Genomic DNA, 272,720 nt, shown 5'->3' on the forward strand with positions numbered 1-272,720 from the left:
CCAGTTATATCTATATTTTGATTAAGCTTTCAGTTTTTACTTTGAATTGAAAAAAATAGTTATCTTTCAAATTGATCAATTGGTAGTTAGTTGCTTTATAATGCACAACCGCATCACTATTTATGGCCCACATATCTATATTTTTAAAATTTGATATAGTTTTACTGTGAAGTTATGTATATAGCTGCTACTGTAATTTATTTATAAATGTTTGGTTAATGTTTTTGGACGCTGAACTCCTACATACCATATACAGATATTTCAAATAAATCACACTAAAGCTGCTTTTATCTTGCATTTAACCTTTTGTTCAGATATGGTGCCATAATGCTTTTCCTCCGCTTTTTTATTTGTTATTATAATTTTCAACATTATTCCACCTGTTTGCCTTAAGGATTCCTGTGAGTTAGTGAACCAATCCCATGAATGGTTACCATAATAAGGACCACCATCTGAAATTTTCCGAGCCGCCTTTGAAATTTTACAACAGTATGCCGTTATCTTGGGTAAAGAAATAAATGTGAAACAAATTTCGTGAGGGGTTTTGATTTAAGAATGCCTAGACTTAAAATCTTTTATTGTATACTATGTAGATGCATTAGAAACCTTTGTTTGGAACTTCTATGTTGGCATGGAACCGACAGCAAAAAAGTCAAAATTACAAAATCCTTCAAAAGTAATAAAACTTCATAGACATATTGAATGTTTGTGTAGATGTCGTCATTTGACTTTGGAATTTCCAAAATGTCTGCCTTAAAGAACGATTTTCTCAGTTAAAAAGGTAGGTCAAACCCACTGAAACTTTGAAGGTAATACTATGTTCTCTATCATCTCAGGAAGTTGAAGAGCATGTATGTGCATTCACTGTTTAAAACTCCTAACATGGCTGCAGTTTAGTGCCAATGTGGGAAGGGTGGGATTCGATATTGCTTGCAATAGCACTTCTAGTATATACTTCATTTATAATCTATCGTGTAGAGCCCAGAACTGATTACGTGTGTGTGTGTGTTAACGCTCTTCAACTTCCTACTTTATTTCTCCTTTCTAATTATTTTTATTAATGAAAACGCGTGTCTGACTTATACAACTTTGAAGCTGCATTCCATGGTGCGTTTATTTGTATGATCTTGTATCAAGTTTTCCATATCACCCTGGTTCATGCCTTTTGCAGGATCTACCAATCTGTAATTTGTTCTCGTTCTGAACATGTATGAAACATTTGCCACTGGATTATAATAAACAAACAACAAGCAATTTATCATATGAAGGGACATCTAATTAATAATACTGATAACCTGTAATGTGCATGTTAAATCGAACTAAATGAAAGCAGAATGACATGTGTACTAGTTTTACATAGAAGTCAGAGTGTCTTTACAAATATGACAAATGTTACAGCCCAACATGACATTCTGATCTTTCTCTTTTTATATTTTGCAATATTTTCAGTGAACATTAATTAATTTGTATTTATAGAAACATAGATGTGTAGTAAATCCATGGTATAAATAGGATTAACAAGAGTATTCTTCAATAAGGAAGTGAACTACACCACAACATCACACGTTCTTTATAATAAAGTGCAAATACATTACTGTTTGAGGAGTTTGGCATATAGACAAAAAGGTAGACAGGGTACGATGATATAGCTCCTTACTTATGTTTCAGGAATATAACAAAAATTATGTTAGCAATATAATTATTCACTATTTACATGTTGATTTAAGCAGAGTGAAATGGGGAAAAGGGGACAATTCAAAGCCCATTGGTTGAAGAAAAACAGACAACACCTACTTGGTAAAAAAATAATGAAAATACATGGCAAAACTGAAAGAAAGAAAATACAACCATATAAGTTATAAACAACAGACCGTTAGACAGACAACTGGAAAGGGTTTTCAATAAGTAAAGAGTATTTTATCTTAGATGTATTTATTGTGATATAAATTTATCCTTTGTTGCATATCTTAGGGAATGGTGTCCATTTAGTTATGCAGGGGGTAATTTCATTCTGAAATTTGTTTGTACCTTGCATAGAAATAATTTTGGGTCTCGTTACCATGAATGAATAGACAACTTTCGAGTTACATGCATTGCCGTCAAAAACTTTGGTTTTAGTGAACATCATTCGTGTGTTTAGGGGCATCGTCATTTCCATTTCTATGTTGAGCGAGTGGTTTGAAAACTATGATGCTATATTGCACGATTTATTTGGCAAATTGAATTCTCATAATCGACAATCAGCACTACTGACATTAGGAAATTGTGATAATGTACCTACAGAACAGACATTATTAGTTTATCCTGCACAATGTATTCACTAAGACAATTGATGAACGTTTATAATGCATAGATACATGTGATAAACATAAATAGTGCAGAGATACAGGCGATCCTCTCTATTGGGTAAATGACGTCATAAAGGCGTGCATAATTGACAAGTTTTTTCCGTTGAAGGTAATAACTCAAAAGTGATCAACTGAGAAAGAACTCACCAAGCCAACTCACAGATATCCTAGTTGGTACCCTATTTCTGTGGCACAAATAAGATAAGTCACTTTTAATATTGTATCAAAATGTATTTGTATAAAAATAACAATACAAAATCTAAGCAAAAAAACATCAACAAGATGACATAAGTTATACAATTCAATAACTGACTAGAGAAAAAGAATTAATTCACATTGAATAAAGAATAAGTTTTCGAAAGGCCACACAAAATAAATATAAAGCTCCTTAGAGAAATTTTAAAATAAGACTATATTTTCCATATGAAATTTAAAATAAAATTTCATTAAAAAAACTGTGATAATCCTTAATATCATGATAATGATAATTTTTTAAACAATGCATTATTACCAGATTCAATTTTAAAACTGACGATGGATGAGAAGCTAAAAAAAATTGTTTTTGCTAGAAGATAGAAAATTTGATATGTGCAATATAGAATATACATGTTTAAATTTATTTGTATCAATAAATCAAAATTACCTGATCAAATATGTAAGATAAAAATTGCTATATTGTGAAGCACTACAAATTTGAATCGACTTGGAAAAGTTTTGAGGTCTACATTGTAAAATAACATCCGTGATATAATCTCTACTATTAAATACATTGTATTTACATCTGATTTTAACGATTTCAAATAAAGTTTAGCAAAATTAATCTGTTATTAAAGAGTTTATGTAAAAGATTAACATTACAAATATTTTGCATTTAAAAGAGCAATTTCAAATCAATTTCATCATTTTTTTTTTAACGCAAAACGTTAAATAATTAACATTTATATAATATTATAACTTTTTCAATCAATAATATCAATTTCATTTATCTCAGACGCTTTATTGTGGCAATTCAAGCATGACACAAGTCCTAACACTCATATGACGGAGCTATTCGAAGCTCCAATACAGCCTCTTATAGATACATATAAGTAATGGGGACGTGCTGTATCACATACATTCAAATACTTAAATATGTTCATTGAAGCAGTAGACATTTTGCTGTCAAATGGTAGAGCAGAACGAGAGGGAAATTGGTCACTTCCATCAGATCGTCATCTCAAATGGTACCTTATGTTTTTGTAACCAACCGTACCAATTAATGAAGGTGGATGCCAGTTTACATACTCGATATGCTTCAACTTTCTTAGAATATTCGATCACCTTTCATAGATGGCTACTATAGACAGACTCCTGGACATTTAAACTGTACATGGACCGACATGGCAACAGAAAAGACCGTTATAAAAGCCTCAAGGGAACCAGGTGGCACTGTAGGCATTACAAATCAAAAGTATGCGCTTGTTAGATGGACCCTTACTAGACATTTCCTAAAATCCCTCAGTCGTGTAACGCGGAAAGGGGCTGGAATTCAGAAGAGGAAACAAAACCAACAGCAATGAAAAGAGACGAAGAACATGTTATTGCCATTCTGGACCATCTGAATGATCCCTTTGGTGTCTTATCAATATCTCTTCTAAAATGCATGCTACAAGATATATTCGAGATTCTTAGCTTACAGCTGTCGAGAAAGGCTTGAACATGTCTCAACATTTTATCACTAATGCTCTTTCTAAAGATCAGTACGGAGTTTTAATAGTCCAATATCAAAGTCAAAACTAAAAACGTTTGACAAGATGACCATAAAAACAAACCTTAAATTTGGGGGAAATACTTTTAGGTCGCACCCAGTACATGTAGGTCCCATTCCATTTTTTCTTTTTCAAGATGACGGCACCATGAAAAAGTCATGCAAGTCTGATTTTGTGAAGCAATAAAAATCTGAAATTACTTGTGCACTTTCCTTTACCTTTCCATAGTACCATCACTCACAACTTACATCAGAGATGGTATGGCATTGGTTCAATGTATTGATGTGAAGAAACATTCGGTGACCTCGCAGCTGACTATCAAAAAAATATGACCTAATGAATTTCTATAGCGCACACAAAAGCAGATGTTTTTGACCGCTACGACATGAACAACTCTATAAAGTCTGCCGAAAGGGAAAGTCGCACAAAGACTGCAGTTTCCATGTGTCAGATTATTTACGAGAGAAGTATTCCTAGCTAGAAAACATTGACAAATCCCCTATGATTCCACCTGATGTGAACTTTACATAGCTAGAACGTTTGTAAATTCCGAAATTGTTAACGTTATTTATACCAACACTGTTTATGGCTGTCGTAACTTGTTTAGCATTCAAGAGGAGACCGATACTTAATGCCTTAAACTTTGACACGAAGTTTAGAGAGACGGGAAAGAGCGGAAGAACAATCATACGGACCTCTAATACAAATGTGATTGTTCTGTGTGTTCACTACTATAAATATATGACACAAACAAGCGAGTTGTGGGCGCAGATGGGGACACTAAGCAGTGTAAGGGATGGGCGAAAATTTTGATCCATTCCCGTACTGAGTGTCAGTCTTTCCCCAACAATTTGTAAACTATTGTCCACTGTACATACACTTACCGGATGCGACACAACTTCGTCTCGGTTTGGAGTAGGTAAACAAACTGGCTACAAGACTTTGAAGGACACACACGACTGTTTCAATGATTTTTAGAGTTTCGGTAATATTGACAAAGATGAAGCCCTTGTTTGGGCATGAAAGATAATTTCAAAGCTTTATGATGAGACAAATCTCCTTAAAACAATTCCATCATTATAATTATCACATGCACGTCAAGCTTGGTACCAGTAAAGATGCAAATTTTATCAGATTAACTCCCTGTGAGGCGGCACTAAAACAGCATGTTTTACTTACTTCGATCCAAACTGAAAATTTTGACCGTTTAGACATTGCTAAACCCCCTATTCCGTCATTTTTCCAATACGGTTGGTGAGAGTTTAATGATTCATTACACCCCGTGTATTTAAAAGGGCATATGCCAGCAGAATTCTTGCAGGATCTTGTGTTTTCATTGAAGGGATAATCTCCTTTTAAAAAGTCATGTGTTTGTTCACAACAAACCTTCCATGTCCCGAGCTTTGCTCCTGTAAAGAGTCATAATTATGTCGAAATATCAAATCATCTTCCTTGACAGATGAACCAGAAGATACTCCTGGCATAATTATCAGTCTATGGAAGAAGCGATTCGATGAAAGCTTTTCTTATATCAAAGAGCGATATTGTCTTATATCAACGAGTTGCATTGTGGGAAATCTCAGACGAATGTTTACATTTTTATGAAGGAACGAAGATTTCTCGGTAAGTAATGGTCTATTATTCCTTAAACAGAGTACAATTAAACACGACAACCGTCTGCCTGTATATTTTTCATAAATTGTGTAATATAACAACAATCAAGTTGTATTGATACAAGAAAATATATATAAGATATGTTGAATAAACGAGAAATAAATGCACTATTTATTATTTGTAGAGTGTATTATCAGTTAACATCATGTTACAAAATTAGTGGAATGCAAATTTGATGATTTCAATTGTTATCTTAAACAAAATCACCTATAATTCCATAATTCTGCTATATTTTATAATATCAATGCGATATTTGTCTAATATCACAGCGATTATTTTGTAATATCAAAAAAAAAAAAATGAATGCTATATTTTTCTAATATAATTGCTATAGTTTTATCATATAAAATAAATACGACAACAAGTCACAACGTATGTTAAGAAAACCGGAAACTTAATCCTCAAATGTGGTTCATGACAAGTTTAATAACAAAGCAAAATATTAGTAAAATTTCACACCCGTAACAGAATAAACGCTTTTTACTAATCATTTCGAAAAGTGTTGTTTTACTCTATCGTCAGTCTTAACTGTTAGCAAGCTTTTATTTCGATCATATGGTTATACTGAGTAATTTTATTTTCAGTGCTGATGCTATGGCGGAATTCAAATGTGGCTACTGTGTATATTCTACCGAACTATTTGAATCTATCATAGGTCATGCTGTTAATATTCACAAAGACAAGGAAATATCATATCTTAAAAGAAAAAAAAACCATTCAAAAAATCAAAACAACAACTGAATCCGATCCGATTCCCAATAACGCCTGCAAACGAGTACTTAAATGGAAAAATAATAATTCCAAACAAAGACAAATGTACAGTTTATATTGTCCCGAACTTAGAAGATATCAACTTTAATCCTAATAAAAAACTTTAAAAAAATAATGAAAATAAAATTGAGCAGCCTCAAACCATAGATACAACCAAGTCAGATACCACGAATGAAAAATGTTGTCAAACAGAAGATGCATTTATAATAAACACTGAAGAACTTGTAGACAGTAAGCAGTTTTTATTTGACATCAAAGACTTTTTCCCGTTGGCAATTCGATATCTATATGACAATAACCAGCTTGCCGCTTGGACGCTTCTTTTCAAAAGAGGGACGAAAGATACCAAAGGGATAGTCAAACTTATAAATCTACAACGCCATGGCTAAAAATGAAAAAGACAAACAGAAAAACAATAGTAAACATGACACAACATAAAAAACTAAAGAATAAACAACACGAACCCCACCAAAAACTAGGGGTGATCTCAGGTGCTCCGGAAGGGTAAGCAGATCCTGCTCCACTTGCCAACAAACGTCTTCCTTTAAACAACATATCATATCAACTATTTGTTGATGTTGTTACCTGGTTCACTACTGAAAATGCATGTGCAATGCGATACAATGAAGTAGTTAGACGGTTTTGGAGGACTGGAAAGCAGTTATTTAAGGGAAAATTTTTAAGATTCATGTCAGGATTGAAAAATAAAGGTCAGATTTTATCGAATCAAATTGAACGAGGACAGTATGATACATCTTTGGCACAAGTTAAGTTCATTGTTCCCAGTTAAGAAAGTCTTGATGTTGATTTTGATATAAAAGAGTGTTCTAAACAACCAGGTATTATGTTACCGCTTATACAAACAATAGCCAAGAAACGAAAACACCCTAATAATCCATATAAATTGAGTATAGACCTGAAAAAAATGAACCCATGAGGAAAGTTTGGGGATGTGGATTGTTTTGGCTTTGAAAACTCGCCATCGTTTTCTGATCGAAAAGGACGACTTAGTAATGAATTAACTGATTTGACATCTATTCGGACTTTGCTAAAATGACGGTAACCCAAATTGTGTTGTTGAAGGCTTGAAAAATGTGATTTTAGCACGAGTGGTAGACAGAAAGACCTACGGCAACTCAAAAGGAAACGTCAGTATGCTTTGGAAAAGTTAAGAAATGAGGCTGGTCCAAAATGGAAGGATTCTAAGATGGCGTTTGTACTTAGCAGCGTTCAAACATCACTCTACGAGATAGAAACAACTCTCACCTTCATACAAACGTCTACGACACGAATATTACAGATTGGTTCAGTATGTAATGGATTTCAAAAACCTATGTTATCATTAGTTGATCTGTCAGTTCAAGCAAACTACAAATGTCTAGTTGGAATGACTAAAAGCATGAAAGAAACTTACAATATACCTAAAACTCATTACTGTAATTTTGTCAAACAGCGAACACAGGATTGGATGGATATACGTACAGATGCTCGAGTAACAGGAATTACAGTTTATGCTGCCATTGGATTGGACACTTTGAAATCCCAACAACGTCATTTTGATGAGGTTCTTCGTGGTAAACCAAAGTTACAGCTCTCGGATGAAATAAAATCTAGGATGAATTATGGATGTGATAATGAAATAAATGCTGTGGTAACTTTGGTACATATTATTATGCCGACTTGTTATCCATCTTTAACTTTTTTTGTAGAAGGCTGCTATATCATAGAACAAGACAGTAAAACTGTGTGTGTTGTCAGTCCAGATGGAAGTCTCCGTATCAATTCAAAACCACAGATAGCTATTGAAATAAAGTGTCCTTGTAAAACTGATTTCATGGGGTGTTCAACTGATCCATATCATAAACCACCTCAGAGATATGTTCTACAAGTTCTAATGGAAATGTATGTTATGAAGGTCACAACGGGACTATTAGTATGCTGGTTACCAGAAACAACAAACGTTATAGAGGTATCGTTTTCAAATGCACTCCGGGATTTCATGTGGTCAATTCTAACCGAATTATATGGTGGAGGGTTACCAGCGGCCTACATCTTTGCATCCTAAATTGAAAGAGTTAAAGCAACAGATTGCCGAGTTTACACAAACCCATTGCAAATTTATTTGTGAAGTACAAACATATCGTGTAATACCTTGCGAGCCTTTAGATGTAGATATCAACACTGTCGATGACTTCTTTATGTCACATGACGGAAACGTTACGCGTAGAGATACAGTATCGACTGAATATTTTGAACAAGTTGTTTTCAGTTGTGAAAAGAGCATTTTGTCATCGTATTCATTATGTAGAGACCTGGCGAAGCAAGTTTTTGTTGTAATGTTATCCGACCTAGAAAGAGTCTACAAACCTAAAGTTCCTCATTCTTGTCCAGTTGCATATTGGTTTACAGGATATAGTTTTACCACTCAGCAAGCATCAAATATATTATGTGCAGTTAGAAAGGCATGTCGCCAATATGGGTTGAGTATAGTAGCTCAGTGCTATGAAGGAGCGTTTGCAAAATTGGCAACTAGAGGAGAAAATGGAGAACCTCTTACAATGTTACAACTTTCCAAAGACGTATGGTTATCTGCTTGTGCCACAAAGAAACCAAGTATTGTCAAGGAAATTGCTCAGACAAGAATTGTACAGGGTCTTCATACATTTGAAGATGTGATTTCAGCTGTTGATGTTACTTTTTCACTTGATTAGGGAAATTGTTTTGATGGACCATTGGTTGTTGGAAGACAAAAGGGTGTTCCATGTGTTTTTGAAACGCCCACTCACTGGAGAAAACTTCTTAATCAATCTAAGAACAAAATACGAGAATTGCTTCATAATGATGACTTACCAGACACAGTGATGACAGTAAACGCAACCCTAAGAGACATCATTCCAGATGAACACATTGATACTTTGTCGTATGTGAACATCGAAAATGACCCCGATGAAGACGTTGGTGAAGACGTCGTAAATGACGATCCGATGGAAGCGAACGCAGGAAAAAATAAATAAACACTAAATACATTGGACATTTATAATAGGTATGAAAATTTTAAGCAGGCAGAAAAGAAAAGAAATGTGTCTGAAGAAGAATTTCGTCAATTGATAAAGTCAGGTAACTCACTTTCAAAACTGACAAAAGTTAACTCCTTCACATCTTTAAGCCGGTGAATGACAAATTTAAAGAGCAAGGAATACGATGCGTATTAACAATGAAAAAAGCTGAATTGATCAATGCATTTACAATAACCTTTGGTGATGGATATATTATTACAGAAAAACAAACCATCAAACAGCCAAAGAAACTGAAATGCATCGCCAAAGCCTATATACAGTCAAAACTACCAAAGCAATTTTTGAATGCATCACTAGCATGTTATAGATACCCAACAGAGCTACATAAATGGAATAATAGTTCTGCGTTTAGTTTAGAATGTAAAGTCGCGGGAACACAGTGTCCACCATTCTGGTACTCACAGCAAAAGTTTCTTCAGGAAGAGTCATCTTATATTCTTGAATTTGTTGATCCTGAGCATTTACTCACAAATATGCGAACTAAGATTTGCTCAACTGGTATTCCTCAAGCCGGGATAAAAGCTGATGCTTGGGTCGAAGTAGCCAAAAACGGAAAAGAAAATGGATCAAATTTGAGTCTCGCGATGGTTCAAGACCTTTTGGATAAGCAAAACGTAGGCTATGCACTTAAAACATTTAGTGTTGAAGTAGAAATTGCGATGAAAGATGCAGGATATTTAGTTGAAGCAGATTTCTGTCGGATTTTTAGAAACTGGTACATAGCACAGGATGAAGCAGGCATATCATGCACTCAGAGACATGAGTTCGAACAGGAATTCAGACAATGGTTGTTGAATGGTGTCCGATTTGATGTTTTCCCACTTGAAGGCAGATATGTCAAAGATATACCAGTTATTTTATTTGAAGGACTGCTGCTACATATAGATCGTCGTTCTCAGTTGTATACGTTCACTGGTGGGTCATACACAGCAAGAAGTATTGGAAATAAAGGCAACAGTAGTATACCGCTGTTCAAACTCATAAATCCATGGACAAAAAACAAAAACGGGGTAACAAACTAAAACTGAGGGAAACGCATAAATATAAGAGGAAAACAATGACACAACACTACAAAAGAACACTTGATGTAGAAAATCTGTTTGGGGGTTTCAGGACTGGGACTGTAAAGGCACAGGCGTATTGAGGGCAGAAAAGGTCACACAAGCGATGTTTAGTGCATTCGATCTGTATAATACTCGTTTAAACGAATTCAGGTAATTTTGTCTTTTATACAAAATATTTGAATAAGGTACTATTAAATACAAAGCAGTTTATAAATCAATACTTTGAATCATCATAAAGTTGTGATGTTAAAAGATTACAATGATTTCAACTGAACTTTAATGTAGATTTAAAAAAATGGTTATCTATCAACTTACTGTCATATTGAAATTGAAAACATGATGACATAATATGAATTTATGCAAAGTTTCACGAAACTATACCCTTATTTAAATTTCAGGGTTTTTTATATGCACACGTCATCGGCGAGGGTTTATCCAGTTCCTCCAATGCTCCAGTCGAACAATGATGACATCGAAACTTGCAGGCTGCAATCAGAAGAGGATATTCGTCGACTTCGAAATATATCTATGAGGTATTTATAAAAATTTTAGAGAATTTACTGATAGACTTTGTAAGAGAAAACACACAAATTCAGACATGTATGGCTGTTGTCTGCTCTATGGTCGGGTTGTTGTCGCTTTGACACATTCCCCATTTCCTTTCTCAATTTTATGTATAAACGTACAGTACGTTAGTCAAAACATACACATTTATAATACAACATATGGAAATATTGTTATTCTCTGACAAGAGAGGAACGAAATATATACACGCACAAAAAAAATAGGAACAACCTAAAACACAAGTACTATATTAGACAATGTATATGTTTTGTGTATTTCAAACTAATTTATCAAAAAAATGGAAAAAAGACACCAGCTGCGTTAAAATGTGAAAAAAATGGCATTTGATTTTGTAGTCATTTTATTTGTTCCATTGCCGTCTCTTCTTCTTCCAAAGATCCTTTATTTGATATGCCTGAAAGGAAAACAACAAATCCAAAAAGAAAACGAGGAACAATCACCAGCTTGAACGAACCTGCCAAAGGAAGTAATGGCATCCGTGCAGAGAGATATAAGGTCGACGAATCGAAAATATTACCTCATGTTCAAGCTGGTATTCTTTTAGACGACAACTTGACTTGATAAAGCAGAAAAAAACATTTAAAACAACAATAACAAAACAGAATATTTATTATATTACAGTGATAATAAGTTTTATTTATTTATGTGTCTTAATATGTCTGTAATAGCTAGCAACCCAATTGTAAGTCTTCCCACATACTTCACAACGATGCAGGTTATCACTGTGCTTCCCAGTATTGTGATTGCGAAGAGCAACTTGACATGAAAACTGCATGTTACACTCAACACATTTTGCCTCCTTCTTTTCGTAACATTTTGTTTCATGTGTCCTCAGCAAATGTTTGTAGAAGAAAGATTTTCTACATTGAGCACATTTGAAAGGCTTGTAATTCTGATGTATGTTAACATTTGTATTAAAGTGTTGTTTACTAATAAACGTTTTTTCACAGTAAGGACACTTGTGTTCAAAATTACCTATCACTTTTTTCATGTGATATGCCAGACCTGGTCTACTCCGAAACTTCTTTGAACAATGGCTACAAATCAAACCATCGCCGTATTTGATTTTCTGGTGATCTCGTAGTAGAGATTCGCCCACGAAATTTGAAGGGCATGAATTACATAAAAAAAAGATCCTTAGTTTGAGATCTATTATGCCTATGCATGCTACTGTGCCATCTTGAGGTAAACGCACACTGATTGGATTTGTATTCTTTGGTTGTTTTTTTTATTTTCGCGTTCGGGTTCATTCTCGTCCTCTTCTGTTGTTGAGCCGATTGCACCTTCAACTTCCATTGCCTGTAAATAAAATAAAATCATTAAAAGCTTTGCGTATCAAGGAACTTTATTGTTTCGATGCTTTTTTAGAAAAAAAATAGTGGATGTAATATATGTAAACAAGAATATTGATAGTTTGCTATTTATCTTATTTAACAAGTTTTCCTAAACGCTTGTTTGATTGATTTGTTTCAAAAACAAATAAAGAAATTGCAAAGATGCTACCAAAAACATTTTGACGTTAAGCAGTGATCTTAATGCTGCTTTTTAACTTACAATTATACTTATAGTGATATAAAAAAAATATTGCTATGATATTTTAAAAGTATCACATTGATATTGGAAAAAATAGCATTTGTGTATATAAGAAAAACACCGCACCTCAAATTCAACACGGACACAAACTTTTGCTTTAAACCAACTATTGGCTATATATTTAGACTTGATTGTTGTTTATATTTGGACAATATGTTCTAAAGATGGTATTCTAATAACAAAATCTTACCTTCATTCTTGTTGAACTGGTGTACTTGATTTTTTCCCTATCAAAATGACCTTGAAAAGCAGGTTATTGTCGATTTTACGCTCTAGTGATGTATTGTTGTAGAAAAAAACTTCCATCCGACGCGTTTTATACTCCAAACTTATTGAATTGTTTTTTTAGAAATATAAAATATATTTTTCATTGCCAGAAACAAACTTTTCCATATGCAGCGTCTGCATATTTACATTTTGATATTAGACAATATCGCTCTTTGATATAAGAAAAGTTTTTATCGATACGCTTCTTCCATAGACTGATTATGTTGTGCGGATATCTTTGAGTGGATTTATGATTTGTAACTGTTTTCGAGGTATTGAGTGTTTTTTGTTTTAGTTTTAATGAATTACATGAATGAGCTCATGCAAAATACGCCTTCATGATAGTAGGCTTCAGGAAAAATGATAATATTTATCCTTTATTGCTGAGGTTGAATGGCAGTCGGCAAGGTAACTACTGTAATTTTAACAGAATATGTGTATAGTAGATCAAGTGTTTGAAAAACGTCAAATTCCAGAATAAATCGATTTCTTAATTCCTTTTTTTTTTTAACATTTTCGAGATAATTCATTGTTAATTGATTTGAAAAAATGTCTGTATCTGGAATTTAACCTGAATTATTGAAGATATCTTCAAACTTTGAAAAATTATGGAGGAAAAAAAAAATAAAACAGAATTTGATCTTCACCTTATTTTAAGCAAAACTGTTACCACATCTGTTTTTGACGACATCGATATTTCAAAAGTACTCATTATTCCGAATCCAAATATATAAATTATAGCCATAAAGTATGTTTGACGATTAAATCTAAAAAAAATATTGGGTCTGGTCACCGTACTAAAAGCTTTTAATTATCATATTTTATCAGGTTGAACTCACGAGAATCTATTGAATAAATTGTGTTTCGTTTGCAACAAAAAATTATTTTAAACAGATCGAGAAAAATACATATAGATCAAGATACGGTAATTGACAATGATAACTTTGGCAAAATATTTTGTTGCATCCATATTTTTTCTATGCAATGAATGTTTATTATAATCAAGACCTTTTCCATTTAAATGCACCAACCACCATTGATACATGGTAAACAATAATTAAATCTATCAAAATGAAAACAATACCGCTGATATTTTGTAATCGTTATTCTATTTGAATATGTTTTGTTTTTTTCAAATATTCTGACTTTATAACAAGTAAATGCATATTTCATAATTTTTGAAGTAAATAAGTAAGTGATGTCACCAGGCTCCACACAAATGTGCAACACTTGCATGCATATTGTTTAAAACTGGAAAATCTGCAGTAAATTTGTAAAAATAGTGATCACAATAAATACATCTTTTTTGACTTCATTAAGCAAAAAACCTATTAGAATAACAATTGGAAGAATAAAATAAATATGCAGTCACCAAGTAAGAGTGCAAATTTTTATGGACATTAATAATACCTTGTGGTCAATAATTTTTTGGGATATTTTAAATGGAAATTTTATGCAATTACACAAAAATTAAATGTTCAAACCACTTTTTAATATACCTTCTTCTACTTTTCATGTAGCCAGTGTTGTTCAATTGCATCTACTTTTATTCAGACTGATCTAAATCTGATAATTTCTATACAGGAAAATGCCTGTTCTAAGACAGAAATATGACAGTAGTTTTACAACGTTTGATGTGTTGGAGCTTTTGATTTTGCAATTTGTTAAGGAACGTTTGGCTTTTTAACTATTTTGATCTGAGCGTCACTGATGAGTCTTATGTAGACGAAACGCGCGTGTTGACATGAATATCAATTATATGGTCATTTTTATAAATTTTCTGTTTACAAAACTTTGAATTTTTCGAAAAACTAAGGATTTTCTTACCCCAGGAGTAGATTACCTTAGCCATATTTGGCACAACTTTTAGGAATTTTTTATCCTCAATGCTCTTCAACTTTGTATTTATTTGGCTTTTTAACTATTTTGATCTGAGCGTCACTGATGAGTCTTATGTAGACGAAACGCGCGTCTGGCGTATAAAATTATAATCCTGGTACTTTTGATAACTATTTGAATTTTCCTTTGGAGTACTTTGGTCGTTTTTCTCTTTAGTAAAATGCCGTTGAAGTCTTTTTATGCAACGTTTGTCAATGTCGGTCATGGAAATTTTCTGTTTTGAGTAAATCTTTCCCCATTTTCACACATTTTCTTCCCCCATAAACGACGAAACGTTAATTCGGTTCAAGTTTTCAATATATCAGATTAAAAAACTGTCGAAAGCATACGATATGAACCTGCAAAGGGTTATAGTATATGGCAAGTGGAAATAAAGATAAATTACCGAACATTTTGATTACTGGTACTGACTCAGTTCTGTTGACAACAAATATTTGAGTTTGAATCATGGCGGTGTCAAATAATAAAATGTATCTATATCTGTATTGATACGTTGAAGAATTGCTATCGGCTTTATTACAACTGGAAGGGAGAACAAAATTAGTCCCGATTGCAGCTATCCAGTGCTGCTTTGAAGATATTGGTTGACTTTTGCTGACATTGTGTTGTCTTGTATGTTGTTCCAGTCTACAACAGTTCTTGTTTTGATCGGTTGCAGAAAGTTGTATGTTGACTGGTTTTCGTCGAAATTTGATATAACACAGTCTGAAACTTCTAATTTCGTAGGTTTGATATGTGTGCAACTTTAATGTGGTAATTAAACTCATCATAGATATTTAGCACTATAATATTATCATGACAGATCCTAAGATAAGTGAATCTGTAGGGCAATGTCCAGCAAATATGGAGATAAATTAATCTAAAGTCTTTTACTATAATATAATAATAGTCATGACTAGTCATGACGTCTTCCTTGTTAAAGAATTATGTGATCGGAAGGCGGTATTGCTGACACATGACCCTCAACCCCTAATAAAAGATATTAGCCTATGTTGGTTTCGTCTGTCATCTTTTGCAACTCTAATTCTTGCATCATTTTGTGATACAACCGTCATCTCATGATGTATAGTCTCAGTTGGTGAATCGTACAGCTATTCTTTTTATCCTTTCTATTCTGTCTGTCTGCTTTTTTGTGTATGGGTCACATATGATAGCGTCATATATGATAGATTGCGCCTTAGAAATAGACCAAGAGTCGAACTCGCTTAAACTTATAGAATTATGTTATAGGTTCCGCCTAAATAGGCTAAGAGTCGAACTCGCTTAACCTAATAAAATTATGTTACAGGTTGCGCCTAAATATGCCAAGAGTCGAAATCGCTTAACCTAATTGAATTATGTTATAGGTCGTCGGGTATTTGAAGTCCAAGGTATCATTGGTTGGTGGTTACCTCTTCTATCATATGTCCACTTCACAGGCACTTGTCTCAGAATTTTATTATCAGAATAATAAATTCTGAAACAAGTCCACTTGGTTGGTAGAGTATACTTTGCGTTGCTGTTTATAATGCATGCACTTTTTTATATCCTATAGAAGGTCGACTATCCGTATACAAAAGAAGAAGGTGACTAAAGACAAATAAATTGTTTGAATTATGTGCTTTACGCTGCTTAAGCAGAAACGTGCTATAATGCGGTGGATTAAAATACCAGACATATAGATGGACAGGGTAAGATGAAATGCCTTATAACTGAAGTTAAGGGAGCATAACCAAATTATGATTACGATTAACTATTTGATATGTGGATAAGCAGAGTAAGACAGGCAGCAGTCAAAAAAGGCAATCAAAAACCACAAGTCGACGTATATATACAATTCCTTGGTTTAGTGTTTACACTAGATTAGGGCGATTTATAGATTTAAATATTCAAAAAACAGTCCATTTTGTTGAAGACTCTATATGCCTTCTTGATGCCTACATTTTTCTCAGTGTATACATTAACATATATCTTTTACTGTCCCTCTGGTATCTTTCGTCCCTCTTTTAATTTATTAGTTAGCAGCTGAGCACGAAATGTACTACTGTGACTTGATTGTAAGTGTTGCTCTTAACCTATTGCAGTTAATTTAAAATTCATACCAATCTGTTGCACTGGTCGGAAGTTTTAATGAACTACTTTAAAACAGAACAAGGTGCAAGGTGATGAAATAAAGCATACTTACAATCCTATATATTAAATATTCAAATTGTATTTAATCTCACTTGATTGATATTATGGTTTGTATAAACTTTTTCGATATTGTCATTCAAAAGTTGACAGGTAATAATTTGCAATTACTATAAAAATGTCTAAACTGAGCTTTCTCATGAAAATCTTCTAAATTTATAAGAAAAATATATCCATTTGAAATACATGTAAAACATTAAAATTATGTTCCTAATTATCATCTTCAGACTGGCACATCTCAATCCTGTATTTGACACCACTTTTTGGAATTTTGGATCCTCAATGCTCTGCAACTTTGTACTTGTTTGGCTTTATAAATATTTTGATATGAGCGTCACTGATGAGTCTTATGTAGACGAAACGCGCGTCTGGCGTACAAAACTATAATCCTGGTACCTTTGATAAACTATTTACAGCTGAACGGATGTGCTGGATCAGCTCCAGATTATACGAAAAATTCAAATGCCTCGATGACCATAATTATGACTCAATGACACACTACTCCGTGTCAACAGCAAGTTGATCAACCTGGCAATGGAAATGGCCGTTGTGAAGGCATATTTTTTTTAACCGAACCAAAATATTTAATAAACCAAATCGATCCACTAAATAGTTATCAAAAGTACCAGGATTCTAATTTTATACGCCAGACGCGCGTTTCGTCTACATAAGACTCATCAGTGACGCTCAGATCAAAATAGTTTAAAAAGCCAAATAAATACAAAGTTGAAGAGCATGGAGGACCCAAAATTCCAAAAAAAACCTTAATAACCGCCCTAAACTAAATTTACGACAACTTAATGCAATAGCTCATAAAACGTCTCTAGGGACCGAGCCGGCCGTGCTAGGACTTAACAGCCAGTCAAGGTTTTTAAAAACCACCCTAGCAGTATCAGTATATCAATGCAAATGAATTAAAATCTAATCTAAATGATTGTAAGTATCCTGTAGCTTATTCCATTGCACTTTATCGACTTGACTGAAATTTCCTACAGCAGTTTTTTTTAAATTTCTAACCAGTTGAACAGTTTAGTTTGATGAAAGAAATAGCAATTTCGTCATAATTTTATATGAACTGCAAACGGTAGAGAGCAACACGTATATCAAGTCACACTAGTAATCCTTTGATTTTTCAACTTATAGGTGCGAGGGTTAATTTGTGAGCAATTTGATCCTTTTTCATTTTCAACTTTAATAACAATATAACTAAATATAATGATCAACTCATTCAGTTGAAGAAGTAGTTAGAGTTATTCTCTGATGTTTAGTTGTTGTAGTTTCCCGTCTTCAATTTGGTCAAGGTAATTAAACATGTAGTCGTCTGCCGAATTCAGTATTTGCTGCAAGGTCAACAAGGTTAAGATGTTAACGTTATCCTGAAGTTCGATTTCTGATTCGTAATTCTTAATTGGCAGAATATTAGATCTTGGCAGTCCCAATATCTGTGAAACACGATCTACAGTTTCGTGTACGTCAGGACTGAAGAAAACTTGTGATAGATCTTCACTTGTAGCCTCACACACTTTGTCTATTTTGGTAAGTAATACAATCTGTGGGATGCCTGCAGAGATAATAATTAGTTGTGTAAGCAATAACATTTCATTTAAGTCTAGGAATCTGAATATTTCGATTTAAAGTATTTACATGCAGACAAACCCTGAGAAAATAGAAATCATTATCTGTTATAAAAACTCAGTTTGAGACTTCGTTGACATCCGACAGTCCGAATGTCTAATTATGAATAACACAATGATATAATGCTAAGTGAAGCTGTAAATGCCCAAACTTGAGATCCAAAACCGTAAAATCGGCGTTTTAGCATATGGCAATCGTCGGGAAATATCGATTTGTTTGTTATAAAAGAGGTCCGAAAGATACCAAAAGAACAGTCAAACTACAGTGCTGCCATCTATGACAAACACAACACAATGTATTTTTTCGGCAAACAGGGGAGTGGCAACAAATCCCGTTATGTCAGGTGTTACTGGCGCTGATGGATTAAACTGTAATAAAAATATACATTGCTGAATAGCCCGCTTAAAACACGTTATGTTTTTCTTTAATATCTATATCTCAAAAACTATAAGAATACTTTTGGCAGCTTTCTGTAGTTAAGTGGCCAATAAAATAACTCAATTTTTCAATTATTATTTTTCAAGTTCAGGACAATACTACGAATATGTGTACCTGAAATCGATCAGGTAAATTACCATCGAGTAGATAACACATTCCATGGGCATCCATTCCCTGGTCTGCTTCTAGTCCTCTAGTATCATGTAGTCTGACATTTAATGTTTTCCCGGATGCGCTATTTCTGATTTGGTACATTCGATACTGGAAACAAATGATAATATGTTAAACAAATAACCACCTTTCGCATTGAGCATATCGTAATGATTTCTATAACTGATCACTAGAACATGGTTAAATTAGCCAAAGAAAATTAAATTCGTCACAAATTATATTACATTTTTAAAAAGTTTTTATCTGAAGAGTCTCAAAAATCAATACATATGTAAAAATAAACTTATCATAGATACCAGGATTAAAAAATATTTACGCCAGATGCGCGTTTTGTATATAAGATACCCAACAGTGACGCTCGAATCACAAAACAGTTAAAAGGCTTAATTAAATATGACGTTGAAGAGCATTGAGGACCCCTAAAATAAAGTTTATGCATGAGAAGAATCTAATTATTTGCGTTCAAGTTTTTTTTCTCAATTGTAGTCAATTTTGAGAATCTATGCAAACAATGAATGAGAAGGACATTTTAGACCTAGAGCAAAATTAATTGGAAGAAAGCTAAGGGATGGGTTAATTCTTTCAGGTACATCTTAAATCATTTTTTCAAGAATGTGTTTTACACTATTTTTTTAAAATAATCAAAATTATCTTCAACACACAAAGTTAAAGAACTGGAAAAATATTTTTTCTATTAAAGGAACGTACGGATAATAGTTCTTAAAGTCCATAAAAATCGTAGAAACTGTGGATATTCAATTCAACTAGGTTTCATCATCGTTCGCATTTTGACATCTATATTAAAGTGACTTGCTTTTAAAAAAAAATAAGGTATATAACGTGACCTGGTAATGTTTTGTTATTATTATTATCTACGTTGAAATTTTATGAATACAATTACTTTTTAACCTATACTTTCTTTGAGTTCATACTCACTACAATAGTTTGGCTAGAAAAAGTCGTTTAAATAATAAACATACACTTTACCACGAAAAATATAGATTTCGTTAAAAATAAAAAAGGAATAGAGCTCAAACAAGATGTTATTTCTGTAATTTCTGATTTTTTTCTCTCTCTCTCATTGAAACCCTGTTGTATGGAAAAGTCCTTTCAGGATTCCATAAAAAAAATATATAAAATTGGTGACAATTGCATCCAACTTTGTTTCTTGATAAAAAAAAATTAAACCTTTAGACATCTGGGGTTAAAAGTTCAGAAAGTGAAAAAAGCATACTCTAGTGTTTTATGACGCAATAAACTAATATCCGGAACCATATGAGAATGAGAAAAAAAAGGCAAGGATGTTTATCAATGTAACACGTTCAAACAATAAATAAAGCTCCCAAAGGATTGAGCTTGATGCTTGACTTTGATTTAATATGACGATAAGATGTACATGTTCAGCCTTTATTATAAATAAAAAAGAAGATGTAGTATGATTGCCAATGAGACAACTGTCCACATGAGACCAAATGACACATACTAAATTATAATCCTGGTACTTTTGATAACCATTAACAGCTATATACTCACAACAGTTGTTAAGCTATGCTCTGCATTACCGCTACACGCCTGTCTAGTTATGTAGCCTCTGAAGACAGAATTAATTGTATTGAAGAAGCTTGTCTTCCCAGCTCCTACTTGTCCGACCAACAAAACACGTGCCTGTGGAACTTTTAATTCCTTCATTGGTTTGTATTGTTCTACCTTCTCCTTTAGTTCTTCATAGTACTGATAATTGAGAAAAAAAAGTCTTTCAATAACTGACATTGTGCAATAACTTGTAATAAATGTAGATTTGGATATATCTGAATTAAACAACAATCCATCAGCACAAAAAACCCAAAAGACATATACGTGTAGAGGTCAACATACGATCTTCAACTATACACAGGTTTAATAGGTAATAATGTCAAAAATTGGGGTACAGCAGTTAATATTTTGTTATAATATTAATCACTATAAAACAGATAACTATTTCAACAAAGAAAAAACAAAATGGCACAAATATAGATAAAGTATACACGCAAAATCGAAAGACAAGAATACAAAAATGACCATAGCACAATAACACAATGGTGGGATGTATTAATACCCAGCCACGCCAAAAGCATACTATCAATAAACGACTAGCAGAAAAGGTTAAAAAATGTACAAAGACAAATAAAAAGAACACTAGAACACGTAATTAATAGATTTTTACTGGTGTCCTAAACATTTTGAATAACTTTCTCTGATAAATGTTTTTTCCTAAGGCCCGAAATATCGTGAGCCTATATCCATCAATTGGAAACACAACTTTAAAATACTGATGGATTCAGTCAATGATTATGCTAGGCAATGGGTTAAACGTGAGAAAGAAGACGTAGAAACTATTTCTTAATGCAGTAAAGCCGTGAGGTCGTGAAAATTAGAATTAAAAAACTGAATTGGTCTTTGAATACCCATGCTACCCATAATCGAAGGTCTATTCTGTTTTTCCTTGGAATTTCAACTAAAGATGAAGAACTGGATCTTTCTTCACTGTATTGGATACCTAAACTTAAACCATTGTCGTGACGTTAGCCTATTCATTTTCTCCGTCTTCATGGCTTCTTTTTCAAGAATCAACGATAATCCATTGTCTTTATATTTTTACATAAGTGTCCTTACAAACAACGTTAAACGTGCTCCCAGGAACCTCTTTCTAAATTATTAATATCAATTTGATCAGAAATCAAAGTCGGGTTTCAAAGTTATTGTGAAATAGTGAATCTAGATGTGGCGTGAATGAGATGTGGATACAAAAAAAAATCCAAAGATCTTTTACACACAATCTAAGAGGCTTTCATCTTACAATAGTATTAAAACGTTTATCTTTTCTACACTTAACATAAGTATTCCCCATTCCATACATGGCCAACGAAGATACAAGTATCTGGTCTAAAGGATGGGTAAATCATGCTTTGTAAGAAATAATTCTGATTCATACAAATAAATTCTCTGAAACTGACATTGTCAAGATGCTTGATTTTTTTTATTAAACAACATACGTGTTACGTTTGGAGGACATTTTTTTTTAACAAACAATCGGCATTTTAATGGGAACCAACTGTGCTCCTCTTCTTGCCATATTGTTCCTTTATTCATATGAGGCTGTCTTCATACAGGAACTTCTTATGTAGAAAGAAAAAAGGTTAACAGTACACTTTAACTTCATTTTCCGCTATAAAGAAGATGTTCTCTTACTAAATGATTCAAAATTTGGTGACTATGTTTAACGCATCTATCCAATTGCACTTGAGATAAAGGATACAAAAGAAACAGTTAAGTCTGCCTCATATCTTGACTTATATCAAGAAATTGACAACGAAGGTCGATTGAAAACAAAACTTTACGACATAAGAGACGATTTCATCTCCCCATTTGTGAACTTTCCATTTCTATGTAGAAACATCCCAGCAGAGCCTGCATACGGAGTATATATCTCTCAGTTGAATCGATATTCCAGGTCTTGTATTTCCTATCATGAATTCTTTAATAGAGGATTGCTATTCACAAGGTCGCTATTAAACCAAGAGTTTCAATTGGTGTAGTTGAAATCGTTCCTTCGTAAATTTTACGGACGTCATCAAGAGTTTGTTGACCGTTATGGAATATATGTTTCACAGATGACGACGGGTATGTTCCAATTGTGGCAACTGCAATCCCGCCCCTTAAGACTTATCACCGGATGTGTACTTTCATGAACAACACGATGTGTCACACGTGTCGCAGGATCTGCTTATCGTTCCTCAGCACTTGAGATCACCACCAGGTTTTGGTGGGATTTCTGTTGCTCAGTTATTAGTTTTCTATGTTGTGTTTTGTTTGTTTACTGTTGTTTGTCTGTTGTCTTTTTTATTTTTTTTAGTCATGGCATTGTCAGTTTATTTTCGATTTTTTAGTTTGAATGTCCTTTTTTATATCTTTTCTCATTCTCTTTTACATACCTGTTATATTGTCATAATGATACATTGACTGTTCACAACAATTTGATTTTTTTTCGAAAAACAAAGGATTTGTTTACCCCAGGAATAGTTTACATTAGACAAAACATATCAGAACTTTGCGTCTTCAATGCTCTACAACTTCGTACTTTTTTGTCTTTTAAACTTTATTGATTCGGGCGTCACTGATGAGTCTCTTGTAGACGAATCACGCGTCTGGCGTACAAAATTTAAAAACTGGTATCTATGGTTTTATTTATATACCCTTCAGAGACAATCTATTCGAAATGTGGTTACGACAGTTGACATAGTTATCACATCAAGGTCAACCAAATCATGGTGGCGTCTCTTAAATTATCGAAGCGATTACTTTAGCTTAACTTCTTGGAACCCTTGATGACAAAACGTCCTTGAAAGCAATTACCCTATATCAATGAAAAGTTAGCCCATGAATATCGAATCAACTGGAAGATAAATACTGCACAAACAGGCGCCTCTGGATTGGTGCTACACAGAGAGTAAAAATTCATATAAGAAAATTAAATCATCTCTCTGGTCATCCTGTTTAGTTCTTAACTGACCGTCATTATGAAGCTATTCTTTCTTTCAAGTTATGGGGATAGATGCGCAGTCAGACAGTACAAATTGTATAATTAGTGACAGGAAGCATTTCTTTACCCGGAAATTTAAGTGAAAGTTAATGATATTGCAAACTTCTTTACTTTTTCTTGAGAAGATCCAGTATGAAGTCTGCCTTATATGTATTTATTATTTTGAACGTTGAATAAATATAAATTATAGCGTGTCATATAGACACTAGCTATAAACAACTCAACCATATATTACCTTTTTATTCCAACGAGATGTTTTCCTCCATGGTTCTTCAAGAGGTGCGTTGCCGGGTTTATCTGAGAATAGATATTATTAGTATATTAAAGAATCGGTTTGAGGTTTTTTTATCATCGATCATCACCGTCACAATCGTTTTACATGCAAACATGATTTAATTAGCAATTTTATGAACATTTCAATCGTTGTTTATTGTTACCTGATTTATTATTTTCATTTTTACAGAAGTGATACATTTCCTTTTTATTCTTTATTCAAACAGTCGATCTCTCATAGTGAATCGAGATGCTATCATGAGTTACTTGAGTATAGTTTTTAAATTCAATAGCAACGAAATTTGATCCAGTCTTCCAAAATTAAAAAAAAAACTATTAGGAAGAAAGTGTGTAAATAATCATTGTATTTTCATTTGTAAGAAAATAAGTTATACGTGAGATAGGAGAAGGGTCATTTTATGGCCCTTGAAAAAGTGAAATAACACCAATACTTTCAAAGCTGTGCTGGTTTTATGTATCCATATCTCTTCCACATAAACATATTAGTTAGAAGTTAATTTGTTACAATAAATATGTTGTCCATTTTATTTCTTAGTTAATACCTCGTCAATTTAACAGTAAATGCTAGATCTCAAAATAAGGTTATTCTGTACTTTTTTGTAGTTTTGCAATTCACGCACTTTTAAACCTTCAAGCTTATGTCAAACACAGTACTGCTATGTGTTAAATTAATATCTTGTGTATATCTTTATTTCATAGATTAATAACATGTTAAAGTTTCCAAATGTTTAACAGTACTTGTCATACCTTCTCAATTCCACCTGTTCAAGACGGTTGTGTCCAGAATTTATAAAATCAAAACCGAATGTGTGTTTGCCTGTTGCATTAAAACCATCGTCAAATTGACGGGTTGGTTTTTGCTTAACATCCAATGGCAAACATTGTATGCATATTAATGACGAGAATAAATTTACCATAAATTCAATAGGTATGTCGATAGGGGTGAGGGGCAAGTAAATATACTTTAGCTTGGAAAAAACTCTATGTTTTGATAGGGACATAATTATTTCTGTTCTTTTCTGAAACGGGTCACTTGTGAACCTTCTACAAGGGACGTATGATGTGACGTCAATTTTTCAACTTAATGTGACTACCAGAACCGGGGCAAACGTGCGCATCTCTATGTGCATTGGTTACGCTCCTTGATGGGAGAATCCATGTCACTATATGTTTATATCCAAGTCAACCCTTGAAGTAACCATCGAATGTAATCACGGACAGAATAGTAGAATCGTTTTGTCGCAGTACAACGATATTAAAAACAATCCCGTAGCTTATGAAAATGGTTTTAAATCTAAGCTACCTTTCTTGATGACTAGTGTAAACACTTTAGTAAACGAAGTAAATACAAACTTTTGGTAATGCGAAACAAATCTTAGGAAAAGTCAAGAATAAGGCAAACAAAAAACCTCATATTTTTTCATGGATATATGTTTACACGTTTAAAATGCAAAGTTTATTCACCACGGCTGTCATTCGCTATATCGAGAAAATGGTCGTAAAAGAATACCTAACAGAAGTCAAGTATTGCGATTGAATCGTGAAAACTCTGTTATTGGATCGTGAAGGAAATCTTATAGAGAAGACATATACAAGGTCAATTACTTATCTAATTAAATAAATTATACGAACAAATTTACAAAAAAATAAAACTGTCTGTCAAAATTTGTCAACATTATGATCGGTATCTGAAAAAATCAAGGTGTAAAAGTACACCGTTTTTACAAAACTACAAAAGGCAGATTGCTCCTCGACATTTGAATGACATTAAATATGTAAACAAACACGATTTGTTTCATAATTCGAATGACTAAACAACAGTTTTTTGTAAAATGTCAGTCCATTTTAATGATTCAAATGGTTCTTAAAGTTGGTCTGTGTTAGCATAACAAAAAAAATGCGTACACATGCATATATTTCCAGGGCGTGTGCATTAAGCATTATAGAAACATATATACTCTTACTTTTCGACAATGTACTCTCCTGAAGGACCTTTCATCTTGTAAATCTACTTTCTACTTATCTATATGTCGTGTACATGGTACTAGTTTGTACAAGTTATTACCTGTACAAAAACTTTGTAATAGTAATTACCTGTACGATGCCATCATACAAGTTATTACTTATACAAATATAATTGTACGAGTAATTACCTGTACAATTTTTGTTGAGAAAAAGATAATAACTTGTACAACACGCTATCTTTGGGTTATATTCGTTTCTTCCTTGGGCAAATTGGGCTTAGCCGCTTAGTAACGTGTTGCCACTTTAAAGGGGCACTAGCTACGCGATAAATAAAAATTTAACATATGATTTTTTTTTTGTTCAATCATTAATGAAAGTGAAATAGTGAAACAACTTTTTCACTTTAAGCAGCCAGTATGGTTTAATTTGTCAAAATAAGCGAAGGAATCAATGATGATGAATTATTCACTTGCAAATGAATAATTCGACCTTTTTGAATCTGTATTCATGTGGACTTCAATTTAACCCCTTTGAAAGAGATTAATAACACGTGAAATGTATGTGCAAAGTTATTTAAAGGACAAAAATGTCACATTGAAAGTGAAACAAAGGTATATCATTTGATTGACTGATTCGATCCAAAAAATCATTCTTAAACAAGTAAAAAGATGATAAACATATATTTTTAATCTACAAGGCTACTTAGCATGTCGATTAATCTCAAAGCATAAAATGTAAGAGCATACTATCTAAATAATAAATATTACCTATGTAAATAATTTCATAAAGTCAAATAAAAGTCTGTATATTCATTTGCTCTGTGATTGAAATTTCAACAGAAACTAGTTGTGAAGTTCAGTTTTCATTGAATTCTGCGAGTGAATTTTTTTTTTTATCAAAGTTAGAAGGAACTATGATAATTTTAAGCTTTTTGTAAATTAATAATTTACAAAATTTATTTGTACCCTTTCAATTATGTCATTACTTTCAATATCCCATACTTCACAACCGTACAGTAGTATTGGTTTCACTTCCTTATCCAATAAGTCCAACTGACTACATATAGAAAGATTATGCGGAACCATCACCAACTTTCAACTTTCAACTTTTTTCCTGTCTAAATTTTTCGCTGGTTTGAACTTGACGCATGCGTACCGTATTTCCTTCGATAATAACTTTTAAGACAAATCGGTGAAAATGGATTTGACAGCTAGTGCCCATTTTAAATACGGACTACTACAATAATTTTCTCATGCGTCTCATGACTTTATTTCTGCGTTTTCTCTTTGAATGGACACCTGACATTTAGGGTTTAATTCAAGCCGTGGCCAATAAGTTTACGGTAGGTTCTATAATTACAATAGCTGTAAATTCTCGTCCATTGTCACTTTGCAGGATATGAGTAGCTCACAAAAGTAAAAACAAATATAAGTGAGTTGCATGGTTAGCTACTCAGCTGCTCTTGGCAATATGCCTCTATGACCAACTCCAGAATGTGCTGTTCTAATCAGAGGGTAAAGTTCATCAACTAAACAAATAATTTCGTCTCATTTGCAAATGAGTTTTTTTAATTCCTGCTACATTCAACAAAACATCATACCGTCTCAAGAATTATTTTTTAAATGCTGTTTTTTGGAACTTTATTTTGCTTCCTTTACATTCCTTATAGTCTCTCTGTATCCTTCATGTGTGAATACTTAATTATATTATTAGAAGATATTATTGTCATTTTTCAATTTATTTATTTCATAATGAAATTTCTTTTCTACGGTGTTTTCCCTCTTTACACTTTAGATATGCCCATTAAACTGAACAGATTTGCTAACACATTTATTATATAAAAAGTTAGCAAATGTTACAAGTTTATTCTATTGCATTTGGTAATAAATTAATTGTTAAAAGGAACATTTGTTGTGAACAGCAAATAGGTCTAGGTAGAAAAATGAATTGTACAAGTTATTATATTTTTGTCAATAAAAATTGAACAAGTAATTACTTGTACAATTGTATTTGTACATGTTATAACTTGTATGAAGGCATCATACAAGTAATTACTTGTACATTTTTTTTGTACAAGTAATAACCTGTACAAAATAATAAAATGTACACGACATATACACGGTTTTAGTAATTTTGATAACTTTTAAGGAAAAGTGTTGGAAATAAAAAAAAGTGAAAAAAATGAAAGCATTTATGTTCGTTTTTAACAAAATAATTACACGCTTCAACTTGTTGCAGGAATATCAATTGGTAAAAGAAATATTGTTCTGATTATTTCGTCTGGTCAGGCGCGGGACGTTTGAGCTTTTTGGTAGGAAAATTGCGCTTTTTTAAATGCAACATTTGCACTTTAATTTTTAAGTCATTTGCGCTTTTTCAATATGATATTTCCGCTTTATAAAAAACATTTGATATAAAAAAAAAAAAACACAAAACAATCATATATTTATGTACAGTTAAAGGCATCAACCTTTCCCCATCATGCTTGTGTCAGATGAAAACGACAATCCCCCAAAAGGGTGGATGGGACTAAATTCCTTATAACAACCATGACTCTTTCTAAAAGTCAACAGGTACAGCAGGTAGTTTAAAAATAAAATTTCGGTCTTCACAAATTGAAACAAGCTTAGATAAACTATGATGATACAGTTTCTCGGACTGTTCATGCAACAGAATGGACACAAGAGGAATATAGTTTGAGATTGAGTCAAAAAACATTTTTCATAGTTTTTTTTGTATAAGAATATCGATTTTATCAATTTCAACAAACATAAAAAAAAAAAAAAGTATCAGCCGATCATGTTTAATGTAGTAAATGCACATCTTTTGTGTGGATACCTATTATTTACTTACTATTTTGAAATTAAGATATAGAACTGTTAGATGCCTCTAACATTATATGGATATATTTTTTACACTAATTGTAAATCCAATGTAAAAAGTTGACTTCTTTTTTATTGCCTTCTGTTTCCCCTGAATAGAAGGTTCATTTTGTAAACAGGGACCCTTAGCCTGTTGCTGGACGACTAAGGTAATTTTATGTAGGAAATGTTTAGGAATAAAACGTTTACATGTCTTTAAAAAAAACTTTATTTTACTGTGCAATCTGACACACCAAAGATTCAGTTTCAAATATATCAATATATAGGTACAAAACGTGTGTTTTTTAATGAATCCCATAGACTTATGTTGCGCCTTTTGTGTTTTCTCATAAAGTTCTGCATATTTTCTATATCTTATTGTACAGTATTATTGAGAAAGTTGAATCATTTTGACAGACACAATTCGATCCGATACCAGGTCTATCACGATCCGATCGTAATGCTTGATCACCGTTAGGTATTCTTTCACGATCCATTTTCTCGATATACCGTCCGAATGACAGCCGTGTTCACAATTCATTTAAGAGAAAAGATCAAGAATAAAATATTGAATGTCAATAAGTCAATTACAAAATTAACATTATATGCAAAGTTGAAACTAAATATAGTCAAACCTGTATGTAAGGATACCAAAAAGGAAAATAAATGTGTGTCTTTTCAAAACAGGTGTTCTTTGTTCAAATGATTGTTTATAGAAGCTTTGTACATAAACCAGATAATTTTACTGTTCACTTTATATGCCACTTTATAGTTCACTTTATAAATGTGCACTTTATATAGAGGTTTCAATTGAGCCAGGTTTTTCTGTTTATTGAAATGGTATATTCTCTTACAGTCCGAACAAATAATTATGCTTATAATTAGACAGATCAAAGGTCACAGTGCTACTATAATACTACTCAGAATTCAGATGGTGTCACCGTTTTATATACTTTATAATCACTAAGATAAACAGTATATAAAATTGGGAGATGGGGTATGGTTTCCAATGAGACACTGAACTTCGTTAATACAACTTGTTTTCATTATTTTTTGTTAGGGCCGATTATTGTTAGGTTGCTGTCCTTTCAACATTTAATTCATATCTGAATCTCGTCTTTATTTGTCTATTTTGGGTTATTAAATGTCTTACCTTCTACCAAATAAACTTCAATGTCTTTCACTTGTTTACTTCTATTCGTTATAGAATCTGACGTTTCTCCATTTGCAGAGTATGAAGCTCCTGGATTTACATAGCCGTTTACCTTAAAATATGTGCCACTCCAGACAATAGTGTTTGTAAATGATAAAAGATCGTGGTTACTGCCGAAAGTCGGTCCGTATCCCGCTGCATCATGAATAGAGTATGTCGAATCCATAACAGGCAGTTGAACAGGTTTCCAATTTCCATTTTGGTAGAGTCTAAATAAAAAGGCTCTTGGATCATTTCTATAATCGCCATAACTGGCCCAACTAACAGCTGTATATCCACCATAAACTGAGTTGTTAGTGTTGTATATAATAGTCACAGTTGGACCTTTGTTATCGCAAAGGCTGTGAAATTTGTTAGAATCACAGCCGTCTCTAGTTGCTCTGAACAAACATGTGTATCGTTTATTTCCATTCAACCATTTGTTCATTTGTTTTTGGTCATTTCTCTTGAATTGTACTGCCATATCCGATTCTGTTTAAAGAAATGCAATTAAATTTTCATTGAGTAATGATGTATTTGTGGAAATGAGAAAAACGCTGTAGAGCCGCATGTAAGATGAAATTATGAAAACTTTTCTTACTTTCCACTGGTGATAGACGAGCAAATATTTGCGCAGACAATATACATTTTATTCATTTCCAAACAAAGTGAGAGAGAATATACGAATACATACTATAACATCCAGGAAAGACTCAAAATTTAAATCATAGCCGATTGTTTTTTCAATATCTCAGTAAAAACTACATGGACATGTCTAATGATTTATAATACTCTTTTCTCACATACTCTTAAATTAAAATTTTCGTAAAACGTTTTTGAGTTAGAGTTTATTATTTGCGTGAGAGCATAATGAATATATGGAATGTGCGTATCCCACACCAAGTGCAGTTACAGTTAAAATATTCAAGCCTATCTAGTATAATTTTCGATACGTTAGATAAAACACTTTGAGCTAATTTCTAATACTTGGTGATTAAGACTTCAGTTGGCTTATTGGCTTTGTTGGACATGTGCAAACAATACAAATTGGCGGAGAAAACCTGTATTCAGGATACAATATATATATATATATATATATATATATATATATATATATATATATATAGACAATAATAGTGCATTGACTTGACATATGAACGATATAAGGATGAGGCAAATAGGTGATATGCGAGGCTCTGCCGAGCTTTTCCCACGTTTCGGGCCGAATCCTTTTATCGTTGATATGTCAAGTCAATGCACTATTATTGTCTTAAAACCGCAATCTAAAAAAATCATTTTCAATTATTGTTTAATGTGTTAATGTTATTATTTGATTTAAATATTGGGAAACTTCCCCTTTTTAAAAAGACCTCATATCATGCAGGCAAAGAAACATACAACACAATGAAATGTACATCTACCTGTTGAAACCGAGGCAATCGACGGTGAGCGAATTTGTTTGAGAATGAGTATAAAAAATTATGATTTATAGTTTGCAAAACCAATAATACGTTTTTTCTTCGTCGTTGTATACATTGGAAACAAGAACAGGTTGAATAGGTCGTATGAATAATCAATTATTATTTCGGCAATTTCTATTCAAATATTTCTGAGAAAAGTGATATCAAGTCACTGACCCGATATCACTTTTCCTCATGAATATTTGAATAGAAGTTGCCGAAATAATATTTTATTATTCATACGACCTCTTCAACCTGTACAACGATGCGTGTAACGACTCAACCTTGTTTCTTTTGCAATTATTGGAAAAACATATATCATTTGTTAATATTTTTTGTTTGCAACCTATTAATCATTATGTTTTATGCTTATGGTTGATATTTTAGTCCATACTCAAACGATTTCGTTCACCATCGAGTGTGGATTTCAACAGGTAAAAATGTACATTTCATTGTGTTGTATATTTCTCCGCGAGCATGATATGAGGCCTTTTTAAAGGGAATTTTCCCTAATATCTAGATCAAATAAATAACCTAAACGCATTAATCAACAATTGAAATGGTTTTTTTTTAGATTACAGTATAAAGACAATAATAGTGCATTGACCTGACATATCAAGTCAATGCACTATTATTGTCTATATATATAATTTCTTCAAGTCAGTAACAACTCTACGACAGATCGACCGATTGGATGACCAGTGAAGGTGAAACACGGCTAAAACACATATTATATATAATTACTCTAAATATCAGCACAACAATGAAAATTCTGAAAATTTGTGGAAGAACAAACATTTGATTCCATAAATTTGCAGATAATTTCTATCAATATAGATGCCCCGCCCCTTTTCAAAAACCCTGCACAGGCGCGGATCCATACGGGTCCGGGGGTTGGAACCCCCTTTTCTTGGACGCTCAATGAGTTTGAAATGGGACATGTAGTTGGAACCCCCCTTTTGTCCTGGGTTAGAAACCCCCCTTTTTGAAATGGCTGGATCCGCCCCTGCTGCACCCACATCTGTGTCAGTCGAGTTTAATTAAGAGCCTTCAATTATGACTGTTGAAACACAAACTATGTATATTGACATTATTTATTTATGAAAATAAAATATGAATCATAATAAACTAACAAAACAAACAACAGCTAGCATAGTCTTACTTACCTGATTTATACAATTGCTGTATAAATGTACTTCGTTCAACTCGATAGAACAAATTTAAAGTGTCACAGTCAGAAAAATATGATTTTCAGAAAACTACCTCATAAGTTACAAGGAAGTTAAATATGCTACTAGATGTACATGTCATTATATGACTGCATTCAGGGGCGGATCCAGCCATTTTAAAAAAGGGGGGGGGGTTCCCAACCTAGAGTAAAAGGGGGGGGGTTCCAGCTATATGCTCCCATTCAAATGCATTGATCGGCCAAAAAAAAGGGGGGTTCCGGGGTTCCAACCCCCGGAACCCCCCCCCCCCTCTGGATCCGCGCCTGGCATTGCATGATTTTATCTACAGGATGTAGATGAATATGCAAGAGTACACAAAACGTTATAAAAATTGATATTTTTGGGTGATTAATAATTTTTTACGGTGTAAAGTCTGACCTCAGTTCATTTCGTAAAAAAATGTCGAACAGCAGTCTTTCTAGTAGCAATTTTCATTTTGCCGTAGCAGAATGTTGTTGAATTCAATGGCTCAAAATTATTCCTTTCCAATGTGAAGCTTCCATGGTTTTAAATGGACGAATGAATCAGATCAGGCATATTTTGAATGCTACCTATTTCCACTAATAACAGAAATGAAGCCTATAAAGTTGCATTTAGGTAAACCCTTTACTACATTAATAAAAACGATAGATTTTTCCTCCTTTGCTAAAATGTAGTTGAAATTGAAAAAAAATTGTGTTTTTGTTTAATGTAACTACAAACGTTGAGCTTAGACGTCAGATTATGTAACTAAATACCAATATCGTGTGAAGGAAAAAAAAACTAGACTATCTAATACTGTTTAAAGAAATATGAGAAGATAGCTCTCGATCATAATGTGCTTTCAGAAAATTGAAAGAAAAATTGGGTCATGAGACTAATCAAGATGATTAAAGTTTCAAATTTTCTCATTTAAATGAAGTCATTTAGGAACCAGATGCTCCGCAGGGCGCAGCTTTATACGGCCGCAGAGATTGAACCCTGAACAGTTGGGGCAAGTATGGACACAACATTCAACCTGGATTCAGTTCTAAATTTGGATTGTGATTAAATAGTTGACACAGCATAGGTTTCCGACACAGAATGAATGTGGTCTAATGAACTTAAATTTTGTTTTGGCCTTTGAGCAATTCACTATGCTGCTGAATATTAATCCTCTCAAAAAAATGTTTGAAGAAATTTATTTTCTTTTTATTTATGAAATCTGAAATCAAAAAAAATTGACCCCCCCCCCCCCCCCAACCACCCAATTTTTTTCCACATACCCCTTTCCCTTATTCCAAAACTGATCTAAATTCAAATTTCTAATGCAAAGTTTGCAACAATAACTACTCATTTAAATACATCATAAAATATTAAAATGTAAAAAAGTGCTTGTTTTCACTGAATGGTAAAGATTGTTTTAATTTATCAGTAGGTAGTAAAAGTGAATATACATTGTATATTGTATAAAACAATGATTTAAGTTCATTCAACTACTGTTCTGGACAAAGAAAGATAACTCCAATTGAAAATTTCTTGCTTTTGCGCAATATTGTGCAATTAGATATTTCTTGATATTGCGCAATACTGTGCAATTGAAAATACTGCTATTGCACAATACTGTGCAATTGAAGATTTCTTGCGCTTGCTATTGCGCAATACTGTGCAATTGAACATTTCTTGCTATTGCACAATACTTATTATAATAATTTGGGATCCTGATTTGGACCAACTTGAAAACTGGGCCCATAATCAAAAATCTAAGTACATGTTTAGATTCACCTTATCAAAGAAGCCCAAGAATTCAATTTTTGTTAAAATCAAATTTAGTTTAGTTTTGGACCCTTTGGACCTTAATGTAGACCAATTTGAAAACGGGACCAAAAATTAAGAATCTACATACACAGTTAGATTTGGCATATCAAAGAATCCCAATTATTCAATTTTTAATGAAATCAAACAAAGTTTAATTTTGGACCCCGATTTGGACCAACTTGAAAACTTGGCCAATAATCAAAAATCTAAGTACATTTTTAGGTTCAGCATATCAAAAAACCCCAAGGTTTCAATTTTTGTTAAAATCAAACTAAGTTTAATTTTGGACCCTTTGGACCTTAATGTAGATCTAGACCAATTTGAAAACGGGACCAAAAAATAAGAATCTACATTTGTACATACACAGATAGATTCGGCATATTAAAGAGCCCCAATTATTCAATTTTGATGAAATCAAACAAAGTTTAATTTTGGATCCTTCGGTCCCCTAATTCCTAAACTGTTGGGACCTCAATTCCCAAAATCAACCCCAACCTTCCTTTTGTGGTCATAAACCATGTGTCAAATTTTCATAGATTTCTATTTACTTAAACTAAAGTTATAGTGCGAAAACCAAGAAAATGCTTTTTTGGGCCCGTTTTTTGCCCCTAATTCCTAAACTGTTAGGACCAAAACTCCCAAAATCAATCCCAACCTTTCTTTTGTGGTCATAAACCTTGTGTTTAAATTTCATAGATTTTTATTTACTTATACTAAAGTTATAGTGCGAAAACCAAATGTCTTTGGACGACGACAACGACGACGCCAACGTGATACCAGTATACGACCAAAATTTTTTCAATTTTTGCGGTCGTATAAAAATATAACAACAAAGTCAAATAGTGTTATGCAAAGGCATTAACTTTTTTCACTCTTCTGACATTACATTTGATATGAATAAAAAGATTGCACATGTTTGTGCAAAAATCGAGAAAACATAATATAACTACAACAGTCTTTTGATGTGTTTTGTTATTTGATTTTGCCATGTGATTATGGACTTTCCGAATTGATTTTCCTCTAAGTTTAGTATTTTTGTGGTTTTACTTTTTGCTATTGATTCTGTCCGATCGTCCGCTAGTCGGTCACGTCGTCATGTTAAAGTTTTAGTTAATGTTGTTTTAAATGAAAACTCAAATGATGCAATATTTCTGCATTTTCAACAGATTTTTGAGCAGTTCTGGTAAAGATATAGTAATTATATTGGTCGCTGCAGAATGTTTTATTTTGGCTGTTTTTCTATAATGTTGGATAAAACACAGTCTGAAACCTCTTAGGTTTAATTTGACGTCTTCCGTGTTTAAGAATTATGTGGTCGGAAGGCGGTATTACTGGCACACGACCCTCAATTAGCCCTTCTGTTGAAAACTATTAGCCTCAGTTAATTTCGTCTGTCATCGAATGGTGACAACTCTTATTCTTGTATCATTTTTGTGTAATGTCTCATATGGTGAATCGTACAGCTCTTCTTTGTATTCTTTCTAGTCGGTCCGTCTCCTTTTTTGTATATGGGTCCCAAATGATAGCTCCATATAATCTGGTTGAATAATGTTATACTAGTAAGCTGTGCCTAAATAAGGCAAGGATCGATCTCACTATTTTGCTAGTGTTCTCCACTTTAGGTGGTCAGATATTTGAAGTCCGAAGTATCATGGGTTGATGCTTACCTCTTCTATCATATGACTACTTGGTTGGTAGAATTTACTTAAAGTTTTGTTCATGACACAGCCGTTTTTTTCTATCTAGAGGAAGGTCGACTATCCATATAAAATAATGAAAAAATTTAGCTAAAATGATGTAACCATTTTTAAAATTGTTTCGGATGAAAATTACCACACATAAATTACAATATGTTCCTCTATAGATATGACAGTCATGCAAGGTCGTAATTAGGACATAAATCAGATGCATGGTGTAGAGAAAATTATGTCTGTGCTCTCTGTATGTTAAAGAATATGAAGTTGGTCTGTTGAAATTCTAAATTCTATCGAGATGAAACTGTATCAGGCAAACCAAATTATGCCTGGTATCTTTGATATGTTGTCCCCTTCTTTGAGATGAAATGCATGCTTCTTCTATACAAGAAAATTGTATTGCTCTTGAGATTTAAACTTGAACTAACATAATTAAGTCAAGAAACTATTTTTGACTTTCATATCAATTTCAATCAGATGTGCACACATATATAGATCAAGACACTACTAGTTGTTGTATATCTTCAAAGATGTGTAACTAGAACATGTTCAAGTGTTGTAAACCATCAAAATATTATAATGACAGACTTTCTGTTGAGAGAATCTGCAGTCCAAGGTCCAGCTCTTTTCAACTAAATAAATCTAAGTTCTAGAATTATAAATTATAACATTGTTTATTATCATGGTAATTGTATCCATTTAGCCATGAAGGGGTTTTTTCATTCTGAAAATTTGTTTGTACCTTGCATAGAAATGATTTTGGGTTTGGTAACCTTCAATGAATAGACAACTATTGAGTTCGATGCATTTCAGTCAAAAACTTTGGTTTTAGTGAACATCATTCGTGCGCTTAGATGCATCGTCACATCCGTTCCTATGTTGAGCTAGTGGTTGGAAAACTATGATTCTATATTGCATGAATTATTTTGCAAATTGAATTCTAATGATCGACAATCAGCACTGGTGTCATAAGAAATTGTGATTAAGTACCTACAGAACAAATATTATTACTAGTTTATCCTGCACAATGACAATCACTAAGTTGCTTCATGAACGTTAATAGTGCAGGGATACAGGCGATCCCCTCTATCTGGTAAATGACATCATAAAAGCATGCATAATTGACATTTTTTTTCCTGGTGAAGGACAAACTTGAAAAGTGGTCTATTGAGAAAGAACTCACCAAGCATTGAAAATATAATGCAAAGGTATCCTAGTATATACCTTATTTCTGTGGCACAAATAAGATAAGTCACTTTTAATATTGTATCAAAATGTATTTGTATAAAAATAACAATACAAAATCTAAGCAAAAAAACATCAACAAGATGACATAAGTTATACAATTCAATAACTGACTAGAGAAAAAGATTTCATTCATAAAGAATAAGTTTCTGTAAGGCCACACAAAATAAATATCAAGCTCTTTGTAGAATTTCTAAAATAGGACTATATTTTCCATACGAAAATTAAGTTAAAATTTCATAAAAAAAATTATGTGATACTTCTTAATATGATAATGATATTTTTTTAAACAGTACATTATTACAAGATCTAATTTTTAAACAGAGGAGTGGATGAGAAGCTTAAACAATTTTTGTTTTTGCTAGAAGATAGAAAATTTGATATGTGCAATTTAGAATAAACATGTTTAAATTTATTTGTATCAATAAATCAAAATTACCTTATCAATTTTATATGGAACATAAAAATTATCTAAAGTGTATGAATACAGTAATAATACATTATGCATAAATGGCTGTAATGGGAAGCACTACAAAATCGCAAACATTTAGGAAAGTAATTTTAGAGCTTTACATTATCGAATTTTATCAGGTCGAACTCACGAGAATCTACTGAATATATTGAGTTTCATTTGCAACAAAAATTTGTTTTAAACAGCTGGAAAAATGTAAGTTTATATAATCAAGATTTGGTAGGTAATTGGCAATAATAACTTTGACAAAATATTTTGTAGCATCTATATTTTTTCTCTGCAATGAATATTGAGACCTATTCCATTTAAAAGCACCAACCACCATACATGTTAAACAAATCTATCAAAATGAAAACAAAACTGCTGATATTTTGTAATCATTATTCTATTTGGATATGTTTTGTTTTTTTCAAATATTCTGACTTTATATAAATCAAAGCAGATTTTAATAATTTTCAAGTAGTAAATAAGTAAGAGATGTTTCCAGGCTTCACTTAAATGTGCAATGCTTGCATGCATATTTTCGTTAAAATTGGAATAATTTGTATCAAATTTTTACAATCAGTGACTACTTTTAAAATATATTGTTTTTTATTTCATTATGCAAAAAAACTATAAAAGTAACAACTGAAAGAATAAAATAACTATGCTGTCACCAAGTAAAAGTGCAAATTTTTTATGGTCATTAACAATACCTTGTTCTCAATATTTTTTTGAGATAATTCAAGTGGATATTTTACAAAAAATTAAATGTTCAAACCATTATTTAAGACTGATGATGAAATATACACAAATAGTGTAACACAGCCTACCTATGATTACCTAGGGCAAATTCAAGGGGTGACTTACAGATAACCTTCACTCATGATTAACACGATAAAAATTTAAATATGCAGGATGAAAAGGTCTGTAGAACATTGGTCATTAATATGGAGTTAACATTTACAATATGTTACATGAATTATTACATTTGTTAGGAAGTCAAATACAACTTTAAAGCCAAATAAATTATTTTAATCTTTAATTTTCAAGCCACTGCAAAAAGGTTTTTTCAAATCTTTGTTTCCTTATTTCAATTGTGTACACATTTTAACTACAAACCATTCTCTTTCCATTCTATACTTCCATATCTAATTTATTCATGTAAATTGAAAGACCTTGTTTTAAATCATAGCAAAATAAGTAGGAGTTCAGCTGCTGATACTTGTAAAAATATTTTCAGGAATTAAATTAGAAAAAAAAATGATTTGCAAACCACCATTCTGTAAATGAAGAAAGAAAAAATCATTTAATTTACTGGTGACTGAAAATGAATTAACTATTTATGCTTTGTTTATAAAAAAATGCCAATACCTGAAAACATCATCACAATTAAAAGAATTTTGTCCAACGAGAAAGTTTTATAGAACTCATACATGTTTGCATACAAAAGACAAAACTATTTGTACAAAGATAAAAGATAATAAAGCATTTATTTATTCTACAACCCCTTTAAAATGATATGATCCTCATATTTTGCACACATTAATAACGAACTTAATGTATCCATGCATAACACACATTATATGACTTAAAATGTATATACATACAAGTGCATAATAATAAAAATCTATATATATTTATACAAAAATATAACAGATATATCTGGATATCTGATTTTCCAAGATTTTCTTGTAGCATTTTTACCCACATCCAACAGAGAAGTTTCCCTTTGTTCAGGAACATTTTATTGTTTAATTATCTCCCCTTTCAAGGCAAGACAAATTATCTCCCCTTTCAAGGCCAGACAAATCATCTCCCCTTTCAATGCAAGACATTACAATATTTAAAAGATTTGTTCTTAAGCAGAAAAAAAAAATTATGATTGATTAATTATTGTTTGTCTAATGTAATACAAAATGTCTACAAAAAGAATTCAAATCTGAAATAAGACATAAACATTTAACATTGCAACCAACAAAATTTCATAATTTCAATGTGTGTATTTACACTTTTACAGCATGTTAAAATAAATATATTCCAAACAGTTTACATAAAATTTCACAAAGTCTAACAGGTGTATTTACAGAATACTAAATTGATTATACCATGAACAGTTGACAAATATTGAAGAATACAAACATGATCTATTAACATAATCTCAAAGTTTGCTTTGCCAAATATATACATAAGTATTATGCATTTCCACTCTTGATCATACGACAGTGGCTGAATAACAATTTTATTTTTTCTTAAATCACACACTAGTTTACATGTTTATGAATAAAAAATGTACAAATATCAGCCATGCAATTTATACGTTTATAGTAACCATGAAACAACATGCGTCAAAACATTTTAATATTTCCTATGAAGACAATGTGTATAACCACAAATTGATCTCACTGAACATCTAAACTGGAAGCATGCCAGGCAAATAGTTTAAAACTGCTAAGAAATTAATGTTCATACATTTTACATTAGTCAACAAGCATCACTATATGTATGTATGTACTGAGCAAGAATGTGTGCCCATAAAACACTATACACCATTGACACAATCAGTGGACACAATCAAAGAACTTGAAATATTGGTCAAAAACTTAATGCAGCATATATTTTCACATCATGATGCAACATGCACACTTAACTTTTTACTTCTATTAATGTGACAAAAGCTCCATAGTTTTTAACTTCTTTAAACTAAAACTTGTATGTTGCATTTGATGATAGATTATGTATAATATATTTATATTTTGTATTCATCCAGAAAATTAAGGATTTTAGAGCTCAACAAAAATATGTTAATGAGAGAAATGAAAATAAATTTATGAAATCAATGTCCTATACAGATAACTTATACCTTCCATAGAAGACAAATTCTTTATATCAATCTTTATATATGTACATTTGTGGACCTAACTACTGAGTACAATCACACTCAAAGTCATACAGACCCCATCCAATCAAAATACAATATAAGAGGATGGATCTTTAAACTGTTCCCTCTTTACCATCAGTCTAACATTAAAAGACAGGTACCCAGTCTAACATTACAAAACAGGTACCCATTCTATCATTACAAGACAGGTACCCAGTCTAACATTACAAGACAGGTACCCATTCTATCATTACAAGACAGGTACCCAGTCTTACATTAAAAGACAGGTACATGACTCTACAGAAACTAGTACAAACACTGGGGTCACTAGGAAGACGACCGTCACTGAAGGTCATAGCACCATCATATCATTAGCACAAAGGAGAGACGATCACTTCCGCACTTTCTTAGCTGCACTGGGCTGTGACAACGTAACCTGCTGACCTTGTTGTGAATCTGCTGATCCTAACTGTACAAGCTGTAAATAATCAGTGATATGATTTAGTATTAATTATCTTCTGAAGATTTTTTAACAGGATAACTCTATCAAGTTAATTGGCACCAACTTTTGTCAAATTTGAAAAAAATAATAAACATAAAGCAGGGTATATATACAACTATTTATGAATAACATAATAACAAAATTATTTTTTTATTGCTGTTGTGTGATACAATGTTAACAAATTCACCAGCAGAAAAATCTCATATCAAATTAATGCAGAAATTGTAGGCGTTTTTATTTTATGGATGATTTTCTGCAAGAAATCAAAATGTCAACGAAAATACCATAAAATATTACTTTCTTGAACATTGTTATACAAATTGTTAACAAGAATGTGTCCAAAGTACACGGATGCCCCACTCAAACTATCATTTTCCAAGTTCAATGGACCGTGAAAATTGGTAAAAAATATAATAAGGCATTAAAATTAGAAAGATCATATCATAGGGAACATGTGTACTAAGTTTCAAGTTGATTGGACTTCAGCTTCATCAAAAACTACCTTGACCAAAAACTTTAACCTGAAACTCGCACTTTCATTTTCTATGTTCAGTGGACCGTGAAATTGGGGTCAAAAGTTTAATTTGGCTTTAAAATTAGGAAGATCATATAATAAGTAACATGTGTACTAAGTTTCAATTTGATTGGACTTCAGCTTCATCAAATACTACCTTGACCAAAAACTTTAATCTGAAGCAGGACAGACGGACGGACGAACGAACGCACATACCAGAAAACATAATGCCCCTTTACTATCGTAGGTGGGGCATAAAAAATTCTTTTTCACTTTGTGAAGACTTGTTGAAGACTGTAGTTATTAGCAATTAAACAAAATCTTTTAATTTTAATAAGAGAAACAAGAATGTGTTTCAAGTACACAATGCCCCATCCGCACTATCATTTCCTATATTCAGTGGACCGTGAAAATAGGATAAAATTTCTAATTTGGCTTTAAAGTTTGAAAGATCATATCAAAGGGAACATGTTAACTAAGTTTCAAGTTGATTGGACTTCAACTTCATCAAAAACTACCTCAACCAAAAACTTTAACCTGAAGCGGGACAGACGGACGAATGGACGAACAGACCAGACATTATGTCCATAAATGGGGCATAAAAATATTAGTACATACCTGTGTAGTGCCATTCATTGACACGGGCACCGGTATCGTTATGTACTGCTGGCCCCCTGAAATTTATAAAATATTATCAAGGAAGGTCATTACAAAGTTATAATAACAACATTAAATTGTATTAAAATGTTCTTCTTTTAATAAATATGAAGTCAGCTTGTAATAAAATTGAACAATATATCAAAACTTTTCAAGTTAAAATTGATATTGCATGTAATAATAAAAGCATACATAAATGATTGAATAAATATATGATCTTTCTTTATTTGTTGTGTCTGAAAAAAGACTGAAATCAAGTATTCATTGACTGTAAATGGTATTTAATTATACATCTTTCTATAAAAGAAAGAATTTTTCTTCATTATTTACTTTAATACAGATTTTAGAGATATTCATATGATCATACATATTTGATTATTAGACCATGGTAAAGAGAGACAACTCAATGAATCATCAATGAGTTCATAAAACTCAATTTCATCAAACCTTTTCAAGCATCCCTAAAAAATTAAGAATACTCTACAAATAATTGAGATATTATTTACGAATTGAATGCATCTTTTAGTAATTTTGTTGGGGCATTACAGTGTTGCGTGATGCTCATTTTGTGTGCAGCGCAGAATGGCTTCATATTAAAAATGTGAGCATGATAAACACTGTTTTACCTTATAAAATTACAAAATGAAGAATTAAATTCTTATTATTTCATTTTGTGCTACAACAAAGAATTTATGAGTTGTTTGGTTTTCCTATGTCCAATCAATACCCACTTATTTACCTTCATTTTGTGATAATGACAATGGCTGAGCAGGCTGTTGGAAGTTAAACACTTGTCGATCTTGTAATGTTGCTGTTGTAGGGGCATAAACTATTCCTTGTGGTGTCTGATACATTACAACACCAGGTGTCATGGCTGTAGCTGAAGGTGTACCTGAAATAATTACAAATACATTGAACATAACTTGTACAATAAAGCAAGATATGATTAGATAAAACTCTGTTCTATGGATTCGGTTTTTTTTTTTACATATATATTAGATTTTGTCGATTTGTCTATACATGTAGATTATGTATATTTTGTTGAACAATTAAATTTATGAATGACCTAAACCAACAAATTATGCTTCAAACTTTGTTCACCATGATCACTTTATTTCCTTCAAATTGGTAATGAAGCAATGAGTAATCTATTTTCTTACACTTCTTTCATCTTGAATTTCCACTTTATTGACCATACCACAACTTCACAACCCTTATCAACACAGCGCTAAAATATCTAACTTACTCAATGTCTGTAATACATTAGATGACGAAGGTGCTGTCGATGATGAGGATGCTGTTGTAATAGAATGGGATGTGTCCGCAAATGTCTGTTGATGTAAGCTGGTCCCTACATCTGTAAATAAATAAATAAATAAATACACGAATGAACTCAGATGTAGATCAATATCAACAAGACAGCAAGCTAACAACAACTTGTACAGTCTTTAAGGAGCAACAGATTTCAGACCCTTACAAGTTACATGTAATTACACGAAAATATTTTCCTCATGAAAGCAGTATTAGGAAACTTCTATTACATCATCTTCTGTTTGTTTTTACCTGATATAGAAAAACTCCAATGCATCGATGGTAGTACCATCGTTGCAGTATTTGTTATGATCAAGGTAACCCGTTCAATTTCTGTCATACATGTATGCATGTTCCTTGTCTTAATATAAACACTTACTTGGTATAGAAACAATTTGATTGGAGTTCGGTAATCTGTATAATGTCTGTCCCTGTTGTTGTAACCCTGTGTGACCATTTTGTTGTTGAATTGGAATCAGAGGTGTCCCTACGAAAAAAATACAAAATATTATTATAATGGTTTATCAATGCACAAACATCTTGCAAAAGCAAGTGGCAGGTATATACCAAGTATGTGCCATGGTACCTGTACTTTAACACTCAATTTTTATGACATGTACCAAATATTAAAGTATATTAATACTTTAATTATAGTATTTTTCGGCCATTTCTGCATCATTTTTTTTGGTTTCAAAACCTAGCACAAATGAAAGCAGAAAATAACACAAATGAACCAAACATACAATCTAGTTTGACTAAATGTACATTTTCTTTACATCAAAATTGCCTTGTCCAATAGTTGTATATACCAAATTTAACTATCCCACTATTACAGAATGTAATTTTCAAACCAATTATAATCACTCAATTCTATATGGACCTTTATATAAATTCTGATTACATTGAACATTGTTGAAAAAAAAATTCTGAAATATATTTCGTTTAAAAAAAGGGAGATGTTGTTGTGATGATTGCCGATGAATAAATTATCCAACTTATCTGTGTGGTTTTATTTGTATGTCGAACAGCCAAAGCCCAAACAGCAAGTGAAAGCAAAATATACTTTGGCCTATGGAAAGAGATAAGGGAAATAACTACCTGGCGGAACTAAAACTGTTCCTGGAGGTAAACCAGGAATCTGTACGGCCACATTTGATGGTTTGTGCGAGACCTGTTGAGAAAGTCCTGTGGATGCGACAGTTACTGGGGCAGGTGAGCTAGATGATGTCTGGATTGTCTGAATCACTTCCTGTGCGATGGATTGATGTAAGGGGGACGATTCCGGCTGACTGGAAGTCGTGTACACAGGTTTGTTGTTGTTCTCATTCTGAAATATACACAAAAAAAATAAATTAAAATATCTATGATAGATGCTCACACTACTTCAGAATCATAGGGAGAAGTCTTTTACTGGTCTCCCTAGCTTTCAACAAGATTGTTGAAATGTTCAGGCAAGTGAAACCTATATGCAAATAAACATGTATCTATTTAGATTTTAATATTACTAGCAATTTGGAAGTATTTGATGAAAAAAGCCAATATAGCCTCTTCATGTACAGGCCATTTCTTTTTATTGTATTACAATAATGTTATATATATGTTTTATGTTACCTATTGGAATTTTTCAAACAAGCATTCCATTTTATTTATCTTACAATTTCTTTTATCGTTTCTTTTTTACATGTCGGAGAACGCAAAGCAAGACAGTGCCAGTGTGTAAAATCAACTCCTGAGATCTAATTCAATACATTGGTTTAAGTTCGCTCATTCTTTGATTTTCAAATGACAATCTGTTCACATGAGGATTAGGATAGTACAATACCCAAAAAGTGTCAGTTTAAAGAACATGTCTTTAAATTACTGGAATAAACGTTAACACAAGTAACAAAAGCCTTAACATTCGTATTATAAATTATAGATATTGAAACTATAAAATTTAAATAAATGATCATGAAAAAACATATTGATTTTTTTGTTTCTATGTATATCATGTATATCGACCATGGCCAACAGAATGCTAGGACAGAAAGTCACAGGACAAAAAGTCACAGACAAAAAGTCACAATTCATTTTTTTTTCAGATTATTTTCTTTAAATAAAAAACGCTTATTTGTACAAAATAATATTTTCTTGAACTATTGTATATAAACGAACATTGTAAACAAAATTTATCAAAAAAATATCAAAGATGATCAAATAATTGTTAAAAAAACAAAATGTCAAAGAGGCTTGGCACGTAAATGGCTACATAGTGCCAAAAAATATATCTTTTGCATGATTGAGATTAAATAAATCGGAGCGGGACATTTGCGCTTTTTCATAGGACATTTTTAAAAATGGATATTTGCGCTTTTTACATAGGACATTTGCGCTTTTGCAATATTTGGTTTTTATGACTATCCTCCTTCTTATCCGGGTTTGGGACCGCCAGGTTTGACTTGGCAGAGGTAAAAATTTAAAAATCATTGCAAAGCACATTTCTCAGCACATTGATTTATATTAAAAAAGATTGTATACAGCTAAAACTAGTAAAGTAAACATTCTAAAGACATGAAAACACGTACAGTCATCACAGGTAATTTTTCGCTAGATATCTGAAGCCCAAGGACTGAAAAAAGGTTTTGTTATTTGTTCTAACTGGTATTTCGACCATATTTCAAATAAATAATCATGTTTAACAATTCTGGGGTGCCTATTCATCAATATAACAAATTGTAATGGAATTTGCTGACTGTTGTTAAATGATACTCTCCAAAAAGATTTTTTTAGCAGAATGAGTCAGTAGAACTGTTCATGAAAGTGGGCATTGAAGGATTCTGCACTATGTGTCGTTTTCATGACAAGTTAAATTCATCTACGTAATATTACTTCTCATTACAATTACAGGTGGACAACTATAGGTAAAAAGCGCATATGTCCGGTGAATTTAATACAGGCGATTCAAAATTTAAAGCGCAAATGTCCTATCGTTTTACAGGTAAAAAAGCGCAAACATCCTGTGCCCAAATAAATCTTCATTTTTCAAGTATAATGACACATTTCCTGAACTTTAATATGAATATATGCATTTAAAAGTAAATATTTCAAGACATTTCTCTTATATATTCAAACAATTGTCAACAAATTATTTGTGACTTTTTGTCCTACCAAATTTGTGACTTTATGTCCTGTGACTTTCTGTCCGTTTACCAGCCAACACACTGTGAAGAAGTTGAAAATTTTCAGTTAGAGTTATCTCCCATACACCTTCAAGTATTAAAGGCAGTTGGCCTTTTAAGCAGCTTAAATTGCAATCACAATTAATCTTTTTTTTTTCTGTTTTAATAATTAATTAAATGTATTAAACGCAGCTTTGAGATTTAAATTCCTATTTAACATGTTTTAGGATTTATAAAAGCTGTATATCCCCAAATATAAACCTTAACCAATTTTCTTTTTATCTGTAAACCCTCATTGGTACCTCCATCTAGCTAGCTGAGAATGGTGCCTTATATTCTACATTCCTAGATCTTAACAAAAAAATGTTTATTTGCAAAGTAGTAACAATTTCCTTACCAAATTGATAAAATTTGCACAAATTTAGTGGGAATAAACTTCAAATGAGTACTTGGTCATAAATTCATTAAACCTACTTAAACAGTAGGCATCCAAATCAAGATTGCCATGGCTAAAAGGATGAAATTGTCTATTAGGATGATTGGAATTGATTAGAAACAGATGTTGAGAAAGATAAGGTCTGTATGTAAGAAAATTTGCTATGAATCATTTTCACCTATATATAAACACAGATAAATATTTTGGCAGCTGATGTTTCTATACCATTTCAGATATATTTACAACACATGGTCAAAATATGCCTAAGGCAATCAGCCAAACTTGTAGGGTGTACAGCACACTTATATCTCTAAACTTCTGTCTGTCAAATCAAGTGGAATAATTCATGCAGTGCTTCTACTACACAAATCACTTAATCTTTTAGTTTTCTCAGGAAAATAGTTTTTACAAAGGTTAACTTCTCATTCATGCAATCATGTTTATGTATATTTTAGAAGAACTTTTAAGCAATAATGTAAAAAGATAATGCCATAATGATTTTTTATATTCTTATTCCATGTTAAACAACATTTGGAAAGAAAATTCTCAATCAATTTTCACAAAAGGAACACAGATACTAATTTGAATTATTTGGCAACAAACCTTTATGAAAGTTGGAAATCAGATGTTTATGATGTTGTAATTATTTACTGAAAATGCAAAAACTAATTTTGGGAACGATTATTAGAAAATATAATTTGCTCTTTTTTATGGATTGTCATACAAAAAAAATGGTTTATTTTGGAGAAATTTTAGATTTTACAATTTTTGAGCTCTTGCTCGAATTGTTCACATTTTACTTGTAAAAGGCGTCTTTAAAATAAATATGCATGGATCATATTTGTCACAATTACAATACAGTCAAACCCGTTGATCTTGGCAGAGGCAGCCGGAGTACTGGGAGGGAATATTGTAAGACATGTGACTTTTGAATAGCCTGAAATGCATAGCTGAACAAGAAGAGGGTTGCCTGACATGAAAGGTTTCTGCCTCGAAGGGGTGCATGACCTTTTATAGCTAGTTTGAACTAGCAATTGAACTGACAGGCATGCTAAAAATGTTGGTTATATTGGGGAAAAAGGTTGATTTAGGTAAGGATTTCTATTGCTAGACAAATACAAATCTTTCATTTAGGGAAATGGCATTATCCTAAAAACTTATGTAATTCTGCAAGTTTGTACAACAACAAAAATATATCAAATCTATAGTCTTTGTATTTTTATTATGGAACAATTATAATTTTGCAATTATTTTTAATTTGTAAAGTTAACCATCTAAACATAACTAATTATTTGTAACCCTTTTCATAAGTTTTTATCAGTTGTTTCCATTCTTTAATGCTGATTAAGATGTGATTCTAGGTTAATTAGGAAAAAATATGGATAATACTGTACAAATTTTGGAAAATCCTGGCACTTTCAATTTCTAGGAGGAGAGATTCTGGAGGTTCAAGTCAAATATATAGGAATTCTAAAAAATTTAACTCCAATTGAAAACAAAATCGTAAAAGATATCACAATGATGATGAAAATATCATACAACACAGAGCCATTAATTGTTGCCATAGTTACTTTTTTTTACATTATAAAGCATAAAGTTAAACTAAAATCTTGACATTCAATAAAATACCGAATGATGTAAAAGGTTAGCAACTATCATGACTATAGGTCACAGTAAGACCTTCAAAAATGAGCAAAACCCATACCACATAGCAAGCTATAATAGGCCTAGGAATAAAAAAAATGTAAAATAATTTTATAAAAAATAAAAAATAAGCCTGATTTACATACACATAACAATACCCCCCACCCCCAAACCCCAAAAAATAAGATATGAAAATATGATACAAATTCAGTTTATATTTATATAAATGATCTGCATTTTATTAGATTTGTTTCCAATTTTGTTGATAACAGAATCATCAAACCTGTAGAGTAAATTCAAAATGAGGTAAATTAATTAATAATAAACAACGCTGCTATGATAATTGAAAAAAAACCAAAAAAAAACATTTCCATTATATTAATATAAAACATCAAACTTCTTATGCATCATTTAATAAATCCTGTTTATTCCCCCTAATGCTGAAGTAAATTAACTGGTAGGATTTATATGTGTATATAAACCCAGAAATCTATTTGGTAAAGCAAGCGCCCCTGCTGTGTAAATGGAATGAGTGAAAGCAAATTTTATCTATAAGTGTCAGAATTGTGTATAATGGCAGTGATTATATCCTGGTAAAAACATCTGGTACCCTGCCAACAGTAGCAGATAAGGAGGGCTCCAGTTACAGACTGCACCTAATAAGTACATCACTGCCATAAGAGAGCTCCTACTGGGTGATTGATCACACATGTGCCTCTGTATATACATCTGTTTTACTATATCAGAAGACTTTCTTCTTTGTTCTTTGGAATTTATTTGGAACTGTTATAATCTTTTCAGAATATCAGGCAAACTTGGGTTAAAATAAAAGTTTAATAAAAAAATATTACATGAATTCATGACTTACATTGTAATTAAGCCAAATATAAAAAAAATGTTTTTAGATTTTTGTCTTACTCTTTTTTTAAACATATATATGACATGTACATGTATACATGTTTCAGTTTCAGATTGTTTGTAACTGTTTTCATCACACTTCAGATTCTAAGAAGTAGTTTTATTTGGACAATATTAGAGAATTTTTTTTTATTCTTTATTCCACAAAAATGACTTTTGAGTAAAAGCATTTTGTACATGTATGAACAGATCAACATGTATTAATCTATAAATGAGAAATTACTATTACTCATAGCCTGTTGGAGTCAAAATAAATTAGCAATTTTCAGACTTTGGAATTATGCACTTATTTTGCAGTGCATTGCTATCTATATACATGCACATACTGACGTCATGCCTGTTGTAACACAAAAGTTAACTAAAGCCAAAATTTTTGGTTTTGGTCAGATTTTTGCTTTCAGGTTATGGATAGAATATAGACTATATATTAGCAGTTCTATCTACTTTTCATGAGGTTAATGTGTGAAATTTAGCCAAAATTGAAAAGATCAAAGAGAAAACACAAATTAATAAAGATGAAAGGAAAATGTTCACAAAATAATTAGCAATGTCAGGACACTAGTTATTTAATTTCTTTCTATCATAAGTATTTCAATTCAATTATGAAACTGTTAGTGGGACAATTGAACAATTGGTGTATTCATATCTATGAGCATCTTAATTTAAAGGAATTAAGGAATTGTCAAAATATACTCACTGTAAAAATTAATGCACATACAAAAAAGCTAATACAGTTTCGTTTTATATTTTATATATACAGATTAGTTGAACTCAAAACAAATTTCAATATTTGTGGGTGGGGGGGGGGGGGCAAATCTTTGGCCAAAATATAATCTTCGGCCAAAATCTAATAATTTAAATTTGGTTTTAATTTTTGTAGTTACACCAAAATAAAAATTGTACAAATAAAAACTTTAGTTTGATAATAAATAGAAAAAAATTATATAAATAAAATGCCAAATGAAAATTTTGTTTTATATTTTGTCACTATACGAAAACAAATTAAGGATTAAAAAAAATATACGAAATATAAAAAAAACAAAAGCTAATATGACAAACAAAACTTGATAATTTAAATTGATTTCCTGTCATCATATTTATATTTTTAATACTTCCTAAATATGGTGTGAACATCCTTATACAGTCTGAGTCAACAATTAACACATGTCTATTAACAACTCTCCTTTTGAATCATCCATTGAAAACATATTTTGTTATTTAAAATAATTCAAACATTATGATAAATAATAATATAAGGATACATGTATATAATATATGACTCAAAAATGATTTTTTTTTAAATTTAATAAATTTCCCTACATACATGTAATGTGTATTTACAATTCTTTATCATCTTGTACTGATCAAATGGAAATAAATATTATGTTTATCATATTGCTACATGTATTTCAAATATGATCTGGTATAAAGGAAAAAAACTCAAATGGATAAATTTGGCTGAAATTAATATTTTATGGCATCACTGCCATTCAGGATTTTTTTTTTTATATATAGAACCTCAACCATTGAGAAATTCATTTTTGATATTCTCCTGCTAAAATTTTCAACATTTTGTCCATAAGGCCCAAAAAAAATTATATGTGTTTCTTATTTCAAATTTGAAATAAATAGGGTAATGGTATTTAGGGATTTTTTTTACAACGAGTCTTTGGGAGGGACATTCTGACTTTAACAGCACTTACTGAAAAATGACAAAAAAACTTGAGTGTAGTCTATTTTTAAGCTTAAAAAATAGGGAGTGTAGTGAAATAGGAAAAATCAATAATTTGGCCTAAAGAAGGAGAATGTCTGTGTGTATATATATAACTATAATGTCTGGGTTTTTTATTATGACTCTTCTTGAGTACTCTAAATATTTATTTGTTTTTAAGGTAATTTCAAATGTGTGCCATTATGAAGTTTAAAGTTTTCCAAGAAAATAATGATCTCTTATAAAAAAAAATATATTAAAGTTTGAAACAATATTTATAAATGTTTATATGGAAAAAAATTGGATTTTTCTACAAAGTTTCGGTGTGGTATGTGTCCCTTATAATATGTGTAAAAAGAAATGTAAAAGAGCCGGGTAAGAAAGGTAAAGAGAGTGCGAATACAAAAAATGTACTCCTGTTAGATTTTGTAATATTTAATTTCTTATTAAGGGCCCTGTGTTTAGAAAAATAAATTATCTCAATCTAAATTTGAATTGATAGATTGCTACATTATGAAGTATTGCCTTGTTAGTACAAAATGTACATTTGTAAATACATTTCTGATTTTAAATTTTTTAAGTTCCGACTTCTTTTGTGTGAAACCTTTTCAGACTCCATTTGCTTGTAATTTTAATGATGTTCTAATTTTAAATTTATGATTAAAAATTTATCAAGGATTGAAATTTAGACAATTAATCAGTAAAATGATGTTTTTCTTTCAGTTCACCTTTAAAACCTATTTGATATTAATGTAAGGAAAACCAATAAAATATAAAAATATGTGGTATTCATGATTGTCAATGAGACAACTCTCCACAAATTGATAATCATTTTTAACATACATGTATGATGTAGATGTCAACAGTGTTAGTTCTTTTATGGTGTCCAGTTATCTATTATTTAATTATAAATTTAATTTTCCAACATCAATTTCTTTTGGTTTGAGATTTTTTTTTTTTTATATTGTTTTAATTGTGGAATGACATTAATGATACATGTATCATCAGACATGCCCTCCATATCCCCTTTTCTGCAAGATGAAATGCAAATTTGAAATGCTTTACACTAGTAATTTTTGGGGCCCTTTACAGCTTGCTGTGTGTGAACCAAGGCCCTGCGTTGAAGACCATTCTCGGACCTATAATCATATATGGTTTACTTTACAAAGTGTGACTTGTTTCTTGGATGGAGAGTTATCTCATTGGCACTCATTCAACATCTTCTTATATCTATGTAAATATCTAAACTTTTAAAACAATTCTTTAAATACATCCCAAATTTAATTCATCTTAAGGAATACATTTTGTACCTTAAGATTTTCCTCTTCGCTTACTGCATATGACAATTCTGTTTCTTCAAATCCAGTTGGATTCATTCTCTGTTCAATGGACATTGGTGCACTATTACTTCCGGGTGGAGGGTCAGGGGAATTCAAACAGGTTTGGATCAATGCTTTACCACTGTCACTTGTAATCATTGGCTGTAACTTTCTAGTTGCAAACGTATAAACATGTCCTGTTTCACTAGCTACCAGCAACATCACTTGGGTACCAGTTAGGGTAGACAGCTCATAAGCCTAAAAGGGAACATTTGTTCCATTTACATTCAGATCATTTGTTTCTGATGCATGCTTTTCTTAACACTTTTTTAATGGCATTGTGTACATAATTTACATGTTTCAGTTTTTAGATGAAATGTAAAATTTCATTTAATATAATTTCCCATGAATGACTTTCAGTAAATAACCTTTTGAATTGCTATAGAAGTTAATTTATGAATTAAAACACATATATGGGAGTAAACAATCTTAAGAAACACGTGTGAGTTTACCTGTTTACTACGTGCACATAGTAAACAAACGTACATGCATGCAGCCTTACCTTTTTCATTATTCCTGTTTTACGCTTACTGAAAGTCGTGTATCGTCTTAGTTTATTTTCAATGAATTCCATTTTAATTTTAACCCGACCTCTGGTCTTTTTCCCAAGTTGGACGCCAGTGTATGATCCATCTTCGGAATCTGATCCTTGTTCCAAACTTGACGGATCAATGTTTTCGTACACTAGACCACCTGAAGTTGTAATATTTTTCGGTAAAACACCCGTTCCACCTGAAATAGTGGGAAACGCTGGTTGATTAATTGAATGGGAGTTGTTATTCATCATGTCTAACCTTAAACAACAAGTTTTCTTTCTTGTTTTGGCAAAACGTGTTTACTTTAACTCGACTTTCGCAAGAATGGGAGAAATCAGCATCAACTTCCCTTATTCTGTGGATTTGCCATAAACGGATATGGGGTTAAGCGTCCTGATATCAATACACAGAAAATAGTGCACAATATATAATGTGCAATCGGCATTTCGTATGTTTACATTCTTTAATTAATAATATAGGTAGTTACTGCGTATGTATATAAGTATGCTCCTCGAATAATGAGCATGCAAAACTTAAAATAATAAAGCAACAAAATTGTGTCAAGCGGATCAATTTTGCATTATAATGAGGTTGCCTTGTAAGGTAATGGCAGCCGTTCTAAATATGGTTGTCAAGGCCAAATATGGGAGCCATATTTCCATTTATGGAAAGAAATAAGGATATCAACAAAATTAAATGCAAAAACAGCACGTGTTGAATTTTCATGTAACGTCCTTGGTAAAAGCAAGAAAATGTGTTAATTTTTTTTTTCGTTTGTATTTTTTTAATTACAATTAAGGTGCTTTCAGCGAGGTCCGTATTCAGGTTTAATTGCGCAGTATTGTCACCACAAGAAAAAGTCCGCTATTTGAACTTTTGTTTTTGATAACTTAATTGCCAGTGGCCGTGGCGGATTTACAAAGCGGAACCGGCACATCTATAAAAAAGCAAATAAAAAAATTCTGTATTAAAACTGAAACTACTACAGGTTCTATACAGTGCTAGACCTGATAAATACTTTTATATAATGATTTAAAAGATCAAATATAGTGTTACAGATCTTAGTTCATAACACAGATCAAAAAAAAAAAAATGCCGGTAATAATGCTTTTTCAAGTATAACGATTTCTTTTCAAAATCGTGGATCCGCTCCAATTATTACAAGCGAACTGTTGCAATTCGAGGTTGCAACTTTTATTGTCGTACAATAAAAATCAAGCTCGATCCCGGATTAGACCTCAATTTACAAATGAGAGGTTCTAAATCTTTCCCCAACATTATGCTGGTCGAGTTCCAAATAATTACATTCATTTATCCATCGTGTTGATCCCTTTTTGAGAAACAGATTAAAAAAAAATCTGATTCTCTTATTTTTTTGTGGAAAGAAGTTCAATATGCATCATGATAGCGATCGGTCTTGTCGTGACAATTTATTAGTAAAATTGTCTGCTGCGGCATTCAAGAAAAAGTTATTAAATACGAATGAAAACTTTGAATATATATATAAATACATAGGAACAGAGACATATTTGGAGTTATCAGTGTTAACTAGATTCAATGGAAAGTATTGGAACCAATAATGATATAATAGATATAGGAAGATGTGGTGTGAGTGCCAATGAGACAACTCTCCATCCAAATAACAATTTATAAAAGTAAACCATTTTAGGTCAATGTAAGGCCTTCAACACGGAGCGTTGGCTCACACTGAACAAAAAGCTATAAAGGGCCCCAAAATTACTAGTGTAAAACCATTCAAACGGGAATACTAACGGTCTAATAAATATGAAAAAAAGAGAAACGACAAACACGTATAAATTACATAAACAAACGACAATTACTGTACATCAGATTCCTGACTAAGGACAATGTGCAAACATTTGTCAGAAGTACTACTTTGATACTAGATTTTTGGTACTATTGAAATCATCACTTAAAAAAATATACAAAAATTCCATTAACCCGTAATATTATACTGGACTACTGATTATACTCATCACATTACTTCTGAGGTTAACATTGTCACAAGAAGCCGAGGATATAATGCGTTCCTAGCGTGACGCTTTTGAGAGAATTTTGCATCACGGACTGAATAAAACTTCAATTATAGCATCAATGAATTGCATTCATCTTAAATCTTCAAAAATAATAAGAGATCATTTACATTTTCTGTAACCTGCGTCGGTCGACTGACAAACAACCCAATATTTTAAACTAATATTTTCATTTTTCGCAAAAATCAATGCAAATCATAAGACAGAATCTACATAACTATGTTTTGTACCCATCCCAAAGACACTTTCTGTTAAAAAAATAATGGTGGAAAAAATGTAAGTGTTTTAACTCCCACACATAATCAAGGATTTGTGTTTTCAAACTCTTTTGCGTGTCACTTTAAAAAGTTGACAGCACTCTTCCACTTTTCAGGTTGAAAATCCAACATTAAAAGACAGTTCAAAGAGGAATAACTCTATTTGATTTTTTGAAAGATGTAGCAATTATCTATGTTTTTTTTTCCAATTATGAATCAGCCGCGTAAGAGAACAAAATGTGTAAAGGCTTGTTTAAATCAGTGGCGGTTCCAGAGGGGCGCCGATGTCAACATAAACAATCTCAGAGCGATTTGTAATACTTTTTTTCTAATATATATATAGTAATTTATTAAAATAAAAAGTAGCACCGGCAGGTTTTATTTGAAAACTCTATTTCGGATACTGAAAAGGTATGATATTTTCTTTTTTGTGTAAATTAATTACTTGGTTTATTTTGAATGCAAAAACTTCAGATTCATGGAGGAAGTAAAAAGTCATTCATTATTTTAGAGACTCACCGTTCTAAATTACGTGCTTAACGTTTGAATAATCAATTTTAGAAGTAAGTTTAAAAGATGAACTATATAACCCAAACCATATCCATTGCTTGAAAAAATTTCCAATCTTACAATAGAAACGGGTACGCCTTTCGCTATTCATTTTTTGGTTCTCCCTCTCATTGAGCAAGACCGTAGAGATAATTGTGCACTCACAGAACTACTTTAAATCTACGACTGCATGCCAAATTTACTGACAAGTATATTACTTGTTGTTTGTGTGTGTCTTTCCATCATTTTATCAATAAATTTTACCATCTTTTAAGATCCGATTTTTATTCATATCACGGAAGCATACTGGAAAGTGCTTTTATGTTTATATTTAGAATTAATTTTATATCTCAAAATCCTCATTAGGGGTTTGTGAATATAAACAATAATAACAACAATTCCATATATACAAAACAATGAGATGAATGACATGACATAAAATTGAAAATGGGGAATGTGTAAAAGAGACAACAACCCACCCAAAGAATAGCTGGCTCCTAAGAAACAAATATGTATCAGTTCAATTGGTTACATACATAGTGATAAAAAGTACTAGTATGACATTTGCAGTGAAAGGCAATTCTAATGTAAAACAGAGAGAACAATTTACAAAATTTTACACGTTTGGTAATTGACTGAAGTCATCAGAACACATGATTGAAACTTTTACAATATTTCAAAGCATTAGGATTGTTAAATAGATATAAGTAGATATACACATTACAAGGCAAAATCCCTTTTCTTTGTTTTGAGAAAAAAGTACATTTAAACAAACAGTAAAAAAAAAGTAAGTGAACCGTTAGAGTTTTAATGCCAAAATGGTTCCCATTCGGGCATCATAAAGATTTTTACGGATTGTTAATAGAAGAGGTGAAGAAATCTTGAAAATTGGCCAAACAGCTTGACGCTCACGTTGTTATGTCATTCATTTGATCGATTTTACCTACACTGACTATATATAGGGACTAGCTGGATAAACATTAACACGTTATAAATGTCAAGCGTACGAAGTGCTTTTCTGGATTTTTCTTCATCAGTGATGATCATGAAAGCCAGTGATGTTAAAGAACTGAAAGAGTTGAAAAGTTATATCACTAAAATAACCTAAATAAAAAAAGCCAAATCCAAATATGGTTATCTGAGCCTGAGGGGGGTTGTAACCCTTCCGTGCATCTTTATAATTAAAAATTTATAAACGACCAATTATAGAAAGAATTATTTCAGCTGATACTGACTGCTGACTCGGCTGGTGATTCCGTGGGGACTGGCAGACATTTGTTTTTACTGTAATATTTTTTATCAATGTATTTTTAATACCGTTGTTAATTTTACAAACAACATGCCGCATCACATGAATTAGATCTTGTTGGTATCATTGACAGCAGATGCATGGTCTTTCAATCTTTCAAGGGGAATTTTGACTGAATTTTACTTCATATCCAGTGGAACATATATATTGAGTGATAAGCAGGAAAGAACAAAATAACAAAGCAAGACATAAGAAGATACTTAAACGGTGCCTCAACGGCTATGACACAGAACTACAAATCTGTAAGAAAGTAACTGGAAAACGTCAATACAATATTTATGTTGTACAGACGGATGATTTTAGTTCGGCTTAAAAGGACACTTAAATAGTAGTTGTAAGCGGCACTCTCAGACAGATTTACGTGATGTATGCAGTAATGATGTCACTCTCCCCATACACAAGGAATTTGATTTCACGTCCCAATTACTTAGAGATCAGCGTATTATGAGACAAAAAGTCACGAACAAAAAGTCACAGTTCAGTTTTTATATTATTATTAAGCCGAAAACAGTTATTAGTTAGACACTTTAACTATATAGATAAACATCTTAGAATTAAAAATCTATTCTAAAAAAATCAATTATGATAAAAGACAATTTATCAAAGTCACTTATTAGGTAGGCCTACTTTGGTATATCCTCCAAAAGAAGTTAAAATTTGATCAATCTTGATTCTATTATTACCAAGACTTATGAAATGTAAAATGAATATGTTACGTATTTGAGACTTTGAAGTTTCTCAGTCTCCCTTTACGTATATTTATAAATCCACTCAGACGTGTACAAACGGATCTCTTTATAACAGTGGGTTTACTTGGAGTCGTATTTGATAGAAGTCCGGCACGCTACTATATTCTTATTATACCCCAGACAAAACCAAAGTTGTCGATTGTGATCAGACAATCGACATCACCCAGTAAACATCCTGGGACTGAACTGGAGTTCTTATGACAGTTTCACTGAACTATAGCTGTTCGCGTCGAAAGCCAATTTCTTCCAGGAGATTCTTGGAATTAAAAAATATTATATGTAACACGAAAATATTTTACAATCACGGAATCAGGGACGTTCTAAGTTCTAAGTTCTAACTTACTATATTATATATATATATATAGCTTGTAATAAAAGTCCTTGACTATATATATATATATATATACTGAGACTACTATAACACAGTAGTCTCAGATATATATAACCGTTTTGTTAGCTTTTGTATTGCAAATATGATTAAATTTTTATACATTGATTATTTTGAAAATCATATAGATTGGCACGGATAAAATCATTTAATAGTATTAAGCTGTTAAGGACGATATAAGAAAAATCAATGAATGATAAACAAAACTTAATTCAAATAGTTTGGGGGGGGGGGGGGGGTCAACATTTTAATTGATATCGATTTTATATATGTCCTTATTGGTCAATCAATTTTCCCCAAATTAAGTTTAGAGGGGGTAGGGGGTCAGTGAAAAACTATATGAATTAAGTTTTTTTTATCCTACATTGAACTTTTGATGTCGTCCCTTAGAAAGATTTGAAACTCGCGGGCTCCGTTGCCGTAACAAAATTATTTACAAATTATGGTCCGCATTCGAGTTCGTAATTACTTTTATCTTTTCCGGTGTAAATAGTGCAGACAGCAAAACACTTTCTCCGAACATAACTAATATTTCACAGTTGAACTGTACGTCGTATATTGATTTGTTTAAGAGTAAGTATAATAAACACACATGTTAACAGTAAATAATTGTTTTGTTGGATCCGTACATAAATATTCAGCTTTTAAACGTCTTGTGACAAAAGATGATCATAAGACATGTTTATTTATAAATGTCTGACAGGTATGATGATCAAAACCTGTCACAAAACGAATGTTGACAAGACAATCTGTTTTACCATTGTCAACCTTTTGATGTTTACACGAAAGAAGGAGACGGCTTTGTACTTATATTCCAGTTAAATTTGGTGTGCATTAATTACATTATAATTTAGAGTAGAGGCATGTCTCTCATTACACTATGCATTAATAGTTACACAACAGTAATTAACTGTTCATACGTGACCCTATTGTAGCATAGCAGTACACTGTTATCAGTTGACTAGAGCACCAGTCTTAAATGTCCCTTCTCAGTCCCCACTTTTAGTTCTCATGCTCCACGCTTTATCGAGGGGGGTAGGAGAGGTCTAGTCCGAATGATTATGACGTCTTGCAAGGCTATTTTATTATTTTTTCTGGGACGCGTTAAATAGCCTTGCAAGATGATATAGTTTTTTTTACTAGAAGAGGTCCTGATCCCGACATCCCAGGCATATAAAAACATAAAATCAAGAGGTCCTGAATTTAAATAAATTTTAATCCAGACATCCCAAATTCAAAAAAGAATTCCTGGATCCCAGAAAGGGTCAATCACGAAATCCTGAGTCTAAAAACACTCGATCCTGGAGTCCAGATAAAGGTCCTATCCCCCCTCTTTATTTGTTGTTTGACATGCTTTTAAAATTCATAGATTGAAGTTAAATATGGGATACCTGTAATATAGTCCAATTATCTTGTCACTGGCAAATAAGCAACCTAATTTTTAGTCAGTGGTGTGAACAGTGCCTACAAGAATGATTACATTGACAGTTGATTTCATAAGTTACCTTCTTATGTCTGTAATTGAACAACACCATGAACATGGAAAACTTATGTAAAATTAAACCAGAGAGCATGAATTTCATTACAAAATTGCTTGTCTCCAGCGGGACTCGAACCCTGGAGCTCTGTGTTACAAGGCAGCACGCTAATCGACTGAGCTAAAGAAGTACTTCCTTAGCTCAACCACTTACGGCTGACTAAGTATCTACCAAATGTTCGAAGGGAAGTAATCCCGTCACACTAAAAAACCCACGGTAGTTAGAGAGGAATTCTAGCTAGGGTATGTTTGTGTGAGAGTCATAATGGTATGATGACTCTTGAGGTGGAGGAAGTGTGACGGGATTACTTCCCTTCGAACATTTGGTAGATACTTAGTCAGCCGTAAGCGGTTGAGCTAAAGAAGTACTTCTTTAGCTCAGTCGGTATACGCGCTGCCTTGTAACACAGAGGTCCCGGGTTCGAGTCCCGGTGGAGACAAGCAATTTTGTAATGAAATTCGTGCTCTCCGGTTACACTTATACTGAATAGTCATGTAGGCAATGCAATTTAAATGAAAAGTACAGAAAAGATAAGTATGATTGCAGATCTATGCTACTGAAATGTTTAATTATCATTTTGAATCATTAATAGTAATTTTTATTCATACAATTATCTTTTCTGATAATTGGAATTGTATGTGACCCTATATACCTACATTTTAGGATTCTTGATTAAAATTTGAAAAATCCCTATTCAGTTTAACTGTTGCTTTTTCTCTGTACAAGCCACAAGGATCAAACATTTTTACAGTTTGCACTAAAATCTTTTCCAATCACTAGTCCAAAGAACAATAATCTTGATAATTAGACATTTTTCATATGTGTCTATTAAACATCAATGAACATAATTTTGCAAAAATAAAATTTCACTTGTCTTGGGCATCAGACAGATTTCAGCATTCAGTGCAGAAAACCTTTGCCAAAAATATTAAACAAGATAATGTCAGAAAAAGAAATTAATAATGATCCAGAGTGTCACCTTCTGAAGAAAACTGTCAAATTATAGTCAATTAGGATTGCAGTTAAACACTTCTGCAAACATGGCAAAGAAGAGGGTTCTTAGCACTCGACCTTATTGTTGACAGCTAGCAATACATATGATCAAACATTTATTTTTTGAAAAACACTTTTAACACTAAAGTCTCCTGTGTAAGTTCATGAAGTTAGACTTTTGAATAAATTTCCAATTATGCAACTAGAAGACCAATTTTAAAATATATGTCATAATGACGAATCATCCATGTCCCTGTATGGGTGTATCATCTACAACAACAAACACATGCCCAGCACTCACTTCCTGAAAACATTATTCTTAAACAAGCTTTTCTTCAATTTGCCCTAAAATCCTATGAATTTCAAAATTGAAATGGAAATGGGGGATATGTCAAAGAGACAACAACCTGACAAAAGAGCAGATAGAAAGATTTTTATATCGAATGTACTAAATTTGAGGGCACAGACGTCCGTGAACTTTTCACTCTTTGAAATACTATTTAGGAATCACGTAAAAGGATCAATATATGAATCTGTTATTTTTCATGTATGATAAAAAGATCATAACATGTAATTTTTCATATGGTATGTATTATCAGCCCTTGGTCAATATCAGCCCTCGAGCTGCATGCAATATGAAAAATGCCATGTAGTAATCTGATATTATCATACAAATGTACATTAAACACCCAAAATTAGTGAATTACAAAATGTACCATGATAACAGGCCCTCATATGTCCCAAAAATGGTCTTATTGAGGATCTATTTTACATATATATAACTGAAAGTGACATTGATTTGTAGAAAAACACCTTTTAGCCATTAGACATGTTATGTACACACTACACACATATTTTACTTTATAAATACATTGTGTGCATATGCTTACAACTTTAAAGCTACAATTTTATTATATTCCATTATTATGGTTCTTTTGAAATACATTTAGATGATTTAGACCTTTTTTATTGAATGTTTTTTTTTTTTACTGTATCATTATTTGTATTATTGTAATGATTATATAGCCAAGAAAAAGCATTGTAAACAGTTAATCTCTATTGGAAATGAAAATATAAAAAAGGAAGATGTGGTATGATTGACAATGAGACATGTCTCCACAAGAGACCAAAATGACCCAGAAATTAACAACTATAGGTCACTGTACGCGTACCACCTTCAACAATGAGCAAAGCCAATACTGCATAGTCAGCTATAAAAGATATTATTGAAACTGCGTTATCTGATTACAAATCAGCAAGTTAATTGTTCTCTATTGCAAATCAATATAGTAACTATATTATAACATTTAATATAATTTCCATATTGAACATGTTTCCATTTGTACCATTGCTATGTGTTTAACAATGCCCTTGAAAGATTATTTCTGATTATTGATTTGCATGTTAAGTTATATTCCAAAATAAGCCTGGAGGCTGGACAAGTTGTCATTATCTACATAAGTTTTTATTTGATAAGTTAATCTGTTGATGAAATTGCAGACAGTAGAAATGTGTTTAAGCCTACAACCTGTATCTTTTGGATAAGAATGAATTGTAATTGCTTTGATATTCAATAGTATATATTCAAATTAATTTTCAATGATATTAGTAGTAATTTAGTACACTCAGTATAAAATATTCAATGATATTTTTTCACCCAGTAAAATTGATATGTACCCCGGTAGCTATATATATATAGACAACTGAATACTATAAGATTATCATAATCTTGTGAAGTAGCATCAAAAGTTAAAGGACCTATAGAGAAGGATGTTACTTTGACACATTACATGTCTAGTCTTTAAAGGTTAATCTTTTATCCATTAAAATCAGTTTTGTGACAGAAAAAAAAGTATTGATAAATAAGTTCATTATGTCTCTATACATTAATATTTGATTGTAAATTGTAATATTGATCTGGCCAACATGGTGATGTGATGAATGAATATTGATCAGTGTGGGGAGGGTGTAGTAATAGCAAATCAATACACTGTTTGTACTAAACTGTATTCTCTTTATTGTAGTCATTTAACATCTCATGGTAAGACATTTATTGCTCAATTTGACATTTATTCACATTTTTAGCAATTTCATATGTACTTGTTTTTTTAAGCGTTGAAGCTGATATTAACTTCATGTAATTCAAATTCTCTAGGCTAATTGTTCTTTTTGTCTGTAACTTTTTTCCAATTTCAACAAGTATAGCATACAGTTATGTTTATTGGGTAATTATACCTGTTGTAACAATTGGTGATTAGTTACAGCAGTATTTAGTAGGAGGTTTGACTTCTAGTCTCATTGATTTTCCATTTAGGGTAATGTTTGTATTAATCAACTTTCCAATCAGATTTTCTTGTTAAGAGGTCCTCCGATATTGGTCAGATATATTAGCATTTAAATATAATGGATGTCTGAGTACCAGTTCTGTGAATTCTTGAACATATGGTAAGAGAATGGATGCATGTTAGAGCAATATTTAATAGATGAGCTTTAGTTGGTAGGTGCAATGTATATTGTCTATTTTGGCATAGCAAATAATAAGTTGAAAAAAGGTATCATTATGCGATTACTTTTCTACATTGGCTAGAGATATAGGGGGAGGGTTGAGATCTCATAAACATGTTTAACCCCGCCCCATTTTTGCGCCTGTCCTAAGTCAGGAGCCTCTGGTCTTTGTTAGTCTTGTATTATTTTTAATTTTAGTTTCTTTTGTACAATTTGGAGTTTAGTATGGCATTCATTATTACTGAACTATGTATATATATTTGTTTAGGGGCCAGCTGAAGGACACCTCCTGGTGCAGGAATTTCTTGCTGCATTGAAGACCTGTTGGTGACCTTCTGCTGTTGTTTGCTCTATGGTCAGGTTGTTGTCTCTTTGACACATTCCCAATTTCCATTCTCAATTTTACTGTATATAAGCATTGTTTAACTGTATACATGGTATACAGCATTATTTTTGTGGCAGGTTTTGTTTGAAGTTTATAAGACCATTGAAGGAATAGTTAAATTATTGTTGTGTTCATTATCCATGTTTAAATTGTTAAAAGCATTTCTTGATCTAATGTAAAGTGCTTTTGGATATATAGTGAAATGCATGCATAGGAGCTTATTGCTTTACATGTTGAAAGGATCAACAAATTTTATCAATGTTGGCATCAAAAAGTTCTAATTTTTTAAGAATTGGGATTAAGCAGAAGATAATTATGGCTTTAAAGCAATTGGTGCATCAACACTCAACTCAGTGGACTTTCTAGTCCTCAAAGATGATATTTCTGCTGGTGGACTTTTACGTTGTATTTTTCAAAGGTTGGACTACTAGTCCCCAAAGGTTAAATCATCTTTTGATGTACCACTAGTGGTAGTCCTAAATGGTTAATTCTGTCAACACCTCTGCTGGTGGACTTCTAGTATAATATAGGTTATCACTAATCTAGTAGACTATTACAACGTGGAAGATACAGATGGTGTTTTAAAGAAATTACTGTGAAGAAGTTGAGAAATGAATTAGGAATTGATTAATCCTTTATGTTTATAGCTTTGGTTCCTTGTTGGATTTAGTATATTGTTTTTAGCCCATTTGGTAATTAGTTTTAGCTCCTCAACATTTGTTTAATTTGTAAGATTTCAAAATAATTTGAGGTCTAGCATTACTGTTAACTTATTATTTGTGGAAATGAGAATCATGTTTATTGGTACTGTATACAGTGAAACTTCTCAAAACCGGCCGCCAGTCGGACCACGGGATTCGGCCGGTTTTCAGGGGTGGCCGGTTTGTTGAATTTGAAATTAACAAGAGTTACTTCCCTTCAATATTTGTGCATTTGTATTTTTGACCATGTATTGTACCTCAATCATAAAGTTTGTTTTGTTGTGTAAATTTAGCTTCGTATTCTAAATTGATTATGAAATAAATATTAAAACATCATTTGTATCTTTATTATTTTTTATTTTGCAGGAATAACAAATAAAATGCAACTATATAACAGTTTTAATATCGATATATTATTTTATTGAAATCAATAATCACACATTCTTCATCGGTACCATATGGTGATAATAATTAGAAGCAGTACACAAACATTACAGCACTACACATGCTCACATATACATTTATATGATTTATTTTATAGGCACTATAATTTTGTATATCTTAGCCTGTCATATTCTTTAAAAATTGCAACTCTCATGTTGATTTTTTTTTTTTTTACATGTATGCCTCATGCACAACTACTTAAAAACATGTTATTTGTATTTTCTTTTCAGATGGGTGTCTAGTTTAGAACCTCAAGTGAATCACAATGTCTAACATTTCTTATGACTTGCCATGCGATGTTTTGACAAATAGGAACCATTCCACACCCTACGGCAGGCTCAATGATTTCTGGGACTTATATAATGGTGTACCCTTCAATCTCACTGTTAATGTTGCTGGATTTCTGGTAAGATAATTGTAATCATATGTTATGCACCACTGGCACTAGCTGCGGAACCGTAGCTCTTAGGTCCTTATGCTATTTTTTTACTATTTGCGGACCGTAGCTCTTAGGTCCTTATGCTATTTTTTGACTATTTGCGGACCATGTGAGCTCTTAGGTCCTTATGCTATTTTTTGACTATTTGCGGACCATGTGGTCCACAAATAGTCAAAAAATAGCATAAGGACCTAAGAGCTACGGTTCCGCAGCTACACTGGCACCTGTATATTTTTTTAAGAATCTTCAAAATCTTTGAAATTTATTTAAAAGTTTTAGAAAATTCAAAGACAAGAAAATTTTCAGCAACTTATATTGAAAAATATTTAAAAAGTGCAATGAACATGTAAAATATTTATTTTATCTCAATTTTTTTTTATTTACATGTATTGCAATAAAAAAAGAAATCTCTACATGATTCTCTTAAATGTATTTAAAGCTTGTTAAAAAGCAGTATGATTAAGAAAGAAAGCCTAAGACCCAGTCACCAAGATAACCTTCATTAAACAGCTACCCCTAAGAAAAACCTAACTGACTTACTAATAATATAGGGTTATTGCATGAATATTGGGGAATATTGTCCCGAGTAGAATTTTATATTGCACGAGCTTGCGAGTGCAATATATGTTCTACGAGGGACAATATTCCCAAATATTCATGCAATAACCCTTTTATTGTATAGCAATATAATATTTGAAAGTAAAAATTGGTATAAACTGAGGTTTTGTCGTTGATGACGTCATGAAATTTGAAGATTTATTGCACTAGTGCAATAATGGAATTTATTGCACGCTAACTTTTGGTTACTTTCTGTGGGAAATATTATATTGCTATACAATAATAGTTACTACTAACAAAAACATAAGTTAAGAAAATTGAATAATGCAATAACTCATAAAAATGTAAAACAATATGAATTAAAGCTATACATGTATTTAAACTTGCAGAGCATAAAATGCAAATACATCAATAAAATTAGTATAACAATTTCTCCTGCCATTTCAGATTCTTTTACTGCTGTTTGCCCTCTTGAGAAAGATTGCCTGGGATTATGGTAGAATTGCTCTCGTCAGTAGAACCGAAGAGAAGTATGAACACCCCTTGTAGTGTTGTATTATGTCTTTAATATAGACTATTTTCATATGTCCAACTTTTGACTCTGGATTATATAATTTTTCCACTGGTTACCTACTCTGTGGTATGATATTCTGGTACTCAGTCATGTAAAAGCAATTCAAAGAAGTAAAATCAAGCTTATGATTGGTGCAATTTGGAAGGAAAATCAACTGTTTTTGGTTTTTTTATTGCACAACAAAGGAAATTGGAGAAAAGTTAACTTAATTGCCAAATTGCACTCATTGTAAGCTTGATTTTATTTCTTTTAGTTGCTCTTACTTGACTGAGTACACAAAATGTTCTACCACGGATAAGGTAACGTGTTGTTTAGTTAAATTCTCCAGAGTCAAAAGTCGGTAATTTGAAAATTGTCTATTACATGTCTTTATTTTGTCGTTGTAACGTAAAACACAGATTCATGTAATATTTATTTTATTTCATTTTCACATTGATCTTTTTCAGTTTAAGACATTTTATTAAAAAAATAAATCACCATTGCCAAAAAACGATCCTAAAAATGATTGAAACAATTTTGTAATATAAAGATCTTGTTATATGTTATTTAAAAATATACATTGCTAACAATAAAGAAGAAAATAAATAACACAGGTTTAAAATTGTGTGTTGTACATTTCCTGTTGTATTTTTAATAGATAAAGTATTTAAAGCAGTTTGTTTATTAAAAAGTCACTACAATGATTATATTTTACAACTGTTTTCTTATTAGATTAAGATATTTAAAAATCACTTGTTTAACCATACATTTTACAAGCAAGTATTACAACTGTTACCTGTTCCATTGAAAGATATTCATTGAATTAAAATATAGCAGTTCTGTTTATTTCAATTTAAACATTTTTACACTTGTTTTATGTTAGTTTTGTGGTTTATATTATTTTGTCTCTTGTCTTCAGTGAAATTTTTTGGCCTATATGTATTTTAAATAAATGATATTGAAAATATTATTAACTGGCACTGTGGATTTGCATTTCAGCAAAACTTTATTTGTGACTATTGGGGATCCATTATTATTCGTGGGATACCTATTTTCATGGTTTAATGGGTATAGGTGAAAAACAAATATAAATTTTCAACTAAGCAGAAATTTTCTTTTATGCTTTCATGCAAACTTTTAAAAACCAAAATTCTACAAAATTATGTTTTTTCCAATCAACTAAAATAGGTACCCATGAAAATAAATGGATCCACTGTATATGGATTCATCCCCTGAATTCCAAAAACACTAAGCTTGTTCCCTTCTGCACTGAAAAGAGATCAAAGGGGGGATAAGCAGTCAAAAGGCAAAAGTTAACTGATTCCCTCCTTATCTTCAACTGTGAGAATCAGTTCAAAGAGAAATTTCACTGGATTTTATATATAAATGTATGCACAATATATATTCATGTTGTATTTTTTATTTACCAGGCCAGAGGAAAAGAAGTCCAAAAGTGATTACAATGTGTAGGAATTTTATTTATTTATTAGTTTATTTAGTTATTATATATTATATATTTTATAGTCAAGTATTTCATTTATATTGAATTATAGTGGAAGGAAACAGTAAGTTTATTATACATTTCCAAAAGAAAATCAAACAAACCTAAAAACTGCTGTTAAACCTAATTATAACAATGTTAAACACCCAGCTTATGAGCATGAAATAAACCATTAATAACCAAAACACATGTATAAATGTATAGAAATGACTTGCAAATTTGATACATTTGTCAGAAAAATCTGTCTACTGTTTAGGAGTTACTGCAGGCCATTTCATTGAACAGTTTTCAATGTGGGAACCATTTTATGTTATAGTTCAGCTCACATATATACTTTGGATTCATTAGTTTTTGTTGGAGCCAAATTTGTTGTTCTGAAGGTTCTGAAAGAAATATGGTGGTTAAACCTCATTTGCTCATATTAAAGTTTTATACTATAGGCTTTCCATAAAAATTATACAAGGGATCATTGGAAGGCACTTTGAAATCTCAACTATGAGTTGGTGTTAAAAAAAAAATTTGGTAAATTGAAAGTTAATTAGAAATTTAAAATTGTGTCTAAAGATGGATGTGCCATTTTCAAAGTGCCTATCCTGTGTACCATGTATGTTTCAAGGAACAGCTTTAACGAGATACCTGTATTGCATAGAGTATCTAAATAAGCAATTTCCATCTACCAAGGATATTAAAAAAAAATTGATATTACACAAATATTAATGAATCCAATGTCACTGCTCACTGCTTAATCAATTGAGTATACATATAATCCTTCCAGAAATTTAAAATACAAAAAAAGGCATATTTAACATGTTAGAAATTGCACTGCCATGACTAAGAGATTTATTGTAAATACATGTACATCACATGTATTTTTTTGTTTTTTTGTTCTGCTGTTAGAAGTACAAAACTAATTGTTAAAAAAATTGCTCCTTTTCTCTAGTCAAAGCACTGCATTTTCTTTAAAAAAAAAGGTTAAAACATACAAAATGCTTCGAATCACTTGAACTTCCCAATAAATTTGCTATTCAGATTAATATGAAGGTTACCAAACTGATTTTTTATTGTGTTAAACAGGTATCCATTTCTTGAAAGATTATTTAAAAAAAAATATATTTGACCCCCTGGCATGGTATCCTTTAATATGATAATTTATTTCATATGGGCTAAGAATTAGCTTCTCTTATTGAATAACAAGGTGCCAAATGCCATTCTTTATTGTTCAGTTAAAATTTCCATCTGACAGTCTTTAACAGAAAAAAACCAGATTAGAAAACTTGTGCAGGGCATTGTTTCTCTGTTCGAAAGATGTCCCTTTATTAAAACATTTTCCTGTTTTCAATTTTTTATTGATGTTGTTAAATTGTTAACCATATGTTTTCTTAAATTATATATAAAATTATAGAAAACTGTATTTTGTATTCAATACGACTCAGTCATTATCGCTGTCTAAGTCAATACCACTGTCCTGTGAGCAGTCCATATGTCACGATAATGACCAGTTTTTCAACAACTATTCTGTAAATACTGACCATAATATACAAGTTCCACTTTGACTGGGTAGACATTTTCTATTGAATAATTCTGCTGCAAAAATTATGCAATTGCTAGATCAAATAATTCCAGTGTTTATAACGCTTCTGACAAGTTCTGTAATAAGACCACTTACAAGAAATTAGGTTAACACATATCAGGTTTATGCTTTAACAGTGTACAATTGTGTACAGAAATAATTCTGTGCTAAGCTAGAGCTAGTTACTATATTGATTAACTATTGTTTTCACTTAAAAGCTACATATGTCTGTAATATGACACTTATTTTGTACAATATTAGGTACAGCTGTCAAAAGTTATTATTTGTTCAATAAATTTGTCTAATGACTGATGCAAATTGAATCATTTTAATGACAAAGTCAAGTATTATTGCTTTACTGCCAAATTGAAAATTGAAAATTATAATGATCTTTCATAATAAAATTGAGAATGGAAATGGGGAATGTGTCAAAGAGACAACAACCAGACCATAGAGCAGACAACAGCCAAAGGCCACCAATGGGTCTTCAATGCAGCAGGAAACTCCTGCAACCCGAGGAGTGCTTTAGCTGGCCCCTAAACAAATATGTATACTAGTTCAGTGATTATGGATGGCATACTAAACTCCAAATTCTACACAAGAAACTAAAATTAAAAATAACACACTTGTCTCTAGGGTCATCCTTAAATGAAGAAGCATTGGGTTTTATAAATAAAAGATTTGTACGTGCAATGAAAAAATGTATAAAATACAATGGTATTCATTGTACATTCATCATTATTCTTGTAGCAGAAATATTTTGTGAATATTAAGGTGATGAGTTATAAATTTAAGAACTCTGGTCGTATATTGGTATCACGTTGGCGTCGTCGTCTGCGTCGTCTGCATCGTCGTTGTCGTCATCGTCGTCCGAATACTTTTAGTTTTCGCACTCTAACTTTAGTAAAAGTGAATAGAAATCTATGAAATTTTAACACAAGGTTTATGACCACAAAAGAAAGGTTGGGATTGATTTTGGGAGTTTTGGTCCCAACATTTTAGGAATTAGGGGCCAAAAAGGGCCCAAATAAGCATTTTCTTGGTTTTTGCACTATAACTTTAGTTTAAGTAAATAGAAATCTATGAAATTTTGACACAAGGTTTATGACCACAAAAGGAAGGTTGGGATTGATTTTGGGAGTTTTGGTTCCAACATTTTAGGAATTGGGGGCCAAAAAAGGACCCAAATAAGCATTGTTCTTGGTTTTCGCACAATAACTTTAGTATAAGTGAATAGAAATCTATGAAATTTTGACACAAGGTGAATGACCACAAAAGGAAGGTTGGGATTGATTTTGGGAGTTGAGGTCTGAACAGTTTAGGAATTAGGGGCCAAAAAAGGGCCCAAGTAAGCATTATTCTTGGTTTTCGCACCATAACTTTAGTAGAAGTAAATAAAAATCTATGAAATTTAAACACAAGGTTCATGACCACTAATGGAAGGTTGGGTTTGATTTTGGGAGTTTTGGTCCCAACAGTTTAGGAATAAGGGGCCCAAAGGGTCCAAAATTGAACTTTGTTTGATTTCATCAAAAATTGAATAATTGGGGTTCTTTGATATGCCAAATCTAACTGTGTATGCAGATTGTAGATTCTTAATTTTTGGTCCTGTTTTCAAATTGGTCTACATTAAGGTCCAAAGGGTCCAAAATTAAACTTAGTTTGATTTTAACAAAAATTAAATCCTTGGGGTTCTTTGATATGCTGAATCTAAAAATGTACTTAGATTTTTGATTATTGGCCCAGTTTTCAAGTTGGTCCAAATCGGGGTCCAAAATTAAACTTTGTTTGATTTCATCAAAAAATGAATAATTGGGGTTCTTTGATATGCCAAATCTAACTGTGTATGTAGATTCTTAATTTTTAGTCCCGTTTTCAAATTGGTCTACATAAAGTCCAAAGGGTCCAAAATTAAACTAAGTTTGATTTTAACAAAAATTGAATTCTTGGGCTTTTTTGATATGCTGAATCTAAACATTTTTTGATTATGGGCCCAGTTTTCAAGTTGGTTCAAATCAGGATCCAAAATTATTATATCAAGTATTGTGCAATAGCAAGAAATTTTCAATTGCACAGTATTCAGCAATAGCAAGAAATCTTCAATTGCACAATATTGTGCAATAGCAAGAAATTTTCAATTGATTGGAGTTATCTTTCTTTGTCCAGAATAGTAGTTGAATCAACTTAAATCATTGTTTTATACAATATACAATGAATATTCACTTTTACTACCAACTGATAAATTAAAACAATCTTTACCATTCAGAGATAACAAGCACCTTTTGTTACATTTTAATATTTTATGATGTTTTTAAATGATTAGTTATTGTTGCAACTCCATTAGAAATTTTAATTGAGATCAGTTTTGGAAAAAGGGAAAAGGGGATGTGAAAAAAAAATGGGGGGGGGGGGGGGGGGGATTAAATTTTTCTCATTTCAGATTTCATAAATAAAAAGAAAATTTCTTCAAACATTTTTTTGAGAGGATTAATATTCAACAGCATAGTGAATTGCTCAAAGGCAAAAAAAATATTTTAAGTTCATAAGACCACATTCATTCTGTGTCCGAAACCTATGCTGTGTCAACTATTTAATCACAATCCAAATTTACAGCTGAATACAGCTTGAATGTTGTGTCCATACTTGCCCCAACCGTTCAGGGTTCAACCTCTGCGGTCGTATAAAGCTGCACCCTGCGGAGCATCTGGTTTTAGCATACTGAAAGAACTAACATTGATGGATTGAAATACACAAAAACACATTGGAGGTTCTCATGCTAATATTTATTGTAGCAGCTATTGCAATTTACTTGTTGTCATGTTCCTGACATGCATTAGAAAATAGTCTAATTTGATTATAAGTTATGATGAAATGTTCATGACTTTATGATTTTTTTGCAAAAAAATGAAGATACTTGAAGTTTATTTATGTAACTAAAGTGATACTGTTTTATTTAAAATGTATTTTGTTATATTGAAATGACTTAGCTTTACACAATAGTGTTGAAAGTGGTGTTAAAACAGACAATCAATCAATAAATCTTGGGAATATGATATGGTTACATCTCAATAAAGCATTCATCAAAACAGTTTTTAAAAAGAAGAATACTGTGCTATATACTAATTTTATTAATTATATTTGTGTAGATGGACCTCACTGTTTTATGGCGATCATGATGAAAAACCAAAGATTGGCTCTCAAGAGTCCTTGGACACACACATACATCTGCATGATACTGTGAGTTGTAAAATAGATATGATTGGAAAGATAAGTTTCAGGATGTTTGAATTTGACAGCAAGCTGTCTATAACCAGATATATATATAGTGGGCACTACATGGTTTAAAAAAAATATCAAGTGTTTTTATTTTTGAAATTTAGAAATTATTGTGTGCACTTATTATTATGTGCATTTATTATTGGAATTCCTTATTAGTCCCATGAAAACAGGCATTGATAAGTTTCCTGGCTTGGCACAAATGCAAAAACAAGTTGGGGGTTAAACCAGTTTTTGTAAGATCTCAGCTTCCTGCTTTTTGATCAGTGTTGAACAAAAAGTAAATGGAAGAAAATACATGAAAATCAGTTTAGAAAACATTCAATGATAGATGTCTGTATTAAGCATAATTACAACTAAAACAATGTTTTAAAGTCAGCTGAACCTCATTTATTTGTACAGGGTTTGATGCTGTCAGAGATAATATGTTAACATAATGCTATATGGAAACAAATTTCTAAAAAATGTCAAATGAGTTATTATATTGCAATTATTTTTTTTTCAGCATTTTTTTGCTTGGATTACTGCCTACTTCAAAGTCAAGTAAGTGTGATAAGAATTATTAAAAATGACTGTTAAATTGTCTGATGTGTAAGAAGTGGTTGACAGGAGTATAACAATTTGGTTATTCTGAGCCTTCTTCTGTTCTGGAATTTTATCACTTTCTAAAGTGGGAATATGTCCTTGGAATTTTTTGGCTACATGTATACTAATTTGTAGATAAGTCTAGTCAGAATTTGGATCATGGTTATTTTATTTGGAGGATTAACAAAAGTCTGCAAACAGTAGTATATAGAAAATTTGTACTTCATTAAAAGATTTGTGAATTCGTAGTCAACCTGTACCCTCAAAATACATTAAAGTTTGTATCCAATGAATATTAATAAACCAGCAGTACATGTTTATGATTTTGTGATTTTGCAAGCAAGCCGTTTAGGAACTTCTTCTTTGAACCCATTTAATGAATGGATGAGCCATGAGATCCTTCAAACATTGGAACCCCAAAATAAAATGAATCCCCCGTCTTATTTAATAACCAATTCAGAAAATACAGATGTAAATTAATTTCCTTGCAACAAATAAGATCAATTTTGACGCAAGTGAAATATATTGCTTAAGGTAACTTTAGATTAACCTGAATTCCACCTGAGCAGTTTTGATTAGATGTTGTTTTACAAATTAAAGTCCTGAAAGTTACTGCACTAAGGAACATTGTATTTGTTTGCAGTGTTGTAGTTAGAAAATAGATATCTTCATGTAAGAAGGCATTACAGTATTGTAACATTTCCAGAGTTATCAAATAACAATCTAATTAAAATTAAATCTCTCACTCGCTCATTTTTTAATGCTTGGTCGCTGCATGGCAGCAGCGACCAAACATTAAAAAATGAGCGAGTGAGAGATTTAATTTTAATTAGATTGTATCGAATAAGTATTTGCCCCCATTGCACTGGGTCTTAGGACATTGTTGAAGTCTTAGTCTGTCCATCTGTCTGTTTTGTAACACATTACTATTCAAAGATTTTTCCTTAAATTGTTCATACATGTCTTAGTAGGATTGTCTTTCCTCATCAGTATTGTACCACACATTACCCCTATAACCACAGAGGGTTATGGAACTTTGACCCTTATTATCCTTTTTCAGTATATTGACACTGTTTGAAAGATATTCCTCTGTGACCATTGAATTGAATTGAAATCCACTACAGTAAGGTTGATTTTCATTATGTCAACTTTACAATGCTTTAATGCAAGATCTATTAGCCAATGGTCCAGAAGTTATTGGAGCCTTTAGAGGGCTATTGTAGATTTTTTTATGGGACTTTGATGACCATTTATGCCAAACATCCAAACTATAAAAAGTCATCATCCTGGTAACGGCAAATACATCTTTTTATTGTTGGCATATATTTTACCTTAGAGTTGGGTCTTCAGGACAATTTAAAGATAGGAAACATACACATTTAGAAGTACATAAAATAAAGTTCATATGGAGTTACAGAAAGATTAACAGGAAGTGGATTCACAATAGTTGGCTTCACTCTTAAGGAGTTACTTCTTCCAGTTGCTTTCGAATATTGTGAGATAAATGGTCATTGATATGATTTGAATATATATAATATTGTTATCATATAATTATCAAAGTTCTTTTGCTAAATGTGACTAAAATGAATTTCAGAAAAGTTTCACATTGGCCATAGGTTTTTATCACTTTGTAGAAAACTTATTTACTTGGTAATGTTTGATATATTGGGATTTTTTTTCTTTGCAGAGATTCAGATATAGCACATAAGAATGGTCGAGATGCTATACAATACCTGACTTTCCAGAGATATCTCATAATATATACAGCTATGATTACTGTGTTGTCTGTGGTAGTTATACTCCCTATAAACTTCCAAGGGGACAACAGTGAGTACATATGATCTTACAAAGATTTGAGATACCTTCATACCTAGACGAACAGAATTCGTTTTTATACGACCGCAAAAATTTTAATTTTTCGTCGTATATTGCTATCACGTTGGCGTCGTCGTCCTGCCTCGTCTTGCGTCGTCGTCTGAATACTTTTAGTTTTCGCACTCTAACTTTAGTAAAAGTGAATAGAAATCAATGAAATTTTAACACAAGGTTTATAACCACAAAAGGAAAGTTGGGATTGATTTTGGGAGTTTTGGTTCTAAAATTGTAGGAATTAGGGGCCAAAAAGGGCCCAAATAAGCATTTTCTTGGTTTTCGCACTATAACTTTAGTTTAAGTTAATAGAAATCTATGAAATTTTGACACAAGGTTTATGACCACAAAAGGAAGGTTGGGATTGATTTTGGGAGTTTTAGTTCAAACAGTTTAGGAATTAGGGGCCAAAAAAGGGCCCAAATAAGCATTATTCTTGGTTTTCGCACAATAACTTTAGTATAAGTAAATAGAAATCTTTGAAATTTAAACACAAGGTTTATGACCATAAAAGAAAGGTTGGGTTTGATTTTGGGAGTTTTGTTCCCAACAGGTTTTTAGGAATAAGGGGCCCAAAGGGTCCAAAATTGAACTTTGTTTGATTTCATCAAAAATTGAATAATTGGGGTTCTTTGATATGCCAGATCTAACTGTGTATGTAGATTCTTAATTTTTAGTCCCGTTTTCAAATTGGTCTACATTAAATACCAAAGGGTTCAAAATTAAACTAAGTTTGATTTTAATAAAAATTGAATTCTTTGGCTTTTTTGATATGCTGAATTTATTCATGTACTTAGATTTTTGATTATGGGCCCAGTTTTCAAGTTGGTTCAAATCAGGATCCAAAATTATTATATTAAGTATTGTGCAATAGCAAGAAATTTTCAATTGCACAGTATTCAGCAATAGCAAGAAATCTTCAATTGCACAGTATTGTGCAATAGCAAAAAATGTTCAATTGCACAGTATTGTGCAATAGCAAGAAATCTTCAATTGCACAGTATTGTGCAATAGCAAATATTTTCAATTGCACAGTATTACGCAATAGCAAGAAATATCTAATTGCACAATATTGTGCAATAGCAAGAAATTTTCAATTGATTGGAGTTATCTTTCTTTGTCCAGAATAGTAGTTGAATCAACTTAAATCATTGTTTTATACAATGCACAATGTATATTCACTTTTACTACCAACTGATAAATTAAAACACTCTTTACCATTCAGTGATAACAAGCACTTTTTGTTACATTTTAATATTTTATGATGTATTTAAATGAGTAGTTATTGTTGCAAACTCCATTAGAAATTTGAATTGAGATCAGTTTTGAAAAAAGGGAAAGGGGGATGTGAAAAAAAATGGGGGGGGGGGGGGGTGTTAATATTTCTCATTTCAGATTTTAGAAATAAAAAGAAAATTTCTTCAAACATTTTTTTGGGAGGATTAATATTCAACAGCATTGTGATTGCTCAAAGACAAAAAAATTATTTTAAGTTCATTAGAATACATTCATTCTGTGTCCAAAACCTATGCTGTGTCAACGATTTAATCACAATCCAAATTTAGAGCTGAATCCAGCTTGAATGTTGTGTCCATACTTGCCCCAACCGTTCAGGTTGCACTTTGTAAATACAGCTGTTTCTCAACACACGCCTCTTTTGGGGAGTAATTGAATATTCATAGAAAATTGATTTTGTTTACATACTGGTTCCCAGTTATGCTCTCTGTGTTCCATATCGCAGAGACAGAACTTGGGAATGTTACCAGTAAATAAACACGTGCATATTGTTTACATTGAAATCTGTGGTAACCTTTCATTCGAGGTAGGGGTAGTTAAGAAAATTAGTGTAAGTTTAAACTCTAAGAAGTTCAGGGCATATAAATGTTGAAAATATGCTGCACAGCCCTATATTTTGACCTTTGAAAAAAAAGTGGTGCATATGAACTTTCAATTCTAGGATAAGATTTTTTTCAAAACTTCATAGTAAAAGTATAATACAGTAATACAGTTTTAGCCGTAAAAGGAGTTCCTATGAGAAATTGCATTGTCAATATTTACAGAAATGCAACCTTCAGGGTTCAACCTATGCGGTCGTATAAAGCTGCGCCCTGCAGAGCATCTGGTTGAAGGTTATTAACAGTTAGTGCCATATGCAATTTAATAACCTTTTATTAAGGTCAAAAGCACCAGCAAACTGAAAACTAATCATAAGCTCACCTGGCCAAAAGGGCCAAATGAGGTTTTCTCATCACTTGGCGTCCGACGTCTGTCATCATCCGATGTCGTCTGTCGTCTATGTTGTCATTAACTTTTACAAAAATTTTCTCCTCTGAAACTACTGGGCCAAATTAAACCATACTTGGCCACAATCATCATTTTAATAACTAGTCTAAAAAATATGTCCGGTGACCAAGCCAACAAACCAAGATTACCGCCATGGCTAAAAATTGAACATAGGGATAAAATGTAGATTTTGGCTTATATCTCTGAAACCAAAGCATAAAGAGCAACTCTAAGTCAAGATTTATCCGCACTGAAATTTTCAGATGAATCGGACAAACTGTTGTTGGGTTGCTGCCCCTGAATTGGTAATTTTAAGGAAATTTTGCTGGTTTTGGTTATTACCTTGAATATTATTATAAATATAGATAAACTGTAAACAGCAATAATGTTCAGCAAAGTAAGATCAACAAAAATGTCAACATGACAAAAATGGTCAGTTGACACCTTTGCGAGTAATTGCCCTTTATACTAAATTTTTGTAAATTTTTCTTACATTTTTGTAATCTTTTACAAAAATCTTCTCTTTGAAACTTCTGAGACAAATTTAACCAAACTTGTCCACAATCATCATTAGGGTAGCGAGTTTAAAAAATGTGTCCGATGACCCGGCTTGCGAACCAAGATGGCTGACATGGCTAAAATAGTACATAGGGTAAAATGCAGTTTTTGGCTAAAATCCCAGAAACCAAAGCATTTAGAGCAAATTTGTTTGCGAGGTCAAGGTCTGTCTGTCCTGAAATTTTCAGACCAATCAGGCAACCGGTTGTTGGGTTGCTGCCCCTTAATTTCTTTTTTTTTTAGAAAATTTTGCAACTTTTGGTTATTATTTTGAATATTATTATAGATAGAGATAAACAGTAAACAGCAATAATGTACAGCAAAGTAAAAACCTACAAATAAGTCAACATAATCAAAATGGTCAATTGACCTCTTGAGGAGTTATTGCCCTTTATAGTCAATTTAACAATTTTCATGAATAATAGATTTTAACTACTGGGATAGATTCATAGGTTCATTAGATAGAGATAATTATAAACAGCAAGAATGTTCAGTAAGGTAAGATCTACAAGCAGATCACCATCACCAAAACACAATTTTGTCATGAATCCATCTGTATCCTTCATTTATGATATATGCGCATAGACCAAGGTGAGTGACACAGGCTCTTTAGAGCCTCTAGTTTTTTATGCCCCACTGTGGCTGAGGGGGCATTAAGTTTAAACCTTGTCCATCAGTACATCTGTACATAAGAAGGTCTGTCCATCTGTCCATCTGTATGTGACATTGTCTCAAAATAAGTTTCTGTTCTCTAACTTATATTTCCCTCAACCAAATGTAATGAAACTTAAAGACAATGCTACTACCCAAAAATACATATCAAGTTGGAATATGGGTGGCATAATTTTTAGCTCACCTGGCCTAAAAGGCCATGTGAGCTTTTCTCATCACTTGGCGTCCGTCGTCGTCGTCGTCGTCGTCGTCGTCGTTAACAATTTTTCAAACATCTTCTCCTCTGAAACTACTGAATGGATTGGAATGAAACTTAAAATGATTGTTCCTTAGATTATTCTGCACAAAGTGTGTGCTTCGATTTTTGATCCGTCAAAAAACATGGCCGCCGTTACTTAAAATAGAACATAGGGGTCAAATGCAGTTTTTGGCTTATATCTCAAAAACGGAAGCATTTAGAGCAAATCTGACAGGGGTAAAAATGTTCATTAGGTCAAGATCTATCAGCCCAGAAATTTTCATACTAATCAAACAAACCATTGTTGGGTTGCTGCCACTTAATTGGTAATTTTAAGGAAATTTTGCTGTTTTTGGTCATTATCTTGAATATCATTATAGATAAAGATAAACTGTAAACAGCAAAAATGATCAGCAAAGTAAGATCTACAAATAGGTTAATATGACCAAAATGTCAATTGACCCCTTAAGGGGTAAATGTCCTTTAATGACAATTTTTTACAATTTGTTCATCATATTTGCTAACTTTAAAAAATCTTCTTCTCTGAAACTACTGAATGGATTTGGATGAAACTTAGCATGATAGTTCCTTAGATTATCCTGCACAAAGTGTGTGCTTCGATTTTTGATCCGTCAAAAAACATGGCCGCCCTTACTTTAAATAGAACATAGGGGTCAAATGCAGTTTTTGGCTTATATCTCAAAAACGAAAGCATTTAGAGCAAATCTGACAGGGGTAAAAATGTTCATTAGGTCAAGATCTATCAGCCCTGAAATTTTCAGACGAATCAAACAAACCATTGTTGGGTTGCTGCCACTTAATTGGTAATTTTAAGGAAATTTTGCAGTTTTTGGTCATTATCTTGAATATCATTATAGATAAAGATAAACTGTAAACAGCAAAAATGATCAGCAAAGTAAGATCTACAAATAAGTTAAATATGACCAAAATTGTCAATTGACCCCTTAAGGGGTTATTGTCCTTTAATGACAATTTTTTCACAATTTGTTCATCATATTTGCTAACTTTAAAAAATCTTCTCCTCTAAAACTACTCAACCAAATTCAACCAAACTTCAACTGAATGATCAGTAGGGTGTATAAAATAAAGTTTGTGTTTAATTTTCTATTTTGGTCTATTTTTTTTAATACTTTATGCATTTGGTCAACTATATTTGGTGTATGAAAATATTTTATGATCTATATGTCGGTTACACGGGTTTTATTTGAACTTGACCTCATTTTCACAGTCCATTGCTTAGTTTTAAGTGTTTGTGTTTTGGTCTCATTTTCTTTATTTATAAACAGTAAGTCATATATATTTGTAATATTGAAGAATTGTTAGCTGTACATGTTTGCCTGGCATGGTTCAATATGTTCAATAAGGCATTGTTTACCAGGTGAGCGATTCAGGCTCTTGAGAGCCTCTTGTTTCAGTTCTCGTGTTATGTTCATTTAAAAATAGAAAACAAACGAATAACTAGCTATATATACATATAACTTGTCATATCATAGCTTTAAAAAAATATTGAAAATTGAATGATTCTTGTTGTAATTTTATAGGGGAGTAAAAGTGTTGATTATGTGCACACTTTTAGTAATAAATCCGTCCACCAAACTTTCTACACAATGTGCTTCTGTCAATGCTTTTACACTCCAATAAAAGAGGTGCTAAAGATACCACAGGGACATTCAAACTCATAGATCAAAAAAATAAAGTGACAACACCATGGCTAAAAAAGGAAAAGACAGACAAATAATTGTACACAAGACACAACTCAGAAAACTGAAGACTAAACAAAACAATCCTGAACAAAAACTGGGGTTGATCTCAGGTGCTTTGAAAGGGTATGCAGATCCTGCTCCATATGTGGCACCCATCGTGTTGATCATGTTATTACAACCTGCTAAATAGGATTGATTTCAACTTCACCATTTGGAACTGTTGGTTTAATAGCTTCCTTGTGAGCAGCAACCCTCTATTAAGAAAATCATGATAGGAATGACAATCCAGGGAAGAATTGGGAGATAAGCACTCTGTACACATATAGGTGCTGCAACAAACTTACCTTAAGAAGCATTTATTTCTTCATGTTTTTAAACCAAGTCTGATACTATTAAAAGATATTCTCTGATTGAATAACACATCAATTTAATTAAGAATAAGTATTATTCTTATATTTTTCTTTATATTTTAGTTGGTAGTGATAAAGATCTTGGTCATACAACTATTGGTAACTTAGATCCAGAGTAAGTAATCTTAAACATAGGTGGTACATTAACTACAGGGAGATAACTCTGTAAAAATCAGCTGATCATTTTAATCATGTGCAATGTCTTAAGAAATATAAAGCTTCTCAATGAACACAATTTGTGTTAGTCAGACTGCTATATTAGGTCCGAGACCACAATATCGTCCCTTGACTTTCGTTGTCCCAGAATATCGTCCCTAGTATTGACAGTGTGTTACTTGCCAATTTTGTTTTATTCCCCTTCCAAATCTTTTTCTCCATGTTTTTAGCATCAAATTGCAAGAAAGGGGTGAAATACACCGTCAAAAGTTTTTTGAAAATTTCATTTTTTTGTCATAGTGTCAAAGTTAGTATTTTGTAAAAATTTTAGGAAAATTAAACAAGCCAAATTAAATTTATTAAAGGTGTATGGTACCACCTTAATGTAAGAATAGAATATATTTGAAATCTAGTTAATCAGTTTGAACATTGTCATTATTTAGATGATTTTTTAACATAACAACTGCTTTCCTGTATGGCTGAGCATGGGGTATGTGAGCATGCTCACAAAGGTTCTTTAATAATTTTTATGCCCCTCTTAGGGGCATTATGTTTGTCTGTCTGTCCTGCTTCAGCTTAAAGTTTGTGATCAAGGAAGTTTTTGATGAAGTTGAAGCACCATGAACTTGAAACTTAGTACACATGTTCCTTATGATATGATCTTTCAAATTTTAATGCCAAAATAATTTTTATTTTTTTTTATATTTTTCAGCTCTAAGTACTTATGGGTACATGCAATCCTAGCAGTGGTATATTTAATTATCTTGGTTGCTCTAATGAGGCATTTCTCTCTCAACCTAGATTTTACAAAAGATGAACAGGTAAGCATGTGTTATGCAAATAACATATAGTATTATGATAACATCCTGATAACCAAGGTCATTCAAGTCAATCTTATCAACCCAAGATCAAATATGTGTGTAATAAGAAATGTTTGCTAAAAAATTCTCTACTAAAAAGAAGTATTGTATATATTGTAACATCGAAAATATGGTGCACACTGAATAACCTGTGTATTATGTTATTTTAAAGTGCACCACAAAACTCAGAACATTTTGTATGTTATTTTGAATAGACAGGAAAATATTACAGTCATTCCTTATAATTTAATTCTAAATTCCACTTTAAAGGAGTAAATTTTGGAAAAAAAACCCGTTAAATTATGTCTATGAGCTGATAACCAAAACTCTTTCAGCCAATCAGAAGAGATGTTACTTCCAAAATCAAATTATTTGAATATAGATTATAATTATCATTTAGATAAGCAATTTGAACTTCCTCATTGACAATTTATTACTGTTTTGAAAGATCATCTTATAAACAAGATAACTGGGGAGTAGAAATATGGTCACTCATGGTCTTTTTCGTACAGGCAGTAAAACCCTTGGCATTAGTGGGGCATCTGTTTGGCTGTGCTAGCTGTACACTCTAACCTGAAACAATAGTGTAACATCACAACATAGAAATGCACGCTATAGAATATCAATTGAAATGGCTTAAGGTGGCTCGTGGGTACAAATATTTCAGCAAAAAATTAACCTTTATTTTTACAGTTAGTATGTTTAGTGGACAAGCCTAATTTAGATGGAATTGCTTTTGGTCAAAACAAGAATGACTTTGAATGTACTTCTGTTGTAAAATATAAATAATTAACATTTACAGGTATCAAAAACATTGATGGTGTCTCACATACCAAGGGATAAATGTTACAAGAACACAATACAACAACACTTTCAGTAAGTCTATTTTATCAATTTTGCGCCAAAGTGTAAATATAAATACTGTTTTGTATCATTCTACATACACTTCTTTTTTTCAGAATTTTGTGAAATATAGATCAACTTTTTTTTTTATCAGCAAGGTCTTTGAAGAGATCATTAAATCAGTGCTGATCATTCATTTCTACAGGAGTTTTGCTCCTTTTTTCTAAACACCTTATCGCTATTTGTCCGCCATTACTGAACATCACGAAGGTTCCCGTAAAATTTTGACATCATAGTACAAAATATCTGATGCCAAAATAGAAAAGTGATTGTTGTATAACGTTGATAGTTCAAGTTGGGCAGATTCTTTGATCAATCCGGCAGATTTCCAAAAAGCAATAAGGTGTATTATTTGGAAGATTAAATTTCTTGTAGGATATTTTGAAAAAAATTGATAAGAACCAAAACAATATAGTTTGAAGTCATTGACTGATAAAATATTCTTATTTTCCTTTAGAGAGGCCTACCCGGAAGTAGTAGTACTAGATATACAGTTTGCCTACAATATTTCTAAGCTTGTTAAGCTGGATAAGAAAAGGTATTGGTATATTAATGAATAAAACTTAAATCATTCAATGTCCTATCTTGTTTAATGATACTAGCTGCAGGTAATTTGTTGTTGTTTTTGTTGTTTTTTCAATCAAATGACTTTTTCACATTTTGTTAACCAACTTTTTTAACATAACCTTTGCGAGTAGAAAAATTTCACAAAGATAAATCACTGCAAAAATGTAAAACTTAGATTTTTCGTTATGTAACTACATTAAATGAATTTGAGAATCATGAAATTAAATTTCCAAGCAATGGACTAAAAAGGGCTAAACGCGAAATAAAGCATCCACGGAAACTAAGTTGGTTTACAGTACATGTTGTTGCCATGGTTCAATGATGTTATGTGTGTTTTTTTCAGAATGGTATCTGATTTTTAACTTTTCGTTATTTTTGATATTAATTGTGTCTTTTTCTATGATGGAATTAAACAAAATATTTCTCTGATTTCATTAATATCTTTGACTTTTTAGAAAAATGATGGCAGAAGCAAAGTTCATGTCAGAGTTAGAGTATGATGGCACCGGAACGAGACCCACACTGAGACCATATATCTGTGGGAGATGTTTATGTGATTGTTGTGGTTGTGAGAAGGTAAGAAAATGGGAACTTTCACAATTCATAATTTTTCAAATTATTCCAGTTATCTCCCTTTCAGATTTTATAAATGTGAATCTATTTAGCAAATACTTTATACTGTTATTTAAATAAAAGGATATATGACATATAGGTGTCAAAGAGACAGTAACCCAACAACAATAAAGAACATTATGTACAGTCTTTAAAATGAAGATGTGTTCACACAATTGGCCAAACTCTAAATCATTCTCAGTAACACATGGTCCGAGTACACAGTTATCGTCCCTTGATTTTCGTTGTCCACGAATATAGTCCCTACTGTGGACAGTGTGTTACTTGTCAATTTTTTTTATACCCCTTTCAAATTTATTTATTTATGTTTTATGCCTCAAGTAGCAAGAAGGGGGATAAAATTACACTGTAAAAAAATTTGATTCATGAATTATAATGTAAAGTAGTGATTTGGTCCAGTTGAATAAGGTCAAAAATTAGCATTTCGGAAGCTGTCAAAAGATTTCAAGCCCCCCTTCACATAAAATTGTCCATATTTTGAGTTAGAGCTGATGAAGTTTTCTATAATTTTGATATAATTTGTCCCAAAAGTAGTACAACACACTGTAAAAATATTATGGAGAAAACGCAGGTGGGATTTTTTTAATTTCCATTTACTGTCTAAAGGAAATGCACTACGAAATAACTGTGTACTCGGACCACATGGCCTTGATGTGGATGTGCCTTCAGAAAGATCATCTTATGACAATCAAATCTATTAAATTCAGAAAATACAAAGTTCATTATACTCCCCAGGAATCAAGGCTTTTTTTTGGGTGGAGTAAATGAATTACCCTGTCTGTCAGTATGTCATTATGCCTTGTCACTGCAACTCCTCCTATACATGTAGATGATAGTTTAACAACTTTACACACTTAAAGAACATAATTACCTGATAAAGTGCGCTAATAAATATAATCCAAATCCAAACATGTGTCTTTCTATATATGTTGTGATGTTTCTACTACTTACTGTTCCAGGTAAAGGTGAAGGTTGGTACCTATTTAGCATTTAAACTCACTGCATTTGTCTGCACCTGCCCTTTCTCAGGAACATGATGTTCAGTGGTTGTTGTTTGTTGATGTGATTCATCAGTATTTCCCATTTCTCGTTTTTTACATACCGGTAGATTAGACTGTTGGTTTTCCTGTTTGAATGGCTTTACACTTGTCATTTTTGGCTGTTAAGTGTGAGTCAAGGCTCCTTGTTGAAAACTATACTTTGACCTATAATGGTTTACTTTTACAAATTGTGACTTGGATGGAGAGTTAACGTTGTCTCATTTGCATTCATACCAAATGTTCCATATATCTATGTTAAAGGGGAGATAATCTAACTTAATACACCTAAAAATATTGATAAATGAGTGGAAAAGTATCTTATTTTAGTTGTCAAATTGTGAGTGAACTCACTAAAAGATACCACTGCCCACCAATTCTCTATGTTAATTGAAGTAGGTAAATTTGTCCATCTAGCCATTTTAGGAGGGTAAATTATAAAAATGTTTGAAACAAGAACCCTTGCATGCAGGGATGCTATGGAGCTAATTTATGCAAGGCACTATTTTCTTTGAATTTTTTTAATCACTATTACTTAATGTTGTACATTGTTCAGATGTTTCAAAAACCATGTCTTGATTGGAAAGATATATAATATTTAAGAAATAATTCTTTCATGCCATGCTCTATGCTCATTTTAACATGGGTAGGCATTATATTTGTTAATTAAATGTATTAAATGTTTACAAATATAATGCCTACCCATGTTAAAATGAGCATAGAGCATAGCATGATAGAATTATTTCGATTCTAATAGGAATATTTGGATCTTTTGTACTTCGAAGCAGACCTATAGTAGACGCTCAAAATGTAGCCATTTTGATTTGATGAACAAAAACTTTATAGAAAAATCAACAGGTCATCAATAAAAAAAGAACAGAAACATTTAAACTTACTTTAAGAATTATTTTATTTAATTTCCTAGCGAGCAACACCAACAAAAATGTCCAATTTGATCTCTGGCGTTGTTCCTAATTCATCTGACGTTGCAATTTCAATTGTGACGTCAATCACGTGCAGCCCATGTTCTATTCGAATTAGAACATGGCTTTGTACCCAAAGCTAAAGAAGAACGTCATATTAGAATCATAGATAACAATATTCATAGATATTTTGTTTTGTTGAGTGACTTCAGGTACTGGTTCCAGATATGATCTCTTTGTTTCATATCATAGAGACATAAATTTGGAATGTTACCAGTATAAATACATATTGATAGTAAACAAATCAATTCTAATGAGGACCCATAGTAAAGCGAGTGGTAGTACTGAATATTTGAATACATTAAGGTGGTATCCAACACCTTCACTAAAATTAATTTGGCTCATTTAATTTTCTTAATTTTGACAAATATATTTACTCTGACCCTTTGACAAAAATATGAAAATTTCAAAAAAATTGAACCAATTGTTTTATTAGAAAAATTACACTGGTTATATAGCAATTTGACAAACACTTAGTTTGATCATTGAGAAGCTTTATATTCCCTTAAAACACAACGTAATTAAAACGTTTAACTGATTTTACAGAGTTATCTCCCTGTAGTGTTAGATACCACCTTCAATCTTTTAGAAGTTAGAAGCATTTAAATGTTGAAAATATGCAGCACAGCCCTATGTTCTGAAGTTTGAAAAAATAGTAGTGCATATGAACTGTCCATCCTGGATATATTTTTTGAAAGAATCTTTATGGTAAATGTGGCACAGTTTTAGCCATAAAAGGAATTTCTATGGGAAATAGCATTGTCTATATTTACAAAAGATGTGGTATCCCAAACTTCTAAAGAGAATGCTTAAATAAATGATATGGTTAAATAATAAAATGCAACTTAAATTGACAAATCAATATTTATAAGAAGGGCTATTTCAGAATAAATGGGGATGGAAAAAGGTGTTGGGGTTTGAAATAAACTTTCCCACAATAACATATGAGGTGTGTCAGATAGATATCGACCTTATGCAACATCAATACATCTGTTAATCTATATATTCACGTTTTGAAAAAAATGTCAACAGAAAGTCATACCTGCCAACTGTCGCTATTTGTGGGGGATATCCCCACATGGAGGCTCCCAAATGAAAATTTAGAAAGAACAAATTTGTCCACATTGTAAACAAAACAATTAATTTTATAATGGCTACAGGCTTGTAATAGTATGAAGAAGTCAAAAAACAACATTAAAATATATTTGAAGGCCCTTTGAAAGTTTTGTAGGATTATGAGAGCCATCTTGCATGTAAAACCCTAATGGGCTTTTTGGAAAGTTGGCAGGCATGGAAAGTCTTGGACTGTTTACAAGTTAAATTGTTTATCCAATGTTACAAAATAGAACAAACGTCATCTTTTATTTCATTGTATTTCGTATATGAATGTTCCAAAATCAATCAGTCTAATACATGTACATATTTACGTACACTTGCATAAGGTTGATTTTATTTCCGACGCAGCTCATATTAAAATTGTAGGCGTCAGCTGAGTGTTCAGGTAAAACATGCCTTCCAACACCCTTACACTTTATATTTTGAGAAAGCCCTTATACCAAACACCTGTTCAATTTGGAAGATCTCTAATATCCATTAATATTTCTTTATATTTTAAAGTTTGCACATGTATACCTACAGGTTGATGCTATTGATTACTACAAGTACGAGGAGGATGTGCTCATAGCAGAATCTGAAAGTCAGAAAGTAACAGCATACAGGGACCCAGCTGGCATAGCTTTTGTTACCTTTGAAATTGATTATATGGCTGAAAAGTAATTGATAATATTTCAATAGAAAATACCAGAAATAGATAGGTGTTTTGTAACTTATTGTTCTGTCTTTGTATGTCATATTTTCTTTTTAAACATTAACTATGATCAATTGTTCAAACTCCCACCTTTTTATTCCTTTTATGTCCTTTCATCTTTTAAAGCAATATTAAAAATATGCAAATAAAAGAAGATGTGGTATGATTGACAATGAGACAACTCTCCACAAGAGACCAAATGACACAGAAATGAACAACTATAGGTCACTATATGGCATTAAAAAATGAGCGAAACCCAAAAGGCATAGTTAGCTAAAAAAGGACCCAAAATGACAAATGTCAAACTATTCAAACGGGAAAACTAACGGCCTAAATTATGTACAAAAAATGAACGAAAAACAAATATGTAACACATCAACAAATGACAACCACAGAATTACAGGCTCCTGAATTGGGACAGACACATACATACATGTATATTTACATAGGATATTTTTTTCTAAAGAAGAATTTGTTTTCTGATAAACTAGTGTGGTTAACTTTTTTTTTATATTATACTAACTAGTATAATGAAGTATTTAACACTTATTTAGTAATTCAATTTCATTGTCTCATTATATTGATGAAAATATGAAATAATACTACTCAGGACACAACTTTAAGAACACACATTCAGATATATGATACATATCTGTATTTAGATTTTCGAGAAATCACAATAATTTATCTAACATTTTGTCGATAATTCACAAATGCAAAAATAAATGCACAACAGTAATATCTGAATTCACAGTAGCAATTTGTCATAAAATAATACTATAGTATTAATGACTGGGTGTTTTGATAATGGTCCTGTTATATGTCCAAGGTCTGTAATAATGGTCGAGGAAGTCTGTAATGGCCCAAGGCAATGCTGAGGGCCATTACAGACATCAGAGGACATTATTACTGACCGAGGACATATAACAGGGCCATTGTAAAAACACCCATTTCTTTATACATTTATCAACCAACTGATAAAAGTGTATGTGTTGCTGCCAACTTGATGTACTCTCTTCTCTTTTAATGACAGTTAAGTTTGGAAAAAAATCATTTGTACTTCACCATAAAAAAAAATAACACTGTTTTTCTGCAATGGCCCTGTTTTTCTGTAATGGCACTGTTTTTTCTGTAATGGCCCTGTTTTTCTGTAATGGCCCTGTATTAATGCCCAGTTAGGGTTTATAATAAACAGTCATTTTTGGCAATAATGTACTTACTTGGTTAATAAATGTATATAAGATATTTTAACTTAAATCACAATTTTGAGCTTTTTATACAATATATGTGTTATCTATCATTACAGAGTTCTGACAGATTTTAAAGCTGCATGTAAAGGTACCCATAATCCTCTACAGTCAAGTTTGTTTACAGAGCTATCTGTGGAAGACTGGAGAGTCAAATATGCTCCTTCTCCAGAAAATATTTATTGGTATGTATCATGTGTATTAACACAAAAATTTGTACTTTAGAAAATATTAATAAAAACCTATGTTTCAACTGAATTAGTAAAATTGGGTAATGAAAATATTTTAATTTTGTGTGCCTTAAGTGCTTTTATCACTTATGGTCAAATTTATACTGGAACATGTGTAGGACTAAATGACCTAAAATTACATCTGAGGTTAATTTTGCCTGAGAGAGCAAGACCCTTGATTTTTTAGTTTCTGTTTTATCAATGTAGAATTTCAGAAACGTATGTCAGTACTGATGGTTCAAAATCAGCTCTTCAGGGTGAACGCTTGAAAATGATAATAACACTCTTTTAAATTTGATAATTATAGAATAACTTACCAAGAATTTAAATTTAAAAAAAAGTCTGAGCAGCCCTTTAATTATTTACAAATACAATCATGAAATGCTATGGAATAATTAATTTGATAATTAAGCAAAGATTGATTCTTTTCTTCATTCAATGCACAAAGTTAACCATCTCACAAAAAAATTGCATTGTCATAAGGAAAAACAACTTGTGAAAATATCCTCATTTACATCAACTTAGATATCATTTTTATTTTACAGGGAAAATCTATCAAAGTCAACCATTGTATGGTGGATCCAAGCTATTACAATCAATATGTTTTTGATTATTTTGTTGTTCTTCTTCACAACACCACTTATTGTCATTAATAATCTTAATGAAATCAATATAAATGTATCGGCAGCTACAGAAAAAATTGTAAGTATTTCTGAAACACCTGGTATATATGGGCATATTTAGTAGTCCTCATATTCTAAGCAAATAATTATCAAAATAATAAACTTTTGAAAAAGCAAGCAAATAACATGAATCTTTTGACAGACTAAAATAGGTAAACCCTTCTGAAAAAGAATTCTCACATTTAATCTAAATTGGCTTCTCTTTTAAAATGGATAATTAAGCAAACTTGCCTCAATTTCTGCTCAGAAATTTTGTTTAAAATGAAGTTTGTAAAACAGTACAACATGAAATATGATCTCATATTCAGGAGAAAAACAACTTAATGAATTAAAAGATGTGGTAGTATTGCCAATGAGACAACTCTCAGCAAGAGACAAAATGACTCAGAAACTGTAAAAGAAATAGAACATTACTATGATTGATTATATAGACAGCTCTCTCACAAGTAAAAAGCACTAACTGTGTTAAAAAAAACCCAGCACATTTCATTGCATAAATATAGCACTATAAGAATTTGATAAGAAACAATTTTGCTTATGTTTGTAAAAAAGGGAGACAATTTCCATACATTTTCAATGTAATTAATATACTATATAAACAGAAATATAAGCCTTTTGTGTTCATATAATCATGTTTGTGTCAAGAACAAAATGTTATGGTATTTCCCTCCCCAAGTCAAAGACCTTAAATTGATATTTTACTATAAAATGATGAATGTGTCAAAGAGATAACTCAACCAAACAGCAGAAAACATTTTCTGAAAAATTAAGAAAGCTGCTTCTTGGCATATCATTGCAGACTTGTTTGAAGCCATAGAATTGTGTTCTGGTTGAGTGACTTGTCAGATTTTTACCTTGTTACCTAGCACAACAAAAATTTAAATCTAACTTAATGTGTTCATTATCTACAAATTAGGGTATTTATATCACATTTATATGTTTTTGTCCTGAATAATGTGATATTTTCTACTTGTCAACTATTAATCAAATATATATTTCAGAGTCCATTCGTTGAGCAGTTTGTTCCTACTATTCTTCTATGGACCTTTGCAGCTTTACTTCCTAACATAGTCTATTGGTCTGACCAACTAGTAGGCCACTGGACAAGGTAATTAGTACAATATGTTTGGCCTTATTAAACAAGTGACATATAATTTCATCCAATACAATATAACCATAGTATTTTATATTTCAATATATTTTTGCACAATATAAGTAATTGTTCATTATCGAAATATTATTGCCAAGGTGATACAACTTTCTTTTGATGACTATACATTACTTTACCCTTCATTTAATTTTGGTTTCTACACTTGATATATATTAAAGAAAATCACTTTATTACACCAGAATGAGTTTGCCGAGTGCAAAAAATTTAGCAAAAATGTGAATTATTTTAGTTGAAATTTAAATTAGATTATATCATGTTACTTTTTTTTTTACCACAATGATTACAATGTAAGGAAATATAGAAATAAGAAGATGCGGTATGATTTCCAATGAGACAACTCTCTACCAGGGCCCAATTTGGTCTAACCAAATGACAAAGAAGTTTACAACTATATATATATAGTTAACTGTTCAGCCTTCAGTAATATAGGCAAAACCCAATATTGTTTTTTTTCTATCAAAGACTGGCTATTTATTACAATATGTTATTATTAGTATTATATTGACCATTTGATAATTTCTTTCTAATCTAACTTAGAAACTTGTATACGTTGTTGAGGAGATTTAAATAAGAATAATCAAAGTTAATGCATTTTTTCTTTAGACAGGTTTTCTTTATGCATGACAACAATCTCAGTTTTATTCTTATTTTCAGAACTGCAGAACACCACAATATAATGGTAAAGTGTTATGTCTTCCTGTTGCTGATGGTGCTCATTCTTCCATCACTTGGTTTGACAAGGTAAGTCTCTTATTATATAAACAAAATACTGTAAAGTAGAAACAAAGTCTTGCTAATCATAATCACATTACCGATAACCCAAGTTTTTTATGCCCCACCTACGATAGTAGAGGGGCATTATAATTTCTGGTCTGTGCGTCCGTTTGTTGTTCCTTCCGTCCGTTCATCCCGCTTCAGGTTAAAGTTTTTGGTCAAGGTAGTTTTTGATGAAGTTGAAGTCCAATCAACTTGAAACTCAGTACACATGTGCTATGATATGATCTTTCTAATTTTAGAGCCAAATTAGACTTTTGACCCCAATTTCACAGTCCACTGAACATAGAAAATGAAAGTGCGAGTTTCAGGTTAAAGTTTTTGGTCAAGATAGTTTTTGATGAAGTTGAAGTCCAATCAACTTGAAACTTAGTACACATGTTCCCTATGGTATGATCTTTCCAATTTTAATGCCAAATTAGATTTTTTACCCAATTTTACGGTCCATTGAACAGGGAAAATGATAGTGCGAGTGGGGCATCCATGTACTTTGGACACATTCTTGTTAATTATTAATCAATAGTCAACCAAATATTTTAACAGCATAATTATGAAATTTAAGCATCTTTTTGGTTCAACTGATGAGTATTTGATTAAACATGTGTCTGATTTGCTAACATGGTTCTATAAAGGAAATGCAATGTTTACTGCAAATTACAAAATGATTTATATTTTCAGTGCAAAAGCCTTATTCCAGTGGTTTGTGATGGATTTACAGAAAAATTTCAGATGGAAGTATGTAAAGTAAAACTAAACTATCAAAGCTATTCTTAGACATTTGTTTTGAATGCTTCGATACAGAATACATTTTTAAACATCCCTTACGCTTTGTTTCAAAGCAGACTTATTTATTCTCTATTTGTCTTATTGTGATGTCAAGGAGCTAAGTTTTAAACAGTTAATATTGAAAAAAATATGCATTATCAAGTATTATCTGCAAAGATTAAAATAAAACTTTCCATTCCATAAATTCTGATAGTACTTTGATACAACTTTTCTATCTGGAGTACTCTTCCTGAAAACTTACAAATGATTTTCCATTGGAAATTACTAAATCAATCCATTACATTTTGTTCCTACATATTAACTGACAGTTAAATCTTTTAGATAGATAATAATGTACTAAATAAATATTTTCTTTGTATTTCAGATGTATATTTCTGTCAGGGAATGGTGCTTTCTTTATAAATTACATCATTACTGCAACTTTCATAGGAACAGCTTTAGAATTGCTGAGATTTTCAGAACTGTTTATGTATGCATTTCATTTGTGTATGACGAGGTCAAATGCTGAAAAAGTAGCAGTCAGAAAGGTATGTATAATTTTGATATAAAATCGAGTTGCATAGTTTTTACCAATCTCTTTGATTTAATAAACTAGAAGTTTGTCCAGAATATTGTCTTCTTTATACACAAAATAGTTGTCTGTCTCAGACAATGGCTTTCTACACATATTATAGTCTACTTTATCACCATATTTGTCTCAAGAAAAATCAATTCATAGAAATGTAAAATGAGATGTAGATAGAACTGCATGCATGGTGTATAGAATCATCTGTTTTAATGAACATATTATTGACAAAGGGAAATAACTCAATTCACATTATTGCCTCACAAGCCATTTGATTAAAGCTTCACATAGGAAAATTGAGTTAGGATAAGAAAATAGATATGAAAACTCTCAAGTAAATGGGTCATGTCAAATTTACATACAGCTGCAGAAACTTTACCTAAATATCAAAATATTATACAATGTCTCTTTTATTTTCTGAAATATTACAGAATGGATTCTTTCAAAACAAGTGAACATTTGTATAGAAAGCACATAAAATTGGTATAAGTTTGGTATCCAAAAAAAAAAAATATACTAATGAATTATATATAATTTTTCTTCTTTTCAGTCCATGATATGGGAGTTTCAGTTTGGTATTCAGTATGCGTGGATGTTATGTGTATTTTGTGTTATAGTTGTTTATAGTATACCTTGTCCTTTAATTGCACCATTTGGTAAGTAGCACTATAATGATAAAAAAAAAAAAAAAAAAACATTTTGGTTTTTTTTGCTGAAATTTGAACCAAATATTTTTAATTTTTTTTAGACTAGCAATGACCTTCAAATTTTGGCAAAAAACTTTTTTTTTTGTCTTTAAATATTGAACCATCAGATCAAAATTTAAAATTGATTATTCATAATATGATGTTGAAAGTTTATGTTGAATTATGTTACAATTAATTTTCATTGTTTTTTTTATGTGAAAGATGACAATTATTAGTAGGGGTTTAAATAAATGTGGGTCTGTAATTCAAAACCTGTCTCATCTGGACTTTTACAAAAGTCGAGGATCTTCCATCCTTTGCACTGATGCTTTATATAAGATCTTAACCTTCTCAATCAGTACCTTTCACTTGATTATTTGCATAGTCCTGGACTTTTCATTCTTTAAAGTAAATTTGAACCTCTGATTAGATGACACTTAAGATTTTAAGCTATACAAGCTGATATTTAATTTTATTCTATTTCAGGTTTGTTGTATATGATATTTAAACATGCAGTAGACCGTTATAATATTTATTTTGCATACAAGAGGTCACGCATCAATAAATATATTCATCAGACAGCAATCAACTTTGTAGTGGTAGCGGTCATCATGTTACAGTGTAATATTGTTTTCTTTACGATCGTCAGATCAGGTAAGACATCACTAGTAGTCAACCTTCCATGTAAGGATCCTTAAATTTAAAAAATATGTATTAATTTCCAAAACAAAATTACCAAACAGGCTATTCCAGAATGAAATGGAGATGGGGTGTGGGGAAGTGGGTTGGCACTTATTTATAAATAATTTTACCTACCCTAATGAAATATATCGATTGAGGAAAATACATTTGAACATGTGACTCTATCCCAATGAATCAAATAAGTTAAGATATATTCCTATATATCATAATATTTAGACATGGAATTACAGAAACATGTAAAAAGTCATAATTAGAATGCTCACATCTTTGCTTTTTTTTTTACATGTTGTTATATTTATTTTCAGAAGGAACAAATGCAGTTTTTGTGTTTTCTCTTGTGTGTTTATTCCTGTCAGTAATTATATTTATTGGCAAGGCATTTTTCGGATGGTTTAAACATCTAGATTCTAACAGATATAAGGTAAATACAATTTATAGACAATTATTTCTTTCAAATTTTCTTTATTTTTTTCAATTTCAATCAGCATGATCACTCTTTAACTCACAAAATCTTTCTTGATCCTGTATAGGGTAAAGGTTTGCACCTTTATTTATTTTAATTTTGAATCTTGTAAATGATTCATTCTGTTATATGATCGATGAAATAAATTGATTTATTTGACAATCTTAATACATGTACTGTGTATATATTTTCTTGCAATTGATCAAATCAGATTGATAGAAATGTGAAAGTTGTTGAAATTAGTAGAATCGTAAGCAGAAATCAGATAGAAGTAAATTAGAAAATCTTGCAGATAACACAATGACATGCATTTTCTTTTAAAAAATTAATAATTACTGTGGATTCATTTATTTTTCACGGGTACCAATTTTCCCGAATGATTCATAATTGAAACTTGGTTGAATATCTGAATTCATGGTTCAATTACATCCACAATATCCACAATATTGATATTCTACAAATGGTAATGAATTCATGGGTAGTCTGGGTAAAACATTGAGGCAAAAAAATATATATTTTACATATCTCACAAGTGGGCAAGTAGCTTTATACTTTTGCATGTCAAAATGGTGCATATTCACAATTTCCTTTTTGACAAAACGACTTATTTTTTACAGGAAAACTAGTTTTTATCACAGTCATTTTGTTGCAAGTTTTTCTAATTTACTTCTGAAACCATCAGAAAAATCATCTAGTAAGTTAAGCTTTGCTTATTGTCGGAGCTTATTTGTGATTTAAAAGTTAACATTTTTATAATCGCATCTTAAAGAATATCAATAGTTATGATCAGCTTTGAACAAAAATAAAATAGTGATATGGTATGTTGATCTTTGTGGTAAATTAAATATGTAAAAATAGTGTATAAATACATTTGAAAAATCCTTCGAAGGAATTTTGTACAAATTAGAGCATATAAAAGATTTAAGAAAGTAAGAGTTCAATGCTGTGGATACATTTATTTTCGTGGGTACCAATATTCATAGATTGCGGAAAATTTGCAATTTCATGGATATTTGATTTCGTGGTTTTCCAAAAGTCTGCATATAATCATACAGTAAATTTGAACAATTTGTTCCCAAGTTTCGATTTTTAATAATAGAGTTATACCTACCAGTGACAATTGACATTTATTAAATTAGAATATAATTCACGTTAACTAGTTCTCATCGCAAACATCTAGGTAATCTAGATATAAAAACATCCCTAGGATGTCCGATCACCCTACCTGTGTTATACACCCCAATAGGCGAGTGATATGAGAGCCAAATTCACATTTTTAATGCACCTACCTAACACACGGCTCAATTATATATCACTGGAAAGCTAAGAATGTGTACTTTCTAAATATCCCGGTCGTCAAAAGAAATTATGGTGCATTTTTTTATGCCCCACCTACGATAGTAGAGGGGCATTATGTTTTCTGGTCTGTGCGTCCGTCCGTTCGTTCGTCCGTCCGTCTGTCCCGCTTCAGGTTAAAGTTTTTGGTCAAGGTAGTTTTTGATGAAGTTTAAGTCCAATCGACTTCAAACTTAGTACACATGTCCCCTATGATATGATCTTTCTAATTTTAATGCCAAATTAGAGTTTTTACCCCAATTTCACGGTCCACTGAACATGGAAAATGATAGTGGGAGTGGGGCATTCGTGTACTGAGGACACATTCTTGTTTTAAATTGAGGTCAAAGGTGACATGGGGGCAATTTCAATTCACGGATACTTCCAGTAGAAAAATCGAGTCAAAACAAATACAAAAATGAAACAATTTTATAGGAATGCCGTATTACTGTTGGGAAAATATATTTCTATCATAGTATTTATTAATTTTGGTTGATTTTAACGGTAACGCATGTTACGTAACGTTTTCTCTCGGAGTCTTTGAAAATCAATCATTAAGTCACACAAATGTATCTGTAGTCGCCCTTGCATTATCTAAATCTTATAATACCTCCATATCATTTGATTGCACGTATTTACAAACATATATCTGCAAATTTGATATAAATAATTCGAAACAAAATATTTGAAGCAAGGGGAAAATATAACATATGACGTATTTTTAATTGTTTAGAAAGTCCCATGATGAGCTGTTAGTACATTAAAATTGAGGAAACGTATGGTCTCCTGTTAGTTTGAAAGCCTACCAACCTCTTCAAGATCAGACAACCATAGGGCGGATTTTTTTTTTATTATTGTAGTGCAATATGTTGAGTCTGGATCATACCGCAATTTCATTTACATCACTAAATCAGATATGACAAGAGAACTAACAACATTACTAAAATGAGTAAAGTGCTACTAGTATATTTATATCAACAAATTGACAATTTTAATATAAAACATCACAAGGAAAATATGACCACTCATTATACGTAAACTGTGTTTGATTTTACTTTAGTCGGCCGCCGTGTATCTTGAAATATCTTATTAATCAAACAACACTTGACAAAGGAGTTTGTACTTATTTTAAATTACGCTAGTGATGACCTTCGGGCTACTTTGGCACTACATATTACTTTTTTATATCTTGTTTCACCCTTCAAACGGAGGACAAGGTTATCCTAATATTGAACCTTTTATTTGGCTTTCTTATGTTAAAATCCCGTTAGCGTATAACCTAAATGATCGAAACGTCGGACTTATGGGATGTAGGACCATTTAGGTGTCGGAATATTGCGATATCGGAATATTATAGCTTCATTTTAACTTGTAATCTTATCATTCTTACCGGTCAAAATATCCATACAAAGACAACTTCCTTGGCATGGGCATATACCAGTACAGCAGAGGTTTTGCTCAAAGCTGACACAAGATCTACTATATACAGATTGAATTAAAAATTGGAAATGGACATGAGGGATTTGTCAAAGAGACACCAACCCGTTCAAAAAGCAAACAACGGCCGACGACCACCAATGGGTCATCAATGCAGCAAGAAACTCCCAACCCCGGAGGCGTTCTTCAGCTGGCTCCTAAACAAAAATTTACTAGTTTGAAATGATTATGGACGTCATACTAAGCTTTGAAATATACTCAAGAAATTATAACAAAAAATCATACAAAAATAAAAAAAGGCCAGAGGCTCCTGACTTGGGACAGGCGCAAAATTGCGGCGGGGTTAAACATGTTTTTGCAATCTCAACCCTCCCCCTGCGTGAATAGATCAAATCTTGTAGAAAGTTGGATAACATCATACCGGACCAATATTGCCTTTTAACCAACCAAAGTCATGCAGAGAACTTTTATTGTTTCTGTAGTTAGGTTGACATTGTCTTGGATAAAATTTTGACCCCCAGAAGAAAAATAATGCCATGTAGAATGTATGCCCCATTTTCAATTTTTCTTATCTGTTGATCAGTCAAACTTGTTAATAGTTATCAAGGTGTGTCCACAAATACGGTGCATTTGTAATGATAAATCTAAATGAAAAAGAGTTAAAAAGAATAAGACAAAATTATAGAGCTGCTGTATACAATATTGGATGTACCTTGGCCTTGTTGAGGCTGTATACATGTACATTGTAACTATAAATTGACCATATATTTTTAGTATTTGTTGAAGCTGATAATATGTTATTTAGTTTTCTCGGCGGCGATCCTCGGCATAAATTAAGTAATTAAAGTTGTTAACCAGAATGATTCCTTGTGTACAGGCAAGTCATCTTTAATCGTCGAAATGTTAGTAAAAGCTGTTTTATGTTCAGAATAAAATAGCTCTTTACTTTCTCACTTCAAATTTTGTAGCTAATATTTAGCGATGCAAGCTCGATGGTATACAGATTTAATAGTAAAATTATCATGAGTTATTTTGTAAATCAGATCATTACGTCCACTTGTATTTTTGTCCATCTGATGAGTTGAGCCTTTTTCAACTGATTTTTATAGTTCGTTCTTATGTTGTACTGTTATACCACTGTCCCAGGTTAGGGGGAGGGTTTGGATCCCGTTAACATGTTAACCCCGCCACATTATTTATGTATGTGCCTGTCCCAAGTCAGGAGCCTGTAATTCAGTGGTTGTCGTTTGTTTATGTGTAACAGTTACATATTTGTTTTTCGTTAATTTTTTTACATAAATAAGGCCGTTAGTTTTCTCGTTTGAATTGTTTTACATTGTCTTATCGGGACCTTTTATAGCTGACTATGTGGTATTGGCTTTGCTCATTGTTGAAGGCCGTACGGTGACCTATAGTTGTTAATTTTTGTGTCATTTTGGTCTTTTGTGGATAGTTGTCTCATTGGCAATCATACCACATCTTCTTTTAATATATATTGTAGGAGATATATGTATTAACACTCAATACAGCTTGAGTTTGCTACTCAGAGGATACCTTATGAAGTTGTGTAACTTGCTTATAGGATTTATACATTTGCAAAATATACAAACAGACAAATCAGAATGAGTTGTAGATCTACTGCCCTCGTTAATATATGAGAAGAGACTGGTCGGTAGAATTGGTACATGTAGTACAAAGTCTTTGTACAGACTAAACAGAAGCTGATAGGTTGTACTTACTTTTGAAATATTCATAGCAACTCTTATGATATTTTGTATTTTCAAATGGGATGTTTTCATTTTTTTCATATTCATCGACCAGTCTGTAAACTTCATCTTTTCGTTTTCCCACTACGGCAATACAACTGTATCTTCATTTAAGTGTTTAACTACATAGTTTCTATGTAGTAAATACATGACAGACTATGCATCTGTTGTCAATCAATGGATAGTTTTTGCCCTTTAGCATAGGAAGGGTTTCATTGTGAACTGGACTGTGAAAATTTGACAGGACTCGGAAGATTTTCTACAATTTTCCGATACGATTCCTTATTTAGAAATGGGTGAATTCTACAGAACTCAAAAACTATGTTTTACTTTGATTTGATCTTATTTTCGGACGATTTTATATCTATTTAAGCTCCACTGAAGTTCAAGATAGAAATATAACCGTTTAAATATGATTTATCGTACTCTAATAGCACTATTAAGTACACGGAAATCGACTGATATATTCACTAAAAAAACGATAACGAAATAGATAAGGGATTCCGGAAACTATAGTGATGTTACCCAACATCATAAAATTACAGAAATTCCTGATTTTAAGAAATGTTGAGATAAAGTCTTGATCTTGAATGATAAAACGATAACTGATGAGTGATTTGGTGTGTTCTAAAACGGATCGAGTGCAAAAGCATTTAATAAAAAATTTAATTGTAGATCCGAAAAGGTCAGGATTACGAAAATTTTCGTACAAAATGTCAAATATTTAGAAGGAATGCAAAAGCATCCGGAGTTATAGTTGTAAATATTGTTTTTCATTATTTTAAGAATCTAATTCACTTAATTATTCTGTCTAAAAGATGAGATACGACTAATTTCTTTTGCTTGAAAAACATGTCGTATTTTTACAATTTTCAACTAATTTCTGAAATAAACGTCAATTTTACAAAAACTGCACCGTACGATTTTGTGACGACCGGGCAAAAATCAAAGTTAAATCATTATTCTTTCATTTAAAAAAGAATTAGTCGTGTGTTAGGTGGGTGCATTAAAGTCCTTAACTAGACGTCTTTTTCAAATATTACACTCGCCTAATACAGGTGTAATGAATATTATTAAAAATTGCAATTCATTGAACATTTAAATATTTGTGGTTTCCAGCAAATTCCATGTACCAATGAAGTCCTCGAAAATTGGTATCCAACGAATAATAATGAATTCACAGTACATCAGACTATGTTAAGGTTTTTAAATTTACATGTATTTTTACACAGAATAATGTAAATATAAACAGTAATTATGTGATACTGTAAATTCAGAAATTATTGCATTGCACTTTTTGTGATTGTTGAATCAAATGACAAAATTGAAAGACTGATTATTGTGATAACAAGAAGTGCTGCATACAATAACACTACCAAAGAATTGAAGGGTAATTTTTGATGTGTGCGCAACATATCCTGTGATAATATTCGCAATTATAAAAACATCATAATAAATTCTGAATTTACGGTATATATATTTTTTTCTCCATGAATTAAAGTTATGTATTGATGTCAAAAAGTGTTAGTGCATGTGAATGGCTTTTATTTTTTGTGTGAATGCAGCTTTTCAATCATTTGTTATTTGATTTTTGTTTATTTTTACCTATTAGTTTTTCTGTTGTTTTCCTGTAAGTAGATATAATAGAGCATGTCGGTGAACTTGGTTAGGTCGCCTATATAAAATATGCTAATGCATGGCAGAATTACTGATCCGTATGTCTAAAAATAACTTATTTGTTTATATTGTCAGTTTCATCCTCTGTAAAAGTTTCCTAATGAAAGGGTTAGTAGATAAAGAATATTTCCTAAGTTATGATATGTAGGTATTAGCATTGAATTATAATATACAGATATTCATTTCTTGAAGTCACATTTCTTTACTGCACAATTCTCTGGAATACAAATTCTAGATATCATTTTAATCATTTCTTAGCACTTTAACATGTCAGTTTGGTATTGTTTGTTTACTCACTTAAAAAGCAGAGTTTTACTGACCCCTGAAAACATTCTTCATGCAATTTTTCATTGCTTTTAATACACTTGCTTAATACTATAGCTTAGGCAATGAGCTAAAATATTTTACTAGTTGATCAGTTTGTACAAACAAATTCAAACTGCAATTGGGTAAAAGATTTAAAAAAATTGTTATTGCGAAAGATTTATGTTGGTTAATTGGCTTTGGTAAATAGAAGATTTAAGTCTACCTGTATACTATTAATGAATTACTAGGTGATCTGATAATATGACCTTTTAACCCTGAAGGATATTATTGACAATGAAAAGGGTTATATTAACTTATGTTTGTCTCCAGTGTATGTTGCATGCTTTAGACATATATCATATGCTGGTTGTTGGATTAATTCATTCCTAAATATTATCTCAAGTCTAGCAGACTAGCTTATTGTAGTTTTTTTAGAGACGAAGGTGAAGGGCATAAAGTCAACCGAGACAAGGTGGTATGGAAGGCAAAAGGGAGTGATTGAAACATTTTGTTTTACCTTAATTAATAATTGAGGCAAATGAAGAAGAACTTTCCAACTGATACCAATTGTTTCTTTCCTGTCAAATGTTTTGCAAGATTTATCTCCCTTTTAATAGTTTTCCTTAACTTCAGTCTGATCATACTAACTTACTCCATTAGAAAGAATAATGTAGATGTAAGCAGCTACATGTAACTTTACTGTCTTCAACAATGAGCATAACATATACTGTATACATTTTTATGCCCCACCTACGATTTTAGAGGGCATTATATTTTCTGGTCTGTGCATCCATTCGTTTGTTCGTCTGTTTGTCCGTTTGTCCAACCGTCTGTCCCGCTTCAGGTTAAAGTTTTTGGTCAAGGTAAGTTTTGATGAAGTTGAAGTCCAATCAACTTGAAACTTAGTACACATGTTCCCTATGATATGATCTTTCTAATTTAAATGCCAAATTAGAGTTTTTACCCCAATTTCAAGGTCCACTGAACATAGAAAATGATAGTGCAAGTGGGGCATCTGTGTACTTGGGACACATTCTTGTTCTTATGTGTATTTACAAAGTTTTGCAAATAATTACTAGTCCTAATAAAACTTTTCTAGTTTTGGGCATAGGACTAGTGACTAACGGTGCAGACTGTTACAGTCTACAACAATAAGGAAAATACATACTGTATACTTGTTGTTAGCTATAAAAGTCCCTGGGAAAACAGAATTTAAATTAAATGTTTGCTACACTCAATGTTGTTGTAGTTATAAATAGCTATTTAGTATCTTCTCGTACTTGAAGCTAATCTATGTATATGTTGTTCCATTGTGGTCAATGTGTTTTGTTGCTATCCATTATCAGAACATATATCATCCCATTGCATACTTATCAGTTGTTAAATGTCTTAGATCATGTAGAATCCTATCCCAGTAGTCTCTCTTTGACTTTCCTTGATAAATTTACTGACTCAAAAATCTGTACATTTTTTTCCCTTTCTCATTTTCATCTACAACAGTCAGCTGAATTGGATGATGAGGTTGGTAAATAGACTCTGTTTTTAACGCTTGCCCGCTCATACCTGTCTATACTTAAAAGTTATGGTTTTCTAAAGATTCTTGGTCTCTTTTGTTTGGGATATTTCTACTATCATCAGTTCAATCTGGGTTTCTTCTACTGCATGGCATGATCATTTATACATGTATCGACAAAACGCAGTTACGATGAGATGCTATACTCTGTCCATCATTGAAAATTGTAATTATGGTGCCGAAATTGTTCAGCATTTTAACCTAAGGATGGTTAATATTTCTGTCTGTTTGTCCCCAAGATTGCACTCAAAGATGTATTTAAAAACTGAATTGATTAGTTATTTTTTTCTTGAAATTTTTTTGAAGATTTTTTTCAGCATTTTTTTTAACATTTTTTTCCAGGACTTCCATTAATATTTCTTAGATTTTTTTTTATCTTACATAGATTTTGTCCAGATTCAAATACTACAGTAAATTAGGATCTCTTTTGATGAGTGAGGTATTTTGATGACACTCCCATTTGCACAAAATATCATTATAATCCATTAGTGCAGTCATTCACATCTTATTCCAAGATTTATTACCCAGAATTCTAAATTCCCCCATGATGCAAATCACATTACCTCCTCGTAAAGGCACAGTGAATTTGGAATTTATCAAATATCAATTTTTTTCATGAAGATTTATGGTACAAATATATGAAAAATATTATCCTTATTAAGTTAAGTTATAGACATCCTTTGCATGAATTTTGATTTGGTCCTGAATCAATAGTAATTGCTGAATAGTATTGTACTGTATGGAAACTTGAACTTTTGTGAATATTTTCCTTGCACCAGGCTTTTATGGAGTAAAGATATATCATCAGATTTTGCATTTATAACTCCATCCCAGGACCAATGTTTACAAAAAATAAATAAAAGCTTAGCCATAAAAATATTCTGTATTTGATGATATAATATATTATAATGTAAATGAAAGATTTTTAATTTGGTTCATTTTATCACTCGGTATTTGAGTGTTTCATGCATCTTTTCTTTAAATCAGAACTAATTCTGTATCTTTTTATTTCTCAAATTTCTGTTATGTTATGAAAATCCTCTTTATTTACTCTGCTAAAAATGACTAAATTTAAAATCAGATTGAATTTCAACAAATAACTTTAAGAATTGATAGGGTATATTCATATATTTAATTTATCTATAAACTTTAATAACATATAATTAGCAACATCAATTTATGGTCTAAGATTGTTATGAAACTGATATTTACTATTTCAGCAATTTGGGGAGAGTGATGGTTTAACAACACCCCCAGAGACCAATGAAAAGGTATGCTATGTTATAAATAATTTAATTTTGGATGTAATGCGTCTTCTGATTGGCTGACGTTATTTTGTTATCAGCCCATAGACATGATTTAGTCATGTGACTGTGACGTCATCAACGTTTTTTCATGGTTTTCTATGGTTTGAAATGGAATTTAGAATTAAATTATAAGAAATGACTGTAATATTTTTTCTGTCTATTTGAAATAACATAAAAAATGTGGTGCGCACTATTATATATAACTAAGCGCGTTATTCAGTGTGCACCATATTTTTTATGTTACTTCTTCATAGACAGAAAAAATATTACAGTCATTCCGTAAATAATCTGTAAAAGAATTATAGTATGAATTCTCTTATGGGAAATTTTCTGAATTGTGACAAATTACTAGAAATAAAATAAATTATTTTTGTGTCATGTGGGAGTTTTTGATATTTTACAAATGAATAACAAAGCGAAAAAATATATAAATGCATTTACTGTGGATTCATTAATATTCGTTGGATACTAATTTTCGTGGATTTCGTGGTTACAGATGAACCACGAATTTAAATGTTCAACGAATAACACATTTTTAAAAGGAATGTATGACGACTTTGCCAAAACCACGAATTTAAATATCCACGTATATGCAAGTTTTCCTTAATCCACGAAAATTGGTACCCACGAAAATAAATGAATCTACAGTATCTGATAAAAGGAAAATGATTGATGTCATTAGCTCATTTTATTCAGTCGGTATGGGGTAAAGGAGATGAAATGATTGCCAATAAGACAACTATTCACCAGAGTCCAAATGGGTGCATATTAGTAACTATAGGTCATCATACTGCTTTTTAATACTGATTAAGGAATCAGTTGACGTCATGCACTACCTCGGTACTTTGAATAATTTATCTTCTAATCATATCATAAATGTTTTGAAAGTCTGTTCATGTGATTCTTATTTCTTGATCATTATCCTTGTAATGTTTTGTTACAACATTAAATTAGATGACACTGTTGTATTATAGGACTTGAAACATGTTTATAAGCAGGTGGAAGACTGCTATATTATGGTGTACCAATGTCTGTCTAGATTTGTAAAAGACATTGTATTCAGATAATTGACATTTTGGATTATTTTCCTTTAGTAAATTGTTTGACGAATTTAGTTGTAGATTTTTAACTGGTAGGGGACTGTTTGTCAACACTTTCTATCATAACTCAAATTTTATTTTCCTAATTTTCTAGTTATTTTAAGAAAACCGTTTGAAAGAAAAAAAAGGGATCATGATTTTGATACTTTTGTAGAGTTATGGGACCACAATTTTTCTGTACGCGTCCATAGATTTTAATGCATATAAATATTTCTAACGACAAAATATGTTCATATTACTAATTTCTTTTCTTATGGGTATTCATTGAAGAAATGAATTTACAACATGCGATAAGAAATGTTATTTTGCACTCGATGATATCGGCGTATTTATAGGATTGTGGGACTCTAATTGTTTGAATTGAGCCAATTTTTCATATACTAAACAATAACTCCAGTATCCCTTGCTTGGATATCCTTATATTCTTTACATTATTGTTGGGATTGATAAAAGAAAGCTCCTTTTCAATTTCTCAAATCTTCTATTTTCATCTCCAGAGTTGCAGGACTTTTATTGTCAGCTTTAACTTATTTTTTCATATGCTATATCAAAATGTGAGTTTGCTTGCATTGATTTACTGACAACTTTACATAATTGTTGGTTAGAATTTGTGAACATAATACACCATTTGATATGAAACAGTTCTGATATGTCATTCCAGAGTTATGGGACTTTGACTGTCAGTTAAATGAAAGGTATTTTTTAAAAAGTCATGCTTATGCTTTGATCAAATTACCATAAATGTAAAACTGTTTGGATTGGTTGGCATTGGTTGGGATTGGTGAATATACTCTAGATTTTGCTATTTTCTGGTTTGTCATTCCAGAGTTAAGTGACTTTATAAGTCATAATTGACACAATAGTTATATGTCTAAGTGTATCCTGATGTAAGTTTGAATCATGATCGCTTGATGCAGCTGTTTATTTATGGAGGTCGTTAATACATAAATTTTGAGGATGCACTGACAAACTGAAAAAAATCCATAGAATCTATTTATAACTTCAAGAAAAAATAATTTTATTGCTATAAATCTGAACTCAAACTGTAAACAACGAAATTTGGTAAGAATTTTCTGATTTCGTTCTTAAGATTTTGTGCCATATTTGGAGAGTTTTTTTTTAATGCCTTTGGTAGTGGACATTGCTGTGCATTTTGTTTTCTCGATTTTCTATTTTTCCTCTATTGAAAAGAAAGTAGGTTCAACTATGATATTTTGATGAAGAATTATATTTGCCAACCATTTGCATAGATTATTTGGTTACCAAGTCAGGGATTTGGCAGTTGTTTTTCATTTTTAGCTCACCTGGCCCAAAAGGCCAAGTGAGTTTTTCTCATCACTTGGCTTCCATCGTCCGTCTTCGTCGTTAACTTTTACAAAAATCTTCTCCTCTTAAACTACTGGGCCAAATTTAACCAAACTTGGCCACAATCATCATAAGGGTATCTAGTTTGAAAATTGTGTCCGGTGACCCGCCAAACCAACCATGGCTAAAAATAGAACATAGGGGTAAAATGTAGATTTTGGCTTATAACTCTGAAACCAAAGCATTATGGGCAAATCTGACATTGTGTAAAATTGTTTATTAAGTCAAGATTTATCTGCTCTGAAATTTTCAGATGAATCAGACAATGGGTTGTTGGGTTGCTGCCCCTGAATTGGTAATTTTAAGGAAATTTTGTCTGTTTTCGGTTATTATCTAGAAAATTATTATAGATAGAGATAAACTGTAAACAGCAATAATGTGCAGCAAAGTAAGATCTACAAAAAGGTCAGCATGATCAAAATGGTCAGTTGACCCCTTTTTTTTGAGTTATTGCCAATTATAGTCAATTTTTAACAATTTGCATTAATTTGGTAAATTTTAGTAAGTTTTTACAATATGTTTTCCTCTGTAACTAAAGGGCCAAGTTCATTACAGAAAGAGAAAATTGTAAGTAGCAAGAATGATCAGTAAAGTATGGTCTACAAACACATCACCATCACCAAAACACAATTTTGTCATGAATCCATCTGTTTCCTTTGTTTAATATGCACATAGACCAAGGTGAGCAACACAGGCTCTTAAGAGCCTCTAGTTTCCATTGGCTAATAGTTTATTATTGTCAGTTTTTATGAACCTCCCCATTTTGAATTTGCCTGGGAGTTTGGTATTTTTGTCATACTTTTTTTACTTATTATTATATATTGTAGTAAATTAATTGTAATACCTCTAATTATGACTATCAAATTATTTTATTTTTTTAGCCATTTATAGCCAGTGTTCTACTAAACAGGAATAGTACAGATGAAAGTGTGCAAGTATCTCACAGTTCTGAACCAGTAGGGGTACAAGGGAAGACAAACTATGGGTCTGTCAATGAAAAACACACACAGGATCCTTATGAACCATAACTTTGACAGTATGTGAACCTGTACTGTTAAAAGATCAAATTTAATTATGATTTATAATTCAGTGCATGGAGTACACTTTTGCTCAGTTTTCTATAAGAGGAAGACGTGAATTTAATTCAATAAGAATTGTTTCAATATTGTATTCCTGTATCTTATCATATTGCATCTTTTGTACTTCCGCAATACTTCAGTTATGAAACCCTGTATGAAATGCCAAGCAGATCAAATGGAATATTGTTTGAACTAGGACAGCAATTGTGAATATTAATTTATTTAATAATTGAATGGAGAAATTTTATCTATTAAAATGTCCTAGTTTGAATGTACTGACAAGACTGAAGAAAAAGTTAGAGTTATGAAAAATATAATAAATTAATGGAGAAAAAGATAAATTGAAGTACAGAAAAGCTGCAAAAAAATTTGCATACTTATGTTGAATGGACTGAAGACTTATTTATTGCTTTAATTTTTAAATTATATATAATCAATGCATGCTAACATGCCTTATTTGGCTTGTTGGCAGTACCATTTGTGATATTTACTAGAAGAAAATGATTAATCATTTTTCTATTTGTAAGTTTTATATGCACAAATTTAACTGCACTCATAAGGTAGCTGTTCTGGACATTATTGGTTTGGAGAAAAGGCTTATTAACTTCAGAGTTTACAGTATAACATTTGTATTGTATCCCTTCTGTAACTGTGTTATCTTCTTTATTTGATCACCTTTGCAGCAACTAAATTAACTGTAGAAGGATTTCTGCAAATGAAACCCAATCTTTCAGAAACAAACGTCAAATTTCTATCTGAAATGATTATTTTAGTATGAAATTTTTCCTAAAACGAATAAAGATAATTATTTTGCCTATTTTCCAAGGGTCAATTTTGTGATAATTGTTCATATCAAGCTTATCACTTGAAAAATTAATCGCATGAAACTAAGGACATGTGCTATGGTCGATGTTAACAGCAACAATGTCATAGACAAAGTAGCAATAAACAGATTATCAATAGTGGTACAAATTCAAGATGCTTCTCTGCCACACCTCTGTAGCTAACAAACAGCTCTTCATTTGGAAAATCATTGATAATTCATAAATTATTCAGGGGACTCAAAAAGAGGGGATGTGTTTATGGGATGGAGTTCAAAATTTTATGAAGTCCATTGTTGATTATCCATGAAACCAAAACTACTGCATAATAGTATTAGAACTTTTTGTTATTTAATATACTTTTTGTTATAATTTGCAAATTCCTAGTCAACAGAACAAAGAAGTTTAATAATGGAGCATAATTCAATTTTGAATTACTAAGCACAAGATGTTATAGTATAGAAGGTGTTACTTTGGTAGTAAATTCATATTCATAACAAATCGTAATTGAAATTTGCTTAAATTTGCAGTGATTTTTATTAGACGCTTTTCATCATGTAGTTCCTAGTTAATAGCAGTGAATTATGATACAATGATAGTATGTTTTACATATAAAACAACAATACATTAAAAAAATGTTAACTTTTATGATCCTTTCCTGAAAGGCTGAATTTTCATATTGAAAGCGACATCAATTTATATCTAAATTGAATTACATCTCAGACACAATTTTATCTGTTTAATATTTAAGTCTACTCTACATTTTCTTTCAATTCAGAAAGGATAGGCAACATTTCATTTTGCCAAAAATAACATAAAGAGTTTTGACATTTTTTTCATTTTGCACCAATTTGACCCTCTCCTTTGTGTACTTAGCTGTGAAATCTTCAAAACCAAAAAAGAATGTACTTTTTTAATTGTATATATGATATATGCCATTTCTCTCAATATAACAAGCCTTCTTCTTTCCAATTATTTTCCTGACATGTAGAATTACAATTTTATGAACTTTGCTTTAAGATACGATAGCTTTACTTTTCTCAAGGGAAACAATTGTAATGTTGTTTTCCTGTATATTACTTTAATGCATTATATACTTGTGATATGAAATAGAGTATTATGCTATAACTTTAATACTGCACTTTACAGATCAATTGATTGTCTATATAGCTGAGGAGTAAACTAGATTAATTTGTTTTATTATTGTCATATGGAATTTTTTCCTTAAAGATAAATATCTTATTATTATTCTAAAACTCAGACAGAGAGACATTTGGTATTGAAAAATTGTTGAATACTCGAGGATATAAGAGGATATTTTGACATATGGTCTGATAAGTAAATATAATTTGCAGGGTTCTGTATATAGATGGTTATTAATCAATAAATAAGAGGTCGTCTGAAGGTTATGAATGTGATCTATAATTCCTTAACATTCCATTTTATAGCTGCGTTTTTCTCATCCTATATTTAATGTCATTGATAAAGACAGTTTCCTTATATGTAAGGCCAAACCAAACCATTTTTTTGTTAATGTATTTTTCCCTGACAATTTTATATGAATTTAAAAAAAAAAAATAATGATTAAGTTTTATGTATTAGGTTCTGAATGACTAAATCATTCTTCATATTTTTTCTTCAAAATGTTTATGAAGCATTAAAAAATGAACCAACACTTTAAGTAGTGAAACTTTGGTAGGAAATCATAAGAATGGAAATTTCATGATGCAAAAACCAAATAACTTCTACATTGGGAAAAGCAGTGGACATTTTTTGGAAATACCAACTTTAGACAGTTATTTTTTTGACGAAAACTTGCTAGAGTTTACCACACATTATAAGGCCCCCTTTACTTTACTTTTCAAAACATAATTTGTACTTGTCTCCTTTATCTATCAAATTTTTACTTAAAGCACGGATCTCATCACAGCATAGACAAAACTTATCAATTCTGTTAGAACTAAGGAAAAGAAATTATTGGTAAATGCAGAATGCACCATAACACCTAGTAATAAACAATAACGGTTGCCCATATTGACCAATCAGGATTAACCACACTTTTGAGTAGTACCATTAGGACAGTACACTTACTGAGTGCAAAAATGTGTTTGTGATTTAAAACCAGTGTGAGGTTTATACCATTTTAGGAAACCCTTTCACAGTCCTGTAAAAGCTGTAAAAATTATCAAAAGAAAAATTTTAAATTTTAAATAATGTATCTCTAAACAGATTTCAACGAAAATACCATTTAAAAATGTATTCTGAAGTTTTTGTTTATCAACCAGAAACGTTTTTTGACTTTCAAAGTAAATAGAACTGGAAACTAGTATATGTCCTGAGTAGCCTTCAGATTTCTAAGCTTCTAAATAAAGTAATTGATCTGTCAGTTATCTCGAAATGACCAGATTCATCACTGACATGTTAATGGAACTGACCCTTGATTATAAGTTTCTTGGTCAGTAGATAATTGAAGTGTATGTGCAATAACAGTAGTTTTATGGTGGATAATTAAGTTCTTTTTATCTGTCTGGGTTTCCTCTTTTCCTCTTTTGAAATATATCTTATAGTGCATAGAGGTTTTTAGCATTTTCTTGTGATAGAATATTATTTGCAATAATATGATCAGATTTTTAATTTTTGTTGTACAGTTGAATAAAGAAAGTTATTGTAAAAAAGTGTCAAATAATAAACACTTTTGAACTAAGAAAAGGGTGCAAATTTGATGTGATATTTGAATCAAAATGTAATTTTTTTTACAATTGAATTTATGGATGACAGCAAACTTAACTCTTGGGTTGCTATGACCTAGGACGGAATCTTCTACTATCATGTAATAATCTGATACTAACAAACCTACCCATTTGTGCAAAAGTTTTAAACCGTTTTGTATATATATTTTCCCAGTGAAAAAGTTTCTTATATTTCTGACTTTGCCAGTTTAAAGAGGTGATATTTTTTCAATCAATCTAGAATGATATACTGGTAATTGTTTTTTTTAGTATGGAGTATATTCTATCTATTACTGCTGATATGAAAAATATTATTTTCAGTCTTTAATTTTCTTTAGGAATAATAAGGAGAATCAGGGTGTTTTTATTCAATTTCAGATAAAACCTTACTTAAAATTATAATTTATTTATAGTGTACACTTATATAAGTATTAATAGATAGATATAAGAATTAAGTAGTAATCAAAATATTTGTTGTTAGTATATATATAAATTATGATTATTTACAAACGTATCATGTTATTCCAAATCATAATTTATCATTGTTTTGTTATTTTTTGTTTTTGTTTATTTACACTCAAAAATGATTGATGTAAACGTTGCTTCTTTGACAATAAAGTTAGGACACTAAAAATTCTGTTTTTTTCTTCTTCAGCAATTTCATTGCTTGATTTTTTTATTAGCATGTGCTTAAACCAACATGTAAATATTTTACCTATTGCATTTTTGCTATGGTCTTGAGTCAATATGTCTGCCATTCAGTTTTTTTTGTATTTTTGTGTTTGTTCACAAAAACATTCAGTTGTAATTTCAGTTGGAAACACTAATAATAATGACTTCATACTGTGGATTCATTTATTTTAGTGGGCTATATCACTTTTCGTTGATTGAGGAAATGTTGCATTTTCGTGGATATTTGATTTTGTGGATTTGTTAAAAAAAGTAAAATCACGAAAATACTGAACTCCAAGGAAAATTCAAAGTCCCCAATCAAATGGCAAAATCAAAAGTTCAAACACATCAAACGAATGGACAACAACTTGCTAAAGTCAGTTTACAACCTAATATAAAAATTGTGATTCGTTAAACATTTAAATTCGTGGTTCACATGTACCAATGAAAACCACGAAAATTAGTATCCAACGAATAATAATGAATTAACAGTATTTGCCTGTTAATGCTTACTGATGCTTTGATCTAGTAGACCTGTGGATATGTGTAGCTTAAGAACTCATTCAATTTGCCTGCCCCTGCTGTAAAGCAACGTAGGCATTAAGTGTAACCGTGATCGTCCACTCGTCAGCCCATCTTTCCTTCCAATCCATTTTTGTTTCCTAAACTCTAACAGCATGCTAGGCCACAATATTGATACAAAAGAGTGAACTGTGTCAACATCTTAAAAAGATCAATTTTTTAAAATATTTTTTGTGTTTAAACGCCACTTCTAAGCACTGGTTTTAGGCTATTTTGTGGCGCCCGGTTTTTTAGCTCACCTTGCCCAAAGGGCCAAGTGAGCTTTTCTCATCACTTAGGTCCGGCGTCCGTCGTCCGTCCGTCGTCCGTCCTCGTCGTCGTCGTCGTCGTCCGTCGTCGTTAACTTTTAATCTTCTCCTCTGAAACTACTGGACCAAGTTTAACCAAACTTGACCAAAATCATCATTGGGGTATCTAGTTTTAAAAATGTGTGGCGTGACCCAGCCAACCAACCAAGATGGCCGCCACGGCTAAAAATAGAACATAGGGTTAAAATGCAGTTTTTGGCTTATAACTCAAAAACCAAAGCATTTAGAGGAAATCTGACGGAGTAAAAATGTTTATCAGGTCAAGATCTATCTGCCCTGAAATTTTCATAAGACATAAGACATAAGACATAAGACATTTTATTTCACAAAAGCCCCCACATGGGGTATGTTAGTACAACATTTTTTAACAAACCAATAAAAGTGTGAACATATTTACATTAGAACAACATGGTTAACAAAGGTGCAATAATAGTATATATATAATTAATACAAATATTTGACAGGAAGTACAAATTATAGTAACATGATTAAGCACATGTAATAAAAGGTTTTAATAACACTTTTGCAAAATTTTGCTATTCCAGTAAGTGTAAATAAATCTGATGTATTCATCAATTCTTTAAATTTTAAAACATTTGGGTTTTTACATATATTTAAAGGTAAAAATGTAGCTCTTACATTGTTGAAAAAGGTACATTTGAATAAGTAATGAAACTCATCACCAAGTTCATTAGCATTACAAAGATTACAATGTCTTTCAGATCTATCAATATTAAAAAAATCTGCCCGTTTCAATGGGCAATTTATTACTAAGGCAACGGAATTTACATAAATACATTCTTAGATAAGATGGTAACACCGATAAATATTTCTCAAAACAAAAATCAGACTTGTATATTCTGTAATTAAGACATTTTGCAGAATTCATAACATTATTACTCCAGTTCAACATAAATTTATCACTTAAACATTTCTTGACATTCTTACTAATATTATCAGATTTAGCAATTTATTTGATCATCCCACATCAAATTAAATCCACATTCATATAAAGTATTTTTAATTTCTAACAACCATTTAGAGTGGTAGATACCCCTTTTACTAAGCTGATACAATATAGAATACAGTGTATATGAATTTTTTTCTCATTTACCACACATGATACGTTGCCAGAAACCAACCATTCTAGCTTTAATAAGAATATGTAATGGTATTCTACCCAATTCTCCATAAATCATACAATGAGCAGTACTTTTTTTAACCTTCAAAATTATTTTACAAAATTGCATATGCAAGTTTTCTATAATATTACAATTTTCAAAACCCCATACTTCTGCACCATATAACAAAATAGGTACAACCATTGTGTCAAATAGCTCTAATTGCATATCAATTGGTAAATTCAACTTCCTAGCCTTTCTTAAGACTATAAACATGGCTTTTCTTGCTTGCTGTACAAGATGTGCTTTGACGTCATTAAATTTACCCTTACATGAAAATATAATACCAAGGTATTGAAAATTTGTAACAATATTAAGGCTTTCACCACTATATTTAAAGTTCATATTATCTGTGTTAAGTCTAGATCTTGAAAATATTACAACTTTTGTCTTAGATATGTTTACTTACATTTTCCAAGTTTGACAATATAAATACATGGCATTTAATGAGGCTTGTAACTCTGCTGCCTATTCGGCTAAAATTACAGTATCATCTGCATACAATAACAAATATAAACGAAAATATACAGCGACTTCATCAGTATCAAGAAGACGTGCTGCAATACTCATATCAACTAAACCATTATATGAATGTGACATAAATTCGACCAAGTCATTTAAGAAAATGGCAAACAATAAAGGAGATAGATTTTCTCCTTGGCGTACACCAACATTGGATTTAAAAAAAGTTTGAACAAGAGTTGCCTTGTCTCACACAAGACTTTGCATTGTTATACATACTGTTTATAATCTTACACATTTTGCCATCAATGGTACATTTTAACAATTTTTGCCATAAATATACTCTTCTGACAGAGTCAAAAGCTTTTCGATAGTCAACGAATACACAATACAATTTTCTACCTCTATGCAAGTATAAATCAATCAAGCATTTCAAATTAAAAATATGATCTGTCGTACTATAACCTTTTCTGAACCCTGCTTGTTCTTCACACAATAAACCAGAATTTTCTAAATATGTATGAAGCCTATTATTCAAAATGCAAGTAAATAATTTACCATAACAACTTAAAATAGTAATACCACGATAATTATCCACTTCATTTGGATTACCTTTATTCTTAAATATTGGACATATATAACCTTCTGACCAACTATCAGGTATAATACCACTATGGAATACAATATTAAATATTCTTACAAAAACAGGCATCAACTTTACTGTACCATATTTCAAAAATTCATTCAATATAAGATCACCGCCACATGCTTTATTATTTTTCAATGATTTGACAGCATATACTACTTCGTCCTGAGACTTCGTCTTCTGTAATATCTCGATTTAATTCAATATTATAATCAGTAATATTATTAGGTAATACAATATCGTTATCATCCTGCTCATCAAGAGCATTAAGATTTTTTTTAAACAAGTCATCCGGACTATCAATTGTAACCTTTGAATCGTTATTTAGCGTACAGAGAATCCTTCCCTCTTTTGAAAATGCTGATTTTACATTGGTCTGCTTTTAATGTAAAAGAGTAGCTTGAATTTCAGCTTTGTAAGGTCTTCAGCTATAAAAATGTTCTTAAAACGTTCAATTTTTCTCAGCTCGGCACGATTCTTCAACAACAGAAATCGGGGCTCACGGTGGACGAATCTAGCAATGACTTGGCGTGCTTTCCCCTCGCGCTTCGGACCCATTCTATGTATGGCGTTAATGTTGACTGGCTTTATGACTACCCCTACCGAACCAGCAATTTCAATTAAAATATTAGTCAAGTCTTCTCCATCTGCTTCTGGAACGTTAGAAATGCGTACATTTTCTCGTCTAGAGTACTGATTTAAAGAGTCATTTTCGTACAAGACGTTTCTCACCTGTGCCTGCAATTTATTGATAGCTACATCACGCTTGTTAAGTCTATCGTCTTGTTTAGTGGTTATAAGTACCTCTCGGGCTGGCAACATCAATATTATAACTTTAACGGCCACTTTGTCCTCCCCCGTCATGCCGGTCGTTTCGGCGCTTTCTGTTTGCAAGTGTTTATTAACAGCTGTGATTGATTCACGAAAGGTTGAATCACTTTCTAATAGGTCACTACATTTACTCTTAAACGATGACAGTATGATATCAAAACCATTTTTCTTTGCCTTGGCCATGTTGGTACCGCTTGGCCCAGGCTGATTTTTTTTTTACCATTTTAACTTTGATTTCTTCGTTATGCCCCAAAATAATCGTTCAGGGTAAAAGAACAATGTCTATTAAACAGTTCAAGCTATTAGTTTCCTACCGATGCGCTATGTAAGCATCACAACACTTCGGATTTTATGCACCATATTTCGTCTGCTCACACTTGTTGTAACCGTGTTAAAAATCCAGATGAATCGGTCAACCCGTTGTTGGGTTGCTGCCCCTGAATTGGTAATTTTGAGGAAAGTTTGCTGTTTTTGGTTATTATCTTGAATATTAATATAGATAGAGATAAACTGTATACATTAATAATGTTCAGCAACGTAAGATTTACAAATAAGTCAACATGACCGAAATGGTCAGTTGACCCCTTTAGGAGTTATTGCCCTTTATAGTCAATTTTTAACCATTTTTCATAAATCTAAGTAATCTTTTACAAAAATTTTCTCCTCTGAAACTAATGGGCCAAATTAATCCAAACTTGGCCACAATCATCTTTGGGGTATCTAGTTTTAAAAATATGTGGCGTGACCCGGTCAACCAACCAATATGGCCGCCACGGCTAAAAATAGAACATAGGGGTAACATGCAGTTTTTGGCTTATAACTCAAAAACCAAAACATTTAAGAAATCTGACATGGGGGTAAAATGTTTATCAGGTCAAGATCTATCTGCCCTGAAATTTTCAGATGAATCGGTCAACCCGTTGTTGGGTTGCTGCCCCTGAATTGGTAATTTTGAGGAAATTTTGCTGTTTTTGGTTATTATCTTGAACATTATTATAGATAGAGATAAACTGTAAACAGCAATAATGTTCATCAAAGTAAGATTTACAAATAAATTCACATGACCGAAATGGTCAGTTGACCTCTTTAGGAGGTATTGCCCTTTTTAGTCAATTTTTTAACCATTTTTAGTAAATCTTAGTTATCTTTTACAAAAATCTTCTCCTCTGAAACTACTGGGCCAAATTAATTCAAACTTGGCCACCATCATCTTTGGGGTATCTTGTTTGAAAAATGTGTCCGATGACCTGGCCATCCAACCAAGATGGCCACCACGGCTAAAAATAGAACAGGGGTAAAATGTAGATTTTGGCTTATAACTCTGAAACCAAATCATTTAGAGCAAATCTGACAAGGAGTTAAATTGTTAATCAAGTCAATATATATCTGCCCTGAAATATTCAAATGAATTTGACAACCGGTTGTTGGGTTGCTGCCCTCCAATTGGTTATTTTTAAAGAAATTTTGCCGTTTTTATACGACCGCAAAAATTTTAATTTTTCGTCGTATATTGCTTTCACGTTGGCGTCGTCGTCGTCCTGCGTCGTCTTGCGTCTTGCGTCGTCGTCGTCGTCCGAATACTTTTAGTTTTCGCACTCGAACTTTAGTAAAATTGAATAGAAATCTATGAAATTTTAACACAAGGTTTATAACCACAAAAGGAAGGTTGGGATTGATTTTGGGAGTTTTGGTCCCAAAATTTAGGAATTAGGGCCAAAAAGGGCCCAAGTAAGCATTTTCTTGGTTTTCGCACTATAACTTTAGTTTAAGTGAATAGAAATCTATGAAATTTTGACACAAGGTTAATGACCACAAAAGGAAGGTTGGGATTGATTTTGGGAATTTTAGTTCAAACAGTTTAGGAATTAGGGGCCAAAAAAGGGCCCAAATAAGCATTATTCTTGGTTTTCGCACAATAACTTTAGTATAAGTTAATAGAAATCAATGAAATTTAAACACAAGGTTTATAACCTTTATAACCACAAAATGAAGGTTGGGATTGATTTTGGGAGTTGAAGTCTGAACAGTTTAGGAATTAGGGGCCAAAAAGGGGCCCAAGTAAGCATTATTCTTGGTTTTCGCACCATAACTTGAGTATAAGTAAATAGAAATCAATGAAATTTAAACACAAGGTTTATAACCTTTATAACCACAAAATGAAGGTTGGGATTGATTTTGGGAGTTGAGGTCCTAACAGTTTAGGAATTAGGGGCCAAAAAGGGGCCAAAGTAAGCATTATTCTTGGTTTTCGCACCATAACTTTAGTATAAGTAAATAGAAATCTTTGAAATTTAAACACAAGGTTTATGACCATACAAGGAAGGTTGGGTTTGATTTTGGGAGTTTTGGTCCCAACAGGTTTTTAGGAATAAGGGGCCCAAAGGGTCCAAAATTGAACTTTGTTTGAATTCATCAAAAATTGAATAATTGGGGTTCTTTGATATGCCGGATCTAACTGTGTATGTAGACTCTTAATTTTTGGTCCCGTTTTCCAAAGGGTCCAAAATTAAACTAAGTTTGATTTTAATAAAAATTGAATTCTTTGGCTTTTTTGATATGCTGAATTTAATCATGTACTTAGATTTTTGATTATGGGCCCAGTTTTCAAGTTGGTTCAAATCAGGATCCAAAATTATTATATTAAGTATTGTGCAATAGCAAGAAATTTTCAATTGCACAGTATTCAGCAATAGCAAGAAATCTTCAATTGCACAGTATTGTGCAATAGCAAAAAATGTTCAATTGCACAGTATTGTGCAATAGCAAGAAATCTTCAATTGCACAGTATTGTGCAATAGCAAACATTTTCAATTGCACAGTATTGCGCAATAGCAAGAAATATCTAATTGCACAATATTGTGCAATAGCAAGAAATTTCCAATTGGAGTTATCTTTCTTTGTCCAGAATAGTAGTTGAATCAACTTAAATCATTGTTATATACAATGCACAATGTATATTCACTTTTACTACCAACTGATAAATTAAAACACTCTTTACCATTCAGTGATAACAAGCACTTTTTGTTACATTTTGATATTTTATGATGTATTTAAATGAGTAGTTATTGTTGCAAACTCCATTAGAAATTTGAATTGAGATCAGTTTTGAAAAGAGGGAAAGGGGGATGTGAAAAAAAATGGTGGAGCGGGGGGGGGGGGGGGGGGGGGGGGGTTAATTTTTCTCATTTCAGATTTCATAAATAAAAAGAAAATTTCTTCAAACATTTTTTTGAGAGGATTAATATTCAACAGCATAGTGATTGCTCAAAGACAAAACACTTATTTTAAGTTCATTAGACCACATTCATTCTGTGTCCAAAACCTATGCTGTGTCAACTATTTAGTCACAATCCAAATTTAGAGCTGAATCCAGCTTGAATGTTGTGTCCATACTTGCCCCAACCGTTCAGGGTTCAACCTATGCGGTCGTATAAAGCTGCGCCCTGCGGAGCATCTGGTTGGTTATTATCTTGAATACTATTATGCCCGCGTCACACTGTCCCGATTTTTATATACGATGGACAACCGAATGCGAAAATTGTAAGTTCGTACGAAGTTGGTCCCGATCTCGTTAAAATACCTAAAAGTGACCGAAGTAAGTACGATGAATAACGAAGTCTATACGATGGTGCCGAAATTATATACGATAGCAAAAGATAGACATACGAAGGTTAACCGAAGACGGGTATTTAAGCTTCATATCTCAGCCAAAGCCTACACGATGGATCACGAAGGCTACACGATGGATTACGATGATGGCGCGATGGCCATACGATGTCTAAAAGACATAGTGTATGTACAGCTTACGATGCATTTAAATTATATGCCGAAGGCATCACGCGTTTTAAATTGTTTGACCAATATTGAATATATATTATATTGTACATTTAATTTCTGGTTTAATCATAAGACGGAAGACCGTGGGCTTGAAGGGTAAAACTTGACTCTGAGTCTCTGCAAATAATGCCACCAAAATCAGGGAGAGGGAGAGGAAGAGGACATTGTTTACGTTCAAGGCCAAAGGTCAAGGTCATGCAGATGGACTTGTTTCTTCTCCTTGAAATAGCATAATATACAGGAAATTGGTTGCTCATTTTTTTACCTACTGGTTCTAAAGAAAATATTAAAGGTATTTCCAGTTACTGAATGTTTTGGTTGATTTCTAAAAAAATAGTTTATGTATCAAATATGCATATTCAATTTACCATTTTCTGCATGTGTCATACACAAATAATGTGTCAATATTTGTCCCCAATATGTTACATACGAGGGGATGCCACACTCGGCATTGCCTTGTTTGAACTGTAAAATGTGTGCACTAGTCTAAATAATCATCCACAATTATGCCCATGTTTACTGATCTATCTTAAAGGTAAGGTAATGGGTTCGTTGATCTCTTTTATTCAAAAAGAGCTCTTTCCAGGAGAATATCAAAATAATATAGACAAAAGGAAGGATGTGGGGAAAGCAACAAATGCGGCAAAATATGACATATAGAAAACAAAATGGTTATGGAGTAAACATTCGTGTGACAACAACTCAGACGATACATAAAAAATCAGAATAATGAAGAAAAAGTTTGGTTTCCCTATATAAAAGAGGGACGACAGATACCAAAGGGACAGTCAAACTCATAAATCTAAAACAAACTGACAACGCCATGGCTAAAAATGAAAAAGACAAACAGAAAAACAATAGTACACATGACACAACATAGAAAACTAAAGAATAAACAACACGAATCCCACCAAAAACTAGGGGTGATCTCAGGTGCTCCGGAAGGGTAAGCAGATCCTGCTCCACATGTGGCACCCGTCGTGTTGCCCATGTGACCACAAATCCGGCAAATAGTCCAACTCGGTAGGTCACATTCACGAAAGGGAAGGGGACTGTAGCCACGACGTAAGGAACATATCCGATATCATTTCTGAAACGGTTATTCCATAACGGTCAACCAACTCGTGATGGCGTCCGTATATAGGTGTACCTGCAGTGTTGGTGTAAGAGGCGCGTTTATGATTTTCATTATGTAATTACTTGATATGAAAAATTGACAAAAAATAATATTTACTTGTAAAAGTAAATCATGAGCCTGTAATAGCTGCTCTTCTTGTTCCATTTGAATTAATAGAAACAACGCTATCACCTTTCTTGTTCTCATAGAATCATATATGATATATGAGCTCCATGTTTTGTGAACGTCTTTCTTAACTGTCGTATTAGACTGACTAGTGCATATCGCGCATGGCACTTTAAATGTATTTTAGCGCGAAAATTAACTTACATTTAGCTGGATTTATTGCCGTCGTAGTTCCATCTTGTCGCCTTCGTACTTTTATTCGATGGAAACACGACGGGATTACGAGGTCTTCACGAAGTCGTGTTGCCATCGTAAGACCTTCGGGTAGCTTCGTGATTCATTCGTGCAGACATCGTAATGTCAAAACTGCCCGATGGAAACGATGGAAACACGAATGCAATACGATGTTCAAAGATGCATTCCCGGTGACATTACGATGGTGAGGATGGTGATACGAACTCAATACGAATCCTCAACATCGGACGCACCTTCGGTGATTTTTTAACATGTTAAAAAATTTAGAACCCTTCCCGAAGTTGTCCCCGAAGGCTAGAAAAAGTGGCCGATGGTTCTACGACGGTTAAAGATGGCACTACGAATAGCCCGATCTGGATACGATCAGTCCCGATTTTGAAAATTTCCATAATCGTGTTTCCATCGGCGTAAAAATCGGGACAGTGTGACGCGGGCATTATAGATAGCGATAAACTGTAAACAGCGATAATGTTCAGCAAAGTAAGATCTACAAATAAGTTAACATGACCTAAATGGTCAATTGACCCCTTAAGGAGTTATTGACCTTTATAGTCAATTTTTAACAATTTTCATTAATTTGGTAAATTTATGTAAAGTTTTACCAAATATTTTTCTCTATTACTAATGGGCAAAGTTCATTATAGATATAATTGTAAGAAGCAAGAACGTTCAGTAGAGTAAGAACTTCAAACACATCACCATCAACAAAATACAATTTTGTCATGAATCCATTTGTGTCCTTTGTTTAATATGCACATAGACCAAGGTGAGCGACACAGGCTCTTTATAGCCTCTAGTATTAGTGGAGGAAGCCTCGAGAAAACCACTGACAATTGATAGAAAAACTAAGTCAATTAAGATTAGAGTTGAGTGCACCCGCATGAGCGGATGAGCGGGGTTCGAACTCACAACCTCGGTGTTGACTGGCTAGTGATTACAGTAGACCATTCGGCCACCGAGGCCCCAGAAAATCGGTGAAACTATCTGCTATACTATTTGAACATGATACATTTCTGATATCTTTAATGCCATTCCACCATCAACAAGAGCTGCCACCTTACAAGAGGTATTAAATAACCTTTTGCTACTACACTTAAATACATGATTTAACATGCTGTTTGATATCAAATAATCAAACATGGCCGCTGCTGTTAAATTTAAGGAAAAAAGTACACAATTTTTGAAATTGATATGGCAATACTTATAAATCGAGTGTTTTCAAAACATTATTTCTTTTGAAAAACAGGTTTTTCTACCTCTGGAATAGATTACCTTATATGTATTTTGCAAAACTTTAAGGGATATTTCGTCCTCAATGCTCTTCAACTTAGTACTTTTTTTTAATATTTTTTTATTCAAGCGTCACTGATGAGTCTTTTGTAGACGAAACGTCTGTTAGCGCAAATATAAAATTTCAATCCTGGTATCTATGATATGTTTTTTTAGGAAGAAAAACCAACATATAGTAAACTGACAAAAAAATTTCAGAACCCACAGCAAACGTAACTGCTACGTTGTTAGTGTAAAAACATATCTTAAAAATATCTCTAAAAAATCATATAAATATTGAAAGACAAAATTAAAAAGCACAAATTTTCATAAAGGAAAAAAAAAATACCCTTGTAACTTAAGACAGTAAATTTTACAGTGTTGAAGCATATCGCCACTAATTCTCAAATGAAAATTACATATTTAGTAAAGACATCTACATGATCTACTAACTCTTCAACTTTGGAATTTTGGTGTTATTTTTCTAAGGTTTTGACAGAATTATGCTCTGCGACACTCTCTGGTGGTTTGTTAGAAACTATTTTAACATATTGAGTCATTATACAGAAATACATATATCAAGCCTGGTGGTCTAAATTGGAGACTTTATAAGGCATATTGTTGTTTAGATGACATAAAAGAGCTTAGACAGTCAGAATTGGATGTCATCTCCTTAATCAATCTTATTAAGATTTAAACGCATGTCACATCCGCCCTTGATCATGACACTACAGAAAAAACTCTTTAAATACAATTGTCAGGAGATGTCCTCAACATGTGACCTTGTTGTTATCTTGGTATAAATGTGTTCAATTGTAAGTCTTTCATTTGAGTTAATAACAAAAAAATATTGATAAACATGGCAATAATTTATTTGAGAATAGGAAAATCAAAACCAATTTGTACCGTTTAATTTATTTTCGCTAAGAAAGATGCAATATAGATTAATTGATTAATTATAATTTTCTTTTGATCAGTCCTGTACTGAAAATAATCCCTTCATAAGAATTGTTAAACGTTTTAAGGAATAAGTTGAAACTAGTCTAGCAGAAACTGCTTTTAATGAATTTTACATTTTGATAAAGTAATTTTTAATGGAGAGTAATGTTTACGCTACAATTCTAAGATAGTTTGAAGTTATTGGAAGTATTGCAATCAGCGATTTATTGAAGGAAACTAATCTCCTCACGCATTTTCTTTTTAATTCAAACTAAAATAAACTTTCATGGAAATAAATGCCGCGCATGGGAACTTAACATTTTCTAAAATCTGTAAACGTATCCCTTTATGCCATTTAAACAGCACAAGAAATTTAACAGTATGTTAAGGGACCGTTCAATATTTATCAGAAGGATGGGCCGGTGCATTCTTAATATTGTTTCATTAAAAAAGTTATTGCCCATCCTTTTACATTCTGAAAAAAAAGTCCTTGCCCATCTAAAAAAATCTATAAAAAAAATCCTTGCCCCTCTAAAACTCGAAGACAATCAAAAATGATTTAGGTTCTTTTTCTATTTTTAAGTTTTTAAATGTTTATGTCTTGAAATCAAAGAATAGACTTTATACAAAATTTAAAATGTGCTAGTTTATTCTATAAGTATATATCTATGTGTGTATCAGAACCTTACATTTTATTGATTTTCAAAACCAGTATGAATATACATGTACAGATTTGATTTTATATGTACAGCCTCAAATACAATATTGATTTAAAATAAAGGAAATAATTTAAATTAAGGGACAATAACTCTTGGACTAGTAAACATATTATCATATACTGAATTACTTATTATTGTCCTAATAACAGAACATGTTTATAGTTCAAATATCAATGTCCCTTTATCTATTCTACTTTTCAAAAAAGAAATTTAATATGGTCTTTTTAAGCAAATATAGGCAGACATGTTTTTGACTTTAATGATGCAGCCTATATTGACAGCTTAACACAAAACTATAAAACAACCTGGCATTCTTTAAGATCAATATATAAATGAGATAGCTGTACAGTTATATGAAAATCTAAGTTGATTTGAAAAAGTTATAAAAAAAATGAAAGATGACCATCTGAACTTAGTCTAAACTTAAAATTGTAGCTTTTTTTCAACCTATTAACTAAATCCATAAAATGACAGCAAAATACCAAAGTACTAAACAGCCTGGCATTCAGTAAGATAAATATGAAAATGATATAGCAGTAGAGTTTTATGAAAATGCAAGTTGATTTGAAAAAGTTATGAAAAAATTAAAGATGACTATCTTGAAATAACCAAAAACTGAAAATTTAAGCTTTTTCTTAAACCTTTTTTTTAAATCCATAAGAATGACAGCAACACACCAAACTACCAAACAACTAGACATCCTATAAGATCAATATATAAATGAAATAGCTGTAAAGTTTTATGAAAATCCATGTTGATTTGAAAAAGTTATAAATTTTTTTAAAGATGACTATCTGGATTTAGCCTAAACTGAAAATTTGAGCTTTTTTTTTTTAACCTTTTTATTAAATCTATAAGAATGACAGCAATACACCAAACTACCAATCAACCTGGCATTCTGTAAGATCAATATATAAATGAAATACTGTGGAGTTTTATGAAAGTCCATGTTGATTTAAAAAAGTTATAAAAAAAATCAAAGATGACTGTCTAGATTCAGCCTAAACTTAAAATTTTAGCTTTTTTTTTTATCTTACCTATTAATTAAATCTATAAATTATTTAACAGCGATACACCTATAACTACCAAGCAACTTGGCTTTCTATAAGATCAATATATAAATGAGATAGCTGTAGAGTTTTAGGAAAATCCAAGTTGATTTGAAAAAGTTAGAAAAAAATTTAAAGTTTACTATCTGAATTTAGCCTTATCTAAAAATTTGAGCTTATTTTTCTTACCTATTACTTAAATCCATAAATTTTACCGCAATACACCAAACTATTAAACAATTTGGTATTCTTTAAGATCAAAATAATTTAAAAGATAGTCTGAACAGAAAATTCTAGCTTTTTATTCCTTAATTAAATCCTTAAAATTGACAAAAATGAGCCAAGCTACCAGTTTGTTGAGACATGTTTTGAGTGCTCGCAAAAGAAATATCCTACAAACCAATAAAATTGAAAGCAATATTTTTCCTATAAAATATGTTCTGGCCCATCCACTAAATATTTTAAAAAAAGTTCTTGCCCATCCAAATATTTCCACAAAAAAAGTGCTTGCCCCGCCCCATTTTGCACCGGCCCATCCATCTGATAAATATTGAACGGTCCCTAACTTGCAATTGAGGATACTATAGAAATCATAACGGTTTTTTCACTAAATCTGCATACAGTGTAAAGTATATGGTTTAGTGGAATTTTGATATATTAAATGCCTACAACACTACATTTTTACCAATATTAATTTCTAAGTTAGGAGTAAGTACATAGATTTTATCCAAAATGTTTTGCAGATATAAAATTATTCTGTAGTACTAAAAAGTCAAATGTTGATGGTAAATTGACCAACACGACTAAGAATGAAGTTTGAAATTGTCTAAGTCTGGCTATTTTTTCTTCAAATGAAAGCAGTTCTACTTTTGAATGATTTTTTATATCAATAAAATCGGTCGTTATCGATCGTTTTTACTAAGGATTACGTCATATCTGTGATTTTATCAGCAAACACAGAATTTTATTTTATTTGACTGACACAAGGTTGATATCAAATGTATTTGGTCACCGTCCGCTTAAAATTATAGCTAGGTTTTAGTAATGACCTTGATCTGTTACGTTCAAACAACAGGTATTGCTATTTACTCCTTTGTTTGTTTTATCGGCAAATCTACAATATAAAATATTAAAATTAAGTAAAATTTAACTGAAAGGCACCAATATTTTTTTCTCAATAATTTTAATAAATAAAAACTTAGTTACTCTAATTCGGTAATTGCCTCTACTGGCGAACTCTTAGTCACTGATAACATCATTTGCTCTGTTAGTTGTTGCATGGAACTGACTAAAACAGTATGAGTGTTTGATAAAATGTCAACTGATACATTTTGTATTCTTACTCAAAGTATTTCTGTCCTTGTCAGATTTGAATAATAAAATATTATGACATTTGCTTACAAGGTAACAAAAGAAGGCCGATTCAGAATATTCAAGGTTGGACATTGTGCAGTGGAACATCATAACTGAATTGTTGAAATGAAATTTAATCCAGATATTGACAGTCCTCACACTGCATTTATTATGTGTGTCTTTATAAAAGGGTTATCGCATTTTGCCTGCATGTTCTAAGGGGTGAACCATTAGATATTCTTTGAGGCCAGGAGGATTTATTGCAGATTAACTTTTCATTTTTAATATCTTCAGCTGATTTTTTTTCTACCGAACATTTATTTTCACCTTTTGTATACAACTGTTTCCTGCATTTTAGTTGCAGAATATTACATTTTTATCATCATGTCTTAATGCAAAATTATTCATTTTCAGGTCTTTTATGGCAACGATATTCGTTATCTACCCCCCCCCCCCCCCCCCTCGAATATCAAATGATCGTCCCCTAAATAAAGTACTTACCAAAGATGATACATATACCTTAAAACTTCCATGTTTGTAGTTAACATTTATATTGTACTGTGTTTTAAAAATATCTTTAACTCTTTCACGCTTTAACATGTTTAACGCGTCGTATTCAATCAGGAAGTAAATAGATTAATTGAAAGGTAGCAATATTGTAAAATCCCTGTTATGGCAACATCTACATGGACGGCCCAATCTCCAGTTTCCTGTCAGCTTTGTAGAAATGAAGTTGTCATTAAGTGGAAATGTACCGATTGTGAATTGCTGTTGTGTGATAACTGTAAAATAAACATTCATCCTCGATTTAAATCGTCGGAGAAACACAGAGTCGTGTCCATCGGAGACATTGGTATTGATATAACAGATCACAGCAATAACATTCAAATTCCAGAAGTAATATCATCCGTGTTTAACACATACCAAACAGAGTTGCCATGCATACATAAAATTATTTGCAGTGATGACGATGATGTGTTTCTGTTGTCTAACACTGATACCCAAAATTACCATTTAATTCAGGCAAAATTACGGAAAGATTCGATAAAAGTATTACAAAAATTCGATATTGAGTGTCAGGATTTTGCAGTGAAACAAGATTGTGAAATTATCTTTGCACCAACGCCAAGATCAGAGTTAAAAGCTGAATCACGAAACGGCGATGTTAGAACTATGCTTAAGGCTTCTCCACTAATGATTCTAGCAATTTATCTAAACAAACATGGCGAGCTTCTACTTGGTCTGAGAGACCAGGGGCCTAAATATCCAGTGACGGATTTTTGTACAAGACAAGTAGTTATTTTAGATACGGATTACAAACTTAAAGCCACGTTCGAATACGATGACTCAGGAAAGAAGTTGTTCAGTTATGCCGAACGTATTGTCAGTGATTCGGAAAATAACATTTATGTAGTTGATGTGATTAACGACAAGTGTTATGGACAAATAGTTTGCTTGGATATGAACGGAAGAAAAAAGTTTTTATACAAGGGATATTCTATTCTCAATACACCTGATACTCCGTTTATACCTTGTGACATTGTTATTACACCGAAAAATGTTTTATTAATATCAGATTGGAGAAATCACGCTATACATGCCTTAACTGCAAAAAGGGAAATGTGTCGACTACAAAGAACAAAACGTCTTGGAATACTTTTCCCATGCAGTTTATCCTTTGATTCTGAGGGTTTTTTATTGATTGGATGCGAAGGAGAAACCAACCAACGAGCCAAGATACACGCCGTAAAAATAACATTGTAGAAGTTTAATTCGTCAAGATTTTAAAATTTACTAATCGTATATATAATGCATTAGCATGTAATTATAACAGTCTTAACATTAAACAATAAACATTAAAAATCTTTTTTTTCATTAAAAGGATACAAGACTATAATTGCGACCTTTTTACTTATAATAATACTAGTAATTCAAATTTCAAATGTTCATGTTGACGGCGGTGTTACTTATGCAGTGATAAAGTTATAATCCCTAATTGGATTGGATTTGGATCGAATATCTTTTTACATAGCATTGTGGCAATTGTGTTTGACAAAAATTTCAGACTCCTGACTTGGGACAGGCACATTCAGAATCTAGTTATTGTTAAACGTGTTTGCGGTGTCCTGACCCCCTAAACTTGAACAGTGGTGAATCAGAACAATACAAGAACGGTACAAAAAAAATAAACAAACAACGCATATGGGGCAATACGTGCAGTGGATTTTCAATAGGCAGTAATGTAACTTTTCCGTCTGTAGCGCAGTCAATATCGTCAACTTGATATCTTATGATGTCTAGTTTCGAAGTTGAGACATTTGCACATATGTGGTTAAATTTCCAGGATACGAAGTGAGATTAATTTTTCCATAAATTAGCATACATCGAAAATCCTTTTGTGATGCGGCTCCTCGTGATAACAAATCCGTTTTTTCACACAATAAGTTCTTTGAAAATGTAATACTTTGAATACATTTAATAACTTCATAGTTTTTAGTTACATATTTATTCTATGATCTTCTACTTTCCAAATCAACATAAATGAGTAAGCTCAGTCACTTGTTAAAAATAAACACATGTCCAATATCACTATACAGAGATTTTTTATTTACACTCAACTTTTGAGTTCCTCAATTTGAGGCGAATTAGGGATATTGAGCAATATTATTAACAGCAACAAACAACAATCAAGCAATTACAGACTTCTGACTTCAAACAGGCACATATAGAATGTGGTTGGGTTTAACATGTTATCGGGCGCCTAACCCTTCCCTATCATAGCACAGTGGTGTACTATAACAACATAAGAACAAATTATACAAAATCAGTTGAAAAAGGCTGAACTCATCAGAAGGATACATTGTAAATAGAAAGTAGGCTGTTTTATTGTTTTATAAAACTTTCTTAAATATATGCATGTATTTTTTTTCACTAAATGGCTAGTTTTAATTATAAAACTTATACACATAACCTTTTTTTCTGAAGAAAATTCTTTAATTTGTCCAAATTAAGTAGATTTTTTTCTTTAATTGTTTGCTCGACATGTTTAACATATGCAGTTACATCAGCGTGACTTGTCACGATATTCGTTTTCTAAATTCCCCAACGAAAATCAAGCATCACCCAAGGATGATATATTCACATTTACCTCTCATGTGCAACTACAACTTCAATTTCTTTTTGATTTATCTATATACTAATTTATCATTGATAAAATTTATCTAGTAAATACTACGTTTTAAAATAGCTAACGTGTCATATACAATCCAGAAGTAGATAAATCAATTAATAGGTATCCATATTATCAAATCTCTGCTATGGCGAAATTTGCATGGGCGGCCCAATCTCCAATGTCCTTTCAACTTTGCAATAAGAATGTTGTTATTAAATGGAAATGTACTGATTGTGTGATAACTGTAAAATAAGCATTCATTCTCGACTCAAGTCGTCGGATAAATACAGAGTCGAGTCAAACGGAGACATTGGTAATGATATCACAGATCACCTTAAAGCTCTAGACATTTCAGAGGTCATATCCTCCGTGTTTAATACTTACCAAGTAGAATTACAATACATTCATAAAATAATTTTCAGTGATGACTATGTTGTTTTTCTGTTATCTTCCACTGATGATAAAAATTGTCATTTGTAATTAAGGCAAAATTACGTAAGAACTCGATAAATGTTTTACAAAAAATCGATATTGAGTGTCAGGATTTTGCAGAAAATCGACATGGTGAAATATTATTTTGGCAAGTCCCAAGATCAGAGTTAAAAGGCATAGCACAAACCGGTAATGTAAGAACTAAAAGCTTCTCCAATGATTATTTTAGCAATACATATGTAGACAAGCATGGTGAACTTGTACTTGGACTTAGAGAACAAGGGCCTAAGTATCCGGTGACATACTTTTGCACAAGACAAGTAGTTGTTCTTAATAACGATTACCAACGTTAAGCAACGTTTGAATACGACGACTCAGGAAAAAAGTTCCGTTATGTCGATCGTATTGCAAATGACCCAGATAAAAAAAACATATATGTAGTTGACATCATAAATGACAATAGTCACGGACGAATAGTTGGTTTGGATATGAACAGACGAAAAAAGTTTATATATAATGGCCATAACATTCTCAATACACAAGACACTCCATTTATACCTACTGATTTTGAAATGACACCGACAAATGTTCTATTGATAATAGAAATGCTATTCATTCTTCAACTGAGAAAGTCGAACTGTGTGGACTACAAAATACAGAAAAATCTGGGAATACGTTATCAACATAGCGTATCATTTGATTCTGAGGGTTTCTTATTAATTGGATGCTGTAAAGTTGAAAGAGAAACCACACCACTATGTTGTTATGAAAAAATTTGCCGAATATCCTGCATGTTTGACCTAATTCCAAAAACTGGTATCGAAGTGTTTGCAAAATTTAGATAACCAATAATATTGAGCAATGGCTCACTAATTTTCCTACTTTATATAGTCTTTGGTGGACTATTTTGTATAATCATAACCCTCATATAACTGGCATAATAAGTAAAATTCTTACCTTGAAGCGACAAGATGGTGGTCCAATTTCAATCGCCGACACCCTTCGTGATGACGTAGATTACCCCTTGAAGAGGTCATATGTGAGTTACAGTTTTGGAAACATAGAATTTTGCTTTACATTCGAAATGTTTTTCAGAGTATACAATACAATATTTTAAAATTAAAGGGCCCAATAGGAGCATAACATTAATAACGTCATTACATAAAATAATAGTTCAAATGCATGAGGAAAGGGTCAGTGGTCAAGGGGAGATAATTTTTCTAGTTTAAGGTTCCATAATTGTGTATTCGGATGCTAGCAGTTTTGCTTATGGAGTTTATTTATGTCTATTAGAAAATCAGATTTTTTTTATAAAATGTGGACTGGTTGAGGGACAGGATTAAGTTTGATATGGAGAGAAAAGAAGGCTATAGTATTACATGATGTATGTATAGATACTATTCACGGTCAGTTATCCATGCGGGAATGTCTTGAAGTGGTTTATGGACAGTCAGAATTGTGTGGGTATAGTTGAGTCAGGTAGTGGTAAAAACGCAACTACATAGTTGGCGATGTCAATATTTTCTAGTTGTGTAAAGAATTCTAATAATTTAGATATGTTATAAGCAAGGTTTTTTGATTTTGACGATTGGGGCGAGTTTTCTGTTTGAATTTATAGATTATATGTATGGACCTCATGCAGTTGATAGATTTGCTGACAGTGATAACAAGAAAATTTAATTATTTTATTCTAGATGTTATACACCAGGTTCATCAGGTGTGATTGCGTTTTGCTTTGACTGGAAGGATGACAACACTTGGTTGTTCCCCCCTATACATTTAGTATGTATAGTTATTAAGCATTATATAAGTGCAACTTTTGGCCTTGTTATATTAGAATAATTTGTTATGCCAACATTGTGTGGCCGAGATGCTTGAATTCAATGATACTAAAGACAGTTTTATTCATGGTTCTTAAAAGAAATCATTGTATGGTTCAAATGATTTGAAAGGCACTGTAATTGCTGTACCCATTGTGATCTTATATTGATATAATTGATTGGTTTTGAATAATGATAAATCTTCTTTACTTTGTGTAGTTTGTTATGGTTTATGTATTTTCTACTAAACATTATTGTCTAGTATAACATTATAGATATGCCGCTTGGCTAGAGTAACGCTTAAGAAATGCCGCTTGGCTAGAATAACAATATAAACATGCCGCTTGGCTAGAATGACAATATTTACGGGTGGTCGCTTGGCTAAAATAACAATATAGATTGCCGCTTGGCTAAAATAACATTACAGATATATAGCCGCTTGGCTAGAATAACATAACAGATTGCCGCTTGGCTAGAATGAAAATATTTACAGGTGGCCGCTTGGCTAGAATGACAATATTTACAGGTGGTCGCTTGGCTGAAATAACAATATAGATTGCCGCTTGGCTAAAATAACAAAACAGATTGCCGCTTGGCTAAAATGACAATAAAGAATGCCGCTTGGCTAGAATAACAATACAGATTGCCGCTTGGCTAGTGTAACAAAACAGCTTGCCGCTTGGCTAGAATAACAATACAGATTGTCGCTTGGCTAGAATAACAATACAGATTGTTGCTTGGCTATGATAACTATATAGATTGCCGCTTAGAATAGTTATAGAATGCATTATAACTAATAATTGGACTTCTCAGAATAAATCAACTATGGCTGGGGTATTTACGTTTTACTTCTGTATTGCTTTTTGCTAAATGAAATGTTTGCAAACCTATGTTCTATTATGCAGTGGTGTCACAAGGGGGACGGGGAGGGATCTTCTGCATGCATATGTAGTTCCTAAAAAGGTTGTTATAATTTTATACTATATTCATTTTAATCTGAATTGCCATGGTCTTTCTAAATCATTCGATGAACATCTTTTCATTTTCGCCAATACATTATTTTTTTCATTCGCCCAAATGTTTAGATACATGACGTAAACACATATAAGTTAAATAATAATAAAAAACCACTTCTTTATGCTATTTGCACCCCGCCTTGTTCGCCATGGGACATGACTGTGTGATAATCATATATAGGTGGTATGATATAACTTTTATATTTGTGTGAACAAGATGACGATCGGAATTCACTTTTGTAAACTTCGGAAATTAGTACATACGGTACATTTAAAAAAAAAGAGTTCTTATTTGTAATCGTGTCAATAATATCGCTCTAATATATATTTTGTTGGGAATGTTGGCAGTCAGCACTGTTCTTCTTTATAATTCTTAAATGTATCACTCTACGCGACATGCGTTGCGGTGGACATAGAACTTTTCCATGGGTGTCCGAACGTGTCCGTGTTTCTGTCTAGCCACGTGGTTTGTTAGCCCTCTCACGTAAAATTATTGTCAATTGTAAATCAAACTTATATCAGAGATGAATCGTCACTTATGGCTAGGACGGTAAAAGAAAAGTGACCAGTATTGAATTTCGAACTAGTACTAGACAATGCTCATATAAACATTTAATATATTTCTTATAAATATCTGTCAAAATTGTCGACATGAAAGCGCTTTGGTACCCAATACTCTTCAACTTTGTACTTTATTTGGCCTTTTAACTTTTTTGGATTCGGATTGATGAGTTTTTTTTAGACAAAACGCGCGTCTGGCACCAATACAAAATTTAAATTCTGGTATCTATGACGATTTTATTTACAATGCAATTTTTCTATAAAATTGTTCCGTATTTCTGAAGCTTTAACACATTTTAAAAAAGCTGGTTTGACCAGATTTTCAAACTCCTCCGAACCATTGCTGTTGATGGGCATATTTTCAAACTCGTCCGAACCATTGCTGTTGATGGGCGTATGACATTTTTTAAAATGTTCGATCTTTCTTTTGCGCCGATTGTGTACATGTAAATTTCCGGTGGATGTTATTATTATTATTATTAGGTCTTTCCACTTTTCTTTGGAAAGACCTATTGTTTTTCTTCTGATTATTAGGTCTTTCCACTTTTCTGTGGAAAGACCTATTGTTTTTCTTCTGATTATTTTTTTTTTCTTCCGCCTAATTTTGTTCTTGCGATAAACATTTGTTTTCGCAATATGTCGCTTAGATATTTGGTATATGATATCGAACAGTTTATGCGCTTTTGAAATTTACCCTGCGTAAACGAATACTTTTCTTTGTAGGAGTTATCTCCCCAAACACTGTTTTCCTTGTTAGCGCATCTCCTTCGCAACCGTAAAAGATTATGACAAATTTATTTTACAAAATTGCTCGTTATATCCTTCGCATGATTTGTCCTATTTTGACCAAAGCGATATGACCGCTCCATATGAGAGTTATTTCCCCTTATGCATCTGATATAAGTGATATGAATTTCTATCTTATAAATCATAAGTGATAGAGACCTAGGATCTTTTGATTTGAGGTCCTTGGTCCCAAAAAATGAAAATTAGGTCAAGGTCAAAGGTCAAGGTCATATTCTAATATTTGAATTTGGCTTATTTTCACTTATATCCAAAGACTGTATAAGATATCAACAAATTATTTTTACGAAATTGTTAGTTGCGACATGTCGTAAGATGTAAATTTTGATTGCAAGCGTACGTTGAATGTAAAAGGGAGTTTTCTCCCCTCTTGTATTTAAAAATACGCGTTTGGTGATATAACTCATTAACTAAATATAATAAAGACCTATGGTCTTTTGATTTGAGGTCCTTGGTTTATGACCTTGAAATTGATCTCAAGGTCATAGCTTAATTTGACGTTCTAGATTTTGACCTTTGCTTTTATTCTATATGTATACATGATAAAGATATACAACTTTTAGAAAAAGGTATCAAACCATTTAACCTTGTAAAAAACAACCGGAAGTGACCTTTTGTAAACCGGAAATAGCTATTTTTTTGTACTTTATTAATATAAAAGTATATAGAACCAGATATTTTTGGAATCAGTGTCAAGTAAATATTCAAATATAATCGAAAGTAACATTTTTCAAACCGGAAGTAACAAATTATCTCCTTTATTTAAAAAAAATGTATGGAAACAATATATTTTTGGAATCAGCTTACTAGGAGCTATCATTTGACGATTGAAATGACATTTTAAACTTAGTTTCACAACTTTTCATATCAAAATACATTGTTTTGATGGAAAGACCTTCAATTGTTCTCTGAACAATTGGTTTTTAATTTTTTTTTTTTTTCTTCCGCCTAATTTTGTTCTTGCGATAAACATTTGTTTCGCAATATGTCGCTTAGATATTTGGTATATGATATCGAACAGTTTATGCGCTTTTGAAATTTACCCTGCGTAAACGAATACTTTTCTTTGTAGGAGTTATCTCCCCAAACACTGTTTTCCTTGTTAGCGCATCTCCTTCGCAACTGTAAAAGATTATGACAAATTTATTTTACAAAATTGCTCGTTATATCCTTCGCATGATTTGTCCTATTTTGACCGAAGCGATATGACCGCTCCATATGAGAGTTATTTCCCCTTATGCATCTGATATAAGTGATATGAATTTCTATCTTATAAATCATAAGTGATAGAGACCTAGGATCTTTTGATTTGAGGTCCTTGGTCCCAAAAAATGAAAATTAGGTCAAGGTCAAAGGTCAAGGTCATATTCTAATATTTGAATTTGGCTTATTTTCACTTATATCCAAAGACTGTATAAGATATCAACAAATTATTTTTACTAAATTGTTAGTTGCGACATGTCGTAAGATGTAAATTTTGATTGCAAGCGTACGTTGAATGTAAAAGGGAGTTTTCTCCCCTCTTGTATTTAAAAATACGCGTTTGGTGATATAACTCATTAACTAAATATAATAAAGACCTATGGTCTTTTGATTTGAGGTCCTTGGTTTATGACCTTGAAATTGATCTCAAGGTCATAGCTTAATTTGACGTTCTTGATTTTGACCTTTGCTTTTATTCTATATGTATACATGATAAAGATATACAACTTTTAGAAAAAGGTATTAAACCATTTAACCTTGTAAAAAACAACCGGAAGTGACCTTTTGTAAACCGGAAATAGCAATTTTTTTGTACTTTATTAATATAAAAGTATATAGAACCAGATATTTTTGGAATCAGTGTCAAGTAAATATTCAAATATAATCGGAAGTAACATTTTTCAAACCGGAAGTAACAAATTATCTCCCTTATTTAAAAAAAATGTATGGAAACAATATATTTTTGGAATCAGCTTACTAGGAGCTATCATTTGACGATTGAAATGACATTTTAAACTTAGTTTAACAACTTTTCATATCAAAATACATTGTTTTGATGGAAAGACCTTCAATTGTTCTCTGAACAATTGGTTTTTAATTATTATTATTATTATTATTAGGTCTTTCCACTTTTCTGTGGAAAGACCTATTGTTTTTCTTCTGATTATTTTTTTTTTTTTTTTTTTCTTCCGCCTAATTTTGTTCTTGCGATAAACATTTGTTTCGCAATATGTCGCTTAGATATTTTGTATATGATATCGAACAGTTTATGCGCTTTTGAAATTTACCCTGCGTAAACAAATACTTTTCTTTGTAGGAGTTATCTCCCCAAACACTGTTTTCCTTGTTAGCGCATCTCCTTCGCAACCGTAAAAGATTATGACAAATTTATTTTACAAAATTGATCGTTATATCCTTCGCATGATTTGTCCTATTTTGACCAAAGCGATATGACCGCTCCATATGAGAGTTATTTCCCCTTATGCATCTGATATAAGTGATATGAATTTCTATCTTATAAACCATAAGTGATAGAGACCTAGGATCTTTTGATTTGAGGTCCTTGGTCCCAAAAAATGAAAATTAGGTCAAGGTCAAAGGTCAAGGTCATATTTTAATATTTGAATTTGGCTTATTTTCACTTATATCCAAAGACTGTATAAGATATCAACAAATTATTTTTACTAAATTGTTAGTTGCGACATGTCGTAAGATGTAAATTTTGATTGCAAGCGTACGTTGAATGTGAAAGGGAGTTTTCTCCCCTCTTGTATTAAAAAATACGCGTTTGGTGATATAACTCATTAACTAAATATAATTAAGACCTATGGTCTTTTGATTTGAGGTCCTTGGTTTATGACCTTGAAATTGATCTCAAGGTCATAGCTTAATTTGACGTTCTATATTTTGACCTTTGCTTTTATTCTATATGTATACATGATAAAGATATACAACTTTTAGAAAAAGGTATCAAGCCATTTAACCTTGAAAAAAAACAACCGGAAGTGACCTTTTGTAAACCAGAAGTAGCTATTTTTTGTACTTTATTAATATAAAAGTATATAGAACCAGATATTTTTGGAATCGGTTTCAAGTAAATATTTAAATATAATCGGAAGTAACATTTTTCAAACCGGAAGTAACAAATTATCTCCCTTATTTAAAAAAAAATGTATGGAAACAATATATTTTTGGAATCAGCTTACTAGGAGCTATCATTTGCAATTGAAATGACATTTTAAACTTAGTTTCACAACTTTTCATATCAAAAAGGATGGAAAGACCTTCAATTGTTCTCTGAATTAATTTTTTTTTTCTTCCGCCTAATTTTGTTCTTGCGATAAACATTTGTTTTGCAATATGTCGCTTAGATATTTGGTATATGATATCGAACAATTGATGCGCTTTTGAAATTTACCCTGCGTAACCGAAAACTTTTCTTTGTAGGAGTAATCTCCCCAAACACTGTTTTCCTTGTGAGCGCAACTCCTTCGCAAACGTAAAATATTATGACAAATTTATTTTACAAAATTGCTCGTTATATCCTTTGCATGATTTGTCCTATTTTGACCGAAGTGATATGAATGCTCCATACGAGAGTTATTTCCCCTTATTCATTTGATATAAGTGAATTGCATTTCTAACTGGTAAACCATAATTGATAGAGACCTAGGATCTTTTGATTTGAGGTCCTTGGTCCAAAAAAATGAAAATTAGGTCAAGGTCAAAGGTCAAGGTCATATTCTAATTTTTGAATATGCCTCATTTCCACTCATTTCCAAAAAACGTTTAAGATATCGACAAATTATTTTTTCTAAATCGTTTGTTGTGACATGTCGTAACACGTAAATTTTGATTGCAAGGGTACGTTGAATGTGAAAGGAAGTTTTCTCCCCTTTGGTATTTAAAAATACGCGTATGGTGATATAACTCATTAACTAAACATAATTAAGACCTATGGTCTTTTGATTTGAGGTTCTTGGTTTATGACCTTGAAATTGATCACAAGGTCATAGCTTAATTTGACGTTCTAGATTTTGACCTTTGCTTTTACCCCATCTGTATACATAATAAAGTCATGAGACGTTTTGACAAACGGTATCAAACCATTTAAACTTAAAAAAACAACCGGAAGTGACCTTGTGTAAACCGGAAGTAGCTATTTATTGTACTTTATTACATAAAGTATAAAAAACAAGATATTTTTGGAATCAGTGTCAAGTAAATAGTCAAATATTATCGGAAATAGAGTTTTTCAAACCGGAAGTAAGAAATTATCTCCCTTATCTAAAAAAATATTGTTTAGAAACCATATATTTTTGGAATCAGCGTACAATAAGCTATCATTTGACGATTGAAATGACATTTTAAACCTATTTTTACACCTTTCATATTAAAATACATTGTTTTGGTGGAAAGACCTTCAATTGTTCTCTGAACAATTGGTTTTTAATTATTATTATTATTATTATTATTATTATTATTATTATTATTATTATTATTATTATTATTATTATTATTATTATTATCATTATTATTATTATTATTATATTATTATTATTATTATTATTATTATCATCATTATTATTATAAACCTCTTCTGTTCGCCATTTATGTTGGGCTAAGCACATAGTATAGAGAAAACTCAAGTGAAATTGATAAATGGCTATCTTAGTTTTTCAATGACCATTCCTTTCCCCGTGAAATCGAGGACTGTTTCAAGTTTGACATTATGTCTGAATCCGTCTGATGACAATTTCATGCATTCTAAGATGTTGTACTTATATATGCTGAACTTTAAGTTAGCTACCGCATTGCTGGTCAGCTGCACGTGTTGAAAACTGTAAGAATAACGGTGCAGATTTTCATGGATGTAAACAGAGTGCTTTTATCTTTTACTAGTAATTTTTCTAATTGACTAGATTCGTTCTTATTTTGTACAGTTATATCATTGTCCCAGGTTAGGGCGAGGGTTTGGATCCCGCTAACATGTTTAACCCCGAACATTATGTATGTATGTGCCTGTCCCAGGTCAGGAGCCTGTTATTCAGTGGTTGTCGTTTGTTTATGTGTTTCATAAAATTGAGAATGGAAATGGGAAATGTGTCAAAGAGACAACAACCCGACCATAGAACAGACAACAGCAGAAGGTCACCAGCAACGAGAAATTCCCGCACCTGGACGCGCCCTTCAGCTGGCCCCTAAACAAATATATATACTAGTTCAGTGATAAGGATTTTTCGTTCATTTATTGTACACAAATTAAGCCGTAAGTTTTCTCGTTTGAATTGTTTTACATTGTTATATAGGCACCTTTTATAGCTGATTATGAGGTATCGGCGTTGCTCATTGTTGAAGGCTGTACGGTGACCCATAGTTGTTAATTTCTGTGTCATTTTTGTCTTTTGTGGGGAGTTGTTTCATTGGCAACCATACCACATCTTCTTTTTTATAATCCTGCTCGAAAGCCAACTTTCACCTCCCCGTGAATATGTTACAACCGTTATATACATGTTAAGATTGACAATTCATAACTGATGTACTGGCTAATGGAAGAGATTTATAATGATCAAAACGACCCTGTAATTAGACCTTTTCAACATCTCTCGACACGTATAATTTCTCACGTTTCGTAGTATAGGGAGAAATTATTGTATATACGGTACTAGCGTAGTAGTTTTATAAGTTTACGTCACTAGGTATAAGACACGTGACTTATTTTATAGCGGGACATTTTTTCCCTGATATTATCACTTTCTAGCCCGCCGCAGACAGGGCAACATTCAAGTATGGACACCGGAATATCTTGTTCAATTAAAGACGCCATTTCGTTGGAAGTGAAAAATGCCGTTTCTAACCTTCAACAAGATATATTGAATAGCATTTCTACTATAATGGATTCCAGATTATCGTCTTTCCAATCGAAAATAAGACAATCTCAACAGGACATTTCACAGTCTCAGATGTACAAAATCAAGCAGACCGTAACTGATAATTACACATTCAAGAGAAAAGGCAATGAGAACCAGTTCAAACATGAATCCAGGGTACTTTCCAAGCTGAAAGAAGCAGACGTGAACTTAGAAGGGCCAGATTTGAGCGTCGATTCCGTACAAACAGCTAAAGACAAGATAGTAGAAGGTATGGAATTAGTGAAAGAAAGACAAAAACTTATAAAAATGGCAGATTCCTCAGAACTGGGTTGGAAGGTTGTGAGTGAATAGGTGACAAATCCTATCGCCGGCGATTCGGAAGATGAGAAGAAAATAATCAGGGTACAAAACAGAGCAGAAAGAAAACAGAAAGCAGAGAAATCCAAGAAAATTGTCACAAGAAAAACACCATACACAAGAGAGCAGGCAGAGAATACCAACTCTTCTTGGAAACCTGGCAGGTGCTTCAACTGTGGAGTAAGAGGCAATTGTCCGGATAAGAAGAAGATAACTTCTTTTGAAACTTTAATTAATTTGCCAATCTTGACTAATAGTATTTGTTCAAATTTAAATGATACTAAACAGAGTTCAATAGAAACTGATGGTCACATGACAGTTTATTTCAATGATGTGGTCAATAATAATGTCAGTTTTAAATCACCGTTAAATGTCACGGTTGATCAGCCTTCAGGTATTTTCTCACCTGTTGGTCAGTTAAAATCTAAATTACCTGAATGGACATCAATAACAAGCAATACACATATTTTAGATGTTATCGAAAACGGATACAAGATACCTTTTATATCGAAGATACTTTAGAAAAAAGAATTTCAGTCTCACAAAAATTGGGTCTTTGATATATTTTTACTACACTCCAACCCTTTCTTTGGTATTTCTATGCTTGCTGGGCTATCGGCAACACTATATATATTGTATTCATTCATGCCTTATAATAGATATGAGCGTATAGGGTATACGTATAATTTCTCACGTTTCGTAGTATAGGGAGAACTTATTGTACATACAGTACTAGCGTAGTAGCTTTATAGGTTTACGTCACTAGGTATAATACACGTGACTTATTTTAAAGCGGGAATTTTTTTCCCTGATATTGTCACTTTCTAGCCCGCCCCAGACAGGGCAACATTCAAGTTCCATTTATGTTATGAATATATTTTGATACATGCATTTATATATACTTTTCAAAACAATATATACGTCCGAGTATGTCTCGTGAGATGACTTGTCGCATGGGGTCGGACCCAGGTTTCCAGTTTATCCCATTTGTTTGGTTGTTCCTGGCTGTCGAAGTCATTGATGATCGAGTTATTTATGTATTTAATTACATGTTTACATTCATGTCGGCTATATTTTAGTATATAAAATTATAAACTATAAAGTTTACTTTTTCTAGCTAAGTTGTACCTAACAGTATATTTCAAGGTTTTGTTATTAGGAGTAATTGTGTTTATTGCTTTTTCATATGTTTATACATATATATAGATTTAAGATACATAAAATTGAGAATGGAAATGGGGAATGTGCCAAAGAGACAACAACCCGACCATAGAAAAAAACAACAGCAGAAGGTCACCAACAGGTCTTCAATGTAGCGATAAATTCCGGCACCCGGAGGCGTCCTTCAACTGGCCCCTAAACAAATATATACTAGTTCAGTGATAATGAACGCCATACTAATTTCCAAATTGTAAACAAGAAACTAAAATTAAAATAATACAAGACTAACAAAGGCCAGAGGCTCCTGACTTGGGACAGGCGCAAAAATGCGGCGGGGTTAAACATGTTTGTGAGATCTCAACCCCCCTATACCTCTAGCCAATGTAGAAAAGTAAACGCCTAACAATACGCACATTAAAATTCAGTTCAAGAGAAGTCCGAGTCTGATGTCAAAAGATATTACCAAAGAAAATAAACAAAATGACAATAATACATAAATAACAACAGACTACTAGCAGTTAACTGACATGCCAGCTCCAGACTGACTGAAAGATTATGATTTCATCATATGAACATCAGGCACAATCCTTCCCGTTAGGGGTTTAGTATCATACCATCATAACATATATGAGAAGAACATAACCCGTATCATGCCAACAACTGTTTTTAGAATAAATGTGTTTAGTTCCGATGCAAAGACCTTATCAGTGACTCAATATTAACGCCAACATATGCAATCTTTAATGACTTGACAACAGTATCGTAATTATATCCCTTCTTAATAAGTCTATTCAAAGGTTTTGTAAGTTTCTGAGGTGAATACTGACACCTTTGTGCTTTATAAAGAATATTACCATAAAAAATTGGATGTGAAATACCTGAACGTATTAGAAGTCTGCATGTTGAGCTATATTTACGAATGATGTCTTTATACCGATGATAAAATTTAGTAAATGTTTTGACTAGTTTGTGATATCGAAAACCCTGGTGTAATAATTTTTCAGTAATACATAAAACCTTTGCGAAATAACACAAACCTTTGTTTTTAGCTTATTTCTTATTTAAGATTCAAAGGAAACAGTAGTTATTAATAGATTGCAAAGTAAAATCCTTGAATAATTAGATCATATATCATTGACTTCAATAATGAGCAGAATTATATAAGAAAATGTGGTATGAATGCCAATAAGAAAACTCTCTATCTAAGTCACTATTCCTAAAAGTAAACCATCATAAGCCAAAGTACGGTCTTCAACACGGAGCATTAGCTTACACTGAATAAGAAACTATAAAGGCCCCCATAAACGATATCCTTGTTACTACTAGTATATATACTATAAAGAAAATTGAGTAAATTGAGGTTATATGGAAGAACAAAAATCAACCCTGCTAATATAACTATAACCGAATATAAATATACTTCCAAAGTAAGCTCTCGTTTGAGAACTGTGTAAAGTAGTTTTGCAATAAATATATAGAATGAAGATGTTTTTATTAATAAAATCATGTTCCATCTATTCAAATTGCTACCCAAGCATCTTAAAAAGAATACTTTATTATATTGAAATGAAAATTCAATGACTTTCTATCAAAGAATCTTGATCATATTCTGAGATTTAAAAAAATTGTTTCCTTATTAAAAATTCATTTTAAAGCAGAGAGATAATTTGACTTGGAGTTTCACAATTGTATGACATTATTTTGGATCTTTCAATTTAAATATAAGTGAATATCGATAGCGGATTAGTAAAGGAATCAAAAGAGTAAACAAATATACAGATCAATGTGCTTGTTTTCGAGATATTAGCCATTGAAATTTTGGCGGGAAAACATTCTCTCTTGACTTTTCATAGCTTTATCATTGATAAGTTTACATTCTCAAAAACTATCAAGGAATAATTTAAATTTTATAAGACTTTTACAGATGGCTTATCATTATACATGTAAAAGATTTATAAAAAGATAAATGGGGGTCGATGCCATTTATTTTTAGGCATTCAAATGAATAAAACCTGAGGTTTCTGAAAAATCTGACTAAAATCCCCCAAAATGACAAGCGAACTACAAAGTACCTTAACTAAGTTTTGAAGCTAAAACCAAGTAATAGATTATCAATCTTATATATGAAATTTCTGAGAAAAAAAAATGATTCTACTTATAATCAGGCTCTCCTACCAAACATATTTTTTTCAAGAATCTACATGTATGATATTTAAAAAAAAAAAACCTACACTCCCTTTTTTATAACCTTCCAACCCCAATATTACATTATATATTACATTTGTTGAGCCTTATGAAAAGAACAGGAAGGACTGTAAGTGAGGCAAAGCATGCAGTCATATTCCAATTTGAAAATAAACACCCTCTATTTATGTATTTTTTTACATAAATTTCTATTTATGCAATTTCAGAGTGGATGTTGCTATGGATAATATGTGTTTCCGTGGTAACAATTGAAGTCAACAACAATTGACGATTGTAATTTAAAGTTTGCGTTAGCTTTTATGTATTTTTCTTATCGGAAATAAAACAATTCAGGACATTTAAGCTCTTAAACTACAATATTCTGCAAATAAAAACTCCGTTTCCAAGGAAAAAATAGGTTACTATGGTGACAAAACTAAAAAAAATCCCACGCATTTCACTATTTAATTTAATAAAGAAGTATCCAAACTTCATAACTACAGTGCTATCTATTCTGTACACATTTGCACTTTTCTGAAAAACTCCAGAGAAAATTTGATAATTCAGCAAAAATCCCAATTTCAGAAAAGTTGAAAATATGCATTTTTTCACAAAAATTTTCAAAAAATTTACAAATTTGGTTGACATGCAATCTTCACTAAAACGAAGCTTAAACGATGTTCTATCAATGTTACATATGAAAATTAATTAAAAATGCATGATTCTATTCATAATCAGGCTCTGAATTGTGGTGATTTAGCTGTTTTTTGACATATTTTACCACGCTTAACAACCAAAAAAATAGAGTGGCCGTTACCATGGCAACCACTCATATTTTCCTACTCAAAATTATTTTTTGAGCAGGATTCATTTATTGCTACTACTAGGCCAATTATAGAAAAAATCTGAAACCATCATGTATCGCACTCTGCCTGGTTCTTACAAAGAGCTGTACTTAATAGGAAATGAAACCAATTTCACTAAACTATTAAGTAAAAATTACACTGTTGTATTCAGAATTCGAAAAATATATATAATGTTCCATGTTATGAATTATAAGTTATCATCATATGTAAACCTACTTTAAAAACTTCCTGTTTTATTTAAATTACACACTAGGATACATCTACAGATATAAAAAATGTTAAGTTTATACGTTCTGAAGATAAATATTAACAGTGCTATGAACAAAGTACAAATGAATATGTGCGGTATTTATTTCCTTGTGCAAGTTTATTTTAGTTTGAATTTAAAAAAAATGCGTCAGGAGATTAGTTTCCTTCGATGAATTGCTAATTGCAAGACTTCCCATAACTTCAAACTATCTTAAAATTATAGCGTAAACATTACTCTCCATTAAATATTATTTGATCAAAATGTCAAATTCTTTAAAGCACTTTCTGAAAGACTAGTTTCGACTTTTTCCTTAAAACATTTAACAATTCTGATGAAGGGATTATTTTCAGTACAAGAGTGCTAAACAGAAAACTGAAATTCAATCTATATTGCATCTTTCACAACACAAATAAGTCAAACGGTACAAATTGGTTTTGATTTCTCATTCTCAAAAAAATTATTTCCATGTTTATCATTAAATTTTTGTGATTAACTTTATATAAAAGACTAACAGTCGAAAGAACACATTTATACCAAGATAAAAAAAAATTAATAAGGTCATTTGTTGATGACAATCCTGACAATAGCATTAAAAACCCTTGATCAAGGGCGGATGTGATTTATGCGTTTAAATCTTATTACCATTGATTAAGGAAAGGACATCCAATTCTGACTGTCTAAGCTCTGTCACGTCAACTAACACAACTAGATGCCTTATAACGCAGGCCCGTAGCCAGGAATTTCCAAAGGGGGGTTCGTTGGACTTATGAACTCGACTTTAACAGTCACAATTTGAACAAAACGTAGACTTTAACAGTGCTTATTTGATTTTAAGGGGGGGGGTTCGTCCGAACCCCCCGAACCCCCCCTGGCTACGGGTATGTAACGCCTCCAGTTTAGCCCACCATGCTTAATATATGTAATTCTGTCTAATGACTCAATATATTAAAATAGTTTCTAAAAAATAACCAAATAGTATCGTAGAGTATAATTCAGTCAAACCCTTAGCAAAAAAACCAGCAACATTTCGACGTCGGAGACTTAGTAGTTGTCTTTACTAAATATGTACATTTCATTTTGAGAATTAGTGGCGATATGTTTCAACATTGTAAAATTTACTGTCTTAAGTTACAAGGGTATTTTTTTTGTTAATGAAAATATTGCATTGGAATTTTACTCGGTTTTTGTTTTTGATAACGACGACGGCCATATTTGATGTATGGTTGTCAACAATAGTGTTTATAAATGGTAACAGTAGTAAACACTTTCAGAGATTATTTATTCATAACTATTTTGTAGTTGAATATTTGAATTTTCAGCAACTTTGGTTTTTCTTATAGATGCAGCCAACCATTATGGTTCAGTTAATCATTTTTCAAAGGTATTTTATAATTTGTCTTTCAATATTTATATGATTTTTAAGAGATATTTTTAAGAGATTTTTTATACTAACAACGTAGCAGTTACGTTTTCTGTGGGTTTCGAAAGTTTTGAATGTAACTAAATTTTGCCAGTTTACTATATGTTGCTTTTTCTTCCTAACAATGAACTCATCATAGCTACAAGGATTGAAATTTAGTATTTGCGCCAGACGCGCATTTCGTCAACAAAAGACTCATCAGTAACGCTTGAATCAAAAAATATTTAAAACAAAAATACGAAGTTGAATAGCATTAAGGACCAAAAATCCCTAAATTTTTGCCAAATACAGCTAGGGTGATCTATTCCTGATGTAGACAAGCCTTAGTATTTCAAAAATTCAAAGTTTTGTAAATATTTAATTTATAATTATGACCATATCAATTTCAAAATTTGTCTATTTTCTTACCTTTAAGTGAAATGTAACTGCATGCAGCAGCAATGTTTGATAATTTGATATCAAACAGCATTCTATAAAAAGACATAAGAGTATCATGTTTTTAAGTGTTGAAGCAAAAACTGATCTAATACTTTTTGTAAGGTGGTAGCTCTAGTTGAGGGTGTAACGGCATGAAAAATATCAGTAATATATCATGTTCAAATAGTTTGGCAGATAGTTTCCCCGATTTTCTAATTGATTTTTTTAAATGTTGACCCCATTCACTCTTTTGTATTAGTATTGTGGTCCAGCAACCTGTTTTTCGTCTTAACTTTGACAATTACTGCTATTAGCATTGCAAGATACTAAGCGAATATTGTTCATCTGAAAATGATGTATACATTGTAGCTTGTTGTTGTCAAAATTACTTGCAGAACATTTTCTTTCAAGCTACATGGTAAAAAGGCGGATTCAGCTAGACTTGTTCAAAGGATTGTTTATTCATTTTCATATTGTCACCCTGAAATGTAGGTAACAAATAAAATAAAAATGTGTCCGAGGACAAACTTTGGACTTTTTCAAGTTAAAAAGGGGCATAATTCTAGAACGATAAATGAATCACAACCCAAATTCTAACTCTGTCTGCATGCTGTGGTTCTTAAAGCATTGTGTATGAGTTTCATAAAATTCGCAGGATACAAACTTAAAGTTAAGAGTGCGGAAACGAAAAATGGGACGGACATGCGAAAGAAAGACAGACGAACGGTTTAGGGTAACATATCCACATCTCTAGTAGTTCAAAGTATCAGAAAGCATTACTGGTCTGACATATATGCTACCATGTAACAACTCATCACTGGCATGCTGACTACTAAATGTGAAGTCATTCTTATCAGTATTTTCAATGGAAATTATAACAGAATATGATTTGTACAAACACAAAAGGTACAAAAGGACAACTGAATGGAAGACATATCGACATGAGATGAATGCAAAATAGCAATTTTATAGGTTTAATATTTTCAGGTGAATTTAAGCACAGCTTAATCAATCAATCAAACAATAAAAAAGAGGCTTGACAAAAAGGCAGAATTTTAAGTATCATAATTTTATTGTCAAAGAAGCAAGCATTTATTGAGTGTAAATAAACAAAAACAATATATAACAAAAAAAATGATAAATTATGATTTGGAATAACATGATACGTTTGTAAATAATCATAGCTTATATATATTTATACTGCACTCGTTCTATTTGAACAGTCAAAATGCGTTGACCGTATATTTCTATGTCATATACAGTCACTGACATGATATCACTTTTCCTCATGAATATTTAAATAGAAATTGCCGAATTTTAACTAATTATTCATACGACCTATTCAACCTGTCCTTGTTTTCAATGTATACAACGACTTAAACTTATTTCTTGTGCAATTTATATTTAAAAAAAACATATTTCACTTGTTAATATTTTTGGTGTGCAAACTATAAATCATTATGTTTTATGCTTATTGTTGATAATTATTTTAGTTCATTTTCAAACAAATTCGTTCACCATCGATTGCGAATTTCAACACGTAATGTACATTTCATCGTGTTGTTTACCCCGTTTCTAAGCCTCATCTTTATATCGTTGATATGTCAAGTCAATGCACTATTATTGTCTATGTATACTAACAACAAATGTTTTGATTACTACATAATTCATATATCTACATAATAATACTGATATAAGTATACACTATAAACAATTATAGTTTTAAGTAAGGTTTTTATCTGAAATTAAATGAAAATACCCCGATTCTCCTTGTCATTCCAGAAGAAGTTTCAAGTACGAATTAATTTTCATATCAGCAGAAATGCATAAAACATACTCCATACCAGAAAAAAAATCACCAGTATAACGTTTTAAATTGAATAATAAAAATACCTCCTCTTTAAACTGGCAATGTCAGAAATAGAAGAAACTTTTTTCACTTGGAAATTATGCCAAAACAAGACGTCTTTCAAAATAATAAAACATCTTGCACAAAGGAAAAGTGTGTTAATATCAGATTATTGCACGAGATTTGACATTATATCAGTTGTAATTTCATCCATATGTAATAGCAACCCAAGAGTCGGGGTTTTGGTATCAACTAAGTGCCTGCTAGTTTACTGTAATCCAAAAAATCAATAGTTAAAAAAATACAATTTGATTCCAATTTCACATACAGTTTTACCCTTATCTTAGTTCAATAGTGTTTATTTTGGATTATGTAGCATTAAATTAACTAGACACTTTTTGACAATAACTGGTGATATTCAACTGTATAACATAATTAAAAAATCGTGATCATATTTTTCAAATAATCTCCTATAACATGAAAATGCTAAAAACATCTATGCACTATAAGACATACTTTAAAAGAAAAGAAAAAGAGGAAAACCCGACAGATAAACACCAACTTAATTATCTGCCATAAAATTACTTTTACCATTACTGCACATACACTTCAATTATTTACTGACCAAGTGACTTGATACTCAAGAGTCAGTTCCATTAACATGTCATTGATGAATCTGGTCATTTCCAGATAACTGACAGATCAATTACTTTATTTAGAAGCTTAGAAATATAAAGGCTACTCGGGACATTAACTAGTTTCCAGTTCTATTTACTTTTGGAAGTAAAAAAAATATAAAAAAGAAATGAATACATTTTTAAAAGGTGTGTTCGTTGAAATTATTAAGTGATTCATTATTAAAAGTTCAAATTTTTCTTTTGATTATTTTCACATTTTTTACGGTGCTGTAAAGGTGTTCTTAGAAATTTTCAAAACTCCCCGTTAAATCACAAACACATTTGTTTGCACTTTAGTGAGTGTTGCATTATATGTGACTGTCCTTAAGATGCTTTCTCAAATAGTATGGCTAACCCTGATTGATTGATGTTTGCCACCGTTATTTTTTATTACTAGACACATAGTGCACTCTGCATGATACCAAAGGCAAAATAATAAATGTTCTTTAGCTCTAACAGAACTGAGAAGTCTTTTCTATTCTCTGATGAGATCCGTGCTTTAAGGACAAAATTGATAATCAAAGGAGACAAGTACAAATTACTTTAAGAAAAGTAAAGGGAACCTATATTTTTTGAACTAAAAAAATCTGTCCTCATAATTTGTCAAAAACTTTAGCAAGGTTTTCGTTAAAAAAAATTAATTTTCTAAAGTCGGTATTTCGAAAAATTGTCTACTATTTTTCCAAATGGGGAAATTATTTGTTTTTTGCTATCTGAAGAAAACCACATGAGGTTTCCATCCTGATGATCTCCTACTAAAATTTCACTACATAAAGTGTTGGTTATTTTTTTTGAATTTTAAATAAAAAAATAGGAAGCATGATTTAGTTATTAAGAACTTATACATACAATTTAATCATTATTATTATTAAAAATTCTTCCATAAAAAATTGTCACTGGAAAGTAAATTGAACACAAAAAAATGTTTTTAGAAGATATTACAGTCCTGCATCTTGCAAAAGTTAGGTAATTTTCTTGATAAGTGTAATATCGTTTTGTAACTTGAATATCTAAGCATATATAACATTGATAAATATTGGATAGGTAGGATGTATAGAATGTTATGATCAATGCACTATCTTTTGTGTAATAAAAAGGTAGTGATAAGCCTTGGAAGATTTAAATATCAAGTCAGTAACATTTTATGCAATCTCCAAAAATCACTGCAAATTTAAGCAAATATTGATTATGATTTTTATTGATATGAACTTACACAAGCAAAGTTACATCTTCCATACTATAACATATTGAGCTTAAATTTGTAAGTCATTCAAAATAACTTATGATCCAGTATCAAACTTCTTTGTTCTATTAACTAGAGTTTGGCAAATTATAACAAAAAGTATATAACTGATGCTGCTATTATGCAGTAGATTTTGTTTCAAGTCATGTCGTATATGGACTTCATAAATTTTTGACTCCATCCAATAAACACATCCTCTCTTTTGGAGTCCCCTAAATGATTAATAGATTATTGATAGCTTTTCAAATGAAAAGCTGTATCTCAGCTACAGAGATATGGCCAAGAAACATCCTTGAATTTGTACCACTATTAATAATCAATTTATTGATGCTTTGCTTATGATTTTGTTGATGTTAACATTGACAACGGTATATTCACCCTTAGTTTCTAGAAGTAATTTTCTATCTTAAGTGAGAAGCAAGAAGATATGAAAAATTATCACAAAAATAGATCAAACGAAAAATAACTGTGAAAGTTATTTTTCATAAGCATAGGATCCTGTTTGTGTTTCATTGACAGACCCATAGTTTGTCTCGCCTTGCACCCTTACTGATTGAGAACTGGTCGATACTTGCACATTTTCGTCTCGACCACTGGCTATTAATGACTGAAAAAAATAAAATAAATTGATAGTTATTATTAGAAGTATAACAATAAGTTTACTACAGTGTATAATAAAAATGTATAACAAGAATGTGTCCAAAGTACACGGATGCCCCACTCCCACTATCATTTTCCATGTTCAATGGACCGTGAAATTGGATAAAAAATATAATTAGGCATTAAAATTAGAAAGATAATATCATAGGGAACATTTGTACTAAGTTTCAAGTTGATTGGACTTCAACTTCATCAAAAACTACCTTGACCAAAAACTTTAACCTGAAACATGCACTTTCATTTTCTATGTTCAGTGGACCGTGAAATTGGGGTCAAAAGTTTAATTTGGCTTTAAAATTAGAAAGATCATATCATAAGGAACATGTGTACTAAGTTTCAAGTTGATTGGACTTCAACTTCATCAAAAACTACCTTGACCAAAAACTTTAACCTGAAGCGGGTCGAACGAACGAACGGACGCACAGACCAGAAAACATAATGCCCCTCTACTATCGTAGGTGGGGCATAAAAAAAGTATAACAAATATACCAAACTCAAATTAAAAGAATTGAAGTTAAAAAAAAAGACAAAATCAAATACTAACAATAAATGGAACATTTGAAAACCAACTGAATTGGTAAATCAAATAATCTATGCAAGTGGTTTGCAAATATAAATTGTCATCAATATGTCAAACAATAAAGGAAAAATATGAAAATCTGGGAAAATATAATCACAACAAAATCTGCTACCGAAGGAAGTAATTTATCTAAAAAGTCACAAAAAATGGCACCAAATCATAAAATCCTGCCACAAGTTCATTGTTTACTGTTGAGAATTATAAAGATTAAATAATTTTACTTGAGGTTATCAATAAGTTCTGTGGACTTTAATTCAGTTTGTCAGTGCATCAGCAAAATTTCCATATCAATGACCTCTATAAATAAACAGCTGAATCAAAAATGCTTGATGCATCCTTATTGTGCATATTGCAAAATGGGATATTTATAATGCATTTAATCAGAAGCAAAAGAATGGTTCTGTAGGAAAAAAACATTAATGAGGATACCCTTAGGCATTGATATAATTATGGATGTTTCTAACTTAACTTAATTAGGCTAATATTTCTCTTAAATTGGTAGAATAAATCTTCATGAAAAAAAATTGATATGTGATAAATTCCAAATCCACTGTGCCTTTATGAGGATTAATGTGATTTGCATCATGGGGGAATCGAGAATTATGGGTAATAAATCTTGGAATAAGATGTAAATGACTGCCGTAATGATATCATAATGATATTTTGTGCTAAAGGGAATGTCATCAAAATACCTCACCCATTAGAAGAGATCATAATTTACTATAGCATTTGAATCTGGACAATATCTATGTAAGATAATAAAATTGAACAATAATTATCAACATCCTGTAAAAAATGTTTAAAAAAAATGCTGAAATGTTTTCAAATATGTATCACGAATGTAATAACTTAGCTGATTTATTAATGGAGGGAAGCCATTTTAAACACATCTTTGAATGCAATCTTGGGGGAAAATATACAGAAAATATTAACCACCACTATGTTCTAAATTCTAAAAAGTTTCTGCATCAAAATGTTATTGATCAATGATGGACAGAGTATAGCATCTCATCGTAACAGCATTTTGTTGATACATGTATAAATGAACATGCCATGCAGTAGAAGAAACCCTGATTGAATTGATAATACCATAAATATCCAAAATGAAAGAGACAACTAGACTTCATAAAACCATGATTCCTAAGTATTGAGCAAGCCAGCAATAAAAGCAGTCTATTACCAACTTCATCATCCAATCCAGCTGACTGTTGTAGATGAAAATAAGAAAGGGAAACATTTTACAGATCCGAGTCAGTAAATTTATCAAGGAAAATCACAGAGAGACTACTTGGATAGGATTCTACATGGTCTAAGACATTTAACAACTGATTGTTATGCAATGGGATGTAATATGTTCTGACTATGGCTAGCAACAAAACACATTGACCACACTGTAACAACATAGACTGGCTTCAAGAACAAGTAGATACTAACTACATATGTATAATAACTACAACATCATTGACCACCTTTTCTTCTTTGATTACATGCCCTTCACATTAGTCCCTTAAGAACTACAACAAGCTCAGAGTTGAGATAACAATATTTAGTAACTGATTAATCCAACAACCAGTATGATATATATCTACAGCATGCAAAGAACACTTGAGAATAACATAAGTTTAAATAGTTTGACCCTTTTCATCACCAATAATATTCTTCAGGGTTAAAAGGTCATATTATCAGATCACCTAGTAAATTATTAATAGTAGACATAGAACTTCGGTTTTCCAAAGCCAAATTAACCAACAGAAATCTTCAACAATACCAATTTTCTAAAATCTTTTACCCAACTGCAGTTTGAATTTGTTTGTACAAACTTATCAACAAGTAAACTATTTTAGCTCATTGCCTAACCGACTGTGTTAAGCAAGTGCATTACAAGCAATGAAAAACTGCATGAAGATATTCAAATAATGAGGCAAACGTTGTTTTTAGGAGTCAGTAAAACTCTGCTTTCTATGTGAGAAAACAAACAAAACCAGACTAACATGTTAAAGTGCTAAGAAATGATTTACAAGATATATAGAATTTTGTGTTCCAGTAATGTGTGCAATAAAAGATTTGTGACTTCAAGAAATGAATATCTGTATACTATATGATTCAATGCTAATACCTACACATCATGCGTCTGGCGCAAATACAAAATGTCAATCCTGGTATCTATGATGGGTTTATTTAATCATAAGTTAGGATATATTCTTTATCTACTAACCCTTTCATTATGAAAATTTTACAGATGACATTGACAATACAAACAAATAAGTTATTTTTAGACATATGGATCAGTATTTCTGCCATGCATTAGCAATTTTCATATTTATATAGGCGACCTAACCAAGTTCACCGACATGCTCTATTATATCTACTTACAGGAAAACAACAGAAAAACTAATAGGTAAAAATAAACAAAAATCAAATAACAAATGATTGTAAAGCTGCATTCACACAAAAAATAAAAGCCATTCACAGGCACTAACACTTTTTGACAAAAAAAAATATACTGTAAATTCAGAAATTATTATGATGTTTTTATAATTGCGAATATTATCACAGGATATGTTGCGCAAATATCAAAAATCACCCTTCATATTGTATGCAGTGTTTTCTGATTTCACAATAATAAATCTCAAATTTTAAGTCATTTGTTCAACATTTGCATAAAATGCACACGACAATTTCTGAATTTACAGTAATCACATTTGGTTTTATTATAATATTTCAATTACTGTCTATATTAACATTATTCTGTGTAAAAGAACATGTATATTTAAAAATCTAAACACCATCTGATGTATTGAACTCTTACTTTTCTTAAATCTTTTATATGCTCTTATTTATACAAAATTTTCAATTTTTTTTTTTCAAATTTAAATAACACATAATTTTTACATACTTTATTTATCACAATGATCAACATACCATGATTATTCTTTTTAATACTGATCAAAAATATTGACATCCTGTTTAAGATGCGATTATAAAAAAATGTTAACAATTAAATCACATATTTTCTTTTGCAATTAGCAAAGCTGAACTTAAATGACTTTCCAATGGTTTAAGAAGTAAATTAGAAAAACTTGCAACATAATAACTGTGATAAAACCAGTTTTCCTGTAAAAAAATTCAGTTGTTCTGTCATATTAAAATTGTAAACATGCACCATTTTGACATGAAAAAGTATAAAGCTACTAGCTGACTTATTGTGAGATATGTAAAATATACTTTCGCACCTAAATATTTTATCCAGATTGCTATTAATTCTTTTTTCTTTTGAATACCGGTAATATTAGTTTTCGTTGACATAGTTGGTATAGGTAAACCATGAATTAAAATACTCTAAGAAGTAATAATTCACAAAATTGGTACCCCAACAAAATAAATGAGTCCACAGTAATCATTTAAAATATGCAAGTTATTATCTTTTGCTACAAGATTGCAAAAATTCATAAACAGTATAAGGATTGTCAAATTGCAGAACAAATCATTTACACAAAATCAAATAAAGGTGCAAACCTTTTACCCCATACAAGATCAAGAGAGATTTTGTGAGTTAAAGAGTGACCATGCTGATTGAAATTGAAAAAAAAGTAAGAACATTTTGAAAGAAATAAATGTATGTAGATTTTTTACCTCGTATCTGTTGGTATCTTGATGTCGAAACCTTCCACAGACTGCCTTGTGATTAAATGGTATTAATAACATAACTACTATTAATGACAGCAATACACTAACAAGAGAAAACCAAAAAACTGCATTTTTTCCTTCTGAAAATAAATGTAACAACAGGTGTAAAAAGCAAAACATAATAATAACAGCAGACATTGCCTAATGGACGTTGTTGAAGGATGTACGGTGACCTATATTTGTTAATTTATGTTTCAATTGTTCACTGTTGAGAGTCTCATTGGCAATCATACCACATCTTCTTATTTTTATACTTTTTGTAAATATAAAAAAAGAAGATGTTGTATGATTGCCAATGAGACAACTCTCCACAAGAGACCAAAATGACACAGATATTAACAACTATAGGTCACCGTACGGCCTTCAACAATGAGCAAAGCCCATACCGCATAGTCAACTATAAAAGGCCCCAAAAATGACAATGTAAAGCAATTCAAACGAGAAAACTAACGGCCTAATTTATGTACAAAAAATGAACGAAAAACAAATATGTAACACTTAAACAAACGACAACCACTGAATTACAGGCTCCTGACTTGGGACAGACACATATATACAGAATGTGGCGGGGTTTAACATGTTAGTGGGATCCCAACCCCCCTCTTACCTTGGACAGTGGTATAACAGTACAACATAAGGACAAACAATAAAAAAAAATATGACTTTCTTTATTTTTGTAATTTCAAGTGTAGATTACATAAAATAAATGTTTTGATGTTAAATGGGAATATTTCGTTACAATTCTTACTATTTTTTCAGATGAGTATCATAGAATGATTGATAGTTGCATGCATAGCCTTCAATAGTAAATATCTCATGTATGTTCAGGACTCAAACAAATTAACAATTAAAGCAATAGCTTGGTTCTAAGAGATAAGTCAAGTGGTTTGAAGAGTTAACCTCCCTTGGATTAATTAAGATTGGTAATTAGGAATGCCTCTGTAAAATAAGAGTATGTTAGATAGGGACAGAAATTTAATCAGTGAGTTGAGGTTGTGGGTCTTTATTCAGATAGACTTACTGCTTGGGTCTTTATTCAGATAGACTAACTCCTTATTATTAGTGAGGAAAGTTTATAGCAAGTCAGACAGAAAAGTTCTTGGACGATTTGACAATGATTCATGCGAAGACATAGATTAAATACTATTGTGGGTATGGTTATGAAAATATGCCAGCCCCCCCCCCCCCCCCAACCACCACTCCTCATCTAAATTAATTGGGTCTTTTTAGGATTGTATGAAATATTTTTGAAATTTGCAGGATACTTCCAAGGACCACTAATGAAGTCTGATCTAATGATCGTGAAGAAAACAATATTACACTCAGTCTGTTACATTATGACAACTACCACTACAAAGTTGATTACTATGAAATCTTACCTGATCTGACGATCGTGAAGAAGGCAATATTTATCTGTAACATGATGACAGCCACCACTACAAAACTGGTTGCTGTCTCATGAATATATTTACTGATTTGTGACCTCTTGTATGCAAAATAAATATTGTAACGGTCTACTGCATGTTTGAATATCATATAGAACAAACCTGAAATAGAATAAAATGAAATGTCAACTTATACAGCTTAATAAAGTCTTGAGTGTCATCTAGTCAGAGGTTCAAATTTATTTTAAAGTATGCAAGGTCAAAGACCATTTAAATATTTAGGTGAAAGGTACTGCTTGAGAGGCTCAAAGGTTTTGTATCAAGCATCAGAGTAAAGAATGGCAGGAACTTGACTTTTGCTATCAAAATTTGAAAAAAGTCTACTCCCAGAAAAGACAGGTTCTAAACTTCAGACCCACCTTTATGTAAACCTCTGCAAATAGTTTTCATGTTTCACAATAAAAAAGACAATGAAATTAAATCATAACATGGAATTCAAATAAAATTTGACATCAATCTTTAACATCATATTATGAATAAACAATGTAAAAGTCTAGTCTTACAGATCAAGTCTTTGCTTTGAATGTTCCTGATGAAGTTAAATCCTGAAAATCGCTTCAGATATATGCAATTTATATCGTTTTATTATCATTTTTAATGCCAAAAAAAACCCATTATTTTGCAATATTTTAAAGGCCATTCCTAGTCTGAAAGAAGAACATTGTTTCAAATTTCAGCAGAAAAAAAGCAAATAAATTTTATCACTATAGTGCTACTTACCAAATGGTGCAATTAAAGGACAAGGTATACTATATACAACTATAACACAAAATATGCATAGCATCCACGCATACTGAATACCAAACTGAAACTCCCGTATCACGGACTGGAAAAAAGAAACAAATATAAATCATTCTGGGGTATAATTCTTTTAGGGAACTGTATAACATACAATTTATTGTAAATCATTTGTCTTAAACTGGTTTATTTAATTATGTGTATATCGTTTTAGGAAAACAAAAAAGATGATTAAAAACAATGCAATTAAGCTCATTATTTATGTTTAAAACTTTTCTTTTCTTGATGCATAATCCCACTGGTTTTTTTTCTAGGCAATGCTTTAATCAAATGACTAGCGAGTATTGAGCAGGCAAATATTGATTTCCTTGTGTATTATTGGTGAACTAAATTATCAAATGCGTTGTCAAATTTGGTAAATAGTGTCAATTGAGATATCCCTTTGACAATACAATTTTAAGCAAACCAGATATAGTTTCATATACCACTTTGTTTTTTTCTGCAGCTTGCTTAATTTATAATAAAATGTTGTCTTTTTTCTTGATAAATATGGTAAATTGAAATTAAATTTTTTGTGCATAGAAAACCTTGTCTCAGACAGATAAAAATTATGTTAAAGAATAAAATTGAGAATGGAAATGGGGAATGTGTCAAAGAGACAACAACCCGACCAAATGAAAAACAACAGCAGAGGGTCACCAACAGGTCTTCAATGTAGCGAAGAATTCCCGCACCCGGAGGCGTCCTTTAGCTGGCCCCTAAACAAATATATACTAGTCCAGTGATAATGAACGCCATACTAATTTCCAAATTGTACACAAGAAACTAAAATTAAAATAATACAAGACTAACAAAGGCCAGCGGCTCCTGACTTGGGACAGGCGCAAAAATGCGGCGGGGTTAAACATGTTTGTGAGATCTCAACCCTCCCTCTATACCTCTAACCAATGAAGAAAAGTAAACGCATAACAATACGCACATTAAAATTCAGTTCAAGAGAAGTCCGAGTCTGATGTCAGAAGATGTAACCAAAGAAAATAAACAAAATGACAATAATACATAAATAACAACAGACTACTAGCAGTTAACTGACATGCCAGCTCCAGACTTCAATTAAACTGACTGAAAGATTATGATTTTATCATATGAACATCAGGCACAATCCTTCCCGTTAGGGGTTTAGTATCATACCATCATAACATATATGAGAAGAACATAACCCGTGTCATGCCAACAACTGTTTTTAGAATACATGTGTTTAGTTCCGATGCAAAGACCTAATCAGTGACTCAATAGTAACGCCAAAATATGCAATCTTTAATGACTTGACAACAGTATCGTAATTATATCCCTTCTTAATAAGTCTATTCAAAGGTTTTGTAAGTTTCTGAGGTGAATACTGACACCTTTGTGCTTTATAAAGAATATTTCCATAAAAAATTGGATGTGAAATACCTGAACGTGTTAGAAGTCTGCATGTTGAGCTATATTTACGAATGATGTCTTTATACCGATGATAAAATTTAGTAAATGTTTTGACTAGTTTGTGATATCGAAAACCCTGGTGTAATAATTTTTCAGTAATACATAAATTTCTCTCGTTAAAATCTAAAACATTGTTACATACACGAGCGAATCGTACAAGTTGAGATATATAAACACCGTAAGATGGTGACAAGGGAACGTCACCATCTAAAAATGGATAATTAACGATAGGAAATGAAAAATCATCCCTTTTATCATAAATTTTAGTATTCAGCTTTCCATTAGTGATATAGATATCAAGATCGAGAAAAGGACAGTGGTCATTGTTAGTATTAGCTTTATTTAAAGTAAGTTCAACAGGATAAATGTCATTAATATACATACTGAAGTCGTCATTATTGAGAGCCAAAATATCATCCAAATATCTAAAAGTATTATTAAATTTGTTTATCAGATGTTGTTTCGATGGGTCTTTGCTTATTTTTGTCATAAATTGTAACTCATAACAATACAAAAACAGGTCCGCAATAAGTGGTGCACAGTTAGTCCCCATTGGAATTCCGATAATCTGACGATATACGGAATCCCCAAAGCGAACAAAATGTTATCTAGTAAAAATTCAAGGGCATATATAGTATCAAAGCATGTCCATATAACATGGTTTTTTTGTTTATTGTTACTAAAAAATGACCTAAAAGAATTTGAAAATATATATTCACATTCTGATTTTTTGAATGCCCATTTAATTAGGTGTGTGAATTTTTTCTTAATGAAAATATGAGGCAATGTGGTATACAGGGTAGAAAAATCAAAACTTTGAACAGATTCAAAATCACCAATATAAGCATGCAATTTATCAAGTACTTCCAACGAGTTCTTGACACTCCAAAATTAATTTATTCCACTATTTTCGAAGGCCTTATTTGAACAATTTATTATCAGGTTTTTAATTGTACCAAGTGTGCTGGTAAGAAGAATAGACAATTTAGTAGTTGAACAATGGCTTGAAGACGAAATAAATCTATATTTGTAAGGGGTTTTGTGTAGCTTGGAAGCCAATACATAGTTGGGACTTTCATTGTATTTGGCTCTGCTTGTAAAGCGGTGGCTAAAATTTTATGTTTGTTACAGATTTCGTTTTCTGAAAATGGAGTCAGTTGGAATGTTGGTGAATTGGTGATTTCCTTTTTCAGAACCTCAATGTAAAATTTACGTCAAACAATAATAATATTATTAGCAGCTTTATCGGCCGGGACAAAAACAAATTCCTTGGCTAGTTCTTTTAGTTTATGTTTGATACGAGAAATAGGTTTATTGTGGTTATTGTTAATAGTAAAATGTTCTTTAAAATGTTGAATACGTATATCAACTATCTTCATTACTGAATTACAAAAAGAGTCAAAATATTTTTTGTCACCTTTTTCCAGTCATATCCATTTCATACAGTAAGTATGGAGTGAGTCGTGGATGATATTACGACACTCATTCCAATTAATAATTGACGGGGGACGATATTTAGGTCCTTTACTGAGGAATGATTTTAACTCTCGGTCTTGAACGATGTTAAGATCTCCTGTTATAACATGGGAAATGGGTCCATAAATATGTTCGGAATTACTGCAATTAAATGAAGTAGGTGTATTTTCACTGATATTAACATCTTTACAGAATTGACTATAATTAAACACAAATTTGCGGGTAGATTTCTTGTAAATATAACAAATAAGAGGTAGCTCAGTATTGTCAAAATATCCAGGAATTTGTTCTTTAACAGAATGGTCGTTAAATATACCGGCAATATTTACAAAATCAAAGCCTTTATTGACATACTTAATTTTAATAAAATGTTTTTTATGATCTTCAGGGCGATCAATTTTGGGAAATAATTTAGAATAACAATATGCCATAATAATTTGAACAATTTCATACTTAGGACTGCTATATGAAATTGTGTTGCAATCCTCCAAAATTTTATTTAACTTATTAACCGGTAACGAACAGAGTTTTGTTAACAGATAATGTCTGCCGTTGTTTTTTGAAATAGAAATTAGGTCCGAAATATTGGTATGATTGGCCCGAAATTTTCTTTGATTGCGATTTGTTCTACGACCGTGAGAACGTTTTTTACGAACAGTTTTAGAAACTATATCCAAAATGTTAACGGAATTGGTTCTAGATATATTACCAATTCCCATGATATTATCATTTAGACCGAGAGGGTAAACTGTCTGTCATTTTTTAATCCAATTTAATTCAATTATTTTCCGTGATCGTACAAACTTTGAATGCGATTCACCAGGCTGCTTATTTACTACTTCTAAAGGTTGAACTGCTAAATATTTAAAAGGATGGTTGTGCTTCTTAAGGTGTTGGTAAATGAAACTTTTGAATTTATTGGGTCTTTTAAAACGATACAGATGTTCTTGAATGCGTTTAGAAAAATATCGTCCAGTTTCTCCTACGTACTGAATACCACACCCCGGTTTGTTTCATGTGAGTAAATAAATAATACTGTTTGTTTTTCAAGTTATATCAGTTTCAAAATTTAAAGAAAATGTGCGACCATTAAACGTGGACCTTACCGTATTGTTGATGGAAAGACGGGGACATGTAAGTCATTTTTTGGCATGACACTTATCGATAGAAGGGTAACCTTATTGTTAAAAATGTTAGCGATGGTAGTATTTTTAGATAACCGATTTTGAAGATTGAGAGGTGTAGATACCCTTTGAACAAGTTTAGTATTTAGTCATTTTCCATTTCTAAGCTTCATAATTGTTTTGTTAGTGAATTATATAATAAAAGAGCAAAGATTGGCGTCCAGAATATGAACCAGCATACAATTATTTAAGTTAAATTAAAATGATAAATTTGTTCGGCTAAAAATGTCAAACGCTATCAGTATTAGTTACCCGAAAAAGATAGGGTATATCAGGGTAAGACTGATGGCTGACTAAATAGCAGAATGGGGCTGAATATTGAAATACTACTTTTTGATAAATATTCCTAAAGTAATGAACTAGAGCAGTTCTCGCTCGGACACACACTCCATAATCTAGTATATTATAAGAGCATAAACCTGAAGCACGGGGAGGCACTCTACTGCCTCCACACGGCACTGAGGACAAACTCTGTAAAAAATAAAATTGAGAATGGAAATGGGGAATGTGTCAAAGAGACAACAACCCGACCAAATGAAAAACAACAGCAGAGGGTCACAAACAGGTCTTCAATGTAGCGAAGAATTCCCGCACCCGGAGGTGTCCTTCAGCTGGCCCCTAAACAAATATATACTAGTCCAGTGATAATGAACGCCATACTAATTTCAAAATTGTACACAAGAAACTAAAATTAAAATAATACAAGACTAACAAAGGCCAGAGGCTCCTGACTTGGGACAGGCGCAAAAATGCGGCGGGGTTAAACATGTTTGTGAGATCTCAACCCTCCCCTATACCTCTAACCAATGTACTCTCTTGTCAAAATTTTGGTTAATAATTGAAGAGATCGGTAACAAATAACACCAGTTCTTAAGTTTTTATTTAAACTATACATACCTTTATGACTGCCGTCTTCTCGGCATTTGACCTTGTCATACACAAATGAAATGCATACATAAACAATTCTGAAAATCTCAGCAATTCTAAAGCTGATCCTATGAAAGTTGCAGTAATTATGTAATTTATAAAGAAAGCACCATTCCCTGGCAGAAATACACATCTGAAACACAAGAAAAGATTTATTTTAGCACATAATTATATTTCTGTAGGAACAAATTAAACTACATAGATTGATTAATAACAACTGGAAAATATTTTGTAATTTTTCAGGAAAGAGTCTTTAAAATCAAAATTGTTTCAATTGTTTTAAAACTAGATAGAAAAGTAGTATCAGAGTACAATCAAAATTTACAAAATGTTGTACTAAATATAAATTTCTCAAGATTTAAACTTTTTAGAGACTAAAAGTTAGAATAAAAATCTACTTTTAATAAAATATCAGTAAGCTCTTATAACATAGCCGAACCTAAGGATAAATGAAAAATATCAAATTTCTGTTTTGAAACTAACTGTACTACCTTTCTAAATTATTAATTACAAATCTATCATTAAAAAGCATGAAATAAATGTAAAGGAATATCTTTGATATAAACATTTTACTTTACATACTTCCATCTGATCGTTTTCTGTAAATCCATCACAAACCACTGGAATAAGGCTTCTGCACTGAAAAGAAAAATGTATTTATTTTTCTTAGTAAACATTACATTTCCGTAATAGAATCATGTTAGAAAATCAGGCAACTAGATTTAACCCAGTTAAAATAAAATGATTTTCTAAATTCCATAATGCTGTTAAAATATTTGATTAACCATTACGAAATTAAATCTGTTATGTGTTGTTTTTTGTGAACTGTTGTTTGTTGTTTTGTATATTTTCCTTTTAGTCCTGGTGTTTATTTTTCTTCAAAACGGTTTTTGATCAACCCATGCATATATCTCTTTCTCTTTTTTCTGTCATTAAAAAATTTACATAATACAATAGAGAGACATAAATAAAACCTGAATTTTGAAAGATTAAATTACAACTTTGATAAAACCTTCGACCACCACATGTTGAATAAAATTTAGACAGAATTCATTTTGTTTGACAGGAAACAACAATAGTTAAAAGAAATCAATTAAATATTGAATACCTAGATAAATATGAAATCATGTCATGTTTTGTGTTCTACTAGCAATAATTATTCTTTTATCTAGTCTAACAATAATTTTGTGGTTAAATAATGTGAACATGATTAATCTCTGAATGTTAGTGAGACTTTTTTCTTTCCAATCTTATGTATTATATGTAATTGACTATACTAAACGACTTACCTTGTCAACCCAAGTGATGGAAGTATAAGCACCATCAGCAAAAGGTAAACATAACACTTTACCATTACATTGTGGTGTTCTGCAGTTCTGAAAAAAAGGAACAGTTTATTGATAGACTTGTTGTATGAACGAAAGGCAGAAAAGACCTCTCAACTTTCATCAGTGTTTTGTGTTTAAGCACATAAAGAGAAACCTGTCTTAATTAAAGCTATCTCAATTTAATCTGTCTTAACTACAATTGTTTTAACAAAAATTGTCTCAACTAAACCTATATAAACTAAACCTGCCTTCCCTAAACCTTCTAAATCTACCGTCTTAACTAAACTAAACCAGCCTAAACTAAACCCATTACGGAAATCATGTTAAACCGTCTATAAAATACTATCAGTCTATATGTATGTTTTTGGAATGGGTGAAATTATATGACCGATGTGCAAGACAAAAGAATGCATTAACTACCTTGTCCAGTGGCCTACTAGATGGTCAGACCAATAGACTATGTTAGGAAGTAAGGCTGCAAAGGTCCATAGGAGAATAGTAGGTACAAACTGCTCAACAAATGGACTCTGAAATAGATATTTGATTGGTGGATGTCAAGTTGAAAATATTTCATATTCAGGACAATAACATGTAAATATGCAATCTACCTTAAGGTATAACATAGGTATATATTTCTTGAGGTAGAATTTTCTGATGCTTTGCCAAAAAGAAGATTTTACTATGCTTTTTTAAAAAAAAGAATAAAAAGTATGGGTCACCGTGCTATTTTCCAAGCTATGAGTCGTTAAAATTGCATAAATTTGGTTAGATTGTTCATGAAGAAAATACATGTATGTGCATAAAAAGAAATCAATGAGATAAAATTTTGAAATAAATTGTGAGAAGATAGGTTTTATAATATGATTTAAGAAAAAAGAAGAAAAATGGTGTCATGAACTTGTTTTCTTGTTACAAGTAAAAATAAATAATTTCCCTATTAGTCCAGTATATTTTTTTTACTAAACGAGTTATCTCTTCTTAAATGGCTTATTTGAAAAAAAATGATTCTAATAACACAAAATTTGATGTTTGTTTAAATATTTTGAATAAAACAATAAATCATTGAGTTTTCTTTATATAATTAACAGTCTAACCAATAAATTGCAAATCTGTCTCAAAATTTGCAGATTTGGGCAAATAATTAGACCGATTTTGTACTGCGATTGTACAATCCAAGATGGCGGTATACTATGCATCTACCTTAATTTTCTAAAGATAAACATATTGAATTAAATTATTTGCAGTAGGAAACAAGGCTAATAAGTAACTTTCCAAGAACACATTTTTATGCCCCCAAAACATTCTGCAATGATAAGCAAAGAAGTTGTTAATATCAATCAAAGGTCTTTGTTTTGACCTAGCAACTGAGGATAAACAAATAACTTATTATACTTGAAACTAATACACTACTATGAGCTCTCTAGGCAATTCTTTCAAATTCTTTTTACTAAAGGTTTGCCCAATTTTGATTTTAAAAATTGATTGTTTGCTAGAATTTTATAATTCTGATAATTTCTAACTAAGACTATTAAATATGTGCACAATCTAACAGATTTTAGAAATACTTACAATTTTTTTTATAGCTGCCCATACATTTACATTGATTTCATTAAGATTATTAATGACAATAAGTGGTGTTGTAAAGAAGAACAACAAAATAATCAAAAACATATTGATTATTACAGCTTGTACCCACCATACTATGGTAGGCTTGGAAAGATTTTCCCTAAAAATAAGATGGCATTTTAGTTACTGAAAGATGGAATCATACACTAATAAACTGGAAACAAACTAAGTTTTGAGAACCATGTAGTTTTGCAACTTTTGGGAATAGAAATAAATGTGTTAATGTATATTGAAATAGTTGCAAGAATAAAATTGAATATGTTATAGGCATTTAATCATATTTGCACAAATTTAAACAGTTGTGCAAAGTTTTCGCTTCAATCGATCAGAGCACTCATGTTATAGTACAATATGCTAAAAAAAAACTAAATTCCAGAAATATTGAGTCAGTCACAATTTATGAAAAATCGCTTTAAATCTTAGGGTAAAATTTCTGTAACTCTGGAATGACAAATCAAAAATTAGAAGAATACAATTGTCTATTCATTTCAAAGAACACTCACTCTGCTGGACAACATATTTATATGAATTTATAGGGTTAAATATACTTACCATGAAATTTCATTTACATCATATAGAATATGTTTGCTTTCACAACATCGCAATTATTTAGGTGATTAAAAATTACAGCCATATGATGTACTCATCTACGTCATAATTTATCTGTGAAACATACAGGAACTTCAGTTTTGAGATTTCAAAAATAACCATTTTTAATCTTTTTAATTTGAATTTCCCATACATGGTAAAGTTATACTCACCAATAAATATTTTCTGGAGAAGGGACATATTTGACTCTCCAGTCATCCACACATGGTAAAGTTATACTCACCAATAAATATTTTCTGGAGAAGGAGCATATTTGACTCTCCAGTCATCCACACATGGTAAAGATATACTCACCAATAAATATTTTCTGGAGAAGGGACATATTTGACTCTCCAGTCCTCCACACATGGTTGAGTTATACTCACCAATAAATATTTTCTGGTGAGGGAGCATATTTGACTCTCCAGTCCTCCACACATGCTAAAGTTATACTCACCAATAAATATTTTCTGGAGAGGGAGCATATTTGAGTCTCCAGTCTTCCACAGCAAGTTCTGTGAACAAACTTGACTGTAGTGGATCATGGGTACTTTTACATGTGGCTTTAAATTTTTTCAGAACTCTGTAATAATACCACATATATTCAAATTAGTAGTTCAAAATTGTGATTCAAATGATAAAATCTTATATAGTACATTGAGTAATTTTATGAGAAATTGCTACTGCAAATTCAGAAAATATAGGAGGCATTTTTTTTTGCAATTTGTAAAGAATGGACAAAAATGTGAGATTACTCAATGCGATTTCAAGATAACTTAATAAGAGTTCAATGCTTTCTTATACTAGTAAAAGAAAAGTTAACTGTTTTATTTTATCAAAAAAACAATTCTTCTGAAGAAAAAAAATATTTCCTACGTAAATATACATGTAAATATATATATAATATTGCTTTAAGAGATGAAAGGAAAAATTTTAAATAAAAAGGGGGAAGATTGAACAATTAATCATAGTTAATGTTTAAAGAGAAAATATGGAATACAAGGACAGAACAATAAGTAACAAAACGCCTGTCTATTTCTGGTAAGTATTTTCTATGGAAATATTATCAATTACTTTTCAGCCATATCTTTGTTTTCAAAGCTAACAAAAGCTATGCCAGCTGGGTCCCCGCATGCTGTTACTTTCTGACTTTTAAATTCTGCTTTGAGCACATCCTCCTCGTACTTGTAGTAATCAATAGCATCAACCTGTAGGTATACATGTGTAAAACTTAAATAAAGAAACATAATTTGATATTAGAGATCTTCCAATAAGAACAGGTTTTTGATATAAGGGCTTTCCCGAAATATAACATGTGGGGGTGTTGGAAAGCATGTGTTACCAAAAAACTCAACAGACACCTACAATTTTAAGTTATTGTGGGAAAGCTTGTTTCAACCCCCATCACCTTTTTCACCCTGATTAATTCTGAAATAGCCCTTCTTCTGAACATTGTTTTGTCAATTACAGTTACATTTTATCATTTGAGCTTATCAACTATTTCAGCATTCTCTGTAGATGTTTAAGATACCGCACTGTTATATTAACTTGTTAAAAGACATTTTAATGATAGTTACTGAAATTAAAATTTTAAACAGAAAATAGTGCCTTGCCACGCATCAGCTCCCTAGCACCCCTGCATGTAAGGGTTCCCCTTTCAAATATGGTTATAATTTATCCTCATAAATGGCTAAATAGACAAACTCAATTACTTCAATTTAAGTAACAGTAATGTTGGGCAGTTCTATCTTTTAATGAGTTCATTTGTATAACTAAAATAAGATACTTGTGTACTCATTTATCAAATAGTTTTAGCTGTATTAAGTATGATTATCTCCCCTTTAACATGTTTGGATTGGGATTATATTTTATCAAGTAATTCTGTTCTATAACTGTGTAAAGTTTTTACACTTTCATTTGCCTTCATAGGAGGAGTTGCAGTGATAAGGCACTTGAAAATACTGATACACAGACAGCTGAATCCCTTATACCTTCTCCCCCGAAAAACTGTTGCTGGGGGTATAAAGAAACATTATTTTTTCTTAATTTAATAGACTTATTTGTCATACAATAATCTTTGTGAAGTCACGTCCTCATCAAGACTTTGAATTTTATGACTTTTATGTTAAGAAATGAAGAGGCATGTAGAAGGAAAAAAATAAGGAAAGATTTTGATCTAAATAGTCCCATGTGTGACTGAGGATTATATAGAGATTGACCTATTATGCAGACACATCTTTACTTTGAAGACTGTACATCATGTACATTGGTTCTTTATTTTTGTTGGGTTACTGTCTCTTTGATACATATACGTGATACAGTAAGTATTTCCTAAATTCATACCATATTTACAAAATCAAAAAAGGGGAGATAACTGGAAAATTGACGAAATCACAATTTCCTACCTTCTCACGACCACAACAATCACAAAAACATCTCCCACAGACATATGGTCTCAGAGTAGGCCTTGTGCCGGTTTTCTTATACTCTAATTCTGACATAACCCTTGCCTCTGCCATCATTTTTCTACAAAGTCAAAGATATCAGTGAAATAATGAGTAAAATTTGTTTATTTCCTTCATAGCGAAAGACAGAGTTAATATCTGGGAAAAAAAGTTAAAAAACAGTTACCATTCTGAAAAAAATCACAAATCACATTGAACCATGGCAACAACATGTGCGGTAAACCAACTTATTTTCGCAAATACGCATATTTCGCGTTTAGCTCTATTTAGTCCATTTCACGATTTTCAATTTTACTTGATGTAGTAAACTAAAGAAAAATCATAGTTTGAATTATTCTCAATATTTTTCTACTCGCTAAGTCGTGAAAAAATAAATCGCTCATGAAAATAAGTTGGTTTACAGTAAGTAAAAATGCCATTTGATAGAAAAACAAATTACCTGCAGCTAGTATCATTGAACAAGATAGGACATTGAATGCTAGAAGTTTTTTTCATTATTATCATATACCTTTTCTTATCCAGCTTAACCAGTTTAGAAATATTGTAGGCAAACTGTATATCTAGTACTACTACTTCTGGGTAGGCATTCCTAAAAGAAAATAAGAATTTACTATTAGTTAGTAGTAAATACAGGTGTTTGTATTATATAATCAATGACAATCATACTGTATCAACGATCTGTGATGATATCAATAAAGGCAACAGTAGTATACCGCTGTTCAAAACTCATAAATCCATGGACAAAAAACAAAATCGGGGTAACAAACTAAAACCGAGGGAAACGCATTAAATATAAGAGGAGAACAACGACACAACACCGAAACGGACCAAGCAACAGACAAAACACCACGAGAATAACAAATATAACATCAAAACCAAATATATGAATTAGGAATAGACAAGTACCGTGCCACGTCTTATCTCAAAAATAAGAGAAAACACAAACGACTCAACGTTAAAATGCAACACACACACAGAAATGAACAATATTATAACAATGGCCATCTTCCTGACTTGGTACAGAACACTTTTAAAGGGGAATAAAAGTGGTGGGTTGAACCTGGTTTTATGGCATGCCAAACCTCGCACTTTAATGGCACAGTTAAATATAACATTGAAATGAAAACAAAATATTACAGGACTACAATACAAATAAAAAGCAGAACATATTAGACAAAGAAAAGCATGATTAATAGATATCAGTCATTGTAACAAAGCTTTTCCAAACCCCTAGAACTCTATGACATCATGTCATCGATATCAGTTATGCTTGTAAAGGCCTTTTCAAACCCCGAATCTGTATTACATCAACTTACAGAGGCAAGATCTTGAAATATATAATAAAGTGTATATGAAATGACTTTTTTCAATACCACACCCTTTAATAACCATTAACCAATATGATCCCTCGAACATAGGTCTTTGGAAAATATTGGTGTGATATTGAAAAAGCTATATGATTTTCTCCGTATATTTAATCTGTCAATAGAAAATAACTTTTAATTTATATATCATTTTGGTTCAACATTTTCAAAACTTATTATAAATACTGTTAAAATGATAATTGATCTGCAATTTGATTTTTAACTCATGGGATACATTGCGGTTGTAAACCATCGATATGAATTTCATCTTGCAAGAATTATAAGCACCACAGCGCTTACAAAAGCTGACGGTTGCATCAACATTATTTCAATCTACCCTCCACAGCATTGCAGAGGGGAACCAGTTCGTTTGTTTAAATATTTAAAGAATTTGGTTTGGATAGAAATATTTGGTAATCATGGTTAAATTAGTTAGATAAATCAATTAGTTTTGATATCTAATTATTTCGCAGAGTCGTGAAAAATAAATCGCTCATGAAAATAAGTTGGTTTACAGTGAGTGAAAGTGTCATTTGACTAAAAAAACAAATTATTTATAAATTCGGCATAAAACAAGAATGGGTCCATAGTACATGGATGCCCTAATCGCATTATCATTTTTCTATGTTCAGTGGACCTTGAAATCGGAGTCAAAACTCTAATTTGGCATTAAAATTAGAAAGATCATTTTATAAGAAACATGTCTATCAAGTTTCAAGTTGATAGGACCTCAACTTCATCAAAAAATACTTTGACCAAAAACTTTAACCATAAATGAGGCATAATAAATTATATGCATTGCTACTTTTTTAAGAAAAAAATAATTCATTCAAAATAAAAAGTTAAAAAAAATATGAATATAACTACTTTGGCGCACAATATTGAAAACAGACTCACTGAAAGGGTTGTTGTATTGTGTTCTCGTCACATTTATCCCTTGGTATATGAGACACCATCAATGTTTTTGATACCTGCAAAAATTAATCAATTACATTCATTCTTTAAGTATTTTGACCAATAGCAAATCCATTTCAATTTGGTTTGTCAACTAAAAGACACTTTTTATTTTGCTAAAAAAAAAAAGCTTTAGGTACAGAATATTTCAAGTATGTTCCAGACGAAAACAAATTAACAATAGATATATATTGTTTTACATTATTTATTCGTTCAGTGTATGTTCACTTGTCTTTGTTAATATGTCTTTCAATTGAGTTAAGCCATTTCAATTGATATTCTATAGTGTACCTTTCTATCTTGTGATGTTACATTATTGTTTCAATTTAGGGTAAATTTTGGTGTCTGTTAAAGTCTTTAAACCCGCTACATTAGTATGGACTTGTCCTTATCAGGAACCTGTTATTCAGTGGTTGTCGAATGTTGATAAGTGTTTCTTATTTCTCATTTTTTTTTTAAAGATTACCCTTTTTTTTCCTGTTTGAATAGTTTTACACGTCTAGTAAATTTTAGTGCCCATTATAGCTTACTGTTTGGTCTGAGCCACGGCTCTGTGTTAAAGGCCATACATTGACCTATAATGGTTAACTTTTACAAATTTTGACTTTGGTGGAGAATTGTCTCATTGGATCCATTAACACATCTTTTTATATCTATTGTACAGCTAGCACATCCAAACAGACGCATCACTATGGCAAGGGTTTTACTGCTGGTGACCATATTTCAATTCCCCAGTTACCTTGTTTATAAGATAATCTTTCAATGAGGAAGTTCAAATTGCTTACCTCATTTTTAATTATAATCAATATTTAAATAAATACCATATCTATTTTTAATTGAGAAATTTTGAGCAAACATTTCTTAACACACACATTTGATCTTGGGCTTACATGATTGACTTGGATAATCATGGTTATCAGGATGTTATCAGAATAAAATATTATTTGCAAAACAGGAGCTTACCTGTTCATCTTTTGTTAAATCTATGTTGAGAGAGAAATGCCTCATAAGAACTATCCAGATGAGTAAATATACCACTGCTAGGATAGCATGTACCCATAAGTACTTAGAACTGAAAAATAAAATATTTTTTTTATTAAAACAACCTTTGTGATCATGCTCATATACCCCACACTCAGCTATGCACGAAAGCAGTTAATATGTACAAAAATTAACCTAAATGTTGACAAATGATCAAACTGATTGACTAGATTTCAAATATATTCTTTATTTACATTAATACAAGATTACTTACTCTGGATCTAAGTTACCAATAGTTGTATGACCAAGATCTTTACCACTTCCAACTAAAATATAAATACTTATTCTAAATTATATTGATATCTTATTCAATCGAAGAATATTTTTTTATGGTATCAGAATAATCAGACTTTATTAAAAAAAATGAATGCTTTTTAAGGTATTTTTTTGGGTGTAAAAGCATTGTTTGATGTTATAAGCATTGTGTGTGAGTTTTACAACATTAGGTTGTGGCAAAGTAGAGTTAGACTGTAGAAACAGCAAATTCAGATTGTTTTCAAATTTTCAAGGGACATAACTCATAAACTATGAGAGTGACATCCCCCAATCCAAACGTCAACTGTATTTGGTGACAATTTGTTTCAGAACATTTGGTTATAACAAAGTGAAGATAAAACCCGTAAACTAGAAATTTTAAAATGTTTAAATGGACACAACACAAGATCGTCAACAGTGATGCTATCCATATTCAAACTTGATCTATATTTTGGGGTAATAGCATTGTTTTTACGTTTTTTCTAACAATTGGTTGAGGGAAATGAAAGTTAGAGAATGGAAACTTATTTGGGACGTACGAATAAACAACATACTGATAGATGGATGCACTAATGGAAATGGGTTAAACCTAATGCCCCCTCCGCTACAGTGGGGGCATAACAATTATTATAGTTTTCAGTTGGCTGGTAATTTTGACCTCAATAATAGGTTATGAAAATTGCACATGGCATAACTGTAGATTATCTTCAAAAAGGGATTTTGATAGGCGAGGTAGGAAAATATTTTATATGTAATAAAATTAAGAAAGGAAATTGGGATTGTGTCAAAGTGATAACAACCCGACCAAAGAGCAGAAAACAGCAGAAGGCCACCTATTGGTCATCAACATAGCGAGAGAATCCCGCACCCTGAGGAATGTTTCAGCTGGCCCCTAAACAAAAATGTGATATTTACTTACTATTGACTCCTTGGAAGTTTATAGGTAGTATAACTACCACAGACAACACAGTAATAATAGCTGTATATGAAATCAGATATCTCTGGAAAGTCAAGTACTGTATAGCATCTCGACCATGCTTATACGCTATATCTGAATCTCTGTAAAGATAAAATAATTGATCACAATTTATCAAACATAACCTAGTGAATTAATTTTCTACATTGTGAAAAAAACCTACGGCCAATGTGAAAACCTGGTGAGATATTCATAGTAGTCACAGATTGCGAAAGTGCGTGAAGAAATATTTGATAAAAATATTAACAAGTCTAAATTTAAAACAACATTTATTTCCTAATAACCTTTCTATAACCCCACATAAACTTTTTTATGTTCTTTTAAAAGTGAATGTTTCCTATCTTTAAATTGCCCTGAAGACCCAACTCTTAGAGGAAAAACAAGCAATAAAATAATATCCTTGTCGTAACCAGAATGTTGTTGTATTTAAACAGTTTTTATTTGGCATAAATGGTCCAAGTCCCATAAAAATAGGTTATAAAAACTTATACAGTATAACTCCTGGAAAAATTGTCAAATGAAACATATATTATAGCATTGTTTACTACTGTAAATTTAGAATACATGTTCGTAATCAGATTAACGGTACCAATTTTCTTGCACCAGATGCGCATTTCGACAATACATGTCTCTTCAGTGATGCTCGTTGCCAAAATATTTGAAATCCAAAGCTTATTTAAAAGATGAAGAGCTATAATCCAAAAGGTCCAAAAAGTATAGCCAAATCCGTGAAAGGAATCAGAGCTTTGCACGAGGGAGATACATGCCTTAATTTATAAATCATTTTGTAACAGCAAATTTTAATAACACAAAAAAACCGTATTTTCATGCCAGTACCGAAGTAACGTATCGTAACGTTCAAATAAGGAAAAACAATTATACCAAGGACAAGTATTAATGTTTTCAGGAAAAATATCCGAGGAGTTTTGTTTTACAAACAGACGGATAGACAGACTTAGACTTAAACAATGTCCTCATCAGCAGTGCTAGAACCAAATATTTTATTTGATAACTCTGGAAATGTAACATACTGTAATGTTTGCTTACATGAAGGTATACTTTCTGTGTTTTTGCACTTGCAAACACATACAATATTCCTTAGTGCTTGAACTGTCATGACTTTTTAGAATAGCATTTTATCAAAACTACTCAGTCACAGGTGGATGTGTCAGACCTTCAATTACTCCCTCCAATTTAAAACGTATGTAAAAGTAGCCCTACTCTGACACAAAATAGTGCTTTTGATGTCCTTGTTTACTTAAACTAACTAACAAATATGCAGAAATGAAACTTTTGGTGAAAGAGACATATATCTAGATTTTTTTTGAGCCAACATTTACTTGTCGAGTTTGCCTTAAAAATTGAGGATTTAATGCACTCCATAGTATACTAATTTTGGATTTCCAGAAAACCAGGTTTTAATTTTGAGTATCTCTGTTTGAAGGTCAGCTAATTTGTTATTAGGCTTTAAAGGTAGGGTGAAAATTGGTATGTAGAATGCTGATACATGTACAATTCAGGATATACCTAGTTTCTATGAAGTTAAACTTAAGGTAAAATATTTAGAAAGCTGTGGAAATTGCAAAATGTGGTTGAACAGATAGAGTTTTTAATTGTTGGTATGACACCTGGAATCAATGAAAATCTAAGGTAAGTCACCTGACCAAATTTATTTCATCTGTGTCTTATTGATATCAATACCTTACAAATATACAAGTCAATTTCTGTTAAATTGAAATGGAACTGATTAGTTGAAGGAAGATAAGCTGACATGAAATAACATCTGCATTACTTTGAGAGCAAATAAGACACTCCTGATCGCATTAGCTACTGTGGATTAATGTTATTTTTGGGGCTCCAGTGTTTGCAGGATCTCATGGATAAACCATTCATTAACAGTATTCAATGATGAACAAGTTCCTTAATGGCTTGTTTTCAAAATCACATACATGAACTGCAGGTTTATTTTTATAACTGGGTTATCAATTTTTATGTGTTTCGTGGGTACAGGTTCAACCACAAATTTTCTTAATTTTCAAAAAAGTACAAAATTCTTTAGTATTGTATACAGACTTTTGTTAAACCTCCAAATCAAATAACCCTGATCATGTACTAACTACAAATTAATATACCCAGATATGCCATAAAAGACTCCACTTCAGAAAGTGAAAAAAAATTCCAGAACAGGATAATTCCAGATATTATCATATCTCTATACTCTTGTGAACAATTTGAGTTACACATAAGAATGAGAAAATTCAACAGATACTGAGTCATTTTTTATAATTCTTATAACACTTACTTGACTTTAAAGAATGCAGTCATCCAACCAAAGAACTGCTGAAAAATAAAAAAAAATGCATTGTTCCATATTATTGATTAAACTATATTGTTTTTTTTATTAATTGGATTTTGAATAAAGATATATTTACCTGCTGAAAAGGTATATTCACCGTGCAAAACATCGCTTGATTTTACATGTATGAAAAATGTTTGAAATACAATTTGTTTTGGTAAATAACTGTTATCATATACATATTTTCTTTCTTGGAACATGGAATAAAATAAAAACTGGCTTTTGTTCTGGAACATATGTGGTTTAATTGACTTTGAAAAACAAAGTGACATTCACTTTGGATGTTTTCATATAGCATGATATTAACATACTACGTCCGACATCATCAAACCTTGTACCAATGAATGAAATTAAGTTGACTTTAAAAAAATGTTCTTATTGTCCTTAAGCTTAATATAGAAATCTAGCATTGAACGTTTTCTATACTGATTTTTTATGTATGATCTTCCGTTTCCTTTTGTTTCTCCCTCATAAAAAAAAGAGGAAAGTTAAGAATTTGAGTACTTACAAAACTGGTTTCTCCCCACAACTTGCCTTTGCATTTGTCCCCAGCCAGGAACCTTATCAATGCATGTTTTCATGAGACTGATTGAGAGTTCCAATAAATCATGCAGTTAAAGGTTTTTCTCATTGTTGAAGGCTGCATGGTGCCCTACGACTGTAACACAATAATCTATGAATTTGCGTTAGTTAAGACACTTTTTTTTTTTGAAAACTATGAAGTGCCAAGTTGATTTATTTATGGTTTGACAGGTTGCTGTCTAGTTTATTCATCCTGCATCTCTTATGATTCCAATAATATATATTTTACAACTCACAGTGTCATCCAGATGTATGTGTGTATCAAAAGATTCTTGGGAGCCAGAAAAAAGTAAAGTCCATCTACAATAATAAAAAGACTTAAATTTGTATTGTTTAACATTTTCCCTTTTAAATAACTTTTCCGTGAGATGTAACAACATAATATTCCAAAGAGCTTCTACAATAAATATCAGCATGAGAACTCTAATATGCATTGTGTCCATCTATGATGGACCAGTCAGTATGCCAATAAACTGCTTTTAATGTCTTCAATTTGAAATTCAAAAAAAAATCTGTGGTCTCGTTTTAATCTAAGAGGTACAAAATTTAAGGTAATTGGCACCTTTCAAGGTTAATTTAACTTTGAGTTCTTAAATCTATAACTTGTCTCCCTAAAATTCACAAAGTAGTGAAGAATAAAATAGAATTTACAATGAATATAATTGTATACATTTTTTTTTATGTATGTGCAAATCTTTTATTAATGAAACCAAATTTGAGTTCATTTAAGGATGACCTTGAAGAGAAGTGTGTAATAAAATATCTGTAAAATTTCAGTTTTCAATTAGGCAGTTAAGCAATAATCCTCTTGTTAATCTAATTGTCTTTAAAATGATTCAATTTGGATCAGTCACTAGACAAGTTTGTTTATTGAACAAACAATGATTTTTGACAGCTGTACCTAATAATGTACAAATCAAGTGTCATATTTCAGACATATGTAGCTTTTAAGTAAAAACAATAGTTAATCAATATAATAGTAACTAGCTCTCTATTAGCACAGGATTATTTATATACACTGACTGTTTAATAAACACAAAAAATATTTGATCTAGTGATTACATAATTTTGCAGTGAAATTCGTAAAAGAAAATGGTCCACTCTGTGAAAAAAGAACTTATATATATTATAGTCAATAAATTTGATTTCGTTTAGAACCCACCACTTTTTTTTAAATTAGGGGCATCACTGTTAAATCAGACATAATCAGAATTCCCTCGTAGTTTATGATCCATTACATTATGTAATAAGTGCAGAACATGATCTGTATTCAATTGATTATGAGTTGTATTTAAATTTTAAAAGATTCTGACAAGTCATACTTCAGTTATAACCGTGAAACAAAAATAATCGCTATTCTAAAGATAATTAAGGACCAGAGGCAAAATTATTCTTGAGCAGGATATGCCAAAGGCATATACATTAAACTTGACTTGTATTTCACTGACCATGACATTTTGTTAAAGTCTTAAGAAATTATTAATTCATTAAAAAGTAAGGGATATAACTCTTGACTAGTTAATGTCAAATCACGATTTTAATTTCAGTGGAGAAAATGACACTTTAAACCCTTTTCATAGTTTTTAATGCAAACTTCAGAAACATATATTTACAACAAAATATTTTAGACAGTACAGTTAAAATTCTAACATAATAAGTTTTTCTTTTTCATCTTTAATTCCTGGTGAGATTACAAATACTCCATTGATTAAGCAGTGAGTACATTGAAGTCATTAATAACGTTGTGTTACATCAAATTGTGTGGATGTCCTTTGTAGATAGAACTCCCAAATTTGAATACTCTATGCAATGCAAATATCTAGTTAGGCTGTTCCTTTATACAATACATGGTATACATGAAAGTCACTTTGAAAATGGTGCACCCATGGGCATCTATAAAGACAACTTAGAATTTCTCATACATTTTCTCGGTACAAAACAGTCTAACAATACCCCATGGTTGTGATTTCCAAGTGCCTTCCTTGTATGTGTTCTAATGAAACAGCCTTGCAAGCCATTTCTATACATTTATACATGTGTTTTGATTATTGGTTTGTTACATGCTCATAAACAAAGTGTTAAACATTGTTATAATTAGGTTTAACAGCATTTTTATGTTTTTTTTTTAATCTTTGGGAAAGCATAATAAACTTACTGTTTCCTTCCACCATAATTCAATATAAATAAAATGCTTGACTATAAAATATATAACATATATTAGCTAATAAATAATAAATATTCCAACACATTGTAATGGCTTTTGGACTTCTTTTCCTCTAACCTAGTAAATAGAAAATACATCATCAATATATACTGTGCACTACACATTTATACATAAAATTCAGTGAAAATTCAATTCAATTTTCTGTTGAAGTGAGGGAGGAAATGAGTTTTGACTGCTTGTCTCCCTTATGGCTTCTTTTCAGGGCAGAAAGGACAAGCTTAGTGGTTTTGGAAATTAGAAGAGAAAATCAGCCTTATCTTATGCTCATGTGCTGTGGATTGATAAAATTTCATAGTACCATTTCTTGTGGTTAATGATGAAAATGATGAAAAAAACATATTTTGTTGAATTTTGCTTTCTTGGTTTTTACAAAATTTGTATAAAAGCTTATAGATAGTTTCTGCTTTTTTGTTCACGTATACCCATTTAATCCCCCAAATTTAGTTTCCAATGACTAAAAATGAATCAACAATAGCCACATTTGAAAATTTGATGAAACTCAAATGTAAGCCATAGTGATAGTTAAAAAAAATAATTTGATATCATCAATTTGAAATAGGACGGAAAAGATCACTGAATATAACACACAAAATAAGACAAACCATAAAACCAAAAAGTACAAGTGAATTTTTTTTTTAAATTAAATACGTATAAAAATTATATTCAAATTTCATGTATATCTTTCAATAAAACCAAAAAAGTGGCAATACTTGATTATAAAATGTTTAAACAAGTGAATTTTCAATATGCTTTATCTAAAAAGGAAACAGTTGTAAGCTATAATCAAACAACTGATTTTTCTAATAAAGTAAAACAAACTGCTTAAAATACTTTATCTGTGAAAAAACAATAGCAAATATACTACACACGATTAAAAACATGCGTTATTTATTTTCTACCTTATTGTAAACAACATATGAGCTGAATCAGATAGAAATTGAGCTTATGCAAGTGCAAATAGACATGTAAATATATAAGACTTTGATTTATTTTGGAACATAAAAATATGAAATTAAAAAGGATTTGTTTTGTATGGTTCTTATAAAAAATCAATTTCCAAACCGTTACCGACTTTCTCTAATGATTTTTTATAACAAAAACAGGTTAACATACGTATTGATTTCAATTTGCATAAGGTCGGCTTCTATCCGACGCAGCCCATATCTTTCATAGTTCATTATAAGCAGATCTTTACATATTAAACATTTTTCAATTATTTTTAGGAAAGCTTTTTTGCAATGGTGATTTCATTGAATGTTGTTGATTTTAAGAAAATGTCTTAAACAGTAAACAAGTAATATAAAAATGAAAAATAAAATAATATAATCTGTGAATTACATTACGACAATGAAATTAGCACATGTAATGGACAATTTTCAAATTATTGACCTTGACAAAATAGAATTTAACTTTACAACAGGTTACCTAATCTCTGGTAGAACATTCCAGTACTCTGACGAGTAAGAGCAACTAAAAGAATTAATATTGAGCGAACAATTGGTGCAATTTGGGTATAAAATTAATTGTTTTCCAACGATTTTGTAGTGTCAAGAACATAAAACAGTTGATTTTTCCTACAAATTGAACCACTCGTAAGCTTGATGTTACTTCTTTTAGTTACTCTTACACGACTGAGTACCTGAATATCCTACCACAGAGAAGGTAACCTGTAGAAAATCACATAATCAGGAGTCAAATGTTGGTCATATGAAATAGCTTATAGATATAACAGACGTGATACAACATTTCATGTGATGTTCATACTTTTCTTCGGTCCGTTTGACAAGAACAATTTTATAAAAATCCCAGGCATTCTTTCTCAACAGGGCAAACAGGAGTAACAGAATCTGAAAAAGCAGAGAGGAATTAACATGTTGTTCTTAATTTTTCTGCAATTTTTAAATATACTTATAATTAAGAATGTGTTACTATTTATATGAATTATTGCAAAATTCAATTTCCTAAAATCGTTATAATTAAACTCACAATTCTGTAACTTCTAGGTAGTAATTATTACAATAAAATTGAGAATGAAAATGGGGAATCTTTCAAATAGACAACAACCCGACCAAAGAGCAGACAACAGCCGACGGTCACCAATCGGTCTTCAATGCAGCGAGAAACTCACGTAACCGGAGGCGTGCTGCAGCTGGCCCCTTAACAAAATTGTGTACTAGTTTAGTTACAATGGACGTCATACTAAACTCCGAAATATACAAAAGAAACTAGAATTAAAAATCATACAAGACTAACAAAGGCCAGAGGCTTCTATCTTGGGACAGGCGCAAAAAAAGCGGCGGGGTTAAACGTGTTTTTTTGAGATCTCAACCCTCCCCCTATACCTCTAGCTCATGTAGAAAAAACAAGCACACAACAATACGCACAGTAAAACTAAGTTCAAAAGAAGTCTGAGATTGGTATTAGAATAGGTAACAAAAAAAGTAAACACAATGTATCAGTCAGTCAGTACTGTAAGGTTTTTGACAGAGGGAGCTGTTTTACAAAGGTTATCTGGGTCTTAGGCTATCTTACTCAATCATGATGTTTTTGAAATAGTAGATTTTAATTCAATTGTGAGAAATAGTCAATCAGCCGGTAGGGCAAAATTTCAGTTCTGTGTTACACCCCAGGGTACTGCAATTTTTTTGTATTAATTTAAAGAGTAAGATTTGAAGAATATTTTAAGAGGTGTTAGACTTTTGAAAAAGTGTCCGAAAGGGGTTAAAAGGGGACTTATTTAAGGGTTTATCAAAATTTTGTTTTGCACATATTGACAGAAAAATGTAAAAATAACCAAGTATTCAGTACTATACTTTTTATTAAATGGAACAAATCATATCTTATTAAAACGCAGGCTAATTTTGAATTAATTTTTAAATCGTAGAATACCAATAAAAAAAGGGGGAGAGTAATTTCCAAAAGTCATGATTTTGAATGAAAAGAAGCATACGTACTAATTTTCTTGATACAATGGTATGTTTTTTTCACATTGAACATAGAGCATACAGTATATAAAGGCTGTTGAAAAAAAAAATAATGGTAAGTAACAAAAACATAGTATCAACGACAAACACAAACATAAGCAACCAGAAATGCACGATTCTGTCACAAATTTATACATCACATTCATGAAATGACTCGCATATTAATACACACAAAACTGTCAGGGTATCTAGAATTCTATTTAAAAAAAACCAACAACCGAATCAGCACATTTTAAGGTCACGCAGAAGGTCAATCCATAGAATCATCATCAGTTAGGTCACCTGCATTTACCGAATAATCATTATCAGCATTTCCATCATCATCGTCGTCATCGTTAGCAATATCAAGGATTTAATAATGCTTATATCTACAAGCTTTCGAGCATTTACATACAGCTATCTGTTCAGGATAAACCTTGTTGAACACATGAACATCTTTTTTGGCACAACCAGCTTTACATGAACAGCACATCTGAATTATCAAAGCATCTAACGCTGGTGGCTGGTCTGGCAAATTGAAACTGATCAAAGCGCTCTAAACAATCCAACCATAGTTGTTTGGCAACAGACCAGTGTTGTGTTTAAGAACAGATTTTCAAATCTTTGTCTGAAAGTTGACTTGTTTGATGTGCTTTAACATTGCATCTTTTGCATTTCAAACCGTTCTGATCTTTATTCATCGATATTTTTTTTATTTCGTAGCCATGTATAGAACACGAAAACCTCTCTTCGCCAACCACTTCAAAGGTTACACCAAGATTGAATAGACCTTCTGAAAACTCCACATAACGTGTCAAAAAGCCGAATGATTTGCTATTTTTCTTTACCAGATAAAATACTTACTGAATCACAACCTTTATTGGCTTGAAATCCTTGCAGTTATCGACAAACATTCTCACCAAGTTTCGCACACATTTATTGCACATTTAATAATCTGCATTTGGAAGATGTATCTGTTAGACTTACAATGTTAGAATTGATATGCAACTGTGAAAATAGTAAGCCAATACTTACCACATCAGTGTCACAAGGTTTTTTAACAATGGAGTCGTAACCTTTGTCAGCTGCATGTTTTTGAATTAAGAAACATTTTTTTTATCGGCTTCTTCCTGTTTGATTATACGCTAAAACCATTCTACGCTATTTCTTTTTCAACATATATTTTGCAGCATATACTTCCATGTGATACACATAAATCAATACATTCAAGTGTAAATCTATAGGATTGTTTACTCTTTTGAAAACCGAAGAATTCAACAAAAGCTACTTTGTTTCCCCTACCTAACAAACTAACAAAACTAACAAACATTTCTTCCATTCCCGATTGTGACGATTTAGAACTTATCGTAATGATTGTCCCTCCCAAAGACCTCCCGTTCTTATTTCTTCATGAATATTGTGGGATACAAATCTATGACAAAATCAATGCGTGACCACTTTTCGAAAGTAAAAGGACGGTTTTTAAAATATTAATTGTCAAATCTAAAACAAGGGCTTGGTATCCTAGGTTATGGTTCGAATAACTGGTACGTCATCAAATATCCACATGATTTCCTTAGGAATGACCCTTTTCTAAAAAACCACTTAGGACAGATTTTAATTTTAATTAAGATTGCAAGAGATATTGGAGGAGGACCTAATTCAAACTTGAGAACCTATCTCAGGCGACATTTTTTCATCTGCTCTCAATATTTTGTTGTTCTTATCAGCCATTAACTGCTAGCCTTTTATTCCCTTTTTTAAAAATGTTAGCAATGATTTTTTTTGAGTGTTTTGAAGATGTCGGTTGACTTTTGATTTAGCCGTTCCGTAATGAAAATTTCTGAAGCAAATTTTCCCTTTTCATACGCGTTTAGAAGGTCGCACATTAATTCGAAAGAAGCAACATAACCCGAGAACAAGCCATATAACTGCTCAGATGTTGTAATGGAATTGGCCAGCTTTGCAGTGTCTGAAACAATTTCAAAACATCAGTTTCATCTCGCTTCATTCGAATTTTTCTGAGTTCTTTGTAGGAGGATGTTTAAGGGTTAACCATTCCTACCAAATCTCGACATTTTAATGATATTGAAGCTCTTTTATGTGGATTTAGCAACCAACGTTTAACAGAATCTTTATTTCAACTGAAACCAACAATTTCAATTTGAAAGTCATTTTATTGCATCTCTAAGAAACCTAAGAAAGTAAAAAGTATTGCCTGATCCCACAATTTACTGTTTGACGTTCGTTCAAAGCGATGTTTATCGATTGAATGACTTAACAATCTTAATTCAATCACTACATAGCTAAAACACAAAATGTTATCAAGCATACCTTTATTGAGTTCGATAGAGTGGACCCTTTCTGAACGCCAAAAAATCACCTCAATTTGTATTTTTTCATAAAGATTTCGTTACACATTCACTTTATAAAATAATTTGTCTCACAAAAACATCATAAATCGACAATTAAATGTTTGTTTTAAGTTGCAAATTGATAATGCTTATGAGTGAATACATTACACATGATGTATACTGAATCAAAGACGGTACTTTGATAATTTCAGGTATTTCACGAGTATTTGCACGTTCATATATTTTATTAAATAATTCATATTTTAGACGATATATAAATACTGCAAATGATTTAAACATTGCATAATGATTAATTCTCAAGTTTAATTAACTAAAACGGGTAATTGTATAACGAATTTCTTTATGAAAGGAGAAAATATGCCTTAATTTGAACCCAAAAAAATCGGATTGTTGTAATGTAAAAAAATTAACATTTGTTTTAAACATAAAATATTCCGAGTTACATTTGATACGATAGTTTTGTATCTATTTTAGTTGTAAAAACCTATACTTTATGTTTTTTTAATCGCTTTATATTAGAAAATTTAATTAAAAATTGCTTAGTCGTGATTGCTAAATGAGGGGACCATTGGAAGGGACGTTTTAAATACTCTTTTTGACACTTTTTTTTTAGTCTAACACCTTGTATTTTATCAATAGGATAATGAAGTAGAATTCTATCCAAAAAAAATCGCGGTACCCTGGAGTGTAACACAAACTCCTGAACTAGCGCGCTTTTGAGAACTTGTTGATGGACTAAAACTAATTGAGCATTCGTTTTTTTTGATGCAATGAATACAAAATAAATTGAGATAAAATAAATGTTTCAAATGTACAATGCACTTTCAAAAATATGTTTGATCATAAGTTGCTGAAAATTTTCCTGTTCAGAAATTTCTAAAAGATAAAGTTTTAAAGAAAATTCATAGATTTTGCATGATTCTTAAATACATGGGTGCTAGCTATAGTGGTGCATAACACATTTGTACACTTTTCTCACCAGAAATCTAGCAACATTGACAGTAAGATTGAAGGGTACACCATTATATAAGTCCAAAAAGTCATTGAGCCTGCCGAAGGGTGTGGAATGGTTACTTCCTGTCAGAACATCACATGGCAAGTCGAAAGAACTGTTAGACATTGTGATTCACTTGAGTTCTTAACTAGACACCCATCTGAAAATAAAATACAAATATCATGTTTTTAAGTAGTTTTGTGTAAGGTACTGTACAAGATTTTTTGGGGCATTGGAGGACCTCTTAACAAAAAAATCTGTTTGGAAAGTTGATTAATACAAACATAACCCTAAATGAAAAATCAATGAGACTAGAAGTCAAACCTCTGACTAAATACTGCTGTTACGTATCACCAATTGTTAAAACAGGTATAATGATCCAATAAACATAACTGTTTGCTATACTACACTTGTTGAAACTGAAAACCAGATGCTCCGCAGGGCGCAGCTTTATACGACTCAGAAGTCGAACCCTGAACAGTTGGAGCAGGTATGGACACAACATTCAAGCTTGATACAGCTCTGAATTTGGATTGTGATTAAATAGTTGACACAACATAGGTTTCTGAAACAGAATGAATGTGGTCTAAGAACTTAAACTTAAAAACTTAAAAATTTTAAATTGGACATTTACCTATTATGGTCTAATATTTAAAATCTAATTACAAGGTTAGATTCAGCATATTAAAGATCCACATGAATTCATTTTTTGATGAAATCAAATAAAGTTAAATTTTTGACCCTTTAGACCTCAATGTGGATTAATTTGATAACCGGGCCCAAATATCAAAAATCCAAATGACCCGATTAATTCCGTATTAGGACAATTGAACACTGTGAAACGAATTTATCCTGATTTTGTTATATTACATAATTACATATTATTATATTCAAATTCAATATTAGGACAATATCAACCAAATATTTTAGATATATAATCTACAACTGTGCCAAAAAATAAATAAAAGAGCTATATTAAAAGCAACTCATTTTTTTAATTAGGTCAAAAGTATAAGGAAGATAATTCAAATTGACTTAATAAATAAGGGAGATAATTCCTATTGACGTTATAAAGAATTGCACTGAACTTTATTTGGACAATATCAGCCATTCAAATTGCAAGACATTACTGTAAATCAGGATAATATAATTTACAATCACATATTAATGTAAAGAGACATAATGAACTTATTTTTCAATATTTTTTTCTGTCTCAAAACTTATTTAAATGGATAAAATATAAACATTTAAAGATCAGACAATTTGAGATGTTTTAATGTATCAAAAGTACATCCTTCTCTATTATTATAATCTTATAGTATTCAGTTACATATCAATTATACTGGAAATATAATTGAAAATTTAATACTGTCTGTAAAAAAAAGGTAGGATCAAACACATTTTAAATATCTGCAATTTCATCAACAGATTTACTTTATATATATGTTATATTTAAATATACAAATAATGAAAACGTGTTCAACCTCAAGGTTTATCTTGGGAATATAACTACAAATACAAATAATGAATATGGCAATAAACGTTCAAAGACAATGGAGCGTTGTATGTTATTAAATGGAAACATGTTTAATATTGAAATTATAAAACAATATTACAAATAATGAAACCGTATCTAAATGGTCTACATGTATTTAAAAGTAATCATAATCATGGGACATAACCACCACCACCTCCTTAAGAAAAGGAAGACATCTAATAAAGATATATAGATTTTATCACAAAAGGAGATGTGGTATGATTGCCAACACGGTAAAAAAAAAAGCTGAATTAAGCAACTATAGGTTACAGTAATAAAAATCACACATTAAAGTGATACAGAGTTTACAGACTCCATTATTAACTGATCATAATAAACATGGCTAATGACCAAAAGGTGTTATGCTACAAAAAACAATGTCACTTTCAGTTTTATGTATTAAATATAGAAATTGAAGAAAGAAATAACATTAATTGCAGTATTGGGAAAATAGATCCTCAAGAAGAAAATGTACATTTTGTGATATATTTGGACCTGTAAAACACTGCTTTGTTTTTGTTTTGTTAAATGTAGGATACCATTTTTATCTCATTATTCTAATTCATTGAGAAAGAAATGAAACCTTTTCCAAGAATGAGTTCCTCTTTGTCAGGCCATTTAAATTTGTGCAAGTTTGCCTGTCCCTTTGTTTAGATACAATAGCAATTGTTCCCTTTGGAGTTTATTCAGTGGGACCTTTGAAAAAAAAGGTTTTTAGAAAATAAAATCATTAAATTACTCTTGTTGATACAGTTTGGTTGTAATAATCATAAGAGAAATTTTAAAGATTTTTAACAAAAGTGGGCTGACTGCAGGAAGATAGCACTTAGGTTCTGACATGAATGTCATGTTATGTTTAAACAAAAACTGCAATGTATTTTAATTATGTACTAGTACATAGATACAACAAACAAGCAATTTTTGAAATACATATGCTTTTAGGGCAAACTTGAGGAAAAGTACTTAAAGAATATGGTCTTAAGGAAGTGGGTGCTGGGCATCTGTTTATTGTCATTGATGATCCATGCATCCAGGGACAGGGATGATTCCACATATTTTAAAATTGGACCTTTAGATGCGTAATTGGAAATTTATTCCACAGCTGAACTAACATAGGAGACTTTACTGTTTAATTATTTTTGAAAACGAAATATTTTATCATATGTATGTAGCACTAGCTAACAACACTAAGGTTGTGTGCTAAAACACCTTACATTGCAGACGTGTTTTCAACTCCAATCTTAATTGACTATAATTGTCAGTTTGCTTTAAGAAGGTTAGTGGTTCATCAGGGAGAACATTGGACATTATTGTAATCAAAATCATGATTTGGTGCATACGCTGAACAGTTACTAGGTAATTCAGTAATCATGTAGCAATCTGAAAAACATGCATAACCAGAACCTGCAAGAAATGTACAAAATAGAGGTAATAAAGATAAGCCCCAGACCCTTAAACCCATTTGTAAATTAATTACTGTTTATGTGGAAGGGGTGGTACACACTGGGTGACCATTTACATTATTTGTCATTTGTTTCCCTTTGTGTAAGTTTATGTCTATACATGCAAAGCAGTCTGGTTAATTCCTTCAAAATGTTGGTGTTTGTAGATTATATTTCAAGACTTTGGAAATATTGTAAACTGGTTTGATAAATCCCTTCACTTTAGTCATGTGGGTATTAATACTCTAGATGCATAGATAAAGAAAAACGCGATAATTTAAATTTTGACCGTGTTCTTTTTTTCAAGAATACAGTAACAAAATGTATTATATTCTATTTTAAGTAATTTCTGCTTAATTGTGTATGTATCATTTTTGGGGTTGTAATATGATTACCCATTCCAAAGCATATATATACATGTAGAAAGTTTAATTATTCAACTAATTGGTTTATGCCATACAAGGGCATTTACTAAAACAAACACTTTTTTTGTTCTTTAAAACTTTTTATGAATATAGATCTTAAGAGAAACGAATGCTTCAGAGCAAATGCAATGTGATTTCCATTATGATTAATATTTCCAACAGGTAAACTAGTTCAAAATTTTGATCAGAAATCATTTTGGAAAGTGTCAAAGACATTGCTGATATAAACCTATGATAATAGTTTCCTAAAATTCTGGCAAAAAGTGAACACATGAGAGCTATAATATTGCAATTTTCCATATCATCAATATTTTCAAAGAGTATATGTATATAATCAATATTTACAAGGGGCATAACTCTTATAAAAATAATTGATCAGCAATGATTTTTGAACTTCACAAGTACATTGAAGTATAACATTGTATAAACCTATAATATAAATTTCATAAAAATCTGACAAGAATTGTTCATATGAGAGCGCTAACCTTGCAATTTTCAATATAATTATTTTGTCCTAGGGGCATAATTCTTTTAAAAATAATACACCTGCACTGATTTTCAAACTCATCCAAGACATTGCTTACATAAACTTATGATAAAACTTTCATTAAATTTGGTAAGAATTGTACAAATGAGAGTGCTAACAATGCAATTTTCCATAAAGTGATGTATCCAAGGGGCATGACTCTTTTTAAAATGATTGATCAGCACAGATTTTCAAACTGACATCCAAGATATTGCTGATCTCAATCTATAATATAAGTTTCAAAAAAAATTGCAAGAATTGTACATGTGAGAGCGCTAACAAGGCCTGATGGACAGACGCCCGCTATTTCGATGTTCCCCGCAAGGCGTTACGCAGGGGACAATAATTAATATGTTGAGTAAAAATCCATGTCCTAGAAAGTCAGCTACAGCTTGGCAAGTTCAAATTATGTGAATGATTGTTACAATTACTTTTTTAATCAACTGATATTGAAATCATTTAGATAACAATATCTACATGTGACAGAGTTGTAACTTAATCATATCAGTTGTAGTTTGATACACTTTTCTATCCCTGAATGGAGCAAAAACAACTTTTCAACATTTTGGATTTTTTCAATTTTTATTACTTCCTAGTTCTACCGTAATGTATAGAATACAATGTTTTTCATCAAAAATATGTATAATCATGATAATATATGTAGATTAATATTTATATAACTGATTCAAAATGATAAAATTATTCATTTCAATAGCATCTTAGCCCTATTTTTTTGTACTTTTCATCTAAATTGCCTACATGAATAATCCCTGTATGCTTTATAAGTCATCTGTTCAACCATGTGCAACAAGTTTAATTATGATATCAACTGTCAATGGGGTACACGACAACTCGTACTTTCGGCAACTCGTACCCTATTTTTACCAACTCGTATATATTGATATTATTTATATACATAGTTGATGTAACTTTCTTTCGTATATCATTATATAGGAACATATGAATAAAAAACCTTTCATTGCTAATATGATACAATCATAATTGTTTTAAATATATCAAAGCTTATTAAATGCTAAACATTAATCATTAATCCTTAGACTTTTTGATTATATGAAATTGTTTGATTATTTGAAATTGTTTTGACGGCAATTTATTTAATATGCATATTAAAATAATTATGAGTACACAATATACTAATCAGTGGACATTAGTGGATAATAGACCTACAAAAATAGAATGAATTTGTTTAAATTAGAATAAACATAAGGAAGTATATAAAAACATTATATTTGACTTCATAATAACCTAACCAACTGAAGATGGTAACAGAGTGTAAGTTGACTCGTCAACATAGATCTACCTCCAAGTACCTACAAGCGAAGTATTTTCAGTTGTGGGACTAGTACAGAGACGGGGAATTAACTGCAAGTCAGCTTATCCGTATGTGTGGTTTGTTGAACGGCCTGTCGGCTGATTAAAAGACATTCCGTTATCTGAATGAAAACCACTCGGTGGTTAATTGTGTCATGGAACAGTAAATATATTGAACATTTATTGAACATTAAAATGGAAACATTTTGTGATGAACAGTAATCAAATGAAATTATTTGACTAATCGAATACTATTAGTTAAACATGTGAGGCAGACCGACAACGATTGAACGATATGTCAAATACAAGATACATCTGACGAGAAATTGAGTATGGAAACTTCCTCACAATTACCAGATGATATAACAGCATTCATTTCTCTAGTTGAGAGTCAAACCGCAGATTGGATACTAACCAAACGGAATGGCAAATACTCCATCAAGATAAAATGGCGTCAAATCGAAAGACAAAAAACTATGACGAAAAAGAGGTCATCAATAGCACGTCAAGATAGGAATAACCATCGAAGCAAAAAAGAAAAATAACCGTCAGAAGACCGGATTTTAAACACCGAGGAGCTGGAAACAACCGCACCAACCCCACATGACGAGATCTTGGAAATACCTCCGATCATCACTAATAATGAAACAGGTACACAAGACAGTCTATAGACAGCAATTCATCAGCAAACCAGTACTCGGATGATGAAACGTGTATTGACACACCGACACGTACAATGGAAATTAGGAAGTCTTCAGAAGAAGATCCCGCCCGAGATGGTGCCGAGGGTCGTTCAACAAAAGAACAAGAAAAAGATACGGACAAAAAAAGAGAAGGGATAAAAGAAACAACTTGAAGCTTGCAACTATACCAAAGGGTTAAAAGTAAAGAACATCTGCCTAGATCTACCGAAAAAGATGTATGTGTTAGATATAGATATTCCTGACCAGGACTTGTATCTCTTAGTAAGAAGCGATACACTTCAGCTGGACAACTTTATCTATAAAGAATAGAGATCAGATACGTACAACTACATCAAGAGAAGTTTTGACACCTGGTTAGACGTGCGAAACATCAAGAACTTTCTTTATAGCTTAGAAAGAATAAAGGAAATAGAAACATTTAGTAAAGAATTGAAACTTAAATTGTTATAAATAAAGGGTGAAATAAACCCCATGACCAAATTTGTTATACCTTTGTGAAAAAAAATGATTGGTTGATCTCTGAGTAATTGGAACGGGAAATCAAATGCCTTGTGTATGGGGAGAGTACCAGCATTACTGCATGCTTTAAGCCGTCTCAGAGTGCTGCTTACAGCACTTTAAGAATTCTTGCAACTACTCTTTTATATGTCCTTTAATTGGTGAATTATTCTAGAGATGAAATTCTGTACAAAATGATCTGTATTGACGTTTTCCAGTTACTTTCTTAATTTCTAGTCCAGTGTCATGGCCGTTGATGTACCGTTAAAGTATCTACTTATATATTTCATTGTTATTTTGTTTTTTCCTGCATGTACACTCAAAATATTTTCCACTGTAAATAAAGCAAAAATCCACCGAAATTCCTTCTGAAAGATTGAAATACTTTCTGATGTCAGTAGTTCCAACAGGCTCGAAGTCACGTGATTCGAAAGGTTGTTTGTGAAATTAACAACGGAATTTAATAAAAACATTGATAAATCTTATAGTGAGAACAAATGAACGAGGACTATCAGTCCCCAACGTATCATGAGCTCAGTAGTCAGTACAGGCTAAAACAATCCTTTCTAAAATTGTCCGTTTATAAAATTTTAAATTATAAAGATGCCGTTAGGTTTCAACTCCCTCAGGCTAAGTTAACCATTGATTGATTTGTTTTTTTTTAGGTTCTTTTTTGTCATACAGCTTTTCATCTCTTTCGGTTCTTATACATCATTGGCTTTCAGCGTCACTGATGAAGGAAAATCCAGGAAAGCGCTCCGGACGCATGAAATGTATAAGGGGTTGTTTTCATTTTTCACGACATACCATTTGAATCTATTTCTTTTTATTAATCAATTGGATCTTTCTTTAGCAGCAAGTCACTATACTGGTAGTCAAATCCGATCAAAGGAATGACATAACCGCCAGAGCCAATTTGTTGGCCAATATTACAACCCCTAATTGTTTAAAGTTCTTTTAGGACTATTAAATGGAAGATTCTCTACAAGCAGACATCGTGAAATTATGTTGCCTGAGAAGAACCGTTGTGCCATTGAAACTCTATGTAAAAATCCCATTTCCATCTTCTTGTCTGAAATTGCTCGGCGAAATTAGATTTAACCTGGCAAGAAAGGCTTTTAAAAAGTTTTCTGCAAATCATTCACATTTGTTTCCGAACGGACGAAAACACGAATACTAGAGCAGATTGTTGACTGATTGAAAAAATCTTGTCATTTAAATTAGCAATACGTTTGAAACGTTAGGGAATTATTTAAATAAAAATATGGCCTGTCATAGATCAGGAATAAAGTTTTCTTCAGCAGTTTAGAGTTAGGTTTTTTATTTAAGTGATTTGGGCAACTAGGGGTTAGCTTCAGTCTATATTATTGCAAGATTTAATTAGTACATATACGTATTGGCAACATTCATTTTCTATCAAGCGATACAACTTTGATATATAAATGTAACAACTGGATATATGAAACTGACAGGTGTGGTGTGTGAACTGAATAGCAGTAAATCTACGTTAATCACTACATTTTTATCATGGGCGAATCCAGGGAACTCACTAAACTAGCCAACTGTTACTGTTACCCGGGTCTGGTTGGTACCTGGGAAAAAATAAAGAATTATAAATACATTTTCATAATATTTATTTTACATGTGGTATGTCGGCTTATCAGCAATATAATCATTTAGAATTAACATACTGTCCATAGGTTTTACAAATAACATAATATCTGACATAATTAATAACCATATGATTGTACTTGAGGACTAATTTACTTAATACATTTCTTAAACTCTGTTATGTCTAGGAGTCAATTGAACTTATGTAATCACTTTAATAGGTCTTAAAATACTTTTTATGCATTTAACGAACTTCATTAATTAAAAAAGTATTCTATATTGATAAGAATCAGATATCATTTTAAATAAAACATCATATATTCAGTAAAATATGTGTGAAATAACAATATGCTATTGATAAGTTTTCAGGGGAGATAACCTAAAATATTATTCTTTTGAATAAAGACTTTTTGAAAGAAAAGTTATTATCTCCCCCATGGACACTTCCTACAAACATATGTTGCAATTTTACATATATTTTACTGAATGTGAAATGTTTTAATTCACATAATGTCTGATTCTTATAAATATAGAATACTTTTAGAAAGAAAAACTATATGAAAGCTTAGTTTGGTCAATTTAATAGCAATTCAAAATAAACAGTTCCCCTTCAGCATGGAAATGAATATAATATAACTATACAAACTGATAAACTAATTTTGTCACAACATCATTAAAGTGGAGTTAAAGTCTTATAGGATTGTAAGTATGTTTTATATTATCACCTTGCACTTTCATGACTTGGCTGTGGTTTTCTACAGCAGTTGGTTCAAATTTCTGACCAGTTGAACAATTTTGATTTTATAAAACAAATTGCAATTTGGTCAAAATTTTGAATGAGTTGCAATTGGTGGAGTGCAACACTTACAATCAAGTCACTGTAAAACTTTTAAAAATTTATATATAAAATCATGAAAAGACACCATTTTTTTGTAATATATATTTTTTTTTATTATTTTCATAGCATTCTCATTTCTCATCTACAAATAAAGATGTACAAACAATAGTTTTGTGATTTGAACTCATAAATATATATGGTTAAACCATAGTTGTTACTAAACTATAAAATACTAGGTTAATAATGAAATACAGAATAAATCTTCATTGAGGTCTATTTCTTAATAAAATTATCAATATTTGACCATTTTTCTTTTATTTTCATTGCTTTATTTGTCGAGCACATACTCATAGAGACCATGTCAATTCTATAATAATACCTAAGCCATACAATTGCTTCCGCAACAGATGGTACTATAAATCTTACTCTACATAGGTAAACATATCTCTTCAATAGGAGAATACATGTATTAAGAATATCTTTAAATACATGATATTTAACACCCAAGATTATACTTGATAAGGTTGGACGAAAACTTATTTTACATACCTCTTCCAACTTTTGTAAAAAAAATAAGCCAGAATGTTCGATCATATATACAGAAAAAAAAGATATGTATATATGTTTCTTTCTTTTCTGTACAAAATGTGCACAATTCTGTTTCACTATATTTACACTTCATAAGTAAAGTATTTGTTCCTAGAATTCTATGGAGTAATCTGTATTGAAATGCACTTAGTGTGGGATCTTCCGTTATAAGTAAAGGCAGACTAAAAAGAAACTCCATTCTTCAGTCACGATATTTATTCCCAATTTCTCTTGTATACGAGATGGGGTTTCCTTTATTTTATCTAGAAAAGTTTTATAAAAATGTTTCGATAATTTATCCACTCTTTTTGTAAACCGTTTGAAAACCGTTTTTGATCTTTTGGTCCTCCATGCTGGTCGACTTTGTGCTTGTTTCGGCTTTCAAACTTTTGTATCTGCGCGTCACTACTAGATCTTGTGTGGACAAAATGCACTATTGGCGTATTAAAATTTAAAACTTGTTGCCTTTTGTTGGCTGTTGTTCGTGTGTTTCTTTGTCAATTGTGTTCTCCAATTTATTTATATTGTAGTCCTGTGGTGTTGAGTTGTCAGTTTAATGTTATATTTCACATGGCTATAAAAGAGCGAGGTTTGGCATGCCACAAAACCAGGTTCAACTCAACAATTTTTCCTTTAAAATGTCCTCTACCAAGTCTGGAATATGGCCATTGTTATATTATAGTTCGTTTCTGTGTGTGTTACATTTTAACGTTGCGTCGTTTGTTTTCTCTTATTTTTTAGTGTAAATTCACATTGCGATAAGACGTGTCACGGTACTTGTCTATCCCAAATTCATGTATTTGGTTTTGATGTTATATTTGTTACTCTCGTGGGATTTTGTCTGAAGATTGGTCCGTTTCTGTGTGTGTTACATTGTAGTGTTGTGTTGTGCAGTTGTTCTCCTCTTTTTTTGGGTCGTATATTGGTATCACGTTGGCGTCGTCGTCGTCGTCGTCCGAATATTTTTAGTTTTCGCACTCTAACTTAAGTAAAAGTGAATAGAAATCTATGAAATTTTAACACAAGGTTTATGAACACAAAAGGAAGGTTGGGATTGATTATGGGAGTTTTGGTCCCAACATTGTAGGAATTGGGGGCCCAAAAGGGCCCAAATAAGCATTTTCTTGGTTTTCGCACTATAACTTTAGTATAAGTAAATAGAAATGAATGAAATTTAAACACAAGGTTTATGACCACAAAAAGAAGGTTGGGATTGATTTTGGGAGTTGGGGTCCCAACAGTTTAGGAATAAGTGGCCCAAAGGGTCCAAAATTGAACTTTGTTTGATTTCATCAAAAATTGAATAATTGGGGTTCTTTGATATGCCCAATCTAACTGTGTATGTAGATTCTTAATTTTTGGTCCCATTTTCAAATTGGTCTACATTAAGGTCCAAAGGGTCCAAAATTAAACTTAGTTTGAATTTAACAAAAATTGAATCCTTGGGGTTCTTTGATATGCTGAATCTAAAAACGTACTTAGATTTTTGATTATTGGCCCAGTTTTCAAGTTGTTCAAATCAGGATCCAAAATTATTATATCAAGTATTGTGCAATAGGTAGAAATTTTCAATTGCACCGTATTCAGCAATAGCATGAAATCTTCAATTGCAAAGTATTGTGCAATAGCAAGAAATTTTCAATTGCACAGTATTGCGCAAAAGCAAGAAATCTTCAATTACACAGTATTGTGCAATAGCAAATATTTTCAATTGCACAGTATTGCGCAATAGCAAGAAATATCTAATTGCACAATATTGTGCAAAAGCAAGAAATTTTCAATTGGAGTTATCTTTTTTTTGTCCAGAATAGTAGTTGAATCAACTTAAATCATTGTTTTATACAATATACAATGTATATTCACTTTTACTACCAACTGATAAATTAAAACAATCTTTACCATTCAGTGATAACAAGCACTTTATTTTACAATTTAATATTTTATGATGTATTTAAATGAGTAGTTATTGTTGCAAACTCCATTAGAAATTTGAATTGAGATCAGTTTTGGAAAAAGGGAGAGGGGGATGTGAAAAAAAAAATTTTGGGGGGGTTAAATTTTTCTCATTTCAGATTTCATAAATAAAAAGAAAATTTCTTCAAACATTTTTTTGAGATGATTAATATTCAACAGCATAGTGATTTGCTCAAAGGCAAAAAAAAATATTTTTAGTTGAATGTTGTGTCCATACTTGCCCCAACCGTTCAGGGTTCAACCTCTGCGGTCGTATAAAGCTGCGCCCTGCGGAGCATCTGGTTTCATATGATGTAAAAAGTTGATTTCAAATGTCATTTAAATTTTACGTTTTAGTTAATTTAATTTCTGGTCTAAGTTCAGAACTTGATAACAAAAGTCAAAGTCCTGCCATTCTTTACACTCATGCTTTATACAAAACCTTTGACCCCTTCAAACAGTACCTTTCACTTGAATATTTACATAGTCCTGGACTTTTTATTCTTTAAAGTAAATTTGAACCTCTGATTAGATTACTCTCAAGACTTTAAGCATTATTTATAGCTGACATTTCATTTTATTCTTTTTCAGGTTTGTTGTATATGATCTTTAAACATGCGGTAGACCGCTACAATATCTATTTTGCATACAAGAGGTCACGATCATCAGATCAGGTAAGACTTGCTAGCAATCAACTTTGTAGTGGTAGCTGTCATCATATTACAGTGTAATATTGTTTTCTTCATGATCGTCAAATCAGGTAAGACTTGCTAGCAATTAACTTTGTAGTGGTAGCTGTCATCATATTACAGTGTACTATTGTCTTCTTCATGATCGTCAGATCAGGTAAGACCTGCTAGCAATTAACTTTGTAGTGGTAGCTGTCATCATATTACAGTGTAATATTGTCTTCTTCACGATTGTCAGATCAGGTAAGACCTTCCTAGCAATCAACTTTTGAGTGGTCATGTTACAGGGTAATATTGTGTTCTTCACGATCGTCAGATCAGGTAAAACTTGCTAGCAATCAACTTTGTAGTGGTAGCTGTCATCATATTACAGTGTAATATTGTTTTCTTCATGATCATCAGATAAGGTAAGACTTGCTAGCAACCAACTTTGTAGTGGTAGCTGTCATCATGTTACAGTGTAATATTGTCTTCCTCACGATCGTCAGATCAGGTAAGACCTTCCTAGCAATCAACTTTGTAGTGGTAGCTGTCATCATGTTACAGTGTAATATTGTCTTCCTCACGATCGTCAGATCAGGTAAGACCTTCCTAGCAATTAACTTTGTAGTGGTAGCTGTCATCATATTACAGTGTAATATTGTGTTCTTCACGATCGTCAGATCAGGTAAGACTTGCTAGCAATTAACCTTGTAGCGGTAGCTGTCATCATGTTACAGTGTAATATTGTCTTCTTCACGATTGTCAGATCAGGTAAGACCTTCCTAGCAATCAACTTTGTAGTGGTAGCTGTCATCATATTACAGTGTAATATTGTTTTCTTTATGTTCATCAGATTAGGTAAGACTTGCTAGCCATCAAGTTTGTAGTGGTAGCTGTCATCATGTTACAGTGTAATATTGTCTTCTTCACGATTGTCAGATCAGGTAAGACCTTCCTAGCAATCAACTTTGTAGTGGTAGCTGTCATCATTTTACAGTGTAATATTGTTTTCTTTATGTCCATCAGATTAGGTAAGGCTTGCTAGCCATCAACTTTGTAGTGTTAGCTGTCTTTATGTTACAGTGTAATATTGTCTTCTTCACGATTGTCAGATCAGGTAAGACCTTCCTAGCAATCAACTTTGTAGTGGTAGCTGTCATCATATTACAGTGTAATATTGTTTTCTTTATGTCCATCAGATTAGGTAAGACTTGCTAGCCATCAACTTTGTAGTGTTAGCTGTCATCATGTTACAGTATAAAATTGTTTTCTTCACGATCATCAGATCAGGTAAGACTTGCTAGCAACCAACTTTGTAGTGGTAGCTGTCATCTTGTTACAGTGTAATATTGTCTTCTTCACGATCGTCAGATCAGGTAAGACCTTCCTAGCAATCAACTTTGTAGTGGTAGCTGTCATCATGTTACAGTGTAATATTGTCTTCCTCACGATCGTCAGATCAGGTAAGACCTTCCTAGCAATCAACTTTGTAGTGGTAGCTGTCATCATGTTACAGTGTAATATTGTCTTCTTCACGATTGTCAGATCAGGTAAGACCTTCCTAGCAATCAACTTTGTAGTGGTAGCTGTCATCATATTACAGTGTAATATTGTTTTCTTAATGTCCATCAGATTAGGTAAGACTTGCTAGGCATCAACTTTGTAGTGTTAGCTGTCATCATGTTACAGTGTAAAATTGTTTTCTTCACGATCATTCGATCAGGTAAGACTTGCTAGCAACCAACTTTGTAGTGGTAGCTGTCATCATGTTATAGTGTAATATTGTCTTCTTCATGATCGTCAGATCAGGTAAGACCTTCCTAGCAATCAACTTTGTAGTGGTAGCTGTCTTCATGTTACAGTGTAATATTGTCTTCTTCACGATCGTCAGATCAGGTAAGACCTTCCTAGCAATCAACTTTGTAGTGGTAGCTGTCATCATATTACAGTGTAATATTGTTTTCTTAATGTCCATCAGATTAGGTAAGACTTGCTAGGCATCAACTTTGTAGTGTTAGCTGTCATCATGTTACAGTGTAAAATTGTTTTCTTCACGATCATCCGATCAGGTAAGACTTGCTAGCAACCAACTTTGTAGTGGTAGCTGTCATCATATTACAGTGTAATATTGTCTTCTTCACGATCGTCAGATCAGGTAAGACCTTCCTAGCAATCAACTTTGTAGTGGTAGCTGTCATCATGTTACAGTGTAATATTGTCTTCTTCACGATCGTCAGATCAGGTAAGACCTTCCTAGCAATCAACTTTGTAGTGGTAGCTGTCATCATGTTACAGTGTAATATTGTCTTCCTCACGATCACCAGATCAGGTAAGACCTTCCTAGCAATCAACTTTGTAGTGTTAGCTGTCATCATGTTACAGTGTAAAATTGTTTTCTTCACGATCATCAGATCAGGTAAGACTTGCTAGCAACCAACTTTGTAGTGGTAGCTGTCATCATGTTACAGTGTAATATTGTCTTCTTCACGATCGTCAGATCAGGTAAGACCTTCCTTGCAATCAACTTTGTAGTGGTAGCTGTCATCATGTTACAGTGTAATATTGTCTTCTTCACGATCACCAGATCAAGTAAGACCTTCCTAGCAATCAACTTTGTAGTGGTAGCTGTCATCATGTTACAGTGTAATATTGTCTTCTTCACGATTGTCAGATCAGGTAAGACTTGCTAGCAATCAACTTTGTAGTGGTAGCTGTTATCATATTACAGTGTAATATTGTCTTCTTCACGATCATCAGATAAGGTAGACTTGCTAGCAATCAACTTTGTAGTGGTAGCTATCATCATATTACAGTGTAATATTGTTTTCTTCATGATCGTCAGATCAGGTAAGACTTGCTAGCAATTAACTTTGTAGTGGTAGCTGTCATCATATTACAGTGTAATATTGTCTTCTTCACGATTGTCAGATCAGGTAAGACCTTCCTAGCAATCAACTTTGTAGTGGTCATGTTACAGGGTAATATTGTGTTCTTCACGATCGTCAGATCAGGTAAAACTTGCTAGCAATCAACTTTGTAGTGGTAGCTGTCATCATATTACAGTGTAATATTGTTTTCTTCATGATCATCAGATAAGGTAAGACTTGCTAGCAACCAACTTTGTAGTGGTAGCTGTCATCATGTTACAGTGTAATATTGTCTTCCTCACGATCGTCAGATCAGGTAAGACCTTCCTAGCAATCAACTTTTTAGTGGTAGCTGTCATCATATTACAGTGTAATATTGTTTTCTTCATGATCGTCAGATCAGGTAAGACTTGCTAGCAATTAACCTTGTAGCGGTAGCTGTCATCATGTTACAGTGTAATATTGTCTTCTTCACGATTGTCAGATCAGGTAAGACCTTCCTAGCAATCAACTTTGTAGTGGTAGCTGTCATCATATTACAGTGTAATATTGTTTTCTTTATGTTCATCAGATTAGGTAAGACTTGCTAGCCATCAAGTTTGTAGTGGTAGCTGTCATCATGTTACAGTGTAATATTGTCTTCTTCACGATTGTCAGATCAGGTAAGACCTTCCTAGCAATCAACTTTGTAGTGGTAGCTGTCATCATATTACAGTGTAATATTGTTTTCTTTATGTCCATCAGATTAGGTAAGGCTTGCTAGCCATCAACGTTGTAGTGTTAGCTCTCTTTATGTTACAGTGTAATATTGTCTTCTTCACGATTGTCAGATCAGGTAAGACCTTCCTAGCAATCAACTTTGTAGTGGTAGCTGTCATCATATTACAGTGTAATATAGTTTTCTTTATGTCCATCAGATTAGGTAAGACTTGCTAGCCATCAACTTTGTAGTGTTAGCTGTCATCATGTTACAGTATAAAATTGTTTTCTTCACGATCATCAGATCAGGTAAGACTTGCTAGCAACCAACTTTGTAGTGGTAGCTGTCATCATGTTACAGTGAAATATTGTCTTCTTCACGATCGTCAAATCAGGTAAGACCTTCCTAGCAATCAACTTTGTAGTGGTAGCTGTCATCATGTTACAGTGTAATATTGTCTTCCTCACGATCGTCAGATCAGGTAAGACCTTCCTAGCAATCAACTTTGTAGTGGTAGCTGTCATCATGTTACAGTGTAATATTGTCTTCTTCACGAATGTCAGATCAGGTAAGACCTTCCTAGCAATCAACTTTGTAGTGGTAGCTGTCATCATATTACAGTGTAATATTGTTTTCTTAATGTCCATCAGATTAGGTAAGACTTGCTAGGCATCAACTTTGTAGTGTTAGCTGTCATCATGTTACAGTGTAAAATTGTTTTCTTCACGATCATTCGATCAGGTAAGACTTGCTAGCAACCAACTTTGTAGTGGTAGCTGTCATCATGTTACAGTGTAATATTGTCTTCTTCACGATCGTCAGATCAGGTAAGACCTTCCTAGCAATCAACTTTGTAGTGGTAGCTGTCTTCATGTTACAGTGTAATATTGTCTTCTTCACGATCGTCAGATCAGGTAAGACCTTCCTAGCAATCAACTTTGTAGTGGTAGCTGTCATCATTTTACAGTGTAATATTGTTTTCTTAATGTCCATCAGATTAGGTAAGACTTGCTAGGCATCAACTTTGTAGTGTTAGCTGTCATCATGTTACAGTGTAAAATTGTTTTCTTCACGATCATCCGATCAGGTAAGACTTGCTAGCAACCAACTTTGTAGTGGTAGCTGTCATCATATTACAGTGTAATATTGTCTTCTTCACGATCGTCAGATCAGGTAAGACCTTCCTAGCAATCAACTTTGTAGTGGTAGCTGTCATCATGTTACAGTGTAATATTGTCTTCTTCACGATCGTCAGATCAGGTAAGACCTTCCTAGCAATCAACTTTGTAGTGGTAGCTGTCATCATGTTACAGTGTAATATTGTCTTCCTCACGATCACCAGATCAGGTAAGACCTTCCTAGCAATCAACTTTGTAGTGTTAGCTGTCATCATGTTACAGTGTAAAATTGTTTTCTTCACGATCATCCGATCAGGTAAGACTTGCTAGCAACCAACTTTGTAGTGGTAGCTGTCATCATGTTACAGTGTAATATTGTCTTCTTCACGATCGTCAGATCAGGTAAGACCTTCCTTGCAATCAACTTTGTAGTGGTAGCTGTCATCATGTTACAGTGTAATATTGTCTTCTTCACGATCACAAGATCAAGTAAGACCTTCCTAGCAATCAACTTTGTAGTGGTAGCTGTCATCATGTTACAGTGTAATATTGTCTTCTTCACGATTGTCAGATCAGGTAAGACTTGCTAGCAATCAACTTTGTAGTGGTAGCTGTTATCATATTACAGTGTAATATTGTCTTCTTCACGATCATCAGATAAGGTAGACTTGCTAGCAATCAACTTTGTAGTGGTATCTGTAATCATGCTTCAGTTAAGGTTTACCTCTGTGTACAGACTTACCTGTGCAGTTTAAAAAGAAAATTGTTTCAGAAAGATAAAATGTTTTTTTCGATTTTAATGGGCATTTTTTTTAAATGAAGTAAGTTGGAATACAACTTTGATGTGCTCCCTATGAGGTAACAACTGTTTTGTTTTGTTTATTGATCGTCCTAGATTGGCATGGACAATTGACAGACAATAGATATCTACACACCTATGGGTGAGTTAAAGAGTGTAAATGAATGGACCATTTTAAATGCAATTCAGGTATTTGTTTATTTTTACACCTTCTGCATAAACGAATAAATTGTGTAAACAAATTGCCTTTCAATTTTAAACCTCTTGTTACATATAGTTTCAGAAGGAACAAATGCAGTGTTTGTGTTTTCTTCTGTGTGTTTATTCTTGTCAGTTGTGATATTTATTGGCAAGGCATTCTTTGGATGGTTTAAATATCTAGATACCAATAGATATAAGGTAATAAAAACTTATACTTATAGACATTTATTTCTTTAAATTTTCTTTTTATTACAATTTCAATCAGCATGATCACTCTTTAACTCACAAAATCTTTCTTGATCTTGTATAGGGTAAAAGGTTTGCACCTTTATTTATTTTAATTGTGAAGCTTGTTTAAAACGATTCTTTCTGTTATTTGATTGATGGAGTAAATTGTTTAATTTGACAATTTTGATAAATGTACTTTGTTTGTGTTTACTTGCAATTGATAAAATCAGATTGATAGAAATGTGAAAGTTGTTGAAACTTATAGAACCGTAAGCAGATCTTAGATATCAGATAGAAGTAAATCAGAAAATATTGCAGCATTGATAATGACACTCATATATCTTTCTTTTAAAAAATTAAATGATTCCTGTGGATTGGTTTATTTTTCGGGGTATTAATTTTCATGGGAAGTTATAGGTAAACCATGAATTAAGATGCTCTACAAAGTTCCAATTCATAATATCTATGAAAATTGTTCAAATAAAAGTGAATTCACAGTAGTTTAGATAAAAATTTAGGTGGAAAAGCTTTATACTTTTTGTGTTTTTACAATTTAGGAAAATCTATTTTTATCACAGTCATTTTGTTGCAAGTTTTTCTAATTTACTTCTAAAACCATTGAAAAATCATCTAAGTTAAGCTTTGCTAATTGTTGAAGCTTATTTGTGATTTAAAAGTTAACAATTTTTGAACAGCGGTATACTACTGTTGCCTTTATTTATAGTCGCATCTTAAAGAATATCAATATTTATGGTCAGATTTGAAAACAAATAGCAATATAGTATGTTGATCTTTGTAGTAAATAAATTATGTAAAAATTGTGTATTATTGACCTTTCAAAAATCATTCAAAGGAATTTTGCACAAATTAGAGCATATAAAAGGTTTAAGAAAGTAAGAGTTCAATACTGTGGATACATTTATTTTCGTGGGCACCAATATTCATGGATTGCGGAAATTTGCATTTTCGTGGATATTTGATTTCGTGGTTTTCAAAAAGTCAACAATTAATCTTACCATAAATTGGAACAATTTGTTCCCAAGTTGAGATTTTTAATAATAGAGTTATACCTACCAGTTAAAATTGACATTATTGAACATTGACATGTCTGTGTCATTTTTAGGCTTTTGTGGATAGTTGGCAATCATACCACATCTTCTTTTAAGCTCACCTGGTCCGTCGTCCGTCGTCGTCCTGCGTCCGTCGTCGTTAACTTTTACAAAAACCTTCTCTGTAACTACTGGGCCAAATTTAATCAAACTTGGCCACAATCATCATTGGGGTATCTAGTTTAAAAAATGTGTCCGGTGACCCGGCCAACCAACCAAAATGGCCGCCATTGCTAAAAATAGAACATAGGGGTAAAATGCAGTTTTTGGATTATAACACAAAAACCAAAGCATTTAAAGCAAATCTAACATTGGGTTAAATTGTTTATCAGGTCAAGATCTATCTGCCCTGAAATTTTCAGACGAATCGGACAACCTGTTGTTGGGTTGCTGTCCCTGAATTGGTAATTTTATGGAAATTTTGCTGTTTTTGGTTATTATATTGAATATTATTATAGATAGAGATAAACTGTAAACCGCAATAATGTACAGCAAAGTAAGACCTAAAAATAAGTCAACATGACCAAAATGGTCCCTAAGGAGTTATTGACCTTTATAGTCAATTTTTAACAATTTTCATAAAATTTGTAATTTTTTTCTAACATTTTCCACTGAAACTACTGGGCCAAGATCATTATAGATAGAGATAATTGTAAGCAACAAGAATGTTCAGTAAAGGAAGTTTTGCAAACACATCACAATCACCAAAACACAATTTTGTCATGAATCCATCTGCTTCCTTTGTTTAATATTCACATATACCAAGGTGAGCGACACAGGCTCTTAAGAGCCTCTAGTTTATATTTATTAAATTAGAATATAATTCGCGTTAACTAGTTCTCATCGCAAACATCTAGGTGATCTAGAAATAAAAACATCCCTAGGATGTTCGATCACTCCACCTGTGTTATACAGGTGTAATGAATATTATTAAAAATTGAAATTCATTGAACATTTAAATTTGTGGTTTCCATCAAATTCCATGTATGAACGAGGTCCTCGAAAATTGGTATCTTAACAAATAATTAAATTCTTCAGAGAACAATTGAAGGTCTTTCCACCTCGATAATAAGAATGAAATTTAAAAAAGGATGTCACTCCTTGTTGATGTAATTTAGTTCTTCAAATTGATATAAAAAATAAGATTAAAAGGTATATGTAGAACACTTAATTGTTTTATTAAGAACAGAAAATAATTTTTAGCAACGGTCAAAATCTAGAACGTCAAATTGACCTTTGACCTTGACCTCAATTTCAAGGTCAAAGGTCAGTGATCTCAAATCAAAAGACCCCAGGTCAATCATTTGTATGGTTGTGGAGAAATACTGATTTCAAATACATTAGGGGAGAAAACTCCTACAAGGGTTAACCCAAACACTTCGACTGAAATAGTTTGAAGTTGTGCCTTTTTTTAAACAGTAATTTGGCAAACAAATCATATTATTTACTGTAACAGTTTCTTTTTAGTAACGATAACAAGCAAAATTCAAAATCTATAACATGACCTTGACCCTCGACCTTGATCTCAATTTCAAGTTCATAGGTCAGTAAACTCAAAACGGAAGACCGGATGTCAATCACTTGTATGGTTGTGGAGAAATACTGATTTGAAATACATAAGGGGAGAAAACTCCTGTATCTTTCGTCCCTCTTCTATAAGGGTTAACCAAAACACTTTGACTGAAATAGGTTGAAGTTGCGCCTTATTGTAAACAGTTATTTCGCAAACACATCATATCATTTACTGTCACAGTTTCTATGGCATAACGATAACAAGCAAAATTCAAAATTTAGAACTTGACCTTTACCTTTGACCTTGGTCTCAATTTCAAGGTCATAGGTCAGTGATCTCAAAACGGAAGACTGGAAATCACTTGTATGGTTGTGGAGAAATACTGATTTGAAATACATAAGGGGAGAAAACTCCTATTAGGGTTAACCAAAACACTTCGACTGAAATAGGTTGAAGTTGCGCCTTATTGTAAACAGTTATTTGGCAAACACATCATATCATTTTCTGTCACAGTTTCTGTGGTATAACGATAACAAGCAAAATTCAAAATTTAGAACTTGACCTTGACCTTTGACCTTGACCTCAATTTCCTTCAAATGGACCAAGGATTTCATATCAAAAGACTGTAGGCCTCTACGACTTATAACGTATGAATTTATCCAACAAATCGCCTATCTTAAATTTTCAAAGGAAAATAACTCCCATAAGATGTCTTCCGATCAGTCAAGTCAAAATACACCAAATGCTTCTCAAGAGTAGACGAACAATTTGGTGCAAACAGTTTGCTAAAATCTTTTACGGTTTTAGAGATATAGCGATAACAAGAAAAAAAGGACGCGGGGAGATAACTCCTATAAGAATAAGTGCTCGGACAAAAAAGCATCTCAGACGGCAGAAGAAAAAAAAAATAATCAGAAGAAAAAAAAATAATCAGAAGAAAAACTTTTCGTGGAAAGACCTAATAATGAATCCTCAGTACATCAGACTATGTTAAGGTTTTTAAATTTACATGTATTTTTACACAGAATAATGTAAATATAAACAGTAATTATGTGATACTGTAAATTCAGATATTATTGCATTGCACTTTTTGTGATTGTTGAATCAAATGACAAAAATGAAAGACTGATTATTGTGATAACAAGAAGTGCTGCATACAATAACACTACCAAAAAATTGAAGGATGATTTTTTATGTTTGCACAACATATCCTGTGAAAGTATTAGCAATTATAAAAACGTCATCAAAATTTCTGAATTTACAGTTTAAATTTTTTTTTCTTCATGAATTCAAGTTATGTATTGATGTCAAAAAGTGTTAGTGCATGTGAATGGCTTTTATTTTTTGTGTGAATGCAGCTTTGCAATTATTTGTTATTTGATTTTTGTTTATTTTTCCCTTTGTTTTCCTGTAAGTACATATAATAGAGAATGACGGTGAACTTGGTTAGGTCGCCTATATATAATATGTAAATAGCTAATGCATGGCAGAATTACTGATCCGTGTGGCTAAAAATAACTTAATTGTTTATATTGTCAGTTTCATCCCTTGTAAAAGTTTCCTAATGAAAGGGTTAGTAGATAAAGAATATTTCCCAACTTATGATATGTAGGTATTAGCATTGAATCATATAATATACAGATATTCATTTCTTGAATCACATTTCTTTACTGCACAAATGTCTGGAATACAAATTCTAGATATCATTTTAATCATTTCTTAGCACTTTAACATGTCAGTCTGGTTTTGTTTGTTTACTCACTTAGAAAGCAGTGTTTTACTGACCCCTGAAAACATTCTTCATGTAATTTTTCATTGCTTTTAATACACTTGCTTAATACTATAGCTTAGGCAATGAGCTAAAATATTTTACTAGTTGATAAGTTTGTATAAACAAATTTAAACTGCAATTGGGTAAAAGATTTTAGAAAATTGTAATTGCGAAAGATTTCTGTTGGTTAATTGGCTTTGGTAAACAGAAGTTTTAAGTCTACCGGTACTTTTAATAATTTACTAGGTGATCTGATAATATGACCTTTTAACCCTGAAGGATATTTTTGACGATGAAAAGGGTTATATTAACTTATGTTTGTCTCGAGTGTATGTTGCATGCTTTAGATATATATCTTATGCTGGTTGTTGGATTAATTCGTTCCTAAATATTGTTATCTCAACTCTAGCTTGTTGTAGTTCTTAAGAGACTATGGTGAAGGGCATACAGTCTAGAGAAAGGTTGGGAAGGAAGGGAAAAGGGAGTGATTGAAACATTTTGTTTTACCTTAATTAATGGATGAGGCAAATGAAGAAGAACTTTAAAACTGATACCAATTTTTACTATCCTGTCAATTGTTATTACAGATTTATCTCTCTTTCAACAAGCAATTTGTTTCATTCCCCCCCCCCCCCCCCCCCCCCATTTTTTGTGTTGTTTCTTTAAATAAACATTTCATTTGTTATACTTCATTATGCTTTTTAGAAGTTTTGCAATTTTTTTCTTTTTGAGAAAATAAAAAAAAAATGAAAAATACACAATTTCCCCAAAAATTGATCTACTTCCTAGATACACAACTCTTGAAAAACTATGCAAAAGGAAGTGTCTTCAAATCCTGAGATAGGGATTAGCTGCATTCTATTAGACAACTCTTTAGTTAGTTGCCAAGTACACGGAAGGACATTGATGCTAGTTCCACGTTCTTAACTCCATTCTGATCATACTAACTTACTCCATTAGCCTTTACCATTACCTTACCTACATTTTTGTACACAAACACTTCACTTATAAAAAAGAAGTACTGAGATGTGGTATGATTATTAAATGAGACAGCCTTCAACCAAATGATCTGGTTCAGGTTATTTTACAGTCTACTACTACAACAACGAGCAAAACCCATACTGTATACATGTTGTGAGCTATAAAAGGCCATAAGATAACAGAATGTAGATACAATGTTTGCTGAAGTCAATATTGTTGTAGTAATTATAAATAGTTAGTTAGTATCTTCTCATGCTTGAAGCTAGTCTATGTTGTTCCATTGTGGTCAATGTGTTTTGTTGCTAGCAATAATCAGAACATATTATCCCATTGCATAACTATCAGTTGTTAGATGTCTTAGACCATGTAGAATCCTATCCAAGTAGTCTATTTGTGACTTTCCTTGATTAACTTACAGTCTCAAAATTGTACAATTTTCCCTTTCATTATTTTCATCTACAACAGTCAGCTGGATTGGATGATGAGGTTGGTAAATAGACTCTGTTTCTTTTATTGCTGGCTTGCCCAATACTTAGGAATCATGGTTTTCTGTAGTCTCTAGGTCTTTTCATTTGGGATATTTCTACTATTATCAATTCAATCAGGGTTTCTTCTATTGCATGGCATGATCATTTATACATGTATCGACAACATGCAGTTACTATGAGATGCTATGCTCTTTGTCCATCATTATATTTAAAAAACTGGGGCAGATTCTGTTCTGCATTAGAACCTATGGGTGTTCAATAATTTTATCTATTTGTCCGCATGATTGCAGTTTTAGATGTATTTATATACTGCTGTCCTCCCTTAAGAAATGAGATAAGTTATTATAATATATGTTTAAATACTTTTCAGCATTTTTTTAACGTTTTTTTCAGGACTTTGATAAATATTGCTTAACTGTTTTTTATCTTACATACATGTAGATTTTGTCCAGGTTCAAATACTACAGTAAATTAGGATCTCTTTTGATGAGTGAGGTATTTTGATGACATTCCCTTTTGCACAAAATATCATTATGATCCATTACTGCAGTCATTCACATCTTATTCCAATATTTATTACCCAGAATTCTAAATCCCCCCATGATGCAAATCACATTACATCCTCATAAAGGCACAGTGAATTTGGAATTTATCAAATATCATTTTTTTTCATCAAGATTTATGATACAAATATATGACAAATATTATCCTTATTAAGTTTAGTTATAGACATCCTTTGCATAAATTTTGATTTGGTCCTGAATCAATAGTAATTGCTGAATAGTATTTTACTGTATGAAAACTTGTACTTTTTTAATAATTTCCCTGCACCGGGCATTTTGGGGAAGAGGTAAATCATCAGATTTTGCATTTGATAATTCCTTCCTAGTACCAATTTTTATTTGCCTAAAAAGAGAAAAAATAAATAAAAGCTTAGCCATAAAAATATTCTGATATATTATAAATTTATCTATTATAATGTAAATGAAAGACCTAATTTGATTCATTAATCATTGGTTACTTGATACTATGAGTGTTTGTGCCTCTTTTCTTTAAATCAGAACTAATTCTGTATCTTTTTATTTCTTAAATTTATGTTATGTTATGAAAATCCTCTTTATTTACTCTGCTTAAAATGACTAAATTTAAAATCAGATTGAACTGCAACAAATAACTTTAAGAATTGATAGGGTATATTCATTTATTGAATTTATCTATTAACTTTAATAACACATAATTAGCAACAACAATTTATGGTCTAAGATTGTTATGAAACTGATATTTACTATTTCAGCAATTTGGGGAGAGTGATGGTTTGACAACACCCCCAGAGACCAATGAAAAGGTATGCTATGTTATAAATAATTTAATTTTGGATGTAATGCGTCTTCTGATTGGCTGACGTTATTTTGTTATCAGATCATAGACATAATTTAGTCATGTGACTGTGACGTCATCAACATTTTTTCATGGTTTTCTATGGTTTGAAATGGAATTTAGAATTAAATTATAAGAAATGACTGTAATATTTTTTCTGTCTATTCGAAATACCATAAAAAATGTGGTGCACACTGTTAAATAACCCGCTAAGCGCGTTATTCAGTGTGCACCAAATTTTTTATGTTACTTCTTCATAGACAGAAAAAATATTACAGTCATTCCGTAAGTAATCTGTAAAAGAATTATAGTATGTATTCTCTTGTGGGAAATTTTCTGAATTGTGACAAATTACTAGAAATAAAATAAATTATTTTTGTGTCATGTGGGAGTTTATGATATTTTACAAATGAATAACAAATGAAGAATGTAGAAATGTTTTTGTCTGATAAAAGGAAAATGATTGATATCATTAGCTCATTTTATTCAGTCAGTATGAGGTAAAGGAGATGAAATGATTGCCAATAAGACAACTATTCGCCAGAGTCCAAATGTGTGCATGAAAGCAACAATAGGTTATCACATAGCCTTCAACTACTGGTTTAAGAAATCAGTTGACTTCATGCACTACTTTAAATAATTTATCTTCTAATCATATCATAAATGTTATTATATCATTTTCTATGTAATGTATTGTAACAACATTAAATTTAATGACAATAATGTTTTATAGGGCATATGATACAGTTACAGGGGAGGTAATGACGTTGCTAACGTAAAATGTTATTTTCGCGACGTCAAACTGTGACATATAGGGAAAAGATGCATTTTTCGACTGATTTTTCTCATTCAAACTGATTTAATTTGAAAACAAGTGCATAGACCCCTATTTTTTAAAACGACATTTTGTTTCATTTTGCAGGGAGATTATGTGGACCAAATTTTAAAAACTGTAAATAGTGCAATTTTTTTTAAATTTTTTCAATTCATGACCAATTGTTAAATATGAGTTATTTCTGAATGAAAAAATGCATAAATTTTTGAATATTTATAAAATACAGGAATTACAAATTATTTAACAAAAAACAATTTGTGTTTATCTTTTAAAACAAAAAAGTTATGTCTTTCTTTAGAAAGGAAAAATATGGCCACAAATCCGAATTTTGAGCAAATATAAAAAATTTCGCCCTCATTTAACTCAAAAAGTAGCACATGAAGGTATATTTTTTATTACATATTTGATTTAATCAGGCAAAAAATAGCCTACATGGAAATGTTCATTAAACTGTAAATACAGGATCAAAACTGTATCGTATGCCCTTAAGATTGACGGATAATAGATGCCTTTGATTTTGATTTTTTGGTCTTAAACAGTTTGAATAAAGGCAATTTTCACCTATTGTGCACTAACTCCATCGTGACCAAATTGGTATCCTGAAAACTATACATTATTGTTGGGATTGAATAAAAGGAAGCTCTCTTTCCATTTTTTTTTCTGTTCCAGAGTTACAGCACAACTTTTTGAAATTTTGGATCCTCAATGCTCTTCAATTTTGTAATTGTTTGGCTTTTTTTTTTTTAAATATTTTGATATGAGTGTCACTGATGAGTCTTATGTAGACGAAACGTGCGTCTGGCATACTAAATTATAATCCTGGTACCTTTGATAACTATTTACAGGACTTGAACATGTTTTAAAAACAGCCTGAATTAGGCCAATTTTTCACATTTTAAACATTAACTACAGTATGCCTGGATTGGATTTCTTAAAAACTTTACATTATTGTTGGGATTGATAAAAGAAAGCTCCTTTCAATTTCTCAAATCTTGTATTTTCATCTCCAGAGTTACAGGACTTTTATTGTCAGCTTTAACTTATTTTTTCATATGCTGTATCAAAATGTAAGTTTGCTTGCATTGATTTACTGACAACTTTACATAATTGTTGATTAGGATTGGTGAAATATAATACACCATTTGATTTGAAACAGTTCTGATATGTCATTCCAGAGTTATGGTACTTTGACTGTCAGATAAATGAAAGGTATTTTTTTAAAAGTCATGCTTATGCTTTGATCAAATGACCATAAATGTAAAACTGTTTGTATTGTTTGGCATTGGTTGGGATTGGTGAATATACTCTTGATTTTGCTATTTTCTGGTTTGTCATTCCAGAGTTAAGTGACTTTATAAGTCATAATTGACACAGTTATATGTCTAAGTGTATCCTGATGTAAGTTTTTCTACAGAGCACTTGTGGTTACTATTGATAAAATGCATGCTAAATATCCCATTTTACTTAAGGGAACATTTCAATATGCAATGACAGTAGCATAATAAGGTTGTTTCATGTTCTCCTGATGTAGCTGTTTATTTAAAGAGGTCTTTGATACCTCAATTTTGCTAATGCACTGACAAACCAAATATAAGTCCTTAGAACCTATTCATAACTGCAAGTAAAAAGAATTTCATTGTTATAAATCTGAACCCAAACTATAAACAATGAAATTGGGTTAGTGTTCTGATTTGGTTCTATAGATTTTGTGTCATATTTTGGTGACTTCGGTTTTTTTTTAAAATTAGTGCCTTTGGTAATGGACATGGCTGTGATTTTATTTTCTAGATTTTCTTATTTTTCTTTATTGAGAAGTAGGTCCAACTTTGACATTTTGATGAAGAATAAATGTTTGCAAACCATTCGCATAGATTATTTGGTTACCAAGTCATGAATATGGCAGTTGTTTTTCACTTTTTCCATTGACTCAGATAGCTTATTATTGTCAGTTTTTATGAACCTCCCTATTTTGAATTTCCCTTGGAGTTTGGTATTTTTGTCATACTTTTTTACTTATTATTATTTATTGTACTAAATTAATTGTAATACCTCTAATTATGACTATCAATTTCAATTTTACTTTTTCAGCCATTTATAGCCAGTGTTCTACTAAACAGGAATAGTACAGATGAAAGTGTGCAAGTATCAACCAGTTCTGAACCAGTAGGGGTACAAGGCAAGACCAACTATGGGTCTGTTAATGAAAAACACACACATGATCCTTATGAACCATAACTTTGACAGTATGTGAACCTGTACTGTTAAAAGATCAAATTTAACTATGATTTACAATACAGTGCACAGAGTACACTTTCGCTCAGTTTTCTGAAGGAGGAAAACGTGAATTTAATTCAATAAGAATTGTTTAAATATTGTATTTGTGTATCTGATCATATTGCATCTTTTGCACTTCTGCAATACATTAGTTATATAACCCTGTATACAATTACCAAGCAGATCAAATGGAATATTGTGTGAACTGGGACAGCAATTGTGAATATTTATTTATTCAATAATTGAACGTAAACATTTTGCTAATTGAAATGGTGTAGTTTAAATGTACTGACAGGACTGAAGAAAAAGTTAGACAGAGTAATGAAAAATATAATAAATCAATGCAGGAAAGATAAATTGAAGTACAGAAAAGCAAAAAAAATTTGCATACTTTTGTTGAATGGACTGAAGACTTATTTATTGCTTTAATTTTTAAATTATATATAATCAATGCATGCTAACATTCCTTAATTGGCTTGTTGGCAGTACCATTTGTAATATTTACTAGAAGAAAATGATTAATCATTTTTTTATTTATAAATTTTATATGCACAAGTTTAATACACTCATACTCCGAGTAGCTGTTCTGGACATTATTGGTTTGGAGAAAAGGCTTATTAACTTCAGAGTTTTACAGTACACAATATGTATTGTATCCCTTCTGTCACTGTGTTATATTCTTTATTTGATCTCCTTTGCAGCAACTAAATTAACTGTAGAAGGATTTCTGCAAATCAAACCCAATCTTTCAGAAACAAACGTCAAATTTCTATCTAAAATGATTATTTTAGTATGAAATTTTCCTAAGACTAATAAAGATAATTATTTGGCCTATTTTCCATGGGTCAATTTTGTGATAAATTTTCATATCAAACTTATCACTTGAAAAATTAAATCGCTAGAAACTAAGGACTTGTGCTATGATCAATGATAACAGCAACAATGTCATAGACAAAGTAGCTATAAACAGATTATCAATAGTGGTACAAATTCAAGATGCTTCTTTGCCACACCTCAGTAGCTAACAAACAGCTCTTCATTTGGAAAATCATTCAGGGGACTCCAAAAGAGGGGATGTGTTTATGAGATGGAGTTCAAAATTTTATGAAGTCCATTGTTGATGATCCATGATACCAAAACTACTGCATAATAGTATTAGAACTTTTTGTTATTTAATATACTTTTTGTTATAATTTGCAAATTCCTAGTCAACAGATGAAAGAAGTTTAATAATGGAGCATAATTCATTTTGAATGACTAAGAAATTTAACCACAAGATGTTATAGTATGGAAGGTGTTACTTTGCTAGTAAATTCATATTCATAACAAATCGTAATTGAAATTTGCTTAAATTTGCAGTGCTTTTTATTAGACGCTTTTCATCATGTAGTTCCTAGTTAATAGCAGTGAATCATAATAAAATGATAGTATGTTTTAAATATAAAACAACAATACATTAAAAAAAAATGTTAATTTTTATGATCCTTTCCTGAAAGGCTGAATTTTCATATTGAAAGTGACATCAATTTATATCTAAATTGAATTACATCTCAGACTAAATTTATCTGTTTGATATTTACGTCTACTCTACATTTTCTTTCAATTCAGAAAGGATAGGCAACATTTCATTTTGTCAAAAAAAAATAAAGAGTTTTGACATTTTTTTCATTTTGAACCAATTTGACCTTCTCCTTTGTGTACTTAGCTGTGAAATCCTCAAAACCAAAAATAGATTTATATGCATTTTTTTTTAATTGTATATATGATACATGTCATTTTTCTCAGTATTATCAGCCTTCTTCTTTCCTTTAGCTTATAAGAATTATATTCCTGAGATGTAGAATTAAGATTTTAAGAACTTTGCTTTAAGATGTGATAGCTTTACTTTACTCAAGGGAACAAATGATAATGTTGTTTTCCTGTTTATTACTTTTTTGCACTAAATACTTGTAACAAGAATTATAATATATATGCTATAACTTTAATAATGCACTTTAAAGATCAATAGATTGTCTATATAGCTGAAGAGTAAACCAGATTAATTTGTTTTATTATTGTCATATGGAATTTTTTCCTTAAAGATAAATATCTTATTATTATTCTGAAACACAGACAGAGAGACATTTGGTATTGAAAAATTGTTGAATACTCATGGATATAAGAGGATGTTTTGACATATGGTCTGATAAGTAAATATAATTTGCAGTGTTCTGTATATAGATAGTTATTAATCAATGAATAAGAGGTCGTTGGAAGGTTATGAATGTGATCTATAATTCTTTAACATTCCATTTTATAGCTGCGTTTTTCTCATCCTATATTTAATGTCATTGATAAAGACAGGTTCCCTATATGTAAGGCCAAATCAAACCATATTTTTGTTTATGTATTTTCCCCTGACAATTTTATATGAATGTTTTTTAAAATAAAATAATGATTAAGTTTTATGTATTAGGTTCTGATTGACTAAATTATGCTTTATATTTTTTCTTAAAAATGTTTATGAAGCATTAAAAAATGAACCAACACTTTAAGTAGTGAAATTTTGGTAGGAAATCTCGTGATGCAAAAACCAAATAACTTCAACATTGGGAAAAACAGTGGACATTTTTTTGAAATACCGACTTTAGACAGTTATTTTTTTAATGAAAACTTGCTAGAGTTTACCACACATTATAAGAGCATAATTTTTTAATCTAAAAAATATAATGCTCCCTTTACTTTTCAAAACATAATTTGTCCTTGTCTCCTTTGTCTATCAAATTTTTACTTAAAGCACAGATCTCATCACAGCATAGACAAGACTTATCAGTTCTGTTAGAACTAAGGAAAAGAAATTATTGGTAAAATGCAGAATGCACCATAACACCTAGTAATAAAAAATAACGGCTGCCCACATTGACCAATCAGGATTAACCACACTTTTGAGTAGTACCATTAGGACAGTACACTTACTGAGTGAAAAAATGTGTTTGTGATTTAAAACCAGTGTGAGGTTTATACCATTTTAGTAAACCCTTTCACAGTCCTGTAAAAGCTGTGAAAATTATCAAAAGAAAAATTTGAAATTTTTAATAATGTATCACTAATCAGATTTCAACGAAAACACCTTTTAAAAATGTATTCTGAAGTTTTTGTTTATCAATCGGAAACGTTTTTTGACTTCCAAAGTAAATAGAACTGGAAACTAGTATATGTCCTGAGTAGCCTTCAGATTTCTAAGCTTCTAAATAAAGTAATTGATCTGTCAGTTATCTCGAAATGACCAGATTCATCACTGACATGTTAATGGAACTAACCCTTGAATATCAAGTCTCTTGGTCAGTAAATAATTAAAGTGTATGTGCAATAACGGTGATTTTATGGTGGATAATTAAGTTCTGTTTATCTGTCTGGATTTCCTCTTTTTCTTTCAAATTAAATCTTATAGTGCAAAGAGGTTTTTAGTGTTTTAATGTGATATACTATTATTTGCAATAATATGATCAGATCTTTAACTTTTGTTGTACAGTTGAATATAAAAAAGTTATTGTAAAAAAAAAGTGTCCAATTAATTTAATGCTATATAATCCAAATAATAAACACTTTTGAACTAGGAAAAGGATGCAAATCTGAATTTAAATTTAAATCAAATGGTGTTGCTATGGACTTGTGGTTACGGACTTTCCGATTAGATTTTTCTCTGAGTTCAGTATTTTTGTGATTTTACTTTTTACCTAGACATGAAACTACAACTGATATAATTTCAAATCCCGTGTATACATACCTTCTTATTTGTGCAAAAGTTTTAATTATTTTGAAAGACTTCTTGTTTTTTTGTATAACTTCCAAGTGAAAAAAAGTTTCTTTTATTTCTGACTTTGTCATTTTAAAGAGGGGGTATTTTTTTAATCTATTTAGAAAGTAATACCAGTGATTTGTTTTCTGGTATTGAGTATGTTCTTATGCATTTTACTGCTGATATAAAAATGATTAATTTCAGACTTAAAACTTCTTCTGAAATTCAGAAACAATAAGGAGTATCAGGGTATTTCAAATTCAGACAAAACCTAACTTAATTCTTACTTTTTATAGTGTTTACTTATATGAGTATTAATATGTAGATATATGAATTAAGTAGTAATCAAAATAGTTGTTGTTAGTATATATATATATATATATATATATATATAAATTATGATTATGTTCTAATTCGCCAAGCTTAACCGAACATAAATTATTTAGTCAATAAAACTCAACACATGTATACAATAGGAATGAGCTCTCCTTGTGAGTAGCACACTTAAACTTTATTTTTCTTCAAACAACAAACCATTTCATATATATTCATATTTCAATTGTCATTCAAACATCCATCTGCATCAAATTACTCCTAGTAAATCACACAATTTTCTCAATATAACAAAACACCGTATCGGGACTCCATCCCACTAAAAATCAAAATCAACAACAATCTACAAAACACAATAAATACATTATTATTACAATATATCTTGTCACATCATTACTGTCTAACTTAAATCTATCAAGATGGGTGGGGTGGGTGGGGGATGTGTATAACGAAACGGAAGGTATGCTACTCTGTAAAGGCAGAACTTCGAATAACTGGTTATAAAAATATCTTATATTTATAATGAGATTCTGCACGATAATCACGATCCTACCCTCGTACAAACGGGTAGAATACCTGCATTGCGACATACAATAGCCAATCAAATCATACAATAACAAACCAGGTATGCAACCATGTGCTCATCAACACGTGTTGAACATAAACAAACACAAACAAGTCATGTGCTTCCGATACTATTAATAAATATATTTATGTTCTAATTCGCCAAGCTTAACCGAACATAAATTATTTAGTCAATAAAACTCAACACATGTATACAATAGGAATGAGCTCTCCTTGTGAGTAGCACACTTTCGAAATGACAAAGTAGATAAGAAAAAACTGGTATGAAAATTACAAGCCAAGATTCTTAGTAACGAGTAGTTTTTCAGAAATATTTTCACGCACATATCCGTCTTTTGCTGTATCTGAAGACCATCTACCGTGTTTCTTAAATATTCTATCTTGAATACCAGCAGCAGCCGCAGCTGTTGCTCCACCTGCTCTTAAACTATGCAAACCAAATTTTGATTTGTCTAATCCCAAAGATTCTAAAGCCTCTAACAGTACTTCTCTGGCTCTTGTATAAGACAAAGGCGCATGACCCCTTAGCACGTACGTGTTAGTCTTTTTACGATATAAAACTGATCTATATATGAATTCTACAGAATCGTGTTTAATGTTCGCTTGGTTCAAGTATGTCTCTAACATTTGGACTGGACAGGTAACCGAATATGTTTTGGAAATAAAAACATGAGTTCCTGCTCTTTGTTGGTCCGTTTTGCTTTTTTCGATGAATAAAGACATATATAATGAATGAAATGAAACATCTGACCTTTTTAAATTAACTAATTCTGAAAATCTTAAAAATCCGACATAGCTAACGAGACACATACATGCTATTCTTCTATGATTTAAAGTACTATTTGTATTGCCGTATTTCAAAACCAGTTGATTAAGAATATGAGGAGTTATTGGTTCCTTCTTGTTTACAATGTGATGACCGATTGACCTTTGTGTACCTTCTTTTACGGAAGTACAAAGAAAAGAATCACAAGGATTTACATATCCAGCTAATTTGTGTGTCCATTGAATGGCATAATATGCTTCATCTATCTTTGCAGAAGAATTATAATTTTTTCGTAAGTGAATCAAATATAATGAGACATTGTAATCTGATGCCGGTAAAGGCTTTATATTAAATAAATTACACCATTTACAAAAGCTATTAAATGCATACCTGTATTTCTTTCTAGTATTATCAGCTCTAGAATTTAAACAATAATCTGGAAGACATTTTGCAAGATTGCTAAGAGCTTCATTCTGTGGTATTTTATCCTTAGACCAACGACCAGTACTAAAAACATCTGCAAAACGTATAAATAAAATAAACAAATAATAATATTATAAAACTTTTTTTTTTTTTTTTTTTTTTTTTTTTTTTATATATCTCATATACATCGTACTATTCACTAGACCTTGCTATATCAACATATATAGCCGTGTCATACATCTTACTACATGTATTCTTGCTATATCAACATACATAGCCGTGTCAGAACCAAATTTGCAATACAATGCAAATTTCACATATTGTAAACAATTAACAATATGTACAAATAAACTCGAACATCATTAAGTCGCTTTCATCTTAATTGCCAGTATATCAGACTTAAAATGCTTGGTACCAAAAATGGAGTTTTTATTCTGTCCTTGAACAAATATATTCTGACCTGATGAAAAATCAAGAACTTCTATAACGTAAGGTTGAAATTCCAATCTTCTATTAAAAATCAAAGACCAAAATGCCGATGAAGGCCATTTTGGAACGATCAATGTTCCCTCAGCTCTACAGAGAATGAGATGTTTAATACTTTTAGCCACTAAACTTATCGGAGGAACCATCCAATTATTTTCCATTGTCCAATTTTGAGCAAAAGCGTCAATAGCAGTGCTTCCTGGATTCCAAAATTTTGAGTTGAACCTTTTCAGTTTAGTATTATGAAAATTGGCAAATCTATCGATTGTGTAAGGACCCCAAATTTCATTCATGAAAGTAAAAAACTGAAACGAGGTTTGCCAGTCATCAATATCAACCATTTTAGATATGAAGTCAGCTTTGAAATTTTCACACCGAGGTATCCAAGTAGGACACAACGTGATACCCGACCTTGTACATGTTCTAAAAATATCATAAGCTAAATGTTGTAAATGCAACTTTGTACTGCCTTTATTGATTATATTTACACAATTTTGGTTGTCTGTATGCCATTTAACTATTTTACATTTCAGATCGTGTTCAAACGAATTCAACGATAACTGAATAGCCCTGAGTTCACGCCAAGTGGAACTCAATTTTTTCTCATTTTCATTCAACATACAATGAAAAATCTTTTCATTTGATTCAACAGTATATGCACCTAAAGCTACATTACTTGCATCTGAATATATCATAATTCTCGGTAAAGAATCATTCAATAAACGCTTCTCATTAAGCTCCAACAAGTTTTCCTGCCAAAATTTCAATTCAGCTAATACACATTTTTCATATACTAAATATAGTTTTGAATCCCACGTTTTTCTGTTTTCTATCGCGAAATATATATGCCTCGTCATTAAATTTGTGACATTACCCATAACTGGTGACATTGATATAATTCTTCCGGCAAATTGAGCCAGCATACGTGCGTTCAAATTTGAAAATGATTTTAGTATAATATCAAGAGAATTTTTAGTGTCTTTAATTCTGCGCTCTGGCACCTTTAAAGTAAAATCTTTAGAATCCCAAATCAATCCTAACCATTCTAAACACTGAACCGGTTCAAAAATTGATTTTTCTTCATTGACAATAAATCCAGCCAGTTTAAGTGATGACTTTACAAATTCAGAAGTATCTTTACAATTTTTATAACCTTCATCCATGCCTAATCCATCGTCCAGATAAAGAACAATATTAACACCATTTTCTCGCCAATACTTTACCATTGGTCTCAAACATTTAGTGAATATATAGGGGGCGCTACTCAAACCAAAAGCTAATACAGAAAAGCAGTAAAACTTGTTATTCCAGGAAAAACCTAAATATGTTTGTTGTTCTTTACAGATGTCCAAATGAAAATATCCAGATTTTAAATCAAATTTAATTAGAAAATGATCTTTTTGGAAGAATTCCATTGCAATTTTCCAATCTTCAAATTTTACCTTGTTTTTCAAAACATAGAAATTCAATTCACTTAAATCTAAAATCAAACGCTTTTTACCAGTCTTTTGTGTAGCAACACTGAGAGGATTAACGACGAATGGTTGAAATGGTACTTCTAGAATACAGCCATTGCTAATTAACTCAGTTATCGCTTCATTTACAAACAAACTATTTTTTAAAGCAGATTTATTATTCCGAAATTTCATTGGAGGGGGTTGTTTCATAAATGGAATTATATAACCCTTTTCAATGGTGTCCAACACAAATTTGTTGGCCCCAATGTGTTTCCAAAACTCTATATGTTTAAATAAGCTTGATTTTACTCCTTTGGCGATTTTTGAAAAATCTATATTATCAAAATATTTAACATGTTGAAAGAGAACATTACTATGACCAAATAGCATTAAATTGTCAACAAAAGAAATATACTCATCTTGTATCTTTTCACTTTGACAAGTTTCCAAAGGTTGGTTTGTTTGTTGCTTTTGGGCAGTTCCTCTTGAAGTGGCCAGTTTGGTGACACTCGTAACAGGTGTCGTATGGGGTCGCCTCGCGGCGACGGAACCTCGGAAAGGGCTGCTGAGTAGCGTTGTAAGGCTGATAGTAACTGTTACTAGTATCAGTAGGGTTGGCAGGTCTAGAAACGGTGGCGGACGGTTTTGAGTAAGGTTTTCCACGGGTTTTCTTTTCTTTGATTGTCTTGAGGGCCCTGCTTTCTGCTTGCCGTAAGCGTTTTTCATCTTCTGAATCTGATGCCAGGTCATCACTTTCGTATTCTCTGACTGTGGACCAGCCTGCTGGCGACTTGTCGGCAATTCGAATTAATTTATTCCTCCTGTTGATTTTAAGAATAAGGCCCGATATCAAATTGGTGCTAACGGAATCTTCCGCGGATGTACGCTTCTGAAGTTTCTGCAATTCGGAAACTATATCTGAGTTGAAGGAGTATTGAATCTGATTCCCTTCCCCCTTAAGCTTAACAGACACCTCTTTCTTGAGCTTCTTAGCTAGGGAGTCGTTCCCGGAGACTAACTCGTTCTTCAGAGAAGAAATCTTACTATCAAAATAAGATGTAAAAAGTTCAAAAGTTTGATCACTTATCTGTGGTACAGAACTAGACTTGGCACCTGAATGTACTGGTGTCTCGTGCAAAAGCAAAGTGTCCTCGTCGTCTGAGTGGTTTTCGGTCATTATGTGTATAACGAAACGGAAGGTATGCTACTCTGTAAAGGCAGAACTTCGAATAACTGGTTATAAAAATATCTTATATTTATAATGAGATTCTGCACGAGAATCACGATCCTACCCTCGTACAAACGGGTAGAAAACATGCATTGCGACATACAATAGCCAATCAAATCATACAATAACAAACCAGGTATGCAACCATGTGCTCATCAACACGTGTTGAACATAAACATACACAAACAAGTCATGTGCTTCCGATACTATTAATAAATATATTTATTTATAAACGTATCATGTTATTTCAAATCATAATTTATCATTGTTTTGTTATTTTTTTGTTTTTGTTTATTTACACTCAATGAATGAGTGATGTAAACGTTGCTTCTTAAACAATAAAAGTTATGACACTTAACATTCTGTTTGTTTTTCGTTTACATTGATTGATTGATAAGCATGTGCTTAAATCCACCTGTAAATATTACACCTAAAGTGCTAATTTGCAATCACCTAATGTCGACGTGTCTGTCATGCAATCATCCTTTTGCTCCTTTGTTTGTGCAACAAATTTTATTTTCATTTTTTTGGAAAATACTTAATATTTCGTAAATAACAGTGATAAGTTGTTACATGGTAGCGTATATGTAAGAGCACTAATGCTTTCTTTAACTTTGTTAACTACTAGATATGAGGATATGTAATTCTGTCTTTTTGTCCTCTCTCTGTCAATTTTTGGTTTCCCAACTTTTACTCAAGTTTGGTTCCTATGAAACTCATACAAAATGCTAAGAACCATAACATGCAGAAATATGGACTTTAGGATGTGATTTTTTTGTCGTTCTAAGTGTTATGCTCCTCTTTAACTTGAAAAGTCCAAAGTTTGTGTCTTTGGACACATTTTTTTTTATTTACCTTTATTTCAGGATGACAATTTGAAGATGAATATTAATTGCTTTGAACAAGTCTAGCTGAATCAAACTTTTTACCATGTAGCTTGCAAGAAATCACTTTGCAAGAAGCTTAAGATATGCAAGGTAAACATCATAAACTATTTACTTAGCAAGTAATGCCAAGAGCATTATTATTGGAAACTACTGCACCATAATGTGTCATATATTCGGCAGTGGGAGGTTTGGCATGCCACAAAACCAGGTTCAACCAAACAAGTCGGGAAAATGGCCATTGTTATATTATAGTTCGTTTCTGTGTGTGTTTTATTTTAATGGGTTTGTTTTTGTTGTGTCGTAGTAGTTCTCTTAAATTTCACGAGTTTACCCCAGTTTTAGTTTGTAACCCAGATTTTGTTTTTCTCAATCGATTTATGAATTTCGAACAGCGCTATACTACTGTTGCCTTTACTTGCATATATTCAATCCAGGTTGGCGAAACTGGTGTATTATGATGCTTCTTGTTGTTTTAGTTGACATAACAGAGCTTAGATCGTAGGTATTGGATGCCATCTTCTTAATCAATCCTGATAAGATTTAAACTCATGTCACATCCGCCCCTGATAATGACACTACAGGGAAAAAAATCGTTTAATACAATTGTCAGGATATTACATCATATGAACTTGTTGTTATCTTGTCTTTCATTTGAGTTAATCACAAACAATTATTGATAAACATGGAAATAATTTATTTGAGGATGAGAAAATCAACACCAATTTGTACCGTTTAATTTATTTTTAGCTGTGAAAGATGCAATATTGATTAAATTTTAATTTTCTTTTGAGCAGTCTTGTACTGAAAATAATCCCTTCATAAGAATTGTTAGATGTTTTAAGGAATAAGTCGAAACTAGTCTAGCAGAAACTGCTTTTAATGAATTTGACATTTTGATAAAGTAATATTTAATGGAGAGTAATGTTTACGCTATAATTCTCAGATAGTTTGAAGTTATAGGAAGTATTGCAAACAGCAATTCATCGAAGGAAACTTATCTCCTTAAGCATTTTGTTTTTAATTCAAACTAAAATAAACTTGCAAGGAAATAAATGACGCGCATATGCATTTGTACTATGTTCATCGCAGTGTAGACATTTACCTGAATAAACATGGGACCTTAAATCCTGTTATTCCATTTACACAGCAAAGGAAGTTTTTCAATTAAATTGAGAATCGAAATAATGTGTCAAAGAGACAACAACCCAACCATAGAGCAGTCAACAACCGAAGGCCACCAATGGGTCTTCAATGCAGCGGGAAATTAATGTTTACATATAATGATAATATAGAATTCATAATATAAAAAAATAAATATATATTTTCTCAAATTCTGCATACAGTGTAAAGTTTACTTAAAGTTTAGTGAATTTTTTATATATTACATGCCCATGATCACTTTTACTATAGATTACGCCATATCTGTATATTTATCAGCAAAAACAGAACTTTATTGTCGAGCCTTCGACTTAAGTCGAAAAAGCGAGACTAAGCGATCCTACTTTCCGTCGTCGGCGTCGTCGTCGGCGGCGTCCACAAATATTCACTCTGTGGTTAAAGTTTTTGAAATTTTAATAACTTTCTTAAACTACACTGGATTTCTACCAAACTTGGACAGAAGCTTGTTTATGATCATAAGATAGTATCCAGAAGTAAATTTTGTAAAATAAATAATCCTTTTTTTCTGTATTTTACTTTTAAATGGACTTAGTTTTTCTGTGCGGAAACATTACGTTCACTCTGTGGTTAAAGTTTTTAAAATTTAAATAACTTTCTTAAACTATCCTGAGTTTGTACCAAACTTGGACAGAAGCTTGTTTATGATCATAAGATAGTATCCAGAAGTAAATTTTGTAAAAAAAATAATCCTTTTTTTCTGTATTTTACTTTTAAATGGACTTAGTTTTTCTGTGTGGAAACATTACGTTCACTCTGTGGTTAAAGTTTTTAAAATTTAAATAACTTTCTTAAACTATTCTGGGTTTGTACCAAACTTGGACAGAAGCTTAGTTATGATCATAAGATAGTATCAGAAGTAACTTTTGTAAAAATAACTCCATTTTTTCCGTATTTTACTTATAAATGGACTTAGTTTTTCCTGCGGGGAAAGAGAACATTCACTCTGTGGTTAAAGTTTTAAGAATTTTAATAAATTTCTTAAACTATCCTTGGTTTGTACCAAATTTGGACAGACGCTTGTTTATGATCATAAGATAGTATCCAGAAGTAAATTTTGTAAAAACAATAATCCTTTTTTTCTGTATTTTACTTTTAAATGGACTTAGTTTTTCTGTGCGGAAACATTACGTTCACTCTGTGGTTAAAGTTTTTAAAATTTTAATAACTTTCTTAAACTATCCTGGGTTTGTACCAAACTTGGACAGAAGCTTAGTTATGATCATAAGATAGTATCAGAAGTAACTTTTGTAAAAATAACTCCATTTTTTCCGTATTTTTCTTATAAATGGACTTAGTTTTTTCTGCGGGGAAAGAGAACATTCACTCTGTGGTTAAAGTTTTTAGAATTTTAATAAATTTCTTAAACTATCCTTGGTTTGTACCAAACTTGGACAGACGCTTGTTTATGATCATAAGATAGTATCCACAAGTAAATTTTTTAAAATAAATAATCCTTTTTTTCTGTATTTTACTTTTATATGGACTTAGTTTTTCTGTGCGGAAACATTACGTTTACTCTGTGGTTAAAGTTTTTAAAATTTAAATAACTTTCTTAAACTATCCTGGGTTTGTACCAAACTTGGACAGAAGCTTAGTTATGATCATAAGATAGTATCAGAAGTAACTTTTGTAAAAATAACTCCATTTTTTCTGTATTTTACTTTTAAATGGACTTAAATTTTCTTTCAGTTAACATTACATACAGCCTGCAGCTAAAGTTTTCAAAACATTTATTAGATTCATTAACTATCCTAGATTTTTACCAAACTTGGACAGAAGCTTCTTACAATCAAAATATAGTATCAAGAGGAATATTTTTATTTTTTTTTTTCCTTATTTTTGTTGAGCCTGCAATTTACAGCAAAAGTAGGCGAGACACTGGGTTCCGCGGAACCCTTACAATTTTTTTTTGCTTGACTGGCACAAGGTTTATATCAAATATATTTGGTCATCATCCACCTAAAATTCAACCGCTTCATATATGTCTCAGTTTTGACCGTGTTATGTGACTCACACGAGCGAGCCTTCCTTTGTTTCATCGGCAGATCTAAAGTCGGAAATTTGAAAATATTAAAAAAAACGAATTAATATACTTAATGTACTATAAGTATAAATAAATACACCAATAAGATTTTTTCCCCCTTTTTTCATAAATGTCAGTTCCCGATGACATCATTTGTTCTGCACATACCCGGAACTGACTAAAAGAATGACTTGAGTGGTTTAAAAAAAAGAAAGAGAACTGATACATTTAATATTTTTTTCCCAATCATTTCGAATAAAAAATATTCTAAAATTCGCCTTAAAATCACAAAAGAAGGAAATTCCGGAATATTGAAAGATAGCACATTTTGCATAGGTAAACATCTTGAACATTGTTTAAACTAAAATGTTGAAATTGAAAAATAATTCATATATTGTCGGTCTGCACAATGTATTAATTATACATGTTTTTTTTAAAAGTTACTGCATCCAGTCTGCACCTTCTAAGTGGAGAAATTTTTGATATTTTTTAAGACCAGGGTGATTTATTACAAATAAACTAATTAAGTATTTATTTTTAATATTTTCATCTGACTGTTACTTTGAATGTTTTTTTTACCCAAATGAACTTATTTTTTGACCATAGAACAAAATTAATGAATTCCTGCATTTTAGTTGCAAAGTATTGGAATTTTCATCAACCTGTCTTGTTCATTTGCAGGTGTGTCATGGCCACGTTATTCGTTTTACAAATTCCCCAACGAAAAACAAGCATTACCCAAGGAAAATACATTCACCCTTACTTCTCATGTGCAACTAAAAATTCAATTTCTTATTGATAACATTTATCAATATACTACGTTTTAAAAATAGCTTCAAATCTTCAACGTGTCGTATGCAACCCGGAAGTAGCCAAATCGATTGATAAGTATCCATATTGTTAAATCTCTTCTATGGCGAAATCTGCATGGGCGGCGCAATCTCCAATGTCCTGTCAACTTTGCAACAAGGATGTTGCCATTAAATGGAAATGTACCGATTGTGAATTGTTGTTGTGTGATAACTGTAAAGTAAACGTCCATTCTCGATTCAAATCGTCGGAGAAACATAGAGTCGTGTCCATTTCAGACATTGGTAATGATTTATCAGATCAACTTAAAAGCCTTCACATTTCAGAGGTAATATCCTCAGTTTTTAACACATACGAAACAGAACTGTCGTGCATACAAAAAATTATATGCAGTGATGATGATGTTGTGTTTCTGTTATCGTCCAGTGATTTTCATAATTGCCATTTAATTAAGGCAAAATTACGAAAGAACTCCATAAAAGTATTAAATAAAATCGACATTGAGTGTCAGGATTTTGCAGTTAATCGCCAGAATGAGATACTATTTTCGCCAGTCCCAAGATCAGAGTTAAAAGGCATAGCACACACGGGCAATGTCAGAACTATTTTAAAAGCTTATCCAATGATTATTTTAGGAATACATGTGTTCAAACACGATGAACTTTTACTAGGTTTAAGAGATCAGGGGCTTAAATTTCCTGTGACAGATTTTTCTACAAGACAAATAGCTGTTCTAGGAGTGGACTATAAACGCAAAGCAACATTTGAATATGATGAAAGTGGAAGAAAGTTGTTCAATTATGCTTATCGTATTATAAGTGATTCGGAAAATAACCTCTATGTACTCGATTTGATAAACGACGTGGGCCATGGACGAATAGTCGGATTGGATATGCATGGACGAAAAAAGTTTGTATATAATGGATATTCGATTCTGAATACACCCGATACTCCATTTATACCTTGTGACATTGCGATTACACCGAACACTATTTTATTAATAACAGATATTAATAATCACGCTATACACGCTATAAATGCAAACGGGGAATTGTGTGGCCTACAAAGTACAGAAAGTCTTGGAATACGTTTTCCATGTAGTTTATCATTTGATTCTGAAGGTTTTTTGTTGATTGGCAGCGAACCTGACGAGGAAGAAACGAATCAAAAAGCTAAGATACACGCCGTAAAAATAAGAATGTAGAATTTCATGTTCATCCTGATTTACAAATTAATTAATCATATAATGCAACAGTCTTAAAATTAAACCCTAAAAATTACAACCTTTTTTGTCATTGAAAGGATTTAAGACTATAATTGCATCTTTATTACTTATAAAGAACATAGTTTCAAAGCAACTAATTCACATTTTAAAAATGCATGCTGACGTCGGTGCTACAAAGGCAGTGATATACTTACCTTTAATTGGATTGCTCTTGGAACGACTATTTCCTTTTGTTATATCTAGCATTGTAGGGTGTGAAAACAAAACAGAGTAAGGTACTGTCACGTTGTGGTTTTATGTTTGACAAAGGACACAGTAAAATGTGGCTCTTTTTGTAGTTTTAAGATGTTTCTGATATTTTTATATTTTTGTGTTTTGGTCCTTGTTCTTTTTTAACCATGTCGTTGTCAGTTTGTTTTCAACTTTTGCATTGGGAAGTCCCTTTCACCTTTCTTTTAAGGAACGTACAAATTATACTTTATTATAAAATCACTGATTTGAACAAGAAACTGAAATCATGGGTTTTGTTCAATTTTGAAGGCCGTTTGTTGATCTATTGGTGCTTATGTCTCCGGTACTTGGGTCTCTGATGAAGATTTGTCTCATTAGCAATCATTCCACAGTTTCTTATTCTATATTGATGCTGAATTTGTCGTTGACAAGATATTTGTCTGTGTAACTAATATCAGTGAAAAAAGAGAATCTAAATTTTAACCAGTATAGTCACATTCTTTATTGAGATATTTAGAATTGTAAAATACCAGTATTTCATGAGAATTTTTTTTTGATAGACATAAATTGTGACTTAAATGGCTAATTACACCCCTCCCCCTTTTTATAAAAGAGGGAGAAACAATAAAATATCAGAAATCAGTAAGTTCATCTATTTGTTAACTGATAATTTTGAATGACTGTTGTGATAATGCATATCTAGTTAATATGATTTGTTTTACCATGCCATGACTTTCCCACCTAACAGTAAAAAGTAAAAAGTAAAAAAAAACAGAACTCTGAGGAAAATTCAAAACGGAAACACCCTAATTAAATGGCAAAATCAAATGATAAAACACATCAAACGAATGGACAACAACTGTCATATTCCTGATTTGGAACAGGCATTTTCAAATGTAGAAAAAAGCGGGATTGAACCTGGTTTTATACAGCTAAACATCTCACTTGTATGACAATCGCATCAAGTTCCATTATATTTACAGCGATGCGTGAACAAACAAGACATAATAGGTAAAATTGTCAATATATGGGTACAACAGTCATCACCGTGTCAAAATCTCAATCAGGACAAACACAAACAAATATACAACAAAGAAGCCGACGCTGGTAAGGTTTTGTGCAATGTATTGATACACAACTTTGCTAGAACGATCGGACTTTAGACCTTTTAAGTCAATGTCATGTGTAGGGAGAGTCACACCCTTCATTGTACCACTTCCTTCAGGTGTCTGTATGTTGCTCATTGGCAGACAAAGTTTTAGCACTCTATAGCAATCTGTACTTTTGCAAGCTGCCGTTGAAAACCTCCCTTACTAAAGTCTGGCTCTTGGTAATTGAGTTGGTATTACCTATGGTTGAAATAACAACTGCTATAATGAGAAATATCATGCAATTATCTGACATTTACATACCTCATCGTTCCCTATTGTTCGAGATTTAAATTTTTATGCTTCTTATTTGCGTATTCTTTAAAAAAAAAAAATCTATCTCTGACCACCAATTTAGAGAAAAGTTGGATAAAAGAGTGGGAAAAGATCTTAAGAGGGTCCAGTAAGAGAAGGATTAGATAATTATTTGAGTCAATGTAGATTAGTTTTTGGTAGATATTTGTGTTCTTAATTGTTTGGTATGACGTATGTGATATGCAAATCTGCTGACATATAAAAAAAGAAGATGTGGTATGATTGCCAATGAGACAAATCTTCACAAGAGACCAAATGACACAGAAATTAACAACTATAGGTCATATTACGGCCTTCAACAATCAGCAAAGACCATACCGTTTCGTCGCTATAAAAGGCCCCGAAACCACAAATTTAAAACAATTAAAACGAGAACACAACTAAAGGCATAATAAATGTACAAAAAATGAACGAAAAACAAATATGTTACACATCAACAAATGACAACCACGTACTGAATTAAATGCTCCTGACTTGGGACAGGCACATACATACGTAATGTGGCAGTGTTAAATTTGTCAGTGTGATCCTAACCCTTCTCCTAACCTGCGATAGTTGTGTTACAGTACAACATAAAAACGAACTATAAAAATCTGTTGAAAAAGGCTTAGCTCATGAGATGGATACATAAAGAAATTCATCTAACAAAAACGTGGTCGGGTACTTCCAACAACAAAAAGACAAGTACAGATCTGACAGTACTCGCAGTTACTGACAGCTAGTTCAAAGCCAGTATCCACTAATAATAAAGAAAAATCATGAACCTACGATTAAATTACCAATCAGTACGCATCCATCATCCTATTGATTTAGTGTTAAGATGTTATAAACGTCAGAGAAAAACATGACTTTGTGCAAGGCCAAGATAATTGACATTTTTTGTTTGTATTATAATTTCTCTTCAATTAAGGAGAATAAAGATATTTTTATCATTTAAGGAATGACTGTAATATTTTTTCTGTCTATGAAGAAATAACATAGAAAAAAGGTGGTGCACACTGGATAATCCGCGTAGCAGGTTATTTTAAAGTGTACACCACATTTTTATGTTATTTCGAATAGACAGATGAAATATTAAAGTTATTTCTTAAATTTAATTTAAATTCCATTTTAAACCGGAGTAAACCATAAAAAAAACATCGATGACGTCACGGTCACATGACTAAATTATGTCTATGAGCTGATAAACAAAACGACGTCAGCCACTCAGAAGACTCGTTACATCAAAAATTAAAATTATTTTCGAATAAAACCTTACTTTAAATTAAAACGTTTGGTGGTGTTAACAACATGTCCCCACTCTAACTTAAGTTTGTGTCCCTCGATTTTTTTTTTATAGAGTTGAGGTTCGAGTAGAGATTCATTTATCGTCTTATAGTAATGCCCTTTTACTTGAAAAAGTTAAAAGTTTGGGAAGGGGATTCGTGTTCTCAGACTCTTTCTGTTTTGTTTGATACCTATATTTCAGGATGACAATCTGATTATGAATATAAAATGCATTGAACAAGTCTAGCTGAATCAGACTTTTTATCATGCATGAAGCTTGTAAGAAACCCCACTACAACAAATATGTCAGCAACAAGCTACTAACCCAACGTTGGTTTAACAGTATTTACTAAGCAATAAAAAGAGCATTATTATTGGTAATTGATTCACCATAAGTTGTCATTAGTCAAAATTACATTTATTTAAGCCTGGTGGGCGATACTGGTGCTTAATAAGAACTCTTGTTGTTTTAGTTGACATATCAGACCGTTAGAATTGGATATCATCACCTTAATCGATGCCTTTAAGTTTTTAATGTATATGTCACATGTTTTAAAATTCTTCAACGTGTCATATGCAGTCCGGAAGTAGATTAATCAATGGATAGGTATCTATATTGTAAAATCTCTGCTATCTCGAAATCTGCATGGGCGGCCCAATCTCCAATTTTCTGTCAACTTTGCAATAAGGATGTTGTCATTAAATGAAAATGTACCAATGTGAATTATTGTTGTGTGATAACTGTAAAAGAAACATTCATTCTCGATTTAAATTATCGGATAAACACCGAGTCGTGTCCATCGGAGACATTGGTAATGTCACCTTAGATCACCCGAAAGCCCTGCACATTTCAGAGGTCATATCCTCAGTGTTTAATACTTACCAAGTAGAATTGCCATACATTCATAAAATTATTTGCATAATGGCGATGTTGTTTGTCTATTATCTCCTCCAGATGATAAACATTGTCATTTAATTAAGGCAAAAATTCGAAAGAAACTCCATAAATGTGTTACAAAAATTGATATTAAGTGTAGGATTTCGCAGTTAATCGACAAAATAAAATGTTTTTTCCGCCGTTCCCTCGGTCAAGGGTTAAAGGCATAAATAGAGGCAACAGTAGTATACCGATGTTCAAAACTCATAAATCGATAGAAAAAGAAAAAAAATTCGGATCACAAACCAAAACCGAGGGAAACACATTAAATATAAGAGGAGAATGACGACATAACTTTAAAATGTAACACACCAACGAACTAAGCATTACACAACACAAAACACAAACTGGTAATGTAAAAACAATTCTGTCAGCTTCTCCAATGATTATTTTAGCAATACATGTAAACAAGCACAGTGAACTTGTACTTGGTCTTAGAGAACAAGGGCCTAAGTATCCGGTGACAGATGTTTGCACAAGACAAGTAATTATTCTTAATACCGATTACCAAGACAAAGCAACATATGAGTATGACCACTCAGAATTTGTTCACTTATTCTGTTTGTATTGAAAGTGATTCTGTAAATAACATTTACGTAGTAGATACAATCAACGACGAGGGCCATGGACGAATAGTTGGTTTAAATATGTACAGAAGAAAAAAGTTTATATATACGTAATGGCCATATAAGAGGGACCAAAGATACCAAAGGGACAGTCAAACTCGTAAATCTAAAACAAACTGACAACGCACATTCACAATACACAAGACACTCCGTTTACACCTACTGACATTGTGATGACACCAACAAATATTTTATCTATAAAAGAAATGAAAAATAATGCTATTCGTGCTTTAACGGGGAAACGCGAACTGTGTGGACTACAAAATACAGAATATCTGGGAATACGTTATCCACATAGCGTATTATTGGAGTCTGCGGGTTATTTACTAATCAGATGCTGTAAAGATGAAAGAGAAACATCAACACCGTAAAAGCTGCACGCTGTAAAAATATCTATTTGAAAAATTCCTATAAATAAATTTTACAATTCATCCTGAATTACATTTTATTAAAAGTTCGTATTAGTTTACTGATATTAAATACTAGCGTAAAATGCAGAGAAAAAATGCTTTGAATTTAATTCTCATCCTGAAATGTAAAGATTCCATTCCGACGACACTTCTTACATTCATACCATATTTGTTTTTCTATCCCTTAAACTAACTGTATTGTTATGTAATTGATATTAACATAGACAGGAGTACTACTTTAAATGACGCCAACGTGGAAAGTGAATCTGAGCTATATGGTATTGTCCAAAATGACAAAATGAATAATATTCGATGTCAAAATGTATGCGATATCAACATTAAAACTCCATTTGAAAATACCCGGCTATGCAATCAGTCCTTTATAAAATTAAATAGCCGCTATACTGTTTTAAAACATCTAGTCCTAGAGGTCATGTGAGTTAGTTCTCCTGATTTTAACCTTTACAAAAAATCTTCTCCCCTAACCTTCATGCCAATTGGAGGTATAGTTTAGAAATGTGTCAGAGAAACCCGCGTGTCAACTCTTAATGCAGACAGCTAAAACTTAACAAATGCAATGTTTTTAATTTTAAGGAAAGAGAAATTCTGAAAGAGCAGAAATGTTCAGTATGTTAAGATCAATCTTCATTCAAATTAGGTCAAAACTGTCAACAAATCCTCTATTGCCTTCAATAAATAACATTACCAATTACTAAAAACAATTGCATGAATTAAAAAGTATTCAAAATATTTGGTTTAAATATATGAAAAAACATAATTATTTGCAATCTATTATACTTACTATTCCAAATTAAAATTTGTCATTGTCATATTAATTTAGTTTTTCTATTATATACCTTTTATAACCATATTTTTTTTAAGTTGCCTCTTTGACATTAAAGTTATGGCACATCAAGGTCTTACTTTTAGTCAAGCAATTACATTAATTGATTTATTAAGATGTGTTTCAATAAAGATAAAATAACCATGTGTTTCAATGAACATATAGATTGACATTTTTTGCAATCACCTAATGTCAATATGTTTGTCATTAAACGTCCTTTTGTTCCTTTTGTATGAGTAACAAATATTCAATAAACATTCCTTTGAGAATACTAATTAGAATGACTTCATATTTGGTCGACAGCTTGACAGTGATGAGTTGATAAATCTGAACGTATCTGTCAGCCTGATCATGCTATTTTATACTAATGTATTATCGCTTTTTCACGAAATTTTCCTTTGATCTTACTGACTGATAATTTTCTTTTTCAGCAAAGTAGAGTGATATGATAAACTATCGCTAGAGACTAAGGGCACACGTGCCCGTTGCCAATGAAATTATCAATGTCGTCATATGCAAAATAGCGATAAACAGATTATCATTGTTCATCTCGACTTGATTGCTTTTCTCACTTTCGCTGATCAACTATGATCTATAACTAATAGACTAGTGTGAATATTTAACTCTCATTCAATTCTTTGATACATAATATACATCAAGATGTCAATATGAACATATCACAGATATCAGAGATATCAAGACCAGATTCAAACTCACATACCTAGAATACACGAACAACACAATGGCAAAAAGGGTAAATGACCTAAATACAAAAAACAGTACACAAAAAAGAATATAGAAAACGAAAGACGGAGTATCAAGAATACCATTAAAATCCGAGCATTATGTAAGGTGCTTTAGAAAGGAAAGTAAATAGTGTTGAAGAAAATTTCTTATGTGTATAGAAATTCTTCCATGCATTAACATACTTTTGGGTATATAGCTTGTAAGACAACCTTCCGCAGGAGACTATATCAACAACAATCTACCAGGTAAACAAATAAGTTGAAGCCAACCAGTATCTTCTTGTGCGCGTTCAAAGCTGTCGAAACGGCATATACTAGTAATACCAGAATATTGATGCAAAAGAGACAGTTGTCTCAACGATCTCCACAATAGCCAGTCTGCAGCTTTTTATCAATTTACATCAATGTATAGTCTTAACCTTTGCTATCATTTGGGTGGATCTGTGTTTTTTTTAAATATGTTTCGAAACCCTCATTATGATCATGTTCAATTCAAGAGTCTCAGGAATTCCTAGTTCTAAAGATTTCTTAAAGTGACACAATTTTTCTGATCAACAAACCGAGGAAACTAGCCACTATTTGAAAATGATGCACGTCAGATGTATTTTCATTCAATATCACCAATAAACAGCGCCAACATCATATTTAGTTTTAAAAAGGGGAGAATAACTAAAACAATCGATTTCTACCAAACGTATGTTAAATGTTTTTGATATATGGTACTTATGAATGCTGTTTGAAGCCCATCTGTTATCAAACATAGCTTTTGTTTGACATTAATAACCCATTCCATTTTGATCTTATCTTCTAAATCAGTTATTACAAAATTAAATTTCATATCCGCCTTTAATCGTGAATACAACAGAAAAAGCTTTTTAGTGCAATTGTCAGGAGATATTCTCCTTAATCTCAGTATAAATAAAGGCAAGAGATGTATACCGTTGTTCGAAAGTCAAAAATCGACCGAGAGAAAACAAATCCGGGTGACAAACTAAAACCGAGGGAAGCATATCAACGATATGAGGAAAACACCAGAAACACTGAAGTGCAACAAAAAAACAAAACGACAATATAACACACATAAGTTTTGTGTTTTGTTAGTCTTTCAATTACAAATTATCACTTAATTTAGTGATAAAATGGAAGTAGTTTCTCGAAGAATGAAAAGACAACAACATCAGCAGTTATATATAACAGTCGAATTGTCCTGTTCGATTGATATTTATTGTGAAAGATGCAATTCAGATTGAAATTTAATTTTCAGTTGAGCAAATAACTCCTCCATCAGAATTTAAAAAGTTTATAAGGACAAAACTCGAAAGTGGGCGGTATTGCAGAAACTGCTGTTAATGAGTTTGACTTTTTGATAGTGTAAAGTTAAATGGATAGAAATGTTAACGCGATAATTCAGAAGTAATTATAAAAAAATTATTGGAAGTATTGCTATCAGCAATTCCACGATAAAAACCTAAAACTATAATCAACTTGCGAGGATATACCATGCATAGTCATTTGTACTTATTTGGTCTTACTGTAAACATTTCATTTTTTTTCAGAATATGACGTCTATAAACAATATCTGTTATATCTGCTTTTGAATCAACACAGAAAGTTCTCAAGTAGATTTACATATGAAGATCTGATATAAAGCATGATAAATTTATCATTTTTACCAGTTTTACATTCAATGAAATACAAACATGGTAATTCAGTGGAATTATAAAATGTTTTATATCATCTTTAATCATAGCACTATCAACATATTTACTAATATTCATATTTAAGTATTAATAAGTTTAAAGAAGGAAATGTGATATGAGTGACATGAGTCAAATCTCAATCCATGTCACAATGTGTAAATATACGTCAAAGTACGGTCTTCAACATGGAGCTTTAGCTCACAGCGAACAGCAAGCTATTAAGGGACCAAAATGACTAGTGTAAAACAATTCAAACAAAAACCAATGGTCTAATATATATATAAAATTTAAAAAAAAAACACTAATGAACCATATCAACAAGCGACATAAACAACAAGTTCATGCCTTACGAACTACGGCTTAACGTTTTAAGAGGCGCAAACTTTCACCGTTAGTACATACATTTTACATATTAAATGCCAGTAGATATACTGAATAATACGTTGTGCTGGTCCAAATAAGAGGATTTTGCGTTCAAAAACATGTTTTGGCTAGCCACAAATCAGGTTCCAGCAAACATTTTGTCTTAAAATGTCCTGTACCACGTCAGGAAAATGGCCATTGTTATATTATAGTTCGTTTCTGTGTGTTGCATTAAGTGTTGTGTTTATGTTGTGTCGTTGTTCTCTTATATTTGATGTGTTACCTACAGTTTTAGTTTGTAACCCGGATTTGTTTTTTTTCTCAATCGATTGATGAATTTCAAACACCGCTATTTGTTGTTGTTATAAATTGCTTCATAAAATATATCAACTTTTGTTACCAAAAGATAGCATGACATGAGATGATGACTCTTACTACAACACTTATAGTGAAGTTACAGTAAATAAGCTACGCACAGATTTCAATAAAAGTTTGCAAACAACTCTGGTTCGATGAACTTCAACTGAAAATCGAAAAAAATTTGAAATATTACTTATAAACCCTTACAAAACGGGTATACATTTCTATAGAAAGCACATCAAATTAGCAAAAAACCTTCTAAAATTTGTGTTAAAATCATAAAATTTCTAATTCTACTATCAGTTGAAAAAAGACGGCTTTCTTGTTTAATTTTGTTGTACATTTTATTTGCACAATGTTGATATCAATTTGGAGTTCATCATCCGATCAGTAGCTTAGTTGAAGAATTGAACTAGCTACTCTATAAGTTATATGAAGAAGTATTAATATTTACTCCCTTATCTGTCATTTTTATTTAAAACAAAATCAAACCAGCCCAGTGGTCAGCACTCCGGTGTTGACATAAATATCAATTATATGGTCTTTTTTTGTAAAAATAAATTTCCTGTTTATAAAACTTTGATTTTTTCGAAAAACTTAGGATTTTCTTATCATAGGAGTAGATTATTCTTTAAGTCGTATTTGGCACAACTTTTTGGAATTTTGAGTCCTCAGTGCTCTTCAACCTTGTACCCGTTGGCTTTTTAACTATTTTAATATAAGCGTCACTGATGAGTCTTATGTAGACAAAACGCGCGTCTGGCGTATTAAATTATAATCCTGGTACCTTTGATAACTATTTGAAACTATGATTGATATAATATGAAAAATTTGCTTCATACGTTTTGCCTATTTTCCAGCAATGTTGATACACCAAAATTGTACTTACTTTAAAACTACTGACAAACTCTGTGTTTCTGAGTATATCGTTTGCTCCGTAGCTGCCCAGAACTGACTAATAAATGTAAGGCGATTTTTTTTCAGAACCCGAATTGAGGAGGTACCAAAATTAGGCGGATCCAGGATAATAAATGATGCCTTTGTGAATTTATCCCAGGCTTTTAAATATATCTTCAACGCGTCATGTTCAAAATAAATGAATATTTGATTTTCACAATTAATCCGGATTTGATGTGGTCTTGACAGTTTTAAAAAATATTTAAAACAAAATCTGTATTGACAAGAATTTGAAAATTGGAATATTTATTCGTATTTATTCTATGGGTAACGCTTCACGTACTGTAACCTCGGCAAACAGAAGTAGTTTTACGGTATGACTTCACAAAGTGGAATTTATTGTACTGCGTGACTTCTCCACTTGAACGTCTTTACAATTTGAAGAAAATTAATTTACATACGTACACATGAAACCATGACACAAGGATGTAAATAAATTGACTAACAGGTAGACATATTGTCAAGTGATGGCGGAATCTACACAGACGGCCCAATCTCCAATGTCCTGTCAACTTTGTAATAATAATGTTGTCATAATTAAATGGAAATGTACCGATTGTGAATTATTGTTGTGTGATAACTGTAAAATAAACATTCATTCTCGATTTAAATCGTCGGATCAACACAGAGTCGTGTCCATCGGAGACATTGGTTATGATATCACAGATCACCTTAAAGCTCTAGACATTTCAGAGGTAATATCCCACGTTTTCAACACATACCAAACAGAGTTACCAAGCATACATAAAATTATTTGCAGAGACGACGATGATGTTTTTTTGTTATCTTCTATTGATACTCAAAATTGCCATTTAATTAAGGCAAAATTACAAAAGAACTCTATTAAAGTATTACAAAAGTTCGATATTGAGTGTCAGGACTTTGCAGTGAATCGAAATAGTGCAATAATCTTTGCACCATTCCCTAGATCAGAGTTACACGCTGAAACATCAACTGGCGATTTAAGAACTATTTTGAAAGCTTCTCCGTATATTATTTTGGCAATTCATATGAACAAACAAGGTGAACTTCTTCTTGGTCTAAGAGAACAGGGACCTAAATATCCAGTGACAGATTTTTGCACAAGACAAGTGGTTATTCTTGATACCGATATTCTACGTAAAGCAACTTATGAATATGATGACTCAGGAAAAAAGTTGTTTAGTTATGCTGTTTTAATTGAAAGTGACTCAGATAATAACATTTATGTAGTAGATATCATTAGCGACAACACAAATGGGCGAATAGTTGGCTTGGATATCAATGGAAGAAAAAAGTTTATATACCAAGGATATAACATTCTCAATACACATGAAACGCCCTTCACACCTACGGGCATTGCTGTGACATCAACAAATATTGTATTAGTAGCAGATGGACAAAACCACGCAATTCATGCTTTAACTCAAAAAGGGGAAATATGTGGACTACAAAAAACTGAAAATATGGGAATACGTTTCCCATACAGTTTATCATTTGATTCGGAGAATTTTTTATTGATTGGATGCTCTAGAGGTAATACGGAAATCGAACAGCACGCAAAAATACACGCTGTAAAAACATCTATACAGAACTAAGTTCATTCTGATTTTAACTTTTATAATTCTTATTTATTTTGCATATTAGGCAATACGTTTATATATTGGTTGATAGTGCTTCCGATAGTGGTTTGTGAAATTATTCATTTTTCGATAGACAACATCGTTGACCAAACTACATTTTGTAATCAATGTACAGAAACCGGCGGTGACGTTAAAAATATTTATTTACATCTCGTTCATCGTTAAATAAAATAATAAGCACAAAACATGTATTTGAATGATAATAAGATAATTCTGTAGTTTAAATTTTATTAGATAGTTTTTTTAAGAGTAGATTTTTTGTTGTTGCTTTAACCAACAAATATATTAATGCGCTAGGCCTATTCATTGAAACAACTGTACAATATACCTGTCATATAGGTGAAGAATGGGTAAATACACATCGTTGTCAATATAATGAAATTTTGTGCGACTGTCATACAAGTGAGAGGTTAAGATAGCTTTAAAACCAGGTTTTATCTTCCATTTTCTGTATAAGAAGAATGCCTGTACCAAGTTTGGAATATGACAGTTGTTTTCCATGAGTTTGATGTGTTTTTACGCACACGAATTTTTCATTCCATTATTTGACATTATTAATCGAGGGTGCATATTCAGGATTTTAAAATGAGACATTTAATGTTAAGAATATGTCGAGAACTTCCAGTGCACTTTTATTTTAATTTAATGGAATTTTTGTTTATTGTAAAAATCGCTTTTTCAATCACGTTCTAGTGCTGTATTTGATAGTAATTTAAGGTTTTAATACATATAACAGAATATATGTTATACAATCAAACCTTATCCCCTTTAAAACTGTTCGTATGCCAACTACTAAAAAAGAATCAATCATTTACGTTCATACTTCAATACACTTTCAGTGTCACTCAGCATGCAATGATATATTCGATCTGGTAATTGTTGAAAGATATTTTCATTCCTTGGCTAACTCAAGAAAATCAAAATGTTTGTACTGAACAACTTGTTACTAAAGACGCCGTACACTACTTGTTCATTCCTTGTTCCTGTGAGAAATGTCTTTGTTTTTTACTTCATATTTGCTTGTGTGATTTGTCAAGATGCTATTTTGTTTTTTTGAGATATTTGTTTGTTTATATTGTGATTCAGATTATAACACAATGTAGTCTGATGTAACCCTTTTTGTTTACATCATTGCCTATTTCATGTATATCTGTTATTTCCGATCACACATTGTTGTCAATATGATGGAATTCTATGCGACTGTCATACAATGAGAGCTTATGCTAGCTTAATAACCAGGTTTAATCCACCCTTTTCCTATATAAAAAATGTCTGTACAAAGTCAGGAATATGACTGTTGTGTTCCATTCGTTTGATGTGCTTTCACCTTTGATTTAATGATTTTGAAAATTGATAACGCACTTTCCGATTTAACTTTTCCTTGGTAATCGACCGGTATTTTGTTAATTTTTTCTTGCAGTAAAAAATTCAAACGCACCAAATATTAAATGTTCCACTTTAATTTCTTTGTGATCAACATTTATCTATAATGTGTTTGCTTAAGTTAAGAGGCAAATATTTCATTCGGGTTAAGGACCAGAAAAAGTTCTTATATCATAATAATTCAGTTATAACTTACACTTGGTCTCATACGGCCACCTAAAGGAGCTTTGGCTGACAAATACATGGTCACCGATTTAACTCAAATTTTTATATGTGATTTATAACACACAAAAACGTATATTGCAATTATAACCCTAAGCTCCACAGGGCGCAGCTTGATACGACCACAGAGGTCGAACACTGAACAGTTGGGGCAAGTATGGATACAGCTCTGAATTTGGATTGTGATTAAATAGTTGACTTAGAATAGCTTTCTGACACAGAGTGAATGTGGTCTAAGAATCTAAAAATAAAAAGGAACTTTACCTATTATCGTCCAATACCCAAAATATAATAAATGGATAGATTCAACATATCAAAGAACCCCAAGAATTCAATTTTTGTTGAAATCAAATAAAGTTCAATTATGGACCCTTTAGAGCTCAATGTGGACCAATTTGATAAAGTGGCCCAAATATCAAAAATCGAAATACATGGTTAGATTCAGCATATCAAAGAATCCCAAATATTCATTTTTTGTTGAAACAAAGTTTGATTTTGGATCCCGAATTGGACAAACTTGAAAACTGGGCCCATAATAAAAAATCTGAGTACATATTTAGATTCTGCATATCAAAGAATCCCTAGTTTGTTAAAATCAAACTAAGTCTAATTTTAGACCTTAATGTAGACTAATTTGAAAACGGGACCAAAAAATAAGAATCTAAATACACGGTTAGATTTGGTATATTAATTGATTGATTGTTGGTATATCAAAGAACCTCAGTTATTTAATTTTTGATCACATCGTACAAAGTTTAATTTTGGACCCTTATTTCTTAACTGTTGGGACCCAAACTCCAAAAATCAATCCCAACCTTTCTTAAGTGGTCATTAACAATGTGTTTAAATTTAATAGTTTTCTATTGATTTAAATCAAAGTTATTGTGCGAAAACCAAGAAAAATGCTTATTTCTGCCCCTTTTTGACTCCTAATTCCTTAACTTTTGAGACCAAAATCCCCAAAATCAAGCTTCCTATAGTGATTATAAACCTTGTGTTAAAATTTGTAGATTTCTATTGACTTATACTTAAGTTGTTATCCGGAAATCATCAGTCTTTGGACGAAGCTGATGACAACGACGACGCAGACAACGTGGTGCTAATATACGACCCCAAAAAAAAAATCATCGTTAAAAATAAATGAAGTAATAAATAAAGAAATGTTTGAGTTTGTTTATTAATCGTTTAGGTGGCTTCACCTGGGACATCGTTTCATGAATTACAAACTAGTCAAGGAAGGGGATAAAAAATCGAACAGTTTAAAAAAAATGTCTGTCTTTGAGAGAAAGCTGTGATGTTTTTATATTTATTTATTTATTTATTTACGAAATGCACATTTATACCCCTGGGGGTTGAAGGCATATACAAACAATACAATACAATATACACAATAGAAAAATTAACATATTAAACATCATATATAAAGTGGTAAAACAGTAATACTTATGCAGGCGTTGTGTCCACTCCCCTCAATGCAAATGATTTTTTAATGAACGGAACAGTAAGCTGCATAATATCAAATGAAGATAGAATTAATTGTAATCTATCTGTTTCAGACAAACTAAAGTATTCTGGACATATATTATTGACATCTTTTTCAAGCTGATTACGTAAAGATTTATTAATTTGACATTTTATAACTTGCATATAAATTGTCTGTACAGTGTAACCTGCCTAATCTTACACCGGAGTATTCCAACATCCTGCTTTAAAAGACACATTTTCATGGTCCCTCAATATGCATATCCTTGCAGATAGAAAACCCCAGTATTTTGACACCCTGCTTAATCTGTCATTTTTCCTGCTCCCCTGTGTCCAATAAAAGAGGGACGAAAGATACAAAAGGGACAGTCAAACTCGTAAATCTAAAACAAACTGACAACGCCATGGCTAAAAATGAAAAAGACAAACAGAAAAACAATAGTACACATGACACAACATGTAGGTAATACTGTATATGATTTTATCATTGGCTTAGAAACTAAAACATTTGTTGATTTTTATCTGCCCTAAAGATTAAACTTGTGAAAGTGGATAGTTGCAATTCTACATAAATTGCAAAAAATCAGTGAAAACAATCACTTTCCAAAAGTTTTATTTTTTACAGTAGGTCTTTTATTTTATTGTGCTGTTGGGTTGCTTATTCACTTACATGATTAATAAGACCAAAACTCTCGAAATTCATAATTCTAATGATATGGTTATAACAATTAACTTCATCCTCTTATTTAATGCGATACCAAATGAATTTTCACAGATGAAATCTGTAAGAAATATATACTTACGGACAAACTATATTAATTTGCTCATGCGGAGGATATCTTCAAAATCCTCTGTAGTCAAAGATCCAAGCATCTTAATTGAGGTATATATCTCCCAATTGATACGATATTCCCTTGCATGCATTTCCTATCATGATTTTCTTGATAGAGGGTAACTGCTTACAAGGAAGCTATTAAACCAAGAGTTCCAAATGGTGAAGTTGAAATCATCCCTTCGTAAATTTTACGGACGCCATCACGAGTTGGTTGACCGTTAAGGAATAACCGTTTCACAAATGATATCGGATATGTTCCTTACGTCGTAACTACAATCCCCTTCCCTTTCATGAATTTGACCTACCGAATTAGACTATTTACCGGATTTGTAATCACATAAGCCACAAGACGGGTGCCGCATGTGGAGCAGGATCTGCTTACATTACTGGGGCACCTGAGATCACCCCTAGTTTTTGGTGGGGTTCGTGTTGTTTATTCTTTAGTTTTCTATGTTGTGTCATGTGTACTATTGTTTTTCTGTTTGTCTTTTTCATTTTTAGCCATGGCGTTGTCAGATTGTTTTAGATGTACGAGTTTGACTGTCCCTTTGGTATCTTTTGTCCCTCTTTAATGCATTTCATCAATTTTGGAGCAGCACATCCTATGAGAAATATGAAAATTTTAAAGTTCTGTAAGATTACATTAATGCATAAAAAGGTTTTTTCGTAGGCTTTAAAACAAATTAATACTTTATTGGAAAATAACATCCAACAGTAAATATTACATGCTTTCTTAGGACTAACCATTGAAGTTAAGGAATATGATATACCCTGCTTTGTACAGAACTTATAGACTGATAAAAATTTCACAAGGTACTATCTCACAGAGGCAATTCACTGTAAAACATGTAACCTTATCCAGAAACATTATTACTTCGATCAAAGGGAAGTTGGTTGTACATCTAGGTCATTTTCATAAGTGAATTCTTAGCTTCTTACTTATAATGGTCTGTAGGATTTTTAAGGGCATACGATACAGTTTTGATCCTGTATTTACAGTTTGAGGAAAGAGGGACGAAAGATACCAAAGGGACAGTCAAACTCGTAAATCTAAAACAAACTGACAACGCCATGGCTAAAAATAAAAAAGGCAAACAGAAAAACAATAGTACACATGACACAACATAGAAAACTAAAGAATAAACAACACGAACCCCACCAAAAACTAGGGGTGATCTCAGGTGCTCCAGTAATGTAAGCAGATCCTGCTCCACATGCGGCACCCGTCGTGTTGATTATGTGATTACAAATCCGGTAAATAGTCTAATTCGGTAGGTCAAATTCATGAAAGGGAAGGGGATTGTAGTTACAACGTAAGGAACATATCCGATATCATTTGTGAAACGGTTATTCCATAACGGTCAACCAACTCGTGATGGCGTCCGTAAAATTTACGAAGGGATGATTTCAACTTCACCATTTGGAACTCTTGAAAATTTCCATATAGGCTATTTTTTGCCTGATTAAATCAAAAATGTAATAAAAATATACCTTCATGTGCTACTTTTTGATTTAAATGAGGTCAAAATATTGTATACTTACTCAAAATTCGGATTTGTGGCCGTATTTTCCCTTTCGAAAGAAAGCCATCACTGTTTTGTAAAAAACGTATTTTATTTGCTGTATATTCATCAAAAATCATCAACAAATTGCACTATTTACAGTTTTATAAAATTTGGTCCACATAATCTCCCTGCAAAATGAAACAAAATGTCGTTTTAATCTTTTATTTTAAACATGCTTTGCATGATTGATCATTTATGAACAGTGTTTATTTTAATTCTGCTTTGCATGATTGATAATTATTTATCAGGCTTATGTAATACCGGAATTAAAAAAAAAGGGTATAGACTTCAAAACAATTTGTCAGATATTGGCCAAGACCCATGGCAATATAAAAAAGTACGACGAAACGTGTTCATAGTCAACAGCACGACTCTTTTAGTAGTGTGTTACAGGATACTATAAAAAAAGGACCCAGTGTGTTACAGGATACTGTAAAAATAAAAAAGGCCTCCGTGAGAAAACTAATTAATAGTCCAAATCAGACCAAAAAATATGTATTAATACTGCCTAATAGAGAAGAAAAACTTGGATTAAAAAATCCAATACTCACACAAAAGTTAATGAGTTCTACTATAGGTATTGTAAAAGACATTGGGTCAACTAGAACAGGTCATTTAATGGTAGCTTGATTTGATAAACACTAGTTCAGTCAATTATCTATAAACCTAAAACAATTAGGACAATGGTCAGTAAATGTATTTCAGTCTTGATACTTACAACTAGACATTTGCGGAAACTAGGTCTATACCTTGGAGTACACTTTATACTTACGATTATTGGTGACAATAACAAGGGGTCATCTCAACAAACAATAACAAACAAACAACACAGAAACATGTACAAAAAAAATAATAAAAAGGTGTCTTCTATATTTATGCTACAGGGAATTTGTATAATCAGGGGTTATGAAGAATCCCTGATTTTTTCAGGGATGATGTAGAATCACTAAAATCATTAGTGATTATACAGATTCCATGAAAATGACCAGTGATTTTACATAATCACTGATAATTTTAATTAGTATTGTACAAATTCCCTAATATGATTTCAGGGATTATCAATAATTAAAAGCTCCAAAGAGGATGAAACAAATTAACATAGACAAATTATCGGTTTTTTTTCTTATTCCTTGAAAGTTTAAGTAAACAGTTTTCATTCCTGATCTACTATGTGAATCTTAAGTGATGCGTTTTTTCCTTTATATTTTATATAAGTGTTGAACCTCATTATGTTTCTAACAAAAAAGATCGGCACAGGCACAGATGTTGCTTGGGTTGAAGAAAACGTATGCTCAAAAGTAAATGAAAATTGCAGAGGAAAAACAAAATGCAACATATATCTCAAACCAATTCCACTGGTGGTTCCAGGAAAGGGAGATAAAAAAATTAATGGTCATTATTCACAAAAAGATTGAAGAAGGATATCGCCTTGCCAAATAGTATGGACTCCTGCTGGTATCTTTAATACACGAAATCAGTTTGAGGTTGCTGATTTCCCTTCATTGGTACCTTCAGATATTTGTGCTGAAAACTCTATTTCTCTGAGACGTGCCGTAAAATATGATTCGATATGGAGGACAAGGTTTTTTAAATGTTGACATTGTGGTAAAAACAAATATGAATTTGGTAGATATACCTTTAGAAAAGCAGGGCAAATGTGTAATAGTCGATGCCATCCAAATCTAGTTTGTAAATAAAATGTTTGTTTTTAAAAATATTGTGCATAAAATTTCATTTATCGAAACGATTGTACGCATAAAAATAGTTTTAATGACAATTTCATTTTAATTCATATTTTCAACCTTAAAACAATTGCTAAAACAATACGATAAAAAGAATAATCATTATGCCATTTAATATTTTCATACTAACTTCCAAAAACCCGCCCTTGTGGGCTCGCTTGATATTATTAATACTGATACAGTCGGTATCAAAAAGGGCACGCTTTATACTAATACTGGTAAAATCAGCATTAAAAACAAAACATCAATTATTCAATATATATTTTGCTTATCATTTAATTATATTGTGTTTAACATTTCAATATTTTGTGTCTTTCGTATTAATATATTATGCCTGACGTTTTACAATATTAAGGTTATTAGTTTGATATAATACTGTTAACTTTTATTATATTTCAATATGTTATATATTTTAGTATTATTTTAGTTATTCTGTATAATACCTAACGTTTTTTCTAGTGATTATACATATTCCCTGAAAATTTGAGTAATTATATATAATCCCTAAACTAACAAGTGATTATACATAATCCTTGAACATTTTAGGGATTCTACATAATCCCTCATTATACAAATTCACTGTAACATATATACGATTTAAGCAACACGTTAAAATTGCATGTGTCCGAAGCGCTTTTCTGGATTTACCATCAGGATCGCACAAAGCCGAATATTTGAAGACAATAATTCAAGGACCGAAGGTGTAGATAAATGTGTGATATATTTATTATAAGCAGGAGCAATAAACTTTCCCCGCAAACAGAGTCCTTTTAATGCAATGTTTAGTATAAGAAATCATCAAAAATATTGTTCAGAGGACACTCTACAAACAGTTTCATTTGAAATAATAATATGTGTGTAGTTTTTGTTTTGCACGAATACAACATGACTTTGTATTCGCAACTGTTGCCTTGCCGACTTGAATAGATTGTGATTGTTATGACAATTGCTTTTCGGCTGCTACTCTATTACATTATATTTTTTTTTATCTATAACAGTCAATCTAAAAAAATTGCGTATAAACTTTGTGTTGAAATAAACAGCGACACAATGAGAGATCACAGGCTGTTCCGGGTGTTGGAACACTCCATTTCTTGCCAATCAATGCTTTTGAATAGGGACATATGGTCGGATCCCCTCCCCCTTATCTCGGGTTGGAATCCCCGTTTAGAGATTGCTGAATCAATTCCTGCGTCGTCAGTGCACTCTATATTACAATTCTATGAAAATAGGACAAGTCTCGGAACAGGGATAAAAGCTCATGTTTCGAGGATACCAGTCCCACCCATGTTCATCGGGGATAATTATCGACACCGCTAGAAAAAAACCGTCTATATTAAATGATTTTCAAGATCTCTATTATAATAAATGCATAAACGAAAAACAACTTGACACTCGTTTGTCATGTTTTTGTGTTGTTGCTGTAGACATAGATAGCAAAGTTTTAACTATTTTAGTACACCTATTCTTGCATTTCAACTAGGTCTAGCGAACTTTCTAAAAATAAAGGAGAAGTTCGTTGATAACTGATTTTTTTTCTCTCGAAAAGTTTTGATTTCAAAGTCATACCGAACGGCAAGAGAAATGTCATAAAGAATTAATAGCTCAAAAACACCCGTCCGCTGTATTTCAACATTTTCTTTTAAACTAAATAAAAGAGAGAAAGTATGTCTTAGCATCAACATGCTTACATCCTCCATGGTTGATTGCACCTTAACTAACACAAAGTATTGCTGACTTTTTTCAACAATTGTCACAATCTATCTACTGCAACGACAATTGCGATAGTTTGTGGGTCTCATATTTAATTAATTTTTAAAACGATGTTACTTCATTCTATCATGCGTCGTACAATTACATCATCTTCAACTTAGATAACACACTATAAATAAATAATGTTGACACATTGCTGCACATATATTATTTGGATCGACGATTTATTTTAACACTTTGAGAAAGCCCAAAATTTAAATGCTACCTGTAGGTGTAATTGCAATCCTAATCGTAGGTGTATGACAGTTTCCGCAAATGTCTACTTCTCGTTCAATCAAGTTGCTTGAATTTGCCTTTTAATTTTCATAGTACATACTTTTACCGTGTACTAAGAAACTTCGCATGAATGACCACAAGGGTAAGATTTCATTGTATCGTAATCAAGATATTGAAATAAAAATTGCTACTGGCTATTTTGAAAAAAAATGTTGTGTTCCAAAATTAAACTAAATAGTTTGTAATTAGTTTTCAAATTACTTTTTAAACATCTTACTATTAAATCTGTGGATCTTGAAGTGTTTTTGAGGATTAAAAGTTAATTTCATTTAGATCAAGAGTAACAAATATGGTTCTTTATACCTTGATTAGAGTACAATGCCATCTAAAATTGTAATTATTTATGTAATTTCTTTGTACCCAAAAAAAGTGTGAACCATCAAACCTTGTGAAGGGAAATTAAAGCAATTTGATCTATTTCGTCATGAATTGATTGATTATTGGTTGCTAATGTCCAGTGACCGATATTTCTAGCATATTACTATCCACTAGATTACATATGGGTATATACCAGGGGAAGATCCATCCGTTTTTTCAAAAGGGGTTATAACCCTAGATTAAGGGGAAGGAGGGCCAACTGTATGTCCTAATTGATAAGCATTGATCATCACAAAAAAGAGCGTTTTCAACCACCCCCTTTTTGGATCTGCCACTGCAAACTATCTATATGTTTCAAAACTTATCACAGTTTTAGTTTTTATATAAAATTGATAAATGTTTGCAAGAATGTAAAGCTTCCACTGCAATTGAATAATTGCCTGCTTTGGGTCAATTTATTTTTCTATCTTACCATGTAAAGAATGACATGTATAGTAAAACACTGCTTTATATAAATAAACGTACTTACACCAGGAGATACCATCTTTTAATTCTGAGGTCAATTGCCTTTTGAAATCACATATTGTATTGTACAATGATAATAGAGGTCGGTCATTTACAAACGTATCAACCGTATCGTAGACGTTGACGTATCCGCATCTGCAGATATATCAAAAATTATTATGTGATCCCGAGCTTATTAATAAGAACATGTTTCATTTAAACAAAACTAATTGGAATCTCTTCGAAACAATCAAACATACACTTTCAATATTTGTTATAGTGGTGTTTTGTAAAAAAAATTAAGGGGTTATATCAACTACTTTAACATTCCCTTAAAACGGAGCCAATGTAGGGTAGGTACACGATATATCACAAGCACAGTAGTCAGCACTTTTTGTGCTGACATAAATTATCATTGATATTGTTATATTTATAAATTAACTGTTTAAAAAAATTTGATTTTTTTTTAAATACCTAGGCTTTTCTATCTCAGGCATATATTACCTTTGCTGTATTTGGCAACACTTTAAAAAAAAAAAAAAAAAAAAAAAAAAAAAACCTTTTTGGATTCGAGCGTCACTGATGAGTCTTTTGTAGAAAAAACGCGCGTGTGGCGTATATATAAAATTTAGTTCTGGTATCTATGATGAGTTTATTCGTTTATCCTTTAATAATCTAGTTAAAAAAATATTTCAAGATCGTATATGAATATACACAAAACAAATCAAATGTACTACTTATACATGTAAGGGACTTTGAATATTGTTCATTTACGATTTTATCGAAAAAGGTAATAGAAAAGTACTCAGTATCACTCTATTAGTCAATTAACAATTTTGTTCTACGTGAGCACATGTTCATACACAAATAAACGATTTTACCGTATTCACTCCTATCATACATGTAAACTGTTTCAACTACCCGGAATATCTTTAAAAAGTCGGGTAACAAATTCCACAAAAACTCGATATTTTCTAATTGTTTTGTAAAATTTCTGCATTAGAAGTTTATCAGTCTTCCATTTGCATTATAGAAAGTACATAAAATTAAAGCTCGGGATCATATACTGTTTTTTTGGTATATCTGCAGATGCAGATACGTCAACGTATATGATACGATTGATACGTCTTTAAATGACCGAACTCTATTAGAGCATTTGCATAAATCAAGTATTTGCTGGCGTATCCGTATCGACGTATCGTATAACACGTATATGGGGAAAGGACAAATAAAGTCAAGTTGGTCCCGATGAAAATATTATATAATGCATTTATTTTAATTGAGATCGGGGTAAACTCATTTTTGTAAACAAATCTAGTAGAGCATTTGCATTAATCACGTATCAGGATACGTGCACGGATCGACGTATACGTATCGAACAGATTTGCTTAAAGTAATGATTTTATCCTGATCTCAATTAAAATTTAATGCATTATAAAATATTTTCATCGGGACCAACTAGCCTTAATTTATTATTTCCTCATATACGTTTTATACGATACGTCGATACGGATACGCCAGCAAATACTTGATTAATGCAAATGCTCTACTAGAGCATTTGCATTATTCACGTATCAGGATACGTGCATGGATCGACGTATACGTATCGGGTAGATTTGCTTACAATAATGATTTTACCCCGAGCTTAATAAAATTTTAAGGCATTATGAAATATTTTCATTTGGACCAGCTAGCCTTAATTTATCCTTTCCTCATATACGTGTAATACGATACGACGATACGGATACGCCAGCAAATACTTGATTAATGCAAATGCTCTAAAATAGAGCATTTGCATTAATCAAGTATTTGCTGGCGTATCCATATCGACGTATCGTATAACACGTATATAAGGAAAGAATAAATTAAGTCATGTTGGTCCCGATGAAGATATCTTATAATGCACAAAATACAATAGTAAGGAGAATCAATCATATATAAAAGTCACACGTTAGGATGAAAAATTGTGTCCTGCCTTTTTTTTAATTTGTAATCTCTGTCCTGCCTTTTTATTTTTCAGTCTATTCGGTCCTGCCTTTTTTTTTTCTTAGCTTATCCTGACCTTTTTACAACATTTGTCATCCTGACTTTTTTTTGCCAAGTTACTCATCCTGCCTTTTTTTTTTACTCAAAATCCTGTCCTGCCTTTTTTCAAATTTCATCCTAGCCCCCCCCCCCCCCCCCCCCCCCCCCATAAAAATCAAATGGTAGCTCCCTAAACCCAATATGAAATTAAATAAACAAATTGGTTCTTCGGGCCGCAAGAGCTGCACAAAAACAAACAATCCTACTAAGAGTATCCCTATAATGTCTATACAAAGTTCCAACAACTCTGAAAAGTTTGAGTAACCGAATAACATGCTCTACATAGACACGATACTTCCTCACTACACGATTAAAATGTCTTAAACTTCGTCTACGGGCAAACGAACGTCGATTGATTTGAGCTGAAAAAATGGTGTTATGAGGGGATGTCTAGATGGATATATGCAGTCGCCAAGTAAAAACAGTTTAGCGGAATAGGGAGCTGTCCATGTTCGGAAATCTCCGACATAAGAGCAAACGAGTGAGCATCGTTGGTATGTCCTAAAAATCCAGACTCTACATGTCTTATTCGCAATTCATTGTCAATAACAACTTGCGTATGTATACAATGATATCGACGATGACCTCTGTAATACATCTGTTGTATTCCGTTGTTCGGGCGATATATTTCGTGCGAGGTACCATTTATACAACCGTCGACCTTGGGAATATGTCTCCATCTTCACCGCATACCCAACCATTCTTCGTTGCTTGGCCAAGTAATAGTATGGCATAAATGGGCCGCAGGTAATTGCCAGGTTGCGTGAACAATTCGTGATGTTTGGGAAATGCTTAAGTCAAAGATCAGAGAAAGTTGATTTATCAATGGGTAGAGTGGGGTGCTCATTTTCGCCACATCTTTTCATGTTTTCTACAGTTTATGTTCAGGTCTATATGTTTTTGAAGTATACTAATATTTCTATAGGAAGATAACTTCAAATGCAAAATATTCTTAAGCTTGAAAACGTGTTTGTTTGAATATAATCATCTGAAAAGTTAGATTAAAGGGTGTTTGAAATTTCCTGATTTTTTTTCAATGGGGGACACATATTCGCCGTTTTTACACATCTATTTAAAACCAAATAACCACAGCTTTAAACAACATTGATCAAATCAATTTCATTATAGATGAATATCAGACATTTCAAAGGTGTTAAGAACTGAAATTTAGAGTATTCAGTCAAAAAATTAATTAGAAATACTTCTTTGAATTCATGTTTTTTCTTCAGGAAATTGGCCGAAAATCGTTGTCCGTTTTTCGGTCCTTTTCAGTAGGTGCCGCAATTTTGTCTCTGTTTTAAAAACAAATAATCATATTTGTTATTTAATATCATTTACCAGTATATGTCTTCCATTTCAGTCATCCTTTGAAGTTTTTACACCTCAAAATCATAAAACGGCGAAATTGTGTCCCCGGCGAATATGGGCGCCCCACTCTATGATTTCAACCACATAAATGTCATCAACAACTGATTTCGGCGATCAATCCGGGAGGGTCTACATCGGGAATTAGGAACCATATTATTTTGATAAAATGAGAAATAAATATCTAAAAATGTTTCTGGTGTTTCTTCTGTCGAATTATAGAATTGGCGACGTCGTAGAATTAATTACCCAAACACATTTCTCCCCTTGCGGTGTGGAGATGGAGAATCATTCCAAAATAAATAAATTTCTTGAATTTGTCATTGAACGTTCAGGTGGAGCTAACGGTAATCATCGAAAACAATTCATTCAAATCTACATAAATAGGCGCTGAAAAGTTTCGGAGCATTTCAAGGATTTGCATAACGAAGTCCATAACGGCATCATTTCTAGAAGAAAAATAATTTATAGAAGAAAGAATGCAGAAGGAACCAAAATATAACAAAAACCATTCTACGTTGATCCTAAACAATAAGGAAAATGTAAATACACATTATAAAATAGTCTATAAAACACACACATAGCTTTTATGTTCTTAATCTCTCTGATCAAAATATATTTGTATTCGCAGTTGTAAAAAAAATGGGGCATTAAATTGAGCGTTTTGATACTTTTTTTTTCGGAATCGAGTACACCTATCATTCTTAAATATGACATATGAGGCTCTAAATGTTAACTGTGTGTGAGTGTTTGAGTTGATCGATATATATTGAAGAAGTTATAAAAATCCGAGTTTATAATAAAGAAAATATTTTACTAGCGATACATACTCCAATTTTTTCGTACGAAAAGATCCTGGATTTATGGTAGTGTTTGACAAAAGTTAGAAACTGTCCTCGTGCGCCCATTTTACACGTATCCGCGTACGTATCAGAAACTGTCACAACGAGTGCACCTTACAGACGTAGACAACTTGAAAAATGTCAAATAAAGATATGCGTATGTATTTTATGTATTAACTGTTCTTTTTTACGATTTTTATGTATTATATGTATTATACTTAACAATATAAAAGTAAATAGTACTTACCATAATTGGTGCTAAATACAGTTTCAAGTGAAGAAAAGGTGTGCTGGACTTAATTGACACTCTCAGTCCAATTCAGTTTTCGAGTTGGACAACCCCAACCCCTTTTTCCGGAAATTTGTATTTCATTTTTGTTTCTATTTTGTATCACATAATAAAAAAAACTCTTCTGTCTCTATCGTCTTTCATTATCGATGAATTAAAAATGACTCCACAAATTAATCATATTATTTAGGCAGTAACCATTTGATTTTCTGGGGGGCTATGGATTTTTTTTCTGGACAAACTTTTTTTTCGCCTTCAGCGAAAGACAATCTATTTTTTTTGGCGACAAGTCGAAAACAATGTTTTTCTTTCATTTTTAGCATGACATATAGTGGCAGCTGAGGGTGAAACAAACAATTTTTTTTTCTCAGGGTCAAAAACATTTTTTTTTTCTTTTCAAAAACTGGAAACAAACTTTTTTTCCAAAAAAAAAACCATAGCCCCCCCCCCCCCCTCCATAAATCAAATGGTTGCTGCCTTAAAAGGGAGCGAGTTGCATTTTTCTAAAAACCCTGATCTTCGAAATAGCATACAGGGGACGGAAGCATGATTGCTATTTAGAGGTGCGCGCTCATGGAAAATATACATGTTGGATAAAAAAAAAAAATAGGAAAATAATAAAACAAGAAAAAAACTAAACAAATAAGGATTAAATTTTTCTGATAGGGAAAGCGGGGACGCAATCCTTCAACGCCCTGACTTGAATATCCGCAAAAGTAGTAGTTTTTGTTTTTTACACTGTAACGATTGAAAAATACATAAAAGAGATGAACATTTATTAGTAGAAAACAGGAAAATAAACTATCCAAGCAACATGCCAGTTACGTATACACCAATGAAACGGTTAGTCCCATTATTTGGACATTGTGAAAAGTAAACCATTATAGGTCAAGGTACCGTCTTAAACAGGAAGCCTAGGCTCACATCAAAAAGCAAGCTACAAAGGGCTCCAACAATTAAAACCATTCAAACGGGAAAACAAACGTTCCAATTCAGAAAAAAAAACTATACAAACGATGATCACATACAAACCACATAAACAGACAACAACCACTAAACACTAGATTCCTGACATAGTACAGGTGCAAATAATTGCTGCGGAATTAAACGGTTTAATGATACCAAACCTTCTCCCTATCCTGAAACAATAGTATTATATCACACAACATAGAAATACCCCTTTGTATGATATATTGTGCTTGCTGCATTTGGTATTTATGTGTTTAAGCTGCCTCATCCGTCAGACGGAGCATCCGTTTCGAAAGAATGGAACTTCTCCTTATAGCAAGGGGGTACAGGAACCACAATGGTTCTTTCGATGATATCATAGCAGACATCAAAGAAAATGTCCATCTACTGTCTCCCGCTCTTAGAGAGCTATATCTGAATTACCAGCTTAAAAAGGCGAAGCAAAGGATAAGAGAAAAATTTTCAAGAATGATATGCCAGCTCCAGACCTCAATAAGATAATACCATTATTATGTTTAGCATATGTTTTCCTTTTTAAACTGAAAGAATGTGTAGAATATACAAATGATGTTACAGATCAGCCACTTTTTTTTTTAAAGATAAAGATAAAGCGTACAAAAATGAAGCCCTGCATACCCCAATCAATACCCTTGTGTCGAAATAACTTTAAATAGCTGGAATTTAGGGTTAGCAAGTACAGAAACAGATTGAAATATTAACTAGGGTAGTAAAGCAAAAAAAAACATAACATGTGTAGCAATTAGTGGTGGATCCAGATTTTCTTTTAGATGGGAGATCGATACTGGGGATAGTCTCGCTTAGTTTTACGATATTATAAGCAGTTCGAAAATGGGGCCAGGACCATAGAATTCCATAAGAATTTTAAATAAATCCCAGATAAGAGACACAGGGTCCTTTGTGCCCCCTCTTAACTCGCCTCTGGCAATAAACACACTTTTATTTACACAAAATGTTCCTGTAATTTTTTGTAACCAAGGTGTGCTCGATTTGATTCTTTCATATTTGTATATGAAAAAGATACACTTCTCACACACGGTTATTAAACACGAAGCATGTATGTTCCAGGTCTAATAAATTCAATTAGTATTTAGTGTTTTAACTATATATCAACAACATTTGGTTCATGTTTTACATATGTTTAGTTTTTTAATTGAGGTCGGAACTAAAACATTATTTTATACAAATCTGCCCGATACGTATACGTCGATCCGTGCACGTATCCTGATACGTGAATAATGCAAATGCTCTATTAGAGCATTTGCATTAATCAAGTATTTGCTGGCGTATCCGTATCGACGTATCGTATAACACGTATATGAGGAAAGGGTAATTTAAGGCTAGCTGGTCCCGATGAAGATATTTCATAATGCCTTAAAATTTTATTGAGATCGGGGTAAAATCATTATTGTTAGCAAATCTACCCGATACGTATACGTCGATCCGTGCACGTATCCTGATACGTGACTAATGCAAATGCTCTACTAGTAGTGAGTAGATTTACAAAATTACGTAAATGAGCTACACCTAGTCAGTCAAAACATATCAATAAACAAATTACAGGATTACTCAAGTTATAAATATGTGCTGAATTGGATAGTGTATAGAAAGGTATATAATATGAAATTAAGAGCTCGGCAGTGAGTATATTTTACCAATGTCAATGTTGTTTTGCATATTCCTATTAAATCAATGGGTTAATATATGTGCATCAGCATGTCAAGGTTGACCGTATCATGTATTCATATTACAAACAAAAAATACGTCATGATCCTTGTATGCAGTTGTCAATATGGAAGGGTATGAGACGGACGACATATTTTGGCAAGCGTTGGATTTGGTAGAAGAGACCAAAGATAAAGATAATAGTATAACCCAATGTACTTACCTTTATCAGTTTAATAAAGGTAATCATAACTATATTTTTTATCTTACGGTTTTATAGAGAAATTTTTTTTTTCTCGAGAATAAACACGGTGGGTATGGTTGTCCTGCGAGAGAACGTACTGTGTTGGTGATTTGGTCCTGACGGGTGCTGGTGGGTCCTGATTCTGTGCTGGTGGGTTTGTTTACATTGTATCAGAACGGCAATAAAACGACTGTTTTGTTGCTTAATTTTTCTCTGATGTGTCATAAGTACCATGCAAAGTATATTACAACAATATTATATTGCAAAAGTCGTGCAAGTTCGTTAAACGGAATTGTCCTGACGCTGTGCTGGTGATAAGAATAATGGTCCTGTTTCTGTGCTTCTATGTCCTGGTTCTGTGCTTCTATGTCCTGGTTCTGTGCTTTTATATTTTAGTTAAAACTGGCATATATTCAAGATCATTGATGATCTCGTCCTGAATATGCATGAAATATTTGCCACTGGACGTTAAGCAACCAACAATCAATCAATCAAGATCATTGATGCTGTACTGTTATTGACTAATTAGCTGTTGTCTGCTTTCTTAAAATTGACATTGTTGTGAATCTGTTTACTGTTATTATGAGCTAAAAAATACCCCTATTTTTTTTTTTTTTAAATTAACTGTAATCTTATTTATTGGCCTGTTAATGGAACCCTTCTTGCCCCCTTTTAAGATAAGAAAATATGTTTGCGATTTTCGGGATTACGATCATTTTGCAAGATCACCAAAATACGTTGTAGTTTATACAATACTTATATAAAGTAGATGATGTGGTATGTTTGTTGTCAATGGACAAATTTCCATAAGAAACCAAAGGAAGTATGTGTTAACAACCATACGTAATCGTACGACCTTCAACAATAACCCATAAAATAAAAAATATAAAAGGTTTTACATAAAAATGGAGAGCAAAAATATAGAACAAAGGACTTTCTGAGCGTTTGAATCATGTCTTTAGCACCTTAAAACACATTTGTTTGTGAACAATTGAGTGCTGACTATAAGAATGACAATAGTATTGCGGGTTTGTCTGTTTGGTGTTTTTTTTTTGGGGGGGGGGGAGGGATGGGGATAAGTTAGAGCGAGGTTACAGTGAAAGCTTGGAATAGTTTCCCGTAAGATTTAAAAGTTGTATTGTAAAAGAAAAATGTATCTTATAGCTGTTAAGAATCACTTGCTGCTAGATTTTTCCAACATATTTTTTTATTTTGTCTAAACGGTTATCAGGTATTTTTTTTTCTTCAAAAGTTCGATAGAACACTAAAAGAAATCACTATTTTAAGAAAGGGCAGGCTAGAATATGTCAGAGAATGAAGACGAGATAACCTAGAGAACACTACCAAAGTTAAGATTTCTTAGCTTTTTCATTTCAAAATAAATATTTTTGATAAAGAATTACGGGGGAGGAAGTGAACAATGTGTCCTTCTTTTCTATATTTAAATATTTTTCATGAATAAAAATAAAATGTGCCTTGATTATAATTGAAAATGAGTACTAGTAAATGGAAAAAATACCCAACTAAAATACACTTTTATTTTAATATTGGAAATATCACTAAGCCTTTAAGTTTTGTGTGTTAAACACACCATCTCTGTAGTAATGACTCCTTACCAAGATATTTCACTTCATTCATTTTTTTCTGCATTTTTTTATATATTGTGAATTCATAGAATTATTATATTATAATGTAGCCTTAATTTATATTTAAAATATTTAAAAAAACAAGCCAGGGTGGGGGTTCAAAGATGCAAATTAAGTACTTATATCAATATTTTATCTTTTCGTGTACGGGTTTTCGTGACCCCTCCTGTGGCCTGTCAATTCCGAAATGTGCAAACTGCAATAGTATCAAAACAGCACAGACAATGAGTAATAGAGATATAATTTTGTACATATATCAACGGGAAACTTCTTGCAAAGCATTATTATTTATAGTTCATTATTGTATTTAGTAGAAAAAGAGAATTTAGTGAAAATAAAATCACTTTTTTTGTAGAGAATTCACAAACCTTTGTACAGAGATTTTTGTATGTTTAGCATGGGATCAACACAATGGTTCATTACCGAGTAAAAAAAATCAAAATGTCTATCTACCTTGCACCTTTTAGAAAATTCAGATCAGATAACGAAACTGGGTCCAGCAACATTTATAAGCAATTTAAGATTGTGACCCTCACGGTTTCCATTCACCACACATATTCTCGTTACAACGAATCATTTTAAATACAAAAATACGTGTTGCAGCCTTTTGTTTATCTATTAATATATGTATACGGATAAAGTTATGAAAGGCAGCAGGGTCATCAGGGTGAGGAGTCCATGTCATCTGAAATAAATGCTAAGCATAGATCTAGAAAGCGACAGATAATCATGACATTAAAAAAAGTCTCTTCTTTTCGACTTTTTTCGAACAAATCGACACATAAAATGAATTATATAGTATTGTGGAATTTCTAACTTATTTTAGATACTATATATATTGTTATCTGATATTGGACGAAAGATGTTGCCCTTTTATGTTATTATGTAATACAAGTTCAGATCATTTGAAAACACATATTAAACAGCCAAATGGATGCACAAGAGCTAAAATAGGAGTTATAGATCCTGTTGGCAACAATTATCTGGCTAACTGTATTGATTTTGTAACATTTGTTTCAAATATGACCAACTTCTTATCCAAAATCACCAGCAACGTATCAGGACCCACCAGCACAATGACAGGACCCACCAGCACAGTATCAGGACATGAATAAATTGAGAAAATGCTAAATTTTAATAAATTGCAATGTTTTTTCACAAAATTGTTTTGTCGTGTGGATTGCGGTATAGAAAGCGGACTCAATGAGCATTTTTGTTTTATTTTTTCAGTTCGAGATTTTCTGAAAATGACCATTTTTGAGTTACGCTTACTGAAACAGTTTAGAGAGTCAATTTTTTAATGGTTTATATATGAACCCATAAGAAACGAAATTGAAAAATCTCAACGGATTTCATCCATTTTTTATGAGTGAAAACGTCAAAAATCATCATTTTCGTCTTTGTTTACATTTTTTCATTGATCACCAGCACCCGTCAGGACCGAATCACCAGCACAGTACGTTCTCTCGCAGGACAACCATACCCACCGTGATAAATAAACATTCACATTCGGACCTACAAAGGGATAAGTGTGTCTGCAAAAGAAACTCGACTATCAGACACGCTCAGCATACATGGATACAGATTTAATATTTCGAAACTCTCTTTTGGGGGGCAGGGGCTGATTCAGCTGGGGTCCGAACTCAACAGAAAGGGGTTGGGCTCCAATCAGTCAAATACATCGATATTTTAAATCGGGTCCAACCCGCGGAACCCCTACCCCGGATCGTTCACTGGATAACGAGGGGTGGTGGGGTGGTCCGAGAGTTAGAATTCCCCCTCTAAATAAAAAAGATCAATGCTTTAGAATAGAGACATATGACTGGGATAAAAATATTACTTTCACCAAAGGAGTATTTAAAGGATTATTTTTGCAATACAAATTGATACTTAATTTTTTTTTCGCTATTGGAATTTTCTAAAGTGTTTTTTGTTTTTAATATTTTGAAACAATTTGTAGTAAACACGATTAGAATTTTTAATGTTCATGCTTTTTAAAGAATAATCAATTTCTATTGTTACGAATAACAGTGGACTTTGTTTGCGGAATGTAGAAGCAGGGGTTTCCAGAAACCCCGCTCGTCACAGCCTGTGGTCAAAATCCATTGTTATTCGTAAACTACGAAGTATAACAATAGAACTCTTACAAACTATAATATTGTAAAGTGCTCAAGACTAAAATGATTCCTTGATTGGTTTTATTCATGAATTAGTTTCATTGTCATCATGGTCAATGTAAATTAAAATGTTTACTAATGATGCATGCCATTTTTTAGCATTTCATTTATGGGTTAATTTTAGAGATGTAAGGAATGTTTTTTTATTTTGAGAAAATTAATTTTTCTATTTACAGATGAAATTAAAAAAAAAAACACATTTGTCGTTACAACTGGTTTTATTTCACAAAATATAAATTTATTCAAATTCCTGGAGTTTTTTTTTTAATCGGAATATTGGAAATAACAATCCTTCCCAACCATTAATTAATCAGAGTTTTGGAAAGCCTAAGATTAAGGCCTTTTGGTTTGTTTTTGTTTGCATTTCTTTGACATTGTTTATTTGTTTAAGTAATTCGAAGTTCTTAGCACAAACTTTCAACTTCTCGTCCAATCAAATTGCTTGAATCTGCCTTCTATTTTCATAGTACATACTTTTTTCCGTGTACTAAGTAACGAAAATTGCTACTGGCTATTTTGAAATAAATTATGTGTTCCAAATTTAACTAAATGGTTTGTAATTAGTTTTCAAATAGATTTTTAACATCCTACTAATCAATCTTTGGATCTAAATATTTGACGATTAACAGTTTCTTTCATTAAAGTAAAGAGTAACAATTATGGTTCTTTATACATTGATTAGAGTACAATTCCATCTAAAATTTGTAATTCTTTATCTTCCATGCAATTACTGTGTGCACAAAAAGAGTCAACCATGAATCTTGTGATTGCTAACGTAAATTGTTATTTTCGCGACGTCAAACGGTGACTTATTGGGAAAAGATGTAGTTTTCGGCTGATTTTTATCATTCAAACTGATTTAACTTCAAAACGAGTTCATGGACCCCTCTTTTTTAAAATGCCATTTGGTTTCATTACGCGTGAGGTTTATGTGTACCAATTTTCAGGAAAACGTAAACAGTGCAATTTTTCTACATTTGATAAATATACAGCATAAAATTAAGTTTTTTTTCTACATTCATGAACATTTGATAAATATGAGTTATTTCTGAATAAAAATGTATAAATTTTTAGGATGCTTATAAAATATAAAAATTTCTGTTTATCTTTTAAAACAAAAAAGTTATGTCTTTCTTTCGAAAGAAAAAATACGGCCACAAACCCGAATTTGAGAAAATATACAAAATTTCGACCTCATAAATTACTCAAAATGTAGCACATGTGGAGGTATATTTTTTTATTACATATTTGTTGTATCGGGTAAAAAATAGTCTATATAGAAATTTTTATCAAAACGTAAATACGGGATCGAAACTGTATCGTGTGTCCTTAAAAGGTGTTCCAACCAAAGATATGGGAGGGGGTCCAACTGTTTTTACTCATCACAAGGCATTTTCAATCATATACGTTGACGTATCTGCAGCTGCAGATATACCAAAAAAACAGTATATGATCCCGAGCTTTAATTTTATGTACTTTCAATAATGAAAATGGGCGACTGATTATTTTCTAATGCAGAAATTTACAAAACAATAAGGAAATTTGAGTTTTTGTGGAATATGTCACCCGACTTTTAAAGATAGTTGGAACAGTTTACAGACATGATAGGAGTGAATACGGTAAAATCAATTGTTTGAGTATGAACGTGTGCTCACGTAGAACCAAATTGTTATTTGACAAATAGAGTGATACTCAGTACTTTTCTATTACCTTTTATGATACGATCGCAAATGAACAATATTCAAAGTTCCTTACATATACATATATATATATATACAACTCGTCTAAACTTCAACCCAACAATGTCAGATCTGTAAATTTGCTTGCGCAATTTTTTTTTGTTCTTCCCTCGACGGGATTCGAACCCATGCTACTGAGATATCGTGACACCGAAAATGAAGCTTTCGGTGGCCGGGTGTTACCTTTCCACGTCAGTTTTAATCTAGCGTCGTACTACAGTACATGATATATAAGGCATGCAGATGTTATTCTTACAATTATCTATAGTAAAGGATCCTACAAATTAATGTAAGATACAGTCACTGAAAATATAAGTAGTACATTTGATTTTTTTTGTGTTTATTCATGTAAGATCTTGAAATATATTTTAAGTAGATTATTAAAGGATTGTGTACGATATTCGTGTACCTGCCCTACATTGTTTTTTTTAACGGCATGTAAAAGTAGTTGATAGAACCCCTTATTTTTTTTACAAAACACTTTTTCATAAATATTGAATCTGTATGTTTGATTGTTTCGAAGAGATTCCAATTAGGTTTTTTTTTAATGACGCATGGTCTTATTAATAAGCTCGGGATTACATAAATTTTTTCTATATAATTTATTATCTGCAGATGCAGATACGTCAACGTATACGATACGGTTGATACGTTTGTAAAAGACCGACCACTAGAGCATTTGCATTATTCACGTATCAGGATACGGACACGGATCGACGTTTACGTATCGGGTAGATTTGCTTACAATAATGATTTTACCCCGATCTCAATAAAATTTTAAGGCATTATGAAATATTTTCATCGGGACCAGCTAGCCTTAATTTATCCTTTCCTCATATACGTGTTATACGATACGTCGATACGGATACGCCAGCAAATACTTGATTAATGCAAATGCTCTTCTACTAAGAACATGATCTACATTCATTCTCCACAGTTAAGAGCCATTAAATTCTACAACTGCATTGGTCGAGAGTACTTTGCTATATTCTAAGGGATTTAAAGTCATAAGAAACGAGTGACCGGTGAAAAATTATGTTCTTCCAATTCTTGAACCAATGCATACACACATCATAAACTTAGTCTTCTGTGCACGAATTTATCATTTTTTTCGTGTAAATTTCGTATAATCGTCAATTTTTTTTTCAATTGGTCAGTGTTGTTGTGTAAACATGGCAGGTAATTAAAGTTCGTGTTTTGAAGCCGATGTTTAACGATGGTCACCTGCTTGTCAACAATCGACAAAAAATAAACAAAAAAGCATGGAAAGAGAGCACGTGTTTAACATGTGAATTCAGATAATAGTTTATTTTAAGGACATCCATGCGTATTGTGATCACCGGATTTTTACGAGATGGGTCACACTGAGGTCACTTTGCATACGGAAAATATGTCGGGGGAATTGGTTGATGGAAGCAAGCAATTAAAATAAAGTAAACTTCTTCTAAATATGAATAAATTAAAGAATTTTCTTCAGAAAAAAGTATATGTACATAAGTTTTATAATGAAAACTATCCATTGAGTTATAAAAAAAACATATGCATTATTTTTTTTGATTTGAGGTTTCTTATGACTTTAAGTTGTACAATCACCTATCTATTTTAATGTATGAATTGACAGCAATTTATCTATACTTATCATGGTTACAAGATTTTTTACCTGTTAACGTTGTGATTTTTGTAGACTCTCTATCAGCGCTTCAAGCACTGAAGATACCATTAAATAAGATAAGAAACCAATTCTTAATAAACATTCATTTATTAATAATATCATTGTATCATTCAGGCACAAATATAACTTTTGAATGGATACCAAGTCATGTAGGTATACAAGGCAATGAGTTGGCTGATTTTCATGCTAAACAGGCATTAAGTTTTCAAAATATTTGTATCTTTCTACCGTTGTTCAAAGATGATTTTAAAACATTGTGTAAAAATTTAATGAAGAATATGTGGCGAGAAAAAATTGAATAAAGATAAGTATCGAGCATTGTATCAAATCTGTCCAAAAATTAATTTTGACATAAAAATACCAAAAATGTCCAGATACAAAGAAAAACTGAATTAAGAACTGGTTATATAACACTGAACAAACATCTGCATAAAAAAGGCATATCTAACAATAAATTGTGTGAGGAGTGTCGTGTTGAAGAAACAGTGGATCATTTTTTATTACACTGCAAATCATATAACGCAGAAAGATCTATTTTATTTGACAGTTTAAAAAAAATACAAATACAGAATTTTCAACTAAAAAATATCCTAACAGTATACAATGTTTTACCGATTGATACATACGAAAAGAGCACGAATATAATGATACTCTAAAAGTTTTTTTTTATAACACTGGTACAGAAACTTGTTTTTATTTTTGTACACAAAATAAATGGGGTCTACCTACATTAGGAAGAACTCATTGAGATCTGTCCCCACAAAAAAAAAGGATCATTTGTTAATGAATAAAATGTTTTTTAAACTCATTTTATATTTAAATAAAATAAAATGCTGCAAAATAAATGAAAAGTATACTGCTGGTCGCACATATCCTTCTTTTTACTACAAAGTTGAACACAATATGCCTCATTGGCATCAGGACGCCAATCTCTGGGTCCAAAACATATGGTAATAGTAGTTCCCGAAGTCTCGGTGTCAAAAATGGGTTACAGTTCAAAACTTTACTTTCCAGATTGATTATACGGTGGTCTCATGGTCAGTGAGGGCAGTCGGGGTCAAAACACAGACCACGACAATCATCAGTGAACAAGGGGACCATAACTCAAGCTGGTCTCTTGGTATCCATGGGAATTTAATATATATATTTTTTTCTTTTGTTAATCCCAATGAAGGTGAAAAAAGTATACGACAGGTTATTTTTATCTGGCGCATACATATTTTTGACAATTTTTCATTCAATAATTGACACCGGGCTATCGAGAAGCAGTATCTAATCTCCATCTTCAACGATGGACATTCAGATTCATATATACACTTGTGTTTATTTATAAGCTACTACTACCACACAAATCAAAGCAGGTATCTATGTAATTAGCAATGCATTGCAACGTTATAAGCAAGAATGACAAAATAAATATTTCAAATTCTATAATATTTTACAAAAGTAAATACACAATACATTAAAGACTTTTAAAAAACTCACAACTTCAGAACTCCCGTGTAGTGAAAAAACACGAAACACATAGAATTTTTCCAAATACATTCACGATAAGTTTAAATATTTAAAAAAAAACAACCAACGATTGTATAAAACTTTTACAGGTGGCTTATAATCGTACATGTAAAAGATTTAAAAAGTGGGGGTCAATGGGCAATTTTTTTTAAGGCATTCAAATGGTTAAACCAGAGCACATCTGACAAAACTCCCAAAAACATGACAAGCGAACATACTTAACATAAAGTGTCAAGTTCAAACTCAGACTATGACAACCAAAGAAGATAGCAGTGATTCTCATACCTTGCTTTAACTTTGTCAAGTAAATTAAACTGGTGGATATTTGTCTTCTTGGCATTCATACCACATCTTCTTATCTTTAGTATACATATTTAAAATTGATTATTGAACTGTGAAAATGTAGCAAAGTTCTGGATTTAGCTGTTAGACAGACATAAAATTGAGAATGTAAATAGGGAATGTGTTTAAGAGACAACAACCTGACCAATGAAAAGACAACAGCCGAAGGCCACACATGGATCTTCAATGCAGAGGGAAAATCCTGATCCCGGAGCTGTACAATGTACAAATATTATATTGACAAAATGACCTATTTTTTTCAGAGGAACTGTACCAAGTGCTTACATTTTGATATTCAACACTGAACCTCAGCAAAGAGGTTAAGGTTAGATGAATCCTGTCAGATGAACCATGAAAATGAGGTCATGGTTAGGTGAACACAATTGTCATGGTTAGGTGAACACAATTGTACTTGATATTCATATGATGAAGACATAATCTTTCACTCAGTTTAATTGAGGTCTGGAGCTGGCATGTCAGTTAACTGCTAGTAGTCTGTTGTTATTTATGTATTATTGTCATTTTATTTATTTTCTTTTGTTACATCTTTTGACATCAGACTCGGACTTCTCTTGAACTAAATTTTAATGTGCGTATTGTTATTCTTTTACTTTTCTACATTGGCTAGAGGTATAGGGGGAGGGTTGAGATCTCATAAACATGTTTAACCCCGCCGCAATTTTGCGCCTGTCCCAAGTCAGGAGCCTCTGGCCTTTGTTAGTCTTGTAAGATTTTAAATTTTAGTTTCTTGTGTATAATTCGGAGTTTAGTATGACGTCCATTATCACTGTACTATTATGCATATTTTAGGGGCCAGCTGAAGGACACCTAAACGTTGCGCACGATGTTCCTACAACACGACGTTACACCACCACGACGTCAAAGAGAGTTTTCTGAAACTTTTGACGTACATTTATTCAATTTGCAATTTCATTTGCTTTTTTTTATGTAGTTGGTTGATTCTAAATCTGTCTCTATTAATTTTGTGATGTCTATTTACCATGAATTTATTTATCTCAAGTTGTGGAAATCGATTAAATAATTTTTACCCTTAATTCACCACCGTTAATTCACCTTAAAATGTTGTAGTGTCGTAAGTGGTGAACTTGAAGGAAGGAAAAATGGGACAGAAGTATACAGTTTTCAATAAATGAATTATAACAAAACTTTAATCGCAGGCTGCTAAAATTGCTTGGTGCATATCATTTGTCATTGTAAAATTTTCATATCATGATTCAACCCTTATACAAATATATCCGACACTCTGCAAATAAATAAAAACATATTTAACCTTGATTAATTTGAATTGAATTGTATTAAAAATTTGCTTGACACATAACTTTTCGAAATGCAACCATTAAATAGAATTATTATAACCCGATCTTGAAAATTATTTTCCCAGTCATTTGAAGTTGCTTGCTTTTAAAATGTACCAATCTTCTCCTGAATCGTCCGTATAATATGGGGTTGCTTTAATTCAATGAAACTGTTTTTGTCGCTGTTTCCGATAATCTTTCAGTTACCTCCGTTACATGCACAACATGCACCGTTGGTTTTTTTCGACAACCAGCAATTTTCTTTTTTTAAATTTCACCACGCAATTCGTTTTAATATCAGGAATATTTAAAGGAACAAATTTTGCACATGTAACGTCGGGGAAAAAAAGCGTTTGTTTGAATTTTTCGACGTTTTTCGACATTTGGACAAAATGGCTACCGTTTTGTAATGTTTCGTAGCATTTTAATCCTTTTAGACCCAAACATGCAGTTAATAAAAAAAGAATCTAGACTTTATGTTCTTTTCGTGTATCTAACTTTTGTCTAGGTAAATTATGAATTACTTATTGAAATATCATGTAAAAAACCCGCATTAGTTGCTTTGACAAATGAAATATCAACTTGGACAAAATGGCTACCGCTAGACAAACGACTGTGTAGACATGGTTTTATAGAACCTACAATTTTTGAACTCACGAGCAATGAGGCAAATGTTTGTTCTTTCGGTAGATGTTAAAATTATTTTACATTTTTTAGACATTTTTAGCTATGTCTACTTATAAATCTACCTTTTAGTCGTTAAGTCAACGAAAAACGTCATTGGACATTTTTCTTATTCCAGCTTAATATGTAGCAACCGAGTCAAACGAAATTCGACCAAAAGAACGGCTTTAATACAACCAAGAACGGACACACTTCGTTGCTTCTGCCAAGTTTCGGGAAGATCAGAGAATAAAAAATATGATCACTATACATAAGAGATAAAACAGTTGTTCAAAAATGTAACGTTGGACATCCGTTTTTTTTCATATAGCTTTGTTGTTTTAATCCTAAAATATACTAGATATTACTAAGAATATGACCAAGAGCTATAAGAACATAAAGGAAAACATATACTGAATCAGTTTTTATAGTGGTTAGTGTTTGTTAACATTTTATTTTGTTTTGCGGTGGAAATTTCGAAGATTCTGTTTTAAATCACAGGGGTTGTAGGAACAGCGTGCGTGACGTTCTACGGGTGCGTGAATTCTCGCTACATTGAAGACCCATTGGTTGCCTTCGGCTGTTGTTTGCTCTATGGTCGGGTGGTTGTCGCTTTGACATATTCACCATTTCCTTTCTCAATTTTACACTTAGACAAAAATAATTCTAGACCAAATCTGGTGGACCTATTACTAATATAGTTGTTATTTAGAATCTGATCTCAGAGTGAACACTTAAAGGTGTATTCTCTAACATTTATGAAAGTATTCTTATTTTTTTTTATTGATCACTTAGAAATAATGTTTGAAGGTACATTGGCCACAGTTTTCTGAAAAATTCAGATTGTCTTTTAAAGTCCAAATAAATACTAAATTACAAAGCAAATATCTCCAAAATTAAAGAGAATTCAATGTTATAAATGTAAAACAAAAACGCCAGTTTGTATTTTTAAATGAGTTACATAACTATATATATAAAAGGGCAAAAAATCATGCATCATTGAAAGCATATTACCACCACAAGATAAATATTTGGATTCAAATCAAACATTAAACTAGAGGCTCTCAAAGAGCCTGTGTCGCCCACCTTTATCTATAATTGTTGTTCTGGAAATCATGTAAAATAAGGTTAAAATCATAGGACACATTTTCAATCAAGATACCCACTTGGAATTTGTGGCTAAGTTTTATTCTTTTTGACCCAGTAGACTAAGTAGATTATTGTAAAAAAACATTTTTTGACAGCGTTTTTACGCCCGATATTAGGATATCGACTGCATTTGGTGTTTATCATAACATCTATGCAGCAAAAGGGCCAAGCAACATGTCTAAAAAGTAAAATCACAAAATACTGAACCTAGAGGAAAATTAATTCGGAAAGTCCATAATCCCACGGCAAAATCAAATAACAAAACGAATTAAAAACGAATGGACAAGAACTGTCATATTCCTGACTTGGTACAGGCATTTTCAAATGTAGAAAATGGTGGATTAAACCTGGTTTTATAGCGCTTACCCTCTCACTTTGATGACAGTCTCATCAAATTCCGTTATATTTACATTGATGCATTAACTAAACAGACACAATAAATAAAATAGTCAAAATACGGGTACATCAGTCATCATCGTATAACAATTTTAAAAGGAACAATTTAACAGAACACAAAAACATCTATCTACAAACATATTCATTGATTTGTGTGTCTGACGTCAGAACATGTTATACGTCACATAGATGTGTCGTTCAATGTGCATACAAACAATTTTAAAATTTACAATGTTAGCATGCAGGTTTAAAAAACCAAAAGTATCTAAGAATAAATTTCAGAAATAGACCGAGATTTAAACTAGTCCAAAAGTTATATATATAGAATTTACACTACAGCCCACGTGGACTTTGTCATTTCCACGCGCCCACGGTGGGCGTGTGCATTGGGTGGACATTTCGGTCCACGCCCGCCCACGTGTCCACTTGTCCACGGTATGTCGTGTGCATTGGGTGGACATCTGTGGTCCACGCCCACCGACCGGTCCACGGTATAGCGTGGAATCCACGCCCACTGCTGTCCACGGGAGATCGGGTGGGCGGGGTCGATCCATGAACGTTATATATCGGTAAAGTGGTTGCCATATGTTTATTGATTTGTAAATGTATTGATATGCACTTGTAACACTTTGTACATGGAGTAATTTATCCTATAATAAAACATTGTGAAATTTTTGCATTGTTTTGTACGTGAATTAGGAAGCCTTAGCTTAATGTTTTGTTTACAGTTCAGTTTGTATTGATTTGACACCAATGAATAAACTTAAATTGAAATTATGTGAATTTGCCATTTTAAAATTGTTGTCGTAAATACTGATTGACGTGTAGATACAATAAACCAAGATGCCACCTGAATTATTTCAATAGAATAACATGTGCTCTTAGGCAGCAACCATTTGATTTTCGGGGGGGGGGGGGGGGGGGGAGCTATGGATTTTGTCGGAGAAAAAAAGTTTGTTTCCAGTTTTTGGAGAAAAAAAAATAATTTGTTTTTGACCCTGAGAAAAAACAATTGTTTGTTACACCCTCAGCTGCCACTATATGTA

The 272,720-nt window shown here is 31.8% G+C and overlaps 10 protein-coding genes across 20 annotated transcripts; 3 read left to right on the forward strand and 7 right to left on the reverse strand.

Annotated features, from left to right (window-relative positions):
• Positions 1–16,839: 16,839 nt before the first annotated feature.
• On the reverse strand, positions 16,840–33,017 carry LOC139516361 (interferon-induced protein 44-like). Its single transcript, XM_071306424.1, has 8 exons — positions 32,957–33,017; positions 30,292–30,822; positions 24,254–24,315; positions 20,973–21,170; positions 19,383–19,529; positions 19,083–19,198; positions 18,386–18,812; positions 16,840–17,322 (listed from the first exon to the last, which is right to left on the reverse strand). The coding sequence occupies exons 2-6, from the start codon at positions 30,812–30,814 to the stop codon at positions 19,085–19,087; spliced, it is 1,044 nt and encodes a 347-aa protein (XP_071162525.1). The 5' UTR covers positions 30,815–30,822; positions 32,957–33,017; the 3' UTR covers positions 16,840–17,322; positions 18,386–18,812; positions 19,083–19,084.
• On the reverse strand, positions 18,446–18,793 carry LOC139515223 (interferon-induced protein 44-like). Its single transcript, XM_071304786.1, has one exon. The coding sequence runs from the start codon at positions 18,791–18,793 to the stop codon at positions 18,446–18,448; it is 348 nt and encodes a 115-aa protein (XP_071160887.1).
• A 4,728-nt stretch (positions 33,018–37,745) lies between the features above and the next one.
• On the reverse strand, positions 37,746–54,213 carry LOC139516360 (serum response factor-like). The gene is made up of 8 exons (XM_071306423.1): positions 53,799–54,213; positions 53,228–53,494; positions 45,149–45,377; positions 44,430–44,537; positions 43,986–44,096; positions 43,479–43,631; positions 42,701–42,756; positions 37,746–41,544 (listed from the first exon to the last, which is right to left on the reverse strand). The coding sequence occupies exons 1-8, from the start codon at positions 54,081–54,083 to the stop codon at positions 41,458–41,460; spliced, it is 1,296 nt and encodes a 431-aa protein (XP_071162524.1). The 5' UTR covers positions 54,084–54,213; the 3' UTR covers positions 37,746–41,457.
• A 5,392-nt stretch (positions 54,214–59,605) lies between these two features.
• LOC139516353 (calcium permeable stress-gated cation channel 1-like) lies at positions 59,606–217,728 on the forward strand. Of its 11 annotated transcripts, none has more exons than XR_011662945.1 (25): positions 59,606–59,711; positions 65,935–66,110; positions 67,149–67,231; positions 68,685–68,720; positions 73,472–73,562; positions 74,107–74,144; positions 75,874–76,013; positions 82,004–82,055; positions 82,809–82,917; positions 83,759–83,832; positions 84,317–84,397; positions 84,882–85,002; positions 88,718–88,851; positions 90,193–90,318; positions 90,909–91,065; positions 92,048–92,154; positions 92,872–92,958; positions 93,670–93,726; positions 94,142–94,304; positions 94,893–94,998; positions 95,515–95,682; positions 96,036–96,151; positions 102,484–102,516; positions 105,508–105,558; positions 108,941–113,322. XR_011662945.1 is itself a non-coding variant. In XM_071306410.1 (25 exons), exons 2-25 carry the CDS (start codon positions 65,970–65,972, stop codon positions 214,736–214,738), a joined length of 2,406 nt encoding a protein of 801 aa, XP_071162511.1. In that variant the 5' UTR covers positions 59,606–59,711; positions 65,935–65,969; the 3' UTR covers positions 214,739–217,728. The 11 variants fall into 11 exon arrangements, 10 of the variants coding, with proteins under 10 accessions (XP_071162511.1, XP_071162510.1, XP_071162512.1 ...); XM_071306410.1 differs by lacking the exons at positions 102,484–102,516; positions 105,508–105,558; positions 108,941–113,322 and adding exons at positions 210,269–210,289; positions 211,586–211,636; positions 214,592–217,728; XM_071306409.1 differs by lacking the exon at positions 102,484–102,516 and adding an exon at positions 96,405–96,443.
• On the reverse strand, positions 149,455–179,853 carry LOC139518152 (calcium permeable stress-gated cation channel 1-like). Its single transcript, XM_071309845.1, has 20 exons — positions 179,789–179,853; positions 178,072–178,135; positions 177,200–177,237; positions 174,841–174,980; positions 173,881–173,932; positions 173,589–173,697; positions 172,569–172,642; positions 170,816–170,896; positions 170,248–170,368; positions 168,917–169,050; positions 168,300–168,425; positions 167,222–167,354; positions 166,049–166,155; positions 165,590–165,676; positions 164,883–164,939; positions 164,271–164,433; positions 159,211–159,316; positions 158,425–158,592; positions 156,992–157,125; positions 149,455–152,725 (listed from the first exon to the last, which is right to left on the reverse strand). The coding sequence occupies exons 1-20, from the start codon at positions 179,851–179,853 to the stop codon at positions 152,594–152,596; spliced, it is 2,091 nt and encodes a 696-aa protein (XP_071165946.1). The 3' UTR covers positions 149,455–152,593.
• Positions 217,729–219,023: 1,295 nt separating the features above from the next.
• On the reverse strand, positions 219,024–223,909 carry LOC139516362 (uncharacterized). Its single transcript, XM_071306425.1, has 3 exons — positions 223,025–223,909; positions 220,630–220,765; positions 219,024–219,231 (listed from the first exon to the last, which is right to left on the reverse strand). Exon 1 carries the CDS (start codon positions 223,780–223,782, stop codon positions 223,036–223,038), a length of 747 nt encoding a protein of 248 aa, XP_071162526.1. The 5' UTR covers positions 223,783–223,909; the 3' UTR covers positions 219,024–219,231; positions 220,630–220,765; positions 223,025–223,035.
• Positions 219,346–220,622, reverse strand: LOC139516363 (uncharacterized). The gene has a single exon (XM_071306426.1). It carries the CDS (start codon positions 220,281–220,283, stop codon positions 219,744–219,746), a length of 540 nt encoding a protein of 179 aa, XP_071162527.1. The 5' UTR covers positions 220,284–220,622; the 3' UTR covers positions 219,346–219,743.
• Positions 221,025–222,374, reverse strand: LOC139515224 (uncharacterized). The gene has a single exon (XM_071304787.1). The coding sequence runs from the start codon at positions 222,372–222,374 to the stop codon at positions 221,025–221,027; it is 1,350 nt and encodes a 449-aa protein (XP_071160888.1).
• A 4,926-nt stretch (positions 223,910–228,835) lies between the features above and the next one.
• On the forward strand, positions 228,836–229,936 carry LOC139515225 (uncharacterized). Its single transcript, XM_071304788.1, has one exon. It carries the CDS (start codon positions 228,836–228,838, stop codon positions 229,934–229,936), a length of 1,101 nt encoding a protein of 366 aa, XP_071160889.1.
• Positions 229,937–240,327: 10,391 nt separating this feature from the next.
• On the forward strand, positions 240,328–241,437 carry LOC139515226 (uncharacterized). The gene has a single exon (XM_071304790.1). The coding sequence runs from the start codon at positions 240,328–240,330 to the stop codon at positions 241,435–241,437; it is 1,110 nt and encodes a 369-aa protein (XP_071160891.1).
• The last annotated feature ends 31,283 nt before the right edge of the window (positions 241,438–272,720 follow it).

Source organism: Mytilus edulis, chromosome 3 (genome assembly GCF_963676685.1).
Source record: "Mytilus edulis chromosome 3, xbMytEdul2.2, whole genome shotgun sequence".
Classification (NCBI taxonomy): Eukaryota; Metazoa; Mollusca; class Bivalvia; order Mytilida; family Mytilidae; genus Mytilus; species Mytilus edulis.

Excerpts from the sequence above, each read along its gene's own strand:
- LOC139515223 (XM_071304786.1), bottom strand. The coding sequence starts at position 18,793 with ATGTTATTGCTTACACAACTAATTATTATCTCTGCAGGCATCCCACAG.
- LOC139516361 (XM_071306424.1), bottom strand. The coding sequence starts at position 30,814 with ATGGCAGTACAATTCAAGAGAAATGACCAAAAACAAATGAACAAATGG. Across the intron at positions 24,316-30,291 it reads TGAAGTTTATTTGGTAGAAG|ATAAACCCGGCAACGCACCT; the intron begins GTAAGACATTTA and ends ATCTATTCTCAG. Across the intron at positions 19,199-19,382 it reads ATTTACCTGATCGATTTCAG|TTTAATCCATCAGCGCCAGT; the intron begins GTACACATATTC and ends TTTTTATTACAG.
- LOC139516360 (XM_071306423.1), bottom strand. The coding sequence starts at position 54,083 with ATGATGAATAACAACTCCCATTCAATTAATCAACCAGCGTTTCCCACT. Across the intron at positions 42,757-43,478 it reads GTCATTATCACAAAATGAAG|GGGGCCAGCAGTACATAACG; the intron begins GTAAATAAGTGG and ends TATAAATTTCAG. Across the intron at positions 41,545-42,700 it reads CAATGAATGGCACTACACAG|CTTGTACAGTTAGGATCAGC; the intron begins GTATGTACTAAT and ends GATTATTTACAG.
- LOC139516353 (XM_071306406.1), top strand. The coding sequence starts at position 65,970 with ATGTCTAACATTTCTTATGACTTGCCATGCGATGTTTTGACAAATAGG. Across the intron at positions 90,319-90,908 it reads TCTCCAGAAAATATTTATTG|GGAAAATCTATCAAAGTCAA; the intron begins GTATGTATCATG and ends TTTATTTTACAG. Across the intron at positions 91,066-92,047 it reads CGGCAGCTACAGAAAAAATT|AGTCCATTCGTTGAGCAGTT; the intron begins GTAAGTATTTCT and ends TATATATTTCAG.
- LOC139518152 (XM_071309845.1), bottom strand. The coding sequence starts at position 179,853 with ATGGCTTGCAAGGCTGTTTCATTAGAACACATACAAGGAAGGCACTTG. Across the intron at positions 169,051-170,247 it reads ATTGTTGTGGTCGTGAGAAG|GTTGATGCTATTGATTACTA; the intron begins GTAGGAAATTGT and ends GTATACCTACAG. Across the intron at positions 164,434-164,882 it reads CAGAAAACGATCAGATGGAA|ATGTGTATTTCTGCCAGGGA; the intron begins GTATGTAAAGTA and ends CTTGTGTTTCAG.
- LOC139516363 (XM_071306426.1), bottom strand. The coding sequence starts at position 220,283 with ATGTGTCTCGTTAGCTATGTCGGATTTTTAAGATTTTCAGAATTAGTT.
- LOC139515224 (XM_071304787.1), bottom strand. The coding sequence starts at position 222,374 with ATGGTAAAGTATTGGCGAGAAAATGGTGTTAATATTGTTCTTTATCTG.
- LOC139516362 (XM_071306425.1), bottom strand. The coding sequence starts at position 223,782 with ATGACCGAAAACCACTCAGACGACGAGGACACTTTGCTTTTGCACGAG.
- LOC139515225 (XM_071304788.1), top strand. The coding sequence starts at position 228,836 with ATGGCGAAATCTGCATGGGCGGCGCAATCTCCAATGTCCTGTCAACTT.
- LOC139515226 (XM_071304790.1), top strand. The coding sequence starts at position 240,328 with ATGGCGGAATCTACACAGACGGCCCAATCTCCAATGTCCTGTCAACTT.